Source organism: Hippichthys cyanospilos, chromosome 18, assembly GCF_059441005.1.
Source record: "Hippichthys cyanospilos isolate Australia breed blue-spotted pipefish chromosome 18, RoL_Hcya_1.0, whole genome shotgun sequence".
NCBI lineage: Eukaryota > Metazoa > Chordata > Actinopteri > Syngnathiformes > Syngnathidae > Hippichthys > Hippichthys cyanospilos.
The window spans coordinates 9,999,641-10,277,287 of NC_142386.1; the positions used below are offsets into that span (position 1 = coordinate 9,999,641).

General features: G+C 37.8%; 8 protein-coding genes and 1 long non-coding RNA gene across 14 annotated transcripts; 5 read left to right on the forward strand and 4 right to left on the reverse strand.

The window, feature by feature from the left end:
• Positions 1-28,227: 28,227 nt before the first annotated feature.
• On the forward strand, positions 28,228-101,390 carry nlgn2b (neuroligin 2b). Its single transcript, XM_088440695.1, has 9 exons — positions 28,228-28,399; positions 52,127-52,854; positions 67,929-67,982; positions 74,975-75,124; positions 87,737-87,922; positions 90,694-90,959; positions 92,275-92,431; positions 93,261-93,627; positions 95,511-101,390. The coding sequence occupies exons 2-9, from the start codon at positions 52,347-52,349 to the stop codon at positions 96,442-96,444; spliced, it is 2,622 nt and encodes an 873-aa protein (XP_088296821.1). The 5' UTR covers positions 28,228-28,399; positions 52,127-52,346; the 3' UTR covers positions 96,445-101,390.
• A 7,761-nt stretch (positions 101,391-109,151) lies between these two features.
• On the forward strand, positions 109,152-131,209 carry kdm6bb (lysine (K)-specific demethylase 6B, b). The gene is made up of 21 exons (XM_088440996.1): positions 109,152-109,259; positions 113,446-113,482; positions 113,992-114,115; positions 114,551-114,613; positions 115,500-115,719; positions 115,814-116,056; positions 116,844-116,993; positions 117,054-117,320; positions 117,958-120,011; positions 120,100-120,226; positions 121,794-121,899; positions 122,436-122,641; positions 123,496-123,671; positions 123,735-123,803; positions 123,871-124,019; positions 124,936-125,050; positions 125,125-125,312; positions 126,221-126,362; positions 126,504-126,630; positions 126,714-126,884; positions 128,698-131,209. Exons 3-21 carry the CDS (start codon positions 113,997-113,999, stop codon positions 128,719-128,721), a joined length of 4,716 nt encoding a protein of 1,571 aa, XP_088297122.1. The 5' UTR covers positions 109,152-109,259; positions 113,446-113,482; positions 113,992-113,996; the 3' UTR covers positions 128,722-131,209.
• Positions 131,210-133,700: 2,491 nt separating this feature from the next.
• tmem88a (transmembrane protein 88 a) lies at positions 133,701-138,172 on the forward strand. Its single transcript, XM_088441135.1, has 3 exons — positions 133,701-134,147; positions 136,203-136,520; positions 137,672-138,172. The coding sequence occupies exons 2-3, from the start codon at positions 136,218-136,220 to the stop codon at positions 137,957-137,959; spliced, it is 591 nt and encodes a 196-aa protein (XP_088297261.1). The 5' UTR covers positions 133,701-134,147; positions 136,203-136,217; the 3' UTR covers positions 137,960-138,172.
• A 1,434-nt stretch (positions 138,173-139,606) lies between these two features.
• pcolcea (procollagen C-endopeptidase enhancer a) lies at positions 139,607-145,169 on the reverse strand. The gene is made up of 9 exons (XM_088441817.1): positions 144,910-145,169; positions 143,067-143,175; positions 142,723-142,981; positions 141,809-141,933; positions 141,595-141,731; positions 141,161-141,519; positions 140,999-141,076; positions 140,011-140,181; positions 139,607-139,933 (listed from the first exon to the last, which is right to left on the reverse strand). Exons 1-9 carry the CDS (start codon positions 144,996-144,998, stop codon positions 139,803-139,805), a joined length of 1,458 nt encoding a protein of 485 aa, XP_088297943.1. The 5' UTR covers positions 144,999-145,169; the 3' UTR covers positions 139,607-139,802.
• Positions 145,170-150,940: 5,771 nt separating this feature from the next.
• On the reverse strand, positions 150,941-159,520 carry vamp2 (vesicle-associated membrane protein 2). Its single transcript, XM_088441666.1, has 5 exons — positions 159,014-159,520; positions 156,727-156,829; positions 156,463-156,621; positions 155,729-155,780; positions 150,941-155,634 (listed from the first exon to the last, which is right to left on the reverse strand). Coding segments are annotated over exons 1-5 (333 nt in total). The 5' UTR covers positions 159,016-159,520; the 3' UTR covers positions 150,941-155,617.
• LOC148408895 (uncharacterized) lies at positions 158,894-161,178 on the forward strand. 2 transcript variants are annotated; one of them, XR_015868654.1, is made up of 2 exons: positions 158,894-159,362; positions 159,489-161,178. It is a non-coding gene; the product is annotated as an uncharacterized LOC148408895 (long non-coding RNA). The 2 variants fall into 2 exon arrangements; XR_015868653.1 differs by having other exon boundaries at positions 158,894-159,216.
• Positions 160,693-171,214, reverse strand: mpp1 (MAGUK p55 scaffold protein 1). Of its 4 annotated transcripts, none has more exons than XM_088441661.1 (13): positions 171,094-171,214; positions 168,679-168,882; positions 165,064-165,195; positions 164,896-164,974; positions 164,644-164,729; positions 164,494-164,562; positions 163,243-163,439; positions 163,014-163,114; positions 162,865-162,945; positions 162,256-162,336; positions 161,966-162,168; positions 161,443-161,517; positions 160,693-161,374 (listed from the first exon to the last, which is right to left on the reverse strand). In XM_088441661.1, the coding sequence occupies exons 2-13, from the start codon at positions 168,799-168,801 to the stop codon at positions 161,198-161,200; spliced, it is 1,404 nt and encodes a 467-aa protein (XP_088297787.1). In that variant the 5' UTR covers positions 168,802-168,882; positions 171,094-171,214; the 3' UTR covers positions 160,693-161,197. The 4 variants fall into 4 exon arrangements, with proteins under 4 accessions (XP_088297787.1, XP_088297788.1, XP_088297790.1 ...); XM_088441662.1 differs by having other exon boundaries at positions 168,679-168,801; positions 171,094-171,191; XM_088441664.1 differs by lacking the exons at positions 168,679-168,882; positions 171,094-171,214 and adding exons at positions 166,040-166,077; positions 166,450-167,521.
• tmlhe (trimethyllysine hydroxylase, epsilon) lies at positions 170,669-177,645 on the forward strand. Its single transcript, XM_088441665.1, has 7 exons — positions 170,669-171,108; positions 171,192-171,368; positions 173,710-173,989; positions 175,810-175,929; positions 176,017-176,253; positions 176,362-176,500; positions 176,632-177,645. Exons 1-7 carry the CDS (start codon positions 170,958-170,960, stop codon positions 176,761-176,763), a joined length of 1,236 nt encoding a protein of 411 aa, XP_088297791.1. The 5' UTR covers positions 170,669-170,957; the 3' UTR covers positions 176,764-177,645.
• Positions 177,646-191,446: 13,801 nt separating this feature from the next.
• gabrb4 (gamma-aminobutyric acid type A receptor subunit beta4) lies at positions 191,447-240,370 on the reverse strand. Of its 2 annotated transcripts, XM_088441181.1 has the most exons (10): positions 239,774-240,370; positions 236,084-236,175; positions 213,911-213,978; positions 212,792-213,012; positions 205,653-205,735; positions 200,749-200,886; positions 198,824-198,976; positions 198,095-198,351; positions 197,454-197,543; positions 191,447-195,286 (listed from the first exon to the last, which is right to left on the reverse strand). In XM_088441181.1, exons 1-10 carry the CDS (start codon positions 239,851-239,853, stop codon positions 194,933-194,935), a joined length of 1,536 nt encoding a protein of 511 aa, XP_088297307.1. In that variant the 5' UTR covers positions 239,854-240,370; the 3' UTR covers positions 191,447-194,932. The 2 variants fall into 2 exon arrangements, with proteins under 2 accessions (XP_088297307.1, XP_088297308.1); XM_088441182.1 differs by lacking the exon at positions 197,454-197,543.
• Between the last annotated feature and the right edge of the window lie 37,277 nt (positions 240,371-277,647).

Consider the following 277,647-nt stretch of genomic DNA (forward strand, 5'->3'; position numbering starts at 1 on the left):
TCACCAATATAGGGGTTGAAAACAACAACAAAAAATTACATGGAGAAATACGGTAGTTATGAATGACCAACCAATGAAAATTTTTTGTTTAACATTTTTCTTTACTCAAATTTAAACTGTGCTAAACAAGGCTCTACTTTTCTCTCGAAAGACATCCCTTTTTTGACAAATCACTCCCCTTAATTTTGGTCTATGAGATGAAAGAGAAACAATGCATTTCAGTGAGCATGTGATCATATCTAATCAGTAAGAACGATAACGGTGTCAGGCTGTGAGCACCAAATTCTACAGAATCATTTAAATCAGTTGCGCCAGCCTATATGGAGCACTCCAGTGCTGTTAGCGAGTAGCTAATTTATACTAGATCCGGCTATAAAGGAGCCTGAGTCACCAATCAAATTTTTACGCCCAACACACTTCCGAGAACAACATTATATAAAGTGAACCGAGACATCCATGCTCATATTTTATGAGGTGAACTAAGTAAAATTGGTCTTTTTAACACCATTTCTAGCATGTTTCACTGTCAGGCAGAGTATTAATAACTCTTGGTGGAATTGGCTTTGATTGTGCCAATCATTGTTCTGACCTTATCCCCATCAAAGCATTTTGGGATCAACTACAGCAAAGATTGTGAAACAGGCTATCTCATCCCACATCAGTGACCTCCAACCTCACAAATATTCTGGTCGAGTGGACAAAAATTCCCACACAGACAGCTGAAAAAGTCTTGAAGTCTAGAAGAGTGAAAGCCTGAAGAGATGAAGATTCTCCCATATTTATCTCATGTCTCAATTCCTGTAAGTGTGCCAGGTGCTCCAGATCTTTTATTCAATCAAGTCAAAATTAATTTTAAGGATGCTAATAAGCAGTAGATGAAATATCAAACAACTTCTTTGATATATTTTCACATTGCCAAACAGTCTGCCTCAGAGCAAATATAATATTTGGATTAATGAGGTAATAATCACCTTTTTTTAAAACCAAGTATTTGCTTGCTTCCTTGTGAACAGAAATGACAGTATTTTACGTACTCATCTGTGTAGATAAGAAAGTAATTTTTGGAAATAAATGTTTGGTTTAGTAGGTTAAAGAACAACATGTGGAATGTGAAAGGCTAATTAATAGTCAGACAACACCATTATGCACCCAAATTTTAAAAACTTCATTTTTTACAGGGCTTATAAAGGCTACACATTAGTCTGAAACATTTAAAAAAAGTGTTCATCAAAGTGCATCAAAATGCCTGAAATAAAAAAAAAAAGTCAATCTTATTTAAACAAGAAACCCTTTTAACTCACTCAACTGTATGATGCTGAAAAAGATTAAATTAATAAATAACAATTAGTGTAACGATCGGGATCATTAACACAGGAGCACCAATTTGCTAAACATTTTAACCAGATAAAAAAGGTAAAAATATTGTGTTGTCTTTTTTAATCATTAAAGTGATTTAGAATAAAGTTATTTTTGGGCAGTAATTTAAAATATTTATAACTCCCACAGACTCTGATCACGAGAGTGCCGCTGCACTACCTGGTGGCAAGGATCTGCAATTACACTTCACAAGGCAAAAGCAAAGCCTATTTCCTGGAGTCATCCCACTATTTAAGAAGTACTGTCAGAAAGATTCAAAGACAAAAAATAAAAATAAAAAAAATAATGATCAATAAATACCTGGGATTTTCTGTTTACACTTAAAAAAATGTCTTTACAATTGAACGCGTTGAACTCTTATAGCATTTTTACGAAAATCTCCCTAGCACCTCAGGTTCAAAATCCACTAAAGCAACTGATCTGAGGGCTAATCAATCTTGCTATTTTTCTTGGCAACTCTTTTGCAAGCCAATTTTCCCAGGAAAGCAGGAACAGAAGTAAAAAGGCAAGGTCAATTCCAATCGTTTCTAACAATGCCACGCAAGGTCACCGTACGTCAGCGCTTGATTGACAGTTGACAGCGGGTGTTCGGTCTCGGTGGAGCCGCAAGGGCATGCCGCGGCGGAAGCGCGCGTTAGATAATGCAGTTTGTATTGACAAGTAAAGAGAAGTCAACGTTTTCTTCTCATTCTGAAAATATTCCACCATTCTGGTGCACCCTCTTGCATTCTGGGTTGAGAATCAATCTCTTAATGGACACTAAAGTCATTGCCAAAGGTTAGTCTATGTGTTGTTCGCTTCACTACTTACGCCTAAAAAGCCTTCTTGTGTATTCTTGGGATGTTTTCCTTTCTAGAGGTTATGAAAGTATACCATTTCTATTAGACACTGTAATTGATGAATTGATGTGGTTTTATGTCAGGGTCCTAAATGTCAAATCACCCTGTCACTATGGGGATTTAAGATGCAATTCATTAAAATTTTTAACAAATGAATTATTACCTATGCTATGCACAACTTTTACTTTTTTTTTTTTCTAATGGAGTGTAACCACCCACCCTTCCAAATGCACCAATTTTGGATCGCATCAGCCCATTAAATGGCCCATTTCTAATTGTTATCACTGTCATTGTAGTGACTCAAAAAGAGCAAACACCTCCCAGTAGGCCAGAAGGTGCAGCTCATCTATAATTATCACTGGTAAAGGCTCAGTAACCTAGATTGACTTCCACAGCTGGGTTCATAGTTTTGGAAATACTTACATTCCTCGTCAAAAGTATTGGAACAGAAGAGCCAATTTATTTCTTTTTGTTGCATAGCAATTTATTCCTCACTGTTCCAATATTTTTGACGAGGACCGCAAGCTCCCATTATAAAGTGCGTTTTCATACAGTCATATTAAATGTCAAAGACAGGGTTTCCGAAACATTTGGAAAAGAATAATTAATTAGATAATTAAAAAAATTGGATCAATTAATTACAGCTCCTAATTAATTAATCTCAATTTGTTTTAATCTCTTGACAGCACAAGTTAGAAAAAGGGGTAACTCAGAGTTATTAATTGCGTATTCAAAAACCCGGAGATGCGCTTTTTCAGGTCATTGCGCTTGTTTACATGGCATTTAAAAATTGGAATATTACCAAAAATACATAAACACATTCATTGCAAGAGTTCTGTGAGAAATGTGTTTGTTTTATACAAAACATGGCTTCTATCACTTTAATTATGTGTATAAGTAACATGTAAGCATATGAAAGTCATATTTAATAGCCCAGGATAAATCATTCCTTTTTCAAAAGTGTTTTTTCTCTTATTTGATGTCATGGTATAATGTGCTTGCATGCGGCACATTGTGTAAAAGAATCAAATGCGTTAGATATCAGAAATCAACAAAATTGTTCGTCGGTGTAAGATAACTGTACAATTAATACAGACATTTGGTTAAGTACATTTTGTGACTTTTTTTGTCAAATGATAAATGATAAAATAATGAATATACCAAAGCATTTGCATTCCGGTTTCCGCCGCATTGCAACCTATGAATTTTATCAAAGTTGTTCATCACAAGATAAGATTTTTATTGATTGATTACGTACTTTCTTTGATATGCACCACCTGGCCCACAACATGATTAATGCCTGAGCAATATAATTACGCTAGCAAAGAAGAAAATCATTTCATTTTGGACAGATACAGAGGCCTTAAATACATTACAAATACACAGCATTTTAATGCGATCAGAATAAAATGTAATCCCAGGTTCCCCAGGAGGATAAAATAAAAATAAAATATGTGTGCTTTACTACCGGGTGTTCCCATATACTGTGGTCCCCCCATCTGAATAATGCACACAAGGGGATTAAATGCAAAAGTCTTGCTGGAAATGATGCGGGCCACAATCCTTGCATGTAAATCAACTGAAACCAGACTGTATTAACAATGTATCCTCCTGTACAGATGGACGTTAAAAGTGCCTTATGTTGAAATAGTGTCTATTTCAAGAGACAATATATACAGTTTATATATTGTTTTCAATTAAAAAATGTTTGGGCCTCAAGAAAGGTATGAAATCGAATGTATATTCGGATTGGAGATCCCAAATACGGATACGACTCTGATATGAGTCTTTTGAGTGGAAGTGACAAATGGAGCTACTCATTATTTACTGTCTTCTTCATATATTTGAATTTTTAGACACCAACAAAATTTGCTTATGGTAATGGGTTAGCCATTATAATTAACATTAGATTACTATTTAAGGTCAACCCATATAAACTACCATTTAGTTGACAGGTAAATAAACTTATATGTAAATTACACATGTAAAGTAGTCCATAAAGTAAATGCTCCTATATCACGCTTTTCTATCTTAGGTCCTTAAAGAACTTTACTGAGTACTCATTTATCTACTGCAACTTCAGGAGAAACTGGAGCTTCGGTCTCTTGCTCAATGACACTAAAATATGATCACGGTGATCTCCATTGGGATAAGACCACTTTGCAATGTTCCATGACTACACTTGAGAGCGGAGTTGCCTGCTAGCTGCTATGTGGTCATTAACTTCCTGTTCTTCTTCTTCTTTGTCTTCATGTTCACAAGCAGACCGTGTACATTTTGTGCTTAAGTGTCTCCCACCGGTAAAAATGTGGATGAATTTTTTATTTCAGCTCTAGTGCTTATTGAGAAGTTCTTTCATTTGGGGAAGCTCCATGTGCTAATATTGTTTTTGTCGAAAGCCGGATGGCTACGAAATCAATATGTTTGGCTACTGGGTAGTACACAAGACAATCAGTTGAGGTGTATGTCAAGACAGTTTTAGCATATGTACTTTTTTTCTCCCATAAAGTATTGCAGTGGAATGACTTTTCCTCTTTGCAATAACTGAACATTTCCCGTCCTTTTCCCTTCCTGCCATTGCAACGCTGCATATATTTGCAAGAATGGTATGTGTACAGTAGAAAACGGGTAATGCAAACATGATTTGGAAGAGTTTTGAGTCGAATATTTTTAGACGACCTATTTTTGAAGTCGACTCACCCTACTTGGTTGACTTCTTTCCCAGCCCTAGAGTTTACTTTCTGTCACCAAATTGTCAGGTGTTGAAGAGGAGCCTGTTTTTACGCCGTGTGCATGTGACGATCCATGACAATAGGGCTCAAGGTGTCAATCCTGCCCTACATTACATTTAGTACCAAGGACAAAAGATCCCTCCTTAACCTAAACGATGTTTGTCAAGATTTTTTGAAAAGCATTACATCATTATAATCAAGTTAATTGAAATAATTGGCAGGTTTAACAATAAACATAGGTTCATTTCATAGATAATTAAACACCATCGCTCTAGCGCAGGGCTGGATAATGAGCATCCCAATGCTTTGTTCTATGATACATAATGGCCGTGGTGACGTACGTATAAGTATGTTTACATAAGAATACAAACGCATGCACAAACACACACGCAAAGCCAGAAAGAGTTAAGCGCATCAAAACAATTGGCCTAGTTCTGTCTTTGTCTCCCTCCTCCCGTTATCACTCTCTCTCTCCTTCAATCCCCCCTCAGCTCATCACGCTGTCCGCAGATGACAGGAGGCATTCTTCGCTAATCCCCCTCTATTATGCATCCATGTGGAATCTGAAGCTTGCTTCTTGCATGCAGAAATTATGTTTCCAATGTCCATGACCCATGGGTGTGTTGCTCATTAGCTCTGAGCTGTACATATCAGTCTCCGTTTCGTTTCATTTTGCGTTTTCATTTTTTGCACGATTTGGATCTTTTTGTGCTAATGAGGGTTTTAACATTAAAATTTCTCGGCAAAAGCAATGCACATCATTTCTTTATTTTGCACCTTCACCTATTGGTGACCGTCATTTAATTATCAAAGTTCCAATCCAAGAAACTGAAATCAGATATGCGGGACACTTTAAAGTAGAAAGCAGGAGATAATTAGAAATCGGACATAGGCACTCAATCAAAATTGGGCACTGCAGTCTAGGTCTAATCTAACCTAATTTACATTTTTAGTACCAAAAGATGCGTCCTGATTCCAAGAACATTTTTGCACCTTCTATTTCTTTTACTCTTGACTCAGCCTCAGGTTAAAGTCTCAGCAGGTAAAGCTGTAGGATTAACTCTGCCTTTTACGAAGAAAGTAAAGATTGCTTGATGCATGCAAATTCTAGAATGTGCCTCTGAAAACCCACCTCATCAGGTTCTTCCAACACTCACATATCTTGCTGACTGAAGACAGAACAATTGCAATTTTACAAGCATGATACGCAATAAAGAGTTTATTAGATAGCAACTGTTTCAAATTGTGAGCATCAAAGTGTGCAGTCATTTACGGCTATAATGCCAGCCTATATGGAGCACTCGAGGTATGCTAGCGTGCAGTTTAAACTAGATGCACAGGTGCCGTATGTCAACGACATTTTCAACATACATTTTTTAGCTCCCTGAATGGGAAAAATGAACCCGATTTCAAAATAACGTTGTATTGTTGGTATCAGGAGACAAGTCAAGTCAAGTTTGAGGACTGGTTAAGTTTTTATGCCAAGACACGTTGTTGTAAACAACTTCAAAATAAAGGTTCCAATGTGTTTATGTTCAAATATTATTTGATAAAAACGTTTTTGTTTTTTTTCACTAAGGCACTCAAATTACTCAAGGGTTCTTTTCAGAATGACAGCTAATTGTGAATATTGCAGTAGTTTGCTAACTCAAGTGGATACGGTCCGTTAGAATGGCACTACTTGGTGATTTTTTTGTTTGTTTGTTTTTGTGCTTTGTTTTGTTCATTGTACATAGAGTTACAACGCGATTCAATACCCAAGGTTAATTTTTTTCCCCCCACAATTATTTTTTAAATCCATAGCTCCGGGAGCCCACATTTTGGAAGGAAAACATGAAACCACCCTTTGCAGCGTATATTCAGTTTTATTCTGTATTTCATTCTTCGAAACAGTGAATTCCATACAAAACTGTGTGAAAAATTATGCAGTTTCACTGTCTTTGGCATCGCTTCTTGGTGGGTCTCTGTGGCCCTGGCCTTTTCTGACTCCCTTGTAAAATTTGTGTTTTCACCAAGTGGCCCAGTCCTATTGGCTCCTACCCAAATATCTATATTTAGCAACCGGTTAGTATACAATGTGCGCCCTATTAAATAATATAGGGTGAACAGAGTACAGAAGAAATGAAGATTTGGGTGATAGATGTGGTTCTGTAGCTAAAAGCCAAAGTCTTTTGGGAGATCAGTTGAGTTCCTCCCATCACAGATGCTCTGTTGATTTAGCATCATAACATCTCTGGAAAGCTCAAAGCTTACTTCTGGCACCTAAATCACTGCTAGAGTTCCTGTAACATCACAGCTGTCTAGTGATTCTGAGCCAGGTATTTCATTGATGCTTTTTTTTTAAAATGATTCCTCTGCTAAATTACACTCCTAATGATCAGTTCCACTCAAATCCTGTAGGTGGACATAGTCAATACATCAATATTCTTTACATGAAATCCCATGACAATTATGTGGCTCAGTGAATCAATTAAAGAATGCAAGTTCCATCTGTTCTTAGCCGCAATTTCAAACACTGGGAACATTTGTCGCTCTTTGTTCTTTCTATATCTTATAAACAAATATTATGAAAGGCATTTGGAAGGCACCAAATAAGCACTTAATCTAAGGCCATATATTGTCAGTCGTCCTCCAGGGTCTGAATAAAATATTGCCTATGACATCAACCTGACAGATTTCTGCTTCACGTGTTTACTCCAGCTATAACCTACATATAGACAGTACCCTTGACAAAGATGACTTTGCTTGTGAAAATTTATTATATTGTTGTCAATAAGGTCTTCACTCATGGAGAAACTTAGCATGTGGTCTTCAGCACAGTTTCATTCTTGGCAAGGGTTGATTTGTCATTGCTCATCTCCTTGCAAGGTACACAAAATATATGAATCATTGAGCTAGCGTGCTTTTCTGTTTATAGGCGTCATCTATTTTGCAGCTGTTAGACATGCCAGGTGGTCATACCAGGGTGCAGTGAGAGTACCTCCCCATCCCCCACCCAAAAAGAAACAAAAACAAACAAAATAAACAGCTGTAGACAAGGGAGAGTAGAAGTTGGGGGTATAAATATATGTATGTGCGTGTTTGAAAGTTTTACATAAAAGAGTGGTTGCAAGGTTTAAGTCAATGGACGTTTTCGTCAGATTACAGCTTGAGACATAAAGTGTTTACACCGAGACAGCGCATGCAGGATTATGTTATGGTTGAGTGCCGTAAACAGATTAAAAAGCTCAAGATCTTCACCGGCATGAACATGACCTTTACAGATGTGGAGTGTTGTAGCGGGTGATGAAATCAGTGTACTTGACCTATGAAGTGCTATAATCACCCCTGCAGAAATTATAGTAGCTTATTTTGGTTACTTTTATGAAATGGGATCTTTTCTTTTTTTTTTGTCTAGGATACTTAGAAATTCTGAGAATAGATAAAAAATATGGAGTTGACCTCTCATCTTCCTTGATTTTGCAGTATGATTGTAAACATTTAACAATGAATAGCAGCATTTTGAAAGTGTTTTTTTTTCTGTGACTGCTGCTAATGTTTGAGAGAAAAAAAAATTCTAAAAATATGTTGACATTTAAAGAGTTTATAAATATTAAATGTGGGCAAGGATTCTGTCAGGTTCACCTATTGGACATTTGCAAGAAACTATACACAAAAAGGAGAAAATGCATTTTTTTTCCAGCTTATGCATGAGGAGAAAGGAGAAGGACTGCACAAGTACAATTCTGTTGCGTTCTGAAACATCCTCCCTTTTTATTTGATTCAGAAGGTCTTGAGAAAAAACCCATGGCCGAAGCCCGTTGTCTTTTTATGTGTGTGCATGTGAGTGGAAGATTCGTACACGTATGATAAAAAATTCTGCAAGGTATTTTGTAGATAACAAGTGAAGTGATCTATATTTGCGGTTGAGCTGGCCTTCCCATGGCGAAGTTTGCGACAGCAACCTCTTCATGGCAACCTTCTCACAGCAAAGCATTTATTCATTGCAATCAGTTATGTTGATTGTAGCAAATGTATAATCACTATTTTATAATTATTCCGAGAAATTCACAGGTGGGAATGTGTGATAATGAACTCATTCACTGCCATTGATGACTATAGACGTTAAGCAATTTTTACGATGTTGGCAGTCCATTGACAGCTATATAAGTATTAAAAAATATCTTAAATCAGATGGCACTGAATGGGTTAAACATGGTTCTTTGGCCCATTTTTTGTTTATTTATCATTCTACTTTGTAGAGGACGTGAAAACCCTGATTGTTTGAAATGTATGGTGCTGCCGATGAGAATTGCTGATAGCACAATTTTGTGGTCTATTTGCCTTTTCTTGTTGTCAGACAGCATGACAATGCTAATATGAAAATGCCATTCGTACACGAATATGCTGCACATGTGGGATACCATTTAAGATTTGCATTAACATCTATCTAACAGTATGTACAGGCCATTTGAGTCAAGGTATGCTCAACTGGGCATCATTGTACAAATCAAAGCTACTAGTATGCATAGCTGAGCTGAAGCTTCCACATTGCAGTGTCCCCTTCAAGTGAGCTCCGTTTGATGTTGTGCAGCTCTGCTGCAGGACAGCCTTTGAACCACTGGGAAACTGCAATGGATTACTGTAACAGATATTTCAGTCAAGTCTCTCTGGGCTTGCTTGTACTACTGTGAGAAGACCAACCAAGATGTAAGATATATCATCAAATATATAATGTATCATAAAGTTTGCAGAATGCACACATGCCAATGTCACCCTGGGTTAAGACTATATTAAGTAGTAAAGTAGTAGAGCTGATAATGGTTCAGCTTTTTGAATGTTTCTTTTTCAAAGCTGTTTGTTTGTTTTGTAGCCCCCCCCCCAAAAAAAAAAAAAAACAGTAATAAGTTCAATGCAGAGGCAGAGGAAGCAGCAAAGTTCATGTGTGTCAACTTAAATCCGGCTTTACTTGTATTGAGGTATGCCTGGGTGCAAATTGAGTGTGTGTGCGCCTTGTGTGTGCGTGTGTGTGTGTCTGAGAAGCTCTGCCTATCTCTGTTGTGAAACCTAAGTTGGCCAAGGAAATGCATTTCGGATGATTCAGTCCTGGGACAAAAGAGGACGCAAGTTTAGGTCAAAAATACAATGATATAAACCAAAATAATAGGATGATTTAATAATCTATAAAAAGGCCTTATAAATCAATCTATTCTATTCTATTTTATTAAATTTCTTATGGGCACTTCAGCTTCTTCCCACATGCATGTGAAGTATATGGGACACTCTAAATAGCGTGATAAGGTGTGATTGTAAGTCTGAATGTTTATTTGTCTTTTTATGGCCTGCGATTGTGTGCCGCCTTCTGCCAAGGATGGCTGGGATAGTTACCAGCAAGCCAGCGACCCTAATGAGGATGAGTGGCTAAAGAAAATGGATGGATGTATACACGTATTAATATAAGTTTTTTTGATCATTATTTTTATGAAATTTAAATATGCATGACATGAGAGATGCATGATTTAACTTTGCTCTGTCTTTTTCTGAATGAAGTCTGTTTAGACTGTTTAGGTGCCAGTTCATATATATATATATATATATATATATATATATATATATATATATATATATATATATATATATATATATATACGGTATATACACACACGACTTGACCTTGAAGTGTCACGTGTGTTCTTAGTAATGACGTATGATCTGTTTGTGTGGACCTAAGTATTTTGAAGGTGGCCTGGATATTGTTTAAAGTGAATGAGAAAGCAATAAAGAAATTCCCGACAGAAACTGGACTGTATATCACGAAGATTTGCTAGGAAGCTGCACAAATTGTCAGACTTGAGAAAAAGCAACCGCTCCTTGCAAGTGAGCGCTTGTGAGTAAGCATTTTCACCATAGCTCACTAAAGATGTGTCTGCCACATTTGATATCTTGTACTGAGTCTTTTATTTGAAGTCTTGACCATTACCTAAATGACCACGCATTTGTCAAAAGACCTCACTCATGTCCACCGTAGTCTGTCCATGTATTTACAACCATTGCCACTGCAAGCTGGGTGGTTTTCTAGCCAAAACTGCTTGATTTAATCCACCAACTCTGTCCTCTCAGTTCCATTGGAGGAGAGCCAAGTCCTTGTTTACCCCATACCCTCATCTGTTACCACATTAAGCTTGTCTCTCAACCAGGGCCCCGACTGTCTGCAATTAAATTAATATGATACCTTTTGCTCTCACCATGCAGAAATATCTCAACAGATGCCACTCTATTGGTCGGACAGTGTCAGAGCTCTTAGATGCTGGTCTGGGCTGTCAGTCTTTACTTTATTAATGTGTCAGAGTATGGCTGTTTTTTTTTTTTTTTTTTTTTACAATTTGAAGCTTTTCCTTTTTTTCATTTTCGTTTTCTACTCCAAGTTGTCTGATGATTAATTATACACCATTGGATAACATTGGATTTAGAAGGTATAGTATATTTTTACCCGGTGGTCCTGGAGTGCAAATCACAAAAACAAAAAAAAGGAATTGGAAACAAAAGAGCAAAAAATGCAAACATTGATATACAAATGCAATTCAAAAATGGAAAAAAACCAAACAACATAAACTGCATCTTCAAGTAAAATAAATTAAGAGGAAACACTACAGCAAATCAAAATCACAAAAAAGCAAATCATAAAAAATAATTGCAAGCAAGATAAAACCAAACTCGCAAACAAAAATAAACAAGCAAAACAATAACTAAAACGAAAAGCACATTCCAGTAGATTGAACACAATCAGCAAACTCAAAATTCACAAGCAAAAACAAACAGAAAACTAATCACAAAATAAAAATCTCCTCCCAAAAAAACTACATAACACAACCTGAAATAAAAAATGGAAAACAAAAAAGTAAAAATCCCATCAGAATGTTTTATTTGCAGATGTTTTTGTCTTGTGTTTTTCCTCTTTTTTTGTTTATGATTCATTTTCATTTGTTTATTTGTTTATTTGTTCATGTTTATTTGCTTTTTTGTATGAGATTTTGTAATGTGTCATTCCTTTTTTGTTGACAATCCATTTTCTTTTGTTTGCCATTTCAGTTGTAATTTTTGAATTTACTTAGTTCAGCTTTCATAATTTTTTAAATGTGTGTTTTGTCTTGCCTTGTACTTTCCAAGTACCTGTTTTTTTTTGTTTGTTTAGTCATTTATTTTTATGATTTGAACTTGAGGAGCACCATACTTTTATTTGGATAAAATGACAGATTTTGTGTTTCTAACGGTACTTGAGACCTTAATATTGGTAACAATTTGCATGGCTGGATTTGTCTCTAATTTGTTTCATTTTAGCTCAAAAGGTAACTAAGCCTTTAATGTACCAACCTTCTGCAATTCCACTCAAATTGTGATTTTGCTGCTTGAGTATTAAAATGCATCTAATTTCATCTGGACCGTTTGTCCTTTCGTACCCCTGCCTGTGAAGCACCTACCATTTTTGTGCCTTTGCACTCTACCGGCTTTGAACCTGAGTCTATTTTTCTCCCGTTTGTATTCAAGTCTTGGGTAAACTTTTCTCTTCGGTCTATTTCTGATTTCTGGTTTGTTGTTCCCAAACTTTTCTTGTGGTTCCTGCCTCCCAACATTTGCCTGCTTTTCTTTACCCCCTGCTTGCAGTCATCTCGTCTTTCTGGATTTTGCTCCACACATTGGTGAAAAACAATATATGTGAAGCGTTTTCACAATATTAGGCTTATTATGTCTCTAAAATGCCTCAATTTGTGAAAATGCATCACATATGTGTTCCTTTTTTCTAGCAATTTACAATCTATTTACTAAATATTTATGTTCACATTAAATTAAATACTGAAAAAGGTCAAATGTATATTAATGGGCCGTAATTAACAAATGTTCAGCACCCAATTGATTTCCCCTTTGGAGATCAATAAAGGCTTATTTAGAGATGTTTTGCTGTTTTAGTAAACAAAACAATATACAGTAAGCTCTTCAACCTCTTTATGTGATTTTTTTTTTTTTTGGAAGCATTTGATATTGTGGTTATAGCCTGCACAAGTGAGTCGACTCAAATTTGGAAGTAAAATGGTGAATTTAGTTTGAAGATCCACATACTTTTTTTAAAATGGTATGAGGCTAAATTTGTGACAAGTTGTCTTTTGGTCTCGCCATAATTATTTTTTAGATACCATAGCAGTGTGTGCCCCATCATCATTATCCTAGATTGCTGTCGAGTTTTGCTAATGTTGCCTTGACGAAGTGTAAAAAACATAAAAGAAACAGCCACTGAAATGATAATGCACAACATCAGAGGCCCAGCAAACTCCTCCTCGATGTGTCTTGTAAATGCAAATCAATCTTTTTGCTGATATATCTAGTACCTCGCTTTGATTCCGTGCAAATCTGCTGATATTCTTTTAATGTAAACTTAACAGGAAGATTCACTGTCATGCAGGGAAGCCAGACAGATATTCATATATGCTGTTTAATGTATGAAACCGGGAAAAAAAATTCAACTGGATTCTTACAGCGATTGTTGGTGCAATTAACTTGTCATAACTTCAATAAGAAAAAAGAAAAACTGTGCTTTGTTCATTGCAACTCGGTCCAGCCAAAGTTTCTGAAAGCTTGTTTAATTACTGTCCTTGTTTTTAGACTGCAGCCCATCTATTGCCCCATGGCTTAAAGGATCATTTGTCACGCCTTGCTACAAGTCTATTTCTTCTCTATTAAGTGCACTGTCTTTCTCTCTCTGTCTTTTCATTCGTCACTTGCCGTTTGAGCCACTTTCAGATACATAGTTTATTTGTCCTAGTAATTTTGCTATTGCTTATTTTTTGAACTTGTGTCAAATGCCAGAGACAAATATTGGGGGTATACTCAGTTTGTTGCCAAATAGTAGTGGATGTTTTACTTGCCATAAAGATACCGGGATGCATTATTGTTTTGTTATGTTTTCTTGTTGTATAATTCAGTTCAAAACGCAGGTGGCAGAAAACTTTCCTGCATTTGTGATACTATATATTAAAACACTCAAGCCACTACAATACAGACAATTAAGACGTAATTATGCAATATTTTGACAATTTTTGGGTCCTTCTTCTAATTCTCTGCAGGATTTTAGCCAAAGGATGGCATGTTGAATTTTGGACATGTCACCATTTGGGTGAAATTTCAGCTCCCAAGTGTCTTGTTTTCAATGCATTCCCTTTGATGTGAAATGTGTTTAATGGAAATATCAACAGAGAGGACAAATTACCACACAAAGGTTAAGAACGCGTGTGACAAAGCAAGCTTTTTTTCTTCCAGGGCAAAAAAAAAAGAAACAGAAATAAAAAGATGATAGAGAATAAAAATGATTACTTATTACCCTCTTGACTCCTACAAAAGTCTTCTTCACCGAAGCAATTGTACTTCAAAGCTTCTGAACCGGGGCCAATTATGATGCATCCAAGAGTTCTTTTCCTAACTGAAACAAAGAAGCTGTCAAAGAGAATTATAATTCATTCCAAGTTGGACCAGCAAAATAGATGGTTGGTGAACTTGGGGAAAACAATGGGAAGCTCCAGTCGTGAAGCATTCACAGCAGCAGATGTGTTATTACATTTTTTTTTTCTCAAGTATCCACCTGCTCCTTTAACAAATATATAAATGGACTAATACATCCGTCACCTATACACTAATGATGCAATCAAAAATGTTGCTAGATAATATGGTTCAAAGACTAAAAGACTATACCTGTATATGAATGCAGAATGTCAATGCTTTGAGTTATTGACAAAATTACAAATTTTCAACAATGTCCATTTTAGGATCCATCCATCCATCCATTTTCTATAGCTGCTTATCCCCACAGGGGTCGCAGGCTTGCTGGCGCCCATCTCAGCTGGCTCCGGGCAGTAGGCGAAGTCTAGTAACACAAAGAATTAGTGGATGATGCACACTATTGAAAGTTGAATGTACCAAACTTGAAACACATTTTTCTCAAAAGTATGGATTTCAACATGGCAAAATTCAAACTGCTGTAACTTTGTCCAATTTTGAGATAGTTTAAAGGGACAGTGTGTTAAATTTAGACAGCAGGAGTTGCTGCATTTCCCATTGTCCTAAACTATAACAAACATGGTCGCCTCCGGAGAGGTGCCACCCTCCAATATAATATTATATCATGATAACTAGACCTAGAATTATATTTAAAACATATTTCTGGTCATTAAGAACACAATCATTTGCAAGTTTTTGAAATTTACAATCATTTAATTTATTCATTTTTGAATGAAATACAGTCTAAATCGTACACACTGTCCCTTTAAAGGGAATTAAGTGTAGGATTTAAATACATTAATATCATTAATATCTCTTTTTTTTCGGAAACACAAGCCTGATTTTGTAAAAACAGATCGCACATTTCTTGCTGTTCCTACACTTTGTTCAATTGTTCCCTCTGACAGCGTCATTTAGGAAAGCAGCAGTATAATGCATTTTTTTTTTTTTTACTCCTATTAGTTTGTAAAAATTTACCCAAGCAAATCTCAAATATGTGTATGCTATGCGTTTAATTTTGAATTTACAAATTCTAAAGACTTACTGTCATGGCAAGGAAGTAACTTAAGCACAAACCCAAATGGGACACAGAAAGGCTTGCTATAGCGTCAATTTCGCCACAGTGGCTCCTTCTCCGGCGTTATTGTGAAGACAAAAATGATGCAAATGCACTGCTTGCCACTCTTGATATAATTGTTCCCTCATGTAGTGAGGAAAAGGCACACTGCTTACCAAGGTGAAAACAAACATTTCCCCCACTTACAATTGTTGTGTATTGTATGGAATGAAGCTCTTCGCTATAGACACAATGCTTGTATACAAGAGCACGCTGTACCGAAATGGGGCACAATAGCTTTATTGTCATTGCTCATTTTACTACATACTATGTTTTTGCAGGCTGTAAAAGACATTTACATAATTACGCTTCACACTCATGTGCACATACGTCGATACACAGCTATAAGTCATAAAAGCTGAAAGACGTGAATTCCGTGGCACTGAAGCACTGTCATAAACTCGCACAGCAGTTCAAAAGAGGAAATTGCATCATATGAAAAACACAATAAAATGTTGCTTGGTATGTTATTGGATGACACCATTTGGTTGATTACAATGACAATGGGGTTACTAGAATACTCAGTTGAGGGCGAGAGTTCATTTACCTCTGTGGTGGCTGTTGGTAAATATGTTTTTAGAGCGCACACAATTGGGGTTTACATATATATATATATATTGTATTTATACTTCCACTTCAAGTAACTGCAATGTTGGGCACAGGAACTTGAAACTGTGTTTGTGTGATGATGATGTGTGTACAGTGGCCAGCATTAGGAACAGATGATGGAGCTGAGCTTATGTAACTGTGGCGGATCGGGCCAATCAAGCCCTCCCATGTCCAAGGTGCATCCCCGAGAAGAGAGAGCGATAGTGTGTTTGTGTGTGTGTGTGTGTGTGTGTGTGTGTGTGTGTGTAGGGGTGGGGTTGAGGGAGCACAGCAGAGAACATTCCAGGAAATTCAGTAGCATAATCTTCTTATTCACAGCCGATTGGGTAAGCGTGTGATGTGTTCACGTGTGTGACTTTCCAGTGTGTTTGTGCACAATAGCTTTGACCGGCACTGCTCCACCTCATCCTCTCCATCCTTCACCTCCCATCTTTGCTTTTGACCCTCAACCTTCCATCGAAGTCTCTTCACCCCAAATTACACTTTGTGGCCATTTCGCCCTCATTAGTGCTTCTTTCTTCAGAATTCCCCTCTCTGTGTCGACCCGGAGATCTGAAGATGAAAGTGACCTCATGTGGATGGCAGAACGAAGTGAGGGTTGGAAGGTTTCTCATCGAGACTGCTGAGGTTTCTCTGCCCCTGGCCATGGCAGGAGATTTGCGCGAGTGTGTGCGTGTGTGAGAGAGAGAGAGAGAGTAGGTGGGCGGGTGGATTGTGGGGTGGTAAAGGGCTAGGGGGTTGGGTGCTCTGATCCAGATTCTGCTGATTGTAGGAAATTATACCCTCTAATTTCACCTGCGACTCCCAGAACAAAAGCCGGGGCGAGGGAGAGCTTCAGTGGCTGATAAGAAGAAGGAGAAAGATGGAGATGGACACTTAAGGAGAAGAGGATATCGCAAAAGACCCAAGTTGAAGACAGTCGTTTAGAAGAAAGGTTGTTGCGATAAAGCCCGCTACTGTATGTCCACGAGGATTACACACACAAATACAGTCCTGCACCTATTTCCCCCCTTCTTTATCTTCACACCCGGCTAGAGAGCTGGCCCACATGTATCCTCTCATCTTCCACTTGCATCCTGGTTTCCCTCTCCTTCTTGATAGTCTTACCCGCACACCGTGACTATCTCCCATTCACAGCAGAACCACTACAGGATTAGGGAAAGATGGGGGGGCACTCGAATACAGTCAACTAGCGCCACCTGCAGTGCAAAAGCGGCAACAAACTCAAAAATCTGCAGCCTCCTTGAAAAGACGACAGCAAGGACATTGCTTTTCTCATTTGTCAGACATCATGAGGAAAAGATGGCAGAGGGGGTAAAAAAAACCTGGCTGACATTTTGTCTTACACTTTAACAAACCGTGTATATATTTAACACACTGATACATGTAATGTTAAGCATTTTAGTACTTGTTACTTGTGATTAACAAATGTATGTGGGTACAGGTAATGCGAATGATTATTATAGTCTTTGTTTATGCAACAGTGAATTTCATTGGAGGTAAGATTCCATTATGTAAGCCGAAGTAGTTAAACCGATTTTAACATACAGCTAATTATTTTATGATATAACTACGGGAGTCAAAATAACAGATTAATTTAGATCAATTGATTAGTCATAATGAAAACCTGATTTTTTATCACGTTAATTTCATTTGATGCTTTCAATATGCTGAATGGATCAGATAGATTTTTTATGCTTGAGTTGGTGGGGGGCGCAGGTCAATCACCTCCCAAAGTGAATTCTGATTGGCCCTCATCGTGTTTGGCATAACCCAGGGGTGTCCAAAGTCGGTCCTCGATGGCCGCTGTCCTACATGTTTTCCAGGTTTCTTTTCCTGACACACATGATTCAAATGATCAGCTCATCAGCAAGCTCAGCAGAAACCTGATAACGATCCTGATCATTTGAATCAGGTGTTTCAGGAAAAGAAACGTGGAAAACATGCAGGACAGCGGCCCTCGAGGATCGACTTTGGACACCCCTGTCATAACCTGATGAAAATGGAAGAAAATGGCATGAAAATGGAAGCGCATAAGAGAGTTGTTGTGCCAATTAGTCAATTTAACTTGAAAAAACAACCCGACAGCAAACTTTGATAAAGGTGGACTGATTCTTTGTAGAAAGGTTGCTTGCAACAGAAGCAGCTCAAGTTTAACCTACCACATCAATGCGAAGCACCCAGCTGCAACTACAGCCACAACGAATGATAGCAGCAAAGATTCTAATGCAGCCAGCCCAAACTAAACTCGAGAACACCTCACATTTGAGCAAATTTGTGATGAACAGGATGGGTGATGTTATATTTTAATATTTTTACTAACTATTTGGCGATTGATAAAAGAAGGCAGCAAAATTCCTTCTGATGATTCAAAATATTGGTTGCAGCAAGCACAGCAGAAGTTAAATAGTTTCTTTTGCCTTTGTTTAAGATAATTGACTGAAGCCACTTTTTTGTTGTAGTATATCAATTTGGATCTGTCACAATAACACAATGTATTGAACTTAAAAACAAAATTACGTTTGAGGTTTTTCTCTTAGATTTTTAGGTGAGATTAAAAAGAGATGAATCCTATCAATGTCTTAAATATTTTTTTTAATCCGTCTTTTTTTAAATATCTCGACAACAATCTCACCTTTTGCACCTCATAGTCTGAAAAATACAGTACATATATAAATGACGAAAGAGAACTAGTGTCATCGATCAACACTGTTTTTCCTACCGCACATAAATCCTTTCAGAGCATCCCGTATGTGAATTTGGTAGCCATATTTGATTTGACCCTATTGTATTCCAGCTAATGTAAAAGGCCTTTGGCAAATTTGGTTACAGTGAAGAAAGTGGGGCACAACGGCGCATGCACTAGTTCCACATTTAGATTCCATCATCAGCCTCCATATTTGCCTCCAGAAAATGTAGCAGTTTTAATTCTGATGCAAGTCTCTTACTTCTGCGCTTTCTTGCCTAGCAACCCAATATTGCATTTGGCATGGCCGCTCCATCATACGAGGAAACATCCTGACACATATCTACTCATGCAGACATTCACTATTACACTTTCTTTTTCCTCCATTAATGAGCTGGAGCCTGTGGGTGTGAACAGTGTGAGCCGGCGCTAAGTAACTCCAAAAAGGGGAGAGCATTTTAGTGCACGCAAAGAATGAGAGGCTGTACGACACAGAGCGAGCTTGGCAGATCGACACCGTTTCACTGTAGAGGTTTTAAAGCCTTTAACATGATTTCCCTCATCCTATTAAACACACAGCTATGGCTAGTGAGACTGTTAAGTGTTGGAGGGAGGGGGACAGAGTGTGAAAGATAGAATGGGAAAATGAGGGAGAGATTAAGTGGATGTTGAATGTAGGGAACAAATCCTCATCCCGCTCCTATTTCTATCTGCAGTCGGGCCTCTCACGACTTCTCTACATCATCTCTTCTAGATTGGACTGCATGACCTTTTATTGTTTGGCCAAATCAAAATCCTCACACGGACAGACACACATATAAAAGGCGTTCTCCCTTGCAGGAAATGAGGTTCAAGCTCTGTACACACAGGAAGTGACTGGCAGAGGGTGATGTGTTGACTATTAACCACTGAATGTCAATGACAAAAAGAATCCACATGTGCTTTTAACCGAGCAAACAGCCTTGCATTTGATCATTCCTTGAAGGGGTTAATGCGTTTAACCTTAACGGTTGCAGTGAGGATTGTCTTTCCTGGAACTGACGTCAGTTAGTATGTGCACTGTGGATGATGACAGTTTTTCACGTTAAACCACAACGATTTGAATTGAAACTATAATTACGTGATTTAGACTTTGGCCTTCAACTTTGGCAAACATTTAATGGGAGTAGAGAAATGAAAAACATGTTCTTATCTTACACAATTATACAAGGAAACTCTTAACACTGTCCCTGTAATCTACAACCTATCTTTTTTTTTTTTTTTTTACATCCAACATAATATCAGTGAGAAGTGACAATCATCCATTTTATGAATTAACTTTTTTTGACACAGCGGTTGAAAAATTATGGGTATGAGTACCCCTTGGAGATTGTAAGATTTAAACAAGGTATCACTGATTATGTACAAATATAATTCAATGCTTTGTGCATGCAACAGTACATAGTATTTATTTTCAAATTAAGAGTAAATTAACTGGAACATCAATCAATTTATTGCTGTTGTGTTATAGTGACCCCCTTTTCAAACAGTGGATACTTTTATTTAAATTTTACTTAACTTTTATTTAAGTTTTACATGGATGCACATGACCATTTGTGACACCATTTTCTGACAGACAAGCCAGAATTAAACAGATGATTTTTCACTATCTTTGTTGTGGAGTTGCTGAAAAAAATGCAACTAGAGATACCGCGGCAACTGTAGTTCCATTAATAAGTAAATCAGGTATAGATGGCACAGCACTTTTTTTTCTTTCATTCAAAATTCCTGTGATACGGCTCTAGGTTTAGCTGTTTTAGATGTGTAATGTGCCCGATTGCTGTGACCAGACAACCTCTTTTTTTTTTTCCAGTGCACTATGGTAGCATGAATAAGTAAATGTGTGTTAATGCCATGTCTGGAACAGTACATTCTTATTTTCAAATTAAGAGCACATTATTTAGAACATGAGACAAGGTATTGCTAAATTGTAGTGATTGTTTTGCTAAGTGTTGTATACCTTCATTTTGTTAAGTTTCACATGTCTGGGCATGGCCATTAGTGACACAATTTTCCAACGGAAATGGTAGAAATAAAACAGATGATTTTACATGACGTATCTGCGATAGTTGCTCAATAAATTATGCCTAGAAATAATACAACACTTCTGAAAATAAATAAATCAGACAATGAAGGCACTCGTAATTTTTTTTACCCACATCCCAAATTGTTTTGCTCTGGTTAGGTGCCACTTGGCTGGATCGAAACCAAACCAACAAACAAACTGCAGGTACAGGTACTAATTTGCTAGATGTTTAGATTTAGCTATCTTGCATGTGTATCGTGCCCTGCCGTTGCATCCAGAATGCGTCATTCTTTTTCCCATGTGCTAGGGTAGTATGACTAAGTGTGGCCAAGGAGCAATCACACCCATGAATCTCTCCTTCTTGTTTCCCTAGCAACCCCAAACAGTGGTACCCTTGAAGAAGATACCGACTCCCCATTGCTCCTGATATGTGCCATTATGATGAATCTATCTACCTTGTGTCTGTGTGGGATTATTATGCTCTTGAATGAGCAGTGCAAGTGACATAGTACCAACCTGGACTCACAGTGATGTGAAATGTTCTCTGATTTTCGACGGGGGAGATCATTTCTCAATTACTTGAGGCATCTTCTGTGATAGGGTTGCTTGATAACGTCTCTGCCGCAGCGCCTCTAATTTATTTAACTCTCGCTCTTGCAGACAGTTGCAAATCAGTTCATTTACTTGATCGACCCTTGAAAGCCCGCACAAGCAGCACAACTCGATGTATTTAGAAGCTGCGTTTTACAGGAATCATGTCAACTGCTGGAGTGTGTTGGCTGCTCTCAAATGATGATTAAAACTTTCAGCCAGTCAATTTTAGATGAAGGTTCTCACTACCTTTTGAAGGAAAAAAAAATGTTAAATAAGTTGAAGGTAGGCAAAAACCAATAGTTTAATATATCAGAATCTTTGGAGATATTTAAGTAACATTATTTGATAGGGCGGAAGAGTGGTTCAGAGAGTTTGCGTGCCCCCCCCCCCAAAACATGCCTGTTAGGTGTATTGGACACTCTAAATCAGGGGTCACCAACTCCGGTCCTCGAGGGCACCTATCCAGCATTTTTTCAGTGTAACCCTCCTCCACTGCACCTGATTCATAGGATGTGCTCATCAAGAAGCTCTGCAGGAGCACCAAAATGATCATGATAATTTGCATCAGGTGCAGTGGAGGAGGGTTACACTGAAAAAATGCTGGATAGGTGCCCTCGAGGACCGGAGTTGGTGACCCCTGCTCTAAATTGTCCTTGAGGGTGATTGGGAGCATGAATGGTTGTCCGTCCCTCCGTGCCCTGCAAATGGCCGACAACCAGCTCTGGGTCTCCTACGTTTACTGCCCAAAGTCAGCTGGGATAGGCGACTGAAGATGACAGGCTATAGAAAATGGATGGATGGATTGTTTGGTAGTAACTCTTATGAAAATGGAGAATTCTCAGTGGTTTTCAGGCGCCTGATTGCTCAATGATGCAGTAGCGAGTGTGTGCAGCAGAGTGAGCTGTTTCCTTGCATCCGAGTGGCGGCAAGTGCATCATCGCCTCACTAGTGGATCTCTTAAATGGATCTTAAGGCTCATCTTAAGTCTCTTGTGTGCAGCTATGTTGCATAAATTAGTCATCCTACAACAGTGTCCGTGTCCTCTCAATGTTGTTAGTGTCTGATTTAAATTAATTTATCGGTTTTCTCCAAACATTAATTAAAGGCGTTTTCTGTACTGCGTGGTTTTTGCTTGCTCGTGACTAAGGCCCTTGTCACAAGGGCCTTGTGCCCATGGTTACCACATCTATCTCTCATCTCATCTATGCAGGAGCCTGGCATTGAAATTGGGGCTGTGCGTGTGGATTTATAAATCCTAGACAGTCTTGCGGCTCATTATAAAATACACTGAAGTTTAAATATTTCCAGGTTCTTAAACGAGCTTTTTGACTATGCGCCATTTAGATGATGGCGAGTGATTAAGTGAAGTAATATAATGTATTTAGTACACCCCTTGGTCTTGATAAAAATGTCCAACTCTTCTTTGAACACTTACTACTAGTGCTGTCAAGAGATTAATAAAATAGAGATTAATTCATTAGGATCTGTAGTTAATTGCTCTAATTAATCTTATTTTAATCTCATCTAAAAATGTCAGAAAAACTCCCAACCACATTTTTAAATGTATATTGAGTAATTGTGGCATATAAAAGATTGATTTATGACAACCAGAACAAGACCAACAACAAACCACTTTTGTAATGGGTTGGTTTTTTTTGTTTTTTTTAACAGATGCACTTGTAACCACTTACATACTGGTGTATTTGAGACAAGTACCAAGTGCTGAAGAAGGATGCAGTTTTTTTTTTTTAGTGATCAATTTTTCCAAAAAGTAGCATTCAAATAAAATATGCAGAGTGTTCTCGAGTTTAGTTTAGCAAAGTGCTTTGCTGACTCGCTATTACCTTTATTGCTATCATAAGATGTGGCTGCAGTTGCAGCTTGGTGCTTTGCATTGATGTGGTAGGCTAAACCTGAATTGATTGTGCGGTAAGCAAACTCCTTCTTTCAAAGAATTCATATCGCACTGATTTTTCAGACCGACAACCCTCACATTCTTTTCCGATTTCACACCTTTCATCTTCTCCTAAACTGACCCTCCCACCCAAAACAAGAGTTGATCAGGTAATGTCAAACACAATGACAGCCAATCATTGTCCACTTCAGGGTGTGATTGACATTTGTTTTCCAACCCCCAACAACTCAAGCGAAAGGAGGCCGAGTCATGAAAATGGATCTAAAAAGAATTCAAAAAGCAGAAAGTCCGAGATTAAAAACGAGATTAACACGATTAAAAGAATGACACTTTAACTATGAACTACAGTGGACCACTGGGTTACGGCGTCCCTGGATTACGTTTTTTTCACATTTTTTAATTTTTTAGTACCTTCGTTACGGCATTTTTCCCGCTTTATGGCATCAACAACAATTACAAGATTCAAACTTGGCAGTGAGTGTGCGTGGATATGACTCTGCGAGTCGCACTACGTTCATACGTCACTACATGCGTCACCGCACACATCACTAAGATGCTAATCTGCTATTGGTGGCCGTCACGGCGTCACTAACTTGCTGGTGGGCCATTGGTCGGCATCACTGTGTCACTTTGATGCCGATATGCTAAAGATTTGATCTCGTGTGAGTGCTCAAAATATCGGAATTAATTGGGCATCATATTTATTTAAATATTTACATGTATATTACATATAAGTAGTACTTACTATTCTATTTGGTTAGTATTCTTTTATATGTACAATTATGACATTTTTACCTGATGTTTTGCACGCATTAGCTAATTAGGTTTCTATTAACCGCCATACGATGATTTCGCCTTATGATCCCAACTCCAGAATTGATTCATTTTGTATGGTGGGGGTTTACTGTAATTGATTACAATTTGTTGTTTAATCTGACACCCCTGCTTTCTACATGACTTGAGTGATCATATGTTGTCGTGTTGAGATTGTGGAGGCCGTAAATGTGCCTCTCCGTTGTTTGGAAAAATGATCTGTTCTTATTTAATCCCCTTGAGTGCATGCATAACTATAACAATAAGTGTAAAAGAAGTGGCAAATTTGATTGACTGAACGAGAGTATTTTGGAGTATTCCCAAGATAAGTTTATGTAATTCATGCAATGTAAAGGGGTATCATCTTTTGTAACCGGGACCCTGAAGAACATAACTATTTTTGAAAACACCATCATCATTGCTGTCATTTACAACCACAACGTCTTAGGAAAAACTATGTGAGTAAGACTTAAGAGCCTATGCTGTCAAAAGTACAACCATACAATCTACCTCATGGGTAATACAAATATTCTTCATTGGCACATTCCAGAAGTTTAATAAATATATTGTCTTCTTCCACAGCTATTTCGTGCATGTCCCTATTCATCCTGTGGCTGTCCCAGGATAATCGAGTTACATCACCCCTCTTTTCTGGGACACATCTTGGGGTGAGTCTGGGGGGGACAACCAACGTCTCAGAAAAGGTAAATGAACCATTTTTGTTTTTTTGTTTATCTCACTCTTTAATTCCATTTGTAGTGGCCCTTCATAATTGTTCATTAAGCCATCGCTTTGCACATGAGCTCTACCCCAATCCCATGGGTACCACATGTATAACAATTCTGTGACCCCGTTTGAAATGCTGGAAATATTGACAATCTCCCAATCAAACTCAGAAATAAAACCCGGAACAGGCGGTGACTGAGATAAGAAATGCAATTTCATCAGTGCCCCATCCAACCTTCATGGGCTGGAAGGCTGCAAATCCTTTAAAAATCATGCAATCGTAGTAGAGTGCTGCCATCAAGACTGTAGATTTTCCAGAAGGCAGTTCTTGCATTCTCAAGGACCTTATGAAGCTCTGGGAAATGTCTTGAAATGTTTTTCCTTGGCCCAGAATTTGAGAAGTGTTTTGATTGACTTATTTATTACATGGCAGCAGTTTCCCATTGGCATTTGAATGTGTGTGATAATGGGTCATTGTAAAGGCTTTGGGCATATGCTAGTGATGAAGTGCTATATAAATGCACGCCAATTCCCGACATTTGACTAATACCAGATAACGCAGCAGTTTCAATTAGGTGATCGCTTCAGTAAAACTATTAAAATTACCTTTAAAATGGCCATCAGAAGAATTGTTCTGATTAGTGGTGTAACAAGTTGCTTTTCAAAGATGCAACAATTATATTTTTCCATGGTTCGATTTAAATAGCAATATTTAGCCTATCCAGAACAATCCAGTTAAGGGATTATACATTGATACATTGACTTGCAGTCGAAGTTCTAAGAAACTATTTTGGAATCATTAAGGATACAAACAAACATCATTATGAAGGAAACACTGTATCTAAGTTTATTACGGAGAAATAAAAGCTGCGGAATTATATGTAATCAAATTGTAACATCTTCCTGATATTTAAATTATATTGGCTTTGACAAGTTGCAAAAAAAGACTGCAATCATATTTAAAAAGGATTTAGCTGCAAAGAACTTCTATGACTACATTTTTTTTATATTTATGTACCGTCTGGTCTAAGAACATGATTTTTATTTTAATAGATAAACTTTGTTTATCCAACTTTTTTTTTTTTTTATTGTAACCTGAAATTTATACTTGGGTGTTATCACCGGACTATATTTTATATGCACGCCCTAAATGTTTGCAACAACAGGCACTCTTGTGTTGAAGTGGAAAGAAAACGGGGAAGAGTAATCATACAGTTGTTATAGAGTGTAAATGATGCTTTGAAAGTAGTAGTTCTGCGCTATTATTGTTGACAAACCTAATATCAAGGATGATTGAATTGAGCAATGGTTAGAAAATATTAATTCTTAGTATAATTAAACCTGCTAAAAACAACATTTATTTACACAATGATGGCAAATATGTTTGATTGCTTGATTGCTATTTTTCTCCAACAGAATTCATGTTTTGAAAAAATAAAGGTGTAATATTTTTGTAAAAAAAAACTAAAGTTATAAAATGCTGTGGATTTTATTGAGTGAAAAACATATTTGACCACCAAACTAAAACGAGTTAGTACTTGGCAGAGGGACCCTATTTTGTCCCAAAGGAACCCATCTAAAGAACTACATTCCTCACCCATATCAGTAAGCTAGCAAAAAGAGTTTGTAGGCTTCCTTGGCTTACTAAAAAAAAAAAAAAAAATCTTTAACCACTTGTCAGAATATGCTATGTACAGACCCGACCAAAATCTAACTTTTTAGGAGGTGTGTGTCTTGTTAAATCTGGTGTCATCATCATCTGGAGGCAGTGTGATGGTAAGAAGCCGCTTGGCTACTTCAGAGTCTGGAGAACTTGCTCGGGTGGAGGGAACAGGGAATTCAGGTGTTGTCTTAATCTCCCTGTCCAGCCAGCTCATTTTCCCTCACCCAACTGTCCAACCACATTCTATTCAATCAGTCCAATCACCACCAGATGCAACCAATTACCCACTCAGTATGTAACCTGCCTCTTCTTGCAAGTCCCCGCCAGATCATCTTGATCACCATGCCAAGCCTTCTCTACAGGCTCTCTGCTTGGCTCTGTCTGCCACTCTCCTTCCTCACATGTCTCTATGGTAAAGCCGGCCACTGTTTCCCCGCTACCCAGCATTAATGCGTTTGATAAATCAACTGTTTCTGATTGTAATTTGACATGTCCAATATACCTATGCTGCATGTTATGGGAAATGTGGAATGAAACCCACAGGCACGGGGAGCACATGCAAACTCGCACAGGAAAAACGGCGCCGGACCCGACACATCGGAACAGTGAGGCAAACATTCTGAACAGTCTGCTACCCAAGTTTGTGATTCCAAGTTGCAGCACACTTTGGTTCTGCAATGGGACAAACCACCAAGACGACTTCTGAAAGGATTAGTCTGAAAAAGAAAATGGAGGTTCTGGAGTAGTCTAGTTAAAATTCATGCTCGAAAGCCCTCCAGCGTTGCTGAATCAAAGCAATCTGTTTCTGTATGAACAAAGGTTTCATATTATAACTACCCTCAATAGCCTGTGACGATGACTTTTGCGTTCCACATCGTGACGTCATCCGAGAGTCACTGAGTTATGCATCGGACCCCTTCGTCATGACAACGAGCTTGAAATATTGAAGCAGTGTCCTATTAGAGCGAAAGATGGGAGCAGCGATGATTGAGAGCCTTTTCGTTGCCGCGTCCAATCATTGCATCCTCATATGTGCATTAATGCTGCTATTATAAAGTCATGAACATCCAATACGTTGTCAGTGGTCTAGTATTTTAGAGAATCCGGTACCATAGAGAGAGGGAGAGAGGAGGAGAGGGAGTGAGCGAGGGAGAGCGAGAGAGCCCCCACGCAAGCGTGTGAAAAAAAAAAGGAGCTTGGAGATTTTTTTTGCGGAGTGTCGATTTCACATATGAAGCCAGACGATGAGTTTTTGAAGGATCTGCCGATTCTGGATAATGATCGGAACCAGAGAGGACAAACAGAACCCCGCGTTGACTGCAAACCACGCGCAGTTTTGACGCCATCGCATTGCGCGTGCGTCCATTTGTTTTTTGTTTTTTTTTCTTTCTCCGGTGCGAATCATTCTCTCGTCTGAATTTCAACATTAAAAAAGTGCGATCTTGAAAACATATCAGCGTGCTGTCTGAGCAGAATGAGAGGAGGCGGAGGGGAGGAGGAAGACCGGGCTGCTGTGTGTTTTTTTTTTTTTTTTTTGGGGTGGGGGGGTGGGGGGTTGGAAACGCCGGACGGAACCCGGGAAGGTGTGCTGGTGATGTGCGAATGCCTGTGAGTCTCCTGAGAAATAATCACATTCACGCAAGAAATGGCCTAGTTACAAACACCCGAGGATACTACTAAAGGGACTTGAACTCGGTTAGGACCGCCGTCATCCTCGGAAATGCGCCGCTGTTTTCTGAAGGTAAGACATATGTTGAGCAACCATCGACCCCCCGGTGAGACGTTTGCGGACTATCTTGGACGTTCATGTGTGCGCAATCCGCACCGCTCTGCTGGTGACTTAGCACATTGCGCACCTTTAGTGCATCTTGGCGCACTGTCACCATTGGGGGCAATGGGATTTTGAGCTAGAATCACTTTGTTGTCACATAGCACAGATCGAGTCATGTCTTTTCCCGTGGGAAGCTCGAGCTCGGCCTTGCCTGTTGATAAAGTGTCACATCTTCACAGCAGCCCGCTCCTTCATCTATTCAATACCCGGTCGCTGTCACTATACTCCTAAACGGCGAATTTATTTACCACTACATGGGAAGGTAAATTATCATCATGCATTATGCCACAAACAAGCTCGCTTCCCCCAAATAAGAACACATGAATCAATCATCTTCAATCAGAATGTGTCAGACCTCACTTGGATGATGATGATGTCTTCCCTGGTGGAAAACATCATAAACTCTGAGACTGACACAGTGGAAACACACAGACACACAAAGCCAGTGTCCTACAGGATCCAGACAGGGAATTAAATGCACAGTCGCTGATGATCCAGGGAGGGCTCCATTAATATTCAGTGCTGGTTGGCCAGGGCTTGGTTAATGGTAGACAACAAGACCTCTGTTCTGACAGGTCATTGATTGAAATGGTGTATTTCAAATTTGTGAGGATAAAGTTGGCTGTTGTCATTATTTAATGGAAAAGCTTGCATCCTTAAACTTCACTAATGGGTCAAGATTCAACACCTTTAGTGACTACAAATGGCATAGATAGTACAACCCCCCTCCTCGAAAAAAAAAAAAAAAGTCTCTTATGAAAACCCCGAGCATAGCAACTCTATTTTTTAAAACAACAGTTCTCAAATCTATTTGGCTAATATGTGGTTAGGACATTTTTTGTCATTTCCCATAAGCATATATCAATCAACTTTCTCAAAATGTTAACTTTATTTGTTTTTACAAGGTTTTTACAGTTTTTTGGTTAGTCAGAAATGGAAAATTAACTTAGTACCTGAAATTTAAAACAAAAAATCAATCTTTATTTAAATGAGAAACATTTTTGACAAACTGAACCATTTGATGTGGCGAAAAAATTAATAAGTTATTATTATGTAAATTGATGTGGAACATTAACACATAAGTACCTACACCTTGAACATTTTAACTTGAAGAAAAAAAGGATTAAACATTGTGATATATTTTTTTCTAAAACACATTAGTCATTAATGTGATGTAGAATTTTTTCGAAAGCATTTGAAAATGTCCCACACAGACTGTGACAATGGGGGTGCTGCTGCACCCCCTGGTGCTGTGGATTTGCAATTACACTTCACACGGCAAAAGAAAAGCATGTTCCCAAGGGTCATACGCAATCCTCTAACCACCCACACTCACACACACATACATACAATTTGAGAAGGACCACCTTATTCGAATAGGATACACAGACAGAAAAAAAAAAAAACATCATCATGCCAACAACATGTACAAAATGACATTTCATTGGCTGATGTGTGGGAAGTGTCTGAAAAGACTTGTTTGTAATATGCCCTCCCACACAACAAATTTCCAAGTTTCCTGTATTATTGATCGACTAACTGAGATTATACCCACAGACGAGAGAGCAACCTTGTCAGATGTCGAGCGTTTATTCCGTTCCCACGGCGATGTACAGCGTATTTAAACATACACAACAAACCACTTAAACAACATGACACCAAGATGAAAATTTCATCAGCACGCTCTTTCGCCGCCGAATACTTTGTCCTACACTTCTATTGATTTCAGAAGGCCATGAATTTTAAAAACAAGGCACAGATCATAGATTTGGTCGTAGATGAAATGGGCCTTTTATCTGCTCTCTGATGCTGCATTACTATGTGGTTTAATGGAAAATTTCAATTTTAGGACCAATGAGCCTTGTTATGAGACAAAAATGCACCGGTATAAAAAAATATACTGTCTTAGCTGCTTGCCCTGATGGCTGTTATGTGCTGAATGTCCATAAACCACCTGCATTAAGCACTTGTCCTTAAAAAAAAAAAGATCTAACATGAAACATTACACAGCAAATGTGACTCCTCTGATGTTACCGATATCTGTAGAACGAGATTTTCAAACTGCGCTACGCTGACTCTCTAGAGGCACACAAAAGAATCAGTGAATTAATTTCAACTATAATTACGTCATTTAAAACAGCGGCAGTCAATTCATTTTAGTTATAGTTTTCTTCCAAGTGTCGCTACGACTGTGAAACTTTGGTTTCCTAATATTGTGACTGTTAGGTCGGTCTAATTAAATCTTTTAAAAATTGATTATCCTAATGATCATTCGATCAAATGATCGAGTAATCACCAGGTTTTTTTCTTTTAATAAGTTGATTATCTTCAACAATATTCATTGAGTAAACTTGAGAGTGGAGCTGCCTGTTAGCTACTAGTAAGTCAATAACTTCCTGTTTTTCTTCATCTTCTTCTTGACGAGCAGACTGGGTACATTTTGAGCTTGACTGCCCCCTACTGATTGAAATATGATCATTTCCAACCAAGTTGCTAAAGACCGTTTATATTGACAAGTAATATTTTTAGATAATATAGCCCTAGTGCTTTTTAGAAGCTCCATGTGCTCATGCTGTCTTAAATACAAGTCTGCTAAGTCATAAGTCACAAAGTGCTTTGAAGCACACAAATACCATCAGCCATTCAGCCACTAGGTGGTGCACTATGACAAGCAATGGAGGTGTATGTTATGACTGCCTTTCCATAAGTGTTTTAATGATAATAATAGTAAAATAATAATAACAATAATACATTTTATTTATGGGCGCCTTTCAAGGCACTCAAGGTTACTGCACAACACAATTAAATGCAGTGCAAATAAAATAAGGCACAAATGAAAATGACACAATATACAAAATGCATTGAAATGAATGAGCAGTCCAGAATAGTTTATTCAAACACCTAATCTTTTGGTTTTTGGAATTATGCATCCTGCATGTTATAAATAGAGTGCATTTTTGGTATAGTTCAGTTGTGTTTCACTTTGTAGCATACTACGATAAATTTTAATTTTTAAACGTTTTTTTAAAACCACAATGCTGCAACTTTCTTAAGGAGGAGATTTGTCAAGTATTCCACTTGCACTTGTGTGGAACTTTGCTTATTTAAACTCCAATTTGTATATCATTGTTACAAATTTCATCATGCATCAGGTTGCAAGACTGACTTAGGTTGCTTCTTCAGAATATTCTTTCTTTTTCTAGCTTTGCTGTTTCAATTACACTTTTGACAGAAGGTTGAACAGTAACAGTGGGAGATACCGAGGCGATGCCTAACAAAAATTATGCTTTCATTCCAATTAGGACAAACGAGTTAGATTCCCATTATTGCTCTAATAATACAATGATTCAGTCATAGATGCGATAATAGCAACTGAGCCATGGTCTGCTATTTGTATGCTAGTAATCCTGTTTTTATATGTGCTTCTCTATCCACCCCTCCTCCCATCATCTGTGAAGTAAATGTCACATCACTGTGAGTTATGGTCCAGTCACTCATTGGCATGACACATAGATACTGTATATCACAATTGAGAAAGTCCACTAGTGTCCTCATATGACCACTCTTTGGTCCGTCAAGTGCGATCTTGAAAGCGTTAGATTCCTCTTGTGTTTACCAATTATCAATGAACGCACGATAAGTTCCTAACATCTTTCCATGTGTTTGTTGCTGATGCATCATGTCCCCATGGGAACAGTCTCTGCCAGCTACCATGTGCTGCATGATTTTTTTCAAAAGCTAACTATATTCTGATTCATTGGTTGCAGTCTCTCTCATGGGGATCGGAAATGTATATTTCAGCGTGAAAATATTAGGACAAAGAAAGCTGAGGAGGTTAGAATGACCCAGAGCTCTGTCAAGTCATGACCAGGGAGGAGAAAGCAAAAAAGCTTGACCTGACCCATTATGTGTCTGCGAGTGAAGTGAAGCTAGAAAAACACCAGCGCCAACGCCATGGTAACCATGTTGTGTAAGCTGTTTTCAACAATATCACATAACAAGCGTCCATGCGATGAGCCTGGAAAGAATAGGGTGCCAAACTCCTACAAAACAAAACAAACAAACAAGAAAACATAACAAAACTTGAGCTTTCGCCTCAAGTTCATGATTTATTTTATTTATTGATTTGTTTTTTGAATCAGTGACAGCTTTTTTGGCCATTTATTACAAATCCGGGATTACTTCTGTGAAGCAGATAAAGAGAACCCACCAATTTGGCCAGGTTTTCCAAACTACGAATCAGAGGCCATTTGCAGCCTGCCATCATCATTTTGGCGGCCTGCGGCATATGTGAAAAAAAAAATATTTTGACAAGGGCCCAAATGCAGTTTAAAATAGTAATAAATAATACTAAATAAAAAAAAAACTAATTTGCTTTGATTGAGCAGTTTTTTTTTTTAATAACTACATGACAGGCATTGTGAAATTACTTGATTTATTAATGTTTATCGTACTATTATTCTTATGCTTTTATTTTTATTATTTATATTATCGACTTTGATCATTTCATTAAAATAAATAATAATAATAATAAAAAGGGCCTTACATCTTTCTACTTTTGTTTATGGGATCCTCAGGGAAAATTTTTTGGACCCCCCAGACCTAGACAGTACTGAAGTTGACTACGTGGCACGGAACAACACTTTTGATCTTCAGATCATTTGTCATTCGTCATAAACCATAAAGTAGAACAAATAAATACATTTCACCAAAATGCGGTTCGGTAGAGCAGTGGTTAGCATGTCTGCCTCACAGTTCAGGGACCCGAGCCCAGGTGGGTTCTCTCCAGGCTCTCCGGCTTCCTCCCAAATTTCAAAAATCCTGTATGGCTTGTGAATTGGCCACTCTAAATTGTCCTTATTTGATTGGGTGTGTAAATGGTTGGTTGTCTCTGTGTGCCCTGCAATTGATTGGCAAACAGTTCATGGTGTCGCTCGCCTATTGCCCATAGACAGCTGGGATAGGAACCAGCAGGCCTGTGGCCCAAATGAGAATAAGTGGCCCCAGAAAATGGATGGATTTGATCACAATTTACAATTGCCACCACCCCCTGTTCTGATGTCATCAGTGACTCAATTTCTTACCTTTCCGTCTTCCTTCACCTTGTTCACCTCCTCCTCTTGCTTCTTCAACTCAATTTCTTCCTTTCTCTTCTTACTTTAATTCTCACTCTTCTCACTCATCCTGCTCCCTCCATTGTACTCCACACCAGAAGCTCATCTGTGACTCATTTACAGTGCTCAGACTGATTGCAAAGCTAAGTTTTTTTTAGGAAAATGTATACACTATTTTTTGCATGTGTTGTATCTAATTTGTCACTCAGAATCCCCCCTTAAATTGGGCATAAAGTCTAGACTTAAGCAAAAATGTATGACCTACCTGGAAATTTTTATCAACAGTAGGGAACAACTGTGGGATAATAAGCAGTTTTGATTGTAGTCATTATTTTTTCCTGATTTTCAGAAGACAGAAAATAATAGGATGTGTATGTTTTCAAGAATAATCTCTGCGGCAATTGGTTTACCAGTTGGACTGCAAATTAGTTGAGATTCAATTTTGCCTCAATTGCTTCAAGACATGATTAGTCACAACAATTCCACGGTCTCATTTTGGTGTGATAAATAAATCAATTGATTACTCTGCCCATTTCCAATACACATACATGACTATTGTTATTTTAAGCTTGTGATTGTTTTAATTGTCATTGAGGGAGCGTGAACTAACTGGTTTTAAATAGCTACTTAGTCATATTCTCTACAGCATTTAACTCAATTGTGGTGCGGAATGTAGTATTACAGTTTGCATTCTACTCTATCTTAATTTTGTGTTCTCATGTTGACTGAAGCAAGTAGTGCAAATAAACACCGTCTCCCCAGTTGTATAAACGTATTAGATGAGTATCCAAGAAATGTAACGCAAGATCACATTTACGCCGAGCGACCTAAAAGTGGTTTAACCACACAATAATTGAAGTGAAACACATGGTCCCATATCTTGTTAAAAATAAAGAAATACTCCTCTCACAGACAACCGGGCACTTTTACAATATTACCTCTGATCTGCTTAGCAAAATCAATTTCTTCTAATTAGGGGTGAAATGTGTTATAGATGATTATATTAGAGAGCAGCATGGGATTTGCTGAGTGTAATTCGGGGGGCTTGAATGATTGGTACGTCAGCTACAGTATAAAACACAAGACGGAAGCAAGTGCACGAAGCCAACACAACAACCACAATTAGTGGAATTGTTAAGACTGATGATTTTAGCATTGCTCACAAAGTCATAAAAATAAAAACATATACAAGCACCAAAACGTTTTTGGCTGAGAGTTATCTGAGTTATTGCTGTTGATAGATTTATTGTATAATTTGGCACTATTTTGGAAAACTTTAATCAAACTGGCATAGTTTCCAAGGTAAAAGCCATTATTTGTCCAAACATAGATACAATAAGCTATTTTGTACCAAATAAATGTCCTCACAATATGCATGTATCAAAATATTTTACGATTTGTTTTCATCTGTAGTGTAGTTATATTTTAGCATATTTTCTGCTCATGAGCTTATTTGTCTCTTGAGGGTCACATTTTATCACATCTTCCCATTTCATTGACTCCAATGTTGATTATACTGATAACGGAAACTAATGTGTGAACTAGTAATATAAAATCAAAAATGCTTTAAAACTAATATAAAACTAGATTAAATGAGCAAAAATGTCATTCCATCCTAAAGATATATATATTTTTTCTTTTTTACATCTTTTAAGAGTCCGAACATTCAATCCAAGGTGCTAATTTATATTTTCAATTTCAAAAGGTCAAAAAATGGCTGGTAAAAAAAATATATATATTGGGATTGAAGGAGTGGATATTGCATGAGCCATGTTTTTACATTAGTGTTGCTATACATTCATAATTACAAATGAACCAAGGTTAGTCATTTAAGACATTTTGTTTAATCTTTTAATCTTTTACATATTAGCTAGTGAATTTTTTTAAAATAGCACTGAACAAAGGCACTTTGTTTAAAAAACTAAAATCAATGCTAAAATAAAATAATACTAAGGTAAAAAAAAACATAAAAGCATTTTTAAAACAATCAAACCTAATATATATATATATATATATATATATATATATATATATATATATATATATATATATATATATATATATATTAAAATTAAGATAAACAAAATCAAAACAGAAAAGAAAACGAACAAAAATTATTATAATTATATTATTACAACCTTCATTACGTTCCAATAGAATTATAGCTTTTTTTTCCCATGCATTTCCACTCCTAAACCATAAGCAATGCTCTTGTTGTATTTCAATACTATAATTCACTCTGACACATACAACAAATGAGATGGCCTGATGCACTAGATTTTATGGGACAGATGAATTTGAGAATTATGGGAAACTGTGTGCATGTACTAGTATATACAACCCATAACAGGAGGACTGACATAAATAATAAAAGCAGTTTGGCAGATCATGCAGACTCCTTTAATTACATAGCTACAGGGTGAGTTGAAGGCTTTGAACCCAGTGATCCATCTCAGCTACCAGTATACTTCCATCTATCATGTTTGAAATCAAAATTTCACCTCCTCTTTTTCCCACGTCTGGGACGTTCACTCTGGGCCACTTTTACAAACTGTTGTTTGTTCACTCATTTATTCATCAACAAGAGCGTTTTGAAGATTGAAAACACAAATTGTTGTTGTTTGAAAGCAGGTCGAATCACTGACAGATGCACCTTACAATAACAGATGTGTGCATTAATAAAATGTTCGTCATTCAGAAGTGGTGAAAACTGCTATTTTATTGCGTGCACCACCAAGCCACAACGTTCAACAGTGTGTTTTTCTTTTCTGCTGCTGTCAGTCGGAACATTTCCACAATTTGCAGCATTAATGATTGACATGTCAAATATTTTCAGGTTGCCTGACCCAATATAAGTTAAGATGAAATGAGACAGGATAAGATGCTGTTTATTGTCAGTACACCTGCACAAGTACAAAGCAATGAAATTTATTAGGCTCGAACCTTCCAAGAAACATACAAAGACAATGACTAACAAGGGATGCGAGATGGCAAATCCTTTTGGATTGTGGGACAAAAACAGCTCTCCGAGAACTTAGATGAGAAAAAAAAAACACAAGGGGTGAGGGAGGCGATATAAAACAAGTCCTCCGCCATGTCCACAGCAAAGGCTGTAGGGTTTGCATTAGGGTTTAGCAGGATTCCTCCCCCAGGGAGTCCAGATAAAAATTGTTTTGGGAACAGGCCGACAAAAAGTGTGGTTGACCTTGAGGATTTAGCAATTAGCCAAATTAGCTTCAGTTCCTCGAGATGATACTTCAACTTCTTTATGGTGATGACCAGTTTTTCAGGAGGATTCTACAACCGCATCCAATTTGCTTCTTTTTATAAAATTATTTCTGTACTGTACATATTTGAAGCAGCGCAAGCTGTGGCACCAAAATCTGTATTAAAATATCATGTCATATTATTCAACTCCCCTCAGAGTGCTTCCCCACTGTAGGAGGAAAACTCTTTGCCACATTTTGGTATACAAATCATCTAAGCAGAATACATCACACACGTCTTAGTGCTCTACTTCTACGAAGTCATCACCAGTGCAGCAAGCTCATCTCATCTTTCAAGGTATGCGCTCAGTTCAACATGACAGGCCTCTTAAGGCAACATTTAAATTTCAGCAGCTACTTGTTAGTGTGTGTGCGCGCGCTGGAATTGTGTTGCAAAGAAAGATGCATCTTCTAAAATGTCGGTCAAAAGTGCTTCGGGATGAACCACTCAAGCAGGTTCATGCTTCAGACTAGCATCTTCCCGGTTATAAAGTAAAATTGTCTGCTTTTAAAGGATTAGGCAGATGTTGGTTTGCTCATTTTCACAGACAGTGTGATTAATTGTGAATACAATGTATTGGTTATCAGTAATGATTGGAGCTATTCATGAATCGGTGAGATGGATGAGGAATCACAATTTTTGGATTTGAGTGGGAATGAATCATTGCTAATTGTCACATGTCCTTGTCTCAGAGGTAAAAATGGCAACACGTGTGATGCCAAGGCTTGACAATATTGTTCTTTTCTCCATTTTTCTTTGTTTTGAAGTTTTGCTAATGTACTGTATGACTTCCTTTGAGGAGCAACCTTTTTAATTTTGTGGAGCATTTTAAGCACCGCAATTGATTTGAAGAAATCTGCTGTAGTGTAATTTTGCAAACATCTATTGACCAGACCATACATGTTAAAATGAAAACTCTAATGTGAAGCAAAGTAATAACATTACTGATTTTGTAAACTTCATTATTATACTGTTTTCCTTTTGTTTTATCTTTTATTATAATGTCCTAATATATTTCTAACCTCATTAGTTAAATCACCTTTGGTTCCGGTGGTGTTTAGTGCAAGTTCGGTGAAAATGAAATATGCAATCAATTCTCACCATGAACTGATCATAATAAATGTAATTGCTAGTCAATCTGGTGACTGGTAGTTGTGTTAGCATTTAGCATTTGCTAAATTATTATCTTGGATGTCAGTTCAAACATGCTAAACTGATGGTGAAGTGTAAAAATAAGAATTTTCATCTTTTTTTTCAATTTCAGGCACGTTGCACTTGGTTATTTTTTCTGTTTTAGACTAAGCTGTAACACGTATAGACATACAGTGGGCCCCCGGGTTACGAACTTAATCCGTTCAGCGGCTACGCTCGTATCTCGAATTGCTCGTATAGCGGGCAATCCAAACCCATGTTAATTCGTGAATGCGTGCAACGCGCGCCGAAGCCTTAGGTAAAAACGACACACTGTATACATATATTAAAATTGAGTGACATATTCTGCTGTACACTTGCATTATATAATAAACACAAAGGATAAATAGCTTTTACCTTTGAAACGACGAGACTTGAGCTGGGTGTAAGCAGAGGGGGGCAGAGTCCAATGCTCAAAATTAACACGGTGATGGATATGCTATTGGTCTTACAGTGTTACAGTAACTCTTTCAGTCAGGGTGCAAATCACGCAGATACTAAAACATCATCCTCTTATTTCTTTCTTTACCGCTGCTAGTAATTTTAGAAGCTATGTCTAACAGATAAAGTTTGCAAAGTCTTCACAACATTCCGTTTTTCACTAATTTTCTCTCCTTCCTTCCATCCTGTCCCATCAAGCTAGATAAAGGCGTTCGGCCAATAGCATATCGGCATTTCTGTGATTGACGTGTGACGCCGGCCAATAGCATCTCCGTGAGTGAGACCGGGTGACCTTAATCGACCAATAGCATATTCGCATCTCCGTGACTGACTGATAATTATTCGCACTTTTTTTTTAAACGGTTGGAATGTATTGACAATTAATTAAAAAAAAAAACACACATTTAAACCAATGACAATTCTTTGTCCTGCAATTGGCACATTTAATTTCATGTCAGCTGTTTTTCCCTTTAGCTGTACAAACACTACACTTAAATGGTAATATATTTAGACACCGTGAGTGAGACAGTCAGTGTGACGTTGTAAGACCAATAGCGTTCACGTAACTGCCACAAGTATCTACTGATGATTGATGATGTCGCTACTGTTGATTTTATTGACGCAATTAAACGAGAACATTTGTACATACTCAATGGCCGGCATGTCGAATTGCTCGCAAGGCGAGAGGTTTGTTCGTAAGCGGAGGACAAAAATCTCCCCGATCCACGCTCGTAAGGCGAATTGTTCGTAAATCAGGGTGCTCGTAAGCCGGGGGCCGACTGTACTTTATATTTATACAGCATAAAATTATAGTCAGCGCGTCGGCTGGGTTGGGGTTCTTTTTTCTAAGGGGGTTTGGTCAATTATAAAGCACTAATCTAACCCTTTTTTTGCTAGGCCCAGGTGTTGTTCCAGTGTAGTAAAATTTGTCCCCCCCCTGCAACTTGAGTTGACACAAGGCTATTTATGTTTATCAAATAAATAATACAATATTCCCACGTATCCTCTGCAATGCACGGTAGTAAAATTTAGAACAAAACAATAGGGCTGGTGAAATCTGATGGGACTCGGGACACAAGACAGAAAATCGGGACTGGTTAAAATGGAATAGCATTATTTTCCCTCAAGAGTCCAGATATTTGCTAGGTTAACTTAGCAATTAGCAAGGCTTCGTCTTCTTTTCTTGTCAGCTCTTTGTGCGAATGACTAAATGAGACTGAGTAAATGATTAGATGTATGGTTCTCATAGATCACTGGTGTTTAAACTACAGCCATTTGTGGCATTTTTCTGAGGCCTGCGCGAGACTAGGTACTATTTTGCTCGCTAGCCTCTGTGGCTTGTGGTTTCTCAGAGATATTAGCAAGTCTGCATTTTCGCTAGCCACAGTTTTGTTGTTGGATAATGGGGTTATGTGAAACCAAGTTATGCGTTCAATAAAACATTTTTTTTCATTTTAGCCCTGGCTTTATCAGATATAATATTTAACAATCTAGTGATTTTCTTGAAATTCCCAGCGTTTGAATTCTCTTTGCAATACACGGGACTATTCTGTGATTTCCCATCAGCGTGACAAACCTTGTTTTTCTGCCTTAAGGAAAAAAAAAAAAGTGTTTTACACCAGTGATCAAAAAAGTCATGAGTAAAAAACAGTATATGCAAAAAAAAATAATAAACAGAGAAAATATTAGATATTATTAGATATTAAATATTAAATATTAGAAAATATAAAGGTTTATTTAACTTCAATCCTTTTACATAATAATTTGATAACATTGTGTCGATGAACATTGAGTAGCTTTAGGTAAGTAATCATTAAGCCCACTGCACACACTGTACAGATAAAATGCCCCTTCACTCAAAGGTGCCGTTAATTATGATTTGTTTTATTTATTTGTTATTCCAATGCAAAATCAATAAATCATTGCTGTTGTTGGGCATTGTTAAATAAATAACTGTGCTATAAGAACACGATAATTGAATTTCTCATTACTGTCAGGGATGAACACATTTTATTAGGGTTCAGAAAGCATTGTGGACTGGGTTATATCACTTGTTATGCTGCACTCATTGTCACACCACAGTTATAACTACAAGAAAAAATAATTGCATTGAAAAACAGTAAATAAGAGCTCAATGCACGCCATATCTGCAGATGTGCCCATTTGCATTTGCAAGCTTAGTAAACAGGAGACGAATGCATTGCGTGCTGCTTTCTTAGTTTCATTCGTCTGAGCTCAATGTTTGATTTGCATTCACAATGACATTGATAAAACTGTAGAGTGCATATTTAAAAAAAGGCTGATCTCAATAAGAAGGTTGTGCTCAAAAACAATCGAACGAAACTACTGATGTGCAGAGGTGATTTGTTTCCGCAGTGACATAATAAAACATGCTGACCATACATGCTGTGGAAAATGGGTTTGAGTTTGACCACAACTCCAATCCATCAAACGACGATGAAATCAACCATTTTAAATCAAGGGCTTTGTAATTGGCTTCATACTAAGGCTGTCACTATCAAATCGTTTTTAAATCGATTATTCCATCAAATAAATGAGTAATAGCCACCCCCGCACCCCCAATTCTTCTTTTTTTTATGGTCTACTAAGGTTGAATGGGAGGTTGTTTTTTGTTTTTTTTTACTTTTTAAAATAATCTATTACGGTTGAACATGAGTTGAAGTGAGGTGGTTAACTATTCATTATTTCTAACACATATGCAATGTTAGGCAGCAGTAAAACACACCTGTGCTAAGTAGTTATTAATCTAAATGAGCACTACCACTAATTAGTACACCAATAACTATTTAAGGTCAACAAACAGTAACTACTATTTACTACACATATATTTACAGAATATGTATGTTACACTCGTAATGGTGTCCTAAAAGTCACCTGCACTCAATGCTTTAATAATATTGCATAAATGAAAAAGAGGGTGGAGCTGCATGTCAACTACAATGAGGTCAACAACTTCCTGTTCTTCTTCTTCTTGATGAGCAGACTGGGCATGTTTCATGTTAGGCTGCCATTTACTGGTTAAAATTTGAGCCACAAGACTGTCTTTGCATATGCCCCCCCGTCCCCCCATTCCTACTGTAGAATGCTTTATTCACTTTGCAAAAAGTAAATATTATTTTTGTCGCTGTTTTCTTAATTAGAAATGATATCACCCATTTTTTTTGCATAAATTCTAACCTCTTAAATAACATACAGACAATACTGTATTAAATAATTGTTGACAACATTCTCAAATTATGGCCCTCTCTTTTTTATCTGAGCCTGCAATTGAATGATGAAGAATGTCTTTTTTAATACCGTTCAATTAAAAAAGTAAATAGCACAATAGTTATTTACTTTTCTGTTTTTATTAAAACCCGAAAATGGACAGAATGAATGATACACCGATTTACAACGAAATGAAATCCCAAGAAGATTTTCCTGGTGGTTGTGCACCAGAATCCTCTCATGCGTGATATCTTTTATAAATTGACTATTAAATATTAAAACTTAGATTACGGGACAAACCAGAGCATGAATCTTTAAGCGCTATCTGAGATTTAGCCTGTGTTTTAACGTGTAGCCTCTTAAAATGTGACTCCTCGACACCAAACATCCATTAAATAATTAAATAAACAATGCTTACATTTTTCTTGTAATAATCAATACATTGAGTTTCATTAAAATTTGATGTGACGCAATTTATAAATGTAACTGCTCAATAAGCACCACAGGCGTTAATTAAGAAAAAACTATATAATCGTCTATCTAACTGACACACACAAAGCAAAATGTGCTGTATTTGTTTTCAGGACAAACAACATCTGCACGGGCTTTTTCTATTCTGCTATATGGTGTAATAGAACTTTTAAATTTCAATGATTGTTTAAAAATGACACTGTGAAACCAAATGTTAATTCTCAGCAAAAATTGTACACCAAACATTTAGGCATTTATTTAACTCAGTCAAGCTTATCTGAGCCTGCTGGACATGCTGCCCAATATTGTGAGAGAATGTCTGAATGCCTCATGTCTAACAAGTACACAAGGGAATAGCTTTCCATGTTTCAACAATATAACACCACAGTAACATAGAAGCATAGCCGTGTAACGTATTTATTTTTTATGAGCTTCCTTCCTTTTTATTATGACAGAATTATTAACATGCACAACAAATTGGCAGGCATAATATTGAGGTGCACCTTATCTTAACATATAAATAAATAATTCACCATGAGTCACTTTGGCACCTTGATGTGTGACGAAGGAGCTGAAAATATACAATAAGAAAACATACAAAGGAGGTGCATTTTTAGATCTGGAAAAAAAAAATGACTGACAGGTTCAATTTCTAAAAGGGACTCAGAGCGGTTTTTTTTTTTGTTAAAATAGATTTTGATGAAAAAAAGAAAGGAATTACTCTTGTCGACTGATTGCTCTTTGCATCTGTTTGTTTTAATAATAATTGGATGTTTTTAAATAACATATTTTCCTTCCAAGTGCCTTCTGATCTGAAACACACTTGGATACTGTTGATTTTAGAGAAAAACATAAATATATATACAGTATATATATATAAAAATGTTCTTGTTCTCACTTTTCATATCACAAAACCTGCGATTGGAACAGGGGTGTATTGACTTTTTTTAGCCGGTGTGTTTAGTGTGGTGGAAGGCAGCAGAGCTGTTGCTTGACGTTCTGCAAACCACTTAACCATGCGTGCCAACCTCATTCCTGCAACCCACCTCCATTTAGTCAGTTGTTTCCACACTCTCTTTCTCTCTGACATCTGCTCCTCCTCATCTTTTTGAAGCTGCCCTCGCCTTTTTCCTCATTTAACCTCACACTCACACTGTATTTATTTCCCTCTGACATCACAACTATAAGTTTACATCTTCCTTGTCAGTTTAGTTGTTAGCCTATTAGGTGACAAAAAATGTTAATTCATATCTGACCTTGATTAAACAACATGATTTCTTCATACCCATCATTACATGATTGGATTCTTTTTTTTTCACTAAAATTCAGGATGTACAGTAATTATTGGATCAATAATTGTTGACCCAATTTTGGTAAAAAAATGACATCACTTGTATTGGATCGATATCAATGAAAAATAGGCTGATATTGGAAGTCGCCTCAAATACACTTAGTTTGGTCCAGTTGCTGTCACGTTAAGAGTTCAAGTCTCCTCCGAATGGCGCAGAAGGGAATATTGCGCCCATGGGCGACTTCATAAACAATGCACTTTAGTTTTCTCACTGTGGTTTATTTCAACAAGGGGTTGAACGAGGCTGTGCACAAATTCCGAAATGTGTCCACAAATAAATAAATAACAGTGTGTTTGAAAAATTGATACTTCTGGGTCAAGTTTTCACAAGCATGTGCACCATTTGATATCATAATCAGGTGGACTCAATAAACATTGGATTATAGCCAACCAGCAGGACCTCCATGGCTTGTTGGTCAGTCTGGCAGGCGCTGGCAGCAGATGCAATGTAAACAAAAGTGGAATAGCTATTGCTAGCAACTTGGCCGACCAACGGCGGATCTCCGTGACTTTTTATCAGGTTTGGTAGACGGCGGAGGCAAAGTAAACAAAAGCTATGCCGAGTGGCTATGAGTTAGCTAACCAACAGGACCTCCGTCATTTTTTGGCGGCTTTGGTAGGTGGCGGAAATAATGTATAAAAAAGTTATTCTGAATTATGACTACAAGTAAGCCGAGCAACAGGACCTCTGTCGATTTTTATTATGTTTGGTCGGCGGCAGAAGCAACGTAAAGAAAAGCTATGCCAAGTGATCAAATTTACGAATACATTAGGTACCGATATGCATTTGAGCATTTGGTCAGAAAGTATCAAAATCATGCTTAGGATCATGGGTTGAAGTGTTTTATTCTTTTGAGCTGCATCATCTTACAAAAACTATTGGTTTTCTGTATCTTTATTGGTATGGAGAAGCGTGAGGTTATCAGTTAAAAGAAAAAAGAAAAAGCAGTTATCGTGCATCTCGAACAAAATACATTGTTTCCTTATCATGTGCTCTACTGGTATTATAAGGGCATATAAATGGATGTAAAATGATTATGTTGGTGGATGTAAAGGTCTAAGTGATGTTACCCGGTTTGCTTTTAACAAAGAACAGTAGACTTCACTGACACGAATGCCAATGAGAGTGTTGCTAATTTGCTTTGGTTTCTGCCCCTTCCTGAGCAGCAGCACACTTTTGCACAACCTGATCCTCAGTTGGATGTCAGTCACGAATCATATTGCCGTCAATGACGTGAAAAATGTACATGTATAAATTTAGTGACTGCTAAATATAGATACACCTGCACAATTTGATAAATTCCAACAAATTGGGTTATTTAAAAAAAAATCAGAATGGGACTCATAGTAAATGGAGGGTTGACGAGCTTGAAAATAAAAAAAAAAACTGCACTAGTGGATTTTTTCCTTTTATCATTTGAGCCACAATAGTGCCACAAAGTGCATGCTTCTGGTTACGGATATTGCCTTGAGCTATAACATGGTTGGAAATACAAACCACATATGATGCTCGACCATATATTTTTTTTCTCTTTAGTTAACAATTTAACCTTGAGAGAGGTCTGCATTCTGCAAAGTGCTATTATAGTTAACTTTGTAAAGGCTTTGACTTCTCTACTGGGTCTCAGTGGATTCACATAATGTTGTGGGCACCGAGTGTTCTTTGTCCTTTTTGACCTCCAAGGCGTCGGTCCAATGGGAAAGGACTGCGCTGAGTATGTCAGTGCATCTCCGTGCCTCAATCCTGAGATTAGATCAAGCATGGTGCAATTTTGAGAGGTGATTGTGGGGCTCTGGCTCAGCGTTGCCACATTGCAACAGTCGCCCGCAAAGTAGGCCAAAGCAGTGTCAAGGCACATCGCTACATACAGACTTCTCAATTTCCAATCAGAGATCCTAAGACTCTTTTTGACTTTTCTTTAGTCTACACTAGAGAATAAAAGCTGATTGCAGTTTTGCTCGAGGGGCTTAGCATTGAACATGCCTGCCTGAGGAACGTAAGCTAGTTAATTCAATGTCATCCTGTAAATCTCCTTTTAAATTGCACCCCTCTAGACATGCGGTTATAACTGCCTTTATCTCCTCGTTGTTTCTCACTTTTTTTTCCTTCTCCATTTTAATGCCATGTGTGAAAAAAGATTACCATCTCCATCATAATCATTATTTTACATATGGGACAACATTGAGAATCAAACGTTATCGTCATCATGGCTGGACTCACTGGGCTGTGTTATGTAGCCCTCAAAATGCCTTCAAGCTTTCAGGCAAGTCACACAAACTACAAATGTTGTGACGGACAAGTAACGAAACTAATAATTTGTATACGGTTCTTTGCTAATTAGTGTGACATCACATTTTGCACGGCTACAGACGCACACACTCGTCTTGGTCACCATAAACCTCATTAGCACATTAATGCTTGCCTCACGCCAAAAGATAGGGATAATTATGGGTCCGACTGCGCGTGTGTGCCTGACTTGAGGCTTCTCACGAGTGACTATTTACATAAATGATCCTGGAGTGAGTCCTGTATCTAATGAGCACATTCTTTTTTCCAACTCACCTCTCGCTTCCACTGCAAAATGGATCAGCAACTTAGGTCCCACTGCATTCAAGTTGAATCAAATACGTGCCATCACTGCCCAATAAAAAGCACTAGTATTTCCCTATTGCTTTTAATACACTGAAAAACACACAAGCACACACACACCTATACACACAAACACATACACACATGTATATATATATATATATTTATATATATATATATATATATATATATATATATATATATATATATATATATATATATATATATATATATATATATATATATATATAAAATCCTTTGACATTTGTAATTAATATTATGTGACGTTAATGTCACAATAGGAAGACTTTCAAATTATGCAGTTTCTTTTCTACTCACTGTCAAAGATGTTTGTGGTTGAGGTCAGGGCTCTAGAGGTCTTTACCAGAGCAAACGCTTTATTCATACAAAGTGCAAAGCGTGCTGTTTTCTCGCTTTTCTAAATAATTCAGTGGGAAATGTGTCTCAATAGAGTTGTGTGCCGGTGCTTTTGCATGTAAAGTTTTCACCACATGTTTTTCCCCCTGTTGAATACTTTAAGTTTTTAAATATGGCTGTTGGTTTTTGTAGTCGGTATGCAACGGCCTTCACCACAGTGTTGACTCATTGTTTTCAAAACCTCAGCTTGACAGATAATATTGCAATATAACTCCAGTATCCTCTTGGTAGGGTTAAGCAGGGATCACATTAATATATGTTTAAAAGGTAAATTAATCAAGTCTGCCAAATCTTTGCCTATTAGTCCCTGCAGCACTCCGCTTGTCTTCAAGGACTTCAGTCTTCAGTTAAGTAATACTGCAAGATTTATAACAGAATTGATGCCAGAACTTTGTGTATGTTGGCCTAAATCTTCTTCTCTTCTTCTTCTGCTTCTCAGCTTCTTTTTGCAAAGCTCCACTAGGAAAGAGAAAACATTTGATGCCCCCCCCCACTCACTGCAGTGACTATAAATGAGATAATTATCTATAAAAATTCTATTAGTATATCTAACCTTGTATCCTTTTTAACAAAATAATGCCCCACTGTTTGAGACGGATTGGCCTAAATAACCTAACAGGCAATTATCTAATAAAATAGCTACTCCATATTTATCCGTTAAAAAAAAAAAAAAAAAAAAATGCCTATGCCTTCGTACATGGGCCCAAAGGAAAACTAAAGAGGACTTAATATGGGAGTTGTATTTTAAATTAATGCATCTATAATGTATGAAACATCAATGGTGAAATTAATTATCCAGCTAAATCTTTCCGAATGCGTGCAAACCATTCTACATATTGCTAAATTGGAAAGAGAGCCCTTTCGCCCCATCAAATAGGAAAGTAAAGTGTACTCTAATTCCTTATACAAAAACAGCAAATTTGTTCAACCATTGACATTGCTTTGTGAAAGACAAATGCATTTTCAAGATTCCGGGTGATAATTTGGAAAATTCATTAAAAAAAAAAAAAAAAAAACTAAATAAATAATAAATAAAAAAAAACTGATACATAAATATTGACTGACCAAAACTTTAGATTTTTTTTTAAATACCATGTTTTTATTATAATGTAATAATACATTAACAGAGTAAAAACATTTAGCACAGAAAAAAAGAATCATTTAGATCACTTTAAATATAAACCATAATAATTATATATAAATATATATATATATATATATATATATATATAGATAGATAGATAGATAGTCACTAGTCTGACTTAAAAAGGAAGAAAACTAGCAATGTAAACCTTGCAATCACCTTGCTGCAAGAACGAAACCGTTATATAGCGAAGGACCACAATTTTGGAGTTGCAAAAAGTTTGGCACAAAAACCCCACTTCTGACTCATTTACATAATTTTAAATACAAAACAAAATTTTGGAAAAAGGAAAACTGCTACACACGTGACTTTAAATGACATAGCTGACTAAAACCAGGAGAAAGTACAACACTTTATTTGAGGGTGTGGGTAACACTGTAGACTACATTTGCCATATTTATCATAAGTAAAGCGCAGGCACAGCTCTCCTGCTGTCGTGCTGCTCTTGCACCTGCCTTAAAAGCTTCTTCAAACATGAAGCCATTTTATGATGTTGTCAATTTTAAAAGCAGTAGCCCACGTCAAATAGGACTGTAAAATATTAGGACCACATGTCCTGTTGCTTCACCGATGACTCACACAGTTGGACAACAGAGAAATTTTAAGATGCAGCCTTTGAGAATATAAAATATAAGGTCATGCTGCACTTCTTCATTTTCTCTTCGTTTCTATTTTCGTAGCTCCCAGCCTATCTTGACCAAAATCGGAGGGAGCTTCACTGTCTAATACGAGTCTCTGTGGCTGAGCCGACATATAGAGGATGACAAGTCTAATCTTAGCCCCAATATAGTAGATGCTATCCTGCTAGCCTCTCACTACCTCAACACGATGACTTATTAATCTCTCTTGGACAAGTAAATGATTCAAGAGCGCAAAATGTGTGCATTTAAGACTTATACACATATACATGAATGGCTATTTTAATATTACTAATGTGTTTTTGTTTTCTACAATGATTCAAAGTGTTTTGCACTGGCTGTTGTCATATCTCATTGATATCTCAGGTCATTGATGATTAGCATATTTTACTAAACCATGCTTTATTTTTTAAGGCTTATACTGTGTAAATCGTTTGTTGATTTTCTTTAAACAGTATACAAGTATATGTAGTAAATATACAAGTTATTTAAATAGAAACATTGCCCCATCTTGTAATCGGATCAGTGAGCGGTTATTTTTAAACTTGCTAATCAGTGATTGCATTTGCGACCCACATGTTTTTTGTTTTTTTTTTTTTTTTTTTTTTTTTATTAATCGGTCAAATAACTGTGGTCAGTGCATTATTCTTCACCTATGCTATTAATTACAGTATACCATTGATGGAGCGTGAGGGAAGAAAGACACATTGTTTGTTTCAAGGAAAGAAAAGATTCAAACATACTGTCTTATTTATCCAGCATATTCTAATAGATCATATTATCAGCACGGTAATAGGGTTATCGGAAACCTAACTTAATAGGTTAGGCATTCACTTGGGGACTTGTTGAGCTGTTTATCATCCATTTTTTTTTTTTAGAGGAACGCAACATCTGTCCTGTCAAGACTCCCAAGGCAAGCATTTCACATGACATGCCCATTGTCAAAGTTTTTCCAAACTCCTTAGGCTGTTCCATTTAAACACAGCCATAAAAGTGTCCCAGTCACTGGGAGATGTTATCTTCTCATGCAGCTTAGATGACAGCCTCGACATTTATATAAAGCAGTACCAGAGAATCTTAAATCAGCCAGGTGATTTGGGTGTCCGCTTATTCCATTTAATGTGCAAAGATGGACGTTTAGTGCCAGTTCAGCCCACAGATGTTGAACGTTAACAGATGTTAGAAATGTAAGGTGATTCCAAGTCACCACATGTAAAAGGTTGGGATAGTAATTTACTTTGGCAGCATGTAGTTAGCTCGTGTTTACATCCCACTGGAATTATTAGAAATTTTCTGACCTTGATTAATACTTTATTTCTTCTGTAACTTGACTAAATGTTGCAGTAGACATTATTATCCATCCATCCATTTTCGATATCACATATCTTCACTAGGATCACAGGCTTGCTGATGCCTATCCCAGCTGTTTATGGGCAGAATGCCAGGGACACCCTGAACTGTTTGCCAGGCAATTGCAGGGCACACAGGGACGAACAAGCATTCACTCATCCAATCGCATCTAAGGACAATTTAGAATGTCCAAAACACCGGCCATGCATGTTTTCGGAGAGTGGGAGTAAGCCGGAGTGCGTGGAGAGAACCCACGCCGGCTCGTAGAGAACATAAAAACCCCACACAGGATGGCCGGAGCCAGCTGAAATTGAACTTGGATCCATTAACTGTGAGGCGAACATGCTAAACACTCTTCCACCAATATAATATATCATCGTAATGAGAGCTTTCTAATTTTAAATAAATGCATAAAGTTACTGGAATCTTACTTTTGTTGCACTAGAATTTTATTCATTTATTTATTTTTTGGTGACTGGATTTCTAACCAGGAAGTGAAATGGCTTGTTGACTAAAACCCACCTTTCATCGTGAGGCTGCCGAACCCCCACACACCCACCTCACAGTTCTGGTACCTGAGCTCAAATTGCTCCGGCCTTCCTGTGTGGAGTTTGCATGTTCTCCCCGAGCCTGGGTGGTTTCTCTCCGGCCTTTTTGGCTTCCTCCCACACTCCAAAAACATGTATGGCAGGTGAATTGGACATACTAAATTGTCCTTTGGTGTGATTAGGTGCGTGAATGGTGTTTGTCTCTGTGTGACCTGCAATTGGCTGACAATCAGTTCAGGGTGTCCCCCGTCTACTGCCCCAAGTCAGCTGGGATAGGCACCAGCAAGCCTCTGACCTTTCAGAGGGTTAGAAAAGGCTTTTGAAAATGGATGGATGGATGGATGGATGGATGGATATATGTTTTGACGAATTTCACACCCTGGGTGTATGTGCAACAACATATTGTTACTCACGCCGCTGTGAGTTAACCGATTTTTTTTCCCAGACAGCTTGATTCTGGTTTTCCTAATGAGACAGATTTGCAGTCACCTCCCAAATTGGAGCCTCCTGTAGCGCTGCACAGCATCTTTGTGCTTTATTTCACTGCCATCCTCCTTGTGTGCGGCATGGCACAGAAAGAGTGGAAACTGTGAGGTTGAACAGGATGGAGGTATGATGTGGCGTTCATCCAAATGCGAGTACCACATAAAGCCTTTATCACACCTAAACTGCTCTGTCACCAAAGCCAGAGTGAGATAAGCACTGCCCATTCGTCTGTAATAATGTGAAAGCAAGAACCAACTGAACTGAGTTGTGAGGAAAATGCAATGACATGGGTCGGATCCATGAATGTGAGCTTTGAAATGCTACATTTATATGCATTTATTTATTCATCTTATTTATTTTTTTCTGACTGGCTGGCAGCCAGTCCAGGGTGTACCTTGCCTCTCCCCCAGAGTAGCAGCATACTCCAGCACGGCTACGACCCAAGTAAAAATAATCAGTATTATATGTTGGATGGATGGATTTTTATTTTCTGTGGGTTGGAGTTAGTACTAAACAAACTGCTCTAAAGAATGTCATCATTAAGATTTTAATTGTATTGCAACTGATCAGGTTATTAAAACAAGTCTTCAATTAGTCATTTCTCCCCCTCATCATTTTGGCGACTAAAACCATATTAGTATTCATCTTCATCAGTAAAGTGACTCCTGTACTTTCCATCTTGCCTCATTAGCACATTGGAACTTGTTAGGGTATTTTTAGTACAGTGAAACCTGTGGCTGTCAGCTCATCTAAGGTTAAAGATCATTTACTGGGATGCATGCCGTTATTCGATAAATGGATTCTTTTGGGACCAAAATGACCCCGTGGAAAATAAAATGCAAGTAGAATAAATCTGTTTCAGGGTCAAACTGTAGCCATGATAGGACAAAGATTAAACACACATTGAGTCAGACAACATTTCACACTCACATTCACACCATCACTGAGTGGTGCTGCCTGTTTGCTTGTCAGCCGTGTGAACAACTCTCCCTGCTGTGACACAACTGTTAACACTGAAATATCAAAATATGAATTACTTTCTATGCTCATTATTGCGTATGTTTTGTTATAAAACTCACTATCCAGTCTATTTTTTGTATTCTAAAAAGTAAAAGAAAAAATGCTCTTTACAAGATTACACTTTACAATGACATTGAGTGCAAATGCTTCTTTACTAATTTAACCAAACTTGTTTCATGTCGATGTATACATGGGTACTAATATGAACAAAGGACGACAAATTGGCAAATATTTTTGGTTAAAAATGTTGTTTTTCCGACAATGACTCACTTCTTTTACTTTGTTCTTTCACTTCCTTTGTTTACTCATGTTTGCCACCCATCAAAATCGCTGACTCCTTCATCCGATATTGTCTTGTAGGTGTAATCGGTTTCCTGACTCCAGCTTTGGACCCATCAAGAGACCCAGAGAGAAAGACAGATGAGCCTGCAGGTTCAAACTGAGAATGCTCCCAAAACCACCACGGCACCATGTCACCCGAGGAAAACGATTAACACATCCCCTTCCAAAAATCCCATTTTTGCCTTTACTCTCCCCTATGACTGTGAATCTGTGATCATCAAGCTGATGTCTCATTAAGATGACTAAAGGAGCTTTTATTTTGGACATGTTGTTTTTCCCGCTCAATGCTGCCAGCCACCAAGGCTTTGGTGGAAAACGTATGCCTCAAAGGAATGCTAACCCCTGTCTGATGTGGCTGGTGGGGCTCATACTACACCTGACCTTGTCCACGTGTCAGCGAGTTGACAAAAACCCAATAGTATCCACAGGCTACGGAAAGATACGTGGCGTCAGAAAGGAGCTCAACAATGAGATCTTGGGCCCCGTGGAACAATTCTTGGGAGTACCCTACGCCACGGCGCCCATCGGCGAACGCCGCTTCCAGCCTCCCGAGGCGCCGGGCTCCTGGCAGGAGATCCGTAACGCCACCCAATTTGCGCCTGTGTGTCCCCAAAACGTGCACGGGGTGTTACCTGAGATCATGCTCCCTGTCTGGTTCACAGACAATCTGGATGCTGCAGCCACCTATGTTCAGAACCAGAGCGAGGACTGCCTTTATCTCAACATCTACGTACCTACAGAAGATGGTGAGTGAGAACCACAAAATTGGCTTTATTTTTGTAAATCTAAACTCTGATAGGTAGGCTGGCTGGCGGAAATTTCAGAGATAAGCACAGGGATCTGCAAGCTGGAGGCTTGCGCTACTCGGAGAGTGGTCATGACACTGTCTCTTCTCATTCCTTCTTGCAAGGGAGACGGAAATATAATGATGATTCTCTGGAACATTGATCAGTCAGGCACATAAGCTGAGTTTTGACGCACAAAATAATATTTTTATATCAGACGTCTCCTTACTTAAAATAATCAACCATAAAGGGATGAGTTAGAAGGCGGAAGTCAGTTAGCTGTCAGCAGCTAACAGCAGCTCACGTTTTCTCAGGTTGTTACGGTTTGAGAACTCGAAAAGGTATTTCATTTAACTTGTTTATTACTTGCGGTCTTTTAGCATAAACGCACAATTATAAACTTGGTGTAACACGGATGGTCTGCAACTTCGGGCATTTATGGTAAAATTAACTTGAGCCATATCAAGAAGAAAAGGAATAGCATTTACTTCGAAGGGCATTCAATGTTACCTTGGCGAGGCGTTCGTATATATATATATATATATATATATATATATATATATATATATATATATATATATATATATATATATATATATATATATATATATATATATATATATATATATATATATAAATATAAATATATATATATATATATATATATATATATATATATATATATATATATATATATATATATAAATATACAATTTAGCCTTGTACTTGACTGCAAAATTGCTCAAATCAAGCCCAAGCTGTAGTTAAGCGTCAGGTGTCATGACTTGCCACTGTTCCACCCACAGAACAACGCTCTTCTTTTTTGTTTGTTTTTTAGTGCAGACAAACGAGCATATAAAATGAGCCCGAGCCTGTCAAAATTCTTCTTCGAATTTTGAATAAAGAAAATAAATAAATAAATGCAGACGTCCCTGTCTCTGTTAGTCGGCCCAATCGATCGTGCCTCTTTGCATCAAAAGAGAAGCGATGTTTGTAGAGAGAGACTCAGTCAGCCCTTTCAAGCGCGCACGAAAAGTCTGCACTTTATTCGCTGTTCTTAAATGTCACATTTGTATTAAATACACCAGTATGCCCTTGGAGAGGTGTCATTTCGATAAGTTAGTCAGGATTTTATTTTCAGGGGAAAAGACATCCTATTTTGCAGCACAAATAAACCCTAGGTTGTTACTGTAATCCCCTGTGCTATGTTCTTGCCAATCACTTTTAGGCATTAAGATAAATGCTTTTTTTAAGATTCTAAAGCACAGTCTGGATCTGCTCCGTGTTAATATATCTTAGCACTATAGCAAGTTGGACGCTTAATATTCAGTTTAATTAATTTAAGGTTTGAATCAATGAGCACATAATGCACAGCATTAAATGAAGGCAAAATCATGTTTGGTGCAAAGTGAACCACACAATTCATTTATAAATATCAATTAATTTATAAATATATGCGGCTCAGATTAAATTGTTGACATTGTAAGTGACGAATTTAAAATGTGTTTAAGATTGCAGCCTCGTAGGTGACCGGTCATCAGACAAGAAGAGGAGCTGCTGAATGCTTTATTTCTTTTTAGGTGACTTTATAGTTATGATGTTATAAACAATGTACTGAATATCATGATATTATCAAAGGGTTTTACGACACACATCTGGCATTTCACACTGACTTTCAACTTGTGTGTCTCGACCTGATTCACAGAACTGTAAAACACAAACATTTATTTTTATGTTTCGGTCTATTTTCAGATGAGAAAATGATCCAAATCTTATATTGATCCCTTCTCTGTGTTGGGCTGAGCTCAATCTCTGTGGAATACACTCGACTTCTTAATTTGAATTTTCTTTTCCACTGAGTAGCTCTCATAACAAATATATTTAAATTGTATGCAGTGTAATAACTGTGCTTGACTGAAGGGTTACCACATCAGTACTTTCCTCCATATTAGTTCTTAATAAGGTCAGAAGGAAGTGATAATTAAGGCTGCTAAGATTAGTGTGAGCTAGGTGAGTGGAGAATACAAATAGAATATAAGACCAAACAGAACCTTGTTTTGGCCTCTCGGGGTAAAATTAAGAAGCAAAAAAAAAGAAAGGAAAAAATAGCATCATGCAAAACCTGGTTGTCTTAATTGGCTCATTGTTTGTTATTTAATTAATTGGCAGGTAAAAGAACATGATCAAAGTACAACTTTGGAAGTTGTGTTAATGAGTACACTCGACTAACGGTAAAATGTTAAAAAGAAGAACAACAAAAAATAAACAATTCTCCTCACCTTAGAATTGCTGTGAAGGCTCTGCATACAGTTTAATCTTAGCTTTAATGTGGCTACCAATAAAGTATGTTTTAATTGTTTATTACTATCCTGTTATTCTATCAATGAACATATATGACATTTAAGTGTAAAAAAAATGATTTAAACTATACATCATGAGATCGTCACAAGAAGTAAGAAAATACAAAAATATTTAGATATTGATTTGTATTTCATGATACATATTAGAGATGTGTATCTCTCTGCGTAAGACAATTCGATACGTGGCGTCCCAAATGATTGAAGGACAATTCCTTTTGACAGTGGAACGATTGGATTTTGTGCAACACAGTGTGATTACAATCCAATTCCATATGGTCTGGTTTAGTTTGAGATGGTTGGATGCAATGACCTTTTTTTCTTGTTTTCATTTCACAACCAATTGAGTGAACTTTCCAAGACTGTAAATATACTCCTAAGGTATCCAATATATCTCCACCAAAAGTCAATATTTCTAAGTGAAATGGTCGATGCACCTTCTCAATTCAACAATTACTTTCCGTACATACGGAAAGTCAGAACATCTGGTTAAGTTATATTTTGAAAATTGTTTCAATGAGAACACCCAAGAAAAAAAAAATGTTTATAACCATCAGCCAGATTTGGTCATTCAGTTTAACTTTTGCATTTGACAGGAACGCAATCACATTAAATGTTTAAAGAAAGCAATTAAAACAGTCAAAACAAAATATTATTCTTGATTTGATGGCTTCACATTAATTCCAGGATTTTGTATATTTTAATATTTGATTAATATTTTAATATGAATATTGTTTTTTTTCTGTAAAAATTGTAAAAGTAGACCTAATTCTGCATCTTTTTTTAACATTAACAAAAAAAAAGCAGTATAATTCAACTTTCGAAAACTATATATATATATATATATATATATATATATATATATATATATATATATATATATATATATATATATATATATATATATATATATATATATATATACACACACACACACACGCACACACGCACACACACTGGAGCAAGATTTTTCACACGATACTGTATAATAGACATGTTAAATTAATCTTTTATCAGTCATTCCGAACTGAATATATTGGGTAAAATGTTGATATTGCTTTTGAATGGATCACATTAGGTTGTAATTTGTGCACTGCGTGCTCTTTTTCACTAATAACAATAACTGGTGATGCAGAATGCGGGATGCTATTCCCAAGGCAATAGGTGTACAAATGAGAGAGACAGCTTTACATGCGGCCCTTCTGCTTGTCAGAATCTGTCACTTACAGTCAGGGGTCACCACTTACAACGATGATGTATTCCCAGAGGATGTGTTTTATCTTGTGCACAAAACGACAGATACAGCTCAGAGGAAAATAATTCAAATATGTTTGCTTCTTTCCGTATGTAACCGCCACGATCCCTCCATTTGTTTATTTTGCCCAAGGCAGACATGTCGTTAGCTATGCCGATTTGTTGCAAATTCTTTCATGCATGGGCGAATCTGACACATGATGCTGCCTGGAACTGCTTGGGAAGCACATCACACGCCTCTGACACAAGGTGCAACTGATGACGACATGGAACAGTTGGTTATTAATTACGTCCAACCATATGCCACCCTTTTTGCGCTTTATTCATTTCAATTCATGGAAAGTGAACAGGTTGAGCGGCCGGGTTTGGCTCTGACTCCATTCGGGCTGGTCTTGCCAAGACGTACGCTCACTTGCGCAAGCCAGTGAGATCAAAATAAGAGCTATCTTGAAAATCCTTTGACGTCGTTGGTTATTCTAAACTAGTTTGTTGGTGTGTTTAAAGGTTTCGACAGAGCAGATGGAGGTGCTCTCTCTTTGCCATTTAAATGATACTGATTTGAATGGTGCGTCTCTCGATCTGTGTAGCGTATGGTGGTTCTCTCCATGCTTGCGTAAGATTTTTTCCCAGCTCCTCAGGGATGGTTTTAACCCTTGTGCCGTATTTTGTCCAATCCTTAGATCTTTACATCAAAGGCATTTCACATCAAAGGGAATGCATTGAAAGAAGACATTAGGGAGTTGAAATTTCACCCAGATGGTGACGTGTGAAGTTCAATGTGGCACGACCACTTAGTTATCACGACGACGGGAGTGTGCCTAAAATAATGCGAGAATGATCAGGAAGAAAATAAATCAATTAAAATACTGCACAGAATTTTTTATTTTACACACACATAACAGGTGCCATATTTTACCCACCATAAGGCGCATCGGGTAATAGGGCGCAGTCTTATTGCAAGTACATTTCACATGATAGTGACTGTAGTAGAAGTTTATTTCACAGCATACTTGCAAATCTATTATGATCATCGGCATTAGAATTGGAGAGGGCGGCAATTTCGCAATCAAATGTCGGGTTTGCTGTCATTGTTAAAGTCCGGCTCATTGTTCGCCGTCATCCACTGCTACCATGCCGCTCGCAACTTCACTTTGAATGTCCTGTTTACAGTGATGTCCAACAGTTGGGAGTTATTTTGTTTTTTTCCCCGCAGAAATTTTGTTTCGTCCTATTAACTTGGTGCAGTTATTTTTCTTGTCGCCTCTACTTGTAAACCGTAGATTTGTTGATACATAATTCTTTTGCAGCTGCTCTATTCCCATGTACAACCCCCTCAGTGATTAGTTTAAACTGTGCCTGGTGAGCATGTTTCTTCGTTAATGCCATTTTCTGGCCTCCTCAGACAAATAAATGCTGTGTCGCACACATACCTTTGTACAACTCAGGGGTCGGCAACATGCGGCTCCGGAATCACATGTGGCTCTTTCATCCTTATGGTGCGACTCTCCGTGGTTTGGGAAAATAAATAATGCCTGGTTCAGATGAAATACGTGAACGGCGTAGCAAGCGACACATTTGGGCGTGATTGGGTGATAGGACGACATCTATAGGAAGTGATTGGTGTGACAGGACAGAAAACGTGATGCAAGACATCCAGTCAATCTCGGGAAGGTAAAAACAGGAAACGGAAATGTAGCGCCTTCCTGATTAAAAGCACAAACGTCAGCTGTATATAAAAATCTGGTGGCGTGTTGATCCATTGGAGGGAGTGACATTTATTGGTATAATGTATCAAATACAATGAAATCTAAAGATACGTTCACTTCTGTACAGGTTTTTTCCATCATATTCCAAAAATTACTTAGCATATAAAAGACAAACACAAGTAAATTAAAAAAAAGAAAGCAAAATTTGAAACCTCAACATTTCCAAATTATGAGGCATACTGTTGATTTTTGATCAAATGTAAGTAATTTAAGCCTTTCTTATTGAGGTTGCTTATCAACCTCAAGGAGTTGAGCCAGAATGGAAGTATATTAAGTGTTGGTGTGGATGTGATGCCATGTTATTTTTCTAGTGATTAATTCACAACAGAATCACTGCTGGCTGCAGCCAAGAAACTTATTGTTTTTCCCTATCCCAAAATGTAACTTTAAATCATCTTTCAAGTACCAAGAAGAAGGAATAAAAAAATGTCTTTTTTCTCGACAGCCTTCTAGAAAGTTTATTAGGTCACTTGTCAGTAATGTAGTCCAAGCAATGAGCAGTGGATTTCATGCTGCATGCTTGTTGCATGCTTGCTCTGTGTGGGAGCTAGTTCCAGGAGTTCTAACCCAAGTTGCGTGTTAAAATTCATACGCTACTTGAATCAAATTGACTTCCAAATCAGGCCTGCGTGGCTTGGTTTCCAAATGGCTTCATTTCCAGAAAAAGTTGGCACGTGTCCAATCGCACAACAATTAGCTGTTTCTTTGTCATACTCAGAAATTTCTTCAGAGATCACATTCTGGGTGCTATTTTTTGCACAAAATAAGTCTCTTTTCTCTCTGCATCTGTTCCCCCTCATCCTGATCTGGAAGCAGCCCCTCGCCTCTCCTCCATCTTTATGCAGATGGCGGCAGAATGGGTCACTGTTCGGAATGCAAATGAACCCGATGCCCTTCTCCGACTGGCCTATAGCTGTATTGCGCTGCCAATAACCATGAGCAAAGATTGGAACCGTGTGTGAAATCTAGTATGTTTGTGACATGCTCAGACTCTGGAAGAACACCTGTACACTCTGTGAACGTCTACCTGGTTCACTTCTTCGGATTTTCACTCGCGTGAATAGTAACTGGGCGGATCCAGCCGCTGTGATGTTCCTGATTATAATTGGTCACAGTCCTAATCTTTTATGACAGGCTGTTATGACTGAAGTGGGACATCAGAGCAGGAGAGCAGCTGGCCAGAAATTCATTAGAAGAAGATGAAGAAGAATGTGTATATTTGCAAAGATTGCACCGAAGAGGGCATAAAGTCTTCTGGAGAGACGAGATATTTTCTGTTTGATTGCAATGGAAGCGCACACAAAGATAATTAGGAAGCCATCCATTTGCTGCTGCTTTACATCCACCAGTTTCCTTTTAATCTCTAAAATACGAACTTAAAACATTTTTACTGACTACAAGTTAAAAACAAGTGTACTCATAGTTCATTTTGTTGTAGTTTACTTGTAAATTGGAGTAAGGCTAGGCAGTTATGGAAAAAGAAAAATGTTTTATTCTTAAAGGGATAGTGCGTAAGATTTAGACCGTTTTTCATTACGGACAGAAGGAGGTGCTGCAGGTGCTGCATTTACCATTGTCAGTAGCTATAACAAATATGGCCGCCTCCGGAGAAGTGCCAATCCCCTTGCAAAATAATTTAATGAGAACGAGAACGATGGTTATATTTAAAACGTACTGTTGATCATTTCGAATTTTTGAAATTTACAATCATTTAACTTATTCCTTTTTAATGAAAAACGGTCTAAATCTTACACACTGTCCCTTTAAGGAAAACAAGATTAATAAACATGCTTATTTATTGATTTTAAAATGTATAAAAAGTTATTTATCATATTTTATCTACCAAAACGAAACTTATTGAAAATGTCCATGCATATGTTTGTATATGCATTTACTTATATTAAAAAAAAAAAAAAAAAATATATATATATATATATATATATATATATATATATATATATATATATATATATATATATATATATATATATATATATATATATATTTATTTATTTTAATCTTCAAATTTGCACAATGCAAAGGATGTAGGTCAAGTCACCCAGAAAGAAGAAAACTCTGTAACTGCCCACGTTATGCTTAATATCAATTGTGTCTTTTTTTTTTCCTTTTTACTTTAGCAGTGGGTGCTTCCACTTCTTAAATTGAAATATAATTCTTCTTCATGGTCAGCATGCCACTTCTCAAATTGGTGTCATTGATTTGCTCCATTTGAGTGCAGTAAGCTAATGAGTGGCTCTTTTGGTAACTGGAAATATTTTTCCCTTGGCCAACATTGATACAGTAAATGATGTAATCTGGCAGGAAACATTAAAGAAGAAAACAGTCACGTGTCATTCAATCCAGTAAATAACCAGGAATTTTAAAAAAAAAGGTTTTCATGGATTTTAACTAGCCTAAAGTGAACAAAATATTATCTGAGAGTACAATTAAATCCACATTGTTGAATGTAAAGTTATTAACCTCTGTCCAGTGTTTTGACCATTCTTAGGTTTTTTTTTTCTTCTGCATCATTCTCGCGGTATTTTAGCCAAAGGATTGCACACTCCTCGTAGTGTGATAATGTTGAAAATTGACATATTCTCACGATCTGGATGAAATTTCAGCTCCCTCGTATCTTCTTTCCATTTGATGTGAAATGCCTTGATGTAAAAATGAAACGATCGGGCAAAATACTTCACAAGGTTTAATTGAACGAAAAGGAAGGTGAACACCAAAGGCCACCATGGAGACCTGAGTTCAAGCCTCACAAAGCAGAAATTGAGTCGGCTTTCAAATGGTGTGACTTCAGAGTCCCTTTAGTAGTTCCACTGCACATGTTTAGCATCCTTTCAAACAAAACACTTACATCCAGTTCTCAATGGTGATTGTCCTCCCTCCACTACTTCTGCGACTTTCTTCCTGCAGTGTGTTGCGCAAGTGGGCAGCACCTTCTAGCTGCTTTCCTATTTCCTCAAGACACACCTCAACTAGAAGGCATAAGATCCTTCATTTTTATTGCTGCTAGAGCAGCCGTTTACAGTGCTGTGCTCTTTATTAAAACCATATTTCAAGGGTGGAATGGTAGAAGTGAGGAGGCTGGGGGTACAGTCGAAGAAATGGAGATCCGGGCCTGCATGAGCCGGGGGCAACTGGATGCAGGGGTTGCTGTGTCACACACCTTGTCAAACAGACAAGCCAACGTAGACATGACATACCGCAGCTTCATCCCATTTACTGCCGAGAGGAAACGGAGAGAGACACAAGACAGCTTGCACTGCGGCCACTAGCTCACTGAACCGAACAAAAACGCGACTGAATGAGAGATGACGCTACGTTAGGTCAAACAGCGCTGGGGAAAAGCCCAGCTAAATGCTCGTGTATTGGCCAGTGCATTCGCTGACCACTGGCTACTACATCATGTGACACATGTCGGCCTACCAGCAGGCTCTCCTTCTGGGGCATATGGGGTGAGATGCTTATGACCCAAAAAATTATGTTTGTTCTTATTATCCTTTCATGCGTTCAGTTTGTGTTCACTCACCAGTGGCCTCCTCTCAAAAGAACAATTTCATTTCTTGCAAAAAAAAAAATCCCTTGAGCGTGTCTTTTTGTCATTGCTTTTTGTACTGGCCAATTATCTCTGTGCAGACTTTGTTATTGTCTGATCACTCAGAAAGTTGAATATTCACATTACTGTTATGATACTCAGCAACAAAAAAATGTTTGACATTTTAATGATGGCAAATGGCAATGAGAGAACTCACATTGTTCAATGGAGTCTCAGTCTATTAAATAAAACGAAATATGTCTCGGCAGGAAGTTGGGGTAGCTTTGGAAGTTATATGTGACTGCAGCAACAAAAATCTGAAAATGTGATTCGCGGTCTCCAGATTTGACAAATCATCAGTGTATTTATCGTATTTTTGGATTATAAGGCATAAAGTACGGATTTTTTTTTAAACCCTTTGGTGGTATTTGTCCGTTTTGGGGACTTTTAAATATACTGTATGTTTTAGGGTGTTTTCTTAAACTGTATATTTTGAGTAGTGAAAGCACAACATCGCCACGAGTTCAAAGATTGACAAAACTGATGATAGAAAAGATAGGAAAGATGGCAAGATAAATATTTTTTTGTAGTCATGGTGATATATATCAGCCAGCACTATTTAAGGCTATCACCATAAAATATTATTTAATCGTATTATATCCGGGAAACAAATGACCAACTACCAACCTGCCAAATGCAAAACATTAATTTTGAAAAAAAAAAAAAAAAAAAAACATAAAAAAACGTTATTGTAGACATACAGAAATTGTATATATCCTGCTAGGGACAAATTAATAAGTGGATCTAAAATTGGCTCGACAAGCATGAGCATCAGATTCTTCTAAATTCTAATACCTAATCATCACACTACTTTCTATTCTCTCACCACATCAAACATTTCTCCAAGTGCTTCCATAGTGTTGACACAACGTGATACTGTCACAACATTAATAATCGCCCCCAGCGCAATGGCTTGATCATTTACACAGTGTGTCAGAATCAACTAAAGCTCGGTTAACCATAAAGTGCAGTGATGTGTAGCTAGCATGACCCTTCATATTCCATCTATCTACCTCTCCATTCATTTCATTTTCTCTCGCGCTTTTCCTGTTCAGCCTTACTCAGCTGACTTTGGGCTACCTAGTCAAAGGGCACATCAGGAGATGGAAACCAGATCAAAATATAAAGTAGGGTTTTTTTTTGTTACAGGGCTGTTTAGCGGATATTTTTAGAATCGAGGACTCTATCCATTATTCCATGGATTAACCCAGTGCTTCTCATATATAGTTTGCCAAGCCCTGCCATCATTTAAATAGTTGTCTAATTTGATAATTTCTTAGTTGTTGGTTAATTGATTAATTCTGACACCTCTAAAGGAGAAAATTTGGCAAAATATCTGACTCATTGTTTATTTTTTACATAACTGTGATGACTGAGAGGTTCACCAAACCACCTATTGTATTTTATTTTTGTATTCTTATATTGTATACACTCTTAGAATGGATAAAGGTGGAAACTAATATTATTACTATGTATAGTAATTATTATCTGGACTGAGGACTCTGAAATTAGAGACACAGTTATGCTCATTTGAGCCACCCACCATTTTTGCAAATTGAAAAGTGTACCTCACATAACATTCTATTTTTTTTCTCCCCCTGGCGTGTGAAGTCCTTTGGTTTTTGCTGTCAGTTAATTTTCAATGGCCCAGGAAGCTAAACAGACACAAATTTGTTGATCACCAGGTGGTTGTCAAATAGTCCATTGGAGCTCATTCAACCGTGCTTGTAAACATGTTTTATCTCGTTTGGAAAAAAAAAAAAAACGGTGGATGGGCTTTTTACTAATATTCCTCATCATATGTGAATGCTCTTGTGGACATAAAGCATAATTCAGTTTGATTATATAAAGGGTCTTGTAATGCTTACATAACCAACATTTCAAAAGGCCATTTGGTTAAATAACAAAATGTATTTCCTAGTCTCCGAACAATGTTTTTTTTTTTCTTCCACGATGAGCTCAGCCTTTGCCTGAATGCGGCGCTTGTCTAAAATGTTGTGAATTTGAATTTGTTATGAAGTGGACCCTCTCCCCGCATCCAATGCTGCTCCGTATAGACATTAGAAAATGAATGAAATCAGAGTCATTCCCATTAAGAAGTGAGGTGTGGTTTTAGAGTGGTGCTAAGTAGTGGAAAATTGCTGACAAGATGGACGACTAATGTGCCTTTCTATCCATTACCGGTCTGCCTACCTGGCTCTTCTCTATTAGCGGCGCAGCTCAGGACCAACTGTGCCTTCTCTCTCTATTGCACTAAGTACTATCTGGATCAAGCGCCTTCATGGTGGTTTAGGGGAGGATGCAGGAAATCCATTCAGCATTGATCTTTTTTTTTCCATTTAGAAGGAAGATAAACATTTTATGTCAGGAAGTCGGATTCATATAGACATATGGGTTGAAAATGCTGCATTGCGATGGCAGTGTTTGGAGCGCCTTTTTATCTGTTACTGTTTCTATATAAACCGGGAAGCTTTATTTGGATCTTAAGTGGGCATTTGTTCACAGTAAATCAAACTTCAATTCTCAGTTTACCGTGTCAAACTTGTCAGCGCACAATGAATCAAAGCGTTAAGCCAGCAGTGGCACAATGAGAACGACGGTGGGAACGTGCTGCCGGGCAGGTAGCTCAGCAACAGATGTCTAGGACCTTGTTAACATGCTTTGTGCACCATGTGTGGATTTAATGAGTGTGGGTTTGTGAATTAGAGAGTGCTTTAATGGCTTCCTTGAAGACTTGACTGTACAGATAGATAGTCACTCCCAAACAACAGCGGGCACAGCTGTAGCTGAGGGCGGATGGGGAACTCTATTGACAGAAACTAAGCAAAAGCAAATGAATGGGATCCTTATCAGGGAGGTCTTACAGGGGTTGACAGGCCAAGGTGTTGGTTGGTCACAATGATAAATGTGTGTTATTGGCTGTGTGCAACTGGCTTTACCGTTACCGTTCAGTGTGGGGCTCCTCTTTTGGACCTTGGAAACAGGCAGATTGTTGTATCTAGTCACCTGAAAGCCGCGTTTCGATTACTGTATTTCTCAGCGTACAAGTCCACCTTGCTTATAAGCCAACCCCCCCCCCCCCCCCCCCCCCCCCCCCCATCATCAATGTGGGTGAATTTTACAAAAACGCCAGTATAAGTCTACACATGGCTGTCCAATTAAAACAGGTGGCGTGTGTTTTTAAAATGATGGAATTGCAGTACTTTTAGACGCATTTCTTCATCATATATCAAATAACACACTGTTGTACATGCAAATGCTATAGCTAATGTTGCAACAAAAAAAAAGATTTGAAATTTCAATGCTTTATATTTTTACACCGTTGAATGTGAATGCATTTAAAATCCATCATCACTATATGACAAACCAAATAGCTCCTCCCATTTAAATTACGGATATCCTCTTCTTTCTGTTTGTCATTTGCGCAAACATCTTTGTTACTCTTCCACGGGTGGTCATTTTCGGACTGGTCTATTTTGTTTGAAATTGAGGTCTTTGGAGATGATTTGCTGGTCTACGCAGCCTCATTGTTGACAACAAAGCGGCAATTAGGCGACGCTTGATGCCCAATATGGGGCTTGAAAATGAGGATAAAAAAAACTCGAGTTGTACACGGAGAAATATGGTAAATTGTTAATTGTCTGTTAATTTATATACAGCATGCCACTATGCATCCTAGGGCTGTCACTATTGAATTTTTTTCATATTTATAAATGTTATGGGCAGGATTATTTTTTATTTTGATTCCTTTAGACATGAAGACTCAAGCCCAGTTCCTGTGATTTGGTACTGTAAATGTAGGTGACTAGAAGGACTTAAAGTAAAGCTTACCTTACTTTACTTAAAGCTTAATGTAAAGAAAAAAAGTGGTGGATTTTCTTGACCTGTTGAAATGCATTACAGTAGATGCCTGCCATTCTCTTTTTCCTGTGTGTGGAATTCAGACAGACGCTTGCTGAATTTGCATCATCAAAACATGTTTTCGAATATACAGTGTCAGTTTTAAATGTATTTTAGTCCAAAAATGAAATACATGAACAGGACCGCAAATTTTTGGTCACCAAAAAAATGTGTGCCTCCTTAATTAAACTAGCTGTTGATTTATTTGATAATTGACTGAATGTCTTTAATTTTGACAGCTCAAGCGCTTACGCGGACAAATGACATCAGAAATAGGCTTCTGTATATTTGTCTTCAGTGTTGTGTTTGGCAGTAGAGTATCATGCATCATGCTGAAACTTTAAATGCCTTGCAACGGCATCCTTAGGTGAACTTTAACATCACAGTTTTACTTCGGTGAACAGCCCCGCATGGAGGGGTCACGTGGCAGAGAATCTGAGGGTAAAACTTTACAGTCCGCAGCCAGATATGATGTATGGGATCGCATACAATTTTTTCGAGGGGCAGGGAGTCAAACATTGCCATCGCATAGACATCCGGTTTATTTTTTTGTTTTTATGTTTTTTAAATAAAACATGAGAATGGCAAACTGCAACATTTATGCATTGGTTGTTGGCACCTGACCACAAATCACCGAAATCAATCACTCAGAAGTGTTGCATCATGGGAAGAATAGAAAATATACAGTGCACCTCTTTGAAGATATGGTGAAAGTCTGGGAGAAAACTACCACTGTAATTAACATTTTTAGCAAATGACCAAAGCTTTATTCTGACGCATTTACAGCAGGAAGTCATGCAGAGGACAGCCACACTGGGACTTGGGTGTTTCTTCGCTTTAGGCAGCAAAGCAGCCCACTCAGTATGATACCTTATCCAATAGAAAATGTAGTACGACTGATTAAAGTCTGGACTCTGAACACACAAATTACTTAAAGAATTGACTACAAATTTGACCAAAGCAGACAAAGAGAGCCGCAGCACCAGGTGGTGCAGTGGCGCTCTCATAGGCTTTTCAAATTGCTGTCAACCATTTATTTTACACTAATTAATCTGATTTAGAAAAAAAAAAATCAGCACAGTGTTGTATAGCTTTTTCTTTCGGTTCAAATATTTAAGATATTAGTGTGTTAATGGTCCAGGATTGACATTTATTATCATTTGTAAATGTAATACGTATTCTTTTTCAGCATCATACTGTCCCGTTTGTCGAAAGTGCTTCAATAATCTTTAAATAAGAATTGACATTTTTTAGACACGTTGATGTATGTTCTTATTTTTTCAGTTTCAGACTAACGGGTAACCTGTATAAACTGTAAAACTAAAGTAGTTAATGTTTGTTAAAAGTTTATTGTAATTGTTTTTTTTGTTAATGTTAAAAAGGAAACAATTGTAGGTATACTTATACAACTTTAATAGATAATGATCTTATCTCTAATCAACAAGGCAAGTGTGTGTGTGGGGAGGAGGCACAAAATGTTTTTTTTTTCTTTCCTAGGGGGAACTTTGCAAAACATGTTTGAGAAGCACTGCACTAGTGGGGTTTTCTCACTAGTCCCTCATTTTCTCTTTTGTGTTGCAGCTTCCAAATTAATCTTTGTGATACAAAGTTTAGTTTTTCCCCAGTGTCCCTGCTTGCTCCTTTACTTTTGTTCACACTGAGCTTTACAGGAGTCGAATTGTGTTGCTGGAAAGATAAGCCCCGCTTGTCCTGTTTTTGCCCTTTTGGTATAAAATATTATATTCTTGCTAAATAGAACAGTAGCCGTTTTTGTTTATGTGGAAAGAGTATCTTCCTAAAAACTTGTTTTGTCCGCTTGTCACGGTCATGGATCGACTTGCTTTTCTGACTGATTCTCCTCATTTTTCTTCACAAAGCAGCATGTTGTCAGGAACGATTAGGGCGACGATGGAGGAGAAGCCGCCTCGGGGGTCATTCACGAGGCAGTCCGTGACAAGATACTAAGCACTTTAAGCAGTTGACTTTTTGGTTATCCTCTCATAAAAACATGTGTGTAATCTTTAGTAACAAGTGTATCATTAGCTGTATATGAGAAGCAAAGTTTGTCATTATGCTGTGTTTTTTCCATGCTTGTCTTTTTTTTTTTTTTGTGCTGCTACAATCTTTATGTATTGTGTCTTTTGTCCCTAGGTCCGCTCACGAAAAAACAGGATGAATCTACAATGAACAGACCAAGGGATGAAGGTATTTTATTTACATGATATTCTTCAAACTCTTTCATAGGCTCAGTCATACCAAACTCATCAAATTCTCTTTACGTGTATACAAATGAGGGAATACATATTTCCATCAGTTATGTACAGTGGACCCCCGTGTTACAACTTTCCTGATTTACGTTATTTTCATGTTGCGACCTGGAATACTGAGTTTTTTCATCCCCTCTTTATGACATTTTCCCGGATTTGTGAAACAAACAACTGTCATGACCCTAGGGCGTAGGCTGTGTTTGTGTTGTTTTGTCTCCATCTGCTGGCGTTTTCAGATAACGGCACTATTGCTGTCTAACTGCTTCCATGGCGTGACTATAATACTGATCTGCTATTGGTCGGCGTCTCCTCACGGAGATAGTGATCTGCTATTGGTCGGCCTTACTTGTTTCAAAATGGCGGAACGGTAAAGCTTTGTTCGATTGTGAGTGGTTACAAAAGCGTATTTATAGTGCATTTTACTTAATTCAAAGTTGAAGGGTTAGCCATGGGTCCCAAGATTGCTAGTGATATTAAAGAGAGAATTAAGAAGATGATTTATATGGGAACCATGCTGGAGATAACCCTTATTAGGGAATATGGGCATAACAAGCACCACTCAAAGGTAAATAAATCCTTTATATATTGTTTATTTATGATGTTTTCTTATTGTATACATGTATATTATATATATGTAGCACTTACTATACTCTTTTGGTAGCAATTTTTAATATGTATGTACAATTTTGATGTTTTTACTTGGGGTTCTAGACGCATTAGCTATTTAACATAGGTTTGGATTGCCGTCATACGTCGAATTCGCCTTACGACCCCAACCGCGGAACAAATTAATTTTGTAACACGGGGGCCCACTGTGTTCTGCTTATTTACACAAGATATCTGTTATGCTTGTTTTAGCTAAAGTTGACTTTTTTTTTGTTTTGGCACAGAGCTATATTATTTTAATAAAAGATCTACTAATTGCTTCTAATGTGTAATGCATTAGTTCAAATAAATATTTAGGCATCGTTAACCATTGTATTTACGCAACATTGTCCCTTTTCCAAACATTGCGAACTACTACTAAATACTGGATGATGTTTACTTCCAAAGACAGAAGCCCTTACTTGTTTGATGATGCAGCCAAATCAGTGCAGGCAGAGTGTGCATCTGTTCCCATTCGTGTGCCCAGACATACTGTACACAACAAAGTATTATGCACACATGAAGCTCTTTACATTTCCATCTGTACGCACATGCTTGTTTTAGCACTTTGCATGTGCAAAGCTACGCCTCAGCACATTTGTTTTCATTTGCTCCAATGTGTGTATTTGCAATGTAAAGCAAGGAGATTCTTGCAGGATTACAAAAGTAGGAGAGGAAAAAAACTGGAAACAAGGAAAAGAAAAATACAGTATGAGCATGACGGCCGGCAATGAAAGGAAGAGAGGGGAAAAAACAGGAATAATGATTAGATGACATTTATAGCGCTTTGGACGTGATAGAGATGTCGAGAAAGGGAGGAGAAGCTAGAGGACCGGGCTTGCAAAGCTTGACATTTATGTCAACACATCGGATGGATCAGAAGGGGTTGTGAAGGACAGAATTCCTCAGTTAATTGCTTACGTTTGGAGTGGGCATTGTACCACCCTGCCCCCCAAATAAATCAATCATATTTCAAAAATCGCTAAAGCTATCGAGAAGTTTTGGGTTTCTGATATCCAACAGAAAATTCTAATCAAATATCGAGTATTTGGATGAAAAAAATAAAATAGCTTTTTTCGCTTGGTAGAAAACAATTATAAACACAGAAGCCTAAATAACACATTTCCACTTAATTATGCATGACCAACTTTTATAAATTTTTGATGATCAGCATTTTTTTTTACCTAAACTGCTTAGCAGCAAACTACTTTCCTCTCTAGAAACATTAGATTTTAAACAAATCCCTCCCCCATGAATTTTGGTTTATGAGACTAATCTGCCAGCTGGAACAGCACATTTATATCAGCATGGTTTGTTAAAAAACGATCAGTACGAACAGCAACAATTGTGCATTCATTTACGTCTATCACGCCAGCCTATATGGAGTACTCGAGCGCTGATAGCTAGTAGCTAATTTACAGGTATATTAGTTCTCGTTATGTCAACGTCAGCATAATTAAGTCGTTTGTGAGTTAATTGTTAGACATGCTGCCGAGAAGAACTTCAAAATTAAAGATTTACGGTGTCACTTGAATTTGGTAAATGAAGGTTAATTTTGATGTTTGCTTTTACATTGAAATCTCCTTCAAGCTTTTTTCTTATACACCTTTTATAAAGGAGCAGTCAGTCTGCATGAGTTTTTTTTTTTTTTTTTTTTTAATATACGATTTCCCAATGAATCGATACTGCCATTTAAATTCAGGCAAATTCATTTGGAGCATGTTCTCGGGTTTTTCAGTGATTGTGGTTATTCCACATATACACATACATAACACACATAGATAACAATGCATTTCAATATTAAAACCTACACCGATGATAAAATAAAATGGTGGCATGATATAATGACATTTATGATGATGTACAAATATACCAGGGGCCATTCTTGGGTCGGGGGTTTAGAGGTGTTCATTTCCCAACTTGACAAGATCCATTGAACCAGTTTGTTCCTTTTAATGCAATCACATTCCATTCTTTATGAAAGAGAAGCATAGCACATTTTGCTCATGGGCATTCAATCAGTTGGCTTGTCAGTAGCAAATTGGCCTTAATATTTAACAGGATATAACAGCTATCTTCCATTCCAGTTCAAGCAGAGGACATCGGTGCCGTCTTTGATCACCTGAAACATTCCTAGCTTGAAATAAACAGTGAACTTAAATTAAATGCTGTAATAATGAGGACTGGTAATGATAAGAGAGTGGTGGCAGGGTACTGAGTAGTAGAAGGTAATTAATGTTCCACATAATCCATGTTTAACCCTTTACTGGGCACAGCGACCACTTTGGCCGATAGTCTAAACAGGCAAAAACAGCCTTTATTAGACACTTTTTTTTTTTTTTTTTTTTTTTTAGTCCCGAACAGGCAAGAATTTTCAGGATTTTCGAGAAATGTCGGGGTACATTAAAATTTAAGCAATGGCTGTTACGGACGCTTTCGGCCATTTTGCCTGTTAAGACTATCAGTCGAAAGCGGCCGCTGTGCCCAGTAAAGGTCAGCAGCCTGGTACCGGTCCGTGGATCAACTGGTTTCGGGCCAAACCCAAAATGATAAACTATTTGATTTTGTGTATTATCCCAGTCTGAAAGCTATTTTATTTCGAAAAACCTTTTATTTTGAAAACTAGCCTGATTCCCTGGGATTTGTTTTGGTAAAAACAGACGTCTTTGGAACGAGGAAAAATCCCAGTCAAGAGACAGGTGACGAGCCTTTGCAGACAAAAAGTACAAGGAGTCCTACTTCAAATAACGACCTCTCATGTGATCTGAGAAACAAGCTGAGGGCTCCACTTAGTTTGTCGTTAATAGTAAATGCACACTAAATACAATGTTGTAAGCAATCACACGAGAAGAAATCTTTAACCTGCCGCCATTTTGAAACGTGACGCCGACGAATAGCAGTATTGTAGTGACAAAAGCAGTGACACAAAAAGTGACGTATGACTGTGGTTCCCCAGCTGACACTTGCGCACACTCAACGCCATGTTTGAGAAGTTGTTCTTTTTGATATTGTAAAGCGAAAAGAGTGGCGTAGAGATGGGACGAAAAAAAAGTCGTGGTCCACGTCATTAGGTGAAAAAAAAACGCAAGGCAGGCCACATAAACCAGGGGTCCACTGTGTATACTTAATATCCATCCATCCATTTTCTTAACCACTTATTGTCACGGGGTCTCAGGCGCACTGGAGCCTGTAGCTATTAATGGGCAGTTGGGGGATACACCCTCAACTGGTTGCCAGCCAATCAGTGGACACGCAAGGACAAACTTGACATTTACAATTGCACCTAAGCAGGCAAGTTTTGGAACGCGAGAGAAAATAGAAGTACAATATTGTTGAAATATCCAAACAAAGTTATGTTTGTTCATACACTTCTATCTTTTGTCAAAAGCACTCATAAAAATAAAACAAATCACTTAAATTTTTGTTTCGGGTGGGATTCAATTTAGGGGTGCTTGAGCCCTCCCCAAAATAGCCTAGAAATGCCCATGAATGTCAAAATGTAAATTTTCTGGAAACTAAAGGAAGTAGTCCCAACCAACAGCTGTTAGCATGGAAGTGTGGGTTTTGTATGTTAATACATCCACTCTGAAACGTCAATTACAATAATAGTTTGGGTCTTGGCATGGCTGCCACATGTCAAGTGATTAGTTTGTGTTTGCGTAAGAATTTAATTTGCAGATAATGCCTTCATGCATGCGTGTGGCTCTTCTATACTGTCCTGGTAATGCCGGCATAATTGAATTTGTTTACAGATCCTTTGGGAAATCAGCAGAATTTTAGAATACACCGGAGAAGAGCAGCGTGCTCGAGTGTAGGACAAAACGGTTTAATTTTTTGTAGCTGTCTGCTTTAGTCACTGGTGTGATCCATAAAACGTTGCAGTTCTTTGTGACGCGCACCTGTGTGAGCGTGCATGTGCATTGCGTGTGTGTGCTCGTACGCACGGCTGCGACTGTCGCACCCGAGACTATGTGCAACCTGAGATTCAGGTGGTGATGCAGACGGCCGTGCAAAGACGTGAGTTGAATCCGTTACCACGGCAACAGGCATTCAGTGAGTCGGTGCAATGGAATGGCTGGTGCAGTTCTATTAGCGAGAAGCAGTTTCCATAGCGACTCAGCATCGCAGCTGCCGATGCAAGCATTGTGCATGTGTGTGTCTTTGTGTGTGTCTGTATGACTACGATGTGAATGTGAGTGTTCATTAGCGTATCCCACCGCGTATGACTGGCTTTTTAGCATCTCATGTTTTTTTCATCTTTGCTATCATGTTTTTTTCTGGTGTAACCCCCTCCCAAACACACATACAAACACACGCACACTCACACTTGGGTTCTGTCACGCTGTCCTATTTTCATCCTCTTCCTCTCTGTCTTATATCGCTTTATCGTGCTTCTTCCCCTGCTATCTCTGTCTCGGCCCCATCACAGAGCGCTTTAGCTCATCGGGGTAAACAGATGCTGTGGCTGTTATTTATGTTTCCACTTGGTCTGCCTTTCATACAAATTATACACATGGCCTGCTCAGTGCAGACTCATTTTAACTGGGCCGCACCGGCAGAGCTGTCAGAGCCCAGATTCGGAGACCATACCAATGACGCAGTGAGAGGGGGTTTATTGGAAAAGGGAGGTGGAGAGGCTCAGCTCCATGGTGACGCGCTGATGGACACCACAAACAGAGAGTGCATCAGAACTGGCTGCATAATTTGTCCAATAAATAACCGCTTACAATTTTGGAAGATGCCATCCTTGCTTGGGACGGGGGGCTATTGATGCCTACCTGTTTACATTTTGTGTTTTCACAATAAATGGCGAGGAAAGAGGACTCCACATTTTCAAACTACAGTTTGTGTTCAGGCCATTGATGTGAAAAAACAAAAAAAAACAGCAAGACACTTGTGCAGTACTCCCCCCCCCCCCACCCCTAAAAAAAAAGCACTTTTGCATGCAAAACTAAGGACCAGTTCCTCCATATGAAGCACCTTTTGAAAGACAAATACATGAAGTCCAAGTCACACTCCACAGGAGTGGAAACTTGACTTGTATTATGAAAATATTGTATGTAGTGTATGTATCATTTGTCACTTCAGGAAAAAACCCTTTTTTGAGGTAAAACCCCCTCCAAAAAAAAAATGTTGATCTAAAGATCAGGGGTGTCAAACTCATGGGCCGCACTGTAGTTGTAGTTTATTGGAGGGCTATTATGCCTGTGAAGTCAAATAAATGTGAAGTATGATTGTCACACATTTACACATTTTAAAATAAGAGGCCGCTAAAATTGTTAAGAAGATGTATTGATAACAAAGGAAATTGGAAAAGTTAAAGAAAACTTGAAAAATTCGCACTTCAGCCAGAAACTTCATATCTAGCATTTCACGGGCCATTTAAAATTATGTGGCAGGCGAATTCCGGCCTCCGCGCCTTAGGTTTGACACCTGTGGTTTAAATGTTTACCAGTAGCTAGAGTAGACATACAATCAATCATTTATAGCACATTTCATACACAACTAAATATACTTCATATGCTCTAAACTAAAAGAACAACATTTAATAGCAGTTGCACACACAAAGACATTTAAAAGCAAAATTAAAAAAAATAGCTTTCTAAAATTAAAAGGAAGAAAAAGAGACAAGATTTTGGAAAAGGTGATTTTAAAAATACTTTGAAAGAAATAAATCAGAATGGGATCGTTTTACCACGGATGTTAAAAGCATTTAAACTTTATTGGCATATTCTGTATCTTTATTCATATTATTCACGCTGATAATAAAGGATACTAGCAAAATCAGTGGACCTATTATTTTTATTATTATTATTAGTAGTAGTAGTAGTAGTAGTAGTAGTAGTAGTTTTATTATTATTATTATCATTGATGCAATTATCATCATTACAGTTACACACAAATACATAACAAGTTGCTTTTCGTGGATATTTTAGTGATTTTAGGAGGCCAAGTTATTATAAACGGGTGAATACTATTCACAAAATTTTCTAGTTGTTCGCATTGAAGTAGAACATATTCACATTATATTAGAGCTCCCTTTATATTTTTGCTTTAGATTAATAGTAAACCACATAATAACACTGAGAAAAAAAATAAGGAAAGAATGTATTATGATCTTAAAGCTTCTTACTACAGTACGCCATCTTCTGTTTTCTGACTTGCTTTTTACCACAATAGGCACTATTTTGAACACGTAGGTTTTAGATCATTGAAAGGGCTGATATTTTAATTCTTATTTTATTTTCAAAAGTGGACTTTGGTTTTCTTGTTTGTCATTTGCAGATATCCGCGATCGACGTAAGAAGCCAGTGATGTTGTTCATCCATGGCGGTTCCTACATGGAAGGCTCGGGGAACATGTTTGATGGCAGCGTCCTTGCGGCGTACGGAAATGTCATTGTGGTCACCATGAACTATCGATTGGGCGTGCTTGGTAAGTGTGGCGTTACACATTATATTTGGCGCGGGACGCTAGTGTCTCTTTGACATAAGCCACTTCACCTTGGCCTAGATCCCTGTTTTCCAGAAGTGTTTGTCCATATTAAATACTGTGGGTTTTGGATCGCCCATAATTTAGAATTTTATCGTATGGCGGACAAATTACTTTTGAATGCACATTAGGTTTTGCTAATTTCAACACAATTAGTGTTTGAAGCTCAGGTATTTGGATTTTTATTCTCCTAACCTCTTTTTTAAAAAGTGTTTTAAAAAAAAGTTGTTGCTCCAAAAAAAAAAAGAAAAATAGTTGAAAATAAGTGATGTTATGAATTGTTGATGTAGGATTTACGATAACCATTTTAATTATTCCACTTTGAAACTTTTTTGGGGGGGAATAGTACATATTTTGTGGTTTGTTCTTTGAAAAATGCAGTGATTGTTCAAAAAACAGCACAAAAAATAAACTTTCAATCTATAGTTATATATAATGGTATTGAAAAGATTTCAAAACATTTCAAAATTGTATTAGTGATTTAAACCCTTTAATAATGGGGACCATTCATGTTCTTTAGGTGTTTTTGTGTGAGGGTTTTTTTTTTAAATTTTGGAAATTGAATGATCTAATACATATTTTGTGGTTAATCCCTTGATTTTTTTTAACACAAACTTTATATTTTTAGATCTATATTTAAACCAGATGTTTCTGAATAGTTTTGATGTGTTGAAAGTTAATAAAAAAAAATTGTTGCAGCACTTTTATAACAGGGACCATTTGTGGTCCTTCGGGGATTAAGCGTTCCCCACAGTAAATTAAGGTGCCCAAAGGGTTAATAATAATTTAAAATGGGAATGTATTATGTAACTTGGGAAATAAATCTAATTGAGATTTCAATCTCTTTTTCAAGAGACATTTTAGCAAGGGGGCACTATTTCAACAGCTTAGTGACATTGCATTCAGAGACTTCAAATAAAACGACTTTGAAAATAATGAAAGTTCATGCGATGAGAATCATTTTTACTGTGAAGTTGTTCAGACTTTGCCAGCTTATAGTGCTGATTGTTACTTCTTTCTACACGGAATAGATTTCACAATAACTGGTGCTCATCTAAGCCGAAAATTAAACTTGAGAAATCAATTCATGGTTGTGTTAATGTAGAAACAGTCAGCGTCGGCCTTCTGCGACTTCAGAACCGTAAAGTGCCTTTGGCGTTCATTCCGCCAGTCAAAACCAGAGTGAAACGTGTGTCTGTAGCAATCAGCGTGTTTTCGGATTAAGTGGTGAATTTGTCCGCTCTGTAACAATTTTGCTGCACATGCCTGGAATACAGTGGACTCACATGTTTACATCCGCCATCATCTTTTGCACACATTCACTGTGCTGCTTCCCAGTTGGGTAATCAGATCTTGTTTGCTTGCATCACGCCTGTTTCAACACTTCTGAACAATGACAAACACGGGGATGAGAGGAGTTTAGGATGCCGTCCAAGAATGGCATTGCATATTAACACAGGGAAGCATGATCCAGGCCAATGGGGAGAAGCTCAGCGACAAGGACAAAGTGAGTTTGATGACTGCAACCTGCAGCTGTATCCTGCTCGCTTCATCAGTATGATCCTTCAAATGTGATGTCGGACGAAAATCACAACCATTAGCGAATTGAGCATGAGGTTCCGAGCACAACTTCGGAAACAAAGTTCTCCAGAGTTTGTATTTTGACACAGACGACTTTTGTGGTGTGTTTGTTTTGCTATAAGCCGTACCAAAAAATGGGAGCTGTGGGATGTAATGTATGAATAATTTGTCATTCTGAAAAGTTTCAGAATTTCAAAATGAACAAAATCAGGAAATGAAATGTTGCCAAAGTGGTAGCGTACTGGATAGGTGGTTTACAAGACATGATTACGATTTGTACTAACTAGCGTAGAATAGAAGAGAATTGAATAGGATGAATTTATTATATAGTGGGTATGCAATGAAATTATAATTTAAAATTGGTAGCGCTGCTCAAATGGAGTATTAAATAAATATGAATAAATATTAGAATTGAATAGAGTGCAATTGTTATTTTCAGTGACTGCTTGTGTTGTTTTTCAGAGCGTTAATAGAGCTGGAAAAAAAGCTGTCTGGGTTGGGTTGATTTGTATGTTTTTTTTGTTTCTGTTTGTTTGTTTGGGGTTTTTTTGTACGTAATGTGTCATTTGCATAGGAGTAGTCTACTTATTTAGCTATTTTTAGCAGTAAAAAGTGAAATGTTGGCATTATTAATTTGATCACTTCATTAATTTTTCATGGACTCGACCTAAAATGTGCGTCTTGCTTCCTTATAAGGACATGTGAAGTTGTTACAGCCAAAACAGGCTAAATTAGAGTGTTAATTCAAGCAAGTTATGCACAAGCTATTAATAGCCATTGATTGATTGATTTTAAATTGGAACTGGATTAAAATAGATTGGTTTTAATTGAATCAAACCTTTTAAATATTTGTTTGCATTTATTTCTTCTAAAACTGATTAAAACTGTAATGTGTAGAATAATTGAAGAAAATTTAGATTTTTTTTTCCTTAGGTCGAGGGGGGGTGTTGTTGCCGAGCCATAGGGTGATGTTTGATATGCACTCATGTATATTTACTGGTCTGCAAAAAATACGTATTTACAGTAAATAGGTTATTCTGCTTGAGTGATTTGGAGGCAAGATGCAGTGCCCTTGATTCCTTTATTATTGTTTATGTGTCATTTTCACAGATATCCTTTAAATAGGTTAGTTTACTAAAGTAATTATCTTTTTTTTTGTGCAGCATCAGTATCAATGTATGTTTAGGCCAATTTCCTTATGTGCAGGGGGGTTCCTGTGTGCGTGTGTGTGTGCGTCTACCCAAGTGTTTGAAGATGATTTAGTTTGCGTGCCATGTATCGACTATGTATATGAATAATGCACCATCCATTTCAATTTTTAATGGGGTTCCTCTCTGACACTCACAATTTGAGTCAGAAAAACACTAGCCTGCTGTATGTCACTAGTTTTTATGCCCTAATCCCCCGTATTAGCCTGTACTTACATGGCAGCAAACTCGTTCATGCCATTTTCATTTCATGCGACGCCTGTACCTTTAAGAGGCTGATAGGGGATCAGGAATAAGGAAGGAAGACAGAGCGGCGAATGGAGGCGGATGAGCAAGGGAGAATCATAGAGAGACAGCGAGAGAAACAGAAGGGGGTGATGGGAAAAGTCTAAAAATAAACCCCTTAGAAGTGCCTTTTCAATCTGCAGCAATGCAAAGTATCCATTCAAAAGAAGGCTGCGGCAGTTGGTCCAACTGCATCGCCGCGTTTGAGTTCACAAATCCACACACGCTAAATCGTTGAGTGCCGTTGACGACTATAGACGTCAAATATCCATTTTATTTGGGCTGGTAGTGAACCTATTCACTGCCCGCCCGGTCAAATGGATCTTTGACGTCTGTTGCCATTAACGGCAGCGAATGAGTTAATATTACTAATATGATACTAATACATACCTAAAGATACAGAAGCCTACTTTTTGTGATGAAAAATTAATTACCATGAAATCCAACTGGAATAAAAATATGTTTGCCAGGATCAGAGGTCTGGCGATGGTGGAGATCCTTCCTCACCTTCTCCTGCCTTCCTCCTGCTTCAGGCTCAGAGAGACTTCTGATTTGTGCGGCACAGCCATCTGTTCACACTAATTAACTAATTAACTAATTAATGAACTCTGGAGAAAAGGTCCACCATCCTGGGCTATGGGAGCGAGCACATTTTTCACCTCAGGAAGAAGACATATTTCTTTTTCTAGATGCTGGCAGATTTACTTGGCTGCACCTGTTCCAAAGCGTTATTGAATAAATTATTTAATATTTCAAACAAAGGCCAGGTACAGACATAAAGATGGTCAGGATGTTTTTGTCCTGATTTTACCCCAAGAATGTCAAATACTGGACTGCCCTATGTCTTAAAAGACAGAGGTCCAGTTTTTTTTATCACCACGGACTGGTCAACGCTTGAGATTTTTATTGTTGTTGGTGGCTACCACCTAAAAATGTACGCAAAAAATATTCATATAACTGAATTACAAATGCTATTCATTTCATTTATTAGATTCAAACGAGTATTTATAAATGCAAAACCTTTGCATATGCTAACACTTCCCAAAGGGAAATACCTGGCACAAACAAAAATGCTAAAAAGCTAAATGCATATACCATGCAGAAGATAAGATGTAAGATTAGCAAGCATGTTACCCATAGTCATATTTTGTTGGATCAACAAACAAACTAATTTTGGACATTTTATCACAAATCACAACATTCTTAGAAAAAAAGTACAGGTTACAGACACTCGTGGGTTAGATTTCTTAGAGAAAAGGAACAATGTGTGTGTCACCGGCTTTCCTCACCATATGATGTAATACCAACGGCTTCCAGAGGTGGCGTCAAAAAAACAAAGGTCAAGCCAAACAAAGCACAAATGAATGAACTGTTAAAGGATAAACTAAATCAGTTCCAAAACATCATTACTTTGGGTGCGGCCCAGGTGGCCCGGTAACAGTTGATCCACGGACCGGTACCAGGTCGCGGACCGGCAATTGGGGACCTCTGTTGTAAGATTATCTTTACTACTGAGGTATGGAGGTCCTGTCCTAATATTTTTCGTTTTTTTGAAAAGTCGGTCTAAAGGTCTTTAACCTTTAATGTGCTCAATGTTCAAAAATATGTTTATTTGATGGTTTAGTCATCACTTCAAGTGTTTTTCTGTTTGTTTGTATGTTGTTTTTTACCTTCCTTTTATGTTTCTTTGCAAGGAACAAGAAAAATGTCCCTGAGTTACTTTGGTCCTCAGGCATATTTCGTCAGGCAAACATGAGAAATCCAAATCCATTATTTCATTTTAACCAGTGTTATGTTCATTTTTACGAGAAGGCCAATACTGAGTCTGGGTCAATAATTAATTTAGATCCTTTTGTTGTTACATTTCTTTCGCTGTCAATTTGATTCGAGGTCATGTGTAGTTAACCAAACATTTCAGGAACTTGTTTTGTGTGTGTAACCTTGCTAACTTTCAAACAGGTCAGTTTGACCCAGAATGTAAAAGGCTTGTTTATTCTTGTTTTCTCATTGAAAAAAAGAAAAATTCCCTGTTTAGTTTTGCACTCCAGCATGTAGAGGTCACTTGAGCAGGACATTTTGTGCTGAAATTCAATGCCGAAGATGTACAGCTATTTGAACTTGGAAAATGTATTATTTTTCCAAATAAGCAAATGTCCATCTGTTTTCGTGTCATGAGTAGCCATTAAATTTGGTTGCAGAGTTAGAAGAGAACTGAGTTTTTTTGTTTGTTTTTTTCGCGCTTCATAAAATGTAATTTAATTTGCAAAAATAATGCTTGAACTTTGACAGACCTAATTAGTATGGAAATTTTATTTATAGTTTCAGCTGATTTTTTGCATGATTTGCCAGTCATGCTGAAGTATTTTTGCCAACTATAGGAAAACTGGATATTCTTCTTTAAATAAATAAATAGAAACAAGACTGACTAAAAGCCCCTGATGGGAGTTGTGAGCATGAACTCTTAATGTGGAATTCACGTCAGAATAATTGGACCACTAATGTGTGGTGATGAATGTAAAATTACCTACACGATGAGTCATTCATGTGCGCATGCTGTTGAATAAATACATGTAACAAAATAGATGATTAATGAATACATCGCAGATCGAAACTGCCGTTACTTTTTGTAAATTTGAATTGAATCCTAATTACATTATATTTAATTCTGTAAAAAAAAAAAAAAAAAACAATTTATGTGTGAGTGGAACTGTAGCCAGCTTCATAACATTTTTAAACTGTTTTGTCATTTTCACTTAACTTACCACTTAACTTCATCGAAATGTTAACAAGCGATTGTAGACACAAAATGCATTTTGATAAATTTCAATATTTCATTTTAATGAATGTATTAAACTGGTTGAATTGATTGTGTTATTGAAGACTCATGAATACTTTCACTATTTAAGATAAAATAAACTGAAATGAACACAAATGTATATATATATATATATATATATATATATATATATATATATATATATATATATATATATATATATATATATATATATATATATATATATATATAGAGAGAGAGAGAGAGAGAGAGAGAGAGAGAGAGAGAGAATGACGATGTAAGTGTATTTCAGTTAACCGTAATTTATATTGATAATTTGCGTTGCTGTCAGTTATTAGTTAGAAATTAGTGTTCATTCCATATGTTTATATTTGCACTTTGGGTCAATAGTTGGTACTAACTTGTTGATGTAGGTATTGTAGACCAGACGTTATTTCATGGACCCCCTGCAGTCAGGCATCAGTCCCCCGGGGGTCCGTGGACCCCTATTTGAGAACCACTGCCTTAAAAAATTGATTACTTAGGCACTCAATCAATTAAGCAGCCATTGTTAGACTCTCCTTTAGCCAAACACTTGAAAATAATAGAAAAAAAATGCAAATAAGTAGTTAGGATTAAATATGTGGACTTATTAAAAAAGTGAAAATACGTCTGTGATTGAATGAGTTATATATAAGTATAATTAATGTACTTAGTTACCACTCAGTTTTATTGGCACAGCTCATTATCTCTGTAAAGTGAGAGTTTAAATGGCATATACTAGAAATAAAGAATCAGCTGTTGTGTAGAAAAAGAGCAAATCAATCAAAATAGCAAAAAGTTTGGCTTGTTGAGTGCATGAAGATTGTCCCTCCCTCCCTCCGTCTGTTTCTGGAGTCCCTCTCACAGGGGTCACCTACCCCAAGGGTCCATCATACGCTTGGCATTGAGCCAATGGCCTCAGCTCACCATCACTCTCCCACGTGTAGGGGCGGGGCGGTAAAGCAGGCCTCTGAGCTTTGAAATGTAGCTTTTCACTACATATAGCATTGCTTTTGGAGAAATTTCACTAACTTCTAGAATGTTGCCAATGACTGACATTTTTTTTTTTTTTTTTATCTCCTTTCAGTTAAAAACAGTCACATAATCAGCCCCTTAGGCCACCACTAATTTTGCTCATTTAATTACCTTTTTTCGCAGCATGGTTATTTTTACTCAGGAAAAACAGAACATACTGTATGTGTGAGGAGTGACATTAATTAGGGCTTCATTCCCTTTAGGATTCAGAAATAAGCTAAGTTAAGTGTAAGGGGAGGTCACACTTTTTTTCATTTCAGACTTTGGAACGATGGTAATATTTCTTTTTTCTCCTGAAATTGTCTCAGTATATACAGTAAGTATAGTGACTCTGGTATAGTGTTGTGCTAATACTTTGTTGCTTGGAAAACCAAATGGAGAATAAACGAAGAATACAAAGAATTATTTTTGTATGTTCAATCCACATATAATAATATGTATGTCTGAATTAAATGGTAGTGTTTGTTGACTTTAAATGGTAATCGCTAGCGCCCCATTGCTAAACTTGATTGCTTAATGGTTCGCAATCATGGGAAATTTTGATAGGATGTAATAGACAATGTGTAGTTTTATCCATTCACAATTACAAATAATGAGTACTTATGTCCACTCCAATTCACTTTAACGCTTTAGATTCGTGGAATTGTGTGATTATCTGATGGAATAGTTTGAAAAGACTCAATTGTGATAGTCCTAAAGTAAACATTGTTAGCCATTTTGATGGTTTTATTTTGATGCCTGATGGCATTTTTTTTCCATACTGCCGCAGGGTATCGACTTGCGCATGTGTTTAAGAGAAAAATAGCCTAGTTTTAGCATTTAGTCATCGAATGTGTTCAAACCTGCAAGTATGGTCACCTACCAAAAGTGTTTACTCACATTGTCACCTCCACGCTTCTGTAATTTTAAAATTAGTTTCCCCATCTGTTATTTATCTCCATGCTTTCATTAGTTTGCAGGTCTTCAGCCCTTATTTAAAGAGCAACGCTCCCCGCACTGTGGGCGGTTACCAAAAGCAAGTGTTGAATATGTATAACTTCAGATGCGTTAACTGCTGCTCTCAGCACTTAAGCCAGTAGGAAGCCCAACTCAGCAAACGGGTAGATAAAAAACAAACTTAATGAATGAAAAAAAGCACGGTTGTTTGCGCGTCAATGGCGGACCGCAAATATAGCATCCAGTGTCATGGCATCCTTGAAAAGATAATGAAAGAATTGATATGACTGTATGCAAGTTCACAATCTGTTTGTGTGAGTGGCTACATGTGTGTCGCATTTAAGTGCGTGCATGTTTGTATGCAAGTGCTTTAGCGACTATCTGCCCATATTATTTAGCCTGAAGCCATGGACAGTTGCCAGGCAACGGTGACAGGAAGCTCAGCACTCAGCCACGGAGCAGACGCTTCCTCATGACTCTGGTTTTGACAAGAGGCGAAAAGGTCAGCCGTGATACCTCTTCGGGTCAGAGTCGCGAGCGGGTGAAAGTTAGTCAATTGCATGGCTGATCTATGGATAACACATTTCATTCTGTTTGAAAAAAGGTGAAAAAAAAAAAAAAAAACACTGAAAATTGGACCGGGCCAAATGATTGACCTCGAAGGTAATATTTGCGAATCTACTTTTCTAGCAGCCAACCTCCAGCAATCTACGCTTCTTTTTTTTTTTTTCACTAAAATGATGGGAAAGCTCAGTCCACAACTAAGTAGAATGCACACGAGTCATCGTCAGCAATTGCAGCTTAGTCCTTCAACGGACATTCGCTTCAAAACGTCACCTAGCAACTACAACATGAGCCCAAAACCATGTAAGATAGCTTTACAATGGATGAATCAACACAGCGCGACCCAACTACTTTGACTGACTTTTATTGCTTTAATCATTAGGAATATAGGAGAAGTAACGTTAACATCTTAACTCAGGCACATTTTAAGTGGGAACGGATCATCACACCAATTTTCAACTGCAGCATGCACTCAGGCTCTCATGTCAGAAATGTACAGGGATAAAAACAATCCTAACAATATCATAAAGTACTTACACCCTTTAAAGCCTGTTTTTGCGGCTGTTTGCGTGATGTCATTCGATCTAGTTATACTATCTCCTCAATGCGTCGATCAACCGCTCGATCTCCATCGATGCATTTCTGTCTGTTTTTGAAGTGAGCTTTGTGTCATTATTCTGCTACCAGAGCCATAACTTCAATCTTTTCTCATAAATATTGAAAAAAAACATCGCTTTACATATATATGTATATGGGCAGCTCGGTAGCGCACTGGTTAGCATGTCCGCCTCACAGTTAAGGGACCTGAGTTTGAATCCAGCTGCCTCCGGCCCTCCTGTGTGGATTTTGCATGTTTTCCCCGGCATCCACGTGGGTTCGCTCCAAGCACTCCGGCTTCCTCCCACTCTCCAAAATCATGCATGGCAGGTGTATTGGACATACTAAATTGTCTTTAGCTGTGATTGGCTGCGTGGATGGTTGTTCGTCTCTGTGTTGGCTGGCAACCAGTTTTTTTTTACTATACCTGTAACTGATGCATAGCCAATACATCGTAAAAAAGCCATATCGCAATAAATATGAAGATAAAACATGCTTTGCTTATGAGAATTTTGTAGAAATACAGTCATCTAATATATGTATATATATATATTTTTTTGAGTGTGTTTTTGCAAGATATATTTGTAAAAATAATTGTTTATCTCACAGCCTTTTATACGTATATCACAAGCAAAGACAGGCATGTTTTATGTTTATCCCTCTTGTCATTTATGGCTTTTTCACACAAGAATTGGGGAATTTACCTCATTCAAGAAGGGGTTTTGTTGAAGTATTTGCTATGCATTATGGGAAATGTGTTTTTTTTGTGACAATCGATTATTCACCACTTTTCATAAATCATTTTTAGATACATTAAAGGCACTTTAAGCACTTGAAAAAACATTAAAAAATGGCTTTGATCTAGTCCGTGTGTCTTTAGGTGCGATTGGCTGCGTAATCAGGTGTGCCTTATGTGTTGATACCAAATTGAAGTTGAATAGCGTTTTTTCATTGCTGTATTGGTTTGTTTTTATACTTTTGCCATATAACCCTATGTGTTTTATACTCTGGTACGCCCTGTACATGGAAATGTTCAAAAATATAGCCATTGATTGAGACTCCGCTTTATAATCCAGTGCAGTTTATAGTCCAGAAACTGCGCTAAATGTCTATTGGGACAGGCTCCAGTTGATATTGGACAGTGTAAAATTGTATTATGAATCACCCTCACCAGGTTAGGAAGACAAAATCACTCTAGGTTTAAAGTGCTGTTAACTGTAGTGTAAGTACACTGAAGAGTGCGGACTCAGATGTGAATGTTGCTCTGATTGTTATGGAGAGGTCAATTTGGTAGATAGTCATCGCTACTCATCACCACCATCACTTGCATATAATTGTCACCTTTCAGACACTTTGCAAACACGCTGCAATTTTGTACTTTATCAACTGTTTCTTTGTACTCCCTGCAGTCCATGTTGTTGCACTAATTGTATGAAAAAAATGTTACTTTTACAAAGGTAAGTGCAGCGACACTCAGTATAGAACAGAGCTCTAACGAGGCTTTGCTTCGGAATGCCTAGAGCAGGCTCAACCTTTTTTTCGATGATGAACCCCATGTGATTATTTTTCCGCCTAGTACCGCCGAATCAGCACAAAAACCTTTTGGGGAAAAAAAAAGACTTAAAACAGAGTTCTGTGCCATCTGTGGCTGATTTATCAATCTTTAAGCTGTATATTGGTGTATTTAATTCAGAACTTCCAGAAGTTCGGTCATGTAATATCATATGTTTCTGGCTCCTCGGCCTGAAAATTGATCGTGAGCAACTCAACAAAATAAAGGCATGCTTTTTTTTTTTTTTGTAAAGGAGTCACTACAACACAATTTAGCAATACGTTGCTTCATGTTCCAATTTATTTGCTCTTAATTTGAAAAGAAAAGTGGTCTTTTTGTTACATTGCTCCATTTAAATTAAATTAAATTAAAATTTGATTTACTTATACCTGCAGCAACTCTGCACCCCCTTTAGTTGTTTGATGTACCCTCAAAAGTGCTCATGCCCCCAATAGAAAACTACTGCAATAGAAGATCATCTTGCAGGTGAACCTCTGAAAATAAGCATCACAGTTCCTTTCTGATATCGAAAGGGGGCTTGGTGGAGGTGATACTGCCCAGTTTTTATTGACACTGACAGTCATGTTACTTTAACAAGGTTTATGATTATGATTTTCAGTTATAGTGGTATAAAAGTGGTATTTCAAAGTTTGTGCCCCACAGATAACTATAAACTGACCAGAATACAGAATTTATATTACATCTCTTGATTTTAAAGTTAAGATTTTTGTTTAAGGCAAAATGCATGCAGTTTTTGGCCTCTGTCCATCAATCAATCTAATCATTCAAATTATATTGTACGTTTCATATAAAGCAATCACTACCAGCATTGCCAGTTTTATAGTTTTGATATTTCTGCCTGTGAACAGAAGCGAATGAATTCCTGAGTTAACTCGCGAATGTCACTAAATCTTTGGATTGCCCAAAAAAAAAAAGTTAACACCTGGATGGCATTGAATGAGTTTGGAAAATAACTGTGACTTAAAATGCTTCACATTGTTCACGACCGGTTTAAATATAGGATCCAGGTGTGGAAAGACCAAATGAAGGTGTTGTTTGAACCAGAATCAGATCACAGCTACCAGACACCAACATCGCTTTCACGTTAAGTGGTAATTTGACCGGCTGGCGTAGAAACAATAATAATAAAAAATAATATTAAAAAAATAACCCATGATTACACTTGTGATTTTGTTGTAATTTAAGTGTGGCCTTTGCTTATTTTTCTTCAACAAGCTGTTTCCATAGTTGGGTCATGGCAAATAATTCCACCCAAAGTGTATTGCTTTCTGTGTGTCCAATCTATTGTGTGTTTTTTTCACCATTATAGCAGAAAATTGTGCTTTATTAAGATTGCTTGTTGGAACAGGAAAAGTGTTATTTAGCCTTTTGCTTTATTTTTTCTTGGAAGGTGTACATTTCATTTTCTGTTGGTTAAATTGTTAGATTTTTTCTTCATTCTCTCAGTGCAGCTTGGTATTAAATGCCCCCACAAACCGGTACCGGTCTGTGACCAGGTAGCTGACGAGCATTGGCTTTGAGGACACTCTCCTACTGAAGATCATGTTTTTGTAGTTAACTCGAGACACAGTGAACATTCTAGAGTATCATCGTTTTCAGGAGGACAAAACAAATTGATTCATATTTTTTTTGTCATTTGTCTCACAAAAACTCCGGTGCTGTTCGGGGCATGTTTGTGGGATAAACATCTATTTCCTGCCAATATTTAAAATAGTCAGCATATCACTTCAGTATCGTTGCTCTCCTGTGCAACATTGATCTGTGAAATTTACTCAAGTTAGAGTGATTTTATTTGCATTAATCCCCAGCAGATCTAAAATCTTTAGCTGTAGCGTCTGTTTGCCACACAGTCAAGGCCCATTATTATTTAATAGTTTGTCTCTGAATGCGAATGCAATATTTTTAACAGTGCCATTCTACCCCACTTACTTTTCTGTTTGTTTTAATTTGCTTTGCAGGCTTTTTGAGCACAGGGAACCAGTCTGCCAAGGGGAACTATGGTTTGTTGGATCAGATCCAGGCTCTGCGCTGGCTCAATGAAAATATCGGCCACTTTGGAGGGGACCCTGAGAGAATCACCATCTTTGGCTCAGGAGCTGGTGCTACCTGTGTGAACCTTCTCATCCTTTCCCACCACTCTGAAGGTAAGAATCTAGCTTGGGACACAAATCACATTGGAGCTTATACTTGAAAGAAAACACACAGTAGGAACCGACTCAACAGGCTTTTGTTTTCATGTGCTAATCTCACAACACCCGATAAATCCAAATTAAATCAAATTCAATTTTGATTACCTCTGCACAGTTTAATAAATGGAGGGATGTAGTAGTTTCTTATGAGGTGATACACTCAAATATACTTCTTGGAAAGAAATTGACAGCAACCTACACTATACTCCATTGTGGACAAGTTCAAAGATGTTTTACACGCATTGTTAGCAGTTAAATGATCTTGCTCATGTCATCCAAAGTGATGGAACGCATTCATCAGACATGGCACCCTCGGTTGTTTGCAGTGGTAACGAATCAGCATATCAGTTCGGGCAGTTCTTGACTTGACAGATGGATACTATAAGTAGGTATATGAACACTCTAACCTACCTTAGAGGGAACAAGCCCAGTAATCATTACAAACACACTATACACACACACACATATACATATATATATATATATATATATATATATATATATATATATATATATATATATATATATATATTTATTTATTTATTTATTTATTTATATATTTATTTATATATATATATATATATATATATATATATATATATATATATATATATATATATATATATATATATATTATTTATTTATATATTTATTTATATATCGGGCTAAAATATATGGCTTGAATTTTCTACCCCAGGTCTTCAAAGCACCCACACCCCTTTAACACTTGGTTACCTTAGTCTGTGAATCTGTCATGTGGAACTTGTAAATCCCAATTCAAATAACATCTCAGGAAGCAATTTGATTAGAGGGCATTAAGTTAAACCGTATTAGTTTAGTCCTGGTTTTATTTAAGCTTTGTGCAGGTAACTGGGCCATTATATCCATAAATCAGATTAAGTAAAAAGCACCCTGTGCAGTGGCTAGGTCACCTTGAATTTTTTGTATTTATTTTTGTCTGAATGACAGCATAGCTGATAATCCTGACTCAGAAAACAGAGACAGATGGCCGATGTTGTTTGACATTGAATTTAAGACGTTTTACATTTGTATCAAATAAACCCCTCTTCCATTTGCTATAATTATGCAGAACAAAGTATGCACACACATCCCCGAACACTTTATTAGCTCAGTTACACACTCTAACAAGGTCCCGAAAAATTGCCTTCATAAGAGTTATTATTAATGAAGTTGAATGTTCCGCAACAATATGTTTACGATTGGAATAAAATGAACCTTCATCGAACTGAAAGGCGGAATGATTTATTTATTTATTTATTTATTCTTTTTTAGCCATTGTAGTTCATGAAAAGGCCATATATTCATATTCACAAATTTCATTCCAAAAACATACATGTGTTTTTGCATTGTTGCAAGCACAATTGTATGTTTGTCAACTTGTGATATCAGTTGCTATGCAGTTGCTATGGTCATGTCACAGTTAGGTTATTTCTCACCTTTGGTTATTTTTATGTACTTATCGCCAGTGTCATATAGCCTGCTGTCTTTACTGGTATACTGGTATTAGTCTTTCTAACTAATTTGTTTGCTGATGAATCAGTTGTTGATGAATCTGTATTTAAGCTCAATGTTCTCAGTAACGCATCATCAAAGCATTGTCAACCTCCTACTTTCTTCCTAGTCTAGTTTCATATAATTTTCTGGCTCTATTATTGTACAAGTCTAGCCTAGGTCTAGTTTCCGAGTCTAGTCCGAGTTTCTCATGTTTGCTGTGGTTTTGTTGTATTTTTACTGTATCTATTGTATCTGTCTTTCTACTTTTCCACTTCGGCGTCATGCATGCTTCTGGGTCAATGCCCTCTTCTGCACGTGACACAACTCGTAGTGGTGATGCATCATAAGTTTACATACCTCTTGGGAAGCATGCACCGTCCTGTTACTGTCAGGCTGAAGCACCTTTCCAGCAATTGCGTTGGAGTATGTTTGCTTCTCGTGCCTAAGGCCACATTCTTAGTCACTCTCCATAGGTGCATTATTACTGTGGTTGTTACAATTCTTTTGTATTGAATCTCATTAAAGTGTGAAGGTGTACCTAATGTGAGTGCAAATGTAAAACCGGTAAGCGTATATCAGGTTTATGGTTCTAACAAAAGCTTCTTTCACACACTTTGAAACTGGGCTATAATTCTGAGTGAATACAGACAAAGTTGGAGCGCCTTTTAAAGGCACCGTGTGTGCTGAAGAGAGATGAACCGAGCTGAGCTTAATTGATTTCACAGGGAAAGGAGCGGGTGTGGGGCACAACGCAGAATATGCTGTGTATGTGTGTGGGGTTAATTATTAATGACAGAATCTGCAGATAAAAAAAGAGGGACAGCAAGCCACTTTACATAACTGCAGCAGTGCAACAGTGGAAGTATTTTTCTTAAATCTTAAATCTGGCTTAATGTGACCGTATGCAAGTTGGTCACCACTCACCTTGCCACTATATCACACATGTACTTACCTAAGGTCTTTACGTATTCTTTGTTCATGCTAACATAGCTGCGTCTTCATCTTGCTTCCAATGGAGTGCTCTATAAATGGTCTTCCTCCGAACTATGCATTATTTAGGCTCACTAAAGGCAGTGAATGCATCTTCTGCTGCCAGCAAAAGTGTGTCACTGTAAAGCAAAACAGAAAAAAAAAAACTTAGAAAAAAATATGTTCACAATTACTATATGTTTCTGTTCAGCATTCTTCATGCTCTCCTGCCTTGTTTGTAGGTTTGTTTCAGAGGGCCATTGCACAAAGTGGCTCTGCCATTTCCAGCTGGTCGGTCAACTACCGACCGGTCATGTACACCAAGATTCTCGCAAAGAAGGTTGGTTGCACTCTGGGGGATATGACGGAGTTGGTCGACTGCCTGAGGAGGAAGAGTTTCCGCGAACTGGTGGACCAAGACATACAGCCTGCACGCTACCACATTGCCTTTGGACCTGTAGTCGATGGTGACGTGGTGCCTGATGACCCCGAGATTCTAATGCAGCAGGTCAGTGTGACAGACTTCCAACTTGTGCTGTCAAGAGATTAAAAGATTGAGACAAATTAATTTGGATCTGCAATTCATCTAATGAATCGCTTTTTAATCTCACCTAAACAAAAATTCGAATTGTTGTGGCAAAAACAGAAAAGATGCCTCACTTTAACAGCTGCTTTTGTGACCATTTACTTTCTAGTGGTTTTGAGATTAGTCCCAAGTACTTCAGTTAAGGTGCAGTTTTTTTCTTTCACCCACCCCATAAAAATTAAAATAACACTAAAATAAAACAATCTATCGTGTCTATTACAGGCATTCTCAAAAACAGGGTGTTCTTGAGTTCAGTTTGGCAAAAAGCTTTGCCATGACTCGCTACATTATCATCTATGTTGCTAACATTAGATGTGGCTGCAGTTGCAGCTGTGTGCTTTGCATTGATGTGGTAAGCTTAATTTGCGCTCTTCTGTGGAAAGCAAGTTCCTTCTCAGAAATAATGTGTATTGCTCCACCTTTATCAAAGGTGCTGCAGGGGCATTTTTTAAAGTTACATTCAGAAAAATAAGTCTCACATGCGCTTCCATTTTCACCTCTTCCTTCTGCTTGCCCTCTCACCCACAACAAGAGCCTATTAGGTCATGCCAAACACAATAACAGATCATTTTGGATTTCCAACACAAGAAGCCTTATGCATAAAAACAGATCCAACCAACATTCAGATTACATAAATTTAGAGACTAAAAATTTGATTAACCCGACTGAAAAAAATAATGCTTTAATTGATTACAGTGCATTGATTATTTTGGCAATAGTACTTCATTCAGCATCACTCTGTCACCGGTATGCAATAGGATATTGGACACCGTTGGCATAAAATACAACTTTGCAAGTGGAATCCCTTTAAGGCATGGGTGTCAAACTCATTTTTATCATGGGCCACATTGTAGTTATAGAATCTGTCGGAGGGCCATAGCGAATGTGAAGTGAAATAGATTTTACACATTTTGAAAACAGAGGCCGCAAAATACTGTTCAAAGGGGTTAATGGTAACAAAAAAATGTGTAAAAGTTGTAGAAAACATGCAAAATTTGCTATTTTAGGCAGAAATTGAAAATCATAATTAGCATTTTGTGGGCCATATTGAATGATGTGGCGGGCCGGATCTGGCCCCCGGGCCTTGAGTTTGACACCCGTGCTTTAAGGTGTTCAAATATATATTTTTTCTATTTAGTGGTATGTTGCTCTTTTGATCGAATGAAGCAGTATGTTGTCGCTTTTGACCGTATGAAGTGTGTGAATCATTTTGTGTTTTGTTTTTTTTTTCCACTAGGGTGAATTCCTGAACTACGACATATTGCTAGGTGTAAATCAAGGAGAAGGCCTGAAGTTTGTGGATGACACTGAAGGAGGGGACGATGGGATATCTGCTCCCTCGTTTGACTACACCATCTCCAACTTTGTGGACAATCTTTATGGATACCCAGATGGTCAGCATCCTTACGTCACCAATTTACATTCATCATTTTAGGGACACACCAAATGTAAAGCAAAATGTAAAGGATCATTTTCCCTGACCATTTTTTTAAAATATACATGAAGTCATTTTAACAAGTAAATGTCACAATTCCCCCACAAACCTAAACATAACAGTGCGAGACCAGTAGTCCACTGTATTGCTCTTGAGACCTGGCATTTATTAAAATATTAAATATTTGTTCTGCTGAGCTGTTCGAATGAACCCAACAAAAGAAGTGGTTTAAATTTGTGTATATCAGGAGTGTTCAAACGTTTTCATTTTCTTAAAGAAAAATGGAAGGACGCAAGGGCCACATGCAAATTATTCTGCTTTTTTTTCTAAACACGCTAAAATCAAGCAAGCAAGTAATTAAAATATATTATCTCTACCCCATTTGCTAAACTGCTACATAAGAGCTTTCTCATAAATATTATCGGGCAAATAGTTAATAATTTCTCAAGATTTTGAGGTAGACAAAAACACAGTTTCCGACCTGACTAAATAGTGACACATCTGCATTGAACAGCAAGCAAATTTCATCTCCACAATCAGAGCCAAAACAAGAGCAACTTATTATAAATTGACCAGTTTTAGAATTTTAGTTTGTATTTACTTGAGGTTAACATTGTGATTGTGGTTTGGACATCTTAGCGTTGATGTTTCTGAAGAACAAACATGTTTGCACCCATTCAATTTGCTCATGCAATACACTTACAGTTTGATTGTTTGTGAAGCTAACTTCACTCAATTTTGCCCTCTGTGTTGTCCAAGTTAATTCATAAGGTTTTGTTTCCTCCCAGGTAAAGATATCCTGAGGGAAACCATAAAGTTCATGTATACAGACTGGGCTGACCGGGACAACAGTGACATGCGTAGGAAGACCCTCTTGGCTCTTTTCACAGACCACCAATGGGTGGCGCCAGCCGTGGCCACCGCCAAATTACACGCCGAGTTCCAGTCTCCCGTCTTCTTCTACACTTTCCACCACCACTGTCAGACAGAGGCAAGGCCTGACTGGGCTGACGCGGCTCACGGAGATGAGATCCCCTACGTGTTTGGTATTCCCATGGTTGGAGCCACTGATTTATTCCCTTGTAACTTCTCCAAGAACGATGTGATGCTCAGCGCTGTGGTTATGACATACTGGACCAACTTTGCCAAGACGGGGTAAGCATTTTGCAAAATGAATAAGATGCCTCAAAAGTCAAATCTGTGCTTATTCTATGAAGCTGTGTACAATGCAAAGAAAATCATGTCAAACTAGAATTGTTCCAATCTGGTCGAACTTGATTCAATTTTAAGTAAATATTCTTAACGACACTTCTAGCCATTTTAAATATATAAATTTAGCTTGGAATTGGAAATAAAATTATCTTTCAACTCATTAATTCCCAAAGAAATGTTTTTTTTTTTTTAATTTGTAAATTAATGGGCAGCACGGTGTAAGAGTGGTTTGCACATTTGCCTCGAAGTGTCGAAGCCTATACCAGCTGTCTTCGGGCAGTAGGCGGGGAATACCCCGAGCTGGTTGCCAGCCAATCATAGGGTGCACAAAGATGAACAAACATTCACACGCAACAGCACACCTAAGGGCAATTTGTAATGTCCAATATTCCTACCGTGTATGTTTTGGGAAATGTGGGACGAAACCGGAGTACCCGGATAAAACCCACGCAGGCACGGGGGGGAAATGCAAACTCCACAGAGGACGGCTAGAGTGTGACTTGAATCCATAACCTCTGCACTGTGAGCTGGGCATGCCAACCACTTTTTGCAACCACTGCCCTTCATTTAAAATCTACCTGTGGAATTAATAAGAACAAAAATTGTATCTTACCATATACAAACATATATGCATTATATATTTAGTATTCAATTTAGTTTAGTTAGTTGCAGTGATTTTGTTTTAGAAACCTACCTGGGTAGAGCTGCCGCTTCACTGCTGGCAATCTACAACCACAATGCAATGTGATTATCGGTGGTGTACGTAATGATCCGTCATCTGAATATTTGTGTGTTTTTACTATGGTGGCCAGTGAAAAAACACCATTGTCGCAATACACACACTTAATCCAGCGCATATCTATTTGCGTTACTCATGTGCTTTCCGTTGCTCTGCAGCTATCATGGAAATAAATATTATAGTCGTTTTATGATACACGAGAGGCAAATTAAATCATGAAAAAAATAAGAGAAAAGCAGATTATTATTAAGGTATTGTGCCTTCCTGCACGTTCATCTCAGAATAATCTCACCCAATAATGGCGTTTCTAATGGTGACTGTGTTCTACTTGTTGAAACTCGTCACATGATAGATTGGCTGGTTTGTATAATGAGTGTTGTAACACCTCTGTAAAGTGTAAATTTTCTTGAAAAAAATCTTTGTATGTTGCCAGGTTATAATGATTTTGGAGTTTTCATTTCATTTTTTTTCATTTCGAAATTTTTTTTTTGATTTGTTTTGTTCATACTAAATTAGATGTGATTGGGTGCATGGATGGTTGTTCGTCTCTGTGTGTCCTGCAATTGGCTGGCAATCAGTTCAGGGTGTCCCCCGCCTAAGCTGCTACAGAGAATAGAAAGATGGATGGATTTCTTTGGTTTTAACTACTATTTTAGGAGCAAAGTAGTTGGTTTTTTTTGTTTTGTTTTTTTAGTTTTTAATGTTTTGTGAAGATGCATCATTTTAGTTTAACTGTTTTAAGTTTTAGTTTTAGTTTCATTTGAGTTTTTTAACATATGTCTTAAGAACATTTTAAGAACAATTGCGACCTTGATAGAACCCTAATGAATCCCTGATGTGAACTCGCATTCGCTACTTTTGTCAAGATTTGCAAATGTTCACATCTCAGTGGGAAAGAAGCTTAACACCAATTTCATTTTTATTTAATTTAATTGATGAGAACATCCATCCATCTGTTATCTTCACCACTTCCCCTCTTGAGGGATGCAGGGGCACTGAAGCCTATTTTTACTATGTCTTTGTTTTTCTAACTATGTATAACATTGGTTACAACGACACTTTCAATCTCCTTAATTCTGTTTTCCAGTGATCCTAACCTACCGGTTCCTCAGGACACCACGTTCATCCACACCAAGCCGAACCGTTTTGAGGAAGTCATCTGGACCAAGTTCAGCTCCAAAGACAAACAGTACTTGCATATCGGCCTCAAGCCGCGCGTCAGGGACAACTACCGGGCCAACAAGGTGGCCTTCTGGCTGGAGTTGGTCCCACACCTCCACAGCCTCCACAAGCAAATAATCAGCTCCATCACGACACGACTGCCGCCTGGAGGGAACTCCCACGGTAAGATCAACCACAACACTGGAACCCACTCTACCAGGCACCCCGTAATCTCCACCTACCCGCCGGAGCCGGACGGCTCAGAGAGGCCCCGCAACACTCCCTTCCCTCCTGAGACGAGGGACTACTCCACGGAGCTGAGCGTGACGGTGGCGGTGGGCGCTTCTCTCCTTTTCCTCAACGTGTTGGCCTTTGCTGCACTTTACTACAAGCGAGACAAGCGCCACGAACTCATGCAGCGCCGTCACCGCCGCCTGTCCCCGCAGCGCGGCGCCACCATGGGCATGGGCATGGGCGTGGGCCTCGGAGTGGTCGGGGCCCCGCCGCACAACGACCTGGCCCTGAGCCAGGAAGAGGAGCTGATGTCACTGCAGATGAAGCAGCAAAGAGTGGAGCTGGAGCACGGCACGCCCCTCCCTTCCCGCGGCATCCACGGTGACCTGGAACCTTTGAGGCCCCCGGTGTGCCCGCCTGACTACACGCTGGCGCTGCGGCGGGCGCCGGAGGATGTGCCGCTCATGACCGCCAACACCATCACCATGATCCCCAGCACCATCAGCAGTATGCAGCCCCTCCACCCTTTCAACACGTACCCACCCGTCCCGGCCCCGTCCACCACACCTGTCCCCAGCCACAGCAACAATGCCTTGCCGCACCAACACTCCACTACTCGCGTATAGGACCCGGCACAACCATACATCGTCACCCTCATCACCCTCTTCTTTACTCGACATTTTTCATGAAGCCCTTAAATAAAGCTGCAGTTTGTAAGATTTTAAGCAGTGACAAATACCTCTACCAACGTAATCGCGGGTCAAGGTTGGCTTGGCTGTGATTGCTGAGAGACAAGCAATTACAAATACCATTGTGCAGCAAAATCTTATTCTTCCGCTTGCTTTGCTCACTCATAAAACCCCTCCCCAGCACTCAAGGACCCAAATTTGGTCACAAATTCAAAAGGTGAACTGAGGACACCAAAAGTCATGATGTGGCCGTGATGTCGTGGCACTGCATTTAAGCACTTAGTAGGCATCTAATCAGATTGCGCTGATGTCGGCCCTGCACCGCTCACAGCCTATCGGGGGCACATTTTCATGGCATTTGAGGTTCATTAGGATGTGCAGTGATATATCAGCTAGCGTTACAGGCCTCAATTCATTTCTTACATTGACATGTCAGTTCGGCTTTCATGTGGAATTTATGAGTGCAACACAGTTTGCAGTCTGTATTCCTCTGCTGATTTTAAACATAGCTAATAGCAGAGTCGTTTCCCATCAAATTCTAATTGAATCAAAGAACACCATAGATAGAAGCTTATCTTTATTTTCCGTCAACTCAGGACTAAAGATGTAGAAAGGTGAGATGGTTAAAGCATTTGCTAAGAGGGATGGAATGAGATTAAAACAAGGGATGCGCCGAAAAGGCTATTAAAATCAAAACATTACCTCCAAAATGGATGTTTTAGTGTCGCAAAAACCAGCAAGCATCTTTCTAAATTTCACAAGCACACGTGAGAAAGAGTGCCGTTGCAATGAAAAACGATAAGAACAATAAGAACCACATGATGTCCTAAAATCGGCAATTCAATCGGCAATTCGGGGATGCTTAAAATGACAAATATTTGGTGACATTGTATTGTATGATGGCTGTTGCCACTGTTTGTCTCACTATCTAGCATAAATTAGCCAAAAGCACTCAAGACCCCATACGGGAGATCAAGAGCTGCTGGATAACTTTACAAAATCAATTTAATAGATGTAAATGACTGCACACTTAGACGCTGACAGCCTGACACAGTTGCCGTTCCTACTGATCACTTTTTAACACACCAGGCTGACTCAACACCGTGCCTGTGATTCACTTCATCTCATAGAAAACTTTGAGGAAAGATTTGTATAAAATCGCAATAGAAAAAAAGTAGTATGCTGCGAAGCGCAATTTAAATTCAACTGAAAGAAATGTTGCGTCTCGCCCGCCCCTACTAATTATTTAATCAGATTTCTCTGATATCACTCCTATGCTGCTTGGGTTTTTTTTTTATTTTTTATTTTTTTAAGAACAGTATTTGAGGGTTGTAATTGAGTGGGGCGGCCACCTCACAGTTCATGATAGGTATATTGGACACTCCAAATTGCCCTTTGGTGTGTTTCTGAGTGGTTGTTCATCTCTGTGTTCCCTGCGATTGGCTGACAACCAGTTGAGGGTGTCCCCTGCCGAGTAACAGCTTGGCTAGGCACCAGCATGCAAGCGACCCTAGTGAAGATAAGCTTCTATAGAACATTGATAGATGGATATTATTAGAAGTGACATTTTTTGTGAATTCAGCTCACTATTCATTTTGTACATTCTAGCTCCTGTTTGTTTGTTTGTTTGTTTGTTTTTTCTGCTATGCTGAAAATCATAGCATCAATTCATGCAATATGCTCAAATGTTAAGTGTCTGATTCTGGACAAGAACTAAATCATTATGTGACAAGGTTGTCATGGTAGCGCTGTGAAGTCATCGCACTTACGGAACATCCAATCAGATCCCTCTGAGATCATCATCTACTCCACAGAGCCTCTCTCTGCAATTTCTGTGTTTTATAAGCTCAATTTAAGTGACAAGACTTATCTAAAAGCTCGTGACTATTTCTCGGAAAAAATTGCTAAATATAATCCGTGACGCAAAGTGAATAATGTTTGCTTGGTCCACACGTGTATTTGTGGGTTTACGAACGGTCAAAAGAATTCATCCATTTATGACGTATGACACACATAAGCTCTGCCGGAGACAATTTATGCCCAAACACTCTGTCTGTCACGAGCCAGTAGTTTCTTGAAATTTACAAATTGCAGCTTTAAGGCCCAATCTGGAAGTGTGACATGGTCATGTGATTTTTAACAAGATGCTACAACAGCTGGTACTTTGTGTTTTTGTGTGAAAATTTGACAGTGTAGTTTAAAAAAAAATAGGGATTTTCCTTTCTCGTTCTTGGATGTGTCATTTTGACATTTCCAGATTGGGGCTTCAACTTTTGGGCGGTACAAGTAAGAAAGCAAGTCATATTCAGTTTAGGGGCGGAATTCTGGCTGCATCTCATCCACGGTGGTTCTGCTCTTTTTTTTATTTGTTTCTCTAAACACGCTCTCACATACACAAACACACACAACCCATTTCGATCTTTCTGTTTCTTTGCTGCATCATAGCATCTGCCCACCTCTTTCATTTCATTAACTCATTAACACAATTTTTTTCCCCTTTCATGCAATCCCATCAAGACTCTTATCCCCTTTTGGAGTCTTTTATACAAAAAAACAACACAAATGTAAATGATGTATTATTAATAAATTGTAAGGATATGAATGGGGTGGGGGGAAGATATTCTAATATCTCATTTTTACCAGCATTCTTGGTGCCAAGTACTGTGATAAAGTTCCTCTCTCGCTGGCATCCAGTGGACTGCCTGGAGAGGTCCACGCTGACTTTATCTTCACTGAAGGAATTACCATCATAAAAGTGCCAACCTTTTCATTTTTGTTTTTGACAAACACACACAAACAACTTTTCCACTGTGGCTGGTCTCTTCTTTTAGAGAACATAGATTCAGTATATCCTAATTTAAGAACAAAACATGGAGTTTTCTTCATTACTTTGCATGATATTGTTTACCCTTAAGAGTGTGGACAGGAAAAGTTTTTTTTCAAGTAATTTTGCCAACACGACTTCATAGATTTTTTTGGGGGGTGATTTCAAAATCAGCTGCACTTTGTGGTACTTCAACAAATATTAAAGTATTAAGAGATGAATATTGTGTAAAATTATAACAGAGTAAATATTTCCTCTTTATTTTTCTCACATTCTAACGCAGAGGCTGTGCCCCATGATCACAAAGACTGATCCCTCAAGCCTCTTTTTGTTTATTTTGCTCTTTCTCTTATCTTTTGCCAACGGTGATGTTTGCAGAGTTGATGTGAAGAAACTACTTTATGTTACAGGAAGTTAAAAAAAAAAAAAAAACGACATGATGTAGTCTACATTAGGTTTGTGTATATGACCAACATTAGCCACATGCTTTGCGTGTTTGAAGACTGCCTAACACCTATCTTCCCACTTTTTTTGTTGCTTTCCTCAACCAAGCGGGAGAATGAGATCTATTTATGATGGTGAGAACCTTGCAAAAGTGCATTTTACATCACTTGCACAACTGAATATGGACATACTGAAGAAAACCCAGTGACACTGAGACTTGACTGAATCGTGATTCAGTGATGTGATGTTGAATTAGCTTGTCACAGCAATCAATGCACAGAGGATGCATTCAAAAAAAACTGATGAAAAAGAATTATGTTAGGCATTATTCATAGTACAAAATCAAGGGGAATGGTACTTTCTCTGTAAATGTTCTGCATCCTGAGGATAACAACACAAGGAAGCCCAGGACTGCCATTCCTTCCAGGACTTGAGAGGACAAAAAAAAAAAGAAAGAAGAAAAAAAAAACATACAAAATCCAACACGCGGACAAAACTGTACATTTTTTTAAATGTAAGAGGACAAACTGGGATTTGTAAATATTATTTGTCGTTTGGTTTTGATTGACTGGCGGAACTTTCTGTTTGTGACAACAGGTGCAAAAGTTTAGACGATTTACTTGATTTTAGCTCTTGTGTATGTTTAATTTGTCTTTTCTTCTACAGCTCCTGAGCAAATTCCCAAAGGTTATGGGAGCGTGACTAGCCTACCTTAAAAAAAAAAAAAAAAAAAGATGAAATTTCAAGTCAGATAAGGGGCTCAGGTAGGCTTTCATATTGTGGTAATAAAACTGCATCTGACTGTCCAAGGAAATCCATGGATTTATCCCATTGGTTGTGGAAGCAGCCTTCAACTAAAATAAGTCCTTTCATTGGTTGTAAAGCCAAAGAACAGGTGCAGAGAACAGATGAAAGAAAGTCAATAAAGAAGTGATAAGGCAGATATTTTGAAATGTGCTCCAAACAAACCATAGAATATTACCTGTGATACTGTTGGGTGCAAATGTTAATTGTTAGTGTCTCATATTGTCTTCAGTTGTCATATGGTAGAACTTGTCACCGGGAGGGTGGAAAACCTTGCATGCCCTCTCGGTCGTATTTCGGGATCTTTTCATGGTGATTAGTTTGCTTAACTTTTGCAACTTTGTCTACACAATGTTTAGAGGTTGGCTTAAAAAAACTGCTCAAGAGTTTGTCAGGGGTTTGTGTTTGCTGCTCTTCTAAAACGATTAAGGGACGTTTGTAAGAGGTCTGGAAAAGCCAATGGGAAATGGAAGCACACTCACCAAGTTTACATGTTTACACTAAACAGTTTTGATGTTGGCGTTTGCTCATGAGAAGGGGGACAAAAGCATTGAAAATGTGTCAATTTATCCTTTGTAGCCTCCAACATTTGTTGCTAGACTGGTAAAATGATGGCTTGCACCTGTTTGTCTTGTTCATTTAGTCTCATTTCGTAACATGCTTGGAGCTTCAGATACTGTGAGAGAGCATCATGACCGCACAGGGGTTGAAATAATTAAAGTTAATATTTCTATTTCAAATAGAGGCTATTACACACTGTATGTTGTGTATCCAAACTGGAAAACATTAAAAACAAACATTGTTAAACAAATTCTTTGCCGTCATCCTTTTGGGCGATATCGTTAATAGAAGGGTGTGATCAATTCGCCTAAATATCACCAGGGGTCGCTAGAGGTGGCCAGCTAAATCCCTGTACTGCGACTGTTGAGAGGAAATTGTGAACACACACACACACACACACACACACACACACACAAAAGCATTGGTGAACCTTTGGCAACAACTAGTGCCATTTTGGTAAATTTTGGCGATCTTGAAGGAACACTGAAAAGATCAAAAGAGATGTTATCTTTGCCATCACTCAGCAACGTTTGGCCCGTTGTGGGAAAGGGGCTTAAGACATTAAAAAAAAAGATTCTTAAACCCCTACCCCACTAAAATGTGAGTTATGACAGGCAGAGAATGAGCGTTCACGTCAGGGTTCATTCAAGACCACAATTGTTCTTGACACATTCTTAAGACATTCTAAAGTCTAGTCTTAGTTGGCATTTCGCAGGAAAAGTTCCAACATGTTTCAAATGTTCTTGTGACAGAGAAAACATCTGAACAATTAACACAGTTTCAGAATTTCTTAAGGACAATTGAGACGTTGCACGTAAATGGACTAATAAAGAGCTGTTGCCGAATCTTGCCGACATTTGACTGGGTAGCATTTGCCCCTCAGTGGAATATGGGCTTTGTTCTGAAACAAGGACATTTTGAACGTTCATAACTTGTTCGAAATACTATTGGTAAAGTTTCAAAATGTCTTAGAAACAACTTAAGAGCAATCATGACCTTGATCATTTGCTGCTTTTGTCTAAATTTGCAAATATACGTCATCTCGATGAGAAAGGGGCATTAAAGAGGAAGCCAAGAGAAAAAAAAAATAATAATAATACAGTATGTTCTATGTGGAGACACTAGGGTAAACGCAATATTCAAATTAATATTGCACATGTGGAATAGGAATTAAAAGGCAAATTCCCCCTTTTTATCCATCTTGAGGTACAGCCTTTTTGCCATTTGTCGTCGACTGAATATGACGTCACGGTTGCTCAGGGCCAATCAAATTTACATGCCATTTACAGTGGGAAAAAGACCCACAGTGAGTGTTTTTTGTAAACAACTTCTGTGGCTAAGATAGTCATACTAAAATTACTTGGAATCATTTGGAATTGTGGAATTGTTTTCTAAATGTTTCCTCATTGTGTCTTTGTCTCAACCCCCCCCCTGAATTCAAAATAATTTGCGTTTGAAAGAACTGTCTTGAAAGATTGCTGCAATAAGAACTTTAATTAATCCCCCAAGGGGTAGAATGTCTCCTAATTTATGGATGATGTAAACTACATTCGTCTCCTTTGTCTAAGCTTCAGCACATTCATCATAAATAGATTATATTGTTCAGATGACGGATGCGGACTTTATTGGCATCATTTCTCTCTTGTGCTCAACTCAATTACTCCTGAACATAATGGTTTTCCCTGTGAGCAACATTTTTGAAGTACTGCACGTTCATCACTAGATGGCAATGTACACTTGTAATTCAAGGTTATTTGGCTACAGTACAACCTGCTTTTTATATGAGAAACAAACAGTGTTCAAACAGAATTAGGGATATTGTGCAATACACCTCTGCATATTTTACATAGAGTATTTATTACACTTCTGAGTTTGGGGGCTCACGGGGCGTTTTGGGATGATTGGCATGCACCACTTTATGTGTTCTTATTCTGAGATAGATAGATAGATAGATAGATAGATAGATAGATAGATAGATAGATAGATAGATAGATAGATAGATAGATAGATAGATAGATAGATAGATAGATAGATAGATAGATAGATAGATAGATATGATTTATTTTATTGCTGTTATCGACAGTGGGTATTATTAATATTGAATTATTACACGAATAATGCAAACTTTCATTTTGCTTGGGCCTCTTTTATCCTACCCCATAAGTAAATGGCTGTATGGGCGTTTACATGCCGTTTGAAAATCTCCTTAATATGGTTCGACATGCTGTGGATCATATCCAAAATGTATGGCACCCGTATTAGATATCAAATATGCTTTAGTAGTTGTCCATTTTTGCCCTGGGCTGCAGCCCGCATGCCAATTGAAACCGTTAGTCAGATGAGTGGGGCAACAATCCTTCACTGCCCAAGTAAATCATTTAGAGTGATTGAGCATTGTTATTCATCCAACAATCAACCATCTTGCCTTTCAAATCTAATTTGGAGTCATGGCAATCATGACTAATGTAGGCCTATCCAGTAATGCAGTTATCTAAACAGGCGTTGTTCTTTTTTTTTTTTTTTCGGCTGCCAGCATTTTGAGCATGTTGAATTTTACACTTTCTTGTTGTATACTGCAGAACACTTGGCACTTAATGTAATGCTGGGACTGAATAGGATTTGAGACATGATACAGTACTGAATCATAGAGAATCACATAGTGAATCGCACCTATGTAGTGTGTAAGCATTTTTACATATAAATCATGCAAAACCTAAAGCTGGGGTGTCACTTTACCTTCAGAAATGTTTTAGAACTGATTCCTCCCATTTTTTCACTTAATTCATTCAATCCCAAGGACATATTTTCTTTTTTTTTATGTGTCAAAACATAAATGTCAAAGCATTTTCCACAGTTTTTTTTTTTAAGTGTTTGGCTAAAAGAGCATTTAAAATGGCCAGTACAGTAATCAATTTAGTAGCAGCCATTTTTAGGTGCTCCTTTAGCCAAACATTCGGAAATTGTTGGAAAAAAAAGTACTACTAAGTATTAAGTAATAAAATATTTAAATAAATACCAGGGATTAAATGTCTAGACTCTTTAAAAAAAAAAAAGGTGTAAAAAATTGTCTTTGTGAGTAAATGAGTGAAAAGGGAAGTCAACCTGAAAGTTTTTTGGTTTTTATTTAACTAGCATTTTCTACATTTCTCCTCTCTTCTTAACACGGCATTCTAAATAATCTTTCATTTGTGGATTATGAATTAAGCAACAAAAATCCACCAGTTTTTCCAACTCAAGGAGCGGCCATTTTATCTATTGTTGTCGACTAAAAATGACATCACATTTGCTCAGGGCTCAGGTGATGACCAATGGTTGCTCACCTTCGTTCTGAGTTTGGTCATGTGACATTCACAAGCTGAGCTGTGTTTGGTCATTACCTGAGCCCTAAGCAACTGTGATGTCATGTTTACTTGACAATAAGTGGCAAAATGGATGCTCATGAGAAGAATCGAATGAGTGGATTTTATTGCTTAATTCATAATCCACAAACACAATATCAATTCTAGTGATGATGCTGAGACCATAACGTACGTTCGTGTAGTTTTGATTTTAAACATATATATTTTGCTCCCCTCTTCCTGAATCAAGTTTGCACATTCAGATTCAGAAAATGGAACCGTCTATTCCATGAGTGGGGAATTTTGGCACTTGAAAACTAAAAAGTCATGAGAAAGTCATGAGAAAGCCTGTTAAGAAATTTTGCAGATTATTAGGGCGTTTACATTTCTGTGAACCAAAAACCTCTGACTTGAGAGAAAGACCTCACAACTACTATTCCACCATACTGCTTCTGGGAATATAAGCAAGAAAACAAAATGCTCGTGTGTTGCAAAGTAATCATGCAATAAATACTCATCGACAATAGGCAGCAGTACATCACTTTGAGACAAGATCTTAAGGGGTAACTACCAGACGTCAGTCTCGCTTATTACTGCCACTTGTGGCTGCAACCATCTTGTCTCAAAGTACTGTGTCAGTGACAGTGATGGAGAACTTTTTGAAAATTCTAAATCAGAACTGGACCCTGAACAACATTTTGAGCACAAGTGGAGTTAAATAAAAAACGTTTTTGCTGTTTTTAATTGATGTTGTTAAAACTTTGATTAGAATGACTATAAATTCTTAATAAAGACTACAGAGCTACATTTAAAAAAAATGGCTGATGGTGTGCCTCAAGATTTCCTCAAAGAAAAAGTGTGCTTTAGTTGAAAAGGATTGAAAAACAATGACATGGCATTGACGTAAAACCATCCATCCAGTCACCAATTACGTTTATAGAATGTCTTCTGGGTTTAGGACATTTTTTTAATGAGCTTCATTTCCAGCACACTAAAAATCTATAGTGTCCTTGCTTTTACACTTTGAGGTAGTTTAAAAACCACTCATAGGAAACTGACTAACATACTTCTGGAAAGGTATCCAATAATCCTGCAGTTGTTTATACCACCCACTTGGTGGCAGTGTGGGTCCGTTTATTAATTGTTGCCCCTGTAGTTTATTTGCTGTGTAAAGCACAACTTTGTCTGGATGATCAAACTGGACTGTTAATGCCAAGGTAGTCATTAATAATTTTGCTGCAGGGGCATTTTCTTATCTTGCTTTGCTTTGTAGGTTCATGAAAAAAGTGAGTCAAATTTCTAACCATTAAATCTGGATTATAAATGAATGTGGCTCTTGCTGCCAGTTACACGTTTAGACCGCTTGGAATAATATTTTTATTTATCCGGGAGATTGAGCCGGATGCACAAGATGCACGTCAAGGTGAATTTAAGCCAGCAGAGGGCCACATCCAACACAATTTGGCCTGAAAAGCACTCCGCGTTAGTTCTGCACCAAAGATTGCTGATTGGTCTAAATAAACACATGACTTCGAGTAATACCCAATAGGGATTGAGTGGATCCAGGTTGTTGCTATGGCATTTCAGAGACAGCTGCTTGTAGTTTGCTCTCCTCTTTGCATTTCATCCGGTTTTTTTTTCTTCTCCTACTGTGCACTTTCGACCGACGCCCCGAAAAATTTACAACCCAAGGTGGGTAAAATGAGAGTGGAGGCGTCGGGTGCTCCATTTGCACATAAAATTCACCTCTTTTCTTCCATCATTTGGACTCAGTAAGCTCGCGCAGCCCCTCCCATCTGTTGAGACTGTACGAATAAAAATCGGCTGTATGCATGAATACGACAAGACGAGCACAAGCGCAAAAACTCTGCATGAATTAATATTTAACGTCAGACTCCCTCTAAGCGTTGTATGTGTTATCATGGAATGTCCCCATCTCACTCAATTTAAAATGACATCCCTCAAATAACAATTCATTAATTCCGTTTATGTTCTGGTAAAAAAAAAAAAAAAAAAAAGGTTCGTGCCATGTCTATCTACTTGCAGCTGAGAAAGAAAAATAAATAATGCACGTACATGAAAGTGGAATATACTGTATGACATATCTATTTCTCTGTGCTGGCAGTGGTCCAACTCTACAAACACACGCACACACACGCTGAAATTAAAGGGCCCCATCTACGCCCCTCCTCTGCCCCCCTGTCACCAGGAGGGATCACCGACATTCATATAACTGGATTAACAATGTTGCTCACCCGCCGTATACAGATATGAAGCAATCGGCGGCCACCTTACCTTGCCTAGCTCGAACGCAATTTTTTTCTTCACTGCGTTTTCACGTTACTTACTGTGTTTCTACGTAGAGATTGTACTGTTGAGGAGCGATGTGATATTTGTGCATTCTATTGCTTAGAAAACTGATCATGATTATTTTGTCCTATAAAGTATATCTGTGAGTACCACTCAAAGATTCGCATGCAAAATGTAACCAGAACAGTCAACAAAAAATGAACGCAATGTTTAGTGTAAGGGGGATAAAAGTCATGCATCGCGAGCATAAAACAATTATGATCAATGAGACTGTGATTGGGAGGTTTTCAGTACCCTATCAGATATCCTGATATAAAACGTGCATTATATTTTTATTATCGGTAAAATAAACATAAAATTGCACTAGCAACGTAAGATGGCTGCCTCCTGGCTTCACCATTAAGGGTCAGGAGGGAGTCCAATGTTTTATTCGTCGGTGGTCGGTCACTCATTCTATCCTCTGATTGGCTCATACTTTGTGATTGACAGTTTGTTGGCCCGCCTCCTCGTTGAGCCCAAGCACCGGAGAGCGGCTTGGAAACAGGAAGAGGACAAGAGGGGGGAGAAAAGACACGGTGGAGAGGATCGGGTGAGACAAGGTGGTGAGGAGTGAAAGGGAGGAAAAGGGGTGCAGAGGGGGGTGTGTGGACCTAAAGACGGAAGACAAATAAGAGGTAAAAGTCGACTGCACACCGGCAACTTCATCGTGTTCGATTTGCCTCTGCCTTCTCGAAACACAGTTTACATTGTGCATTTTAGTCGAGCCTCTTGACGTCCGCATATAAGTACCTGCAGTCGTGCATTTCGATTTTACCTGTTTGCATTCAACCAGTTCCTTGTAGTCCATATTTTATGTGTTCGTCATTGACTTGAGAGACACTGCAATGTGGCTGCACATTCCACACACACATGCAATGTATTCTCACGTGCAGAATTTACAGAATACCCGGTGTGAATTTTTCAAGCTGGTGGTTGGGGCTCAACTATTTTATCTTTAAAGTGTTCAGCTTAAACTGTTGCGCATATTTTGTGTAGGCTACAGTAGTAAAGTGGCACATAGAAATTCTATCTATCTATCTATCTATCTATCTATCTATCTATCTATCTATCTATCTATCTATCTATCTATCTATCTATCTATCTATCTATCTATCTATCTATCTATCGTCTTTGCATAGCTATCCATCCCATCGGATCCAATGCATGCTTGCATGCAAGGTCTTGAATGAGCAGTCACAAATGTATGCACGTGCATCCTGCAATGAACCCTTTAACCTGTGTTATTGTCTGGTATACATATAGTTTTGCACTGTTAGCAAAAGACACCCCTCCTTCTTGCTCTTGACCTTGCCTTGGTACATTCCAGTACCCCTCAGAGAGACGTGCTTTATGGAGCATACACCGGGAGAGGCTGCCATGATAGAAGGGGATACAGCAGAGGCAGGAAAGCAAGCCTGCTGGTTATTTTTAGAAATGGCAGTGATATTCAGCTCCTACTGTACATTCTCCCTCTTGGCTGACATGCTTTATTTTTTTGTCATACACCGTGTGTGATATCTGGGGCAGGGTGTCTGTCTGGTCCATGCCAGTGCTGACTGTTGCAGCTTCTTGCGTTGTCTCCATCTGTTCTCTCCGTGTCTACTTCTTGTGTTTGCAACCCTGGAAGTCACTTGAGACGGTCCTAGTCTGGTGCAGCCCATCCTTCCTTTTATGGTATTGGATCACAGTTGGCCTTTCTGCAGGTTGGCGGGAGGAGGTTTGAAAGAATTGTTCCATCAATAAGGGATGGACAAAGGCTATACCAGTGAAAAAAAAAACAAAAAACATTCAACCAACTGTGTCATTCTCCAGCACCTCACTGCCATGACTCAACTCTCTGTGGAAATCGCACACAAATCCTCCCCTCCTAGCTTTAGGCCTTACTATCAACTGTAGGCTAAATTATCACTGGTTGCCAGGGATACAAGGACACACTGTGGAGGGGAAAAGGGAGGGCAAGGAATCATAGTAGACATAAGAAGAAAATGTAGTGGAGCCGTGTTTACAAGTATCCCGACACACACACACACACACACACACACACACACACACACACAGAAAAAAAAAATCACTATCCTAAATCAAGTTATGATTACAGCAAAAGCAATAACGGCAGGATCACGTGGAGGAAAGAGATGAGATGATCCGCCCCATCCGTCTTGCATGCTTATCTCATTCTTTGTTTGAAAAAGCAAATTTATCAATGCAGTGCATTGTGGATGCATAACAAACACCGCGCTTTATTTGACAATAAACCAGCAAGTGACTACAATGGTATTTCCTCACTCTGTCTGCTCTGTGTGTCTCTTCCAGATAGTGGAGGAGCGAGCATGTCTATTTAAAGACAGTTGAGACTGTACCGGTCTGCTGTATTTGCTATTTTGGACTGGCTGACTGAGAAGAACTCGTTTGGACTCATCTTTCACTGCAAGGTAAAGATGCTCAATATGGAGTTCCGACATTGCTTTGCAATCATTGGCTTCAATAGCATCTAGATAGATAGATAGATACTTTATTCTAATGCAATCAGGAATTTTGGTTGCTCTGACAGATATATTTTTAATAAACTGTGCTCATTAGAAAATCCCCAAAGGTTTCATGAGTGTTTATATTTCGGGATTAACATTATTTTAGTTGAAGTTTATAATATTGTGGAACTGCACTGCAAGAGGAAGTTCTAATATTTTGAATGGAGAATTGATTTCTGGAGCTATTGAATGTGGAAGCTAAAGAAAAATTTGTGGAATGATTTCAAATGATGTTGGAAAATATTGAATTGACATAAAATGATATACACCTGATGGGCAGAACATCTCAAAGGTGGAATTGTTTGAATTGTCAAATCAAGTACATAAATGTAGAGGATAAATAAAACAATTTTAAACTCTCGATTTTTTTTCTGGAATTTTGGGGAAAAAAAATGTAGTGGTTGGAATCAGTTGAACAAGTTTGAAATGGTCATAAATGTACAAATTAGAGGAGAAAATGTCATTTCTGAATTTTTGTGGGTATGTTAATGCTAAAGATGTTTTAGTTTGTCATCTCTGCAGATAAGATCAACAGTTCAATGCTGGAATGGTTTAAGTTGATCAAAATGTACAAATGAGAGGGGAAAACACAAAAAACGGATTTTCTGTAGGTATTATGTATGCTGAAAATATTGACTTTTGATAAGCTATCACTTATGGCATGTTGAAAATCCTTCTCAAGGTGAAGTGAAAGTTGAATGTTTTGAATTTAAATAATTGGAATGAATGAATCTGGGCATAAATTAAAGATTTTCATAAAAACGTGAATTTTCGGAAAGTGAAAAATGGCAACGCACCGCTCATTATTTTGGGTGTGTTGAAGTTAGAGCAGTGAGAATAATCAGTGGAAAAATGTGGAAGCTGTAGCATGTCAAAAAAGTGTGAGCGGTAATCTAGAATTAGACAAATAAAAAATGTGTAGATGACATAGTTGTACAATTCTATGCATAAGATGGTCTCTAATTAGCCATCAATAATCTTATCACAGTGGTGCAGAGAAGACAGGCAGCTTTAATATAAGAGCTGTTGTTATATCCCCAAAGCAATAATGTCTGTCCATAGATTTAAAAACGTTGTGCAGTGCAATGCGCTCCATGCTGACTCTGTTGTTTTGAAAGCGTTTTTTCCTAACTGAGAAGTATTCACCTCTTTCCTAACATAACCCCCCTCTGCACGTGACATCATTTGGGCCTCACAGCTAAATTCCAGATGTATGGAGTTAACCCTGCACAGATGGGTTTAATACTGGATACACACACACTATGCTGTTGTGTTGAGTCAAACTGGAGCTGACGGTCAACTCCCCCTGCATCTCTGTAACAAGAGTGTGCATTCCACTGTGCAATGATGAGGCCTGAAAACAGATGGGCAGAGCTATCTGTGTATTATTACTTAAATACATGTGTTGAAATAGCTGTAAGATGTGTTTTTCCTTATCCGGGAGCCAAAACAGCACACGAAACAAGAAAACAAAGCTTGTCATGAATTAGGGCTAGATTTCTTTTACTCTACCAGAATGGTCCACACTCTAAATAGCAAAGGAATATGGTACTGTATACAATGGCGTGCAACATCAGAGATGTGACATGAAAATCAATTCAAATGGTGAGCAATATTTTCATGACCTACGATTCGGAATCAATTTAAAATGTCTCAACAGCCATTTTATGAGTAAAAACAAAATATAAATAAACGCACTTCCTGTCCGTGTGACTACGCCGGAAGCGCACTGTCAAGGGGAAGCCAACGACGATACGTCACATGCCTTCGCAGCGGTGGTTGCTAGTACTTAGCATCATACTTCCACGCGACTCCGTTTTATTGCCATAACATCACGTCTACAAACATCTTAACATCGCCATTGTAAAAATCCTATTTAGTCGCATATTTGGAGGCTATGAAACTGGTAGTCACTTACTCTGTCATTGTACGTTACGAGTCGCAAGTGTTAGCGCTAGCCCCTGACAACCTGGTGCATTAAAACGCAACGGGGCATTTCTAGCTCAGATAGAAATAGTTTTTTTTTTTTTTTTTTTTTTTTTTTTTTAACTTTAAACGTCAATGAGTTGCTGTAAATGTCCATGTATTGCGATCACTCTATTCGACTACAAAAGTTGACATATCAAAAAGAATGACGAGGTGAAATAACAATGCTGTTTTACTTCACATACCTTTGTGATACCTCATAAATAGGCTTCCACCTTCCATTCTATTGTTTGATGTGTCAATGAATCAAAATAATGATTAAATAGCAGTTTTGCACCACACTTTTTGTGGAAAAAGGAACTTCCCTTACAATTCAAAAATTAAATGTTTAAAAATAAAAACTTCACGTAAATGTCTCATTTGTCATTTTGTCTCTCAAAACTGTAGCTCAGGATGATTCTATGCACATTACTGGATTGAAGCAATAATCTTTGTCAATCAAACCATTTTGAATCAAAAATCGATCCTTAAGTAAATCTCTAAACTTCAAAACCAGAATTAAATCATGTCACAAAGATTTTCACTCTCTAATAAATATGCATATAATTTGAGAATTTTTAGCTTGTGTGCTTATACTAAATTGCATTTTGTTGCCAAAAAGCAAGTTCAAGCAAGGTCAAAGTGATGAACAGTTAATTTGAAGCTTATGTTCTTTAAATTAGAGAGGATTACATTTACTGTAAGTATGCATGTTTACTCAGCATGTCACAGCTTTTTAAAAGTCTGTACAGCAATCTTTCTTATGTAAAGTACACACTGAACATCGTGAAGTCATAATTACATGTGCATGATAATATATCCCTGAATTATGAAAGCCTGTTGTGCCCTCTTTCTTCGACGTGAATAAATCTAAATGAAATGCTCTTTACATGGCCTAAAGCCAAAGCAGTAAAAGATGTCTGGCTTTCAGTTGCTGTAGCAACTGGGTAGAAATTGAGTCTTGAAGAGCTTCCTCACTTACCTCATTCAGCATACACAGTGAGGCTTTTAATGCATGGCTGCACAACACTCTATAAGCACACTATACACAAATGTGGTTGGAAAAATGTTAACCACTCAAGGAATTGCCTACAAGTTACACAGCTGGGTATGAAAGTATGTATGCCGGCAACCACAACTGGGTACCGATCCTTTTTTTTTTTCTTTTTATGTTTTCAGCAATGGGGAATATAGGTAGCATGCATCCGCTGCAGAAAAAAAAAAGTTTCACTCTAGATTCTGCTCTTTCAAGACAGTAATGATATTCTGATCTAGGGAGATTTACTGAAATCTATTCTTTTCACTTTACATATTTAAAGGGCCTTGCAAGGCTAAATTTAAAAGTGCTGCCAAATGCGCTCTGGATTGGGTCTGCATAAACCATGAGTAAAGTTAAATATGAGTTTGTTTTTGTAAGCCTTATTGTTTAAAGCTATTAGTTTGATGTGTCAAAATATGTAGACACACCTTGTGTTCCAAAAGTTTTAAACTAGACTGTTTTGCTAGTTGCTAAAAAGTCACTCAATTGTTTTTATCTGGGCAGCTCGGTGGAGCAGTGTTTAGCACGTCCCCCTCACTGTTCAGGGACCGGAGTTCAAATCCTGCTTGCTCTGGACTTCCTGTATGGAGTTTGCATGTTCTCCCCGAGCCCACGGGGGTTCACTCCAGGCACTCCAGCGTCCTCCCACACTCCAAAAACATGCATGGCAGGTGTATTGGACATACTAAATCGTCCTTAGGTGTAATTGGGTGCATGAATGTTTGTTTGTCTCTGTGTGCCCTGCAATTGGCTAGCGTTCAGTTCAGGGTGTCCCCTGCCTACTGGCCGAAATTAGCCGGGGTAGGCACCAGCAAGCCCGCAACCCTTATGAGGATAAGTGGCTCTAGAAAATGGATGGATGGTTTAATTCCTGTTAAAAAATTGTACAAAGCAAAAATGGTGAAGCTGCATTAACTGTTTTGCTGCATGCAAATGGAATCAGCTCCAAGTGTAACTGATTTTATGGTATTATTGCTTGAATAATTGTAAATGCAGCAAAAATGCCCTACAAATAGAAGTCAGGGATCAGGCATGAAAATAATTTTTCCTCCATAAATCATTGAAGCGTGTTTCTTGTCTGTTCAGGTGTGAAGTGGAGGGCCTCCTGAATACAGACAGACTGGTAATCTTTTTTTTTTTTTTTTGATTCAACTACTTTGTCTCATTGGTTCTTTGTAAAGATGTTTTAATCAAATGACAGCAAACATTATTTGTATATTCACTGGAAATTACAATATGCATAATTGTCGAGGTATCACAACAGATTAGTCGCGATCAATTAACTAGTCAGTTTACATCTTTTTTGTTCCTAATCACATTAATCTATTTTGTAATCTCTAATTGTATGCTTTTGGTATGGTGATTTTATTTTATTTTATCCATCAGTGTTCTCTAAAACTGCTATTTTATGCAACAGTATTCTGCTAGTTATGTTGAAAAAAATGTCGGTGCTAAACATGCAGGCATGTTCAGTCTGTTGAAGATAGGATGTTGCTGTAGGAAGTTAAATAAAAAATATATATTTGTATAAATTTCCACATACTATCTTTCTGTGTAAATATCTGATGTTATGACCTGCATCTTATCGTCTGGTGCTTCTTATCTGTGACCATTTTTTTTTTTCTTTTTCAGGCTGCATGTATCACCCGGCAGAGCTGTACTCTGGCCGTAAAACATGGCACTCCTATCCAGATGGAGGACCAAACAGAGAACAATGGGCCCCAGTAAACAATCGGCCTTGGAATAAAACACAAAGGTCAGCAACAGCATCACAATACACACAGACACTGACTCAATAAACAGACATTTCAATCTTAACTGTCTTTTTTTCCAGATTCAGCAACACCGTTAGGGTTTTGCTCGTCTTTTATTAAAATATGAAAATGTGCTAATGAAGCTTTTGACACAGTTTTGCTCCTATGCCAGCGGCAGTGGCAAGTAAGCAGCAGGTGTAAGGCAAGTCTCTACGGTGCTGATTGAAGAGTGGCAGACACACAGGCTGATTAACTGTGATGAGCATTTTCAAAAAAAAAAGCACTTAGCTCAGCTGCTGCTCGGAGTGTGTCGTCGAAATATGAGTGGATGAGCCCACAGCATATTGTCTGACACAAAACTCACCTTTGTATCACATTATATCAATTGAATCTGTTTTTAACCTATCATTATAAAACAGTTTCTTTTGTCACTACAGATGCAATGGTGGACACATTCCATCCATTCTTCCCATCTCACCATCAAGTCGCCAATATAACAGGTAAATAATAATCGAGATTGGACAAGCTCTTGTACTACGAAATAGCTCCTCCCATTTCAATTTATGGATAGAATGTCCGGACGTGCCTGTCTTCCTCCTCGTCATTTTTTCAAACACGCTCGATACTCTTCCGGGGGTAGTAAAATTATTTGCTGATCATCTTACTTGGGATATTCTCTCAAGCCTTCTTTATCCAAGTGATAACTGTTTGAGAGATCAGAGCGTGGAACGTTGTGCTTTGCTGTTTCTGCCTCTACCTGCTGACATCCATGTGTGGCAGTGCTTTCGCATTTTTGTCTTCAACCGCTTGTTTAATCACATGTTCAAGGGCTGAAGGAGACAAGTTGTGCCTTTTTCTTTTCAAAATGTTTCAAAGTCCACTGAAAAAATTAGTCACCCAGCCTTGGGTGGCGCTTGACATAAGTGCATTTTTCCGATGTTTTGTGCAAACACTCTAAAATGGATGCATACTATATCTAATTAGAGGTATATATAATCATTTTAAGCCTTGTACATGACATATTACTTATTTCACATCGAAACTAATGTTATTCAAGCGTGGATATGTGGAGAAATCTGGTCTGGTTTTGATTTATCTGGTTATAAGTCATGTTATTACATTGTACGTTATTACAAAACTTTAAAAATATTTCGCTTGAGGTTGATCAATTATTATTAACTCTCCAGAACTTTTTTTTTTATTTTATTTTTCTTAAATCACATCTCCTCTGCAAGTGAACTAAGTGAAAAGTCTGGAGAGTGGTGTTGGGTAATATGGAAATTTGTGTGGAAAAAAGCCCTTTTCAACCACGTTTGTTTGTCACAATGTCCTTAAAATTCAACCTCCCACCATGATGTTTATTGATCACTTTGTTTGTTCGCCAAGGGATGAACGGACAGCCCACTATGGCCAAGACAAGGGTTCCTCCAAGGGGCACAGGCAGTTTCTCCATGTTTGGGATGATAAAGAGCAGCCTTTTAAAGCCCAGAACTGGCATCACAATTCTTCGCGCTCATTCCACAACCGAGCTGGCACCAACAATGGTTATCTAACAAGACCAAGACAACACTATACAAACTGGGACAGCGATGTCAGCAACTCTTTGGTGAGGCCTTTCAAAGGGGGGGTTGAGAAGAAAGGAGTAAATGTTGTTAGTACATTTTGATAGCAGGCTGTGATGTTTCTCATCTCGGCTCTAGCATGGGAGTCGTCTGCACCGTAACAGCAGAGGGCTCCAGCCCCCCCCAGAAAGATGGGCTCCCTCGGATTTTCGCAGGAATCTCCCTAGCCGAATGATTAATGACAGACCGGGGCCTTGGAAACGGCCAGCCTCTCACCAGCGCCAAGACCAAATGCACCAGCGTAGCCCACCCTCACAGCACCCTGCAGCAACAAGAGACGAGTGTCCAGCCAAGAGGAGCCGGGACTCAGGTTATGATCAGGTATTCACCAGTAGCGGCCGGTTTGCTGTATGGATTCCGACATATTTGCCCTTCAGCAAGCATCCAAAAAAATGGTTAATGAGAAATTGATGAAGCTGGGAAATTAAACATGTGGGCTTTGTGACCCATTAGACAAAAAGACTTTATCTTATTGTACCTTTGTTTAGGGTTCCATAGAAAGTTTCTTTACATGTTTTATGACTTGTACATCTTCAGAAGCTACTGTATTTGGATTTATCCGGCTTACATTCTTAAAGTCAGAGTGTATAGAATGTAGAGCCGACATCTAATGGTGCAACCCTACCAACACTAAACTATGTTAAAGAAATGCATTTGCATGTTATTGAACTTTATCCTCAGATTTTAAAATGGATTATTTTTGTTCACCAGTAGATCTTGCAAAATATTACACATTTTAAATGTGTCGTTCTTTTGTTGAAAGGTACAAAACTGTGTTAACATACAGTTGAACATATGCAACATTTTAAAAGTGTTTGCAGTAACGGTTTATTCCACCCAACTTCTACTGTTGCTAAATTTTACACAGTCGCTTTAAATGTAGTTATTATTTTGTTAGTACAATATTTTACCTCTACCAGTTTCTGGCCCATTCCTGGGGCCTTGCAAGACCCCTCTAAAATGAATCCCAGCACCCCTAAAAATTATTGTCATGTTCTCATTCTCAGCAGAAATCACTGTTATATCATTTTTAGGGTTAGACAAGAGATGCTTACTCCTCCGTTTCTGGTACGATTGTCTTAAAAAATATATATGTTTCTCTGTTTAGTCATCTCATCCTGGATCAAGGCATTTGATTGTCCGTCCACCATCTCCACCTCGCCACCACCGTTATAATCAAGATGACTGGAAGCCTCCTCATGAAAGGGCAGGTCCTAGCCACCCCTCCGACCATAGGACCTCAACAACACAGCAACAGGTATACTCACTTACTCATTTAAAACTGTACATTTCTGATTTCTTTTTTTCTTTTCTTCAGGAGACCTCAAAATCAAGCGCTGGAGGACATAGCCACAGTGACCTAACGGCCCAAAACCAGAGTTGCAGCAGCAGGGCTTCACATCTTGGGAATGGCTATCGAAAAATGTCTTCACCAGCAGAACACACCAGTGTGCCTTACAGCCACCAAAATCCTCATTACCACCACCAACGGCACACTCGCCACCTCAGAGCTGAACAGCACAAACCTTTGACAAACCGCCTTGAGGAGGAGGACTCAAGGAATCATCCCCGCAAGCAAAGCACAGTATGAAATTGATTTATATTCTTACATTGGTAAATGTTTTCTTTTGTTTCTTTTTTATCCACTGGTAGTTTATCATACATTGTTAAGACATTTTGAAGCATTCAGGTATTTGTTTTTGAATAACGAGTCTTGACCTGACTTATTAAAATGCCTGTCGACCAGAGATTGCAGACCTCAACTTCTTAGTTGATGAATTGAAATCTTAATAGATCAAAAAAAAAAAAAATCTCACCAAAATAGGCGATCAAGCCCGATCAATGATAGTGTTGCAGTCGTACTCACAAGACTGGTCAAGCTATTAACATCATAACATGCTGCTGAGAATAACTTCAAAATAAAAGGGTACCAAGGTATGTGTCCATATTATGTGTTAATCTATGGCCAAAAAATGACGATGTTTTTTACTGTTGTGCAGACCATTAAGAATTGTTGCTGCGATTGGTTTGGTATTTTCGGGCATAAGCACAAATAAAGTGAGTTTTTAAAGGTATTAACTTATTTGCGAAATATAATAGTGGTCAAATTAATGAACTGACAAATTAATAACTTTTTTATATACAGCTGAAAATAAATGAAGTATCTTTTATGTTAACTTTTTCCCTGCAGTAAACCGCTAAAAAGGTTTATGTTTTTACAGGAAGTTCAGCGCAGCGAACGAGGCATTTCAAGAGAGCCAGCTAACTTCAGTTCTTCTGCAGAAGAGTCTCCCAACTATTCCTCCCATCATTCAAAAGATTCCGCTCACAGTCCACGTGTCAGTCCTCCATTACACAAAGCAGCCAACGGCAGTCAACAAAGTAGCCCTGGCCTCAGTGGGAAAGCAAACGTCCAGGGAAGCCCCACTCACAAAGCAAGGTTGCCTTCAACCTCGATACCATCTCCATCTGGTCCAAAATCTAGGTTTTCAGATGTTAAATACAAGAAGCCTCTTTGCTGCTCTCCCCACAGCAGCTCAAAAGTAAACAAGCCAGAAAAGGAGACACAACACCGGGGAACTGCTGAATGCATACAAAATGATAAAATCTCGAAAAGGGAGAGAAGGGATGATGTCGCAAAGGCGTACAAAAAGGCTGAAGATAGAAAGAAACGAAAGAACAGAGAACAAAAATTAATTGAGAGAAAAAAGAAAAGAGATGAGGCAGCAAGGAAAGGAAAGAAAAGAACAGAAAACACAGAAAAGGAAAGTTATGGATCCTCTCTTATTTCTAACTCATCAGCACAGGGATCCTCCAAGATGATTTCTTCGCAAGATCAGCGAGGACATTTACTCCCTAGAAAAAAAGGCTCCAGCCCAGCCACAGCCACATCTCAACCTGAACAAGGACCAAAACCTAAAGATACACTGCCGTCCCTTGTGTGTGAAGCTTTGGAACCTCTCAGCGCTGCATCTCCTCAGAGTGTTGCGCCATCAGGTCAAGGCAAAGGACAAGGAGGGCTTCTTCTCCATGCCCCGGATCTCCAGCCCGTGGGCGTGATTGGAAATGGAGAAGAAGGGGACAACCTTGCTAACACTCCTCCCATACTCAGCTGGCAGGGCTCACCGGTTTCTGATGTGGGAGAGGATGAGGACGAGCACGAAATGGGAATGATAAGCAAACCGGTCCTCCAGCCCTGCCCCACTAAGTGTTTTTCTCCTCCGCCATTACAAGGCGAGAGCATCAATGATGTGATTAAAGAGTCTGTTGAACGTAAACTGGCAAATCCCACAATCAATCATGTTCTTGAAGATGAGAAGAAAGAAATTCCAAAAGAGTCTGGTTCCCTCCATCATGAGCTTCAACATAAAGCAGGTTTGGACGATGTTTTCAAAAGCCTGGCCACCTTTCTCAGTGGCCAGAGGAACACCTGTCGAGGAGGTCCTTTTGGGGGTTCTCCTGCTTTGACCGCTAATGGGGTCAAATTTGCATCCTCTCTTGCTCTGGGAGCAGATATTAACCGTCACCAGCAACAAGATTCTGCCCTCAAGTCACTTCCGACATCATCCTCAGACTCTAATCATCAGTCTGATTCAGCCAAAAGCGGTGAGGCTGTTCAATTTAAGTCTATCACTGACAACTCCACACACAAAATAGAGGAGCCTGATGTGGCTAGAAAAGACAAACAGGAGGCTAAGGATGAAGTCATTCAAAATGAAAAGGAGGTCTCACTTAGTGCAGAGCTGAGACTGACCACCACCCACAGCGCATCTTTGAGCCACCTCCTTGTCTCCAGCAAAGACGAGAAGCTAAAGAGTGAAGAGAGAGATGACCAGCCACGGAATCTGAAGATAAAGAAAGAAAAAAGCACCGTTAAGCCCAAATATAAACAAAGACGGAACAAACATCAATCCCCTTCAATCAAAGAGGTTCCGAAAAAGAGAGTGAAACGTAAAGAAGCTAAAGCAAACATCATAAAGATTAAAGATGATGTGAAAATGCTCAAAACGGCTCGAAACTCTGATCTTAAAAGCTCCAGCTTGTTGACGACGAAATCATGCACCACTACGCCAGCGATTAAACCGGCAGCTTCTGTTGATCTGCTCAAGCAGAAAATGTTGTCTATGGGCTTTACCAAGGAGTTGAAGGTCCTCTTGGTAAAGATGAACATCGCTGGTAAACACACGTTTAACACAGCACAAGTGGAGGAGCAAAAAATCCCGCTTGCTCAGATCAGTATTGAAAACACAGGCGCTCAAGTGGTGCAAGCTTGCAAGTAAGTAATCACCCCAACCATAACTAATTGTTGGTTTAATCTGAAAGAATCGCTGTGTACGCTCTTTTGCTCTCATCTTTTATCATAGGGGGGCAAAGGTGAAAGGGAAATTCAAGGAGTCATATCTGCTTCCTTCCCTTTCTGTGAAGCCGAAACTTTCCATCCAGATTCCCATACCGCGAGAAAAGCTTAACCCTCCCACGCCAAGCATCTACGTGAGTCCGAACAAGTATAAAAAAAAACCTCTTGTTTTTGCTCAGTGATTGACCTCCATAGTCGTGTTGAGATTTGACCGATGGAAGTGTTTTCTAAAAGACTAAAATACTGAATTGTTTGGTAAACAAATCACAAGTCATATATTTTTTTTTAAAACCTCTCAACGTAATGCAGTCCCGTCACGAGCATTACGTCAACAATGTCGGAGTGTAACAAACAACATTTTAACCCGGAAAATCTGTTTTTCCATTTACAAGATGCAAGCACATTGCATACTCCCAACTAAGTTTCTAAACGTTTTCGTTACCACGCGTTATCGGAAAAAGAAACCTCTAGAGGGCCAGCATATTTAGCATTTTCACTCATCTTTTAAGGCCGACAGAATATTGTGTGCTATGTCTGTGTAAACATGGATGGTAACATATGAAAGATTGATTTCCATTCATTACTTAGAATTACAAGTATGTAATGTGTTGTATTAATGGCAACACTGCCATCCAATGGTCATGGTTATCACTACAGTGTTTAATTGGAATAAATCAGATAAGCACCAGTCAAGGGTGTCAACTACCTTCCATTAAATATTATGCTTGAAGAGATTTTTTTTTATTACTATTTTAAAAGACGTGAATTCTCGCACAGAAAGTTTATATCATTAAGAATAGTTATTGAGCAACTCTTTGGATGGCAAAATTATTATTTGTTATCCTTAGGCATCCAGTTCAGGGAACTCCCAGTGTCATCAGCTTCTCTTCAAAAGCAAAATTAAAACTAAAGTACCACAATATAGTAGCCAATAACTCTGTAACTGTTTACAGTACAGTGAATGAAGTTTTCAGTACACTGAAGTTTCCTATCATTCAAAGCAAACTTACAAATCAAGCATCTACGTGAGTCCATACAAGTATCAAGCAGCTTGTGTTTCATTCAAAAGACTAAAATAGTGAATCATTTGGTAAATTTAATAAATCACAAGTTACAAGCCATAGATCAATGTTCAGGTCCAATACCAATTATAACTGAAGAAAGCCAATAACTAACATTTGAATCTGATACTCCTTTTCAGTTAACATTAAATCCAATTCAATGGATAGTAAAGAACTATAATAGCTAGTAAATAACTCATTAGTTTTGTGCACTTTCAAATCAACTAAAATTCCATTAGTTTTGTCTAAATGTAGTTTTTTAACACTTAAAATGTCAGCTATTTTTTATCCTAATTTTTTTAAGAATAAATATCTACATGTGAATTTATGCATGAACTCTGAAGACGTGTAAATACATTTATGGAATAGGAATCTGGACAATTTCTCACTGGCGTCCCTCGTTACCATTCCCATTGATGACCTTTCATGTCAACGGTACTCAAAACGGTTAATTTAAAAAAAAAAAAAAAAAGATGCATAGAGTTCCCAGGTTCAGCAGCATACAGTTATAGTGCTCTAAATCAGCATGGATAATCGATCGAATCCATATTTACGATACTGACAAGTTAATTTGAACTGCTGAATACAGCAGTTCTATTGCATAGTACCAGTGTATGAATATCTCTGTTGTTGTTTGCAGTTGGAGAGCAGGAGGGACGCCTTCTCGCCAGTCCTGCTTCAATTCTGCACCGATCCCAAAAATGCCGTTACTGTCATCAGAGGCCTTGCTGGATCGCTCCGCCTCAGTGAGTTTATACCCAACACAATTTGGAGGCTACTGAAACAGTAATTGCTCTTTATTCTTTGTTATCAGTGTGTAAGGAGCTCCCCGACAATGCAGTCATTGAAAACAAAGGAGGCAATTTTTGTGTATCCCAATTAATCATCTCATGGAGGTTTACCAAATCACAATTTTTTTATGTACTGTTCTCTATGTGTTTTGTATTTTTTTTTCAGATAAATCCTCCTGCTTTTCATTCATGAAGCATACCATCTAAACTTAATTTGTCAGTTGGGTTACACCCGTGACTATTTTATAAATTAAAGCGGAATGAATCTAATATTATTCCAATAAGGACTGGAAGTTGTTGAAACCTTGTCACAATTTGGGGAATTCAATAGAGCTATTCCAGATTGGTTAAGCGTTTTGATGTTTCGCTGATGTTGGCCAAAAAGCCTCAAATTGGAATGTATCCACCAATGGGCACAGGATAGCATCAGATTTTCACTGGTTTCATCAAAAGTTGAATCCAATAAATCTCGTTTTGTTTTTCCATGTGAGACCTTGGCCTGTTTTCCACCAAATCTTTGGTGGAGGCTAATGCAGAGCATGCTGTAGAGGTGAGGACTCAAGTCCAGCAGCCCGCTGATGAAAACTGGGATTCCCGTGGCTCAACTCAGACGTGGCCCTGTGAGAGCAGCCGCTCACACACCACCATTGCCAAATATGCCCAATACCAAGCCTCCAGCTTCCAGGAGAGCCTGCAGGTAGACTTTTTTCCTCAGGGCACCCACATGTATCCTCCTCAAGCACACAGTGTTTATCTTGGTATTTCAGTGTGTGTTTTTTTGTACAAATAAATGCAAACTGAGCAATCAGTTTTAGCAGTGGTTGTAAAAGGGGGTATGTGAAGGGATATGTAAGCATTTAAAAGGTTTTTTCTTTGTTATGCCGTGAAAGGAAGACTTTTGTTTTCAAATTCAGAGCAAATTCATTTGAACATGAAGCAACACTTTGCTAAATTATCATCTCAGATTTTAAAAGTTTTTTTTTTGTTGTTTTTTTTTTGTTTTTGCAGGTATCAAATGGAATGCTTTTTTAGAATGTGGTGGGCCTTACATATAAATGAGCCATTCTTTAAAGGAGCGCCCTATAGTGCGGAAAATATGATAAGATTAATTGGAACTTGAAATATATTGCTTAATTGTCATACCAGGGAAAATGTGAGTTTTAACAGGGTTTTTCCAGGTATCGGCTTATCAAATGCTTTGTATTGCCGTATCATAATAAGTACAATTCTTTTTTTCAAATCAAGAGCACATTAATTGGAACATGAAGCAACTTATTGCTGTGTTGTGGTAATGTGACTCAATTGCAAAACGTTTATTTATATTTTTACAGCTGTCCGAGATCACTGGTGGCACATGAGCAATGCAAAACTGTACATTTTGTTAGGCAGAGCCATTTTATTGTATCTCAAACGTATTCAATTGTAATCAGGTTTAGACGAACACTGGAAGCCTTTTTTGTATGATAATTTAAAATACTGTAAAGTAATGATGGAAGGACTTGTTGCCGTTAGCTTACCTGCCTGCTAAGCTCATGTAGATGTGCTTCATAGGAGGAGAAGGAGAGCGAAAATGAAGAGGAAGAAGAGCAAGCAAAGTCCTCAAATACATCATCCACTGCCAAACCAGGTGTGACATCACCCAGCAAAAAAGGCAGCGCATCCTCAACTGACGGTAAAGCTACTTCTGCAGTCCCCTCCAGCAAGAACGCAGCTGCCAGCACAACCAGGTTAGCACAAAAGATGGCATGGATTTAGTGAAAAATTACTCAGACTTTACCATTCTTTCCCAGCTCAGAACTCAAATCCGTTGGGAAGATAATCAAATTTGGGACCAACATTGATCTCTCAGACCCAAAACGGTGAGGTCATAAATTCTGACCATTCGAATGATGAGTTGTTTCATACTATTTGCCATATTTGTCAAAGGTGGAAACCTCAACTGCAGGAGCTGCTCAAGCTCCCGGCGTTCATGCGGGTGGAGTCCGTCAACAACATGCTCAGTCATGTCGGTCACACCATCCTGGGCATGAACACTGTCCAGCTCTACATGAAGGTTCCGGGCAGCCGGACACCGGGTCAGTGCGGCTTTCGTGTTCTGTACAAATGACTGGGCCTTAGAATCCCTTTGTAATTGTACAACAGGTGTATAATGTAAAAAAAAATACAAAATAATGATAATATTTTTTAAAATGTTGTTTTTTTTTTTGGATGGGGTCCTACAAATACGTCACATCATTTTAAGATTCAAGAGTTTTATTGTCACATGCATAATAATAGTACACAATGGAAATTCTTATTCTGTTGACTTCCCGAACAGACTACATTCCATAATTGAGCAAATATTTAAGTAGGCAATAAAACAAAAACAAAAAAAAAAACAGTAATAGAGCTTATAAAGGCAGTAATATTGAACCACTAACAAAATGATAATTTACTTGTAATGATCTACACTATTTCAAACTCAAAACCTGAAAGTGATCAAATAATTTTAAAGAATAATTAAAAAATATGTGGCTTTTATCTTGTCTTATAATAGAGAATAAATCTCTGTGCTTGCCATGGCAATACTTTTTTAACAGATGTGTAATTTTGTTTGGTCAGCCTTCACCCATCCTCTCATTCTCATTGTCTGCCATCGCTGTTAAAATTGATTTTATATTTGATTTTATATAGCCATCCATGGCAATGATTGAATTATTGTTTCATTTCACGTGTGGTTGTGAGTATTTCATCCATACGCTTTTATGTGTCTGGAGCTTATTTATCTCTCGATTTCACCTGCTGAGTCTTACCGTAAAAATGGATTTTAGACGTTTATAGTTGTCAGTGGCACTGAATGTGTTAAATGAATGTGCCTCTCATTTGGGTAAAGTGAGTTGTTGTTGTTCTTAGCCCTAATACGTATCGCTTACAAAATATTAAGACCAAAATGCTGGACTATTTCAAATAAAAGTCCTTAATGGCTTTTGAAATGCATTGTTTCGTCCTCAGGTCACCAAGAGAACAACAACTTCTGCTCAGTCAACATAAATATCGGACCAGGTGACTGTGAGTGGTTTTCTGTCCATGAGCACTACTGGGAGGACATCAACAGATTTTGTGAGAAGTGAGTTAGGAGTCTCAGTTCGAACAGCAGAAAAAGCCCATTCTACCAATTTATGAAATCTCCTTTTGCCTCAGGCATGGAGTAGACTACCTCACCGGGTCCTGGTGGCCAGTTCTGGAAGACCTTTACAGCTCCAACATCCCTGTTTACCGTTTCATTCAGAGGCCAGGTGACTTGGTGTGGATCAATGCCGGGACTGTGCACTGGGTCCAAGCAGTGGGCTGGTGCAACAACATCGCCTGGAATGTGGGACCTTTAAACTGTGAGTAGTAATCTTAACCGACCCTTAGAGCAAGGGTGTCAAAACCTTTTCATTTAAAGGGATAGTGTGTAACATTTCAGCCGTTTTTCATGACGCACAGCAGGGGGTGCTGCATTTACCATTGTCCATAGCTATAACAAACATGGCCGCCTCCAGAGAAGTGCCACCCCACATGTAATATAATTTAATGATAACTAAACTTATGAGTATTTTTAAAATGTACTGTTGGTCTTTAAGAACACATTCATTTGCAAGTTTTTGAAATTTACAATCATTTATTACTTTTTAATGAAAATCTCAGTCCCTTTAAGGGCCGCTTACAGGAAAATGGAAGGATGTAAGGGCTGTTTTAAAATGATTTGACCTTTAAGTTAGTAAGCACAATAAAACCATAAAGGTTGCAATCATTCTTGGGCTGCCACTATTGAATATTGTTTAGAATTGAGGATTCTTTGGAATAATCTGATAAAAAAAAATCATTAAAGTGTATTACAATAAAAATTCTACCAAATTAGATACCAATTATTGTTGATTACTTATTGTTTAGCGATGGAAAAATACTAAACCACAGTTCGATTTAAAAAAAAACAACAAACTTTTTTTAAATGACTAAAGCTGTCATATAAGCAGGGATGTGTAGACTTTTTATAATCACTGTGTGATTCATGAGTTAAGCAAGTCTTAAGTTGTGTGACAACAAATAGAAGAAACTGTACCTTAATTTTTAGCATATGTCGTAGGCCGCAGAAAAATGGATGGCATGCCACAAATGGCCCCTGGGCCGTAGTTTGGACACCACTTAGAGAAACTTCTCACAAAGCTGCTTTATATTTTGTCTTAATTTACAGATTTTTAGTTTCCTGTCACTTATTTTGACACTGTTGTGATATTTTGTTGTTGTTGGTTAGCATACCAGTACCAACTAGCCCTGGAACGAACTGAATGGAATGAGCTGAAGAAGGTTAAGTCAATTGTTCCCATGATCCACGTTTCCTGGAATGTGGCTCGCACCATCAAAATCACAGATCATGACACCTTCAAGATGATTAAGTAAGATGTTAGCTAATCACAATTTCCCTGTAACTGATTTGTGCTGCCGTGGATTTTCATAGAAAGATGTTGTATTGGGTTTATTCCTTCTGAACTGTAAAGGATGAGCTTTATAAGTTTAAATGATCCTCGTTCTACCAGACACTGCCTACTGCAGTCCATCAAGCATATCCAGATTTTAAGGGAACAACTGGTGGCTTCAGGAAAGAAAATCTGTTACCAGAGTCGTTTAAAGGAGGAGCCGGCCTACTACTGCAACGAGTGTGACGTCAGTTTCCCAAATCATCATTTCTCTTTAGCATTTTCTACTGTGGAATTTAGTGCGTCAGCCACTTTTTCGTATTTGCGCAGGTGGAGGTCTTCAACATGCTTTTTGTGACCAGTGAACACAGCGCCAAGAAGACCTACGTGGTGCACTGTGAGGACTGCGCCCGGGCCAAGAGCCCGTCATTGACGGGAGTGGTGGTGCTAGAACAGTATCGAACCGAGGAGTTGATGAAAACCTATGACAGCTTCACACTGGTTAGTTTCATCGCCGTACTTTCCATTGCCCTAGATTGGACATGAGTTGATATAACTAGCCATTATTTATTATCTTCTATACATAGATTTTTTTAGACTAGCAAAATTTCTTATGCTAACAGGTTAGCAATCACAATTAGCATTAGCTAATTCATACATAATGATGTATGTACAATACACATAATGGTGTCCAAGTCACTCACAGATGATGCTTCAATTTTCCATGAAGAGAGTGGAGCTGTCTCGTCAATTGATATTCTTTGAAAAAGTACTTTTATTTTTTTTAATTGTCCCGCAGACAGGTTAAAGTTTGAGCACCAACAACTTTAAAGGGGCCTCAACATGAAAAGTCAACTTTTTGGAGCTTTTAACCATGTTCCAACATTGATTTCTCAATCTAAACACTCCCAAAGTATTATTTTCCTTAATTCATGCATTTCTAAGCATTCCTTGCTTATTCTGCGCCCTCACACCGAACTTCCAACAGCTTGAAGTTCGTTTATGACGACAGGAGTGAGACAGGAGCAATTCGCTACTCCCCGCACCACGTGTGCAAAAGAAAATACACGCCGACTTTATCCACGTCTTTTATTTTCGTTTTGGCTCAGGAGCTAAGGAGAAGATATTTTGCTCTGTCTGCTAAGTAAACAGCAACGTTTCAATTAGTAACTTCAACGTTTTACTGTAGAAATGCTGAGGTGGCCAAAATGTGTGTTTGGGACCACACAGCCGGACAATTAGCATCAGTCATAGTAAATTCACCCACGGGCGGAACTATTATGAACACTAGGTTCCCATGGGGACTGATTTAATGAAATGAATGTGTGTTAATTAGAGCGGTATATCAACTCCACTTTGCGTCTTAATGTCAGTAAAACACCTGTTTTTGGCCCCGTTATTCATGCTGTTATTAATCAGCTGTGAGCCTCATAAGGACGAACGGTCAAGATGATGGATGGATGTCGCATGGCTCGCCACTTGAGCTGCAAGATGGCAGCCATACACTGAACAAGCCATTTTACTTCCTGGTTAGAAAGATCAGTACCATAAAACTCATATTTAATTAGAAATTAAATCGCCAATGTGACAAACGTAATTGATATGCACATATTACACTGTGGAAAATACTTAAATATGTAACGGCACCTTTAATGAAAGCCGCAAACTATTAAATCAGTGTTTTAAACGTCACTTTTTTTTTAATGATCCCAAATTTGTGATGTTCCCTGTTTTTGGCAGAGAGTCTTCCTCTCCTGCCATTTGCAACACTGCATGTGTGTCTGCGTGTTAAAAAAAAAGGCCTGTTTTTAAAGTCTTAATGGGATACTGTGTAAGATTCAGACAGTTTTTCATGACGGACAGCAGGAGGTGCTGCAGGTGCTGCATTTACCATTATCCGTACCTATAACAAACATGGCAGCCTACGGAGAAGTGGCACCCCCCATTTAGTATAATTTAACGCCAACTAGACCTACGATTATATTGAAAACAAACTGTTGGTTGTTAAGAACACATTGATTTGCAAGTTTTTGAAATGTAATAGATTCATTTTTAATGAAAAACAGTCTAAATCCTAGTGTCGCTCAAAATTAAGACTGACCCAAATTGGTCAACTTCCCCCCCCCCTTTTTTTTAAACATAGTTTTTTGTTTTGTTTTTATTATTGAGCATCCATGGTCAATGTGGCAAAAAATACCACCTGTCATCATGGGCTCTTTGTTTCCATGAAGCAATGAATCAAAACTCGTGTTCACTAATGTGAAATGCCTTGTGATTTGACATCATTAGCATGTTTTCTTTTTTGTCCCTTCAGGCTCCATCACCCATATCAAAATGAGGACGTCTTTCAGCCATAACCAAAACTAAGGGCAGCACAAATGTTGCCTTGAAGGCAATCCGTTCCCGCAAGCACGTAGAGAATCAGCCAATCGGCGTTTACACTGTTGTTTACATCACACAATAAGATATAGCTACTCAGCCAATCCAAGTAGAGCTCACTGTCTTCCCCATACCAGCTGCTGATTGGACTTGTGCATTGAAATAGAATGACTAGAATGGTAATTGTCATGGATGGAAAAAAAAAAAAAAAAGGTGAGCACTGCTATGCTAGCACTGAAGATCAGGTTATACACATTCAATGGACTCTGCTGTGATTCAAAAGCGTCAAGTAGCCAATTTTATGTCTCAATTCAGGTACTTTTATGCAAATTCCGTTTTTTACACCAATCTAGTTATTCTATATGTCCATGAACTTGCTGTGATTCTATTGTACCAGCAGGGGAAAACGCTTCACACGGGAGAGGTAGCTGATTGTCACATGTGCGTCATATTGATATTGATCCCAATTTGTGTTGATCTTCAGGTAAACTTCAACATGTTACTCATGCCTGTAAACTCTGAGGTGCTATACACTTCCGATCTTATTTATTATTGTCAGATCAGTTCAAAAAATTCTACCAGCCTGGAAGTACACCACACTGGCCTTGTGAACTGTATAATGAGAAGTTGTAATTGGGAGTGTAAAACTATGCGAACATGCTTTTGTTTATTAAAAAAAAAAAAAAAAACGAACAAAAAATTGGTTTCTCGGGTACGGGTTTATTAGAAAAGTAATATGGCTTCATTCTTAGCTGGGGATCAACACCGAAAAATGTGGTGTGAATTTTTTATTTGTTTGCTATGGGGAACAGAATGCCAATTTTATACCTCTTTGTGTTGCTTGGTTCTTGTTTTTAGATGACAATAAATGTACATTGTGAATGACTTTATGGCATAAAAAATGGAGTGCATAGATGATGTAAAAGCAGGACTCATTTTGTTTCTTCTACTTGGAGTAAAGAAAGCCGTCCATGAGATTGCAGAACTTGAATTATGCTTCTCTTGTTTACATAGTCACTAATTATACCAGCAAAAATAATATAAATTATAATAGTCAGTTCTTTTAGTCTCATTGTGTTTCCCAGAAATTTACTTTCTCGCTCCCAGCAGCTCACAATTTTCATTCGGTACTATTGTTAAATTCCTGTTTATTTGTTTTTGGTTATTTTTCTTTTTAAATTGCATTATATCTATAACAGACCGCTTAACTTGTTCCAAGGTTAATCGGTCACAATTTTACAACCGAAACGGAGTTAGTTTAGATAGTTTAGCACTATGCTTTTTTATCTTACTCTTTTTTGTTCTTACTATTATATCAAATTGCATTGTTTTTTTTTTACCACTGATTATTACAATTTTTTGCTAATTTTCAACAACTCAATAACTAGATGATGAATTGTGAAAACATGAAACCATAAGGATTCGAGAAAGACTCGTTAAAATCAAACTCAAATATGATTTATCCCCTGCTATCATTCATCTATGCACACCATATGTACATAATATATCTGTTTGTAAACTATGTTTTCTAATGTACTTGATTTAAATAGTTCGCTTTTGAATTTAACTTGTAAATGGTCAGATTTTTCATCCTTGATCTCATGTTTTACTCGTATGTTTTTGAAAAAAGAGAAAAGAAACCCGAACTATCCTAATTCACTCTTGTTTTAATTACTGCACTGGGAATTTGTTCCTACTTTTATACCTCTTTTTGTTGGCCGGTTTGTTTTGGGGCGGATTGCATAGAAAAATGTATATTGTGACATTATTTATACTGTACATGCTACATGGTTTTCTTACATATTTATTGCATATCAAATGGTACTCATTCATGGGGCTACAAGGTATTTTGAAGATGTAGTCTGGTGTGGATGTGGATAGGGGAAGTGCATTGAGGGGTCGGTGTGATTCCCTTGGTGCTAGACCCCTCTTTGCCATTGTGCCCCCTTCCTGTCACTACACCGGGGTGAATAAGCAGTCATACAACTCAAGCCAATCCGCTGGTGCTTAGAAACAGTTCAACACAGTTTACTGTAACAAAAATCAAATCTTTGTACTGTATTTAACTCATGAATACTTTTTTTTTTTTTTTTTCAACTGTGTGAACTTCATAATCATGTGTGGCTATATTGGTGACTTGAGCATTAGTAGCTGTAGTTGTGAACCATTTTTGCAGAGACTTATAGGGTTGTGACCTTTTAACGGCCAAGGTTTTGTTTTCTGTGTGTGTGTGTCTTGTCTTCAATATGGGTTATTATTTGACAGATGTAATGTTTTGTTTTTCTCTTTCTCTTTTGATGTTTGATTTCTGCTGCACTTATCATTTCAAATAGGATAATATAGAAGAAAACCTGAGCCAGACCTGTCTTAAATCCTTCTGTGATATTTCTGTGACATATTGTATTGTTGTTCAAGAAAATAAAATGTTTTGATAAATTACTGAAAAATGTGTTTACTTTGGGTTATTTCCTCACTTTATGGTGTGCGATTGATGGTAATATGGGCATTAATCCATACTTTGTTACTCGTAGTGTGTGTGTGTGTGTGTATATATATATATATATATATATATATATATATATATATATATATATATATATATATATATATATATATATATATATATGCACTCATCACACTCCAATGATGAATGTTTTTTCCCAGTATGAGATCATATAACGTCACCACTCACATACACATAACACTCTCATCTATTGTTAACTTATATTTATTCTATTTTTAACATTTACGTCCATCCTGGGGTTTGAAGAAAACAAAATGGCTAAAGCAGCACATCTGGACTGGCCACGGATGCAGCAAGGGATATCCTGGTTCCAAGGACAGGAAAAATCTTTTTCCTCTAACAAGCCTTTACAGACCCTCCCACCCCCACCCCTACACATACCCCCACACACACTCAAACACAAAACCCCCCTCCCTTTTTCACGCTGGCAAGTATTTTGAATTTTATATGTAAATTTGTGTCAATGTTTTTTTTAATTTTATTTACCCTTACAGAAATACAAAATATATCAAATTAACCTTACCATAAATATATTTTTTTGCTGCACAGTCTACATGGTAGATTTTTGCATGAAAAAAATATGCCTTAAAGGGACAGTGAGTAAGATTTTATTAAAAAGGAAAAAAAATTAATATTTATAAATTTCAAAAATTAGCAAAAAATGTGTTCTTAATGACCAACAGTATGTTTTCAATTTAGGCATAGGCCTAAGTATAGTTATCATTAAATTACATTACATGCGAGGTGGCACTGCGGGGGCAGCCATGTTTGCTATAGATAATGGTAAATGCAGCACCTCCTGCTGTCTGTAATGAAAAACAGTATAAATCTGGAAGTTGTTTTGCAAAACAAAACCTTACTACACATCCTGTAAAAGAAAAATGCTTAAACATACATGGTAGTTTTTTTGCAAAACCAAACCTTACAATCCATGGTCGTGTTTTGTGGTTGTTCTTTGCAGAAAGACTGCCTACAATGGACTTGCAAGGAAAAAAAAAAACGCCTTCATATAAATTGTCATTTTTTGCTTAAAAAGAAAACAAACACACGCCTTACTGTACATAGACATTTTTTTGTGGTTGTCCTTTGGTAAAAAAATATCTGAAATGGATGTTTCTTGGAGAAAAAAAAAAGCACCTTTCAATTTATTGTTGGGTCTTTTTTTTTGGTTAAAAAAAAAACCCTTACTACACATGGCCTTTTTTGTGATTGCCAGTAATGGTCGTTTTTTTTTTTTTTTCCGAATAACACATCTTACTGTTTACATGGAAATGGACTATATACAAAGTCCTAAAACACATGGTCGATATTTGTAAAATAAAATAAAATTAAATAAAATTTTAAAAAAACAACACCAGCAAAGACTGCATTAATATGCAAAGTAAACCGTGTCATTTTTGCAAAAAAAGATGCCTTACTGGTCATTTTATTTGTGGTTGAAAAAAAAAACAATAACAAAAGCCTTACTGTTTACATAGCTGTTTTTGTGAAAAAACACCTTACTTCACATGGTAGGTTTTGGTGAAAACAAACGCCATTGTCATTTCTTGCAAATAAAGCCTTTACAATCATTTTTTCCCCCCCAAAGAATAAAAAATGACATACCATAGGCAGTCTTATTTTGAGAGAAAAAAAGCGCTTAAATGCTCCAAGCATTTTTTTTTTTAAATGACCACGTATATTAAGGCAAAAATCAACTATGGTACCATTTTGGGTTCATTAGACAGTAGAGTGGGAGCTGGGTGACATCAGACGAGGGCCCTTGGCAGGGGCACTGATGCATTATTAGATTAATTACTATTATTGTTAATATTGTATTGTTTTTTATCCAACTTTGCCTCAGGTTGTCTGCATTTTTTTTCAATCTGTTAAAAGGCCCATCTTCTCTCTAAACATCGTACAGTATGTACAACCAGGCCTGTGAAGTTGTAAATAAATAAAGGATAATGCCCGAAAATGAGACTCGATATCATAATACCGATTCCTGCCTTTGAACTAAACCCCCAATGGCTTCTTATCAGGCCTGGAGAGGCTGCCAATTTTTTTTCTCCAGCACCAAGCTCATTTCCTTACCCGCAGATCTGTTTTTCATCAAAGGGGTCAAAGGCCACCGCTTTGCCATTCCTGCTCCTGGGAAACAAATCAGCTCTTCGTGCCCCTTTTGTTTTTACACCTCAGGCTTCTGTGGGAAGTTTTGAAGAGTTCGAATTCAACAGCATGTTTTATAAAGCAAAAATTTTAAAGATCAGCTGCTATTCGTCACTAAAAAACAAAAGGTGAAAGAAGTGTCAAATGATGTGCGTGGGGCAGCACACTCTGACTCCTTTAATCATCTCCAAATAAACACTTCTCCCTCCCCCTGGATTCACATCTGGGCTCTGGTGTTATCACAGAAAACCTCTATTGCCCAGGCACCGGCCCAGTAGGCTTCTTGTGCTCAGGATACACACACACTTACACACACGCGCGCACACACGCACGCTCAATCATATCTCAAGCTGGAGTCACACTGAGGAAACAGAATGCCAGGGAAGGAAGCGTTGAAGTCAGCGGGAAAGCACATTTCTCCTTAAGGCCACATAGTTTCTTTTGTCTGAGAGGGCTGAGGCAAAGACGTCTTCGGAGTTGGGACACCTAAAAGATATCGAGCTGCTTTACAACATCAACAAAAGAGAACATTTCAGAATACGTTCCATCGAACGCCTCGACAACCACAGGATCTGGAATTCCACAGCAGACGTTCATCAGGAGGAAATTTTTGAAATTCTCCTCATCCTCTGACTTAGCACCTCAAGAACTTGAGGAGTGATTTCTTTTTTTTCTTTTTTTTTTGGAGTCAAACTGCAGGAGGACATCCCACAGTGAGTAGATGTGAACAGAAGATTCTTTTAAACCTTAAATCACAGCTACTTTATTTTAAAACAAAAATGATGCGTAGACTCCATTAAAAAATGTACTCATGGTGTCAGGATTTCAAAATAAAAGCAAATTGCACATTCTGTCCAAAAAATGAAAACAGGAAAAATCCTCATGTTCCCTGTTCACATGTAGTCACATGCTAATGTATTTATCGGGGCTTGTGACGTGAGATGGAAATACAAGGTGTTGTAAAACGAAGCAAAATAAAAAGGGGTCATCTACGCAATATCATTGTTCTAACTGATTAGTGATTACAGGAATTTTTCAGTTCCCGCTTGGGCTCATTGTTCTCGGTTATCCTGCAGTGTGGAGGTGGGGTCGGCAAAAAAAGCCCATTTCCTCGCAATTCAAACTGAGCAGTTGGCTGTGGCCACGTTCCACGCCGTCATCAGCACAAAATCATCTCACCAAAATGTTAGAATGAATGTAAATGAAGTGGAAAGCATACAATGAAGTAATGGTTAAAAAAGCATTATCTTATTTTATAAGGGTATCAACTTATATACATCTAATAAAAATGATTTGTTGATTAAGATTGTCAGAAAAAAAAATAGGATTACTTGAGTTTTTAAATTGATGTAAATAATGAGTGATCCTCAAACACCAGAATTCTTACTGCTTTAAAGTGTTTTTTTTTTCTAGCCAAGTCTGCTTTAAACCAGGAGTGTCCAAACCGGTCCTCGAGGGCCATTTGATTGGAATGATCAGGATTGTCATCAGGTTTCCACTGAATTAAGTGTGTTGGTCGAGGGAAACATGAAAAATATGCAGGAAAGTGGCCCTCAAGGACCAAGTTTTGACACCCATGTCTTAAACACTTATTGCTTAGTGCTGTAGTATCTATTAAACTTTTGAACAATTTTTTTTTTTTGGAGGGGGGGGGGTAACTCTAGGCATATTTACTCAACAACTCGAAAAGATAATGTAAGATAATCTGTTTTAGTTCTCGTCTGCAGGAAAATTGTGTCACTAATGATAATATGGATCTAATGTGAAAATAAGGGCATGCAACATTTTGCAATGGAGACAAATACAAATTTTTTCTTCGTGTTACAATACATTTGTTCTTACTTTGAAAAGAAAAAAAAAATTCCGTTCTTATCACAGCATTGCAAAGCATCCAATTTGAAGAAACTTGCAAAAACCCGGTTAAAGGTTTAAAGTCTTACATACCCCAAATTTGTAAGTCCAGACATTCAATCACATGTATTTATTTATTTATTTATTTATTTATTTGTTTATTTATTCAGCCTGTTTTTCAAGTGTTTGGCCAAAGGATTATCTAAAAATGGCTGCCATTAAATGAATCAAGTATTAAAGTAATCAGTCATGTCAAAAAAGTACTAAATCATTACATTACTTTCAGTAAATGAGTAATCGGTTACTTTAGGTTCTTAAGTAGAGTCAATGACCTTATGTTGTGAGGGTTGTAAAGAATCAATTACACTGGTGGGTTAGTACCTAAAGTCACTGATTAAGTAATCAATTACTTTAGTATTATAGTAACTTTCTTATAAATTATTACTTTAAGTACTTGACTTATTTAGTACCAATTAGTTTTAGACCATTTTTGAGCCAAACACATTGAAAACAATCTAACATGCATAAATATGGATGTGATTCAATGTAATTGGTTACTTCAGCACTATACTGTAATACTATAACTGATTAATTTTACACTCACTCGCCTAAAGTAATCAATTACTGTTGTTACTTATTACCTAAATTAATTGATTACTTTGGTACTTAATAAATAATTACCAGTCATTTTTAGGAATCCTTTTTTTTCTGGGATTGGATGCTTGAACTCATGAAAAAAAAGTCTTTTGACAGCTTTTGTGACATATATGTCTTTTGATCAAGTGAGTTAGGATTTTTTTTTCTTCTAGGCCTGGGGGGGTCATCATTGTATATAGGAAAGTCTTAACTAAATATTGTGCCTAACCTTTTGTCCCCTTCCCAACCAAATTCCACGTCTCATCTTTACTCCGCTGCAGTTCTCCAGCAGAAACATGAGTCTGTCACGGAACGGAACATTGGAGAAGACATCCGAGTCTCCCAACTGTGAGCCCAGCTCCCCCTCAAGAGGGGCCGGGGTGGTGGTGCCTCCACCGTACTCCACGGGTGGGAGCGATGCCGCCGACCCCCCGCTGGAGTTGAGAGGGTCTCTGGACTGCTGGGCCTGCTCCGTCCTCGTCACAGCCCAGAATTTGATCATCGCGGCCATAAATGGCTTGCTGGCAGGCATCGTATTTGGCACCATCCTCACCCCGGCGCTCGTCATGATAATATTCGGCTTCCTCTGCCACTCCACGGTCAGTTTGTTCAGCCGAGGCTTTTATTGTGTACATAACAAATATCTAAATATCCATATGCATACATAGGTGTGTGTGTATGTGTGTGTGTGTGTGTGTGTGTGTGTGTGTGTGTGTGCGTGTGTGAGTGTATGTGTGATGCATTTTCACAAGATCAGGCTCATGTCTAAAAAATCAATCAATTACTTTGCATACTAAATCCCTGAAGTGATTGATCACTTAAAGTACCAAAGTAATCAATGACTTTATTACAGTCAAATATATTTAGCTAAAAAAGCAATACAAATCAATGCGGTGTTTATACAGGTTACATGTTAGTCTAAAACACAAAAAAAATAACCAAGTGCATAAAAGTGCCTGAAATTTGAAAAAAAAGATGCAAACCCTTATGTTTTTGCAATTATGCTTCAGATGGCAATGACAAAGCCTTTTTCTGAAGCCCCCGCCCCACATTGTTTACACCCCCCCAGAGGGTCCCGCCCCACTATTTGAGAAAGACTGCTTTAGTATTTAAGTCATCAAATACTATAATCATCAAAAAACTTATTACCAAAATAGTCCACTACTTTAGTGCTTAATTACCAAAAGTAATCATTTAGCAGTTACTTTTGTAGCCATTTATTTGATTACTTTTGTACATCATTCATTTAGTTCCAGCCATTTTTTTCCTTCTTTGGCCAAATCCTTGAAAGAAAATTGAAAATAAATTTGTGTTGAACTTCAAAGAAATGTCTTTGTACAAAATCCTGCACAAGGGTTAAACTTTGAAGCTACAATTGCAGGGGTAGCTCTAAGTGTATTTTATTCAACCAGTCCTGAAGATAAATATCGTAAATTTGGCTTTTATTTCTGGTTGGTCTGCTGGAAAAATGTGTCTAATATGCGTCCCTATAAAAATTAACTAAATAAAGCATTTTTGGGGGGTCGTTTTGCAAATAAGTGCTTCATGTTCTAATTAATTTGTTGGTCGTTTGAAAAGAAAACAATTTTTGCTGTCATGGCATTAAAAAGCATTACATTATATTTATTGATACATGCAGAAACAGACTGAAAATCTCACGTATCCCCTGAAGTGCCTTTACCTACCCGCTGCTCTGTTCTGTAAAAAAAAGTATTACATGTGAATGTGCTTGTGTATTTGATTGGTGCAGGTGCAGCCCCACGGTACCTCGGTGTACTGTTCGGACCTGTTGGATGACGCCGGCTGCGTAGCTTTGCTGGTGGTGGGCTTTCTGCTGCTCACACCTCTGCTGGTCCTGGCGCTGGCCGCCTTCTGTCGCCTGGCTCGTCACCTCCAACTGGGCCTGTGCTTCATTCCTTACAGCAGGGCCGTGTACAAAAACCTACCCGCCGCTCGCAGCAGGGAGGCCGGAGTGGCCGGCTGCTGTGGCATGCCGGAGGTCTCGGAGAGGGAGGGCAAGGGCAGCGTTTGGGTGTAAGGGGAATGGGACCTCTGACATTAGAGGGGCAGAGGTTCTGGTTTTTATGTGTCCTTGTAAGTGGTTATTTTAAAACCAATGTAAAGAAAAAAAACAAACAAAACAAAAAACCATCAACTACCGTCTATCGTTGCAAATGAATGTTTAGTTAATAGGTTTGTATACTATTCCTGTATTTTATAAGATATTTTTTCCAATAAAACCTTACTCAGATATGGAGACTTTTTCTTTATACACATTTCTCCATTGAATAGTGCTCTATCACACATCAATCTTGTAAAAATTCTCTTCAATAAGGCCTTTCCTGTATCTGTTTTTTTTTTCCCTGATTCACATTCCATTTCACAGCTGTAACCCCAAACCTTGCTTTTTTTTTAAACTAGATTCCTGAGATGGTTTTGCATTTTTTGAATTCTTACACCATCCGTGCAAAAGTTAATACACGCTGACCATATCCACATGTTTTCATTTCGTTTTGGTTCCAGAGTTGAGGAGGAGAAATGTCACACCTTTTAACCAAGAAAAACTTTGACCCTTTTCATTTTTTACTTTTCCTTCTCGTGCGATTGCGTTCAAATGTCAGCTGTCAGGTTTTATAGAAAAAACTACAGTATATTTACTGTAGAAACTGCCATTGGCAACAAATGTGCGTTTAGGAGCACACAGACAATCGGAAAGAACAACCGGACATTCAATAGCACATCAGTAGTCAGTAGGTAAATATTTTACTTTTGGGCAAAACTATTGTTATGAATTCTGGTTTCCTACAGGACCGATTTGATACAAGGAATGATTCTTAATGAGTGTGGCCTCTTGACATTATGCATTTCAATGTCAGTAAAACACCTGTTTTGGCTGATTCGATCACTCGGCTGGGTTAGTCTCCAGCTCTCTGCGAACCTCGTGAGGGTAAGCCTTCAAGATGATGGATAGATGAATGGATGCATGTTTGGTGGCCGGCCGGGATTGAACAACATCATGAAGTGGGTAAGGCAACCGTATTATGAGACGTGCGGCTTCAGTAAACGAGACGTTTCACTTCCTGGTTAGAAATATTAGCACCCTAAAACTCATATTAATGAGAAATTAAATCGCCAATGTATGTCATTTATAATCATACTGTATTTTTATTACTGTATTGTTTGTTTCACCCTGGAACGTTTAAAATACCATGATATGTGTGATTTAATAGTTTTTGATTAACAGATTAACATCTCCATCAATATTTTTTCATACTGTCAATGACTTAATTATTGATCAACATTTCAGGAATTTTTAGAGGCTATTTCCAAACTTTTAACCGTTTCTTCATATAGTTTATAGCCTCATCGAGTAACATACAGATACCTAAAAATATATATATATATTTAAGCATGGTAACGGTTAATAAATTAAAATATTTTGCTATTACAGTGGTGTAAAAGTCTTCCGAATTTTTTTTTAAACTATAATTACTGGTAAATGTCATACGTTTGCCATTGTTGGGGAGAAAAAAAAGCAGTTGCCGTACATACTGTATTCCTAAACTGGGTGTTCATACCCTTTACGGCCACTAGATGGGCTCCAAAAGCTCTTTGGGCAGTCCCGTGATGGCAAAACACAACTGCTCATAGAGGGGGGAAAAAACTTCAGACAGAATCGCTAACAAGGAGTGAAAAAAGGAGATACAAAAATCCTTTATTCTTACATAAATTAGAAACAATGTCCAAGGATTTGTGTTTCATAAATGGGGTTATAAAATTACTGTTATGTTTGACCAAGATATGATCTCATACCGATCTGTGTTTGGCATTAGACAAGGACTTATGAGTCATGGTGTGTCATTGTGGATAGATGTGTTGACTTAACACGGCTGCTTGCTGATGTTTGTCAATAACTTGTGATGTGGGGGTTTGTATGGGGCTGTGAAGGCGCCGGGTTGCAAGGTGCCACGACCATCCTCATCCACTTGACCCATGATGATGTAGTTAGAGCCTAAGGTGGAAAAGAAAGACCAGATGAATTAAAGCGCGTGACGATGAGCAAAGTTAAATGTGTGTGTATGTGTATACCTTTACGAAGCAATGGGCACTTCCTGCATTGTGACACCAATCGGACCGATATTTTCGGACCGACTTGCGTGGTAGTTAGCCGGCCTGCCTTGTAAGTCTTTATGAGGGATACCCCAACGAGAAGGGTGCCCCGAGGCCCAGGGGCCAGAGAGGTCACCTTTCCGGTTATCACTACAAAAAAAAAAAAATGGGTTAATAACAGCATTTGATCGGTTTATTCAGTGCATTACATTTTTTTTCATTAATTCCACCATTACACCTTGACATCTCATGGACATGTTATAGACATGTTTTCCGACTATCAACACTTTTGGCCTACTAATATGCAGTTAACAATAACCCATTCAATATCCTGAAAACTGTTGGGTCAAAAAAAAAACATATTATGAGCCAAAATAAAGCGCTGACCCAAAACTTTCATTTTTGTTTAAGGTTGTTTTGTACAAAAAACAAAACAACCCATTTTTTTTAGGTTGCCTTGTACAAAACGACCTATTTTGGGGGTTGTTTTGAGTGATACAACACAGAAACTCACGTCGAATTGACCTAAACATTGGCTCTGTCTTTTTTTGACCAATTATTTGATTATTTTTAGCCTGATTGTGTTCGGATTGAAGGACAGTGGTCACTGAAGTTGACAGCTATGAAAAAAATTCACTCCTATATGAAATAATTTTTAAAATATTTCTCTTAAAGTTCTGCTGTAGATTCTTATAATTGGACTATTGTGCTGCCCTTTTAACATTCCTTTGCCAAACTAGTACATTCTAAATGTTAAACATGACTCAATTATGGTTCAAAAAAGGCCTAGCCCAAAAGAAAGTTGGGTCAACTTGGCACAAAAATTGTGACGATCATTGTTTGACCCACAATTGGGTTATCTTTGACACAAATTTTTTAAAGCGTGATTTAAATTAAATGAATTAAATGGGGAGCTTGAGCAATAGCAGAGACCTTTGAACACCTTTGCGTTAACAAGTAGACTTACCAAATTCACTAGCGCAGAAACTGGGCTTGATAGTTCCGTCTCTTTTACACACTGGGGTACACAGTGGATTCTGAGCGACTGTTTAAAATAAATAAATAAATACAAACCATATAGTATGAATATAAGTGCATTTGAAAATGGAAAAAACGTCGTATTACTCACCAGGTCGTCCCCCATTTGGTCTCGAGTCAACCACACTTCTGTCTTGACCTGTGGTACTGGTCCCACGCCCGTTAGTGGGCCTGACAGGTTTGGGTTTCTTTGTTGGTTCTGGAGCAGCAGGTGGCACAGATTTGATTGTGGCAGCAGGTGGCGGTGCTGCGGCAGTAGGGACTACACGTCTAGCAGGTATGACAGCAGGTCTCGCTGGAATGGACCTGGTGTCAGAACCTGCACTGTCCACTGCAGTTGTGTCGGCACCACGGGGGATGCTTGTGTAAGTGGCCAGAAACCCATCAGATGTCACACTGAGGTCAGAGACAAACTGGACCAAAAGCACATTGCCACTGGTAGTAATGGGCCTGCAAAATAAATCAATAAACAATGAACATTACGACTAGGAATTTCAGGGCGGTTAAGTTTAATATTATTCTTACTCTGGGGCTTGATCTCCACAATATTTTCCAATCAGGCGTGAATCATCTTTCTCTCCACCGTTAAAAAAGGCGACGTAGTCAAAGCGGCAGTAGGTATCTGACTCCAAGACAAACTTACCAAACTTTACATGGATTACCTGAAGTATCCAAAAGGAAACGATTACAACAAACAAACAAAACAATGAAATGAATTTATGAAGGTTCAGTTGTAAACCTTGTCTGGTTCCACAGTAATGAGCCAAGAGCAGCTGGTTCCTGGTGGATACTTGTCGTTAGGCCAGTTTGGGGTCATGATCTCTCCCTGGGATTTTGTTGTCTTTCCCCCACAGAACTGCTGATCTAAAACAATCCACAAAACCATGCGGGATTTCAAGTAGAATAACAGCAGATTCAAGTCCAATTTTGGACCATAATAAAAAAAACACATGGTATGAATAAATAATAATAATTATAATTATAAATGAATAAAATACTTTTGTTTGCTTGCTACGTGCTGAAAAAAATATATAAACATGTTTCCACTTATTTATGGATGACACACTTTTGTAATTTTCTTGACAATGAACATTTTTTTACTTAAATATAAACTGATATTTTAGACAACTCTCTTCCCATAAATGTTGATCAATGAGACAAAAGGACACCAGAACCAAAACCTAATACACATTTGAGTCGGAAAAGTAATCAGTTGGCACTGTGTCGAGCTGTCAGTATCAAAGTGTACAGGTTCCTTAACATAGAATATGTTTGTTCTAACTAAATTTGAAAAACTAATTTGATGCTATTAGTGGCAGTGCTTTTTATATGTAGTGTCTCCAAATTTTGTATTTTGGGTGTGTGCCATCCCCTTTGCTCCCCCCTATACTCCCCTGCCTTTTCCTATTGGATTTATAGGACACATAAGTTGTAGGAAATCATTTTATTTTATATCACAAAAACCTGCTGTTTGAACAGGAGTGTGTAGACTTTTTGGATTGTCTTTTTTTGTGATATATTTGTGAGGTTACTGGATTAAACATCAAATTTAAAATCACAATTTCTTCATGGATCTCTTGTAAACTTAGTATATTGTACGGAGGTGCAAGATTCCACATTTTTCATCAATTTATATCATATATCAAGACCTACCTTCTGCATATGGCGTGGCACCACTGAAGTAGGCCACAAACCCTCTCCCATTGGTCTCTTCATCAGTCACCATCTCCAACATCATAGTGTTGGTGGTGGAGATAAGAGCACCCGGCCGGAAGGTTCCACAGAAGCGGCCCAGTTTTTGCACCATGTTGGATTTGCCATTGTAAACATCCAGGTAGTCATAGCGACATTGTGAGTCTGCCTCCAGATCAAAAATGCGGAAGCTGAGCATGACCACTTTGTCCTCTGGGACCTGACGACCAACAAGAGATGTTAAGGGTCACATCATGAGCAGGAGGCAGAAGGGTTGTGTTTTGACTTGTTGCAGGTTGACTCACTGTGATGACCCAGGTGCATTTGCTGTTTGGTTTGTAATGGTTCGGGAAGCCCTCGCTGCCGACAAATCCCGACTCTGCAACGAGTGATCCTCCACAGTGGAAGACGGGCCTACGTGCAGAGGGTTCAGTATTAACAAGTTTTGGCAAGGAGACAAGAATTGCATGCATGCATAAACTGGGCCCGCAAGTTTTACAGTATTTACAGAAACTTCCATTGGGAGACTCAAACTGTGAACTGGCTTTGACAATTGCTGAAGTTTGGAATTTTTTGAGGAAAAATAGGCCACACTTTGTAAGCCAAGTACTTTTCCTTTGAATTCCATTTCATTCCAAGAAGAGTATCTAGCAAGGAGTAAATGTTACAACGAAATTTTATAATTTTCAACTGACTTTTTTTTTTTTAACATCATTGCTATTGTGTCATAGACAGCTCAAAGAAACATATGGGTATCAAAGATAGTTACACACAAACGAACAGTTCTTGTATACTTACACGTAAAGATTTGAAGTAACAGTCGACAAGGGTAAGTTTTTTTCTTGATAAAGTAACCAGTGACCTTTTTGGGCAAGATATGAGACTTATACAGAAAATAAACAAGAAAGTGTTTTTTTTTAACCATTTATTTTCATAGTAATTATTTGTAAACATGACTCATACTCTCTTACAATACTGACATTCAGTACTGTATGTTAAAAGTTGTAAAGTAAAGCACCCAATAATGTTGTATGAGGAAAACCTTCAACAAGATTTTTTTTCTCATTCAGAAACATTGTCTTATTGTGTTTCAAGTTTGTCCCAAGTGCTGGCTGCAACATTTAATTTAAACCCTCTGGAGGAAAGGTGCTGTTTTCTTTTCTTAATTGCCCAATAATGTGAAAATAACATTTAATAATACATCATCCATCCTGTTTGTTTCTGACTCACTCAAACATGCTGTATTCTCGAGTATAGTTTGGCAGAGAGCTTTGCTAACGCTCGCTACATAGCGTCTTTACTAACATATGCTGTGGCTGCAGTTGGGTGCTTTCCATTTATGTGGTAGGCTAAACGAGCTGCTTCTGTAATAAGCAAGCACCATCTTACAAAGAAGGCTAACCACTCTAATTTGATCAAAGGCTAGGGAGTTTATTCATTGTAGCCATCTGTCGATCTGACAATTGTTACATTCTTTTCTATTTTTCCGTATTCCTCCTGCCTTTGAACTTGCCCTCACACCCACAACAGGAGTCTATCAGGTTATGCCAAACAATGACAGCCCATCAGTGTCCAATTCAGGGTAAGATTGACTTTTAATTTCCAAGCGACAAGCACAAGAAGCCCAATGCATAGAAACAGATCTAATCAGCATACAGAAAGCAAAAAGATCGCGGTGAAAAGAAAAAAAACTTTAACTGTGATTGTAATTAATCCGACACCTGAATTTCAATCAAAACCTTTTTATACTCCTGTGACACTTCCTTGCGATTTCCAGCAAAAACACACTCCCTTTTACTCAAACTTTGGCCACAGTGGGAATAATAATAGGCTTAAGAGTATGAAGCAAGAACTCCAAAAGAAGTCTGACACTTAGTGATTACAGCCAAGATGTCCAAAGCCGGAGCCAAGTTTCTCAGATTGAACCCCATGGGTACAAACCAAAACACGAACATCTGTTGGCTCAGCAATTTTAGACGCAAAAAACAACAACTCTGCACCCCATTCAAACAAACCAACTGGAAAGCCTTCCACCCAAAGAGATGTCAAAGAATTACGACATAAATGTGAGCGCTATCACCTACAACATCAACGCTATGTATAACAGCTAGTTTATCTTCGTATACCATCTCCACACTGTGACCTCACCTGGTGTAGTTTGTCTGCTGGGCCTTTGTCCATCCTAAAATCAGAGATAGGAGCAAAGAAATGCCCCACATATGGCCTCCGTACACCATGATGCACTCACTGAGATACTATTTGAAGAGAGGGGAGTTTGGAGCATGACACAAGAGGTTCAGGAGCAGGGTTGGAAGGAGGAGGAAGACTAGGATGATGGGTGGAGCAACAAAAGAAGAGGTGGGGGGTAGATAGTTCTAGAAGGGATAAAAAGGAAAAGAGTTGATGCTAGAAGGACAAAGATTGCAAGAAAGAGTTTAGAGGGGGGTAATAAGCAGCGGGAGGAAGGGAGTAGAAGGCTTTAATTAGAACCAGATGTTTTCGCCATAATAACACAGGTTTGGATAGAACAGAGGAGTGGAGCTTGTGGGGGGGGCATCTCAGAAGGAGGTTCTTTGAAACCTCCTGGGAAGGGCTGGACAATATGGCTAAAAATAAAAGATCCATTTTCACCCGTCATTTTGGACTATTTTAATTGGATTGAATTTTAACTTAACAAACCCTTATTAAAGGGTTAGATTCTTTAAAAGATAAATCCCATGAAGAATATTAAGATAATAATAATGTAAACTGACTTTCATTCAGTTTTAAGTTAACATTCAAAGCTTGTGCATAACCTGAAGGTAACATTTATTTCCATCCAGATGTGTTTTTATGTATCTTTCATCACCAGGGCCTTCAATCTGAAGTATTTATTTATTTTCAAGTTTTAGGACATGGGTATCCAAACGTTTTCATTTAGAAAAAAAAAACGAGGGATGCAAGCGTCACTTGAAAGCTCGTATGCTTTCATGCAGTAAATGTGCTAAAAAATCAAGCAAATAAGCAATCAAATTTTTTTTATTTTTTAGTTAATTTGATGCTTCATGATAGGTTTTTTTAAGTTATGAGGGGAATATTCCAGGATTTGTCAAGATGTTGGCGTCAGTGGCACAGCATCTTACCAGAACCCATCTTCCCATTCAGAACCAAAATAATAACTCAATTATTTATAGCTGACCTTGACATCTAACATGGATGATAGTGAAACTAATTTTGTTTTGAAAGTACAGTAGTAACATCTTTTGCATCAGTGTTTGGGAGCGAAATTGTGACTATTACTTGATTACTAAATCATTCTAAATGTTACAATGGTTTATTTGTATTTTGGGATATTTAGAAAATCTTGCTAAATAAAAACATTTCTTCTATTTTTATTCATCTCTTTTTTTAATCTAGCCTTGTGGGCCCTGTCAAATTTTTCATTTTTAATTTATGTCGCGTACAAAATTCATTGGAGGCCGCAAATGGCCACAGTTTGGAATGTAGTGTTATGATAAAGGAAGGTCAAAAAAATGGCTGGTGCTGAATGAGTTACAGTAAGTAGGTAGCAACTATTGTACGTATAGTAAAGCCCTCGTCCAGTATTTTGCCACTTATTCAAAACTTCGGTTTCATGATTTAAAACATTTTCAAATCAACTGACAAATGAATCAAATGAATTAGGTTCCTTGCCAGACTCTTCTAATCAGCTTTTACCTTCAGCAGTTTTATGTGATTGTTGATCTGACTGCTGGTGACATAATTTGCAAGACAGTACTATAAATCTTCACAGTCCATTCAAGTTAAAATTGTGACTGTGTTGCTTTTAAATTTCTAACTTATCCCTTTCTTGTTATTTATTTTGAGTGCCAGTAACATCCCGTGGGAGTTTGAGTTTTTGTTAGCAAAAAACTAAGCAAATATCCTTGCTCCCAGGATGTCCTTTGACTCCATACAGAATCTAAGCCAGAGGGCGTCTGTTCCCCCCCTGCAATGTACCACGAAAACACTGACACCACATTGGAGTTCTCAAGGATGAGTCAACTCTCTGGTCGACACTGCAGAGGCCTGGAGTGGGTAATGTTGTAAAAGCAGACACGTCGGTGCACTGCTGACCTACTAGCGCTTGATCAGAGTCTGGAACGACCAAGGCGGACAGCCAATAAAACCGCAAGGCACAGTTTCCACACAGTCAGTGTCTCCGGTTACATGTGGCATATTACTTAAAAACTTTTTTTTTTCCGTTTTACTCTGATTTAAAGTTTCACTTTACAACCGGAATGAAAGTATTTCTGCTGCCAAAATAAAGGTGAAAGAGGTCTGCTGGAGATACAAATAGGGGTTGGTCACTGCTGTGCTGTTTGTCTTCAAAATTGACGTCCTGATAAGAGGCAACAGAGAGAGGAATGCAGTGATGATGGCATCCCAGTGTGCAGCCACTGCCAATGCATAAGGGGGGGGGTTACACTTGGCGAAAAACTCAAGGCATGGGGGTTGTGCAATCACTCCAGACGGATCTGCATGATTGACATACTTTCATTTAGCCAAGATTCACAAAGTATCGCGATGGGGGTGAGGGGAGTAGGAGTAAAAAAGAATTTTGAGAAAAACAAACTAGGAGAAGAAGGATCTGACTCAGCAACATGAGAGTCATATTGCTTGATTTGTTTATAGATCAATTTTTCACATAGAAAAGGAAAAATAAAGCCGAATAATTGTCTGAAAATCCCATCTGGTCTCTGTCAGTTAGGTTCCACTTGAATTTACTCTGCGCACAAAAGAAAACAACTGTCTAATATATGCAGCATGTTACAGTAGGCCGATTTCCACTGTTTTGATAAGTAGAAACATGTGCGCAAAATTGTAATAAAAACTAATGTTTCCAAACATCCATGACTCAAGAATACGTCAACTCTGTGAGTTGACAGTTTAAACTGTAAACAAATAAACTGTGCCACACTTCCAAGAAACAGCTGGAGAAAGATCAAGCACATCTTACTCCAATCTGAAGAGGAAAACAAGCTTTTTCCTTACAGTGTGCCAAGAAGCTTGAATCTTTTTTATATGTTAACTGATAGGAATATTGTATGTGTGTATTGTTTTTCAAACTTTTACCAGACTAAAATATGATATCAACTCACATTAGCTCAGAGATGCTAATGTACAGGATGCTTTTATGGTTCAGCGGCAGTAAACAATTCATTATTTCAGCATATGATGATTTATTACACAAAAACAGGAAATCCAGCTATTCATTTCTATCCATATTGCTCATCCTGTGTCAGGTGGCCAAGAGAAATGTTTGAACCCCCCTCCCCTTCCCCAGCACAAGGGAAGAATAGATTTCATTGGCAGTAACTGCTTTCTGTTGTAGTCAAATACTAGAAGTGAATTTCCACAACAGAGATATTATCGAGCACACTTGCAACAACAGGCATTTGTGAGATTCAACATAAGTATAGGTAAATAGGTATTTAAACACCTACATTTGATTTTTATGCCAACCAAGCTAATTCATTTACATTTGGATCACAGGTGAGCTGGAGCCTATCCCAGCTGACTTCGGGCACATTGGGCATTGCAGGGCCGTTTTAATCTTAGTGTAGAACATTGTGGAAAGGCCCAGTAAATTTAAGTTTAGACTCTCTTAACTGTGACGCAAGTGCGCCTTTGTCAATTTACCGACATCTAGTGGTTAAAACAGACAGCTACAACCTGGCAGTGCAACATTATTTTTCCTCAAGGAATTATGTTTAGATACATTCTCTGGTGTGGAGTTCTCGCATGTTGTCTTGAAACTCATCAGAATATGCAAGCGATCAATTTTGTAGCCTACCATTATGTTTCTATTTCAAGATCGTGTGCCTTAGGTCATGTGACGGCACAGCATACACGTGATGAGAATAGGGTTATTATGAGTGCTATTTAGTTTTCATACAGTGCTTTCAGTGTTATACAAATACTCAACGCAATGTGCGTGTGCGTCGTCTTTAGACAGGGGACTGGGTTAATTGCTGATATAGAGGCGGAAGTATGCTTGTGTGTCGACCAAAGTTGTGTATTTAAGCAGAATGTGTGTGCGTGTGTGTGTGTGTGTGTTGTAAAGTTCACCTGGTTTACTTCAGGTTATCGTTTAACACAGGGCTGTCAACTTTTGACCCAACCACAAAGACAGAAAACATAAAGTAATATCTACATTTAATTTAAACTTCAATGTCCTTAAGGGAGGTTCAAGAATAGTTCAACAATTCACAGTTTGATTCACTGCTTCTGTTGTTTGTGTTTTGTTTTGTAAAACCCTTCCCCCCCATGCAAATTTTCACGCCTCTCCACTCACCGTGGTGTCTACAAAAAAGATCATTATCTACAAAAAAAATCATTTCTTCAAACCATAACATTAATACAGGTTACAGGTTAGTCTGAAACTGAAAAAAAAAACAGTACCTGAAAAAAGCAAACAAAAAAAGTCAATCCTCATTTAAACTAGAAACATTTTTGACCAACTGAATGGTTTGATGCTGGGAAAAAAAAATCAATTAATAAATAATAATACATGTAGAATTATCTGGAACATTAACACAAATATCTTAAACCACACAAGTCCAAACTACAGCGTTGGGGCCATTTGCTCATCATTCACATTTTGGTGGCCCATAAGATTTTTGACATTTATAGAATTTAAAAAAAAAAAAAAGGGTAGACTTTTGAAGGATGCAAAAAATTCAAACTTGCCTCATTGCTGTGAACATAAAACTTTGACATAGCATTGTTTTTTTTTTTTCAAATAGCTATTTTATTTAGAGAGTGTGATTGTTTGATTGATAGGATTTCATTATGTTTAATATGTTAATGTAATAAAAGATAGTGGCCCTTGCATCTTCCTTTTTCTCTGTATGTAGCCCTCAAAGAAAAAACGATTACATACCCATCTTAAACATTTCACCGTAAAGAAGAAGGTACAATACATTATGCCACTTAGCAGCAATTCAGAAAGTTTACGACTCCTGCACAGACTTTGACAATGAGTGCCAACTGAGCGCCACCTGGTGCTGTGGATGGGCAATTGCAAATTAGAAATTCAGAAAGTTTACGACTCCTGCACAGACTTTGACAATGAGTGCCAACTGAGCGCCACCTGGTGCTGTGGATGTGCAATTGCAAATTAGAAAATAAAACCAATTAGATTAAAAATACTGTACTGTATAATCAAATAGATTACATCGTCATTGTATGATAAGCACAAGTCAGTCTTTTGTATTCTAGCCACTAATGAAAGTGATGACATCTTGTGATTTGCAAGAGACATGAGGTGAGTTCAAATTTCAAATTCTGGCAGAATGCATTTATTTTGGTTGTACTCTATCATATATTATGGATTCATTAATTCATCTGCTGTTATCCACTGCTTAATTTACCTAGCAACAGTCATATAGGGGAGTACTTGCACATATTTTTGCAAGGGCAAGAAAATAATAAAGGCTTGCGCTAAGATGCAGCCTCCTACCAGCCTGATTTGGGGAGCGACTGTTCAATTTTGGGTCAATCTCCAGCGATAGTTTCCAAGGCTTCAGGTCCAGACTTGGCCTTGTAGCTTGCCATCAAAACTGACCTGCATAAAAACAGGTCCAATTAATCTGGTGTACGCACATGGTCAAGCATTCAAAACACGAATATGAAATAAATAACTGCAGAAGCTGCATTACAATAATCATTATATCACTGTTGAATGTTGAAATATTGTACCCAATAAATCTATATTTGCACAAGGTTCACCACAGTAACTCTTTTAGCAGTGACTTACCTCTTGTATGCTCCATGTGCTGCACTTTAAAAGTTGTATTTCTCTTGAAGGTGGTGTGCATGGATGATGTAGTGTCTTGAAAACAACGGAAATATTCCATAGAGCGAAGAAACATGTACCTATAAAAATAAGGTCCCTACATATTCCGGTTGTCAGGACAGCTTTATTGTGACAAGGCCCTGCAATCAAATTTTGACATTGGGTAATTTGCATGACAAAACATTTTTTTTTTTTTTTTTTTCAACTGGTGGTTTTTCTTTGCGTGATCTTGCAGAGGCATGCGTGAGTCTCACGCACGACAGCGGCTGTACGTCAAATAAATCCGCCATTGCAACAGGAATACATTTAAATTCACGACATTTTACACACACACAAAAAAAGCACCATTCACACACAAGACACTGTTTTCCAATATACATATATTTTATGATGTTCATCAATATAATAAGACATTGATAGATTTACACTACAATTATTTTATACAATTTAGTTTTCCATTCCGTTTCCTTCCCTTTACATTGAGCCAACATTGTTTAGGGTCTAATCCCGTTAAATGACAGCACAACAAATCTGTCAATAAATAAAAGCTAAACAAAAAGTAACAATGAAATGCGACTGAGCACATTGCCCATCATCATCTGATCTGGTCCCTCCAGTAAGACCAGATAAACAGGGGCAATGCAGACCTTCACAGTAGAACCCCCCAGTCCCATAGAGAAATTAACATTTTTCCTCAAAAATAAATATATGTATTTAAAAACAAAAAGTGTGGATACAAAGAGCAATCTGATGTAAACAGCAGAATTTGTTTTAAAATTTCCGGACAACTGAAGGTAGAAATACTTCTCCCTGTTGACGTCATCAATCCTTACATCTACCAATGAGAGCTTACACAAAATGCGGATACATTGGGAGTTTTTTTGTCCTCAATAAATGCAAAATATTTTTTTAAAAATGTGGGCACACAAACAAAACATCTTTCCATATATTTTGTGGAATATCATATCAGCCGTCCGGTGAGCATTCAGAAACTCAATAGGTTCCCTCCTAATACTGCACTCATCCCATTTGGAGTGACGATGCCTGCATGTTGAACATTTAGCTTGGTTTGACACTTGTTCTACAGTTGGATTAATACGCTTAGTTCAAATTTGAATTACAAGATCACAAATAAATTAAAGCGGACACTTCTTGAAGTGTTGAGATCACCCGCAAATGAGCTGAGTGCAGCTTAAATTTGAGATAACTGAACATTTCACAAGGATGGCATCCAACAATATCTCCACATAGAACATACAGTATGTGCCCCACCCAAAAGAATGACAACATCAAAGAGAAAGTGCCACACTGTTGAAATATAGGTGCACGCCTTTTCACACAATACATGAAAGCAACGTGAAGAGACGGCGCTCGCCTCATTTTCTCCATTGTGATCAAATTGGTTGAGAAATCACAGGACGACAGCTGGATGTATGGAATAACACGTGTCCTACCCCAATCAGTAGTGTCATGTCACCTAAGCAGAAATAACGGTGTTCCTCGCTAATCAACTTTTTTTTTTTGGTCCTTTTACTGTGTATCTTGGTTGACTTGAAAAAAAAAAAAAACCATATAGGTCCCCTAGCCCTCAAAACACGTTCATTACATTGAACTCATTCAATCCCAAAAATATATTTTGAAATTTCTTAGAGGAGTCCAGACATTTAATCTTGATTATGATTTTCAATTTTTTTCAAGTGCTTGGCTAAAGAAGGTTCTAAAAATAGCCAGTACTAAGTCATCGATTATTTGGGGTAATCAAGTACTAACATATTTCACTAATTTAGGTATCTAAGAGCTAAAGTAATAATTACTTGAAGCAATAAAGTAATCGATTGCAATAAGTTGTTTGATTGATTAGCACCCGCCATTTTTAGACTTGAAAGAAAAACTTGTAAAATTTTCACTAAGGTGAAAAAATATACATAAATAAGCTGACATTGAATGTTTGGACCTCAAAAAAAAAAACAATAAACAAAAAAAAACTTAAAAATATGTCTTTGGGATTGAATGAGGTAAAATTGCTGATTTCTGTTCAATTAGCTAGTTAAATGTTTTGTCGTATGAAACTTGGCAGAAAAGGGTAAGAAAAACGAGGTTGTGCTATATTAGTGAAAGGATCCAATATCTAAAAACTTACAGATTAGTTTGATTCGACTTGAACACACAAGACGCGGGAGAATTAATGCATGCGGTCCTTATGTTTTTGTCAAACTTGCATAACGTAGAACGGTAAACTCACAATCGTAACTGTGGTGTGTCGCAGTAAAAGGTCCTGTAATTGCAAATGGCATGTTTTGTTTTTTTCTTTTCCTCTCCACTTGTTTTTGATGGCAATCGTCAGCACAAGCCCAGACATGACGTCTTTGGTAATCTAAGGGGTTTTGGGGGGGGCTCAGCAATCTTGGCCCTCATATCTGTCACTGCTATCCTTGTGTACTAGTGGGCAAGGAAACAAACGTGCCTTCACTCGAGAGATTTGAGCGGCCTAATCTGAGGGATCAACTGGGGATATTCCTGGGGTAGAGCTATTCTAACACACACCTGCACACACTCACACACGGTACGATTCGGAATCGGTGACGAGTAAAGGTGGCTCGATCTAGCTGGTTGCTAACATAAAAACCCCAAGGCTACTAAGTACACTTAATTGATACACTAAATTTGAACTATTGCGGGTTATGACTGATACTGAAAGCTAATGCTAAAGCATGTTTCCTATTGTACCTCATTCCATCTCAAAGACATATTTTATGTTATTAAAGAGCTCAAACATTAAACCCCAGATAGTAATTTATATATTTTTTCAAACGTTTGGCTAAATGAAGGTCTAAAACTGTCTGGTACTAAATTAATTAAGCACTAACAAAACAGATTACTTTAGATACTTACTCTAGGTTATTAGGTAGTAATCAATTACTTTATGCTATTAAGTAGTGAAGAAATGTATTACTTTATGTACTTATATTAGCTAAAGTAATGGATGACTACAGTACTTAAGTACCTAAAGTAATCCTAAATTGTTTGTTACTCCTAAAGTAATGAAGTACCTAATGCCCTAAAGTAATCACATTAGTGACCTACAATTACTTAGGTACTTGATTATCTAAAGTATTCAACTACTTTATTACTTAATTACCTAAAGATTACTTTAGTGCTTAATTCATTGCGTAACAGTCATTTTTAGCGCCAAACTTGGAATAAAAACTTGTAAAAAATATTAGTAAGTAGCTGGGATTGAATATCTGGGATGTAAAAGGAAAAAATTGTTTTTGGGATTAAACGAGTTAATCTGGAGCTAGTCAGGTAAAAACACAGCGAGTGCACCTATTGCTCTTGTTACTCGTTACTCGGGCCATATGCACCAACCCAATCACATAAGCTAACAGTTTTACAAGAGTGCCAGGACAGACAATTGCAATGGAAAAGACAAGCTCCGCCTACTCTCAGCTTGTTGCTTGGCAGTGTAAAATGCACACAGCTGAATTATAAAAACGGAAACACACACGCCAGACAGAAGCAGAGGAACTTCCTTTTCTCTTGTCTGTTTCACACAAAAACACACTATAATAAAAATAGAATCTATTACATTTGATGATGCACACCTATCGGGAGAATCACTGCCAAGGAATGCTTTTTTGTTTTTTTTCAACAAATCTTTGACCATGAATCGCTGGGCCTTTTGAAAACGCAAATAAGGCTGAACTGTTTCATGTGCTCTTTATAAAGAGAGGTGCGGCTGCACATTTCTAACGCAGTCTGACAGCGCCATTAAAATCAAGCTAGTTAAGTGCATTTTCAACTCCTGCTCTTTTGTTCTACAGTAACCAAAAGTAAATGCCAAAGCATTTTAGTGTGTATAACAGGCCTATAACTTTGGAAATTGAGCGTAGTAGTAGTCACTATTTGCTAACGTTAAGGATTGATACCACAAGATGACATCCCATTTCAATACTTTACAAACGTTATCATTATTTTTCCTGTTGTTGACTTTGACGTTTAGTTTCATTGACATCCCATTTCAATACTTTACAAACGTTATCATTATTTTTCCTGTTGTTGACTTTGACGTTTAGTTTCATTGCGCACTTGAAATATACCTCCAATTACATGTGCTACAGTAAGAGCGAGTGCACTCGACTGCAATGAAGGAATGTTTTCGAAATAAGACACTACGTAATTTAAAAAGGAAAAAAAAAACAAACATCTACAGACATTGGTCCAGCGTTACTATGGCAGTTTTCAAACAATTGGGCACTCAAGCATGCTGCAAGACAGGAAGGAGACGGCCGGAGAGCTGAGGACACAACAGATATTCAAGAGAAAAGTAGGAAGGGACTGGGACTCATCACAAAGGGATAGTTGAACACTTCATGCATTACTATACCGCATCAATCAATACCTGTGAGCAAAAACGTAGACCTGAATGAACTCTCAAGTATATTCGATGGGGAGATTGTGGCTGCAATTGCGATTGTTGCCACAGTGTAGAAATAAAGCGGAAAAAAAAAAGTAAGCGGGGGTCTAATGGACGACTGGAACATGCAAGACGCATACTTGGATTATCAGGCAGTAGTCGACGCTGAAGCATACAGAAAATTAATACAAAAATTAAAAAATACAAAATGCACACACTCGCACACACACCTACAAAACAGTATATATCAGAATAAAACTCTACAAATGACTAGATATAGATCAGCCATGTCACAATTATCATTGCCAATCATTGTTTCCTTTTCTGTTGTTGCATCATCACAAGTGTTTGGCTCTCGTTATGGCAGGTTCGAGAAGCCGAGAGGACCCGGGACGGATGCGGGGCCGCGCACTCACGGGACAAATATTTGACAGGGGGTCCAGAAACCGGGTGGTGGAAATGATCGAGCCGAACGGCCCTGAAGGATTTAAGGGTGTTCTATTGAAGCCAATTGGGGTAGATACATAAACTCATTATCTGTGAATCCTTTTGTCATGAATTTCAGGGTTCCTGCTGAAGCAAGGACGTTGGGATGCGACTGGGGTAGGAAGTGACTCTTCTTAGGTGCTGAAGTACACTGCAGAAAGCAAGAAAAGTCAAATTCCGTTTCTATCAGTTACTGGACTCTAATGTGGGCAAATATTCATGAGGAAGTTAAAAAAAAGTCTTACCAATAATGACAATGAGCACAATCACGCATATCACACCCAGGATAATCATCATCTGTGGTCAGAAAAAAAGCATATATGTATATTAGAGGCCAAACATACAGATTCACATTAGAATCAGGATTCTCATTTACTACAATTCAAGATGCTCAAAAAATTATTTTATAAGTAAAACAAATTTGCTTCCTGGAGGCTTCCATGCCAGACACACCAAAAAGAGGCAAGAAACATCACGTCACATGTCAATGGTATGCCGTGAAGATAAACTTCAAAATAAACACAGTAAAAATGTATGGCCGTCAAAGCAATAGCTGTAGTATACTTTTATTTTGAAGTTGGCCTTCACGGAGATAGTTGCTAACAGCTAGCTTTACTCCTCGCGATGTTTCATTGCCATTACGTTACGTATCGACAGTGCCAATATAAAAAAGCCCCCAATAAAAAAAAAAAAAAATCATATTCAATCACGGCTTAAAGATATGTGGACCTTGTATTAGCGCTAGCGGCTAATGACGTGGTGCATTCAGACACAGTCGGATATGTCCAAATCAAGCTCCGTATATGCATTAAAGCTTAATAACTGAAAAACCTGTTTTGAATAAAAAAACGATTTGAAATTGAATCAAAGATCTAAGCTTTTAGGTCATTTTTGGCTTCGATTGGAAATTATTAGCTGGTTTTTTAATAGTCAGAGTATATACAACAACTACATTTGTTGTTCATGTGCATGTCCACACCTTTGCATTCTTCCACCAGTACTTATTCTTCAGTTTGGCAGCGCTGGTCTCAAACTGAGAGGCTCCAGCCTGCAGAGCATCAGCTCTGTCGTCTAGTTCGGACAGCTTCTGATCACGCTCCAGAACCTTATCCACGTTTACACGCATAATATCCACCACCTAGCGGGGGGGGGCAGACACAAACGTCATAAACAAAACAAAACTGATTATTCTTTTGGGTTTAATCAGCAGGAAGATGTATGCAAAAATGTGACTTGTTCTCACCTCGTCCACCTGTGCCTGTGTCTGCTGCAGACGGCGGTTGCTGGTGAGGTTAGGAGGAGCCTGACTCCCTCCCTCTGGTGCAGGGGCTCCAGCTGGGGCAGACCTAGAAAAAAATAAATAAAAAATAAAAAAATAAAAAAACAAACTGTGGTTGTATGATGAATCCCTCACAAATTTGCAATCAGACTTTTGGTTAATTCATTTATTTGTCTATTTTTAACCTCTGTTATTTGCTGAAAAACTCACCTATCTACTGTTTTGTGCTAAGGAAAACCCATATCAAACACACAAAAAAATAGCTTTGGCGCCATCTATTGGCTATTTGGCGCCAAGTAACAGTGATGAACTGAAATGAGTGGCTTCCTTCCGTTAAGCCATAGCCATGTCAAATATACAAGTAAATTTGGCGCCATCTTGTGATCACTATTCCCCACTTGAATGTAAGTTAATTTTATCAATGGAATCCACTTCCTTAATTCACACAAATATATTCATACGACGTGTCTATAAAAAATAAACATCATGGCATCATAATCTAATGTGAGGTCAGTCAAGAAAATCCACATCAAAAACTACAATGACAAAATCCTCGTTCTTAACAAAATGTGCTCACCATGCTAAATTTAGCATGCTAGACAATAGATATGTAGCTATGCATCATAACGAATGTGAGTTGTGAAGCTACTTCCCCGCTGAGACAACCCTACTGAGACAAAAGTGTGTATAAAGGTCACCTAAACACAACACAATACTAATCCTTCAACAACATCAAATCCTATTGGATAGTTGGCCAAATGTATGCTAAGGAGTGATATCAGGACAAGTCAACAGACCCCAAAGAAATGAAATGTATATATATATATATATATATATATATATATATATATATATATATATATATATATATATATATATATATATATCCTGATGAACAGCAAGATCAGATCTAACAAGAACTCCTGGCCTTGCACATTAGGGCTTTAAAAATAGTTTGGTATTATGGATGTGATGGCTCTTGAAAACACGAACTATAGATAGATATTTTATAACGCAGTGTATACAACTAACTGAATTTCACGAGCCGTGCTGTCTTTCAGCACTAGAGAGAGAGCTTTCAGCACCGGACAGCTCCACTCCTGTCCTGACCATTATCAGTTGGCTCTGAGTCTTTTGTGGCCCCTTAAACCGAAAACCCTCCAGTACATCCTTTTCAATTCAATACAACCAGAACCGTGGTCACATGATAGTCAGTAAAACATCACGTTTCACGGCCTATAAATACTGTGGCTGCCGACGGCAGCAGCAGTGGGGAGGTTCCTTGACAGCGGGCTTGATTCAAAGCAAAAATGGTTGATTACAACTAAAATTCGGTGATAAATCGAGATTTGATGGAATGAACTGGATATGGGAAAACAAAGGGGTGTATAGATGATGTTTGGACATGATTAATTCACGGATTGTGGGGTTTCTTGCTATTTACACAAACGCACAAGGTTGAATTAGGCTAGCCACATTGTCCTTCATCCTCCATTCAGACGGTCCTCTCAAAAACGTTTGCTAGTACTTTAAAAATATCAGAAGGAGCTTTCTTATGGTTGGAGCGGACTATGGTGATATACACTAATATTTAGCAATCCTCGACGACAGATCGGCTAGGCTATCCCCACCCCCCGCTGCAGGAGCTTGCAAATATCACTCCCAACTAGGCCCGGGCCTAATTTACAGCTAATACAACGACATATGATGACTTGTTTAAAATTGTCGAACAACTTCTGGGCCTTATTTGCCAAATTGGCCTTGTAGTTTCAACCATGATCCACGGTCCACAATATGTCCTTGATTTTCTCACAATGGCTTCATCGTCACGCACGCCAACAACTAAAATGACAAATGTTCGACATTGGCCAAAAAACGACCATCTTTGTAATGACCGTAACGCTGAAGAATAGATGAATTCGCTTGAGTATAGTGATACAGGCGATGTCCTTTCAAACTGAACCGGTCCAAACTGGAAAAAAAAATGCGTGCGTGCGAGCTGCAGCTAGCGGCAAGAGACAAGGCAGAAGATAAACACGGCAGGTCCTTTCATCTCTAAACCGTCAAACATCACAAATACAAACGTAGATTACGTTTGACTGACCCATTATTTCTGTCGTTCGAAAGACATCAGACGCACGCGCACCACAATAAAACCAAACTAGGAGCCATCCATCCAGATGCTCGCCAGCATCATTTCGCGAACCCCCGATGATCTGTCAAAATCCACAAAGAAGTGAGCTATACTTACATTTTTGTGGTAGTGTTGGCTAGACAGCTGTGCCGAAATCCAAACTGGAAATGTTAGCGCGTGCTAAGTGGCTGGCAGATGGATGTGGATTGCCTTGTGCGCTCCTCTAGCCTCTGGCACCTTTTGAATGCTACGCCTGGCGTTTCCCTGCCTATATAGCCGAGGAGGGGCACTGCTTTGGCTCCACCGTCCAAAGATGTCCGGTGAGGAATCAAAAGAGCCCTTTCCTTTTTTGTATGCGACAGTAGCGTTTGGGTGCTCCTGCAAGCGACGAGAGCGAGCCGTAATGAAGGTATAACAAACCAGTTTGGATTAGCTGGACAAAGATGGCTCGGTGACGTCAACCGAGGCGAGTTGCATGTCAAAATGGGTGGCAGGGGAGCTTCTCAAGGGCTGTTTATCACCTTTGACAGGCCAGTTTACAACTATGCATTCTTATGTTAATATAAAAGCTGTTTTCTATTACACGTTTTAGGTGTCATCGTTATAGAGGAGTTGGAAGCTCACATAAAGAAGCTTATTTGGAGCGTCTCAGGATTTGTCAACAAAATGGCGTACCTCGAGAGGGGGCGTGGCCAGCATCACTGTGGGTGTCCATCATTGCCTCTGACGGATCGAATCAAATATGGAGTGGACCCTTCCGGACCCACCTGAAAACTACTTCACATTAAGAACATCACTTGGTGCGTTTATTCATAAATTGTGCTTAGGAGATGAGTATAGAAGTTACCGTACTATGAAAACCACTTAACCTCTTATTCAAAATTCGTGATTTTCAGAATAAGGTTCATGTCCTCACCAGTGAGACAATTTCATTAGTACAGGGTCACTTCAGGAAGGACGTGAGATTTTACAGCGTTTGTGCAACTTTAAGCAAATCTAATCAAATCTATGCTTTTTAATATTGTGACAAACAGCACATTATTCTTTTCAATATGAAAAAATTCAATGGATTATGAAGCAATTTAGTGCTGAATCAAGACATCCTACCCTTGCAAAAAACATTTTGTGACTTTAGTTAAGTTTCATAAGGGAAATACAACAAAGAGAGTAATATACCACAATTAATATAATTACAACATCTAATAAATCAGACACTCAGGTTTTATTTTTTTTTTTTGTTTTCATCCAACAATGCTATGATCTGGTTAGAATATACTTGGCAAGGGGAAAAATAGGTTGAGAACCACTGCTTTAGTAGAACCTGGCTGCACGAGTAAAACGACCATTTTTTTCCCCATTCTTGGCCCTCTTCAATCTCCTCACTAACAGGACACTAATGGAATAACTACATGCACAGTGCATTTTTTTTTTTTTTTACAAAATATGCAAAATTGTTCATTAGTTAGCATCTATTATACATTGGTAGCACACAGATGGCAACTTGTATAACTTAGTCAGCAACAGCACTCATAGCAAAGTTGTCAAATGCACTGTTTTGTCTGTTTAGTAATTTGCTAACATATCAAAGTACTCCAACTAGCGAAGACCAAGCATAATAAAACCTCCAAATGAAAGCAAGTATATCGAATGCTCAAAAGTTTTTTTCATAACACGATACCTTTCATACATACTTACCACTCACAAAGAATTATAAATATTGGTGCAAAAAGGAATGATTAGTTATAAAGGAAGCTACTAATGTGTGACACAATTCTAAATGAACAACAACCAAACAGTTGCCACAGAGCTGAGAAATTTAATTAATGTAAAAGTGCCACTAAACTCTCGAGGAGGTATACACTTTGAATGGGTGAATTGGTTTTGACTTGTGCGTCTGGACAAACATTTTCAAGTCCTGTTCTGATTGAAGAAAATATAATAAAATCCAATGATTTAAAAGATTTTCTCTTTCACAGTTACGGTCCTATTATCTAGTTACCCCACAATACAACAATCACAAAGTTGTATGGCACCAAAACTATCCAAAAGCTTCAAAGAAAAATAACTAGGTGACAGAATAATAAAACATTCCTGGTGAAGGTTCTCAGCTTTCTGATATAAATTCTCCTAAATATTGCTTTTTTTATGCACACATGCAAAAAATGTGACAATTCACACTAACAAAAAGTAAACCCATTCAAACTTAGGACATCACTGACATAGAGATTTTGTGTTAGGAGTGATATTGCACTGCTTGAAAAATAAAAACAATCGAGATATCACGCTGGTGTTTTACATCTATCAGTACACCCACGAGACAGGCACCCACTGTGGAGTGGAGGTGGCCAGCTCTAAAGCTTCTTCCACACCTTTCACACTCTCATCAACGTCATTGTTGACAAGGATCAAATCAAAGAAGTGTCTGTAGGCTGTCAAGATGGCGTCCGATTCCTTCTGGATCATTGTCAGGTTTTCCGTCTAGGACCGAAACATGCGGAAGATTAGCTCAGATGTCCTTCTTGGTCATTCAAAGAAGGATGTCTCACCTGAGCAGCTGTGTTGGTGGGTGCAATGAACACCATGAGGGGAGCAAAATCAGCAGTCCGCAAAACCTTCAACGTCTACAAAGAAATGAAAAGAATTGCAAGCGGTTCAAAAAATGACATAACAAGGTCATATGTGATATTTATGGAATAGAAGTGATAATCATATAATGTCAAGAAGACTTCTTTAATGTGTGATCCCCCCCCCCACCCCCACGATGTACTGATAGGTACGATACCTCTATGCATGGACTGATAAACCGATTGACGGTTTAAAAAAAAGTGTCTTTTTATTTGTTTATACTAAACATGGTACATGTTCTTAATGCACCAAATAATCAATATTTCATTTAAAAATACAATAGCTCATGTTCAGCTGTAATTTTAATACTGTGACACTATAATTTTTGCTCTGTGTTCTCATTTCATCAATGTTTTGATGTAGTTTGCTAACAAGAGACTAAGCGTGTTCGAACTGAAGTTTCAGCGGGGTGGGAACGGAACTTAAGGATCCTCAGACACTAACCTGTGGTTCTACATCCAGCAGTGCAATTTTTCCCTGCTCGTGGATCTTCTGGATGGTCTCAATTTTGGTGCCAAACATATGTCCCTGGAAGCTGCCGTATTCAAGCAGCTCATTTTCTGAGATGCACTTGGTCATGGCGTCGTTGGAAATGAAATAATATTCCTGCCCATGCTCCTCGTCCTTACGCTGTGATCTGGTGGTGTCTGCACAAAAGTTCTTTGTTAGTCAGTGAAACTCAAACATGTTGTTTTGGTGTAGTATATCATTTTTTTATCTTCTCTGCTACTTACGAGGAACAGGGTAAGAAAATTGCTCAGGATATTTGGTCAGCAATGAATTTTTAATGTGGCTCCTCCCTACACCATGTGCACCTAAAAAGAGCACATTCAAAATAAAATTCGCCATCGAAATCATCTACTACAATACTGTATTGTGGTGATTCTGAAAATACACTTTAACATTTCAACTGTTGTTTGCAAGGGTCTATTCATTTTTTTTTTAAACCGAATTTATTCTAATTTTTTGCCAATCGGATTTTTCAAAATGGGTCTCAATTGACAGCTGGTACTGTAAATATTAGGAACCAGGTGAGAAACTCAACGCCAATTCTCACTGGTAAATAATATATTTGGGTGAGAAAAGCAGAGGCTTTTGTCGTGCAAATATGTGGGAACATTGCCCCCTGGTGGTAGGATGACAAATTGCTTGTTTTGGCATGTACAGTAGCAGGCTTTTTAAATGTTAATAGCGCCTAGGATCACCTTAATTAATCATGGCAGCCAATATCATGATAGCGATTAAAACTCAATTAATTGTGCAGCCCTACTTTGGAGTAAATTAACATGCCACAATGGATACAAAATTGCACATATACAAAGCACCAGACGAATGAAACTCACCAATCAGCACCAACGTTTTCCGTTTGAAAGCAGGGAGCCGGACAACTTCTTCATAAGAAATCACATCCAACTGGTCAAAAACTGAAATAATATTTGGTATTCAGACAACCATATAATGTCAGAAAAAAAGACATTAGTGGTAAACTCACTTGAGCTGTGCTTTGCCAGGTACTTGTCCTTGCACTTCTTTTTCTTTCCGAACGGGCTCCAGGACTGACCGTCTTTGGCTTTGCTTTTACTAGCCACTCTCCTGCAGTATAAACAAAGTTTTGAGCAACATTTTTACTAGAAATGAGGGTGACGTCATCATCTTAAGGCGGTTGTTTATGTACCCTAAAGTTCGTTTTATGAAAATTACACAATCAAAATCGGTCATACCATTCTTGGAGCTCTGGCGACGGTATTAGTCCAGCAAAGTTTGCGGCACTGCTTTCTATTGTACCCTGCCACCAGTTGGGGTCCTGCTTGTTGATGATTCGAATGATGTCGCCTGTTTGAAAACGTAGCCCGGCCTCTTTGCACGGGATGAGCTCATCCGTTGATGGGTCGTAGTTAAATTGGGCCCTCATGTACGTCTGCAAATCCAGAGTTTAATACCGTGAGTTTATAGGTGTAGATACATTTTATTTTGTCTTTGGCAGTATGTAACAAAATAATATGGGCATTGCCTTCCAGCGTTAATAATAAATATACGAATATACAATTTGGAGCAGTCTGAAATGTTGCCCGCCCAATCCCACCCTAATAAATAAATAGTTGGTGTCAATTGACGTCAGTGGCGCTCCTCAGTAAGATTTCTGTTGACGTACTTTCACGTCAATGGTGCTCTAAGAGTTAATGAAGGATACATTGTTATAATGGTTAGGAATTAATAATGGAAAAACATTTGGTCCAAGTCATTCTGATAGGGGAACAGAGTTGTATGGGTCAACACAAATCTAACAAGTTAATAAAATCTACGCATCAAGAGGAACTGCTATTGTACAACACAAACAATGATGTGTGCTATAGCTGAAACTACATTTTATGTTAATTAAATGTGTTTTCACAAAATCCAGCATGTGACTCCAGAAAGGAAAATTGATGTATTGATGTATTTTGATTCTACATTTAATTCGTTTTGAAAAAAAAATCCAAATATTTATTTAGTTATAGCAGTTTGAATGTTGCCAAGTTGTGTGTTGTTGTCTAGTTTTGACAAAAAAAAGCATTTAAAAATTTGGCACATTCATCTTTCAATGGTGCACATCTTCTACTAATTCTTTATTTTCATACACTTTGTATTTTTCTCAATGACAAAACTTATCTCCACGACTTATGCCTGCTTTTGTGAAAACGCATTTCAAATGTAAATTAAAAAAAGAAAATAACAAAAAAAACAATGCACATGAAAAATATGTTGCTACATAGTACGAAGAGGACCAGTTGGAATGAAACAAACATTATTAGTGTTATAAGCTAGTGTCCATGACTTTTATAGTCACCTTGGAGTTTCATCGATTAAAAGGAAGATTCACCTAGCAAGCAAAATGTGCAGAAAATAAGATTGCAAAAATAACAAAGCCATCGATCTGTTTGGCTATTATCTGCTCTACTGTTTTTAGGCAACTTATTTATTAATATGTTTACCTCACAGGCTTTGGATCGACTCTTTTGGTTAGAAACAATCTTCATTGTGACTACTCCATTGGTTTCTTTCTGTAAAAAAAAAGATGGCAAAGTTGAATTTTATTGCGCAATTCGTTTTCAGTAGTGCATTTGTTATGTGTTGAGACATACCAAAATCTTTTGCAGCTGATCAACTGTGTGATTAGTCACACTTTTCCCATTGATTTCTGCGATCTCATCCCCCTCGTGTAAAGAACCTGGAAAAAAGGAAGAAAAGTAATGTCATATTAGCACTGTGATTATAATACACAGAAACCTGAAGCGATCTTGCGGAAAAGGCAGCCATATATCAAAATGTCATTGCAGCCCTCTCAGTATGGTTCTAAGCACACCCCACTAGCAGGTCAATGTTTGATTAACTACCTTGTCTGTGTATGAATCCTCCATGTAATATTCTGGCCACTGTGCATCTTTGCTTGTCGTTCATTTTCAGAGTGACCCCCTGCAGATGAAAAGACAGATCATGTTGAGGAATGAGGAGGGGAAAAAAACAGCAATATTCATTTACATGATAGATTGGGGAAGACGTACCATCGGCTCCGAAGGATCTTTTTCAAACATGACTTCTTTCATTTTGGTCATCTCTGTGCCATTTGCACATTTGGCACTTCCATTGGTATAAACATCAGCACCTTTATTTTCATAGGTTTGCATAGCTACCTGCTAAAAAAAGGAAAAAAAAAAGATAATGTCTTACAAATGAAAATAAGGACATCTGTATATTTTTTTCCAAATAACTGCAGGAACATCATTTTGCTACTAGCTAACATTTCATTCGCAGCTTCAACACATGTTCTAGGTTAAACATTACCTCAAATTTATAACACCTCATTAAACACATTCAACGATCTGGTCCAACAGGTTCGTGTGGTCATGGATACCACCAATGTGATCAAGGGATCCCATCGGAGAGCAGCAGTAAAGCGCGGTTACATTAGCGATCTTGGATGACTTTTGCAAATACCGTAAGCCATCTTGAAGGCATTTATTCAATATGGGTTTGCAAAGATTAGGCCAGACATGAATTCATGACCTGCACTTGACAACTTAACAACCGACAGGAAACTTTTTTTTTTGACCCAAGGTTAGCAAGGAGGTCTCTCTTTACTGCGTTGACTATTTTGTGTATGTTAATAGATAACGTTCAAACTACTATAGTTACATAAGAAATGAAACACACTCTGGCTTTTGATTCTGATTATGACATCTCAGTGTGATAGTATAATACATGTGATTATGCCTCTTAGTGGTGGCTTAGCAAAGCAAGGGAAAACATCAAAGTGTAAGGGACGGACATTTCAGGCAAGGTGGTGAAATAATTGTGAAGATTAAAAAAAAAAATCAATACGTAAATAATCTCATTTTTTTCTAGAGAAACCCTCAACCAGTTTTTTTCCAAAGGCAGATGAGAAGACTGGTATACAACAACAAAAATGTGGCTTCTGTCATTTCTTTTCTTTAACATACATTAATAGATGCAGTTATAACTATTTACTCTCTCCTTTACCTTTAATTTCAACCATCTGGTGCTGTTTTTCACATCACCTGCCAAATAATTAAAAAATAACATTAAAATGAAACATTGTCCATTCTGCCAGAATGCTGTGTCTGCTACGGTTGTAGTTACAGCTGGGTGCTTTGCATTGATGTGGTAAGCTAAACCTGAGCTGCTTCAATGGATAGCAAAATTTTTCTTATGAAAATACATATCAGCAGTCTACCTTTAGTTGATAATAGAATAAAATAAAACACACTGATGGCACCTTTAAATGTGCAATTTTTTTTAATAATGATTTTTGCTGTGGTTTGCTACATTAGTGTCTTTGTTGATATCGTTATGTTTGGCAGCTGTTGCAGATGGGTGCTTTGCATTTATGTTGTAAGCTAAACTTAAGACTCTATGGCAAGCAAACTTACCATAAATGCAAATCAGTCAAATTTACAATTTCATCGGACAACTCTCTCATGCTCTTCCATTTTCACGTCTTCCATATGCTTCTGAACTTGCCATCTCGTCCGCAACAAGAGCTAATCAGGTTATGCCAAACACAATGACAGCCAATCAGTATCCATTCCTGAGTGATTGACCTTTTTTTTATTTTTCAGCAGAAGAAGCACTTTGCGTAAAAATGGATCCACATATAGAAAACATTAAAAATGAGACGAGTGTGACTAAAAAAAAAAAAAATGTTTTGACTATGGCTATAATTAATTGATCACAATTAATTTGTTATTTTTACACCCCTAGAAATAATTGTAATAAAAATACAATGTTATGTGCATTCATTATTATACTGCTGCCAGATTGAGATTAGCTCAAATGTAACAGAAAAACTATTATAGGCAAACAAAATGAGGGGTGGAGTTACGGGAGCTAACGTCTATGCAATGCAACGTGATACATATTTACCAGCCTTGTGCTATTTCAGTTTAACAGAGGGGTGTCAGGGGAAAATATTTGAGTACACCGGGAGATTAAATGACACCCTGTGAGATCGCAAGAGACATACCGGTCCTCAACTGTGCCATGTGAAGACGCAAGGACATGCAGAAGCCGCAAAAACGTCTGCACATTTTGTTTTCCTCCAGACTTGACGTAGCAAAACTAAAACTCCCCCTCATAATCCACAGTTACGTGATAATGGGCGGCTTTGAGCGAGGGGAAAGAGGCCTTTTCAAATGCCAGTGTTGGGTGTGGCATACCATTAGGACAAACAAATAACCATCTGAATAGGGAGCCTCTGGTATCCCTAAACTTGATCAAACAGGAAGTGCTTTTTGGCTCAATAGATATAGAGCTAATTTACATGAAAGACTTCATCAAGTGTCTGATCATGTGAAAACAAACTCTCAAACTATCTTGACGTAAACATTTACATTCAATCTAATCTACCAAATTTGTGGCATTGCTAATACTCACCAAAGCCTAAGAATGTGATGTCCAAACTATGGCCCACGGCAAATACTAAAAATGACATTTACTACTAATAAGTATGTGTAGTACACTGTAAATATTAATATATCAAAATTCGCTGTTTATAAACCAATCAACATTTTATTCAAAATACAGGTTTATTTCACTTTCTGCTCTGTGAGAGAGGTCAAGTTGTGATCATATGAATTATTCCTAAATAGCGGCTTTGAAAATTGGTAGATGAAGGATTCGTCTGGTTTTCAGTGCACAGGTAGATATTTTCTCGTGGGCTACAGGGTCACTGACCATCCCAAAATCTTGTAAAATTCTTAACTATTTGCTTTACAGAAACCTGTTAGTGCTTGTTAAAACAATAAATAATGCATTTCAAAGTGGCCCTTGTGTCCTATGATTCATTTTTCTGTATGTGGCCCATGGAGAAAAAAATGTGGACACCCCTGTTTTAGAATTTTGCTGAGTTACCTTTTTTTTGTCGTTTCCCAACAATCCCAATATGACCCTTGGTCCAACATTCTACTCAGCAGTCTCCACTTTGAAGACCTCACTTACTAAATCAGCAGACCAAAGTGCTGAGGTCAGGAAAAAGTTTCCTCTCCGTGATGTCCCTCTGCTGAGTTGACAGTTTCAATCTTTGTTTTTAAGACGAATTGTTCACAACATGTTCCTGCGTTACAAGACTTTGCACCATAATCAATTCTAAAAAGCAAGATGTGCACATATCTAGCTGATCGCAACTTCGGGTGCATTTCACAGATTACTCATATTTTTTTTCTAAATTTCGTTTCATAAACAACCAAAACATTATGACGTGATCACATAAATAAAACATAATACTTGTGCTTGACGCTTGTTTACCCCTAAACTGTCACGTGATTTCTATGTTTATTTTGGGAGGTGAACGCAGAACTGGAAAAGTCTTAGCCATGTCTGCTGGATCCAGTTGAGTTGACTAAGTGAAGTGACTCAGCTTTCAAACTAATATTCTATGATTATCCCCCTTTATTTTTATTTATTTATTTTTTTTGGGGGGGGGGGCATGGTGTTCAATTGAACCGCAAATAACAAAATTCAATTTCTACAAAACATGTCAAAATCAAATCCTTTCTTGTTTTCCAAGAGAAAACAACGGTCATGTGCTTCCTTCGGGTCCCCGGAAGCAGGCGGAAAAAAAATCCAAGCATTAAAAGAATAATCGTAAAGCGGCAACTTACCTTGTCGGTCTTTGGTTTGTTTTGGAGAAGCTGCTCTAGGTAGAGATCGGAGAGGGCTGTCCGGACGGAGTCCACGGGCTCCAATATGACAGCAGGTTCGTTTTTATTGGATTTTAGCGTCATCTTTCCGGTGGAAGAAAAAAACACGGTGATTCCGATTTGCCCCGACCGTGCAAGGTCCACGAGAGGCTGGCTCAAAAAATGCTGCGAGATAAGAAAGTGTCGATAACGACTGCTGATGATATAATGTCACTGAGATAAAGGTCCAAGGTTCTGATCGGGTGCAGGTGATCTACATGAGCTTCACTGCGGGGACACCGCTGACAGAGCAAGTAAACAGGGGCAGGCTCGTGCTGCCTTCACGTGCTTTCCACAAGATCCCAAATTTGACTATTCACTCGTAACCTTTTGTCAACTTGTTTCTCTCAAAAAATAGAAGTAAATGTGACCTTATATCGTCATTTTCTGCAGTGTTTTAATGTTGTGCTGGTCCTTTCATGTTTGTATATAATAATAAAAATTGTTCCACTTTAAAACATATCGAGACATGCATAGTTATTTTATTGGGGAGCGTTATCTTTCATTACACTACTAACAAGTTCATTAATGGTGCCATGAAACTCATCACACATTTTCAAACTGAGTTACACGAGCTCCACAATATACACATTTAGAATTTCATTTGGAAAGCGAATGTGCTTAAAAAATAAAATGTAATTATTTCCTGAATTAATAGACATCCACGACAAATTAATGAAATAGCCAGAGGGTCTTCATTACAAAAATATGCATAAAAGACCGTCAGCCTGTCATTTTTGTTCAAATATCACATCCATAGCACATATATTTAATGTCTTGTTTCTCTTAAGTTTTGATGTGAAATTCGAAAACAGTTAAGCATTCATAATCTACATCAACTATGAACCATACTGTAAATATTAAGTAAATTACACCATAATTCGTCAATGTTTGGCCTACTCCTCACTTTTCACTCATTACCTAAATAACATTGTCGCATTACACTATATTTATTACGTAGGTAAACCATCTATATGTTTTTATCTTTTTTTAAAGATTACTTTGGAATTTATTGTAATAAATTAACATATAGATGGTTTACTTCGTATTAAATATCCGTGTAATGCGAATGTTATTTAGGTAATGTGATGAAAAATCCTGTGAGGTGGTAGGCAAACATTGGACGAATTTAATCGGTGTAATTTACATAATATTTACAGTATGTTCATAGTTGATGTAGATTACTGAATGCTTAACTGTTTTCGATTTACATCAAAACTTAAAGAGAAACAAGACATTAATCTTATGTGCTATGGATGTCGATATTCTGAACAAAATGCACACAGGCTGACGGTCCTCTAAAACAGGAAGGGAAGCCTAACCGCTGATAACCTTCAAAAATCTCTCAAAGGAACAGGCACAATGCCACATTTCATACTTGCAACTTTTTATACTTGCTATTTGAGCTCTAGAAAACTGACAATATTGCAGACTGTATCCAAAGACAGATGTTTTTTTTTTTTTTAAGGGAATTGAATATTGCTCCTGGGCGCATTGCAAAAATAGATTATTTATTTGGATCAACTGCACTAAACTATGATTTGATTGAACGCACGAAATTTGAAATTGACTAGGAATGCTTTATCAATCTCTGTCGTCTGACGCCAGGTTCACCGCTGATCATAACCATAGGGTGTACTACTGGTATAAAACAGTGATACCTTGTGGCTAATACTAGTACTACCACTATTAGAACTATTACAGTTTACGACTCGTTTTAGACGTTTAAATACCACTTTGTCGTTTTCAACAAATAGGCTCCTGCGTCTTACGCAAAATTACAAAACCTAAATCGTATTCCTTATGCGAGGTTTGAAAAAACGCACTTCAAAATGGAAAGGGTCTGTGTCTTTAAGAAAAATGTACGTTCTTCCTTCGTGGTAGTACCTTGTGCAAAATCACTCCGGATGCGTATGCGCACACCCATTCACAAGGAGATCCGCTAGTTGTCAAATCACCTATAATAGAAGTGTTTAATGTTTAATCCAAGCCATCCTTTACACTCACATCCACCAAATATAATAGTTAAACTCGCTTTGATGAAAGCAAGTTCAGATGATACGGCGCTGTTGTTACGTAACTTTAGTGGTTTGTTGCTGCTTGCAGACTCCGTTCTGCTGCATCGCATTTGACATTTTCAAACTTTAGTTTTAGAGCTACAGCGGTCCTGTTGAGGTGTGAGGTTGTGTGAGGTGGTGGACATGATCGGGACGCTTGCGAGGAACGCACAAGCTGTTGTCAGACACACGGAGCGCCTTTGCGCTCGAAACGGGACTCCATGGAGACAAAGGAGGCAAGTCCGTGGCTACGCTCGCCCACCACCAACTCTGCACTTACTTGAAAACTGTCTGGGTGAGTTCTGGGAAATTCAAACACTTCTTGAATTGAGGAAAATTGCTGTTTATACGGCTGTTGCACGTGCTCGTTTGTACCAGAGCTCAACTACAAAGGGACGCGGATGCATTTGGACTACGTGTGGTTGAGGGATCACTGCCGCTCTGCCTCGTCTTTCAACTTCAAAACGAATCAGAGAAACGTCGACACCGGAAGTATTGACCTCAACATTCGACCTGATCACACCAAAGTGGAAGATGACCACCTCATCCTCACTTGTAAGTCAAGACTGCACTTGCACAATCCAATAAAATCACATTGAAAAAGGTGCTTGAAAAAATACTTTTAGAACGCAACATAGCAAATTTAATTTTATGAACGTTTATTAATCCCTCAATTTTTTGGGGCAGTTTATGGGGTAGCTACCCCATTAACTGGTTTCCAGTCAATTGCAATGCACACAGAGACTAGCAACCATTAAAGTTTTAAATACGCCCAAGTGCAATTTAGAGTGGCTAAAATAACTACCGTGCATGTTTTGGAGAATGTGGGAGGAACCCGAGAAAAAACTCACATGGGCACGGGGAGAATATGCAAGCTCCACACAGAAGGCTGGAATTGGAATCAAACCCATAATGTGCACATATGAGGCAGATTGACTAACCAATCTTCCCCAGTACCACCCATTTAACTAACATATAGTTCAAAATGATACGAGATTGGGCTTAAGCATACATTTTTTTGATGCGCTTAACGGCTTTAGATAAATGTCTAAAGAAAAATAAGAACGCAAGTAATCGCAAGGACTCATGTTGAAATATTAAGCCAGTATTTTGCCAATGATTAAAATGACTTATGAGTGGCTTATGAGGGTTTGGCCCAATGCCAGTGATGTAGATATGTTTCTAAACATTAACATTGTCACATTGTCACAGGTTAAATTTTCAACTCACTCTTTAGATTCACATCCATTCATTTAAATCCATTCAGATTGTTCCATTGCCACCAATTGTTGTTTTCTTTGCATTATTTATTAAACGCATACTGGACTTTCTTAGCCAAGCAACAGGTTAATATTTTATCTATATTTAAATTGTTTTTCATGTACATTTTGTTACCGTTCCAAAAAAAAAACATTTTTCTGATTGCTGTCAACTGAAAATGACATCACATGTGCTCAAAGCTTGGTAATGACCACCCAGTTCAGCTTGCAAACTTCACATGACCAAACTCCGAAAACAGGTGAGCCGTTATTGGTGCGTTGTTACCTGAGCCTTGGGCACATGCCATTTTCAGTTGACGGCAAGTGGCAAAATGTGTTTTAAAAGGCACATGAAAAATAATTAAAATACTGTATTACATTAACTAGAGACAAAATATTAACATTTTACTGCTCATCATTTTAATGACTCATCATTGAGGTAATGGCATTTTGCTCTTGAGCGTTTAAACAAACACTTTAGTACAAAACATATATAGATATCAAGAAGTAATTGTGTAACCAAGGTTTGAGAACCAGTTCAAAACTGCAACCCGGTAAATGTAGCTCGGATTCAGTAATGGTTTCTCAGTAGAGAGAGGAAAGTTTAAGCCTGACCCATATGCAGCACATAAAAGATAACAAACAATATGAAGTTTTTCCACCAATAACCATTAAAGTCAGCTCACTCTGCTTGTTGCCATATCTAAACGCTTTAAGGGTATACATATCTAAACATGATTTTTTTCAGTTTTTCAGTTCAACATGACCAATCTTACTGTGTCCTTCAATTACAGGAACTAGGCAAAATGCAGAATCAATAAGTAGAAGAAGCGAATTGTAAAACTTACCATAAATGACTAATTTATTATATTATTGCCAAAATGTTGTCTGCCATTAAAGGTTAAAAATGTTACACATTCTTTGGTAAATACCGACATCCACAGGCCTTACATGAAACTGCACCCTTGAAGGAACGCCTGTGCTTTGATAACTTTTTTTTTTGTCATGTATATTTCTGCTCCTTTTATCTTTTGGGGCTTTAACTTGAACTTCCTTCACGAAATTAATGTGTTATGTTTCGTTGCGTTGATGAAATTATAGGAATTCAGTTTAATAAAGAAATGTGATTTTTGTAGTCATTTTTATTTTGAGGATTCAAAGAAACAGCACAAAAAAAAGTGGAACGCGATCTTTTGACCTAGCAACAAAACACGATAGTATCTGTATGTCCCCTACAGGCATGACAAACATAAGTGGTTTGCTTTTACGGGTTTAACGGGTTTAAGCTTCTGAGTCTTCATCACAGCCATAAAAGAAAATCACTCGTGTTTCTCGTACCTGCAGGGGAATGAATTCCAGTGAAAACGTAAAGAAGGAACGTAAAGTGGCAATTTTGAGATATTCTTTTTGCGTTTTTTATCCATATAACAAAATTAATTGATGAGACAACAATTAAGTTTGTATATCGTCTTTCCTTACTGTCTGGAAATATGCACATAGAAATGAAAGCAAGCACCCGTCTCCGAAATACCACGAGACCATGTACGCTAAATCAAATGCTAACATTAAATTCAAATGTGAATATGCAAATAACACAAGTATAAATTGTTACCACCCAATGATTTTCTGCATCCTAGGGCCTGGTGGGCACACATCAAAATATAGTCTCAACTGGCTAGCTGAGAACAGTTATGAGAGGAAGAAGCAGAGCACCATACAGCCACGCATCCTTTGGAATGCAGATGTTTACCAGAACGCTCATATTCCCTCCTCCAAGTGGGACACATTTATGAGCAGCGATGATGAGCTAAAGAAGTTCCTGCAGAACTATCTTCTCTATGGAATCGCTTTTGTAGATGATGTCCCTGCTACAGTTGAAGCCACAGAGGCCGTGACTCAAAGAGTTAGTCTCATCAGGTACAACATGTATTTCCCACTTGACTATATGTTTTCTCATGATAATATCAGTGGGCACTAGACTTAGACCGATATTAGATTCTGACAGTATAATAACCATGAGCAAAAATATCACGGCGTCACAGTATCACTGTATGAATCTGTATCACTGTGTGAATCTGTATTGTATTGAATCTGGGTGTCCGCTTTTTTTTTTTTTTTTTTTTTTGTTACTAACCTGGTCTTATTATCACCCAACTTGGTCATAACCTCTTCAAATATAAATATCTTTTCAACCCCTTAAAATGGTCAGTGGCATCAGCCACATCCATACATATGTATATTTACATATATACAGTATTTTTCAAGGCTGTTTTGTTCTGAAGAATTTTCATTTTGTGAGAAAAAAACAAATCATTAACAGCTATTCTATGCTGGAGATTTCACAGACAGGAATAAGCAGATATAATGTTATGCGTTGCATGAACTAAACCGCTTCCCTGCAGCAAAATGAAAGCTTTCTTGCAACATGCAATAGGGAGTCAGACTAAGCCACTCAGTGAAATCATTGAAAGACTAACAAATGCCATAAATTGTCCGCTCGCGCTCCCCAGTGGTGTTGGGGTTTCAACACTAAATTTTCTATTGCACTTTGTTGGCGAGTTGCCGTTAAATGGATGAATGCAAAAATTGACAATATTTCCAATTTTTAATAGCAGCAAATGAGCTAAATTCGACATCTGCAGGTGTACCCCTCGATTACCTGTTTGTAAGCATTTAGAAGGGACAGCAGGACGGCATATTGAAAGTCGACATGTTTTCACAATCTATGCAATATTTTAGTCTCCTAGTGTTTTTTTTTTTGCACGCTTTTCCTTTGGTATCACACGTTTAAAACATAAAAATCTGAGTTGGGTCAAAATTTCCCTCAGGGGTGAAAATTAAAGCTCTTTTTTTCATTAAACACAATCTATTTTATTTTAAACAAAATATTGAATATTTGGTACATTAAGAAATGTGTACTATGTTAGTACAAATGACTAAATAAATAAATAAATGCATGAACATTAGCAAGTCACAGTACTCTGGCACTGGTTAGCTATTTTTAAGACAAAGACATCCTCCTTACCCCCCGTGCATGCCAAAGTTAAAAAACAACAACAAAAAGCAACAACAACAAAACAGCAGTTGCCATATTACCATTTCATTATTTTCAAAAAGACGGCTTATTGAGTCAACTCTGCAAACACTAGTGATACCGTATCATGGAACTGCACGGTGTTTCCAAAAGAATTATTCAGTGAGACCCATCGACTTTGTAAAAATCCTCTAGAATAATGATGTGATGTACATATTTTCTTGATGTTGCATTTTGGGAACCATCTTGTAAAAAAGACGCATGGATGTCATGCGAAATGTCATAACTTTATTTCGATTGGTCAAGCATCACCCAATCAGCTTGAGTGGGTGGGTGACATAATCAAAATTCTAAATATCTATTGGATTAGACACGCAAAGGTGTCTCGTCCTGCAGCATGCTGCTTGGGTCCGAACGGGTTAAAACAAGAAATGCTTAAGCAATTTTCTTTCATTTTCAAAGTGGCGACTAGTTGAGTCAACTCCAATAATATTCTGCTCCATTTAAACACCCCATTTGTTAGAGCAAGCAAAAAAGAAAAGCGCAGTTTTAGACGCTATTAGCGGTTATTGAAGCCTTGACTTTTTAACGTCACGATGAACCCACATAGTGTTTATCGTATCGGCCCATGCCTAGCGGGTACATTTTCAAAGTCTTGTTTGCTCACTCCCAAATACATTTGTTGTTTTTCCGATCCGAAAAGAGAGACAACCTATGGAAGAATGTGGTGCTTCACTTCAGATTTTTCCAGAGGAGACACTGCATACAGCCAGCTGGCTCTTGACCGCCACACGGACACGTCTTACTTTCACGAACCATGTGGGTAAGTGGGAGGGGGAAATGCACACTTACAGAATGTAACATTCCCAATGTGTGCTGCTTGTCACACTTTTTTTTTTTCTTTTGACAGAATTCAGGTTTTTCACTGTCTCAAGCATGAGGGTACTGGAGGAAAGACTCTGCTGGTGGATGGTTTCTATGCGGCTGAAAGAGTTCGTCTGCAGTCGGCAGAAGATTTTGAACTACTTTCGCGTGTTCCAATCAGACATGACTATGCTGAAAGCACTGGCAGCCACCAAAACCACATGATAGGCATTGGCCCCGTCCTAAATACTTATCCTTGGAATAATGAAGTTTACTTGATTCGGTATGTTGACGATATTCTAGTATTTTCAACTTCATCGCCTATCTGTCCATGATGATAGCATTTTACCATATTGTTGTTTTGCACAATATTTGAACAAAAACGCGACAGGTACAACAACTACGATCGAGCAGTGATAAACACGATCCCTCACGATGTTGTTCGCCGTTGGTATGTGGCTCACCGACATTTGACCATGGAACTGAGGCGACCAGAGAATGAGCTGTGGGTCAAACTCACTCCAGGAAAAGTAAGCCCATTCCTCACTTTCACCAGCCAATTTCCAGTCATTTTTAATAGCACTTTTGGCACTGTGAATATAACGTTAGTTGCAGATGTGATTGGAATACAAAATTAACTTTTCCATTCATTTCACCTCAGGTCATTTTTATCGACAACTGGCGGGTCATGCATGGCAGGGAGGCTTTCACCGGCATTAGACAACTCTGTGGGTGTTATCTGAGCAGAGATGACGTTCTCAGCAATGCACGCGGTTTTGGGCTTCAGGCATAAACAAAGCCGAGGGGGACCCATTGACCCTAGCACTTTTCATCCCATGAAGTAGGTTTAAAACCTCAAGCCATTAAATGTTCTATTAAATCAATTCATTCTACCACATTTACAATTTTATGTTGATTAGCTTCTTAACCGATTGAATATAGACTTTTTTTGTTCCATGTAACACTAAAATAGTAGGCCTGAAAATCCATCCATCCATTTTCTATATCCTCAAGAGGATCGCAGGCATAGCTGAAAATATACATCATGGATAAAATAATACGGCTACTGTAGAAAAATAAACCTGTCAAATGATATTTTTTTTTAAATCAAATTACAGCCTTGAATTTTGATTAACAATGAATAATCAGTTCATTGAAAAGGATTTTTATCGACACTTTTTGTCCACCAAGGTTTGATGAGCAGCTGTTAATTGTTAATTACTTTTACATGTGTTGTCATGTTCAAAAACATGATTGGCTTGAAAACATAGTTTCAATAAATGCAAATTGATTACATCCAAAGTCATTATGAGGTAAATTTTGAAGCAAAATTCACTACTAACCACACCAACTGGAGTCTCCTCACTTATTTGAAAAGGTGTTGGTAATGCCAAACATTTAAGTGATCTGGATTAAATAAATGGGTTATTTGCTACACATTTTTTATACTATACAAAGTATTTACCCACACAACCACACGCGTGTATGTATATGCGTGTATACTTTGGCCCTAACTAACAGAAGGTCTTAAAAATTCTCAACAAAGCTGGTGAATGTTGTTTTCTGAGTACCTTGGTTAGCTAGCAGACGTAGTAGTTGCAGCCCAATTGAATGATGAATGAATGATGCCCCCTACTGGTTGTAATGGTGACCAATAAAGCACAAGTGTCCTTTCTTTCCATGCATTCCTCTTTTACTGTATAATAATTTTTGCACCTACACAGTCCAGTGTGGCCTAATCCTACCTGACAATCATATGTGACTTTATTTAGGGAAAAACCCAGTTTTTGATACTTATTGAAGATTTGATGTACCTAAACTAATTACCTAGTGTATGTGTTTTTTGTTATGTTATTGTTGACAGCCAACTGTTTTAATAGGAGCGAAGGCATATAAGACATTTACATGCAGAAGGTAGCACAAACCACAAAGATGCAGTCAAAATCCTACTCTTATTTTCATCATTGGTTATGAAGAGTCTGCTGTGGTTACCATGGAAACAGTTGAGCATACTAAGGCCCACATTGTTGTCGTGGTAACTCGATGAATGAGAGCATTCAGACTGAATATACTTCTATAATCAGGCCATGCAAGGTGACCATTTCGATCAATACGTGGATGTGATGACATCGCCTAAAGGTATTCAAAGGAATTAAAAATATTTCATAAATACTAGGTGAGACTACTTTGTGGGTGAAACAAGTGGAGAGGGTATATGAGGAAACACAATTCAATACTGAACAATGGTTCAAGGAAACAATTTCAAGTGTGGGTAAGATATGCATTTTTTTAAAAAGTAAATGCAAACTTTTACACTTGTAAATGTGACATAGTATATAGCAGGTATAGGCCACATTGTGAAACATATTTCCTGGAGGTGTCATTTATTTTGCACCACTTCGCCAGTAGTTTAGTAACACAGCTCATAACTCTGCCTTGCTTGTCTTGTATATCAGTCTGGGTCATGGCTAGTGGTAAAGAAATGAATGGAATTCAATCTCCACCTGGCCTTTATTAGTTGCCTGAAGCTACGAAAGCACTGCATCATGCTGCTTATTGCCGGGGGAGGGAATCACTCCCCGGTCATGCATGCTTAATAAAGTACATTTCACCTTCGTCATTTTCACTCACGACACATAGAAGCATGCTGATGCAGGGAGGCAGTGAATCACACAAGATTAATCGTCTATAGTTAGCGGAAGGTGACAGAGATGATTAACGATTTGTAAAGTGTTGATCAGGGGTGAGTGGAGGGGCGAGAGGCAAACTGGACAAGTAGGGGGAAGATTGTATAGCTTGTTATCCACGTCGATGTTTTGGTGCATGATAGCTGATCATGTTTGACAGTTTGAGTTGAAGATAACGAGTACTTTATTTAAATAACAGTAGTCAGTTTTTTTTTTAATTGTAATCATATAGATTATGGTAATCTTGCTTTTACATGTTAGATGTCAGTACTAATCAAATGTCTTAACCATAAATCTAAAATGCAATGTTTTTATTTCTTTCCATGACTGTAAATTAATACTGAAGTGATTCAACACGTGAACGCGCCACGCAGAATGTGGCTAGCACACATTTTGCAGCACTTTATACCGCGGCTTTCTCTTGCAGTCAGCCGATATTCTCCCATACTGTAAGTGGCAGTAAAAAGCATCTACAGTGTACAAAAAAATACTCTATAACAGACGTAGAGAATCCTAGTAGATGAAAATGATCTAAATTCTAACACGCTTTGTTAACAGACTCCTCATCTCTCTTCAGTGTGCGTGCACTCCAGAAGTTGTTTACAGTACTTATGTCACGGTAGTCCTTTTCATCCGAATAATAAATGCCTTTGTGCCGGCAGTGTGCGTCGGCCATGTTGCCCGCGCAGATGCGAAGAAATTCTGGAAGGTGTGTGTTGTTGAAAATAAGGTGTGTGTTGTTGAAAATTTGGCCTGCGCAGATTCTGCATGGAGGGTTCGTGGATGCTTCATTTTGACACATGGAGCCACACGAAGCTTGTGGACATGTCATAAACCAAGCTTTTATATATATATATATATATATATATATTTATATATATATATATATATATATATATATATATATATATATATATATATATATATATATATATATATATATATATATATATATATATATATATATATATATATATATGATTTTAAAAAAACTGCACAAGGGCAGTAGTTTGTCCAATCCTTTGATCTTTATATCAAAGTCATTTCACATCAAAGTGGAAGCATTGAAAAAAGACACTAGAAAGCCGAAACTTCACCCAAATGATGACGTGTCAAAGTTAAAAATGACACGACATTTAGGTATTACAACATCAAGTGTGCCATTCCTTGGCTAAAATCCTGCAAGAATGATGTGGAAAAAAATGATCCAAAAATGATCAAAATACTGCACAAGGGTTAAAACTATTAATAATAAATTCCTGGCATCAAAGAAAGATTGTGTCCAATATTGGAATCATAGCTTTCTCCTATTAACCAATACAGTGAAATGAATGGCTTTAATAAAGAATACATGCATGAATGACCTGCTCACGCCTTCCAGCATGCCCTGCTGGACTACAGCCGTGTCTCTCGAGTTACTGCTAAGTTGAGTTGAGAGCCGATGATAAATTGTGCCTGTAGCATGAGCTTGGCAGTCTGGTTCAGGCGTGGACGTGAGAGCCAGTAGGCCCGCAACCGCCTCCCCTTTTCGACCTGAGGGCTGCTTTCAGCGTATTCCTTCACACCGACTCATTCATCCACCCACTACATGCGTTCTTCCCAGTCAGCAGACTGTGAGGAGGAGTGAATCCGTTTGTTTGCCGCTGCAGGGGCGATAACGCACAGGAGTAGTTTTGGCTTCTTAACACGATTTATAATGATTATTTGCAAGATATACCTCTATGCAATAGATCATTGCCAAACAATTAACTGATTTGTCTTTCCTATGTAGTTCCTGCACTGTAAAACCGATGCGTTTGCTTCTGAGGAACAAAGGGTGCAATTAGGGGTTGCAGTTCATATGTTAGCCAGCAGAAGGCAGAAGAGGATTTTAGATTTCCAGAAGTGCGACAGCGCGTGAGCGTCAGACAGAAGGCAAGGATGCTGATGGAAGCGGATGAACAAATGCTGATTCCCCGATCCCCAAAACACAGGTCGCCCACCTACCAAGACTGCGCAATTTCTACAGCCAGCTTTCAAAATTCCTGACGGTTCAAAGCGCAAATCAGAAAGCCGCACTCAGCGGTGTGAAACATCATCTGAGTACACAAAGAACAAGGTACCGTGAGCAAATGCAGTGACACCGAACCATCATCTTACATCGGCGTCAAAACGGAAACATGCAGTACCGCTTTCTTAACGATTGACACAATTGTCCAGCTAAACCTGATGAAAAAGTGGAACACTGTCAGTCAGGCGCAAGATCGCATCCGTTGATTCTTTTGTCATCAGAGAAATTCAGTTCACTGTTGCTATAGGTGACAGAGCATGAATTGTATGAGGAGAAGAGCTGTGGAATTGTGGGCAACCTTGCGTCAGTCTTGCATTTGGAACTTTCCTGCTGCATGCGGTTCAAAAGCATAAAACACATAATAATTGTTCCTTAATGGCACACGTTGAACATTTTACCTTACATTTGTGCTAACAATATGGTGCATGCAATGTTTGTATAAACGTTACAGCACACTACAACGATAACAATGATTAGTTGAGATACTGTACATAATAAAAGCTAGAAACCTTAGGAGCATGATTTTCTTCATAAATGGAGCATTTCGTAGTAACATTAGTGCAGTCAAGAGATTAAAAAAAAGTGAGGGATTAATTTAGATATGTAATTAATCCCTCTGAACTTTTATTTTTTTTAAATGAGATGTTATTGCAGCAGACCAAAAGATTGATAAAACAAAACAAAAAAAGTGGCTTTCGTCATTTATTTTCGTCAACAGATGCGTTTGTAATCTTTTCCCTTCTGCTGTATTTGAAACTAGTCCCAAGTGATGACTGCAACCTTGAGTTTCAATCATCAGAAAGAATGGTGCTGTTTTCTTTTGTCGATTGCCAAATGACTTAGAGCGTAACATAAAAAAAAAGATGTCCATCCTGTCCGTTATAGACTACCTCCAACACAGACTGTCCTCAAATTTAGTTTAGCAAGGAGCTTTGCTATGGCTGGCATCTTTGTTGCTGTCTTTAGCTGTGGCTGCAGTTGTAGCTGGGTGCTTTGCTTTTATGCGGGAATTGAATTTGAGCTGCTGTGATAAACAGGCTCCTTCTAATAAGAACGTATGTAAACCACTCTATCTTTATCAATTGCGAGGCAAATTTCATTCATCGGACCGACACCTCTCAGATGCTCCTCCAGTTTCACATCTCCTTTGTCTACCCAAAACAGGAGTCTCTCAGATTCTGACAAACATGATGATAGCCAACCAGTGTCCATTTCTGTGTGTAATTGACCTTTGTTTTCCAACACATGAAGCCCGATGCAGAAAAACTGGATCTAATCAGCATCCCAAAAGCATGAAGTTAGAGGTTCAGGATCAGATCATGATTAAAGCAAATAACATTTTAACTGTGACGGTAATTAATTGATAGTAATTATAAATGATCTGTCATCTCTAATAATTAGTCCCTCAAATAAAATGTTATTATGCCAATCCAGAGATATAAGTACAATGTTGAAGAGAATTGCCAATTCTTGGGCCTCTAAGGACATTTTAAAGTTATTTGAAAGCACCGTTATTTTCCCGAAAATATGTGCCCGTACACCTGATAATGTACATGGATAAGAGGTGCATCTGAGACTAATTACATGTCCATCGCTGGATACATTTGCATTCTGTCACATTTCCACATACAGATAAATCTCCAATCAACCCAATGCTTTTTTGACTTGTAGGAACTGAAGAACAAGTAGAAAACTTAGACAAGGATGCCCATGCAATCACAACAGAGAAACATCTCAATTGCTGCATTATTCATGTTGCCATACTGCCAAAACAGAAAAACAATGATAACATTGAGTTCCATACTTAATATTCACCACATAAAATAAGGCAGTCCTGTACTCTCATGGGTCATGTGACTGAGTCACAGCTTTTGCACTTATATAGGCTGCTTTACTATACATGACGTTAATGCAGTATGTCTCAAATAATTTTTGCAAAGCCGCCTCCGGGAAAAGAAACCAATTTGCCCATTCTACGCACCGCTGTGACTATAAATAAGGTCATTATCTATAAAACATTTATAAGTAGAGCTAAAACTATAGCCTTCTAAATACTAACAAAAGAAAAAGTCAGTATAAATCAAATTTCAATCAATTTTAACTTTACTTTTAACAGATTTGATATAGGTTACAGGTCAGTCTGAAATTGAAAAAAAACTTCATCAAACTGCATCAAAGTGCCTGTATGAATGTAATAAATAAATGTTAACATAGGAGCAATGAATGTTGCCTTGAGGGGCATGTGATTAAATGGTCTTGTGATGGCATAAAAAAGATACAGGACACTACATGTAAATATTTCATAAGCATCATTAAGTTTCTACTCTTCCCCAGCTTCTCCCTTTGTAACATCCCAGTGGAACTCCATGGCAACACAATCGGACAAAGCTTAAAAGGAAACATGGCTTGACATTTTATCATGTCGTAGAGGATGCATTTACTGAAAGAGCTTTACCATATCCGACGGCTTATTGACTGAATAATTGATTACTTTTTGTGGGCTTTATCTACCAGCCAAGTCAAGGAGAGGGAATATTAACTATTTGTTAGTTTTGTCTGAATTGATTTTTTTGGCATTTCGCAAGATTGAAACATACCTAGTTGGCAGTTTAAAGGACATATAATGTGATATTTTATACTTTCTACAGATAACATGTGCATATAAATTACATTTGGCACATTGGCGATTTAATTTCTTATTAAATAAGAGTTTTAAGGCAACAATTTTTCTAACCAGGAAGTAAAATGCCTTGTTAGCAGAGACTCTTACTAGGTGATTGCCTCGCTCATCTTCATGATGTTGTTCAATGCCGGCAGGCCACAAAACATGCATCCATGATCCACCATCTTGACCGCTCATCCTCACAAGGCTTGCAGCTGATGGAAACTGTTCCAAGAGCGTGAAGAACGAGGCCAAAAACAAGGGTTTTACTGACATTAAAATGCAATACACCGCTCTCACTAATATGCGTTGATCCTATCCCAGTATTCATAACAATAAGTCCACCCACAGGCATTTTATTTACTACTGATGTTGATTGTACGGCTGTATGCTCCCAAACCCACATTTTGGCCACTTTAGCATTCTCTACATTAAAAATATTGTAGCTATTAATTGAATCATTCCTGTTTACTTGGCCGACTCAGTACAAAATCTCCTCTCTTCAACTTTGGGACCAAAACTTAAGGTTAAAAGCCCCCAAAAGTTGACTTTTCATGTCATGGCCCCTTTAATAATGATTTCAAAAATATTGAAAGGTACTCTGATGAATACAAATTAAAAGCCGATTCTTCAGTAAGGCACCTTAATGTCTTGCTTCATTCAATCAATCAATGAAAGCGATTCATTAAACAAAGCATAGCAAACAAACCAGAATTCAAAGCCACTAAGCACAGCTGCTGCCATTCTTTCTTTCAACACGGGAACAGCCATCAATTCCTGACCCATGTTAATGCATCTTTTCAATATTTGATGTTGTTATATGGAGTGCTGACAATTGAACACGGAAATGGAAAGCACATTTGATGGCGCTGCTTCAGTGGCTCTGCTGTACAGAGGTATGCACTCCAGTTCAAAAAGGCCTACCGATGCAAACAAAGACAGACATACAGGAAATTTCAGCAGCAGCAGCGGCAAACTCGCTCCCTTCGGCATTCACTCTCAAAACTAGAAGAATAAACCAACTGAATTTGTGCAAGCTGTCACAGAGGTATTCCATACGCTACTGATAAGGATTTTTTTTTTTTTTTGGTACATCTTGACATGTTAGAAATGATTTATACAGCCTTAGTCCTCTGAAGGTGAACTCACTTAGCAGTGTAATCAACTGTCCAAGTTCCCAGTACAGCCCCCTGTAAGTAAATTAAATGAAATCAATTAGATGACTCTAGGCTGAGCATTAAATCTGTCTTATGTGTTGCAGAGGTCTTGCAAGGAGGTTTAGAACCCAAAAATCATTTTTTGACTTAAAAAAAAATGATACTATTCAGTTTTACAGGCTTTTTTTTCTTTTCAGTACTTCTACTTCAAATAAATTGCATTCCCAGACAGTTGTTAAAGCTGATAGCAGGCAAATGATGTAATATACATTTGGAGATAAAGATGGAAAATCAATAGCAAAAATGGAATTTGCAGGTGTGGCTATGGCAGTTTCATTGGCTTCAGTGCACTTCTGCTAATTTTTGTGATGCATTCAAGCACACACACACGCGCGCGTGCACACACACACACTCTCTCTCTCTCTCTCTCTCTCTCTCTCTCTCTCTATATATATATATATATATATATATATATATATATAATTGCACATTTTTTTACAATTAAATGCAGTTATTCACATTTTTCAACAACTGTTTTTGAAAAAGCTTCTGTCTTTTGGCTCTGATCTTCTTGTGTGAAGTTTGCATGTTTTCCCCATGCCAGCATGAGTTTTCTCTCAGTACTGCAGTTTCCACTTTCTCCAAAACATCCATGATAGGTTTATTGAACACTCCATTTTGACCTTAGGTGTGGCTCCAAGTGTGAATTATTGTTTCTGTCTGGATGCCCTGCGATTGGCTGGCAAACAAGTCAAAGTGTAAAATGAAAAAATACTTTTGTTTCAAATACTTGTAATTGCTTCAGTTCTTAGCAAATGCTGTCTTTGAACTTGGTTTTGCAAAGTGCATTATTAATTTTTTGAATGCGTTATTGAGCACACAGAAAGAGGTTAACAAAGTTCACTTTTTTAACGCTTTTTGAAATTTCAACCAATTTTAAAATTTAGCGTTTGGCAGCCCATTTTATACACACACGCAACACAACACAACACAATTCACTTCATTTATTTAATTTAAACCATCTTGGTGATGTTTTTAAACACTCTTCTTGACATCAGCATTCCATGATGTGCTCACATATTGGTGTATTGACTGTCCAGGTATTAAGGTCTGGTTATCTCCTTAGAATCAATATTTCACCCTTGACTTTCAATTAGTCTTGCTGATATGTGTGGACTCTCTTTGTCCATAGCTCAAGAAGAGCAATTATGAGTATTGATCAACTGTTTGACATTTGCAAATTTTGACCTCATAACTTATTTCTTCATTTAAATATGTATGTGAGAACATACATATTGAACATGCAACTTAAATTGCACTTCGTCAAATAGTCATACATGTTTGTATGGTCCTTGGTACAGAACTTTGCCATTTACTTTTGTCATATTAAAACAGTCTTGTCTTTAAAAAGAAACTTGTCAGATTTCTTCAATAGGTGTTTTTTTTTTGTATGTTTCCTGGTTCAGTAAAGTTTGGGAAAGAACCCCAGAGCAATCATTTGATGTTTGAGTATTGAAGTGCCGTAATGTGTCTCTAAATGTGAATTATTGTGGTGTGTGTGTGTGTGTGTGTGTGTGTGGGGGGGGGGGGGGGGGGGGGGCGTAATTAATGAGATGAGAACTGTTTATTTTTTTAGAAGTGCAACAAGACATACAAGACAATGCGCTGTCTGTCAAGCCACTGTGTTTTTTTTTTTTTTTCAAAGTTCCTCCCGGAAGCATAGCACACTCAACTAATTTTATCATGTTTAGCTCCCAGATTGAGCAGGCTTCATTGTGAACAACACGGTGTTGTTTTGAAATCACGTTCACATGGTATTGTTCTCAAATGAACTTCAAACTGTCAATTAAGGGCGCTAAAACAAGCAGCAAAATCAACGTATTACCGATACATTGAGCATCCCTGGTGAGCGCTTTCTGCTGCATATTATTTGTAGGCACTTGCACACCATTCACAGGTCATGAGCCAATTGAGAGTTGGCCCAAAAATCATTACAGATGCCTCGAACGGATGACTTCATGAAGCCATCAATTCACAACGAACTTGTTAGCACCTTTAAAAGCCTGTACTTATATTTTTATGGAAAAAGAGGACAGTCCCGATTTTGAACTTTGTGTTATTGACCTCAAGTTTAATCAGGGGATATTGTTGTCATCTGTAAGTGAATTTAAGGACATTATTACACTCTTACATGTGTAACATACATATAGTAATAATTCTGTACAGTATGTCGGAACTAATTGCTAGTTAGTGTTTGTTCACCTTGAATACTAATCGCTAATGTGATTACACTAATTGCAAATTCTGTTGGTGCCCAAATATTCATATATTTAGAAGATAATAACCAATAAGTAGTTATACAGTATACTCTCACAATAACAAACAAAAAAATGTAATTTTATCCATTCTCTTCAACTCCCATTCAACCTTAGTAGACTATTAAGAATGAATAAAATCTATGTGAATGAGTTTTTTGGAAGGGGCAGGGGAGGGATCAATTACTCAAATTTTCAAATCGATAACTGATTTTAAAAAGATTTGATAGAGACGGCCCAACATTCAACGATTGATAGTTACGTAAAGCAAAAGAATACTAGTACTGTACTTGTTCGCACAGTTGACTGACCCTAACCCCTAACCCTAACCCACATCTCAAACATCAATAAAAATACCAATTTAATGCATTAAACAGCTATGATTAGTCTGCGAGCACATTACAGGGGGTTCATGGAAACATTTTATTTTTTTGACAAACCAAAATCCAATCAGGCTTACGTCAAGTATATGGGCAGGAGATACAAATTTTACTACATTGGCTTGACTAGCGATTAAATGTGTTATAAATCGTACTGCATACGTATTTCATTTCCAGCTCGTCATGTCACAGTTTCTATTTTTGAAATCTGGTCACCTTAATGTTAGCAAAAAGATTAGACATGTTATACACTCATCCATCTACTTTCTAAACAGCTAATCCCGTTTAAGGTCGCAGGGGGGGGGGGGTGGAATATGTTACAGAGAGGCTCACCAAGGACGTGTCAGGCCGGCAGTCTATCACGGAGGTAACACGTGTGTAGTCACTCACATTCGCACTTACGTTCACACCTTCGAGCCATTTCAAGGTCTCCAGTGGACGAGCATGTAGGGAAGAGGCCAAGAAGGCCTGAGATGATTGCGCTTGTCAGCTGTCACCGACCTGCTTGTCCAGATCTCTCCAAGTAAAAATGCACTGACCAATTGAAGGCATCTTTATGTGAGAACTTTCAGTGTTTAAGTGGAAGATACACATAAAGGTTGAAGGAATGTAGCGTCAACTTTAACTCATTTAATCCTCAAGACATATTTTCACATGTTTCTCTTGAGAGTCCGGTACTTACGTATATAAATACCGGACTCAAGAAAAACATGAAAAAAAATATACAGTAGACAAGTAATCAATTACTTGGGTACAAAAGTAGATACAAAAGTACTTATTGGATTTTGAAAAAGGGTCGATAACCTGGTATTAAATAACTGGACTTAAAATAAAATGTACAGAATAATTACTATATATGAAAAAAAATATAGATACATACAGTTCAATTTTTTAATCTTTTTCAATTATATATATTATTTATTTAAATCTTTCTCAATTTTTTAGGATTGTCTGAAAAAGGTTGGTGCTCAATAAAGTAAGTAAATGCTGAAGATTATACTGCTTTATGCAGTATAATTAGTATTGTAGAACACATAATATATGATGTATATAGTAATAGTATATATAATTAGTCTTATATGTCCTCGGTATTAAATGAGTAAAGGGGCGGGGGGCTACATTGTCTTATTCGGTGCACGTAGGCTTCCAAAGTACCTCTACAGTCAATCTGTAAAATCAATGAGCTGCTTCCACCTGCAATTCATTGTTTCGCATGAGCAACACAATGTTTCCGATGTCTCCCTCCCACATTACATCTCCACCGCTCTAAGTGCACTCCCATTTGGAGGCGGCTCTGTTCTCTTCACCTTCACCACTGAAATACTCCAGTTCAAGTGTGCATCCCGGGAGAGAAAAATCTAAATGTGCAAGCGCGCCTGAATCCGGTGTCCTGTCCTCTACAAGAGTGCAAACGCTGTGTTTTAACAACAGTGCGTTGTCCTTCCAAGCAACCAAATTCATTATCTGCTACTTTGAATGTCCTCTAAGTTTGAACTGCACTTCAAAAAAGCTGCAGTGCCAGTTCGTCCCACCTGCAGTAAAGTAGATCAAGGTTACTCTTGTTTTAGTTGACAATTCCATTGGAATCCAATTGTGCAATTATTACACTTGTCAGCAGGAGTTCTTTTGTATCTTTATTCAGGACAGATGGATAGAAAGGTTATAGCTCATGTGCGCAAGGTTCAATTATTTTTCTTAGATTTCTTTCACCATGCAGTCTTGTTTTATTCATGGTGAGTGCCCTGACAAAAATTCAGGACGGCAATCCCCGATACCCGACGTTACCCTGTTTTGATGCATCGTCATCACATATTTACCTTTTGGGGACTAATATCGCAGGAGAAAATTCAGGCAAATTAAAATGTATAGAACCGATCTTCTATTAGTCCACAAAGGGCAAATTCAAAAGACACAGCTTTCTTTACTGTATAAGCCTTTATTTGTAAAAATTCTGTTGTTTGAATGATAACCCTTTTTTTTAATACCACATACTTGAACACCTTGTATTTGTAAAAAAAAAAAAGAAGAAAAAAAAAACACATTTCGTTTTAACACCTAAAAAAGCTGATTGACACCATAACATTAATTTGCACTGACAAAATAAATAAATAATACAATATCATACCACACAAATGCTGATTTCCATGGTTACCAATACTCCAAATGAAATCAAACACCTCATTAAACAACTGAAATAAGCGCTCCAATGTGAACATAAACCAAAAATGCATTGTTTTTCTTCCAGTGCCAGTTATAGCTGATGAATTACATTTTCTTTCTCATGATTAAACAACAACAAGGATAACAATCCATGACAAATGTAACAAATACAACAAATCAAAAATGAACACAGGAATGGAGCAAATCATTTTCTAATTTATAGTCTAAAAAATTAAGGGGCTGGTGTTGTTGATTGGTGTGTGTGTGTGTGTGTGTGTGTGCACGTGCGTGATGCCAATTTCTAGTGTTCAACTGGTTAATTGTAAGCCGCTCTGCAAGTGTCACAGAGGGAGGCACACTGATGTCTAACTGGGAAGATTGTGGCAAATATCACCATTAGAGCAATCAGCGACAGACCATAAAAACTAAAGGCAGCTCCTCTCGGGAAAAATATGGGGGCCACCCACTCAGTGCGCAATCACATGGCTTATGTCGGACGCTACCGGTGGAGCATCCTTTACATCCTTTGTAGCTGAAGTGTGACTGAAGTGGACGAGCGTGCTGAACCTGATCAAACCACGATTCCAAATTGGGTGGTTTGCAACAAGCGGGAGTACATTTTTGTACATGTATCCCAACATGTACATTCTATGTTTACAGTTGACCTCATTTATGGGTTGTTATTACCATACTGCCGAGATTTAACGGAGCTGGCTCTAAAACAAGTGCAATTTCAGCATGTAAACACTGGGTCTTTCTTTTCCTGGCTGTGCTGATGAATCACATGATACAGAATAAAAATAGGAGTAGGTCAAGAAAAGAAACCTTCCAGAGGTCAGGTCATGCAAAATAAAATTGGGGTGTACACAAAATAATGAATGCACCAACTAAAGTTCTTCCAACAGTGAGAAGTCTGCATGTCAGCCTTGGTCTGGGCTTTGGTGGATGAAATTTTCCTGCTGTTTTTCCATTTGAATCTCTCGACTATTGATTATGTATTATTCCTATTGTTTGTTTGTGACTGGAGGTCTAAAAGAAAAGGTTTTTGTTTATTAGAAAGATTGATTGTAAAAAAGGTACTAACTCATATATTTGTTACCACTTCTTTCAAATATATGTCTAAAGGAGGGTCTAAAAATGGCTTGTACTAAATAAATTAGACTGAAAAATTACTTTGGGTTGCTAAGTACTGAAGGAATAAATTACTTTTGATCCTTCGGGCTAAAGTAATCTATTACTTAAGGTACTAAAGTAATAGGTGCGTAATAATTAACTATTTTAGGTCATTATAATTGACCAAAACTCAATTTGGTACTAAACTACGAGAGTAATTTATTACCTTACGACATTTCATTTGAAAATCTTTAGAATATTAGGGGAAAATGAATGTAAATAAGTTTCCCAGGATTTAATGTATGGACTATTTAAAATGAAACAACAAGCAAAAAACTACAAGTTTATGATCAAATGGTTGAGTTAGTTATACTTTCTATGAATAATTGTTAAGGCCAAATAGTGAAAATAAAGGAATATTGGGTATATAAAGGTATGATTTAAAAAAAAATCTAATATTGCATTATGAAAATCGTAACTTTATGAGAAGAAATTTGGGAATATTAGGAAGAAAACGTTTGCCTGCCTTACGATCAGAGCTGTGATAAATGTTGTATTTTGGAATTCAATTCAATGAAGGTGAAATGAAGGATGAGAAATCAATTAACCTTTACAAACCTTGACATCCCGTAGATGAACATATTTAGCTCTGCACATATCTATTGTTGGCAAGGGAGCAGCTGCACGATGACTTGGCTACGTACCATGCTTTAGGGCACATATGACAATTTTTTTTTTTTTGAGGAGCAGGAAAAACCATCACACTGGCCTTCTTAAGGCATATCCTGCTCCCCTAGACTCTATAAGCCAGATTGGCCATAATGCCCTTTGAAGAAAATAAATATATATATATATATATATATATATATATATATATATATATATATATATATATATATATATATATATATATATATATATATATATATATATATATATATATGTATGTATGAGGTGACTATGATTGGGTGATGGCTGAGGTAAACAATGCAAGTACACTGTGCTGAAATTTCCTAACTTTATCCTAATTTGGGCAAAGTACAAGTTGACGCCATCCCATTTGCTGACACTGAGCCAAAGCTTTAAGTCAACATTAGCTTTGCACTTGTGGGGACAGGTGAACTTCAACAGTCTCCACAGACTCCTTCACTGTGAGAGGACTTGTTGAATTCTCCATTATTTTGTCAACACTTGTCTTTTTTTTTTCGCTTGGTTTTGTTTGCTGAAGTATGCCAATGCTAGAGAAGCTGTCCATGCCATTAGCAGTGAGGCTAGTTGGTATTTACGAACTGCCGTGTTTTTGTTCATGCATTAAGAAGTATTACGTGAAAGATATATTTACAGTACAATTCACATGTAATTACACATATACACTAGAGGCAAGAAAAATTCACATTGAACTCAGACCAATACTCCTCCCCCTTCCATTCATTAAACATGTGTTAAATGAACATAAGCTCCATCTTGTAGAAACACATGTACTAATAGTAACTCTTCAAACATAAGGTCCTCACAGCTTCTGGGATGAATGTGCGAATTCCACACCCAGAAAGCCATGACAAGTAAATATAATGTGATACATGCAAGGGCAGCTTTTGTTAATGTAAAAAAGAGTGAAACATGTTATACTTGAGTTAGTTTTCAAATACAAACACAAATACTTTTCTTGCAACTAACACTTTTTTTTTTTTTAATCAAACAACCATCACATTGCCTTTGTAGAGAAATGACCAAAAAGAAGAAAACAGTACTACATGTAAACCGCGCCTTCACAATCCTTTCCATCCTATTATATATCGACCAATAATGCTAGGGACAAGGATACTGAGGAAAAAAAACCAACAACAAAAAAAAACAGTGATTATACACATCTATAGTCACTTACATTTGAAATGTAAAATACAAAAATCTCCTCCTTGATCAAATATGAATAACTATTTGTTTGGAGGGGATTTGCAATTACAAGTAATATGAAAAATGGACTTGTGAGTTTCTTTTTGGATACTTCGGTAATTTCTCTTATTGCCTGTTCTTAACTCATAAACTTCATTCAATATTAGGTAAAGGTCAATAGGAGGGGACCATTTGGTGAAAACGCAGTGAAAAAGTGAGAAAAGGTCACGGCCACGGGAACCCACTAAGAAGAGATGTCGAAGACAGTGGAACAAAATTCACTGTTTAGACGTGCCAAATACAGAATACAATTGATTGTTACGCTACGAAAGATTGTTTAGTACTTTTCTCTAAATAGGGGTTTGGGGAGCTAAAAAAGAGTTTGTTGTTTCTCAATGTAGAATTAAAAAAAAAAAGCACAAAAAAGAAAATTCTCACCAAATTGTCTCATTCTATTGGGCCGTACCCATATACAATATATAAAAATCTTCGGCACAGTACTGGACTTTCCATCTTAATTGCATCTAAATAATCGTCATATATATTTGTTGTAATAGTTCTAATTCTTGTTCGGAAAACAACAGAAGAGGGACCTGTAACAGTTTTGTTATCACGCTCTTCAAAATGCAGCCTGCACATTTTTCGGCTTACAGGATGGATTCATCATTGATATGATGTCACTGCAAAATGCGGACTAAAAGAAACACTATGACAGCAAAAACTGCTTTAGTGTGCAAACTCATCTCATAAATTGTTATTGTTTCCTGATCAGCATTACATTTTAGAGAGGCTTTGAGGGGGATGTTGTTTTATTCAAGAAAACTGATAACACAATTCGGCCTTGTTTTGCTATTTCCCAATATTTGTTTCATATCTCCTATTTCCCATGGAATATCATTTCAATTTAAAAAATGAGAGATGCCTATTGAACCTGCACTTTCAAGTCTGATGTCAGTGACCTTTGACCTCGCAAATATTCTGCTGGATGAAGGGACAAAAGTACCAAGGCATGAAAGTTAGTAATACTGCAAAGATCGCCGGGGTCAATTTTGACAATAAATGATGCTCCTACAAATACAATTGAAAATGAATATCTTCCCTCAAGATATGGAGAAACGAAAACATACTGCTACACAGTCTAGGCCTTCCAGTTTTTTCAACCCTGAAATGTAAATAAAGTGTCTTTTTGGGGGGCGGTACACATCAGACAAGAATGAAGGAATTGAACGAAAAGGCTACATTTTGCATTATGAAGGAGAACATAACAATACGGAACTGCTTTCGGGTGTCATTTCCATTTGATGTTTAGCTCCAAGTCAGTATTATAATGTTGGGTCTGGCTTCAAAATGTTGAATCCATCATTCCTTCCAGTTATGTTCCTCTCCAACGTCCAATACTGAAGATATGCTCAACATATTAATAAATTGTGAAAACCACCTAACAAAACTATGGTCTGAAGTTTTGATGTCACATTTTTCCTCCACAAAAATCAACACGTCTTTCCCAGCCCAGCCCCCTCCCGCTTCATTTCCTTTTTCACAAAGCAGGAATGACATCCATGAACGCTGCATCTAAAGAGCATGTAACTCAATCAGCAAGAGGAAATCAACAGTACAAATCTACTTTGATACTTTGTATCAATACTTAATGATACAATGTACACCACGTTTTTTTTTTCTCCCCAAAATGAGTTATGCAAAATGTTTTTCTCTCATAATGCCCTAGCTTTAGAACATTTCCCCGCACTCTCAAATCACAGTATTTTTCAAGACAAAATCATATCTACAATAATCAGCACTTGTTTGAAACTATAAAGAAAAGTAGACCCCGCCGCCCTCCCATCACCTGAAAATTTAAAGTTTACGTTGGTGCACAAAAAATTGCCATTGTGTAAAAGCTACCACTCCAAATATATATATATATATATATATATATATATATATATATGAGGAACAACACATATTCCAAACAAAGTTGCTGTACATGATGGAACCGGAGATTTTCGTGCACTTTGTGTTGATGGGCTACGTGGAGGGAGAAGGTAAAGGGGCGGGGCAGGTGTTCAAGGACCTTGCTCAGCTGATGCCTGACCAGACAAGCCACCACTGAGGATTTCTGATTACAAGAAGAATCAATAAAAAGTCAATGGGGGCATCTTCTCTCTCTCTCAAGAGCTTTTGCTTCTCTTTTTTTTTCTTCTTTTTTTCCCATTTTTAGTAGCAAAAATATCATGCAGCCTGCAGTTCCAAAAATCCCTGCGGGGATCTTGTGTTTGTTCATTTGTTTGTTTCAGGAGGAAAAAGGAACTCAAAGCCTTAAAATTCCTCTCACATTTTTTTAAACATTCAAGTCATCCTATTAATACTTTGTACAGCAGAAAAGTCCTTCATGTTTCGTGTGTGTGTATATATAAATATAATATACTGTATAGAAATATGCATATACATATGTTCAACCTGTATGTGTATACATATTTTGGGACTGTATCAAAGCCAATTTAATGTGCTCTCAAAATATGGCCCATGATTCCTAGTGGGATGCACATCAATTCACATAGTACAACCAGTAGATTAGGTTGAAAAATCCAAAAGTGATGGGGAATATGACCCGGGACCACTTGTCAATGGTGCTTACATCTGACAGGTTTGGGATTTTCAACTTGAGCTTGGACGAGCGCCGCCGTAGTCGGCAGTTGGCCCGGCTCCGCATGGCGCTCCGATCCAGCGAGTGGTGGCTGAAGCCATCTCGGGGTGCCATGGGCTTCCTGAATTGGACCCCGGAGCTGTCGAAGGACATGACTGAATTCCGAGAGTCACTAACGCTGCTTCCCACGTCAGAAGGCATCACCTCGTTGTTCATTTCCAGCGTGGTGAGGAGAATGTTGCCGTAAGCGTCCACCTACGACACAAGCCCGGACACAGGGGCATCAGTGCGGGCTGCTGCCGAAATAATATTCAACGCCACTAAATCCTGCACGCCTCGAAGATTTTCAAAATCAAGCAAAATGCAGAGGTGAAATGGAATGTTATTTCTAGCATGCCAGAAGATAGTTTCTCCATTAAGACATACATGGATGAAGTGCAAACCCTGGTTCCAAAACAGTTGGGTACATTTTCGGTGTATAATACACGCACATGCAGCAAAAGATCATTTTAAGTTGGTTATGTCCATAAGCTGCTATGTTGTCTTTAGCAACAATAATAACACCAACTAATTGCTATAGCCAATTTTCAAAGGTGAGTTTGGGCAATTAAAACATTTTCATGATTGTAACCGGCTCTGGCAAAAAGAGTCCTCATGTGTCAGAAATTTCAGTTGTCTTATTATTATTTGCTGATTCTACAATTAATTACCTTTAAAATGATATCGATGATGTGGTACCTCAGCGGTTTGAATGTTGCTAAGTTGAAATCCCTTCATATGAGAAATAAAAGCATTGGCCTCAGCTCTAAAACAACTGAAGATCTTGAGGCATCATCTTGGTAAGCTTGCATGTTTAATTAATGTTATTTACGTGTGTGTGTGTGTGTGTATTTTTTAATGAGGTCATAGTACCCCACAGGGAAATTTGATTTAAAAATGTTGTATCACAAGATTTGTGGCCTGTGACAAAAAGTTTATGAAAATTGTTTTATGGGTATTATATTCGGCATGGTGGAAGACTGGCTATCATGTCCTCACAGTAAAGAGTTCCCAGATTTGATTCCGGCTCCAGGGTTCCTGTGAGGAGTTTACATGCTATCCCTGTGCCTGTGTGATTTTTTTTCTTTTTTTGGATTATTGTGGTTTTCTCCCAAAACCCCAAAAACATGCATGGTAGGGTTCAAATTGTCCTTAGGTGTGTTTGTGAGTGTGACTGGTCGTCCATTTCTGTGTGCCCTGTGGTGGCTGGAAACCAGTTGGGTGTGTCTCTCGCATACTGCTGAAAGACTGCTGGTATAGGCACCAGCACGCCAGCGACCCTAGTTAAGATAGGCGGGTATAGAAAATGGATGGACTATGTTTTAAAAGCATTTTGCTACAAAAAAGAAAGAAAATGCGTTGATGGTTTAATGCATTTTTTCGCATTCAAGGTAATACAAAAAGAGCACCTTGAGTCACTTCAACTATGCACTGTGCTGCATGCATTATGGGGCGGGGTCGGACTTTGACATTAGAAAATTTTGCATTAAATAACATAGAGAACTGATCAACTCCATTACATAATGTTGTTACATGCAAGGCATATTATGAGTTTTACACTAAATCCGATCGTAGACTATCAAATTGGTGGGAGGTTCTCTACACAAATATAAACACAACAGTGGAGCGATAATTGTGGAGGATAATTTGCTTTAAATACGTTGAATTAAACCTAGAAATAGATTAGTTACAGAAAAAGATCACGGAACAGAGAAGTGGTTTGGATGATTAATCACATTGGCTGATCTCTGGACGACAAACACTGTAAACCACACAGAAGTGTGTTAGTCAGTCTTCTGTTTGATTTTGAGCTGTAACGCAACATCCATATGTATTTTCAAATTTTATTAGTTGCTATGTGCATTTATATAAAGCATTTGTGGAACCAGGCTTATTTGAAGACAAATTTACCTGGACGTGCTAGCAAAAGAGTAGGATAAAAAAATGTTAGCAACGATGCACAATATTTTTAAATCCCTTATTTTCATGAACTTTAACTATAATTTCAACCTTTGCCCTGCTGGAAAACGAAATTAGAAATCTCAAAATGGATACTTTGGCCCAATTAATCCTCCAGGATATTTATCAATAACGCAACATTTTATCCGCAGTCATGCAATGCCTTTTGCCAACGGCTGGTCACAATTTCTGTAAAGGTGTGTTTTTAAGCCTGTGCTGCGCATATCAAAAGTAGAATGAAGAAAACATATTTTTTAAATCTTTATCTTAACACACACTGTGTTTGAAGAGTATTGATGCTTTCATATCTCAGATGAAGTCACAACCAACTGTTTTGGAACCAGCGTGGCGGTTAAACAATTTTAAGAAAGTGAATTATCATGAAGGATGGCCTACAGCTTATATGATTTCTAAATACATGTACCCCAACTTTTCTTTGTTCCTCGAGATACAGATTTCTTCGCTGTGTAAATGACCTGAAGGTGTTGGTTTGAAACGGCACGGAAATGGAGTCCTTGCAATGTGAAAGAAAAATGAAGAGAACATTAAAACGACTATCAAATACTGGCATATAAGCACATTTTCATTTGATCACACAATGCATTCAACACAGAAAAGCTTAGCATTAGTATCTTACACACAGAAACAGGAGGCGTCATTCAATCTGACCATTCTACCTGAAATCTCCCCATCTCATCCTGCTGTATTTTGTTAAGGATGTTAACGACAAGGTAGTGGGGTGAGAATGAATGAAGCCAACAGTGACAACCACCTAAATAAGAAATGAGAATGTTTATACCAGTGTTGGGCTCAATGAATTGCTCTCTCAAAGAAAAGGGGCTATATTCGATAAAAAAGCAATCAGCGCTCAAGAGAAAAGCAATGGATGATGGTTGGTGAACTGGCTGTGGTGGAAACACCGTAGTTCCACAACATTACTCCGAGTGTAAATAAATTACACGGCTTTCTTAAACATTCCAAAACACTGAGCTTCTTTTGTCTTCCTAAAGTCTCAATGAGAAGGTGAAGTTGAAAATAACGGAGGAAACAGATATAGATGCAAACCTGTTCCCTTAGGCGCTTCTCTTCATATCGTGTGCGCTCATTGTTGACTTTATTCAGCCGTTCATTGATTTTCTTCTGTTGTGCCGGGCCCCGGCCAAAGAACACATAATTTACAAAGGCATATTCGAGCAGGGCCAGGAACACAAACACAAAACAGCCCATGAGGTAGACGTCGATGGCTTTCACGTAGGGGATCTTTGGGAGAGTCTCCCTAAGGTGGGTGTTAATTGTTGTCATGGTGAGCACCGTTGTCACACCTGAATGCAGCAGCACATATACACATACAAACACAAACATATATAAATCAGAGAACCGCATTTTAACCAGATTCAATAGACAATCACAAAGTATGCTCCAGTATTGGCTAGATAAGTAAAATTTCCCTTTTACTTGCTAACAAAAACTAAATCAAGGTAGTGTGATAGCTGCGTGGTTCGGGGGCAACATGCAAACTCCACACAGGAAGGCCGGAGCCAGGTGGATTTGAACCGCGTCCTTTGTACTGTGAGGCGGACATGCTTTTCACTGGACCACAAGGGGCCCTGTCTCAAAAACTGTAAACTATAAATATTTTTCACCTTTTAAAAGTTCTGGTACCCACGTACGTATGATTTTAACTACTGCTTGTGTAATTTTAAAATTTAGAATAATTTCCAGTGTGACAATACTTTTGTTTGAATCGCGGACCTACAAAAGTTTTCAAATGCAAAGTGCGGGGTTGAAACTTACCCAGGGCCACCCGAGCTGCAGAGGCATCATAATTGATCCAGAAGGAGACCCAGGATAAAATAGTGATCAAAATGGAGGGCATATATGTCTGCAAGATGAAATATCCAATGTTCCTCTTAATCCTGAAACTCAGCGAAAGCCTGGGATAAGAACCTGTAAGCAGAAACAATGAAGTGACAGCACGGATAAGATCGGGGAAGAGTGAAAAGTGGGAAAGGGGAACGTGTTAAGAGCGGCAAACTCTGCACTTGACAACGTGCAGGGTAGTCATTTCCCCGTTTGTTCAGATGGAGCACTTAATTTCCCCAAAGCGATGGATTCCTTTCCAGGGACAGGTTCGATTCCAATTAAACATGGCACAAAGTCGCAAACACGGCAGATTTTTCTGCAAGCCCCTATCTCAGCAGGCCGCTCCAGCATCCCTCTGAGACTTGTCACAGAGAGCTGCTCGCTGTTTCCCTCTCGCTCCCTCCGTCCTCTAAACATTACTGAAAGGCCATTTTAAAAGGGGATTGCAATGCACGGCTGCACACTAAAGGACAAAACACATAGTTCTAAGGAGGTAAAGTGGAATTTGCTGGATATTTTGCTGAGAAATGTCAAAATAGCCTTCTATTTTTTATTATAACAGTTAGATTTAAACATGCAGGCACAAAAAATGCTGAGGCAAAAAGCAATAAAAACAGCCATTCAAGAGCCATCTGCTTCAGCGATATAGACTTATTTATGGTTTGCAAACTTAAAAGATTACCCTAAACATAGTTAAATGTAACTATGGTTATTCTGCAAATTTTTATTCAGGAAAGATAAGCATGGCGGGTCTAATCTATTTTAATTAAAATTGCACAGTGACAAATGACTTCTATCTTTTAATGAAGCAATACTTTTTGCATGCATGTTTCACCTAAAGAGAGACTAACATTCACCCACCAAACAACGACATGCAAGATGAATTCTGGCAATGAGCAATAATGGACTTTGTTTGTGTAACTCAGACAGGAGAGATACATTTGATCTCTGGTTGAGAACTACGTGCTACACAATAATATTATTGGTACACTTATGCAAAATGCAAAAAAAAAACCCAACAAGATACCACAAGTTCCTGAAGGCATTTAAATTCAAAATTGTTCTTTGGCCACCATGAAAATAAATTTTGTCTACTATTTTCTACTATTTTATTTTTTTTAACGATATACTCTAGAAATGTACAGTGTATCCGCAAATATTTTGAGACACCAAGTAGCTGCAACATTCTAACAATTGCAGGCAAAAAAAAACAAAAAAAAATGAAAATTGAGTCAAAAAGAAACTGACAACATAAAGGGTTTCATCCCAACAAGTTGGGTCGAAATAGATAACCCATGAAACAATCAAATTTTGGTTTATTTTGGGGATTATTCATTTTGATCCACCTTTTTGGGGACCATCACAGTTGGGTCAAAACTGATCCCAATAATGGGTAAAAAAAATAAAATAAAAAAGACTGACTCAATATTTGGATGGATTCGACCCAAGTTTCTAATTACCCTTTGCTCAAAACCTCAAAAATAGATTTTTTTTTGTAATTTACACACCAAACCAGAAGGGTTGGGTCAAATTTTATGCTCTTATAAATGTAAAGTTCATTTTGGGTGTTTTTTTTTTTTTTTCCTCTATCTGGGACGAAATTTTAAACAACATGTATTGACCGAATATCATCATGTATTGATATTCGTAGGGCTGGTGCCCATCACAAAATTTGGGCCATATACATTGATTTTCCTGACCCCATGGCCTATGCAAGTAAAGATGCAACTCATCAAAATGCACCAAATTTTCTGAGGCCAAGCATTAAACAAGGCTCTGTATTTTCCTATTTTGTCATTACAAACATGGCGGTCAATTTGAGACTAATGATTTCATGATAGCCGTCACTGGCTTACCTGTAGTAAACCTTACTTCCTTGGAGACCAAGCGGATGTCCACAATGGAGAATTGAGGTAACTCTAATTTGTCCACACCCGTCACGGCGCTGTCCCCTCCTTGCCAGAAGAACACAATGTCATCTGTGGTGTATCCGTCTGTCACACGGCCCCAGGAAGAAAATGGGAAACAAAACCACACGGTCACGTAATAACCATGAAATGGAACGATGCATCTCGTTGAAAGGTGCACTGTGCACGAGTCCCTCCGATCAGCGATGCACTTTGCTGGGAAGCCATTCAGATTTGAGCAGATAGCTTCACTTTTGAAGACCATTGCACTGAGAAATGATATTACCTCCCCAGAATGAATTCAAGGAGACATTTGTTGTTCCCACACAAAGCCAAACTCTGAGCAAACATACTGTCTGATGCACTTACTCACGCTGGAAGTAGAACAGACATTCCGTATCAGGCTACCACCCACGTATCAACCACACACCCCACCACAAACAGTGGCTTGTTGCGAGTCACCGTTGCTCATTTCCTCACAGGAGCTCAAGAAACTCTTGTTGAGTATTGAATGAGACACAAGCAGTGCCTGCAATGGCTAGGCTGGCTGTATTTTTTATGAAATTAATTTAATTTAACCCTTTCACCACCATTTTTTTTAAATAGAACGTATGGCATAGACTACATGTTTATATGTCGAGGATACTTGGAAAATTAGTTAAAAAATTCCCACTTCTATATATTAGGTTGCAGGCCCTAGGATTTTTTTGTCCAATTGGTATTTAACAACAACAACAACAACAATACTACTACTACTACTACTACTACTACTACCACTAATAATAATAATAATAATAATAATAATAATAATAATAATAATAATGTGCCAGAGGAGTGGAAATTATCACCAAACACCTAATAGTAATCAGTGCAATCTATTGTAACACACATATAAGTACATATTATCAATATATTTCAGCAGTACTAAATTATTAATTCACGAGCAATTGTACAATGCAACCTACCTTGTTGACAGTCGACCCTGCACTGGCTTGTTCTAAAAGCAAAAATTGCTAAACGCCACTAGATAGGTGTGTAATGAATGGTAGGAACAGTGCATTTTTCTTTTCAAATGAAGAGCGAATTAATTGGAACATGAAGCAACTCATTGCTAAATTGTGGCATTATCATTAGAGATGCTAATCAACTATGCTACACTTGTACGATGAGTCAAGTCTCCAGCATTAGTGCTCGCTGCTAATTATGCGGCGCATTCAAATGCAGTCAGACAGAAAAAAAAATACTCATTAACCATTAATCACTGCAAATGACTAAATATGTTGACATACAGTTCATTAAGAAAAATGATTGAGCTGAAATTAATACTTTAATTAATTACAGTAAATGCTCCATCTAGTTGCTTTAGTATGCAAATGCTTAGCCCTTAGTCGAATAACCAGGCGTCTGGTTTCTGTTCTTCTTGTTGTTGTATGTCAATGAATCAAAATAAAGAATTAAGCCTGCTTGTATAAATGTTACTGTAATGTAACACAGAGGAGAAATTAGACCTCCTTAAACAAGCACCAAGACACTGGACAAGAATAATATTCCGAGGAATAATATGCAGTCATCTACAAACATGTGCAGGGTGCAGCTTGTGACGTTACAATTTGTTCCCGACATCATTTGGCTGTGTGAAAATGTTTATTTATTCTTTTTGTTGTTTCTTTTTAAGCCAAGTGTTTCTCATTTTCAGTTAAGACCTACAATTTTCATTGTTGTATCCCTGGCTCATATATTTATGAATTAAATATGTCAAGTTAGCGTAAATCAGCCTTATCTACTTTTCACCCAACCTTAGCCATGAACTTAGCAGGTGAGAAACAGGTGAAATATTTTGAGGGAGGGGGACGAGAAATGTCTGTCAATGAACATCAAGAGTCGTTTGGATGTTCCCTCTAGGTTGGATGCCCAGCGTTATTGCTCCCTCGCCACTCACTTGCACGTCACTGCTGCAGGAAAGCTTTGCCAAAGCAATTCTTACTGTCACAGCGCCTTGGACGAGCTCGATTTAATATTTCCCGGCTGCCCACAAAACCTGCCAAATATTAATAGCCCAGGAACACAATTTCAACCCAGTCCTTGATTATCTTAGCAAAGCAAGCAATATAGGAACAATCATCATTCATTTTCAGTCTGAGGTTGGATATTTTCCCCAAATACGCTCATGCAGAATGTGGCAAGAAGAAAACACTTTGGGTTTCATCAAGCCCGCTTCAACCATCCTGTTGAGCAACATCCCATCCTGCCGCCCACCCAGCATGAATATTCATCAGCATGTGTCAGTTGGCTGTCCTGCGCATTCTCAGCTGGCTGCACGATCGAAAGTGATCACAGTTGTAGATTTATGTCAATGGGCCAGTATGCATTCACCGCAGCGCAGTCTCTCAGCGCGAATACCTTCTACTACATTTCACCTTCTACGATAGCGGCCCGCCCAGACTCGTGACATTAAATTCACCTCGGGACCAGGAGTCATTAGCATTGAATCTCCCTCTGGATGAAAGGTGCCTAATCCATCAAACTGATAGAAGCGCATTGTTCACACACTGAAAACCCAATAAGCATAAATAAAAAATATTCCGGCATTGTTTTAATTCATGGAATAACTACATGTTATAGATCCACAGGGTAAACAATCAACAGTTGCAACTTAAAATATGAACAAGTAGACTGATGTGTTTATCAAAGAAAATAATTAAAAAAAATATCATTTTAATTACACCAGCATATTTACCGCTAGAAGGTAATTCATCTGGCATAAACCATTCATAGGAATCTGAACAAAATAATGTAATAGAATTGAACAATCAAACATGATTAATAATTTATAAAAACAGGTAACATTAAACTAGGGTGAATTTTGGACGACAAGCCACTGTTTTTTTTTTTTTTTTAATCACACTTTGAACCTTGCATCTTATTCAGTCTGGTTTTTATTTATTTTTATTTTTTTTAAATAGCCACCAGGGAGCATACTCCTGGTAAACAAAGAGACAGAAAAAACGATCAAAGTATGGATTTTGAATTTGAACTGTTATTTTACTCACCACCAGATGGCACTCTCAAACCAGTAAACACAATCAGGAATGTTACTGCTATGTTGGTGCGGTATTTTACCAATTTGAGTATGTTGGTGTTGTGTCGAAATTATGTTGGTACTGCTTTTATTCCTACAGTAAGGGATGAGTTGCTGTAACCAAACAGTGTGAAAAAAGATTTAGATAAAAAAAAAATTAAAAAAAAACATCTATGTACCATTTTCTACCTAAATATTTAATGTTACAACCTGCAGCTTTAAATTTAATGTTTAAAAACAGATTTTAATTTTTTGTTGCTGGGGCTTATAATCTGGTGAGTCTTATTTATAGTCCAACATTTATGGTATTTAGTATGAACAATTAAGTTGCAAGTGATCTCTTATGGTTATGATGTTGGAAGTGTTGGTTATTTTTACCTAAAAGCAAGTATTTCATTCTGCAAGGTGATTGATATAAGAGATTGATCAAAATACAGTAATCATATGTTCCATTTTGACTGACAATTTAAGAGACAGGAGTTTTTTTTCTTTTACCTGAGTTACATAAAAGGCACATACTCTCTAGATTCTAATCTTATTTGATGACACAGATGAACCTAATGCTGTAAGTGTTGAATTGAAGGCTGCAGACATATACATCAAAGTCCAAACGATTTTATTTTATTTTTCATTTCAATTTGATTCTGACATCATAGAAATACCCAATTGGTAACTTACAACCCCTGATTGGTTACTTATACCACACGTGTGCCTATAATACTGAAATGAGCCAGTCATGCTCAATTTAGCCCAGACAATTAATGCCTGATGTCCTTAAGACTACCGCTGGTTTGGAATTGGAGGATTGGTCAGCAGTTGAAGCCTATCATTTGCATGACAATTCGTAACAAAATGGTAACTCAAGTTATGAGGAAAGTTACCAATATGGTATAAATTTGTTGTTGTAACCAATGAATACAGGGTTTACCTCATTAAACCATTTTTATCCGGCTTACTTTTATAGCGTTTTTCCACGTTAGCTACTCAGAGAACTTTGCTCTGACTACATAGTGGGGTTCACTGCCTTGCTCAAATACACTTTGACATCATCACAGTAGTCAGGGGTCGAACTCACAGACTGCCACTGAGCCAAATTTTGAAGGTTTACACCACGTGACATAGGCATGACACCCAAATTGATCGTTAATAGCCTGACATTGATCAAAAACTGCCATATAAACCTTGGACATAAAAGCTGGAAATATTCTTGCACTTTAATATTATTCTTGACAAAGAAAACAAAATAAAAGCTATTAGTTTTCGAACGCTTGAAGGAACAAACTGCAGTACAGAGCCACTTGGCTTTTTTTTCCCCTATGAATCCAGAACGAGTCTATATCAGTTTCAAAATAGCACAGAATCAATATATAATCAGCACTTACTGTTTGTACAGTTGTTACTGTTTCTCTGGCCACAAATTCATTAAAAATAAAGGGTATTTTGCAACTTGTGGTGAGTGTAAGCACATATAAACTCCAGGCTAGTCGGCAGGCTGTGGTGGCCTGTCAAGTACATTACATCAGTGTATTTATTTTGACAAGTTCAGTGGCAGATGGGTTGCAGTCTCTAGGTGCATTTGCTTACTCTGCTTTCTTTACCTGCAGAGGTGTAAGCCGGTAACAAATAGTGTAAATTGCACATTGGCTTAGTTCACCAAAAATCCCCTTGTAGAAACAGCATGTCATAATTCATATATTGAAGATGATGATATCAGCAGCTATCGTGTTTGTTTTCAAAGGTGGAGAGGGCAGGGGATACGTCAGCATTTACTTACAGCTTTCAATTTCCAAGGTGCAGTTTTGTTCGTCAAGAGGGTATCTTCTCAGGTCCATCATGCAAGCCGCAGTCGTGGTTATTCTGGAGGGGAAAAGACAAACAAAACAAAAACACTTTGAAAAGGTTTAAAAAAATTTGACGAAGCCAGAGTAAAATGGAAGAGGACAGAATCCACTCATTTAGCAGGTGCATTATAAATAATGCAAAAATAATCCTAACTTCTCAATAAACCAATCTATTACACTCTTGTCTCCATAAAATTCATCATTAAAGTAAAACCATGCAATTGTTATGGCACTTTCTCTAATTCAAACACCACTCAGAAATAGCATCATCTATTTTGTTGTTTACTTTGTTTGACAGCAAAATGGCTGCCACATCTTGTGAATTGCAGTAAAATGTTGAGCACCTTCCCATTGTAACCTCCATTGGCAGTAATAATAAATACAGCTGCAGTGACATAACGTGGTCTGTTTAAACATTAAAAAAAAAAGGAACACTTAAAGTGACTGCGTAGAATTTAGTGCAACGATTCTGATGCACGTACACTACGACTGCCACTACAATATAATTACAAAACTATTCTTTTTTGGGGTATCCCTTAGCACAAAGATGGTAGCCAAACATGTCAGTCTACTGTTAGGCACTCGTGACCTATGAAATATGATTATAGATTATTGGACCTACAATCATGTGAAAATTAAAATTGATGTAATAGAACATATCTTTTTGCATATTACTGAACTCTATTGTGGGCTTTAAAACGAATGTTTTTTTGTTTTTTGTCACTAGATCTCACTAAAACTTGCTTACTGTCCCTTTAATACATCAAGATGCATTTGCTTTAGTTTCTATGGAAAAAAAAATCTTCAGCCACACAATGCAAAAGGTACTTTTTAAGTTAAACTGTGAAAATATCACTTTCATATTATTTTTCTCTTTAGAAACAACTATCAACTTTTAATGGATAATTGCCAATTAATGAACTTCACATACCAGTAAATTTTCAATTTTACAAATAGAATTCAATGGGGTGGAAATATTTTAAAAACCTATCCAAATCTCTAAAAATGTTTTGAAACATAAGCTGCACATAAGACAACCTTTGGCCCCAAATTGCATATTGTCTATACTGTATTTTGCATTCAGGCGCGTTTTTGTATAGTCTGTATAGCATTTCTGTATAGTCATTTTATTTCTTCTGTAAGCAAATGGTACAGTATGGCAGCTCAGCATGCAGCTGCATACGCAAAAGTGAAAAAAAAAAGCTCATTGACGCTATGTCAGAGGCCAGTAGCCCATTTTAGGGGGCGGTACATGATTTACATTTCTTTGATAATCATCCAAAATGTTATGCTTTCAAAGCATATTTTTAGCTCTATGCTCAAGCCTAAGTCATTGGCACATTTTTGTCGTCTTCCACTGATGCAGTCCCGAAACTTGCAAAATCGAGAACCACTGATGCTGATAATATCGGAAGGTAGGAGAAGTAGCCTAGTAAACGAAATGTGTGTGACCGGTGTGTGATATCTATTATTCACAATGACACTGAGCTGCATTCTGCTGCACAAGCATTCTGCTGCTCAGACTGCATTTGTTACCACTCCGCTGTGCTACACCTCCCTGCTGCCTTCACAGCAATCCTCCGCTGCTTGCATACAGCGGGGCAACACACCGCTGATACACTACGAGAGGAGATAACATCACACCTAATTACATTAATCGGAGAGGTCACTTGGCAATTAGACTTCCCGTGTAAAAAGTTGCAAACAAGCAACATCGCCATTAATAACTTCCGTTAGACTTTGTATGCATCGTATGCTGTACACAGCTACATACTCATAGCAAATGAAGCTAAGAATCCAAAATATAAACCAGTATAGTACTACGCTATTAGGTACACATGCACATTATAAATGTGAGCCTACCTAAAATTTAGCATTTCTCTGCCATAGAGGTGCAATGTGTTTATTATTGTGGTTGCTGATTGAGATGTTGTACAACTGCAGCTAATATAATTTAAGTATGATGCATTTCAGAGCACTACCATTTGAGTACATCAGTTCAAAAAAAATGCTTGAGGCATTTGTTCTTGCCCCAGATACCCACTTATCAGGGTACAGCCAATCGCAGTAACACTTGTTCATGCTCCACATGACAGTAAAATCCATCAGAAATGTGGAGAAGACCAATGTCAAAATAAACCTTAGTTTACCAAATAATACATGGAGATGAATTTCTTGGTATGCTCTTATTTTGACATTGTTGCTGGAAGCTTTCTTTCTATTGCTACTGTTGCACTCATTTCCCAATTCAAATGACACAGCTTTGTTCCAAAATCACGTGCAATCACCAATTCAGGGCGCTAAGTTTATTGGGCCAGCATTGACATAGGGCACCTGTTATCAGCGTTTACTGGCGGCTCGGGCTGCCTCTAGCATCAATTGGCTAAAAGTGCTGGAGTTCTTCATATAGGCTGGCATAACAGACATAATAATAACCTGACATAGTTGCTGTTTGTACTGATCACTTTTCAACAAACCATAACTTCAATTTGCTCTTTCAGCTGACAAATTTGTCTCATAGACCAGAATTAGTGGAGAAATTTGGAGGAGAAAAGGAGAGCACTCTAAATTGAAGCAAAATAAAAAAGATGATCATCACCACTGTATAAAAGTTCATAATTAGGTGGGGATTGGTTATTTGTCTTCCGTTTTTTTCAACAACTTGGTTCTAATTTTCTGTAGGATATCCTGATGCCCAAAATACATTGCTTCAGCTCTACAGCAAAATAAAAATCAAGTATCCGTAGGTAGCAAGTGAGGTAGTCATACCACAACTTCCTATGAACAAATTGAGATTCTTATCAACATTTTGATCATTATCTAGCCCAACTCTGCACATATTGCAGACTTGTATTGGAAAAAATAAAAAATAAAACCCTACAGTGGCAAGCAGCACATCCCAACATAGCAAGTAATAAAGACGTCGAGTAACTAACATAAGAACGAGGTATACCTACAGCATGTAATACAAAACATAAAATACCGAGATTGAAGAAAAGCAGAAGTAAGAGCCTCGCCGAAATATAAAAGACATTCTGTTTGTACAAACTACTGCGCCCGGTAGCACTGTGAATTAGAGAAAGCCTCGTAGCAACTTGGATTAATTGACAGAGAAAAATTCTTTGCCTCCTTGGCACTCAGAACAAAAGCTCACAATGAACGAAAACATGCTCGTATGTGACAGCTGAAAAATCAGGGGAGAGGCAACATTTGGTGTCTTAGTGTGAGGGTCAGGGATTTGGAGAAGCCAGTAGATATGGGTCTACAATGTTCAATCCAACTAGATATGGAGGGCGGCATCAAAGTCTGACATGAATTCTTGCCTTTGTGGAGAGGAAGGGCCTCTGAATGGTAGAAAGAAAAGAGGAGGCAAGTGTATATCTATTCATCAAGAATGCATTTTTTGTAACTGCCTCTAGTCTGGAGGTGGACTCCAGGCAAGGGAGACAGTGGCAGATGCATGAGCAACACTTCCGACACCAACACAGTCTGTGGCTGTAGCTTGCTTGCAGAGAGAATAGCAACACAAGTGAACACCACTGAAGTCTCTCAATGAAAAATAAAAACACACAGAAAATAACAATTGCCTTTGTATATACAAATTGGATACAAACAAAAACATCAAAATAAATCACTTTCTAGAGAACTAACATGTTAAATAATTTAACATACTTTTTTTTTTCACTTACAATGAGTGCCCAACCAGAAAACAGTCCTAATTATATATGTACATTATTTCATAAATGTCATTTCTTTGAAGTGATTTGATTGCTAAACCATTATGTTTTTTTAAAAAAAACAATAATATTTATAGTGTTTTGTGCGACTTCTGGTTCCTTTTAGTTAACTGTCCAGCAACATTGCAGCCTAATATATTTTTACACTACTATTTAAAATGTAAGCAAACAGAAAATGCTACTCAACTATGACACATGACACATTTAGATGAAATAGCATCTAAATAAAAACATTTCAAAAAGAAAATTGCTGGTCGAGTATTTTTAATAATCATAGCATTAGCATGTTTGGTAATAGTGTATGTTTCAAGCCTGCTAAATGCCTTGTTTTAGTGGGAAAAAAATGGTCTTGAGGACAGATCCAAGGTCTCAAAGTAACCATTATGCAAAGAGTGATAATAACAAACAAACACCTCTGCAGATGTTTGGAGGAAGAGCTAATGCCAGAATCCGTATCAACAAGATTCCCGTTTCGTGCAGCACACAATCAGCAGATGTGCAAAAGTGCAGGTGTAATCCCATTTTCTTCTGGCTCACATCCAATCTTCTCAGCTCATGATAGTACTTTTATGGCTCCGAAGGAAACTTGTGTAACCCGAGTGGTGCAGCTGGGAATGCTAATTCAGATTAAGAAGCAAGGGGTTTTGCGCCATTTTGACAGGGTCTTGATCCACTTTCTGCGATAGGAGATTCTCAGGGTATTCAATCGATCAAAACTGGACAGTTGTGGTGGTCTGAGAAGATGTTTTGGTAGCTCATTGGAGCAGGCTTCATTTCATGCACATGGACAGCGCAACGAGTGTTAGTCCAAATATTTATTTTGTAAATAGGCAATGTCCACACAGAAACCTAATTATACTTAGCAAATTTTGAGAGTGTATTTTACTCTGATAAGATGATGCAATTGGTTCCAATCTAAATAGAGGCAAATATACACAACTTATACTGGGACCAAATATTGTGTGTTCAGAGTGTAATGTACTCTAGAATTTATTGTGTATGGGTCAAAAATTCTCCAGTTTGAAGTAAAAAAAAAAAAAAGTCACTGACAACTTATTGGGTTATTCATTTATCCCCCAAATTTGTTGAAACAAATGTCAGATGAAACAACCCACAAAACCCATGAAATGATCCAATTATGGGTAAAAAAAACAAAACAAGTCAAGTCACTTTTAACTCGTTTATCCCTTTCAGTTTTGGTTATTAGTCCTCGACTATAGAAACTTGTTGTGACATCAATACTATAGTCACTCTCCTTTTGTGGTTAGGTTTCCTGGCTGACAAGTGCTTTAACATCATGCATTGTAATATTTAGTCGTCCTTACATTTCTTACCATTTTTTGTCTCCATCTGAGTAATCTGAGTGTGATGTGCACACTCAATGTCTCGTCATTTTTTAAACTTTTTTGTTTGTCTGTTTTTTCTGTGTTGAAAAAGCCAGGTTTTTAGTTGTGAAATTGATTAGCCTTTCACAGACCTCTTTGGGCAGAATGTTTTGTAATTTAAGGAGTAATTCATCTACTTTTACCTTCAGGCTTACATATCCTGGACAGAGAAGACAACCTGAACAGTATTCGATCGATCCATTGCCCTGAGAATACAACAGGCCTGGATGAATGAGTATCTTCCTCAGACATAGTACAGATATGAAAGCTATGAACGGTCCAGGAGAAGCATGGTAGCCAGTAGATTCCATGTTTTGTTGTTGTATGAGACATACTGAATTGGATCAGTGTAGAACAGATGTAACTTCCCTTGTCTCCGCAAATAAACTTCATTTGCACACAATATTTTAAGACCAAACACTATTTTTAACTGATGCAATTCTGAAGTCTTCTTCATGTTCGTCGACTGCTGAAATCAAAACACTAAAAGACAGTCCTGTTTCTTAGCTAGAAAAACAACATTTCATTCTGTTTCTTTCTCATTTGTTTTCGACTTTAACCCCCATGAGCCCCGTCAGAATTTAACCAAACGGCTGCTACAATATAAAACTGTCTTATGAGTAGGCGCCACATTTAGAGAACAGGGTAAGGGCAGACGAGAAAAAAAAAATTGACCAAGTTGGGTAGTTGACTGTAAAAATAGGTTGACTAAAAATATCCACCTCGAAGCTTTGCCTGAACCACACAAATATGCCCCATGGGGGTGGCGAGTCAAATAGGGTCTGGCATGAGGGAAATTAGAACAGTCCTCAAGCTGTGACATACATTGCAATTCTTGTCCTTATCAAACCTTTGTTATTCTGCCAGAAAATGTCCGACATTCGAAAACAGAAGCAGATTTGACCGGGCAAAATCATTGCTGCCTGTTCTCAATAGTGCCCAGCTATTGGCTAAATACCAGTACAGAATGTACAATGGTTCGCGTTCAAAGTCAGCTGGGATAAACTCCAGCTCTCTGAGAGAATAGAATAAACTGTCTAGAAAATTGGATGGTCCTAAAGTATAGTCTTGCGATTGCTAAAATGCATGTCAGTGACATTAGCTTTTGATCTCACTGACATCTGCAATCTCAGCGAAGTTCAAGATGCTAACTTGTGAATTAAAGCCATGCAAATGTTGAATATTCACCCTAAGGTTCAACTATTGGAGCATTGATATTGCATTTTTACTGTGGTGTACAGTTATAGCCTTCTAAAGAGTCATTCAAGGGAGAGAAAAAAAATCCTATTTCATCTCTTTCTTTGTCAGAACAAATTCAGTAATTCAGAGAGTCTGAACACTGATTGTCACATGAATAATTCATGCCCTCGTGTGATCTAAACCTTGTCACCACCATTTTATTCATAGAACAAAACATATTTCCTGCTTTATCTGCTCCTCTACAGCACTTTATTTTAGAGACTTGTGAAGAAAAGCACCTGAATTAATTCAGATTTGGAAGAAACCTCAGGATATTGTGTTAGTTTTAGCAGTCCCAAAGGAATCTTAGATAGCTGCATTTTTTTATTTACCCAACCGTCACAACGATTCTTGACATTAACCTAATTTTTCAGCCTTTTCTCAATTTTCTTGCCTCATTTTTTTGTGCTCAAATGGTACAATCTAATTTGAATACCATATTTTCAGAGCTGAACGTGTTCGCTTTCACTGCTTGATTTCCATATGTAACAGGGAAATATGGCATTACAGCATTTACATGCTCCGAATGTAATAGCAATATGCTAACAACAGCCACAAAAATAAACACATGGTTAAATTTTATGTTTGTTCACTGACAATGTCGATCCAAAAAAAAAAAAAATCAAACCAAAAATTTGCATGATTTTTATTGCTACAGTTTTTACATCTGTCATTTATATTGTAGCTAGTGAGTGATCATAATGTTTTTACCTCAGCCCGTACAAGACGGTCCCATCGGGGTGAAGTCGGATCATGCGGTTTTTAACCGTCACTCCATGAAGAAAAGACTTCTTATCATTTAGGAAGTAGGTGTCTGGGAGCCAAAGCTGGTCTGCGACACGGTTGTCCAGAGTCAAGTTGAGGTTCAGTTCACCATAGGCCAAACGCTTATCTCGCCAACTTTGCTGGAAATACATTGTGATGGTATAGTCCTGCAAAGTATGGAAACGGGATATCAATACACATACGGTATATACCAATACATACATACACACACATGCATACGACATACATATGACAAATATCTGCTTCATCCAAACTGGGATGTTTTTCTTTTGAACAAATCCCAGCGTTCTCTACCATGCCCACATGCACTCCTAAAAGGAATTTTCTTGGCTATTCTTTATGGCCATTTGATGTCTTCCATGTCGTCAAAACAAGTACAAAAAAGTACCTACATTACCTAGCACAGAAGTCCCCAACATTTATTACTCAGAGCTTATTTTAACTAGCTCCCACAGAAAATTGAATTCACTGAATTCAGGGCTATTTCACACATGTAAAAGATCTGTTTTCAGCCAAGTAATGTGTTTATGGTAGTAGCAAAAGCTTGGAAAAACTTTCACATTAACGTTACACACATTAAGCGGTCAGGAAGTTCAAAATGTTAACTCTTGAAAATGTACAACCCTGAACTTAAAGTCATTACAAGTCATAAAGCATCATCTACATTATAAAACTAACTAATAAAATGCAACGGTTTGCAAAGCTGTCATCATGACAAAAGAGTTGCCTTCTTTTGTAAAAACCCAAATCCAAAAAATTTTGGTTTGATTAAAATTGCTGACTTAAGCAAATGAGTCCTTGTGTGTGGCTGCATAGTCAATATGTTTTTACTATTAGCTTAAAATGCAAGGAAACAAATAAAAAAAAAATTAAGGAAGGGGTTTCCAAAGATTTGAGTGGTACTGACATTTAACATCTAAATACTCCTTTAATGTCACAAAAGAACAATAAATTTCAGATTTACAACACATTTAGAAAACCAACAATAGTCTGTACTTTGAATGAAGCAATTGATCTTTATTAATAATATTAAATATTACTCACCATGTTTACTTCTGAGATGGAATCGATGCTTGCTATGTTGATGCTCATCCCAACTATGACTGGAGCACCTGCGGAAACAGGAGGAGAAATTTACATCAAAAAACAAAAAAAAAAAAGAAAAAAAATGTTTGAATTTATTAAAACAAAGCATGCAATTTCTTTCTGTTGTGTGCATTTAAAGCTCAATTTTGCTCTTAATTAAGCAACAGTGATAATAAGAGATAAGGTTTTTTTGCATTGTTTACTACATAACTTTCTTTCATACAGTTTTTTTTTAAATTAATTTCAGGCACTTATTTTTTTCTGTTTTAGACAAAGCTATAACCCATATAAATGCTGGAAAAAGTAGTTAACAGTTGAAAGCTAACTCATATTGCTTTTTTGTCTGGTTAAGGTTTAAAAGGATACAGTTTTAGGTATGTTTATACAATTTTTATATAAAATCTTTTTATAGTCAGCACCTCAAGTTGGGGGGGGGGGGGGGGGGGGGTTGCGCAAAAAGTTTTCTATTTTGAGGCGGGACTTGGCAAAATATACTTGAGAAGTACTGCTTCAAATGCAGGAACATCACCTCTACTGTGCATGCTAAACTATTTCTTACACTGTTTATGCCATTTATGTGCAATATATGGCCAAGGAAGGAATTTGTGGCCCGTTGAACGTAGCAATACATTTTCACAAGCAAAAATGATTTTTGCAATAAATTAGCAATATATTTTCAAAAGCAAAAAGGATTTTCACTACTTATGGCACATATTTTGAACAAATCACAAGAATCATTTTCAATTTACTTCCTTGAAATTGTAATCTTACGATAGAATGTTATGTTTGTTTTGCCTCTGAATATACAGTACAGATGGAATTTGGCTGCTGTTCAGTTGAGGAGCAGCTATTTTCTGCCTGATTTATTTACCATATAAAATTTTTTTCAAACAACACGCTATTGAAAAAACACACGCACGATAGTCAAGTGGTTAATTTTAGCGTGATTTCCCTTGCATTGTTTGATAATTTTAAATATGGCTCTAGGAGGAAAATATTTGGACATCCTTGGTTAATGAAAATGATTATTGGCAATTTGCACATATAGAAGAACATGTAATAAGTTACTTGTGATTCTCGGTTACAGCAAAAAACAAAATTGTTTTGCTGCTGCTTAGAGAGCGTTCATAAAACAGAAGAATAAGATTCGCTACTCTGTGGGTCATGAAACAAGGTAAAAACATGCATTTATCCAGGCTAAAGTGTATGCTAGAAATTTATGTAAAGCAGCAGCAATAACAAACTATGCCTCATTTACATGATTGCAGTACATGTTGTAAACAGATATGCATAGCAAGTTGTTTACACGTACAATAAACACTTAAGCTCATTTAAATATTCAGACAACTTGTTTTACAAAGAGAATCCATTTGCAATGAACATGTAACAAACTTGCAAACAGCAGCTGACTTCATTTAAAATGAATCTTGCATATTGTTAAAAAAATAAAACGTTCTTGGTTTTGTATGGTGAAGACAATGCAGGCAGAGGATGGCATCTCAAAGCTATTTTCAAAATATTTCTAACATTTTTGCATTTGTTGCAGTATTGTTCTACATCATTACGATTGGAACAACAAATTATTACTTTTCGAGTGAGTATTGTAGCGTTGTGAAACAATATTTGCCCTCTTTTGGCATTCCAACAAAACAAAACAAAGAAAAAGATCAACTTCAAACAAAAAAATGTTATCACTAAAATAAAACAAAACAAAACAGATGCAATCACCAAAATGACATGGAAGCAAATGATGATTAAAAGAACACCACAAAAAAATGCAAAAACAACACAACAAACATCATCCTCATTTTTGCAGTGGTTTTTTTTTTGCCATTGTTTTTTTTTTTGCCTCATTTTTTTGTTTGGTGGTGTTCTGTCTTGTTGTCTTTGATTAAAAAAATAAATAAACAAAGGTCCAACAACCTACCGTATTTTGTCCATGTACTGTATTTGTAATTTGTCCAAAAACATTTGTCTAGTTTTCTGTCATAATACAGTAAAAACAGCCTGCAATACATGCTTCAATTGATGTCACAGAAAATAAATAACTTGGTTCCAGGATATCTCAACGGGGCCCTTTTCTTAGTTTTAATTAGCAGTCATCAAAAAATCCTGTGATAATCACACAAGACATGTTGTCTCATGTCCTATAATCCTACTTTCTCCCGCCGCCCTTGTCTTCCCATTTCTGAATGCCCTGAAGCTTTGTTATATTCCCTGACCCATCTCTTGCAAAACTGAAAAAAAGGAAGGGAAAACTAGTGTCATTTTCCATTGGGCTTTGAGAAAGCAACCAGTAAGTGTTTTCCCCAGAGATGTCAAAGTTCATTTCTTCGCGAGAAAACAGTCTCGCTCGCTGCATATTTTGATGCCACTCTCACATTGTTATGAGAATTTGTTCAAAATAAATTTGCTTGAGCTTCACTAATGGATTAATTGTTGACTTATTCTGAACAACAGCACTATCAAATATCAAAATTAATGTTTGAGTGAATACGTTTTGTGAGTCCAATTTGGCTTCTTTAAAATGTAAGTGCAGATAATCCACAAATCTAGAAAAATTCCTGAAAAGATAGAACAATATTAGAAAGAAAGAAAAGTATAGCATGTAAAGTATTAAGGGCTGAAGCTACTGTATCAAGTATTTTTGGTAACAGGATATTCTACTGGGAAAAAAAAAAAAACACTTGAATTGAATGTCTGAACTGGAAAAACATGTCTGGATTGTTGAAAACCATAAAGTCATTTATTTGGGTTGAACGTTTTTATTGAATGCTTTTTGTTTCTGATTCAAAAAGAAAAAATGTAGGGCTCCTGTCACAGCATTAAAAACAATAAACATAAATACATAAATAAGTAAATAAAAAGCGATATTTGCTGATACTGATAGAAATAACATAATAATAATAATAATAATAATAAAAACATACATATATATATATGTATGTTTATTATTATAATTATTATTATTATATCACATTTTATATATATATATATATATATATATATATATATATATATATTTTTTTTTTATATATATATATATATATATTTTTTAATTTAATTTAAAAAAATAAATTAATTTAATTTTAATTTAATTTAATTCATTTTTTTGGGGGGGTGAGGTGAAAAAGATTAATCCTATTTTAATTAAGTTCAATGGGGAACATTTATTTAAAACAAAACTCAATTGAGTTATTAGTTGCAAAACAACCAGCTTGATTATTGTTGTTGTTTTTGCTCTTATCCTTAGCCATATTGCTCTGAGCAGCCAGGAAATATGCATGCAACACTTTGGTGCGGTAATATAATTCTATGGCAATAATTTCCATTTTCTAGTCATATAATTCTCACAAATTTTCATTTGCTATCACCGGTTTACTTTCGTGGCAAATTTAGTGTCCACTATATTATTTTCTCAATAATTGTAAAATGCTCCGTATGCGTAGGTGCTGCACAATTCTAAATAAACCTCTTGTATGCAACAGACGTAAAAAGTGCCCACGCATGCAACGTCAGCCCAATTGTGATAAGTGCTGTCACGAGTTGTCGATAGTTGCTAATGTGGTTCCCGTTAGTCTGTCAAACAGTGAGTGTTGCTCATTTGGCCTGCACCCAGCCAAACACTAGATGCTTTCATTTGGACGGGCAAAATCGGCCAAAGCACACACGATACATTTGACGTGACCAATAACGATATACAAGATAAAAAGCCTTAGTATAAAGTTGGGCACATCTGGACAATCTTAAAATAATGTTGCCATTTATAAGCTTGTATTTTGACTGATAATGACTTACATTTCGGTCAAATTGAAATTCATGAGAGGTAGGCAAAATATGATAAGAATACAGCGAAATTATAATGTTTCATACATGTCTGCATGTGTGTTTGTGATTGATTGCTGAATACAAAGCATCATTAGACTGAGATCGAAGAATGGCTTCCCACTGCTTCGGACTTTAGTGGACACATCACGACACAGTATGTGTTCAGGTTAACAGTGTTTATTCTAGCCTCATGTAACACAATAAGTCTGCCATTTAGATAATTACAGGCTTTATCAGTTGTCAAGGGAGTGGAGTGTTCGTCTGCCAAGGGAGTGTTTGAATGAGAAAAAAAGGAGCTCAGGTTTGCGTGAATCCTTCATCACACTACTAACGTTGAACAGACGTCATGAGACAGAAAGCGTTTGTGCTCAAGAAAAAAGGATAGCTGGCGAGCCAAAGCCATGTAGTGAGACCACCCTGTAATCATTATTTTGTTTTTGATGAGACATTTTGGAATATCAAAGAATACTGCGTTCAAAAACTGCCATTAGTTGTGCCTCTTGTAGTGATGGGGATTCTAATTGCACTGCGGAATTAAAAAAAAATAAAATAAAATTACAGTCACAAGAGTGCGACTATTTAGATCAGTGGTGGCACTCTCAAGTTACCTAAAGGGCCACATGGAGGAACATATTTTAAAGTGGGCAGGACCGGCAAAATAATGAGATTTAATTTAAAAACTATTAGTGTGAAAATTCTCCTTTTATTGTCTAAAGACAGAAAGACAAATAGCAACAAAATATGCACAGCAAGTGAAATCTGGTTTAAGTGACGGTTTAAGCACGCAAAGAGTTCCAAAACATTTCGTAAACATCATCATCAAGCATCATGCATTCAATGATTCCAAGAGTCCTGCATGTCATGACGCTCACATTTTATGCAAATATGTACATGCTCAGTTGAATAGGCACCATATAGAGCATTTCAAATTGAGATTGAATTGTCATTTTTGAAATTTTCTTTCCCACTGAAAACACATTTGCCGGACAGAAAAGAAAACACCACTCTGCCTCTTATAATAAAAAAAAAAAAAAGAAAGAAAAAACTCAGAAAATAAACCTATTGCCTAGCAACAGAGGGCTCCATAGCAACTGTGCAGCATTTTCCCTACAGTGTTGCAAGAGAAGCATGATTTACCCAGTCGAGTGTATGTTTGCTTTTGTTTTCAATGGCGAATACACTCCTGAAAGCCTTTTTCTCAAGAATCCAACAAATGAAACAAGATATTGCGACAAATTCTTCCCCCGCGTTTAAAACAGTGTTTCACATCAATTATTTCTGCCTCAATAGAACGAGATGCAAGTAAAGAATGGCAGGAAAGCAATCTTAGCTCACACAGTCGAGAACCGAGACGACATGTTTGAAATCAACAGCTTTTCTTGTAACGCAGTTTGGACTATTGTGTGGCCAACAACACAAATGATTTAGTGGCCAACGTATTCAGATACAAATAAAGCCAGCTCGTTTGTGTTGCCTCAACTATACAAGAATCTGAGACAACTTGTAACAAAATGATCATCCATTTTCGTGCGATCATAATGGTCGCAGGTGAGCCGAAGCCTAACATCTCTTTGGTCAAGAGGCGCGGTACATCCTGTGCTGGTTGCCAGTCGATCACCTCAACAGTGAGTCAGATATGTGAAGAAAAAAAAATCTTGTTATCAATAATATGGCCTCAAAACATTAATCGAAATACTGTATACCTGAATACACTGAACAGCAAAGTCACCCACATGAAAAGGGAATTTCGCAAAATCAGATTCATCCCCCTTACAAGCATTGTACAAACAAACATAAAGTGTATGAAATGTTATTACACTAAATGGTAGTTACTGTTCGTTGACCTCAAATGGTAATCACTGGGGTGCTAATGCTAATCGCAATTTTAAACCGGTGAGCAAAGGCACATTTTTCAGTTAAAATTCATACGTATAGAAGATGATAAATAATAGGCAGTTAAAAAAAAAAAACAACTTTTAAAAAGTTTCCATAATGAAGAACCTATTCTCAATAACCCTCAAGAGGCTGGCTGTTCAAGTCCCCTGAGTTGGACACAAGTGGGTGGACATGGTGCTTAATTCATATTCCACAAATGCGAATTTAGGTCGGATTACAATGTTGAGACTCGAGGGCGACATAGAAAAAACAAATGATTTCACTTCCCCTTTAATCAATCAGGTTTTGGTTCCCTCCATATTTCATAGACTCTTCCAATATCATGCAAATAATTTTGGCTAAAGACTACCTGCAGAGTTCCCCTTGACCTGGTCGCCGTTTTATCGCAGTACCACCATATATACTGACAACGTACACAGCCTCTGGCAGATTTCCACCTGACTTAACCTACGTGTCGGCCTTGTCGGAAGAAAACGTATGAAAGTGGGAAAAAACCTTCAACATGTGAGCTACCATGTAACATGCACACATCACATCGATTTCAGCGGATGTAGAGTCGAGAGCCGTGAGCCACGGCATGTCACTCTCAAGGACATTTTGTAATTGAGCCTCGTCAGGCAAATATCATAAGATGCGGTGCACAAATGGCCATAACTTTCATAATTAACATATTGTATGCATTGTATTAACATGCAATACAGTACATTACCTGAAAAAAGAAACGTTGAATATTTCTATGCATAAGGAAATAATCCTTTTGCCCAATTTTACCCTTGACAGCATGAACTGTAAATTACCAAAAGAGCCTGTTTAACATCACTATGGAGTCATATGTGGTGATAAAATATTATAAGACCCTTCCTGCTTTTAACTTGATTAATATCTAACTTGATGGTGGCCCAGAAAACTCAGACTAAAAAGAGTGGTCTGTCACGTCCCAGTCACAGTGTTGTCATGGTTACAAATAAAGGTTTACATGGTAGCTTAATGCAAAGAATGTCTTTCTAGCTAATGCAAAACGGCACGATACACGATTGCAATGACTACCAAATGCTTAAAGTAATTTATACAGTCCTTGCTGTATAGTTCATGTGCACACAAGTATTCCTCATTTTCTATTGGACCACATGCGGCCTTTCGGTGAAGGACCACATACAAAGGGTTCAACCTGCAAATTATTTGATTGAAAATCATTCTCTCTTCAATGCATAGACGTGCAAAAAAATTGTCTGAATCTACTTCAGAGATTCAGAGGTTGTGTTCGTATTAGTAGAGATGTGATGGATATGAAAATAGAGTAGAGGGGTTGGAAGAGTAAAGCTAGCTGGGAGCCACCATTGCTGTGAAGGCCAACTTCAAAATAAAAGCATACTACGCCCATTGGATTGCCATTGTTGTATTGTATGGTGCATTTAATTGGCCTTTGTGACATGCTGTTGGTGTGTGACAGGATGTTGTTGCCTTTTTTTTGGCAGTGAACTCATGGCATAATTACAGTTATTTTATTTTATTTTTTTAAACCAATGTTGGGACATTTTATATTGATTCGGAATCATAGTAAAGGAGAATGGCTCCTTTCCGGTATACAAACCAGAGCTCTGGGATATAAAGCAATGGTATTCAAACTATGGGCCAGCCATCCATTTGCGGCCTGCCATCAACTGTTTTGCAACTTGTGGTATTTACTAAAAATATAATATGACACGGCCGCAATGGTTTTAAAAAGTGAAGTTTTAGAAATGTGAAAAACAGTGTACCGTATTTTCCGCACTATAAGGCACATCTAAAAGCCTTATTTTTTAAAATAAAAGCTGATAGTGCGCCTTATATATGGATCAATACTGAGATTAGGATTCGTAGATGGGGAATGAATTGAAGTAAGCTTTACCTGTTTCTTTTGTGTGTTTACAATTGAACAAGATTGCTCATATTGACATTGAGTTAATGTGCTATTGAGAGTTTAGAGTTATTATTTGAGTTATTATTGTTATTACTTTGAGTATTACAATATTGATTGAAAAAGTTTTAATATAATGTCATTAATTGAGGGTGTGCCTTATAATCCAGTGTGCCTAAAATATGGAAAAAAGTTTTAAAATATGTCATTAATTGAGGGTGCGCCTTATTCTGCGTAAAATACGGTAATTTACTTTATTACCTTAAGCAAAAAAAAACGTGTTATTATTTGCTGAATTGATTTTAAATGTGCTCATTGAGTTAAAGTAACATGGAGTGGCCCTTACCTCTCTATTTTTCTCCATCCGAAACTCATTGCAAAAAGAAAAACCCTGATATAAACTATGAATCACATACCATTTTGCAGTGCAGTCAGACATTACTGTTGTTAATTAAAACACTTTTAGGAACGGCATGTGAGTTTTAGTCACAAATCACATAGTGATTGCGTGTAGCACAAGATCAAGCGTGAACTTTGTAGTACTGCAGGTGCAGTGCTGCACTGTGTTGGACAGTAGCGAAGATGCTGCATACTGCTGCGGCCAGTGTGGCTAAAGGAATGCTGGTGAATAAAGGGAAATCATTAAGGCAGCTCTGACACAGGGAACAGAAAGAGCCAGAACAGAAGGCATAAGAAAATGATGAGGTAAAGCAAGAGAGCAGAGGCAGTACATCACGGCGAGTCACAAAGACAGAGGATAAGTAAAGGTGGCCTCATCTTTTCGTCCTTTTCTGCCACAAAAGCTCCGCGCTGATGAATGAAACCTACTTAAGAGCTTGCACTAAAAAGCTACGTAAAATGAACATTCCTTCGTATTTGCACACACTGATTTTGTCATTGAATTATGAAACGCCGCACATATTAACCGGGGACCTTCCAACTCATAAATCCCTGTCCCGCAAGTAGCTTAATGACATAGCTCGACGAGCGAACAGTCGATGAAAAAAGTTTTTTTAGTTAGTATGTCAGTACCCGATGCGGTGACCTAGAAGAACTCCGCCCCCAATTTCCATACGCTTAGAAAGGTTGAAGTTTTAATTAGTTTTCTTTTTTGAATACCAGCCATTTTAAAAGCAGAGAACCTGAAAGCATATTTCAAGCATTCCTACAGACAAATATTACTGAAAAATTGGCACAATCTATCCAATCTATTTAAACAATCTATTTACTCACAATCCAGTCAGCTCTGTCAATTTATTGGAAAACAAAAAAAAAAAACAAAAAAAACAACAAAGAAATGCTGTGGTGAAAAAAAATTCAATGCATGGAAAATGGGGGTGAAGATTGGATACTGCCTTAGAAGTATGTCATTCATTTAATATTTCTTTGTGGTTTCAATGTATGATTTATTCACATGGCTTCATTTATTCTGCACATTGACCGTGTTAATCAATGCTAGGCGTGTCCTGTTTATAATCTTGAGGGGAAAAAAAAAAAAGCACTATAGGGACAAGTGGGGAAGGACGTCCATCGCTGGTTCTTTTAGCTGACGCCATGTTGCTAAACTAATCTCCTGAGTAACCTTGCATGTAACCTGCAGTAAATCCCATTTACAGGACCTCATACCACATCCTGCCAGGGCTACATGAATGATGTAGTAAAAGGCGGTAGGTGTGAAGCCACCACAATGTTTACAGTTGGGATAGGAATCAAACATGTTTATTAATTTATTCAAATGTGATCATCACACTGACTTTGGTGCAAGTAATTAGTGTTGCTGCCTCTTGTTTTGACAAGCATTCCACTGAAAGTACTTGGATGACCTCATTTTCTTTTATGTATAATTCAGTCAAGTCAAAACAGCTGCAAACACTTATGAGAAGAACAATTAGAAATACAATTGCTGTAAACAAACTAGACATTAGGTGTTAGTTAATTACCATATATTTATATTCTGACTACAGACCGCAGATTATCATCATGTGCCACACAAACCCTATGCACCATTCGCCTTTATCCCCTGTCGATCTCATTTCGTTTTGTTTCCTCTCATAATGCCATCGAAAGCCATTTGAACATAAAATGGCGAAGCACCAAAAGAACGGACCGCCGCATCGTGCAGGATGAGATTAAAGAACCTTTGAACACCACATCACCCCTGAATCAAAAAAGAAGAAAAGACAATGTGACACACACAAGTCTTTGGATAGAAGAGTCAAAGTGACAACAAGGTACAAAAAAATAGAACAGGAATATCTAAAACAAGCTGTATAAATGTTAGAAGAACAATATGAACCCATATGGAGCAAATGAAAAGCGCTGGACTCAAATGTGGGACGACACATTTAAAATTAGAGGTGATAATTAGAAATTCACTTGAACATTTTCTCAATTACATTTTTTATAAAAACAGAACATACTAGAATAAGACTACGGTATGGTTTCTACTTCTTTCTACTCCTCTTGAACATATAACATGTAATAAACTGTATTGTGTTGATTATTTTCTTCCGATTTTGTCTATTTTGATGGAGTTTGTGTTTAATCTTTGTGCACACACTTTGTAAACTATACACATTGCATTTTTTCCCTAATTGTATAACTGCCTTTAAAGGTGTAATAATTAAAGGTATTTATGACTTTTTTTTTCTACAAGCACTCAAATTGTTCAGTGGCACTAGTTCTATCCATACATATTTGGTTGAATTTATGAACACCCATAAAAAAATGGGAAATGGATGATTTGTCTTTGAAGCTTGTGAATAGACAATGATACTTTAAGATAAAGCCATCGAATGGTCTCTAGCGCCACCTACTGTTTTGAGGTGAAACACAAGTCAACAAAGAATTTTCTGTTGACATAGCTTTACCGCTACTCAATGGATTGTTGCAAAATCGCAGAAAAAATGATTTAGTAAATCCTGCAAAAATGTATCTCTAATAATAATGCTTTTAGATGGTCCAGAATTTGGACAATGATTATTTATGTATATAAAATCTCACACGTCCAACTGCAATTAAATATAAACGACAGAATCATTGCATTTTGAAACTTTACATGTTTTAATCATCTGCTGGAAACCTCAGCTCCCTAGTATATTTTTTCCCATTGATTCTTTCAGGATATCGTAAAAAAAAAAAAAAAAAATCAAAGCAATTTCCCTAATTTGTAAAACATTGCCACAAGGGTTAAATATGTTCAATTGTTCAATATGTTCAAAATTGATTAGCAATTGTAGTACAGTGTATCATATATCTTTTTTGTAGTTTTTTGTATAAGAGCAGATTGTACATATATATCTGTACATATACTTACAGATATTACATGTTGATGAGCATCTGTCCTCTGTATGCCTTGCACCCATATCCTGAATTATCAGCCCGATAGTGATATTTGATATTGGTAATTGCCCATCCTTAATGTGTAGAATATGTATATATGAATGCATTCAATGATATGTAAATATTTATTTCTTCTTAGACTTAAATTTCACAGATTAGAAAATCAGGGGTCAACAAAGAAAAAAAACACCTGAGCTTGATCTGACTAAGAATCCTCTATTCATTGTCAACTGAAGTAGGTATGTCGTGCAATCTTTTTTTTTTTTTTTTTTCCAGCTCTGCATGACTTGTGAATCGTGTTTCCATGTAAACCTTATTTATACTGTCTGCCTGCCTTTGGGATTCAGTAATGGGATGGGTTTTTAAGTGTGCTTCCCGGTAAGAAGGCTGACAACATCTATCTATGCTAGAAATGACATTTCTTGCCTTGTTTATCTTCCAGAAAGAATTGAATGGCCACATCTTGTCCTTGGCCAGCCCGTCCTGGCTCTGTCAAGGTCACATTTCTCATCAATCACTACTTCACCATGGGATGGCCCTAAAGAAAAGGGGGTGGATGGTGGATCCCGCTCCTTCCTCAGTCTCACAAAGAGCTCTTTTAGCGCGATACTACAATCCGCGGCATGCTACTGTGACCAGGTTACACTAAGTAGCACCTAACTGGTTTAAAAAATGCAAATAGTTTCATGAAAGGCAAACAATGGGAAGCTAATTCTGCTAATAGCTAATGTCAAATGCAGCAGTCACAAATGAACAAAACACGTTTTTTGGGGTACAATAGACTTTCCAAATAGCTCTGGATGTAAGCGTGTTAGGGCCAATAGCTTTAAACATCACATATGTTTCATAATTACCATTAATTTCAGACTATCTTCAGTGTTTTTTTTTTCCACTTGCCACCAGGGGGCAATTTACAACTGTAAACAAAATGGGATAGAAAACGACTCTATCAAAGTATTAAGTTTTAGTTTGAATTGCTATTTCACTTGCCATCAGATGGCACTCCCACTAGCAAATGCAGTCAGACATGTTACTGTTATGTTAGTGTAGTATTCTAACAATACGAGTGTGTTGGTGTTATGTTAAGAATATGTTGACACTGCTCTTGTTTTTAAACATTCAGGTATGTTCAGTTTGTGTTTAAGTCATGATGTTGTGAACAGGCAGTTTGAAAAATGAAGTTTGAAATAAAAACAAAAAACTTTAAAAAACGTCCATGTACTATCTTTCAGGGTGAATTTCTAATGTACAACTTGACACGTATATTTCTGTGCAGCCTATACATGGCAAAATCAGATTTTCAGATTGCTTTAAAGTAAGAAAAATATATTTTCAAACATATCTGAGATAAAAAAACAAAACAAAAAACAAACAATTACAATGGCTTCATTAGTGCGGCTATGTTCTCAGCCATGATAAAGAGCTTGCCATTCAGTAGATTACAATTTAGCAATTATGTTTACATAAAAATGTAAAATTTGGATGAAATAGTTTTTGACCCTTCTCACCATTCTCACCATTAATGTTGAGACCAAAAGGCTCAATTAATATGACAACAAATACGACTGAAGCCATTTTGCTAAACCCCAGTCTCTTTTGTCGGGTCTTGCATTATTATAGTAAATAGGTTTTAATGCTTTGATTGGATGATGCAATATTTGGTCATGTTTTTCATTGTTGTTCTAAAAGAAAATCGCAAATTGAATCGAAAGGCAATGCCCGTCAAAAAAATCCCAATTCATTTTTTCAGCCCCAGGAGCGTAATACATTCTATCAGCATTTTCCACCTCCATTTCAAAGTTGCTGAAAACAACACTCTGAATGAGAGGATGAAGTATTTCCCCTCTCCTACACGCTATCTCATAGCACTCCTCTCCACCACACCTCCGCCAGCCGACGCGCACACCTCATTTAATTCAAATCGAAAATCTAAGTGAAGGCAAAAGCGCCCAGCTTGAGCATTTTCTCCTGTGTTTCCTTTGTAATAAATCACCGGCCGTTCTCTTTTCATCAGGATAGATATCACTTGTACATGCCCCAACATCCATTCTGGGATTCTGACAACACGCTCCTGTTTTGTGCTGAATCGGCATTACTTTGCTACTGAATTACGACGACCTGCGCTATCAGCCCGTATGCAAAGCAGCCCCGCCATTTGACACGTGGCAGCACACAGCCTGAGAGCTTGCTCCGAGTATTGTAAAAGTGTCGACTGGCCTTGGAATAACTGACTGCCATATATCATTCAGTAGCTGCAGTTGCCAGAAAGCAAGTTGCCACCAATGCCCTGCAAATGTTCGTCAGAGTTCTTATGGAGAGCTGTCAAGATATCCATAAGTGGACCAAAAGGTGCAACAGCTGCACAAAAGTTGTCATTATTATGGGTGTCAAATTAACATATTAATTTGGATCCGGTAATTAGATTCATAGTTATAGTGTCACGTTAATCTCATTTTTAATCTTTAAATTTCTGCTTTCTGGATGCTCATTAACTGAGACGGGCATTCCGTCAGCACTGACGGACTGTTCGTCAGTCCGTCACCGATGGACACCCTTCCATGGACAAACGAATGAAGTACGTGCTCCAAAAAACGGCAAATTAAAAATGTCAGAATTGCAATTTTCATCCGTCGTTGTAATCATCTGGACAAAGATTACATCAGATATCTGTCAGGTCACCACACCCATTTTTATGCTTTTTAAGTATTCATCTGATTTAAACATTTTTCTGCTAAACTGCTGCATCTTTATAGTGCAAAGTGCAATTATCCTTCAGTCAATGCAACAATTGATACTTGCAGTACCACCAAGCAGTGGAGAAACATAATCAGTTAAGTGAATTAACTGTTGGTTCAATTCACTACTTGTTATGCACAGATGTAACACAGCTGACTTTACCAGAGATTTATTTGTAGTTGCTCCCTGTCTTAGTCCTGGTTTCAGGTTTCTAGCTGACGAGAGCATTCTGGGATGCATTTCAAGTAACCAATGAATGCAGACCAAAATTGCATTGTTTCTCTGATTGGCTCTTGGACAGGAAATGCAAGATAGAAGACTTTTTTTTTTTCGTAAATTCAACCTCAGCAATACTTTGTTTCACTTGTAGTGTATGTGACAGGTGAGATTTAGACAAATATCAATGAAACTGTCTTCCATAGTTGCCTGTCATTATGTTTGGTGTAACCCAATAGGCTCCTCTTGTGGGTTTGGGAGCAGAAAGAAGAAGTGAAAAGGTAAGAGCATCTGAGAATTTCCTTGAATGGTAAATTTACTTTATGAAACACCCCGGTGGCACCTTTGATTAAGAGTAATTCTTTGTGAGGAGTTTGGTCACCACAGAAGCAAGTTTTAGCCTACCATATCAATGCAAAGCACCCAGCTGCGACAGCAATAGCAACAATAGCAACAAAAATGCTAATGCACGTAATGAAGCGTTACCAAATTTAACTCAAGAACAGCCCGCTTTTGAGCTATTCAGCAACAGACATGATGTCCGATATTTTATTTAAATGTTTATTTTTAATTATTTGGTGAGGAACAAGAGAAAATATCATTATCCCTCCTGATGTTCTCAAGTAAATGTTGCAGCAAGCATTTTAAACTAGTCAGAAATTCAGCACAGGGTAAATTACAATTGCATTTGTTAAAGAAATAAATGACTGAAGCCACTTTTATGTTGTTGCATTTTTTTTTTTTTTTTTTACCTATTTGACAACAGACGCGATAAGGATCATATCTAGGAATTGGGTCATTTCAGGCTACAGTGTGAATTTAGGCTTTAACAAACACTCTAGTTAAGGTTTTCTTGGAAATTCTTCTGTGAGATTAAAAAGAGATTGATTTGAGCAATTAATTACAAATCTTAATTAATCTCTCATTTTTATGCACTCAGTTATTTTAAACGGAGGATGTACACATGCTCATCATCAACAAGACTTTTTCAGCCGTTCGATTGTTTTTCACATTATATATTTTTCTTCCAGAAGCTATAAACACCCAAGCAGTATCTTGTGTTTGGAGTCCATCTTAGTTGCAATTCCACACCGTTACATAACACAAAATTAGATGAATATGCCGCCTGGCCTTCCCTTTTATATTCCGTCAATTATTTGCCTATTCGACACACCAATCTCATTGTGAGATCTTTGGATTCATGGCTACATGTTATGCTTTTCCATTACAAACAATATCAAGCTGCAGCTGGTACTCATTTGAGTCAGTGGGAAATGAAAGTAGAAAAAAACAGGCTGTGAGCGGAAGAGATGGTGGCAGGTGACTGTATTTTGGTGTCATGACTGCAGGCGGATCTTCGGCCGAGTCGGATCGGGGGGGGGGGGGGGGCTTATGGCTTGAGATCAGGTGGTTACAGTTATAGCCTCTTTGTGCCTCACAGATAGAGTCTGGCTCTTGCATTCCAGTGGTTCTGGCACCTACTGATGCTTTTTAATGTTCAAGATCATTAAAGTGTCACATGTACGCTAATGCTCTTTCAGCTGGAACCATTAAAGCTTAAGTGCATTGTGATGAATATCTAGTCCAGGCATAGAAAAGCTGTCTCGTTTCAACATACGGCATACTGCAGCCTCACACGCACTAAATTTGCTTGAAATAAAATAAGTCTTTTAAAGGATGTGTGAAAGTCTGATTATATGCACGGTCAATTGTAATTTTAGTGTTTTAAAGGTGTCACCTCACGTCCAATGAATGCCTTCACACGTTCAGCTATTGTAGGGTGACCGGTTTTTCAAAAGTAAAAATTTGGACATGACAAGTTTGGTGGAAATGAAATATCCAATTAATAATCGCAAGAAATTATTTAACAAATTTGGCGACCAGACGTTGTGTTAATATGTTGGCTGAAAGCTATCTTGGATGACAATTCAACAGCGTTAAACTGGCCTATCTTTTGCTTGACAGGGGTGTTGTGCCAGTGAAGTAAAATTTGTATTCTCTGCCCCTGTAACTTGCACTGACATGCAGCTGTTCTGAGTTGGTCAAACATATAGATGTTTCCACATACCCCCTGCAATTTGCTCATGGATCAGCCATTGCTGTTTAGTGCATTGAATTAGTATTTCATTTAACATATGAGATGTCCTATTGTGTGAGTGGTCATTGAACGCAAATCCATTCAACTGTTTAGTTCTCACTTTCTTTTGCTTCCACATAGCTTTCAATCATTGAACAAGCGCCCTTTTTTTGGCAAACCTTGTAATAAAACAAGATAACTTGCTGTCCCATATTGGGAACGTACCACCAGAAAGCTCAATTTGCTATGTTGAGACAATATTTCCCATGATTTGCCAACACACAAGCAGAAAGTAGTTTTATTCCGGTATGAAGTGGATGTGAGAGTAAACAGTTTAAATTCCTTTTAAATTGATTTAATGTATACATCGCTAAGTAAAATTGAGAAATATGAATGGCTCAAACAATTGGCTTGCTGTAGAAAAAAAAAACGAAATAAATAACTGAGCGTCAGATTCGAGTTAGACAAAATCAGGACAGAACAATGGGGCTAGTGAAGTCCATCGAGACTTGGGACGTAAGGCTCAAAATAGGGACTGTCCTGCTTAAAACGGGACATCTGGTCATCCAAAGTCAGGGGTGTTCAAACCTGCTCCTCAAGGTCCGGTAACCTGCGTGTTTTCTAGGTTTCTTTCCCTGACATACGTGTTTCAAATAATCAGGTCATCGGCAAGCTCAGCAGAAGCAGAAGAAGAAGAAACCTGGAAAACACGAAGGACGGCAGCTTTCGAAGACCGTGTTTGGACCCCCAACCCCCGCCCTAAGATCTTGACAAACGGGCAAAACAACCGGAATAACTTGCACATGTTTTTGATTTTAGTGCATAATCTTAACGATGCCGCTTCATAACTTTTAAAATAATAGATTTCAACCATAGCTTGCAACATTATAACAAAAGGACCAAGGCATGACATGACAAGACAAAGTGTGGTTATGAATATTTGCAAAACTGGTTTGCTTATGCTCATTAATGCAATAATCCTAATCCCTGCGATTGTCTGGCAACCAGTTCAGGTTCAGCTGGGATAGGCACCAGCAAGCCCATGACCCAAGTGAGGATAAGTGGCTGAGAAAATAACTAAATGAATGAATGGCTGGACGGATGGATGGAGTTCTGTTTTAGTCAACAGATCATGAACATTTTAAATAACGATTTGCTGTGAGCCAATTACTGTGCTATAACGCATCTAGGTTGCAAGGCCTTACATATATTACGGTGGAACATGTCTGCTTTTATCACAGACACTTAACTAAGAGGAAAAGCGGGAAAGAGCCTTAAGTGTCCCTTTACAAGGACAGGTTACTTGCTCTCGCAACCCAGTGAAACCCCCAGGGACTCAAACAGTCATTCCGTTCTTCGGTTTTACTCTCAGCAGAGCGATTCATTACCCTGACATTGCAATCCCAGCAGCATACTTTCTCCCTTCTGTACTGTCTGTCTAAAAGCTACAGGTGATCATTTATTAATACAACTTGAACTGAAACCTTTTCTATCCTCACCACTGCAATGCTGCATCGCACATTGTCCAACACTATCATGGCCAAGAGAAAATAATTCTGCTGTATGCACACCAGCACACAATGCTCCAAAAACTGTGCCGACATTCAATTCGCTCCCTAAATTTGAGTCCAGCTGTGGAAAAAGGGTCCTCGCGTGTGAAAATTAAAATAAAATTGAGTTTTTCACATATCCTAATTTTACACGTAATTCCCTTTTAAAATGAGGTATAATAGATGGTGATACATTATAAAATTGACCGTTAGGGACGTCATGGCTCAGTGGTAGAGTGGTCTTCTCCCAGCCGAGAGGCTGTGGGTTCGATCCTCTGACCGTCATGACCACATCGAAGTGTCCTTGAGGAAGACGCTGAACCCCTAGTTGCTCCTGATGCTGCGTCATCAGTAGGTAAATGGCTAGTTACTGTAAAGCGTTTTGTGTAGGTAGAAAGGTAGGAAAGTGCAATACAGTATAAGTAAAAGCCCATTTACAAAGTCAATTTACAGTTAGTTACAGCAATATGAATACAGTTAGGTTGATATTCCTAGTTTTGAAGAAAAACACATTTAAAATGTTGGCACATATATTTTTCAAAGTTCCATAGCTAATAGCACCTTAGGAAAAATGCATTGACGTCAAACTTGAAAGAAATATTAGACTACCATGACAGCTCTGGTTTTGACTTGCCACTCAAATGTGCTATTTAACTCATTTTTAACTCAGGCCAAAGACATAATTTTTTTTTTTTTTTGTTTAAGAATCCAGACATTTATTCAATCCAGGTACTTATCTGTTTATTTTTCTTCAAATGTTTAGCTAAAGTACGGCCTAAAATGGCTGTCACTATATGAATTATGTACTGAAGTAATCATTTATTATGAAAATAAAGAAATCAAGTACTTTTGGTAAGTACTAAAGTGAACAATTTAGGCAATTAAATACTAAGATAATCAATTACTTGATGTTCTTAAGTAATTAAGCAATCCATTACTATAGACACTGAAGAAATCAATTCCCTGGGTAATAAAGTAATAGATAATAATTCACTTATTTTAGCATTTAATTACCTAAAGTGACCAATTATTCAAGTACTTAAATCATTTAGTGCCAGCCATTTTTAGACCCTCTGTAGCCAAAAACTTAGAAAGGGGGAAAAACAAAACAAAAAGACAATAAAAAATAGCATCTGGGATTAACACTTGTGTTGTATTTTGACCATTTTTTAGTCATTTTCTTTCAAATCTTTCTCTGAGTATTTTAGCCAAGTGATGGCACGCTCGTGATAGTGTGATAATAAGTGGATGTGCCATCTTGGACTTTGACATGTTCTCACCAACTGGGTATAGTGTCAGCTCCCTGGCATCTTCTTTCAATGCGTTAAAACAAATACATACTACATCAAATTAGGAGGTATATAAATAAAATCATTTTAAGTCGTGCAAGTGACAGGATATTACTTATTTCACATTCGAATTCATATTATTCAAAGACAGATATGCAAAAAAAAAATCGGTATGTTTTGAGTTATGTGACCAAAGTACTTCAACATATATCAGAGTAGTTTACCACATAACTAACAGGACTTTTGCTTAAAGCACTGAACATCGACATCTCTGCTGTTGAATGTTGTCAGCTAATATGTTTAAAAAGATCTGGTTCTATATAATCATGTTTTACGGAAGAGCTGCGTGGGGACACTAAGCCATTTGAGATGGCTTTCATGGTTTGTAAACGAGGGATGCGGAGATCATAAAAGCCACTCCAGTGACGACAACAGCCTCGGCTGATATATGTCCGTCAGAAGGACAAATTTGAGGATTACACAGTCGGTATAAAAGATAAAAGACGACCTCATCATGAGGTTGAAATCTTTGCCAGAAATTGTTTCTCTCTTATTAGTCATGTAAATTCCAACAAAAAGAAACTTTGTTTGTCAATGAGAGAACACTCTTTAACATAATGCCACAGCAAAGTGCAAAACCCACGCCTCATTGAATGAAGTTGGACCACCTCACGCTAACAACAACAATGGAGCTAAATGAGGTTATTCACTTTTCCATGGGGAACAATATAAGAAAAATCACAATCATTTCTGTATAGTGTCTGTATTATAATCCTATTCAAGTGTGTGCAAGTGCGTATTATGTGCAACATATGTAACTCTTGTATGAGAGACTATGCGCTCAATGTAAAGGACAAATGACAGAAGACTTAATGTACAGAAAAAAAAAAGTTAAGTGTAGTGGCGTAGATTGTGAATTTTCATTACTTTACAAAACATACTCTTAGACATTTAACGGGTCACCACTTTTAATCATACAGTATAATTATGTCCCACAGTGCAAACACATGTTAAGGTCAAATGTCAAGGAAAGCATAACATTTGTGTCAAAGGTTTTGCTCAGTATCAGTGTAGATGTCTTACATTTTCTGCATACTTTATGTGTATACCTGTATCAATAGATTTAATTCTAGTAAGTAAGTTAATATTGTAAGTAAATATTGTAATTGTATGGATACCAAAGTGTTAGTGGGACATTTTTTTCTTTTTAGGACATGCCCTTGGTCCGCCCTTCCATGCTGTACTGAAGCTGTGACAATTTGCATTTTCAGTATTGTTCAAGACTATTTTGGAGCCTAGTTTATTGCTTTTAAAAATTTTGAATTCTAGCTATATGTTTCCCTGAGTGTAGTCCTGCTTTGATTCCCATGTCAATGTTATTTTGTTCTTTTAGTAACATAATGTCATGTTTAAGAACTCAACAAGAAAGTGAAAGTAAATAATATATATATATATATATATATATATATATATATATATATATATATATATATATATATATATATATATATATATATATATATTAATGGGATGAATTATTTCAAACACCATATAATTTTTTTTTAATTAAAAGTATCGGTATCTGTATTAGTGATACTCACACCACCATTATTTACTTCATGCCAACAATACAAAAATCTATACCCACAGCTCTTGTTTTTGTAGATATTTGCATCTCGATCAGAATTTTACCAACAGTTTATAACTGTACAGCATTTACAGAAATTTTGTAAATGTGCAGTGATAACTCTACGCACGAAATGTATTCATTCTTGAGGTCATTTTGTAATGTGAATTACGACAATAATAATGCAGTTCATTTGGTTACCTTGAGATGGCGCTGGCGTGTTTGTGATGTGTGCAGAGAACTTCATTTAGGTTGTTTTATTTGTACATTTCTATTTTAAATTTCAAGTGATCTAGGTATCAATAAATATTACGATAATATTTATTGTGGGATGATATTCAAATTACTTAGGCAAAAACACTGTCTGAGTTTGTTAACTTATGTAGAAGAACGTGCCTGTACATACTGTAGCCTCCTAACTAAGCTTTAGTTTTAAGCAGGTCAATTCTGACTGCTCGTACTTGTAGTGTTGTGCTGGGATGAAAGCCCTGACACAATTGTCAGCTTACACTTTGGATTACTTTGTGTTCCATATCAAAGAACAAGTGATCGCTCTGCAAATATTCAGCCAGAAGCGCCGACAGAATAGCAATAGAACGTATGCTTCTATAGAGACCGCATTTCATCACTTACATGACCGAAATGCTCATCAGTGCTTCCTAGCCACTAATGTTTCAGAGAGGTTGGGAAGCCAAGATCAGTTACGTCTGAGTCCATATCACATGACATTTTCCGGAAGCTAATAGTTCAGTTCTATTGTGCAGCCATTTCTGAAGCCCACACTAATATAGACTGCTTTCCTCTGTTATTCTAAATTATGTTCTTCTTCTTTACTGGATGGAGCAGCGTACGGCCATCATCATCTAAACATTTAATAATATGGCAAAAAAATAATCATGTTGTCAAATAATTCTGTGGTTTCTGACTTCCTTCAACAGAAATACTTTCACAATTAATTCATTTGGAAGCATTTAAAATAAGACAGGCACAGAGACTTGTGATCCAAACAACAGAAGGATTCAATAAACCTGTTTAGCAGAGGCATTAAAATTAAATTAATGTGGCAGAACATGCATGATCATAAAATTTGCTGGCACTATACTATGAGCTTTATCCTGCTGATGATATCTTTCCACTTACTGTACATTTATTCCTGGCAAGGTAACTGTTTATTATAAAAATAAATTTAAGTGGTGAACAACAGACTATTGAATTCCTTGCATTCATTTAATTAACATCACACTCCATTAACGTGTCCTTTTAATGAAAAGTCTGTTTTGCACCAATGTTTGAATTTTGGATAGGAATGAGTTGCATTACAGACCTTTCGTATCTGAATGAACACCTAAGTTGCAGTCCTATTGGACTATAAGATATGGATATTATTCCATTCTAAGGAACTATGCATATTTGTTTTGTAATTGCTTATTGTACGTGTTGCATCTCATCTCCATGTTTGGCCCACTTCCGTAGGGCAGCCATCTTCGATATGTGAACAGATGCATAGTAATGACACGGTTGCAATCACTTCAAAGCTATGTTTTGCCACAGGGAAGCTTGGACAGATTCTCAGAGGAGTGAGTCATAGATTACACTGCACGCAAACTTTGACTTGGAAATCCACTTGATCGAAAAGAACATGAGTCCCCAGTGCGGACAGTCACAACACTTACCTCCAAAATCAGGCCTTAAACGGATGTCATATCCCTTCAGCAACTTGTCCACGGTAGTCTTGGCCACAGACATTCCGGTGCTTCCAGTGGAGCTGGGGGCAGAAACCACAAATGAAAAATTCATATTTATATAGTGTTTGAATGTGACTGTTTATGTTGTGGGCATTTTATACCCATGCGACTCTAGAATGAGAAATGTACATCATTGCAGCTATAACATCAAGGACCAGGGGGAAAAGTTGACCAAGTCGGGTGAGTCGACTTTAAAACCCAAACCATGTTTGTGCCATCATTTTCTACTCTGACTTTTCTTTCAGACATACACATGTGGCGTTACAATGGTGGCCAGTAGTGATCCCATCAAACACCCCCGAAAAAAAACAGGCCATCAAAAGTTTGTGATCATTTACAATTAAAAAAAAAGAGTGCCAAATATAAAGTAACATTCAATTATTGCTAAGTGGAGCTGGCATATCAGAGGAGTACTTTAACTGTTGCTGCATCTAAACATAAAACATCATGTTGTGCCCCACCTAGAGGTCAAATGGCTGATCCTGTTGTTGTGGTTAAAACAAATTGATTTAGTCGTTAGCGCACTTTCATTAAAGACAACATTAGCACTTGAAAAGAATGTAAAGTTTTGAACTTCCCAAAAAAAACTTTCACTATCCAACAATATAACCTATCACAAAAAACGGCTAGGTTTTAGTCAGTCAAGCATGAAACATGACCAGTCTGCTCGTTAAGAAGATAAAGACTAAGCAGAAGAAGATTATCAGTAAGATATTGATCTCATTGTAGTTAACTCACGGAATATTGTTAAAGCATTGTCAGTAAGTGACTTGGACTTTGTACACATGTCATGATGTAGGAGTGAACTAAATTGTAGTTAGTGTTTGTTCAAGTTAGAGTCAAATGGTAATCTCAAGTGCGCTAATGCTAAATGCAATTGCTAACCGGTTAGCAATTGCACATTTTCTTGGCGTCTAACAAATTGTATGTTTAGGAAATATTCCTAAACAGTATTCTTAATTAGGAGCTGACACTTTTAACGCAAACCAACATGAAAGGTGTAATCGACACAGCTTAATTTGGGGCTGGAAATGGAAACAATACATGGAAAATTTGAGAAAATAACATTATCGTGAAATGCACAAGAAAAAAGTAGTATCTTCCTTTAGGAGAGGTTTTGGGGAGAGTGAGAGTTGCATCTGCTCTCTACCATATCAAACATGCGCAGGCCTTCATACTACTCACTATTATGTATATTTATGTCATCTGTTCAAGCAATGAATATGCAGCTGTCTAGGATTTCATGGAAGCAGGTCATCCAAAATAGTAAATGTTCCAGTCAGGAGGGTGCATTTGCATAATCTCATGCAGGGTTACAAAAATCGCTTCACACGATGCTGTCGAGACACAGGTTCGGTTGGCCGGAACATGAAGACAGACAATCCCCGGGAGCGTCGTTTAGTCAGCACTAGCCTGACTGACATCTTCAACCCTCCTGTTTCATCGTTACTCAGGAACAGCAATACAGTCGTGGATAAATTTAAAGATCTTTAAAAAACATTAACTCAGCTTGCAAGTTTAAGTGCAACATCTCTATACCTATATGTTCTTTTTTCACGGTAGGTTCCAATACTGGTTATTAAATGGCTGATATATATAGAATTATTTTCAGGTAAAGGGAAAAGATTATCATAAAAAATTATAATAATCAATACTAACTCCATATTTTTAACATACATTCCCAAAGAAATACATTTACCAATTTTTAAAACCCACACATTCAATTACATGTACGATAGATTTTTTTAAAGGTTTTTTGTCATGTTTGACTAAAAGTGGCTCTTAACCTTGTTGGCGGAACTAAACACCACCAGTTTCAAATGTGCATTTACTGAACACTTCTTGAGTGAAAAATGAAATGTGAATTTTTTTTTTTCAAATTCCATACAAAAGTTGTTTTTTTTTTTTTTTTGCATGTTTTACTGGCTCAAATTGGCATTGCAATTCATGGAAATAGGATGCTGACCCCCATCACGTTCGGTGATACCTTTGGTAAATATTCGTTCAACCGCTTTCTTTTTTTGCTCAACATAGTTAGTATGGATTAAAATGTCAAGAAATAAATCACGCAAAGGTCTACTATGTAAGTCACACGTTGACTACTGAACAAACTTGAGTCCCCACAGCACTGATTGGACAAGTGTTTCTTGACCTCTGCAGTGAAAGCTCTGTCATAACTAAAAATAATAGATTTTTTTTTCATTACTTTGGTGACTTATTCATTTACGTGAGCACAGTGCTTCTCAATTACATTTTGCCAACCCCCCACCCCAAACTTTAGTATACCTAAACCTGTAAAAAAAAAGTTCAGGGGGCTCCCAGCATCATTAGCAAGTAACTTGTAGCCAGTAAACAGCTCCCTATATTTTCAAAATGTAAAATCAACTGAAATGGGAAAATTCAACTTTTTTTTTTCTTATGATTTAAATCAAACACTAAAAGTAAAAAAGTTGCAACCAGTGTGAAGATTGGCCAATATTAACATTTTTATACTGATGCGCTACCGACCATAAGAATTTTAGAATAAGCTGATGCAAATATTTGTAAAATTTCCAAACATCCGTCTATCCTTAACTCGACCTGTTTTACCATAAAGTGTCAGTTTGACCCGTAAGACGGGAGCGTTAACACTGGAGCCATGACCTGCAGCACTTCAAAGAAGACCAGTGCTCCAGCTAACTGGGAGGCTGTTCAATGAGATTTAGCTATAATGGGGATAGGGCGTTGGGTAAAAATACCTCCCCTCGTAGGAAGACTACAGCCGGCGGCTTAGTGAGGGGATACGCTGCTCAATTGGCTCATATAGAAAGTGCAGCTGTTCATCAAGCTGGATGCTCACACAGAACCTGTGGGTTGCCAACCCGAGGGCATCATTAAAAAGGAAGTTGAATGACACCTGACAAGATTGCCCACCTGATCCCCCCCCCTCCAACCTGGGACATATTCTAATAGAAATGTCAGAAGGTGAGAGATGATTCTTGAGGCTGTGGGAGACTGCAGACATGGAAAAGGAGCAGGCCACAAGGGACGCACAGTATATCACGGCCTTTAACAACAAAATTAATCGTCGATGGGATTGTGCATGCTGTGATGATGTTCTTTTGGGCCTTGTGTGATTCAATAGAAACTCTTTAAGGTGGAGAGGATATTTAATTAAAATCTAACACAAGTGGGGGGGATGACCAGTGAGGGTTATTCATCTTTTTGTGGTGGATTCAGCCAATCAATTGATCAATAAGTAATCTGAAAATAGACATGTTTTCTGGGGACTTTAGGCAGACAAACTGTTTTTCATACTCCCATCAATCAAATAATCAGAGTGATACAATCAAGTAATCAGCAGCCTCCTGCTAAGGTCTCCCTCTTGGGGTGCATGGCAACCTCGCACAATATTGCACGTAATTATGAATATTGCATTTTGGTATCGAGGAGGTGCACACATGGCGCGCGCGCGCCACAGCGACGTCTAATAGAGCGTATTGGAAGCAATGGCTTTAATAAGAAGGCCCGGGCACCCCTTTAATGCGATTTGTCACATCTCAGCCTCTTATTGACCGATAATCACATCAATTGGTGTGAAAGTTTTTTTTTTTTTTTTTCCGGGCGACGTTTGCTTACCTTTGAATAAAGCATGCGAAGGACAAAGCCGCCAGAGCTGAGAAAATTCCACATATTTTATCTTCTTGACGACCCAACATCTCCACAAATCCTTATTTCTAGTATCTATAATCCAACCAGTCCAGTGGTCCCTCCGGCAAATGCACAAAGTTAAAAACAGGCAATGGGAGTAGAATGTCGAGTAAGCTAGCCTACATCTACGCATGCGACGTCTTCAAGCAGGCTTCTCGCTGTCAAAAATCTTAATAATTGGCCCCCGCTATGGAAATCCGTGCAGGTCACAGAGCCCCTCGACCAACACCAACAGATCGGACATCTTGCACACACACACACAAACACACACACCAAAAAAAGAAAAAAGAAGAAAAAAAAAACAAGCGCAATTCAAAATGTCAAAAACGCGAAATGTCGAGAAACAAATAGAAAGTAGTCTCAAATCGGTGGATGAAATTTCCCGGTCCAAGTGTGCACGAGAGGCATGATTGCAGCTGCGGCGGCGGCGCTACGGGAACCAGACGTGCTGTCGTTAAACCTTTATTTCTTTCGGCTGGGAGCGGTGGACTCAAAAAAAGAAAAGCGAAATCTTCATTCCCTGCTTTCCTCTCTTGTCGCTGCTGCAGATGATGATGGAGATCAGCGCAAAGTCACTGAGGGGAAAATGCACATTGGGGAGGGGGGAAAAGCCAGTGGTAATATCTGATGCAGACGTCAGAGCAACCTATCACTGCTCTCATGGAAAGAAATGCCCCTAATATGACAACGCATGTATCAGAGATTCCCCTCCGAATGCGGCGCTATTAGAAAAGTCCACTTGCCTCCCGTGCAGCTTAAATGGCGTTTGTACACCTGACGCGGTTCACTAGTCTCCTCCTTGAACCACTGCACAAGTGACAGAGATCCAACCATCCAGAGACATAAGGCGCGCAATTATTTTTTTTCTTCACCCCCCATCTATTTTAAAAGTTCTCTGCTCTGAAATGTAAACATATTCCGAGCTGGAGGGGGGAGGGGGGGGCACCTAAGGTGAATTCCTTAGCGACAGCTTCATGCGCTCAAACGCTATTCTCTCCCGAAACCGATATACTAGCGTAGTGTGTGTGTGTGTGCGTGTGAGTGTTCTCCCACATTTGTCCACTTTTGTCACAATTACCCCCCCCCCCCCCCCCCACACACACACACACACACACAGGGTACATACATACGCGCGCATGAATCTGTGCTTTAAGCATGGCGCCCACCAGAAAAATCCGTTTGAATGACTTAATCACATTTTTACACATGAAGCACGGGTATAAACAACAAAACCTTTGTGGAAAATGCTAACAAGCAAGCTCACATCACCATTCAAGGAGCATACAAGCTTGTGTTTTATACAGGAGGAGGAGGTTTTCTTCTGGGATCGCTTTGCTGTCCAGTTGCTAAGCAACCCCATCCGGCACTGATGCAGTTGTGTTGATTCGAAGGCTATGCGCAAAGGCTCATTTAAATGAATAGACCTGCTACTGTCACCACTGGTGTCAGTGGGACAAAAGCGGACGGCAACTGATCAATCGTGTTTCCATTTTCGAGGGGGAGAAAAAAAAGGGACGGGGTCTTCACAATAAGACGTCTAGGAAATCAGACGTAACAAGGACCGCCAGCACAGCCTACTTGCGCTTCATCAGCATCCTCATCACGCGTTCATGGGTGTTTTATTTTCAAATCCAACAGATGTCATCTGTTGCTGGAGCTGCTTGATATCCATATTCAATTCTCCGTCCAGGTTCATGAGCCATTTTGTACTTGTGGATGACATAGCAGAATGAGCGAACAAAATAAGGGTGAAACTCTAAGCGTCAAGTGACTTGATAAAAGCTCAAATTTTAAGCTCCTTCATTGACAGCTACTGGTTCGCTTGAAGGGGACGTTAACCCAAAAGATTTCTTTCCATTGTGTTCCAAGAGACCCCACTAGTCTAAAAACAACAATATGACTAATAATGAGTCTATGGAATATGAATGCAGCATTAAAATCCACCTGTTACTTCCCATCTCAGGGGCGGCCATTTCCCACTGGCTGTCGCCTGAGAATGACATCACAGTTGCTCAGGGCTGTGGCAACAAGCAATCTGAATATGCAATATACACAACCTGAGCCACGATTGGTTGTTATGTGAGCTCCGATTAACTGTGATGTCACTATTTTGGAGAAAGCCCATCATTTGTGTTTGTTCCATCAAAAAAGCTGTGGTAGTTCTGACAAAAACAACATAGAACAGAAAAACATTGTCATATTTATTGTTAATTGTAATATTGAAAATATGTTTTGGAAACAAAAAAAGTATTGTTCCATTAATTATCTAATTATTTTCAGAATAAGGACCACTTATGGCCCATAGGGATCCCAGGCTGAAGTTTTGTTTTTATCAACACTGTCATTACACCAAAAATAAATGCCTTAAAATCAGTGATGTTAAGATTTATTGACCGACCAAAGCCTCAATATGATCGTCTCAAATCTTAAAAACATCTTAAAAACTTCTTGGGGGGAAAAATAACTCATATTTTGTGTTTTGTGTTTTGTGGCTTGCTATACTCACTTGTAACATTCTGTAATAAGAACTTCTCAGTTTAAGAAGTTGTTATTTCCAATACAAATTTGAAAAACACAGAGTGGAAGCAAGTGAGGGGGCACTATGGCTGCTTTGATGCATTAAGGTATACATTATACGTGATTCAAATCTGGGTAAAAGCCTGTAGTTTGATATAATGTCCCCCAAGGGAGGAGCAGTTTATGGAAGTTACTGTACATCAATACCTAGTTAGAACTACTGCACTGCATCATGCTGAGAGGTGCTTCTACTTTTGAGCCTCTTCATGTTAAACAGTAACAGTGCTTAAAGAAAGCTTGATCATGTTCATATATAACAAGGAAAACAGTCCAAGAATATATTTTTCCAAAGATTGATATATATATATATATATATATATATATACAGTGGGCCCCCATGTTATGAGATTAATACGTGCAGCGGTTGGGCTCGTAAGACGAATTCACCAAATGCAATCCAAACCTACAGTATGTTAGATAGCTAATGCATTTAGAACCTCAGGTAAAAACATCAAAATCACATATACATATAAAAAATTGGTACCAAAAGAGTATAGTAAGTGCTACGTAAATATGATATACATGTATACATTCAGAATACATCATAAATAAAAAAAAATATATAGAAATGATTTATTTACCTTTGAGTGGCGCTTGTTAAGCACATTTTCCCTAGTAAGGGTAGCCTAGGCTAGGCTAGCTTCATTTTTGTTTTTTTAATTATCTCCAGTTTATTCCATATAAATCATCTTCTCACTTCTCTCTTTAACATCACCAGCAATCTTGGAACCCATGGCTAACAGTAAAATGCACTATAATTACGGTTTTGTAACCACTCCCAATAGAACAACGCTTTACCATTCCGCCATTTTGAAACGAGTGAGACTGACCAATAGGGAACCAGCATTGTAGTGATGCGTTGCGTGGAGGAGTTAGGCAACAGAACAGAAAATGAGCGCAATTATCTAAAACCGCCTGCAGATGAAAACAAAACAACACAAATACAGCCAACCCCCTTGGGTCATGACAGTTGTTTTTGTCGCGAAGCCAGAAAAATACCGTTAAGAGGGGGCGAAAAAAACATTCCACATCACAACATAAAAAAACGTAAGCCAGGGACGCTGCAACACAGGGGTCCACTGTGTGTGTGTGTGTGTATATATATATATATATATATATATATATATATATATATGTATATATAATTTTTATGTATTTATTTATTTCTTCCTTTAGGGTAAGGCTATTATTATTAAGTAATTCCTTGTGTAGTTCATGATATATTGGAAAAATTTGTGGTGACATCTGAAGTGTGGCAGAAAACAAGATGAATCCATGCTTATGTTTGGGTGTGCGTACTGGGATATAACAGAGATTCAATCTTGTGCATGAGCCATGATCTCTCCTATACTTTGCTTCATTCACATGTTGCATAACATGTGAGTTACTGGGTCAACCTTGTACCTTTGATATAAATAGTATCACATGGTTAATGCATTGCTGCCTTCCAGTCATTCGCTTTTCCCATCGCTATTCACGGCTGTCAGTCAACCTAGTCGTCTCTAGGAAACCTAATATATTTAATTGACTTGTTAAAGGGACACTGCATCTATGATTTTGTCATGGAAACAACTTGCACACTACCAGGACATTTCGTTCAGTACACCCGCAAAGTAATATTGGAGATCCTCTGGGTCTCCTCACTGGGTTCTGTGATAACATGTGATACAATGTGATAACAAATGAACAATAAATTACACATTCCTCAAAACTGTCATAAATTTGCCACAATCTATGTGAACAAAATTTTACAATTTTCTTGATTTTCCGTTGTTTGTTTGTTTTTTTTCCTTTTTAATTTTTCAAGTTTTTCTTTTCTGGCTGACCACAGTTCTCTGCTGAGCGACTCGCTGTTTGAGACAAGCGATACCTCAGGGACAATAAAAACGCATGCGGTGAGTCACCATTGCACATTCAATCACTGCAGCAGGTGTCTCCAGACAAATACAAGCCGTCGTTTTAAAATGGATGCATAGTGACCCAAGCTGTCTTTCAAAACACAGAAAAAAAACTGTTTCCTTAACGCAGTTCTTCTCAATTATTCTTTCCTCCCAGGATAGAGAAAACATTGTGACAATAAATAAGATCATTATCAAATTCTTCATTTACATCTACAATTTTAGCATTTTTGACACTAAAAAAAAAAAAAAAGCAATGTAAATCGATGCTCAGCAAATGTCAGCTTCTTTTATGCAGGGTTTATACAGATTACAGGTTAGTCTGAAAAAGAAAAGTGGAGCAAAGTGTCTGGGGAAAAAGTCAAACTTGATTTAAACCCCAAACATTTTAACAAACTGAACCGTTTGATTGCAAACAATAAATACATTAAAAAAAATCAATGAATAATAATAAATGCAAATTGAGCTCAAGCATCAACACAGAGCACCAATCTTATACATTTTACCATGAAGAAAAAGGTATTAAAAAATTGAGCTGATTTTTTTTTTTCTAAATCTCATCTTTTTGAGACTTTTGAGTAGCACTGCACCACCTAGAGCCGTGGATGTGCAATCACACTTCACATGGCAAAAGTAAAGCCTGTTACGTTGAGTGACATGACCCCCCCCCCCCCCCACACACACACACACACACACACACACACACACTATTTGAAAAGGACCGCTTCAAAACCATTGTATTTGCATGGTTTTGACAGTTGAATGGACTTGCATTTGTATACGCATTGCCATTTTGTTTCCCCTGCTGTGGACACGAGCATTCGACATCAGTGCAGCTGTTGGACGGTGCACTTGACAAAGATGAAAAAGGTTCAAGCACAATGTATATCACGCCACTCATTGGCATGATGATGTGATCAGAGGCTTTGAACAGCTAGCGCGCAGCTCGGAGGAACTACTTCCAAGCAGGCTCCCAGCAATTGTTGCTATGCTACCGTCGAAAGCCCACTCACAGTACTGCTTGTTAAAGCCCAACCGCAATGCAATGTCGCAAATAGCAAGCATAGTTCACAGGGGTTACTCTCAAATCCCAGAATAGACAGACTGAAGTCTTTCTCTGATATCACTGCCATTTCAAATTCTAACACCACAAAAAAAAACAGATTTTCATCACATCGCATTATCATGCAATCGCAGCCAGAATGATGCATCAAATATCCCACCGATTATTGATTAAAAAAATGTCTAATACATATACTCCTCTGCATGTCTGATGGAAATTCTATTTATTATTTATGACCAGAGAGTTGAATGAATTACAACCATCTGTGACCATTAAATAGAATCATAAAATTGACAGATGCAGCGCTTCAACATTTACTACATAGTTTTCATGCTCGATTGTTCAACTCTGGACTCGGATTGCTCATAATGCCCAGTACCACTGTTCCATTGTAATTGGAAGTTAATGAGTATGTCCTGATTGACTGTGAAGAGACACGTGTCGGTCCTTGATGGAAATCGGGAAAACCGGAGCTTTATTTTTTCTTCTGAAGGATCAATAATGATGGCATGAGCAGCTTGTGCTCAGGGGATCTGGATCACACTAATCAGCCAAAGTAAAGGTTAGATGTGTCATACTGCTGTTACATGTTACAGTGGAACCAGGAAGTTAAATGTCCCTCTGGTTCTACCATTTGGATATCAACCTCAGTTTTGTCCCAGGAAAATGTCAGTTTAATGTCCCACAAAATGATCATTGGAGACTTCTGCATCCAAATTTTTTATTGTGTAAAGGCTGAAGTCCTTCATCCATATATTATTCCTATTCTTTAAGATTAATCTTCTCCTTTGTATTTTGACCACTATTTTCCCCCAATAAACTTTATTCAGATTTCAGCTGAGAATATTATTGTATTTCATGTTGGCAATTTTTTTTAAATGTTTACAAGTTCACATTTCCATCCCCAAAAACCTTATTTATTTCCAATGAAAGAATAATCAGATTATTTTGATTCCCATAAAAAATCTAAATAGTGAACTCACTTGATTCATCTTGGTAATTTCAACATTCAAAACATTCACACATACCAAAAATTTCACTTCTTAGTCAAATTTTCAGCCCCCAATTATGATATTGCCGCTCATTCACCTCTGGAACTTCATTTATTCACTAATTCACATGATTCTACTTTTAACATGCTCCGAAAAATTATGCTATTCAAGGTCTATTATTTTGCACAATCCAAAAATGTAATTTTTCACAAAAATAAAAATGTCCACTAAAAGTTCAATATTATTTCCCAGGGACACACTAAAAAACATTCTGTTCCTATTTGAACACTAAATCATTGACACATCCATTTAATCTTTGCAGTTATTTGCCTCAATTCACATGTATTAGTGAATGACATCAGGAAAACAATCAGATATCACACAAAAAAAAGTAGAATTGAGCATTGAGCCCTGCAGTGTAAATGTAGCCTTGCCGTCATTAACATTTATGTTTTAAATCACATTAAATAAAAGAAATCAGCACAATGACTTTTATGTTTGCAAGATATCGGTGCTCATGTTTTAATGTTCCAGATCAATTTACATGTATTATTATTTATAATGTATTTGTTTTCCCAGAATCAAAGGTTTCAAGAATCTCTACTAATGTGTTGCACAGTGTACAATGACCATAAATGGTATTCATTCATTCAGTTCATCAAAAATATCTCTTTATTTACATATATATTGACTTTTTTTTTCCATTCCAGGCATTTTGATGCATTTGAAGTTTTTCTTTCAGTTTCCGACTAACCTGTAACCCACATAAACGCTTTAAAAAGTAAACATTTGTTGAAAGTTTATTTATATTGCTTCTTTTTTCTTTTGTTAATGTTCCAAAAGATAGAATTTTTGGTTTTCTGGTATAATTTTTAAAGAAATATTGATATTTATAGTCACCGAGGCAAGGGGGAAGGGTGTTCAAGTGGTTTCTTTTTCCTAGATGGGCTTTGCAAAAAAAAAAAAAAAAATTGAGAAGAACTGCTCTACAATGGAGGACGACATGTGCCCTGGCTCCAAAATGAACATGAGAAAGGCACAACACTTCAGGCAAATTAGTTATATTAATAGCTAATACTAACATGAATCTGCAACTCTGGTATATTGCTTTATAGTTGACTGCTCATTGGTCAGTGAATTCCATTGAAAGAACATTTGCAGGCTGTCATATTTAAGTAGAACCCAAATACTTTATTGACAGAAATCAAATGACTTATCGATGGTTCTGCAATCGGCACCAGCAAGCCAGTGGACCTAGTGAGGATAAGCAGCTATTGAAAATGGATGGATGGATAATCAAGGGTTTGTAAAGGTCTGGGATGGGTTAATCTTCTCGACGGTTTATCAATATCAAAATCGCACCTGTGATGTATGTGCTGTCCAGTAAAGTCTTGAGTAAGTCACAACATTCCATTGTTGCCTGTAAAGGGTTTGCATGTACGTAGATGTCTATTTTTGTGCACAAGGGTTTTTCTTTGAATTACTTATCCATCCATTTTCTATAGCCACTTATCCCCATAGGTGTCGCAGGCTTGCTGGCGCCCATCTCAGCTGGCTTCAGGCAGTAGGCGGGGGACACCCTGAACTGGTTGCCAGCCAATCGCAGGGCACACAGAGACAAACGACCAATCACACGCCCAATCATACGTAAGGACAATTTAGTATGTCCAACTCACCTGCCATGCATGTTTTTGGGGAGTGGGAGGAAGCCGGAGTGCCTGGACAGAACCCACGCAGGCTAGGGGAGAACATGCAAACTCCACACAGGAAGGCTAGGTGGATTTGAACCGGGACCTTTGAATTGTGAGGCGGACGTGCTATTCACTGCGCCACCGAGCCGCCCGAATTACTTATGCAACGCTACAATTTTGATTTAGTCTTTCGGCTTCGACACTGACAAATGGGTAACTTGCGTAACATGTCATGTGATTTGCATGGAAAGAGCAAACTTTTTTTTCTTCTGCTGTCCTTGAAACGAGAATGTCAAAGCCTGACACAACAGGGCTTGGCACAGAAACAAAGAATATCAGCGCCAAAGCAAACACGAATCCCCCTCTACTTCCAGGAATATAATATGTAGTGATTCATAAATAATATCATGTGATGTAAAAATAGCACAGTAGCATCCCTTCCTTATTTCCTATTCTGCGTTCAATGTGGGATTTCGGCGCAGAAGTCCTGCGAGAAAGGGTTAATGAATTCCTCACACAGATAGATATTGCCATGGAAACAGCCGCGTGACTGCTTGCAGTCTGTATACACACAGGAGGGGGAAACAAAACAATGGTGCCAAAGGTATTTTAAAATTCAGAGAGCACAAGCTTTCCAGTGAACATAGCAGCATTTATTAAGTTTATCCCCTATATTAATTTTTACAGACCCTGAGTCGCAAAGTCTGAGGCGTCATTACCCTGCACCACTCACCCATGGCGCTTCCCTCTTCTATCTCTCATAATCTTTGAAATTCAAAGCTTGGTGACTGGCATCGGGCATGCATTTGCAAAAGCCTTGGAATTAATTAATTCAAATATAGAAGGTGCGAAGGCGCTAGATGGGAAATAATAGCTCGCTCTGTCATTTCCTTTGCAATAACAGAGCGCATGCACACTCACTCAAACACAATTTCGGCAAAGATAATTAATTTACAATATGAAACAGACCTGAGGCGATGAGCCTCATAGTTGAGCGGAAAAAAGTAGGAGAAGGCTGGCAAGTTGTTGTCCACAAAACGGACGCATGACTGCACACACCTCCACTTCTACATGCAATACTCACTCACCCCTCATCATTACACAATCCTGATTTAAAAAAAAAAAGGTGCGAGAGTGACCCCTTGGCCGTTAATTCAAGAACCTTCTTATAGTGCCATTAGGCTTGCTCCTAATAGAGAGTCAATACGAGACTCTGCCCAAATGGACACTCTGCTTGAGTCTGCAAATATGACTCCATCGGTTGGCTTACACAGCCTTCACCAATAGCACTCAGTCGCCGGAGGAAAAATAACGGTGTTTCGATTCATAAATATTTTGAGATGCATTGAAAAGCTTTTAAGAGCTCAGAGAGGACTTGGCTTGATGATGCAAGGAACTGCAGCTGGAGCCATCTTGGAGCACTCGCTGTAGTATCAACAACGACAATAAGAGGATTATTAGCGCTGCAAATGCCTCGAAACAAAAGTACATGGTCATTTAGTGTGACTTTTTTCAATGAATTTAATTACATGCATCATTACTGAAATGTTTCAGGATCGCTGATATTTTTTTGTTCTATTGGACGATAGTCCTAGTGTGCTCAATCGAGGACATCCTGACCTTTCCGATGGTGTTTCAGGTGTGTGGGTGGGATGTAATTAACGTCTTGCTCTTGATGATACAAAATGGACACATATTAATAGGCTAGATCTCAGGAAGATAAAACGTTGGAAATATAACTATTAGGGAATCTTTGAATATCTCATTAATCGATTCCATTCAGATTTTTGGGTCCATGACTTGATACAGAATCAACTTTCAAATCAACATAATGACAAATGAAGAGTCATATTGTTTTTACGTTTATTAAGTTTTAAATTGTGAGAAGAGTGCCTTTTTAAACAAAAATCGTGTGTGGACCAGAACTGCTACTCAAATCAAATCAAGTTTGTTTGAACAGCGCTGAATCACCAAAGTCTCAAAGGGCTTCACCGGTGAAAAGAAGTCATACAGAGACTTCTTTTCATCATGAATACACAACAGTATTCCCTGAACGAGGCTCCCAGAAAGGGAAGGAAAACTAAACAACCCCAAATGTGGAAAATAAGAAACCTTCAGAAGGGACCTCAGGTGGGAGGAGCCCCCTTTCAAGCTCAACAGGTACTCTATACTATTCCTTATTTTTTCTTGATTCATTGACATACAAACTACTAGAATGGAAGACAGAAGGCTCGTTGTTTGATGCGCGAAGGTGATTATTATGTGAGTAATTTCAGCCCAGTTGTCCTGATATATGACAGCTTTTATATATTAATAGAAAGCCCATTTTGTTTAGGTATTTGCAGTTATTAATAATTAATGCACAGATGGATATTATTTCTGCCTGAGTTTGAAATGTCCAACTGAGTTTGAATGCACCAAGTCTTCACAAATCACTGTTTGTCTAATATATCCCATTTTCCTATTCCTGATTCCTGCATCTAATGTACTTTTTTGGTTACAATATTAGGCTTATTCATCAAGGCTAATTAAAAGAGGTGGACTTCAGCAATCATCCTCATCACGCAGTAGGAGGAACTGCGGTCAAGTGTAATTACACAGCTGTAAGCAGACCATAAATGGATAATAATTTACTAGTAATTCCTTGTGGGACTAAATCCTCCACTGTGGGTTATTTAATTGACAAGATAGCTTACAGCTGCCAGAAGTTACAAGATTAGCCAACTATCATAGCTAATCACAGAAGCGCAGAGGAGTAGGTCATTAAGAAAATCAGTGGGAGGCTCTGTGGCAGCATCAGCCAGGTATGTCAAGTGATCTTATCAGAAATGTTCAATGAGCCATACTTGAACATGGTAGATTTTAAGAACAGACACACAGATGCAAAGGGGCCACTGGAATGTCATTTTAGTAGAAAAATGTCTGCATCAAGTGGCTAACGGGAAGTCAAGTGGATTTCAGCCTCAGGGTTTATATGTAATCAAGTCCAGGACAGTGCTTAGCCTCAGATTTATTTATTTTTTTCGCAATCCTAAAACATGTGTCAATGTACAGTCAGTGATTTGCTTTATATTTTAAAATGAAAACAAGTTATGCACCGATATTTTAAAAAAAAGTAAGTAAAATGTAATGTAATGCAGTCTGATGATTGTTTCTTTAAAGTACAATTAGAACGTAGACTATTTCTCACTTTAAAGTGAGAATCTTCATAGTCAGAACTGAGTAAGTGAGAATCCTGCTACCTTTTTTTTTTTCCTTCATAAAATTGGTCAAAATCCTCACTTTAAAGTGGGAATTCTCACTGTAAACCATTGCCACTCAGATAATGGGGCAAGCCCCAAGGGGGTGTCGGGGGGTGACCCCAGGGAGAAGGCTTTGGTTTTGTCATGTGAAGTGTAATTACAATAAAATAAGAATTTTTTTTCTTTCAATATCAGTGACTTTGATGCACTTGGTTATTTTTTTGCTTTGGACTAAACTGTAACATGAAAATGTAACGCTGAAAAAAATAAACAATTGAAAGTTGATTTTTTTTAATGTTTAGAAGGATACAGGTTTTGGTATAGATAAAAATCATATTTGTATTGGTGGGGGGGGTTCTCTTTCCTGGGGGGCTTGGCAAAATAAAATTGAGAAGCACTGCTTTAAACTGAGAATAAGTCAGAATTCACTTTGAAGTGGGAATCCCGAGAATGCCAGTACTCTGAGTGAGAATCCTGCCACTCTTTTTTTCCTCTTGACTGCCCCTAATCCGCTTCTGTAAATAATGCCTTGCAGGATATACAATTCCTGTATTCCACCGCCCTTGATACACAATTACTGGGGCACATATGGAGACTGTGCAGTCACTTATATCAAAGCCATGCAGCTTGGCTATTTGAACCCCACAAGGCCAGCGGATAGCAGCAGACCATTGGGCATTAATAGATACTCAGCTGGAAAGATAAATTGTTGTACCCACGCACTTTGGTGTAGAACAATGAGCTCAGCTGCTCCACTCCAGACTTTCTACTGTACATTATGTTCTTGGCTGATGCTACACGAAAGGTCAATGGCAGGGGCAGGAACGTGAGCTGGAGAGACATCTGCAGGCCACTGTGACACAGATGTTACCTATCATGTGTGAAGGCTTTATTGCAGCCAATTTATCAGCGAAGGCAACGTATCGATCTCAAACATGGTGATTTTTTTGTAGGGGAGAAGACATGGCAAATATAACAGCAAATGCCTATTTTTCTTTTCTTTTTTTCTCAAAACAACTTCGAATTTAATTATTGATAAAATAAATATAGAGCTAGAACACAGTATACTTAGGTGTCGGATTACCAGATTAATAAGATAAAACACACCTGTGGATAAAACACACCCATAACATGGGGTCAAATTCTGGTATTTTCTATGTTAATGAGCATAAGACACACCAACACTCTCACAATTGAAAAACTACAGCAAAACAGAATGCATGTTTCGGAAACTTTTCATATTTTCTTGTGTTAATATTCCTAAATTATACATTTGTTGTGCTTTAGGTTAAGTGCTTTAAAGATTTCCCACGTTGTGAGTCGTCAGTGAACGCTTTTCTCGCACTCTTCTTACGTTGACACATATATACTGAACATTAAAGCGAATGAATCATAAACCACACAAGTAGACTACTGCCATGTCCTGCAAGACTGAGCGCATTTTGTGAAGGGTTGCAAATGTGGCACCCAGAATTCCTTCTGCCAAAGAAACGACAATTCAGGACATCTCCATTTTAGGACCAATGGCAATTTTGTCTGAACCCTTGGAATTAGAGCCTAAAACATTCGCATAGATCCTTCCACCAGAGTCATAGTGGAGATGGTCAATGCCTGTTAAGCATGCTGTCACTGCACATATATTATGGGACGGGTGGGCCCGGTTCAGTGGACCACAGTGCCCTCCAAATTAATTATGTGGAAGCTTCTCACAGCCTCTCTTGCTCAAACACATTCCCACAAGGAAAAAAATGGAAGGGGGCAGTTGATAACTAGCCAATCCAGTCACAAATGAACAAACACAGCACAAATCAACAATCGTACGTGTAGATAATTGCATTTGCAAAATGTCCAATAGACTTTTAGAAAAGGGTAAAAGTAATGATGTAAACTAGGGTTTGGTAATACATCAATTTAACTCAGGTTGTTATTTAAAAAAAAAAGAAAATTCTGAAAATGAGCTAAATTATGAAATCAAAATTTTGCAAAAGTTGCAGAATGTTGGACGTGTGGTTTACAAGACTTCTTTACAAGACGTACTACCTACACTGTGGCATTCAAACACCATTTACAGTAAAAAGTTGATATTTGCGGTTTTAATCTGATACCTAAATGGCACATGACAAAACAGGCAAGCCGTGATCGGTCGTTACCCAAGTCTTGAACATGGTGATGTTTTTTAACAGCAAGTTTAAAAAAAAAAAGGGGGGGGAAACCCCCCGTTTCAAAGGTATTAATCTCATTTAAAGTTCTTACTGTTAATGTAAGCTATAAATGTTGTGCTTGATATCCTTCATTTTTGTGCCAGAGGTGTGAGGGATAAGAGTTTAATTTACAGTTTAATTTACTGTCCTGTATACACCTGAATCAACCAGAAAATATTACATCAAATGTAATTGAAAAACTGTACACTGAAACACAGCCGTGCAGGGTGGAATGCAGCAGAATGGATTGTATTGTTTCTCCACACAACGTGTTTGGACTTAATTGCATCTCGCTTAGTTTTCATATAATTCAGTATTGCTGCTATCAGCAGGCATTGTTCGCACTCGTTACAAAAATTAAAAAAAGGGGGGGCTCACATCATTCTGTGAGTCATCAGTTGAAGCCCACACCACAATAAATAAATGACTATATCGGTCAACCATTTCATAACCTTCAATCAAATTTATCAGCAGTACTTGTGACAGACACTGCTAGCTGACAATGCTATTATATATTTTGCTAATAGATGTGAAAATAGATAAGATCCCTGTACATGCATCATGCTCAAAGGCCAAGTAAGCAGAACTATCAGACGATAGGAGAAACAACAAACCAGCATTGACTGCCCAGTTGTCAAGAAGCTAATTATGCCAACGGTTCTCATGTGTGACGCTAACATATGCACAATTATAGTGGCATTTTGCCACTTTCAATTCGGTGGTTAAGCCCTCTATGGATTTTTTGCTGTCGTCTCTGTTCTTCTTTGTCGATAATGAATCAGATGTTGTCCTGGTGAGAAGGGAATTAAGGACTGTTGGCAGTTACGACATCTTCTAATTATTTTTACACGCTTTTTGTTTTTGGTTTGGGTAAAACTTCTGAGCCCCGTTTTTTCATCTGACTAGAAGATTTTTCTCCTAAATCTTTGCCTAGCAATTAGGGTGGTCACTATCAAATCTAAAATCGATTATCTTATCAATTGTTTAATTGAAAACTCACATAAGCAACCCTCCCAAATAAAACATCGCAATTAGCATTAGTGTGCTAGAAATGACCATTAAAGGTCAACAAACACTTATGGTCATTTAGGTCAGAAATAAATTAACATTATACATGTGATAGTGACTCGAAAGTTAGTTAGACGAAGCGTCAACAATATTTTATGCATAAACCTGCGAGTAGACTGCCTGTTAGCAGCTGGGAGGTCAAGAACTTCCTCTGCTTCTTTTTCTTTTTCTTCTTCACAACCAGACTGGGCAACTTTTTTGCTTCAGTGCCTCCTACGGGTTAAAACAAATAAAAACCGCTAAGTTAAAGATTGATTGTAGTGGGGGGGTTATATTCTTGGATCATACAACCCTAGTGCCGTTTGGGAATATCGTTTCTTCCTTTAGCTAATATTATCTTCAATGAAAGTCCACTAAGTACTAAATCTATAAGTGTTTTTTTAAACATACAGATAACATCAGCCATGCGGCCACTAGGTGGTGTACTAACACAAGAAATGGAGCCTTATGTCAAGGCGCTGAAACACTGTTGAAGATCAGCTCCACTTTAAGAAAAAAAAAATCTTCACTGTTTTTACATTGGAAATGTTCTCAAACTTCTGACCGTTTTAAGGGGAGTCTTTATGGTTCCAGTTGAGCTTCTTTTGTATATATATAATGTCAACCTGATTTGGTCAACTTTTTTCCCTAGCCCTCATAGCATTTTTTTTTTTAATAAATTGATCAATTCTATTGGTGTTGCTTTTCTTCTTTGATAAAAACATCAAAATGTGAAAGATTATGTTCCCTATTCTGTAAAATGTCTTTCAATATTTTACCTCATTTATTTGCTTTATAGAGTCACACATATGTTTTCATCCACAATTTCATTCTTGAATGAAATATTTTCTAATTAAATATGAATACAATGTGTTTAACACTTGACAATTTTACTCACACCTAAAGTATATTCCTTGAGGTACTTCATTTTTCCGGCAACGGTGTAAACTTTAATCTGGCCTGAGTCGTCACAGTCAAACAGGAACAGCTGCAGAGCGCACATAAGGGGATTGGGTGTGTGTGTATGTGTGTGTAAGTGTGTATGTGTAATTGACTTCAGCCAAGGGACCTGTGCCATCTCAAAGCAGCTGTGCTGCCCTGTTAGAAACAATGAAAGCAATGAATTCCTCACTAATTCTACATGTTGTCCAGTAATAAAAAATGAAACCAATGTTCTTTAATAATGTGTGAAATCATTATAAAGTAACTTTTTTGATAAAAAGGAATATGCTACCACTTCAGTAGATAGTCAATATTACAAACAGAAAACAAATGGCTTCTCTTCTCCCTCTGAAATGGTCAGTGTTGAATTAAGCACAAGCCTGATTATGCATTCTTCCGTAATGTGACCTTCAGTGGCCGCTAATTTAGCAACAGAATCTTCCCTGCGGCTTATTTATGCTTTACTTGATATATATGGAGTCCTATATAGATGATTCACTTCGTGCAGTATATTGAAAGCAGGCACAGGCCTCCATGCTAGTATGTAGGCCCAAAGGGGCAGGATTTGGACCTCCATATTTTTCCAAGCAGGCCAGGCCTCATGCGCTTGTGCTAGTTAGAATAAAAAGGGTCTATTTCTCCAGGCAAGCCCTGGCCATCTCTACTGGTGTCAAATCAAATGTAAACTAATTTGTCAACCTAAATGTGCAGAGTTGAGAATCCGGCGTTCGTCAGACCAGAGTTAAATATATATATATATATATATATATATATATATATATATATATATATATATATATATATATATATATATATATATAAAATCGGGATTTATTTGTTTCGGTGTTCAGACCCCAACCCACTTTTGTTCACAGCATTTTAATGGATAATTTTCCCTTATTAGTTTATTAGTCCGAATGAACGTACAATTCCTCCAACATCAGTATTCATAGTATATTAGATTAAAAAAAATAAATAAATCAAAGCCCAGCCCACCGGGAATTCTCCGGGTGCTCCAGATTGGCCACTACCAAGACAAGATGAGACAAGACAAGACAAGAGAAGCTCATGGATTGTGCAGTATAAAATGAGAAAGACACACAGGGAATTCTTGTCATGGGGTATTAAGGTTTGCATTGATTCAGAACAAATGTTTAATAAAGGTGTCACAAATGTGTAGTAAAGCATAACCCTGTTTGTCTAGTTCCAATAATAGCAAGATGAAGATAATAGAGAAATGCCTGTGAAATCCACATGTCTTATTGTTTCACTATTTTGAGATGTGAAGTATCACCTGTCCCATGGGCAAGCTCTGCGTGCAAAGATCCTGTGTCGACCAACAAACTGTGGCCCATTTGAGCCTTCTGATCTCATCTGACAGGACCGGGGAAAAAACAGTGCTAACATAACTGTGCTGATTTGTGCAGATGTGAACAATCCTGGGGGAGTCCTGAGTGCGCTAGAACCTCATATGTTCTTGTCTGACTTCCTGTCCTGCTGTTTTGTTTTGTTTGCACAGTCTCCTTTGTAGGCGGAGTCTCCTATGGAGCACCTGCTGTAAATAACTATCAGCTAGGTATTTATATGCAGCAGAAAAGGAAAGAAGGCTCTCCATGTTACCCCCATAATGTCCATTTCTGCAAGAATCTTGGGGTGCTAAAAACATTCACATTTACACACACTGCATATATATATATATATATATATATATATATATATATATATATATATATATATATATATATATATATATATATATATATAGATAGATAGATAGATAGATAGATAGATAGATAGATAGATAGATAGATAGATAGATAGATAGATAGATAGATAGATAGATAGATAGATAGATAGATAGATAGATAGATAGATAGATAGATAGATAGATAGATAGATAGATAGATAGATAGATAGATATTCCTCCCACAACCTTCAAAAAACATGCACTGCAGGTGTATTGGACTGACTAAATTGTCTTTTGGTGTGATTGGGTGCGTGAATGCTTGTTTGTCTCTGTGTGCCCTGCAATTGGCTGGCAACCAGTTCAGGAAAACTCTTGAAAATTGATGATATCCACCGTATAGCCCATTATTGTCATTTTACTGTTTTTATTCTATCAGCAGATGTACTCTTATTGCTAATAGAGCATTATGCATGGGTCAATTTGTTAGAAATTGGTTTATTTTGGGGTGCAAATTAGGAAAACCTGCTGACATGACGTCTTGCACTGACAGATTATTTTGATTTATCGTGTACAATCAGAATGTGATAGACAAGATTGATTTATAAATCTACCTCTTTCTTCCTGGAGGTATTGATGGACTACTCGTCACACTGCATCTCATTGCCATCATCGATTGTGTTGTATTTCAGAGAGTGAGAGGGAATGTTGTGCGATGAACTCAGATACTGCTGTGAAATGCCTGCACTGACTGTCACTCACTTCATGTCAAGGCAACACATAGTTGTACATTCAAGTGGGAAAGAAGCAGGAGATCACAATTTGCATGCTGGAATGGAAACTTTGTGCAAAAAGAATGAAAATAAAATAGTAAAACGTTTTCTCAATGAATTTCCATGCATCTTAAACTATTAAAACTATTAAAATTTCTTGTGTGTGTATATATATATATATATATATATATATATATATATATATATATATATATATATATATATATATATATATATATATTTAAACATACATCACTGGTCTAGACAGTGATTATAGAACTCTGTGTGTAAGCTGGTGGTGCACTGCTTGAAGCATTGTCGCTTCCACAAAGTCTGACTGCATTTGGCATGCGTAGGAGATCTGTGAATTGTGACAGGTGACGCCTCCACCTGGCCCTGCTGGGTCCACCTGCTCCCCTCCTGCTAGGTGATGAAGGGGAGGGGTCACAGAGAATAGTGAAAGGCATATTTTCCAGGCAATCTGGAGGATGATGGGTGAGCACTTAGTTCCTTGGGGGTGCTGGCATCTGTCCCATTTTTGAACTGACACAAAAGGCAACATGGAAATAACTTCATTATCTCTCCTGGCGTTGTTGTTCTGGGGACTAGCATATTTGTTCTTCCTTTGAGGGTTGTACAGCGGCTGTTTATTATCGTCTGTTTCGCTAAAATATTTCTGTCTTGCTAAAATATTTCTGTCTGAAGATCATGTTTCATGGCTGCACAGAAGCCCTGTTTGCATGTTTTTAGCATTATAGTGCCTGTGACTCTCCTCTTCTTTAAATCTGTGTGGGTGGATTTTTCTTGCTCTTAAAGCTTCAGAAGCATCTATTGTTAGTTTGTAGCATCACATAGCCACGTGACTACTAGGATCCCCCACAAGCAGAATGGAACGCCCTCTTTCCCGAGTCGACAGCTTGGAAATATTTTAATGATGATATGACTAACGGCTGGGGAATCTGTGAGGAATTCAAGTTTGTTTGCCCTGGTTAATTTGATGTCGCAGAGATACAAGTATTATATTTAGGTAAGGGGTGGAAGAAAACACACCGGAAAACATTGCCAAAAAGCTCATCATTTGAGGTTTTAGTTCTATCAAATAGTATCCCAATCACATCGCCTGCAAGCAGTACAGCGTGGGTGTCAAAAGAGGGTGCCATGCCGCAGTGATTGAAATGCTATGTTTGTCAACAGGATCCTGTATAAGAAGGGGTGGGGAGAGGGGGTAAAATGGGGAAACCCCCCCTGAACTAAACAAAGCTGGCTCTCTCCACATGAAAGTGGGCCTCATAGCGGCAGCGCATTGCATGGCATGAAGGGCGAGCACTCACAAGTGAGGCTTCCACGTGTACACAATTACTCTACACCAGCACACCCATTGGTTGAGAGAGGAACAGACAGCTCAGTCCCCTCAATGGAAGACTTGGAGGTTGGGCTGCATTACGATGAGCGGCATGAATATGAGGATGCGGGAGTAAGTGCGTTGGAGGCTCGACAGACAAGAAAGTCCACCAAAAAGCATCTGGAATGTAAGTGTTGTCAAATGGCACCTTTACAAGATCAGAAATCATGAAAGGTATATAAGAAGCATAAAAAAGAATGGCCCTTGACAATAAACGTTAGCAATATACTGTAGTTACCATGGTGATAAGCAAGTCTCCCAAGCCTCGTCATTTCTCTGACTCCTCCCGTGAATGCTGGGATAAAAATAGGCATAGGCTGACAACAAAGAGCTATTAAAAAAAGACAACAAGAGTGAAGAAAAAGATTATGGGAAAAAATTGGAACTTTTTTTTGTTGTTGCAACGATCTTAAGTTGTAATTGTTTGTCCTATTTTTTTCACCCCTCATGATATTATTAACCAGACACAATAAGGCACATAGATGGGACAGAACTCAGTTTTGTGATGTTTTAGTGTTATAAAATGTGTATTTTCGCTGGTGTTGTACTTTGCAAGTGTCAAATGTAATTTCTTAGACAAGCGGTGGAAGCCGTGCATTTGGTACCTGGGCCTGACTTAACTTAATCCATTGTTACAAAACACAGTTAAAGAAACCACCGATGCAATTTAAGAGCACACGGTGCCACAGTACGACTTTTGTGTGTGTTTTCAATTGGAAGGAAAGTGCATTTTCATGTCCAATGAACTGATGGAGTTTTTTTCTGTCTGAGTTTAAAATGTCCAAATGCACTTGAATGCACCATGTCATCAGAAGCCAATTTCAAGACGGAAGATTAGTGCCGTCTTGTACAATGACAGCATAATTGACTAGCAGTTTCTTAGTGTATGTAATTGCTTTAATAAAATAAAATTATTGGTGGTGTATTGATGTTGGTAGAAGAATGTGATAACGTGAGTAAACCTGCAAAAGCCAACTAAAAAAATAAAAGCATGCTACTGCCATTGCATCTGACGTCAGCAAGAAGATTTGTTTTGCTTTCACAATTTATATTTTCATACAATACATTTTGGGGCATTTTACATCAATTCTGAATCATAGAAAATCTTGATTTATTTATGAATCAATTATGGCACACCTCTAATATATACATATATAATATATGGAGCAGGTCTATATACTGATAGTTTGATCATGATGTGAGCATTTTTTTGAAACACATTCCTTACATCAGTTAGAAAGCAGCCATGCGGAAGTGACAAGAATGATCTCAAATAAAGCTAGTCCCATCAAGTGAGGCTTACTGCGCCCATAGGTCATCTCTAATTTCCAAAGTACAATGCATCACTCGTCTCTACAACACAAGTGCCTTCTTCCTCTTAAGGTAGATTTACAGCCAGCATCAGCTCCCCGCCGAGATTCCAGACAGCAGTATAATGATGAATATCTGGATGTTCGTGGCCTTCCATCAACTGACTGAAGCAGACACGCATTGATCAAACCTGCCTTTGCAGCACCATCTGGTGACCACCACTGAGATTCAATAAGTCTCCTTGTGGATGATAGAGGCGGGGGAATAAACTCCATCCGCTCGCGGGCTCGTTTCCACCTTCTTGTAGTACCAGTGTTAGCCTCTGGATGGAGTCATGTGTCCTTCCACCCTGATGATGATCTGAGGACCACTGTCACATAAACTCGATATACAATTTCATCTGCTTTGTCAATCTAAATAGCTGTATTTTATTTCACTAGGATATCGTTTCTGTTCACTGGAAAATCTGTGAAGGGCGTTGTTAAGATGAGGGGAGTTTCCAAGAAAATGAAATTAGGCTTCCTTGAAAATGCAACGCTTATTCTTTCATTTTAGTAAAAGTCTGTTTACATTGATGATAGTATTATGTACATCTTGGCCTCCACCAAAGGAAAAAAACACTTTTGAGAGGGAAGTAAACACAAAAAAACTCACATCACACACTTTCCATATATACTGTAAGTCTACCAAATTTGTATAAGAGACTGTGCATAACTTTTATTAACCTTGATTTTTATATGACTTTTCCCTTTTTCGCAGGCAATTTTTATGTTGCAGCATGTATTTTCAATATGCTAAAATAAGCAATACTTGGTCCAAGACTGCAGACCAACAAAGAGCCCAGAAATATAAATAGCTCTTGTCATGTGTTTCCATTTGTACTTCTCTCCATGCTAAATAAAGAATACAATAAAACACACTGAGGACAAATGACTGAAAAGTAGTTAGGACTATTTTGCTCATCAGTGAGGACTGGTTAGTCCCTCCATTTTGTTTCATAAAATAATCAAACACAAAAATAAAATACTAGAAAAATACAAAGTCATGTAGAAACACCTCAGTGACAAAAGCCAGTTCTATACCACTGCAAAACCAAAATAATAAACATGTAAATGATTATCACTCTAAACTGTGACTGTTTAAAAATTTGCTTAGATGTTTAATTTGTGTATAGGAAATTTTTAATTTAAATAACTGCTTACACCTAAATTGCTCTCCATGGTGTTCATGTGTCATGAAAGAGCGCATGTACACTGACAGAAGTTTATTTGTTGAAGCAAAATCTCTGTAAAATGCACTTATTTTCTCAACTGGAGTTCAAACAGACAGAAAAAAACTTTTGTGAATTGTTATCTTTATTCTCGCAGGGGTCACGCTTGACCTGCTACTACATTCTGGCCGCATTGTTTAGCTTATCGCATTTAAAAACATCGTTGGGCATGTCACACCTTTTTATTCATGCATAGCAGAGTGCAGTATCCCTTTGAATGATGATAAACGGAGCAAAAGTGGAAGAGCTTTACTGAATACTGCAACTGCCCTGCAGTGCACAAAAACACCTGGCTTGTCTCGTCACATTTTTTCACATATTTTCGTGATGGAAGCTTGTTCTTCTCCACTATTTGACCATTCCCATGGACCACCACAATTTGTCAATTTAGTTATGATGGCGAGTCACTTCAAAGTCACTCTGCGTCGGCTCCTTTCACAAAGGATGCCTGCACATAAACATGTCGTCCTTGCTTCAAGTCCGTACGTGGCAGGAAGATGCATTATTCGTGGTATGACTTGTACTCTCCACCCTCTATAATTTGTGCCGTTCAATGACATATGGCACTCTAATCAGCTAAAGCAGAGTGTGATTTACATTTGCTGTCACTTCCCCTTTCCTGTATCACAAATTTTAGTCACGGCCAAGGTCACTGAAATGATTCCATGTAAATATTGCTATGTTTTTGGAAGGTATTTGCTGTGAACATTAAGGACTCATTTATATTGTGCTCGACCATGACAGGTTAAAATTGACTTGACAATCAAATGTGGGTAACATGTAGTTTACTGTCTGCTTACAGTACGTGTCAGGTAAGGTCTGTGCATGGAATGCATGGGAATCCTGCATATGCTAAAAGATGACATCATCAGATATCACACTGAGTTATCAGTAGGCAGTGGGATAAAGGAGTAATGGAAGCGGTGGCAGCTTGGTTCTATGAAGACTTAAATCACTAAACATCGAGAGAATTAAACCCAATCAGACGCTAGTCCAACTTTTGTACATGCTGTATGTTTTAGTAAAATTTTCCCGCTACCTGGTTATGTCTCTCCATTTATGCAGCCTTCTGTGATATACAGTATTAGACTGTCCCTGGTGTTTCTTTGCAAAGGCTGCTAATGGGATCTTCTCTGATGTGGCCAATATTATTTCTATGTTTAAGGCTTGTTCTTGTGCTACAGTTACAAGTATTTGGGCCTCTGTGCTCTATAATTATTCCAGCCTTTTGCAGCCATTGGTATGTTTACCCAGTCAGCCACTTATTCAATTTGTCAGCAGTGGATACCTTGCAGGGACTATCCATGACAGTCCATCTGGCTCCTTCAAAAGCTCCTTCAAACTCAGCTTTGCATTTCCATGTTTTTTTGTTGTTGTTTTTTTCCTGTTGTTGTAAGGAAATTTTGAATGTGTTTTAAATGTATTTGTGACAAGAGCAGGACAGCGACCTCTGGTGACATTTTGGTGATGCTTGATGACCTTGAACATGCTCTGACCAGATCAAAACAGACACCTCGCCAGTGTTTATAAGGCCTTAAGTGACTAAACAAATGCACTAATAACAAATTGTCTCTTACCTGATCTCAAACTACATCATTTGGCAGCCTGAGTAACCTAGCCCAACCCTAAAATGAAATGTACCGTATTTTACTACAGTCATTTGTTAGAAAGTAGTTGGCAGGTAGTTAATATTGCTGGGATAGTCATCATAAAGGAAACTAGTGTCAGAATATATTTTGTAATGAATGAATTAAACCGAGCAAAACATACAAAGAGTGATGCCCGAAGTTTTAACTAGTGTCATCTTACTTCAACGAGTAGCTGTTGAAATATTTCAGGACTTTCTTTGAAAACAATTGTTGGGTTTTCATTCAGTTCTAACTTTACTCACCTTTCCATGCCCACCACAAATTAATTTCTAGAATTCAAACGTGTCTGTGCTGTAGGCCTTTGAAAATTTTACCATAAAATTTGTTAGTGAGTAGCTGTTCAAATATAAAAAGTAGAGACAGCAAACAAAAGTGTAATGAGGCAAGCATGCAAACTGGCACTGGAGAGTCGCACAGTGCAGCTCTGCGACTTTGCTAGATGGCTCAGAAGATAGGTTGTGCTTTACCTTTGGTGGTGATGGGTTTAGTTTTCAAATTTGAGAAACCCTTATTTGCCACCATAGAGTCTTGATTAAGTCTTAAGATGTGCTTTACTAGGTCCCTCACTTAAAACTTTGTGCTCCAGGTGATCCTCTCAGCACCCTGCACAATTTAGGTCCGACAGTCATTGGGGCTGCTAACCTCTTCGCCACGATAAGGTGCCGCAGTCAAGATTTATTAATGCCTGAATTAAAAAAAAAAAAAAAAGAGTTCATTTCAGTTTCTATTTTGGATTTTGCAGTACCCCGAGGTCTCAAGCCAGCAGATATGAGGCTGCAGGCTGGAATCTAGAGGATTTAAAGGCTTAAAATACACGGTCTTTACACCAAAAAACCTATAAAGTGAGGCTTAATCTGGTCAAGAAAAAAAAACTAAACTTTTTGAGTTTGTTAAGAGTGCATTGGCAGGCTGTGTAATTGGAGAGGTAGATTGGGTGTTAAAGTGATCTTAACAAAAGGAGATGAAAGCAAGGATACAAAGCGCTCAGAAAGAGATAATGAAATGGGAAGAGAAACACATAGGAACCTTCTTCACATGATCATTAAAACAGAAATAGATTGGTATTGTGTCCTGCTGGCTTTGCTCATTTCTCTACCATGAAATCACATCTCAGGGCGAAAATCTCTCTTCTATGAGACGTGCCAACTGAGATACTACAAATGTCAATTTTGATGAGATTTTTCTCAATTTATAATCCATCCAAACTAGACACTTTCTCAGCAACAATGCTCAAATAACCAGTTAAAATAGGTGCATTTCACAGCCGAGTCAGATTATGAGTTATCTTGAGGAAATTTATATTATCAGTTTCCTCTTTGAAGTCCCAAATTATACTCCATTGATCACTGTTGTTACACAATTTTATTCTCAATGATATTTGAAATTTTTTCAGTCAAATTCAAAACAGTAGTGCCTTGAGAGACAACGTGATTTTGTTCCTTGACCATGTTCAATGTCTAAACATTCATATCTCAGAACATCTTTGTCCACTGCAATAAATGGAATTATAAATACAGTAATGTGTTCAAGTCACATATGGAAAAAAAAAACATTATTTAAGAAAAATGCACTCGTCAGTATGTTACTGTATGAAAACAAAGAGCATTCCTATTTTAACCTTAGTGCACATCTGAATTAGCTAAGTTAGCACACATGTAATTGTAATTCTGCTCATTTTGTAAAGCTCTGGCTAAATAAAAAGACATTCAACATTTTTGTTGATGTTGAACACAAATAATAATCCGAACCTATTATGTGCGCTTGTGCAAGTGGTCATGCCAAACTAAAGATTTAACTTAGGTCCAGTCCGACAGAAGTGAGAAGTGACCTTGCCTGTGGGAAGTAAGTCATTCTTTGTGCAACTGCATATGGACATCACGCAGCTGACTCGAATGCATTTACTCATTTTGCATTCTGGCAGGCTGTGCAAAATGCACCCAGACGAAGGCATTATGTCATCATGAAATCATCAAACAAATTTAAAGTTGCAAATGATTTAATCTGGGACCTGATTAAAAAAATAATAATAATAATTCCAGTGCTTGCATAAGACAAAAAATATAATTGCTTGTAATTTTGCACACTTAGTAGAATATAATTGTCAAAACTATTGTATGTTACTCATAATTATTTTAAGTCGCTGACCTCAGGTGGAACACTTGTACCTCCAAAATCATCACTTATCAAAAGACAAAAAAATATAGTGGGAGTGCATAGACAAAATATTGATTTTTTTACTGTTGAAAATGTCTAAATAAGTTCAATATCCCTTTAAAAATGCAAAAATGTACTTTTTCCGTCAGTGTTTCAAAAAACTGTTTGGAACAGTCAATATTAGTGTGACCCCAAAGGCAGAAAACAAAATGGAAAGGAGAAGGTAGCTGCAATTAATGCTGTTGAAATTCATATAATAAGGATGAACTTGACATTGAGCATGACTCTTAAAGCACTTACTGCAGTTAAAGGCAAACACATAACTCAATTACTCAAATAAAACTGTGAAAAGTCTTTCCCCTTTGCCACTATTGCAACAATACGATCTTCTAAAAGAAGATCCAGTGGTGCCAACATGGCTCCGAAGTAGCTTCAGGGTGGACATTTTTTGTCAACCTATTTTTAAAGAAAGGACCTGGTTTGGTCAACTTCCCCCCTTCTATTTCTTGTTCAAGGAGATGTTCAAGTTCCAAGATCTCAGTAAGGACATGCTGGAGCCCCTCAGCACACTCCTTCAGAACCTGAACAGGAACGTTGTCCAACTAGACTGGACCAGACACAGAGCCTGGTTATCCAATGGAGGTCTTCCGTGAAACGATATGTGAATCAAAACTTCCAAAGAAGTCACTGTCACTGAAACTGTCAGTCCAATTACAGCTGGGGCCACTACAACATTTCTCCTTTGTGACACATTCAAGCTATAGAATGTTAGTCACCTCCTCATGCAATCATTTCCAAGGAATACTGATCATTATTACTGGATGTCTTCCAGCATCATGTCTGCCTCTCACCTTGACATCACAGCTCCATGCAGGCAGATCCAATTTAGACCAAAGCTGCTTGCTTCTCCACATTCTGGGCCCAGAGCCAAAAGGCAATTATTTTGTCCAATCCGAAATGTTATTTAAAATAGTGTCCTGCGGGGTGATCGTGTTGTCACCTCATTATCGAAATACTCATTTGTGGAATATGCAGTACAGCCTATTTCTGTTAAATGCCAGGACATGTGGACAATTTCAGCTGTGAAAACATGTTCTATTAAAGTGTTTCCAGTGTGAGCATATTTCATTGTCCTAGAGTGCTTTGTTGTGTACAAAAGGTGATCATAGATCTCCGTGCTGTGAAATACAAAAAAAAAAAAGATCAATTTTCATTTTACCAAATTAAATCGAGCCTCCAGGTAAGGCTCTACAGTGGTTTAAAAAAATACACTAAATGTCCCAAGTCTACAACATTACTACAGATAATTCAACTACCGTATTTATAATATATAATCACTCAAAATGACACGCATTTTCTACGGATGAGAATTTCAGAATGTGGCTTTTCTTTAAAATGTACACGTTACTTCCAACAAAGTGCAGGATTTACAAACACAAATGCCTGAAATTGATTTTCTATCCTTCCATCCATTTTCTATAGCGCTTGTCATCATGGCGCTGGCGGCTATGTTGAAGTATTTTCCCACCTGGGGGTACACCTTGGACTGGTAGCCAGAAAATTGCAGGGCAGGCGAATGAACATCCACTTCACTGTTTTTGTCAAGATTTCAATGGTTTGCAATGTGCTTTGTTATCTGTGAAGCATAAGATGGGTTGTTGTTGAAATTCAGAGAAGAGAATGCAGTGGCACGACTGATTTTGCCCACCAGCTGTGGCTTTCCCAGAAGCCTCGCTATTACCTTAACTGCACATAAACACGAATCCTAAACATTTGTCCAACAATCTATTGTCTACTTTTATGAGGTGGCCCGCAATTCAAAGAGTAGATAGAACAGACGGTTTTATTTTGCTGAAGCTGTACTGATGCACTTTGACTTGTGACATTTGAAAGCGGGCTTTAAGTCACACATACTCCTAAATTCTGATTATTTGCTCTGACGGCAGGGACACTTTCAGCTCACCGCAAAGGACTTTGGGTCACATTGATCCATTGATCATGCATTCAACCCAAGAGCTGACAAGATAATTGCTCTGAAGCTTTTTATTATCATACTGTACATCCTCTACTGATCATAAAACGTCACCAGCCCTCTTGTCACCCTCTTTCTTCCATCACGCCTGTTAATTTCATATTCCGTTGATAGTGCAAAATTGAGATGTGAGCAATAATTCATAGCCATTAAATGTCTACCAGTGATTTGCGTTCATCTAAAAGGGGATTTCAAGTCAAAACTTCTTCCTGTATGTTCTATGCGACTTCAAAAGTCTAAACACTCCAAGAATAGAATGCCTTTATTGCCATTGCACACAAATTGGGAGTGCTATTCTGATTGGAGCATTGTAACTACATATGAATAATAAATAGAACAGGATAAAAATCAGTTTCACAGGAGTGCATTCAATATTGTAATTTTCAGTGCGTTCTTGTTTTGTTGTTATTCAGTGCATTCATAGCTCTGGGGAAAAAAGATGTTTCTGAGTCTGTTTGAATCAAAGTTCTCATTTAATTAGTACAATTCAGAAAATATTTGTAAAAAGTCCCCAAACCGATTTTGTAAAGTAGAAAAACACCCTATGATGTGAAGGCCAACTTCAAAATAAACACAAAAAAGATACATGGATGTCAATGTACGGCCATGAAACACTTATATTTTGTAGATGGCCTTTGCAGCGGTGGTTGCAAGCAGCTAGCTTTATTCCTCTTTGCGACTTAATTTTTCTTGCAATCACGTTACGTCTCCACCATAATCAACGCACTGCCATCAAAAAATAATTAATTTGCTGATTAAGTACGCTAATAAACTGCTACTCAATTATGCAGCCATAGGGCACAACTGCAGCACAAGTACAAGCACCTAATGATGTGGTGCATTCAAATGTGATCAGACATTCCAAACTCAGAAAAAAATGATGCATTAAAATTTATTAACTACAAATATCTAAACAACAGGAGCTTTTTTTTTTTTTTTTTTTTTTTTAAATCGATGTATAAAAGCTGATATACATCAAGAAGAATGATCAAATTTCTTAAATTTTTGACAGTTGCTATCTCAATTAATCAAAATAAAGGCTAAAATGGTACATATGCTGTTTTTGTGGAAAAAAGGACACTTAAATAAATGTAAAAAAAAAAAAAAGATACTTTACTTCCCATTTGTCAATCTGTCTTGCAAAGCAGACTTGAGTAAATCACGATGATTTGCATACCAATCGTCTGATGCAGGAATGATTGTCAGTCTAATCATTTTCAATCGAAAATAGACCCGCAAATCCAGCAAATGTTGGAATGGCCACTGAGGTGGATAAAAGCACATGGATTTTGCTGCTTAATTTATATCCAACAAAGACAGTTTTAAAAAAAAATCTGCGTTTAGACAAGTGATAGCAAAATAGAGCAACTTGTTTAAAAGAACAGTTTCGACTCGACTTCCCCTTTAATGGGCAGCGTGATTGCCATTGAAACGGCTCATACTTTCTGTAAATAGGCCGACATTTGAGGAAGCACAACCTGACCCTATATCATAAATTACCACGAGCAGCTTTCTCCTTGGAGATTAATGTTCAGACTTTGCGTCCCAGATACAAAGAATTTTTTTTCTCTCTCTCTCTCCCACCACTGTCAGACACTTATCCTTTCCTTTTCTTTATCGTCTTGTAAAAGATACCACCTTTAGCTGTTTATGCAAGTCCTAGTCGCATTTTTCAAGCTGTTAATCGCCGGGTTCGGTCTTGGAGTTGAATGTTTTTCTTTGTTTATGCATTTTTGCATCCATATGGCTGATCTAAAGCGTTTGACACCTTCCTGTGGCACCATCAACCCTCCAGAGTAAACACAAAGCTGAACGTGGGGCCTTTCTGTTCAAAAAAAAAAAAAGGCGAGCGTTTGTTTTTTTGGCAAGAGAGCTGGTGGCTTTCTCTGCGCTTGCATTTCCCTGTGGGTGTACTGAGGCTGACCTAACTTGTATCTGCTCAATAATTCTTATTTCCTTTCTACCTAAATGCCATAATGATGAATGGTTGTCTCTCATCACGCATCTATTATTCATATCTGTTGGCTTACTTTGAATTACTACTTGAATATACTGCGGCAAACAGTTTACTTTGCTACTGCCAATGCCATCTCAAGGGAGCTTCTTCAAGAATACAGCAAAGGGACTTCTAGGAATTCTCTTCATACAGAGTACATTGGTATCGAACCCACGAAGGTCAGGCTAATTCAATTCACCGCTACACTGACCGCAACAATGACTTCATGTCATCCTTTTATTATACAACAACATTTTACGACCCATCTCCACATATATTTGCTTTGAGATTTTCATTAATGGAAATAATGTGGATTAGACAAATTCTAGTAGTTGCATGCCCTTGGATTTTGAAAATGTTTTCAGCTGTTTCTTAAACCATCTAATTGAAATCAATGTTTGGAAGGGCATGAGGAAAGAAGCTGGATCAAGAAAAACAAGCATACATTCCCTGACATCACGTTATCGCAAAATCCAATCCTTTTTCTCGAATGAAATCAAAAGTACTTTGGGGGAGACTTCGTTATATTTTGTATTTGCTTTACAATAGGATTTCATTATTGCTTTCAATGAATTTAAATAGCATTCCAATGATAGCAAAAGCAATTTTCAGCATTTCTACACAAAATAATTCTCAAAGACGACAGGCTTTGACGCTTAAAATTAAGTGCATTTATTATTGTTTTTGGCAACATAGGCACCCAAGAAGATACTGCACAAAAATGCTGCTTGATAATTTCCTTCAAAATAAAAATAGACTTGGCATTTATTATTAAACGCTTTCTTCTGATTTTATAATAAGTACATATAATACTCATTAGAATTTTTTTTTCAACTATGGAAATGTTTTCTTGAGTGTTGTATGGGGGGAAATGAGGATTTATATTTTATAGACCTGTAGCTCCCCCCCACACACACACGCACATAGACATAAATGCTGAAAATATACTGTAGATCCTTCTTAAAATCCACATCACAAACGGTCCCTCTTTGAAGACTCCACATTGAGCTAGCCAGCGGGCAGGCAGGCAAGGTTCCTCAATGCCATTGATGCTACATGTAACTAAAAGCTGCAGGATCCGTCAGAGGATGAACATCTAAGAAAAAGATATTATGTGACCTTTTTTTTCCATCTATCCATTTTCTATAGCTGCTTATCCTCACTAGGGTTGTTGGCTTGCTGGTGCCTATCCCAGCTGTCTTCGGGCAGTCGGTGGGTGACACGCAGACTGGTTGCCAGCCACCCCCCCCCCCTCACGAACAATGCAATCTTATGATGAAGAATAAAATAAATAAAGCATGTTAGATCTACATTCACAGTTTGTATGCTCAGTGCTAGAGTGGAGTCTATAATCAAGCATGTACAGTCCAGCAATCTTATTACATAAAAAATATACAATATATACACAATCAAGTAGCCTCTGTCCATTACTGGGTTCTATTTAAAAGGCCCCTATCATGGAACTTCAACTTTATGGAGATTTTAACTGTCACAAATGTAATTTATTTTTCTCCATTGATAGATTTCTAAGAATTCCTTGCTTATTCTGCACTTTCAGCACTGGTCCCAGCTGTGCATACAAAAATGGTTTGTGAGAGGCACAGTGGCCATAATAGTCCCTCGTAATGCCACTGCAGTACCCTGTACCACCTGCGCAAAAGTAAGTATATGCATGGCCACTTTATCCAAGGAGACATCCATATTTTTACTTTGGTTTTCATTCCGGGATTGGATCGGCCAAATACTCTATAGAAAATGTCTAAGTGGCGAAAATATGTATTTGGGAACATATGGCTAGACAGTCAATGCTGTAGTACATAATTCACCCTTGAGGGGAACTGTTGTTGTGAGTAGTGGTTTCCCGAGGGGAGCGATTTGATAGAAGGAAATGGGTGTTACGGTGTGTGCTCTCTTGACACATCTTTTGCTTTGTTGTATCCCTCGTTCAATTGGATGTCAATAAAATGCCTTTTTCTTGCTTCTTCACCTTCAATGAGACGTTTCACTTCCTGGTTAGAAAAGCCAGTACCAGAAATTAAACTGCCAATGGGCCAAATATATGTACAGTGTTACCCATGGAAAGTTTAAACCCTTTAAACCCAAATAATAAAATAATATGAAATACAATAAGCAAAAGAGATTCTCAACCATTATTGTTATTATGATTTAAAAGGCAATGATGTGAGGAGCCAAGGATAGGCTGTTTGAATCCCTTTCTGTTCAAGTCATGCACCATCGCGTCCCAGGGCAAGACACCCGACCCACCCTGACGCCAGCGGCCAATCAGAGAGATAAGAGGCACAAAAATGGCAGTCACGCTTCACCAGTGCAGCTTTGGCTACATGAAGTAGCCTAGCATCACTGGTGTATGAATGTTTGAGTGCATGAATAACGTATCCATTGTAAAGCATCTTTGAGTGCCCTGAAAAGCACTATATAAAAGTGATGCATCATTTTTATTATTATTAGCCTATTAAACGGTTAGAAGAATGATTATGTTGCTCTCTGCGCTCGTTACAACGTTACAAGTGTACTATTGATCATGTCCTTACTACGCTCTTTCCAATCACCTACAAAACTACGAATAAAAAAAAAAACAAAATCACTTGATAAACAATTGCAAACATTCGTTTGGCATTTCACAGTCAAACACGGCATTCAGCAACACACACCCGGGACAGGCAGTATCTTTTTATTCTCCAGGGGCCAGCCGTATATTTTTATCAGGGGACGAGTGGGGAGGCTTTTAGCTAAAATGTGTTGTTGGCCTTCATTTCAGCCATCCAAGGAAGACAGATTAAAGAGGGTAACACTAACAGGATGAATGTGCTACTATTAACAAGGTGATGAGATGGAAAAGTGGCCAGCACTAAGATGGTAGTCCTTGCAACAAGCCAGTGGCCGTGACCATCTGAGTGCGGGTTTGTTATCAGAGGACATACGCAATTGTTCAGGCTACCGCTGTCTCTCTCAAGGTTCCTCATTAGCGTACCATAAAATCATGTGGTCAGCATGGGCATGCTACGCATCATTATTGCCTCTAAACTTTATGTTGCGTTTAACTATGATGGTTTTCTTGCATGTAGCAGTCACTCTCTCAGGATTTACAGGTCATCGTATTTGGAACATCTGCATCTTTGTAAATCTACTTAACGCTTAAATCTATTTGAACATAAAAGTGAGCAGGCAAATTAATGAATTGTGCAAGGACTTGTTAACAACCATCAATATTTTGCAAGAGCAATTAGCATCAAGCTACACATAGTTTATGTACCAATACCTGAAACAGTTGGGAGATTAATTCAAATTACCTCCCACCCTCATCCCTATCGAAACGGCTGCAATTCCCGCAAGACTGTTTTCATAGTGTCTCCTCAAAGTTGTTCTAAATATAATACAATAAAATAACTTTTATTATCATTACACCTGCAGTAAAAGGCAACGAAAGTTTAACTTAACGAGCTTGAACCGTCCAAGAAACTTTCAAGACAATTGACTGACAGGGAAGACAAGAGGGCAAGGCCTGATGGTATTTGCCACGAAGAGCGAGCAGCTAACAACATTAAACTACGATACAAGTTGACCTCGCTTATGAGTTGACCCCCCCCCCTTTTTTTTTTTACAACAAATTAGGTGAATTTCACAAAAATGTGATTATTAGTCAACCCCCGACTTTAGTAGTTACATAGATCATGGATGTCCAATTACAACACATGGTGTGTTTTATCAAAATGCCCAAATTACTCTATTTTTAAGGGTGTTTCTACATCTTATATCGAGTAACATACTGTCATATACTGACAAGACTGCAAGGCAAACGATGCATATGAGTAGACGCAAATGCTTCAAATCATGTTGCAACAATAATATTTTCAATGCTTCACCATCACTATCTGCCATGCCAAATAACTCCGCTCATTTTAATGAATGAATATAACTCCCGATGTGCTATTTTTCCTCCTCTTCAATTGTTTAAACATCCTTTTTACTCTTCCACGGGTAGTCATTTCGGGCACATCCAATTCATTTGAAATGGAGGTCTCCAGAAAGGCTGTGCTGATGCTGGTTTTTATCCAAGTGGCGACTGTGGCGAGCTTGGAAAGTTACCTTTCGCTGTGGAACAAGTCCACCTTGACATGTCCCCAGCAGCGAGGGGCATTACCTTATTTGGTGTTAGAATCAGCTTATCAGCAAGTTCATTAGCTGTTCAATTGCCGTTTGAGACCCGGTGACGTGAAGGCCACAGCATTCACAGCATTTCAATTTAGATCACATGTATAACTGTTCAGGTTTAGAAAACAGTGTCATAAAATTGACTGGACCCCCGCGACACGAGCAAGACATTTTCCGATCTACGATAATGAAAGTCTGGTGGGGAAGCAGCAAAATTACAAACGCAAGAAAGGTCATCTCTCATTAGGAGCTCCTGGTGAAAAAATTGGATTTAAACGCAAACCCCTGAATCGAAAATGGTAGTGCCTTCACAATCACACCATGCTCAATGGTTAAGATGCGATAATTTATGTTGTGGGTTATGGTAGAGTATTTTTTTTAAACAATATAAATGTAATGATGGGGGCTGTTTTATTGCAAGCAGTGTAGGAAACAGTGGAAAACAATATTTAGTATTCCAACTTCACTCTGTTAAGCATTACTGTAAGAGTTTTTTTTTTTTTTTATTTCTGCACATAAAGTGCATTTATTCATTGTATAATTGTTCCAATTTTAAACTCTTCAGATAAATTCAATTTTTTTCAAAATTTCAAAAAGAAAGGACCACCATTTTGTATAACATGTTCAGCACATCCATATTGCAATTACTTTTTAAAATAATTCCCCCAAAAAGCCCAAAATTTTAATTTGGTGTCTTCAACCTATATTCCTATTTGTATTTGTTCTAGTCGTTCCAATATTAAACTCATTTTCAACTCATTTCCATTTGTTTAAAATTTGTAAATATTGGCACAAGATTGAACCATTTCTCTTTTTTCTAATTTCCTTTTTTACATTCCATTATAACATGTTCAGCTCATCCGCAATTTTTTTTCTCAAAAATTAAAAATGCGAGGAAAAAAAAAGAAAATTTCTTTATCTTTTGGACAGATTTGAACTTCAAACTGTCCAAGTACCTAACATGTGTTTTTTTCTCCCAAATTTCATAATAAAAGAACAAAATTAAGATGTTTGTTGTTGTTTTTCCTCCTTTTTCTTCCAAATTTTATTTCGAAAGAAACTTTTATTCAAACTGTTCAAGATATATCACGGCCATGTTCATTATATATCACTACCACATTTCAAAATTTCAGAGAAAAATCTCAATTTAAAAAATAAATACTGTGCTTTTTCTGTAAAAAACATTGATAATAAAAAATGACAATGAATGAAAATGATAATAATGACGAATGAATGAAATGATAATGAGCAAATAAAAATCCCCGGAGTGCAAATAATACATTGTTTAGAATTGCATTACCATTACTCTCAGGCATGAAATGAAAAGATCAGCTCCAATTGCTGTGATTCGAATGCCGCACTATACTGCAGTTTCGTTTACACGCAACAAATTGCGAAGGCCCCTCGTGCGTGTACGCTATACTCAGGCAAGCCAAATTTTGATCAACATTCACTCTTGCACTTGTTGTCCACAAGCAAGGAGTAATTAGTAACAGCAGCCGAGACTTGCATGTATCGCAGTGTCACTTTTGCCAGAGCTTACAGTATAATTGTTAGCTTGAGGACATGATTATGTTGGCTTAAGGAATTAATGAAAAGAAGCTAACTGTAGGGCTCTTGCAAACTGTTGAAAAGCATGGAAATAGAACATTATGCTTAATTCCGTTTACCGTTGCTGCAACATGAAATGGATGTAAAATGTTATTGCTTTCAGCCATGCACAGGTGCTTGGAGAGAGTTACACTTGAAAGCAAGTCATCACATTTTGGCTTTGCAAAGCCGGTGGCATTGATGTCGGCAACCACATGATCCCTTTATTTTTGCTTTAGGGAATTTTAGCTACAAAAATACATTCAAAGCCTACTTCGCATCTCCTTTGGATACCCGTTTGGCAGAGCTCTACTTGTGAACCATAGTTCATTATATTACAACCCTTAATTACTTTCAAAAAGTTTTCAGTAAAACCTTGTACTAAAATGGACCCCCCCCCCCCCCCCAAACATAAGACCCACAAAGGGAACAAAGGGAAACTCTATAGAGACTTACAGTGATTACATAAAGCAGAGGTGGCAAACTGAAGCGACTCAAACTCTAAAGTGAGGTAAAATTACAAACACACGGTCAAGTAAGAAGTGAGTTGCTTCAGTAAAAATGGAAAAAGTAGACTGCGCAACTCAAAAGAGACAGCAATAATTGAACCAATTGTTACAAGATGACGAACATAGTGAATGTAGATTTTCCATGTTTAACTTTATTATTTGTGACTGCAAGATGTTGAGTAGCACCCCTGTTTATTATACACAATTCTGTTATAATGGTTATTAATATTTATATATTATGCTAAGGAAACAATGTAAAGGTGTAGTCTTTTTTTTTTTTTTGGCTTGTTTGTTTAAAGCTTTTACTCCTATTGGGACAATGCATCACACAGCTTTCCAAAAAATGGCAGTGGGTATAGGAAAAGTAGCAAAAAGATGAAATGGCATCCCAGCCTTTCATTACACTCCTATTTACAGATTCTAGGGGCATTTAGCAACTTTTCCAGTGGGCCCACTGTCAACAAAGTAGGTTGCGTTGTGCAGTTTCTCGTCAATAAACAATCTTGTACTGTGGAAATACTGTATATTGATAATATGCCCTATATATGTGTGCTTCTGTAGATTACACTGATTACTATGACGCTTGGTGATCAGTTTCACTTCTCTGGCACATTTTTGTACAAGTATCGTGGTCTATGGCAGTAGTTCTCAAAGTGGGGTCCGCGGACCCCTGGGGTGTCCGTGGCCTGACTGCAAGGGGTCCATGAAATAATGTGGGTGTTTTGGAACAGATTTAGTTGATTTATCTATTAACAGTTACAGATTTTTTCCTTGTTTGGCTTCGTTTTTTTTTTTTTTTTTTTACGCTGACTCTGGCCGCCGTTGATAGTACATTTATAGTGCGCTGTCTGTCTACCCACAGTACAGTAGATAAAAGCCTAAGAACCACAGAACATTGGATTATTAATCAAAAGTATACATGTTTGTGTTCATTTCATTTTGTTTTATAATAAAATGTGAACATATTTATGACTTAAATAAAGCAGCCAATTCAACCAGGTTCATGTTTTTTTTTAAATTGTCGAATTTGTCAAAATGCATTTTGTGTCTACATTTGTTTGCTGCCGAGGCGTTGAAGCCAACAAAGCTAATGCTGTTTTTGACTAAATACCTGGTAGCAACCTTTCGGGGGGAAAGTGAGCCGGTTTGTTATAAGGAGGCATGCAATTGCAATTTTTATTTTCTAAACTTCAGGATTGCTGAAAAGTAATAAATGTACTTATTGTCAAATTGAATACATTGCTGGATAAAAAGGGCACATATGTTTGGATTTTTTTTTTTTTTGGCTTGTTTTGTTTCCTCAGTCACTTTCAAAGGGGGTCCTTGGAAAATTTGCTTTCTAAAAGGGTACCTGACACCAAAAAGTTTGAGAACCCCTGGTCAATGGGATTTACAGTCCCAGTGGTGTTTTTTTTTTTTTGGGTCGGAAAAAGAAATTGGTTGTGAAAGGGTTAAATCCACTTACCAAGTCATCATGTTACCTTCTTACATTAACCAGTAATGTCTTCAACATGTGTATGTAGTTTATAATGTAGATATCTCATCATGGATCATCATTGTTGTAGAAAAAAGTAAGAACAGCGGGACTGTGGAATCGGGTTCTATT

Bases quoted from the DNA above. Each gene is read 5' to 3' on its own strand.
- nlgn2b (XM_088440695.1), top strand. From the start codon at position 52,347: ATGACTAAAGGAGCTTTTATTTTGGACATGTTGTTTTTCCCGCTCAAT. The intron at 67,983-74,974 runs GTATTTTATTTA...TGTCATTTGCAG, and splicing joins GAACAGACCAAGGGATGAAG to ATATCCGCGATCGACGTAAG. The intron at 90,960-92,274 runs GTCAGTGTGACA...TTTTTCCACTAG, and splicing joins CCGAGATTCTAATGCAGCAG to GGTGAATTCCTGAACTACGA.
- kdm6bb (XM_088440996.1), top strand. From the start codon at position 113,997: ATGTATCACCCGGCAGAGCTGTACTCTGGCCGTAAAACATGGCACTCC. The intron at 125,313-126,220 runs GTGAGTAGTAAT...GTTGTTGGTTAG, and splicing joins GAATGTGGGACCTTTAAACT to CATACCAGTACCAACTAGCC. The intron at 126,885-128,697 runs GTTAGTTTCATC...TTGTCCCTTCAG, and splicing joins CCTATGACAGCTTCACACTG to GCTCCATCACCCATATCAAA.
- tmem88a (XM_088441135.1), top strand. From the start codon at position 136,218: ATGAGTCTGTCACGGAACGGAACATTGGAGAAGACATCCGAGTCTCCC. The intron at 136,521-137,671 runs GTCAGTTTGTTC...TGATTGGTGCAG, and splicing joins GCTTCCTCTGCCACTCCACG to GTGCAGCCCCACGGTACCTC.
- pcolcea (XM_088441817.1), bottom strand. From the start codon at position 144,998: ATGGTGTACGGAGGCCATATGTGGGGCATTTCTTTGCTCCTATCTCTG. The intron at 143,176-144,909 runs GTGAGGTCACAG...CTCTGCACGTAG, and splicing joins CAGCAGACAAACTACACCAG to GCCCGTCTTCCACTGTGGAG. The intron at 142,982-143,066 runs GTGAGTCAACCT...GTTGGTCGTCAG, and splicing joins AATGCACCTGGGTCATCACA to GTCCCAGAGGACAAAGTGGT.
- vamp2 (XM_088441666.1), bottom strand. The intron at 156,622-156,726 runs GTGAGAACAAGT...CCCCCCCGCTAG, and splicing joins CACAGGCACAGGTGGACGAG to GTGGTGGATATTATGCGTGT. The intron at 155,781-156,462 runs GTGTGGACATGC...TTCTGACCACAG, and splicing joins ACTGGTGGAAGAATGCAAAG to ATGATGATTATCCTGGGTGT.
- mpp1 (XM_088441661.1), bottom strand. From the start codon at position 168,801: ATGACGCTAAAATCCAATAAAAACGAACCTGCTGTCATATTGGAGCCC. The intron at 162,169-162,255 runs GTAAGTAGCAGA...ACTTTTGTGCAG, and splicing joins ATTTTCTTACCCTGTTCCTC to ACACCACCAGATCACAGCGT. The intron at 161,518-161,965 runs GTTAGTGTCTGA...ATTTCTTTGTAG, and splicing joins TGCTGGATGTAGAACCACAG to ACGTTGAAGGTTTTGCGGAC.
- tmlhe (XM_088441665.1), top strand. From the start codon at position 170,958: ATGATCGGGACGCTTGCGAGGAACGCACAAGCTGTTGTCAGACACACG. The intron at 171,109-171,191 runs GTGAGTTCTGGG...CGTTTGTACCAG, and splicing joins CTTACTTGAAAACTGTCTGG to AGCTCAACTACAAAGGGACG. The intron at 171,369-173,709 runs GTAAGTCAAGAC...TCTGCATCCTAG, and splicing joins TGACCACCTCATCCTCACTT to GGCCTGGTGGGCACACATCA.
- gabrb4 (XM_088441181.1), bottom strand. From the start codon at position 239,853: ATGTTGGGTCGTCAAGAAGATAAAATATGTGGAATTTTCTCAGCTCTG. The intron at 213,979-236,083 runs GTAAGTGTTGTG...CTGTTTCCGCAG, and splicing joins TTTAAGGCCTGATTTTGGAG to GTGCTCCAGTCATAGTTGGG. The intron at 198,977-200,748 runs GTAAGCCAGTGA...TTCTGCTTACAG, and splicing joins GGAAGTAAGGTTTACTACAG to GTTCTTATCCCAGGCTTTCG.